Raw genomic sequence first — 272,477 nt, forward strand, 5'->3', positions numbered from 1 at the left:
TTTCAAGATTCTGCCCATTAAGTGAATTTGTTAGTCATTTGATGTGAATACTTGCACACCTTTATTGCCCAAAGGAAAACTTGTATAATTGATGACAATGACACTAAAAATTTTGGTGACCTCTCATTGTATTGACAACCCGATTCATTCTTAGAGTTGCATGCATGCCAATTTTGACAGTGGTCATGGCAATGACCACCACCTTTTCAGTAGGGCTAAAAACAGACCATGGGCTTTCTGTAGTAGTTTGTGATTGATACATTTTGATAAAAATGCAATGAGAATACGTTTTCATTGGCCATCATTTTCTGTGCCTGTCATCCAAGTACATCGGTTGAGATATTGAAACTTTGTTGCAAAGTTCCATCGCAAGGTCGTCTTTGTAATTTGCAAACAAAGTCATAGTCTGGCCTGCAGTGTCCAGCTGGGTTTGACTGCATTAAGCTCGTCCATAAGTGAAAGACTGGACATGGCAAGCCAAGTACTGACTGAATTTCATGTCCAAGGTTTTGGTAGTTCATGGACTTTAGTAGCCCCAGTCGGTAGTCTGTAGATGTGGGACTACCGCTATATTTGAGCCCTTTGTGTGTGTGTGTGTGTGTGTGTGTGTGTGTGTGTGTATATATATATATATATATATATATATATATATATACACACAAAATGTATACAATGTGCCCTCCCGGTTATCACCATAATGGCTTTATGGCAAACCTCTGAACTTGGGCACAGAGAGTACGGTTCACATTGTTGAGGATTGAAAATATGGACTCACCAGAGGCTCCAACGGCAATACATACCATGAGCGAAGCATAGTGCCAACAGTGAACGCCCCTTATATTACGCAAGAGGCTGCCCAACAATCTCAGAGTGCTCTAACTACTATTAAAGCAGTGAGCGAAATACACAAAATGTATACAATGTGCCCTCCCGGTTATCACCATAATGGCTTTATGGCAACCTCTGAACTTGGGAACAGAGAGTACGGTTTTATATATATATATAAAACAAAATCTTAGAATTTGGATGGTCTCAACAAAACACAACTTATGGTTCTTACAATGACAAGCTTTCGCCTTGTTCAAAGGCATCGTCAGGTCCATCTTCAGCATTTATTAAATGCAGCTCTGAGCTGAAAGTAATTATATGTGTTACTTAGGTATTAGGCAGTCAAACGCATCAGATAATAGACGCAATATGGTGACAAAACTTCGAGTAACATTGTCAAAGGACAAATACGTGACACAGCGAAGGAGAAAAAGAAATCTCTACAAAACCATTGCATAAGACCAAGACACCAAAGGTTGGCAATATAAATCTGTAGGCCCTATTAGCGATAAGCTTATATACATATCATAGTCAAACATACGTATAAAAATAAAATAAGCAATAGCAAGAAGAAACCTGTGCCGAGACCAAGACATCTCTACCACCACCCCACCCCGGGGGACGGACATGTAAGGGACAGTCTCATATTGTCGCGTAAGTCAAAAAGCGAAATTCATTCGTTTACGGGGGAGGGAGTTTGACCTCCCTTCAATTTGTCTTCACTTTCGCACTTTTATTTGTGGTTACAAGTTCTCTTTACATTCTGTGTAAAAATAAACAAAAGTGCACACTCGTAGGCCTAAGCTTACTAACAAATTTTGCTGTACTGGTAGATAGGCCTATTTCCAACTCGTTCTCGTCATGCTGACGGTGGTTATATTAGTACTCAAATTTGATCGATTACTTGACGATGTAATGTGGTCAGTAATTATAGCAAAATGCTACATTGTACTCCCCGGCAGACATCAACATTTCGCACCTTTTGAACTTTCGTTTAGGGGAGGGGAGAGGGCTTTGGTGTACGGAGCGAATTTCGTTTCTTGAACTGTAATATGCGACAATCTGAGACGGTCCCTCCACAACCTCCATGGAAAAACGAACCAATAACGAACTACCACAATCATGCACCAACACCAACCGATAATAAAGTAACGCCAGTAGGCCCTAAATCTTAAAAATAATATGTGTACGCTGTCTTAACAATTTACTGAATCACTTCATAAGCATCATACAAAACAAACGACAAATACAGCAGCAAAGTTAAGTTGCATTCAATTTGATAACCTTATTTAAGTGAACGTCACAGTATACTCCTGGTAATATTTACCACAAGAAACGGTAATGAGTGCGTTTTGAAAATCTGATTCCCTGCAGAAAATCCGAACGCAAAATCTGCTGCCCGGTCGTACTGCAAAGCGATTCAACCGCTCTGTCGTTGTCGTCGGACGAGTCCACTTGATAATCAGATCGTCTGTGGCGCTAAAAAGTATCCATAATGCATTTCGCTGACCCTACGCAACATGGCCGCATAGTAAACTTTCAAGGCTTCGCTCCGGGCTGTGTGTGAATGATATACGACAAAAGGTGACACCAACTCGGTGAAATTGCAAGGAGGTCGTAGGAAACAGCGAGGACAACCGCGGATATGTCGAAGTATCTCAACCGAGTGGCCGACGCGCTGGTGAGTAGACGCTTTCTTTACGCAATAAGTTGATTGAACAGGATATTGTAACCGGACCGTTGGTTGTCGTACCGTAGCTGAACGTACAGCGTTGTAGTTAACGTAAATAACACCGATACAGTGCATGCGTGTCGTGTGTGAAATAGAACTAGGTCTTTGTGAACTTGGTTAAACTTTACAGTGAAAGAAAACCTGCTAATGTCAAGGATTTCCGTCGTCTTTCAAAATGTTGTCTTTGGTTTTCCGCTGAACGCTTTACGTAGCGTCTTTTTTTCGGGTTACTGATTGACATGCTACAGGTGTGGTTATCAATCAACCGATACCAAGCACTGGCCGCCACGACAAAGTGATCTCAACCAGTTATCGTTACACGACACAGAATTTACGTCATGACAAACAACCACCCATGTGCATCGCATTAGTAGGTGCCCCGACACAAAGCAATGCCTCCGATCGTGTGACTTTGACGTGGTTCGTTTGTAATATTTGTGATCCCACCTCGTACGTAGGGTGTCATGCCCCGCCTGGTTCAAAGTGCAGGAGATGGGTAATACATAACATTTAGAGCTGTTATGTAAATACTGAGTGATGGAAATGGTCTTCAAATCAATCGAGAGATTCATAACAGCATGATATACAGTTTTGCCGCCATGGTAACGAGAAACTAGTCAGAAAAACAGTCAGTATGTATTCTTAGAAACACATTTTCTCCATTGAGACTCATATATAAGCAGTTTTATTTCATTGAGATTCACAGTTGTGAACATTGAGTTTGAGAGTCTATACTGAACTGGAATAATTTGGCCAGGTTTAAATGCTGTGCAGTTGTTCAAAATTCAAACCGTGAATGTATCACCATGGAAACAGCTCTGTATGGGTAGCAGGACTAACAGACAAGTAACCTGACAGTGATAGGGTTAGCATGTGGTGAAGTAATTATCGGTACACAAATTTGCATTCTGTTAAATTGTAGATAAAATGTAGAAGCATTGTCATAAAAATGAAAATTGAACTCGTCGGTCACTGCAAGTTTTTTGAAATCATTTCCCCAAATTGTACAATGGAATAATGACCATATCATGACAAATTATTCTGCCCCAGGGCTTCAATTTTATTTTCAGTCAAGTCTGTGAATTCTAATAGGTATCTTTGTTCGTTCTTCTTTGCTGTTTACATTAAATTCAATTTTGGCCGGTGATATGAAAGTCAAGCTAAAGAAGGCTTCACTTTCATACATATTGAAAGAAGGCTTCGCTTTCATACATATTTGTGTGGTTGTGAATAATGTTAATTAATTAATAAGGAAGTTACACAGTTTACAGGAAATGTTAGGTGAAATTATGTAAAGTAGCGCTTAAAAACTTTCAGTGACAGGCTGGGAAACAACTTCAAATGGAAGGTATATCTGCATTGCATAAGCTGTGTAACATTAAGTGTAAGTAATTCAAGATACAGGGGTAAAAAGAAAATTTATGGAAAAAGTGTATTTTCAAGTATAAGCTGTTATAAAGACATTATCATCAGAGCGTTCTATTGTGTTTTTTCAAATGCAGAAGTCTTGAACAGTGATTGTGTTGATAATAAGACTGCAGCTGGACCAATAAAAATCACATTTGTTGAATAACAAACACACAGGTAGATCAAAACAACCCCCCCCACAAAAAAAAGAAAAAAGAAAAACAAAAACGAAAAAAAAAAAATCCCAAAACAAAACAAAAACAAACCACACCAAATACAATACAGAAATTCCAAAGTACTGGTAATGAGACAACTCAGGTGTAGTTCCAGTTTGTGACATTATAAAATATGGACTCATAGTGTTTCATTTGTGTTCTTCTTGTGAAAAGCTGTCTGTTCAAGTTTACACACAAATTTTGTAAAATCAATATTCCACAGTTTTTTTTTTGTGTGTTGAATCACTGATCATTCTGCCTCATAAATGTACCTGATATACATCAGTGATAGCCCCAATCTTTTACAGCCAACCTATGAAAAATTATTGCTCTCCATGTTTATAGATAGTCTGGTATATGTGTTGGCTTCTTCTGACAATCACAGTTAGACTTGTGCCAGTGTATAATTTTATTCTTAATCGTAGTTTATGTCAACTACTCGGCTTCCCATTGTCATGTGAATTAAACTAGTTCATTGCACAGTAATTAAGCTTACTTCCGTGTACAGTAATTTCTGCTAATGATAGACATAATAGACAGTAGACATAAGATAATAGTTGTACCTACATGTACACAAAATATGATGGTCAGTTGTAAAAAAAACACGTCTTTTTGAATATCTGTAATTTATGAAAAGTTTCCATATCGCATGTAAAAAATACACAAATACTTTTCCTTGCATGTATGTCAAATGTTATGTAGACTCTACAGTAACATGTATTTGAAAATCTTGTTTGTCATCATGTGATATTGAAGGCTAACCAGCCATGAAACCAATTCCTCTGATGGCTGAGCAATTCAATTAATCAACACTATGCACTGTTTCAATTCAATTGATCCGCTCTGTGGGCTCAGGGAGATGAACTGTAGTAAAAACAACTTGACACAAAAGCACACAGGCGTTTCATTAGCGATTAGCATGATGTAGCTCACTTCATTGCAATAATCAAGTCTATTCACTGTAATGTGATACCCAAATTAATCCTGTTTCTGAAGTAATTTGTGTACAATTAGTCTGTTGAAGAGTGTTTTTTCCAGTCAGTTTTTGACGCTGATGACCTGGTAATGTTAGTTTCCAGTTTCCATGGTGATAGGAATGGATTCCATGAACTGCAGACATTCAACATTTCACTTCAATTTAATGGGTGTTGTCTGTTTGTGATGACTCAGTCTGTCCTGTAACGGAGACCTTATTTAGTAGTTGACCTTTGAACTTGTATTTGCTGGTTGAACTTTGATCCCGGTAACATCACCAGGCACGAGATACAGATTATTTTGTCAGTATAGTCTGGGAACAACAAATGCTTTCACAAATATATGAGCATTACTGACATTCTCCTCAAAGGTAATTTATCACACCTTACAACATAGAAATATACAGTACTTTTATGGTAATGAAATATTTTTTCTGTGTACGGTGTTTGAAAATAATGATAAGGAAGGTATAAAAAAAGTTAGTCAATGATTGACAGGGACTACCATATAACTTAACTGTTTAGATTAAAGGTGAACTATGTCGGGGATTAAGAGGGATGTCAACTTGTCCTGTGATGATGGTTTCTGACATTAAAATTTATCACCTAACAGCTATTTTTGCCCAACAAATTCTGTTTTTTCACTGAGAAGAATTTTGTGACATACATGTATCTTGTTGTTAGTACTCATGAATACATGCTGAAATGTGTGAGAAAATTTAAAATTTAAAATAACTATGACTATTTATTCAAAATAATAATGGGTATTTATTGAAAGTCTTGTTACACGTACAATCAAACAGAAGTTATAGAAGGTAATTTTATACACCAGATTGTCAAAGATCAAGAACAATTTCAAGTACAACCATAGGGCATAACCAGTCACCACCTGGAAGGAAAAGAAAATCCTTTTCCATTTCCTGTGTGAAAGGATACTGTATTCATGTACAGGAAACATTAAATATCTCTTAATTTTTTATGATTAATAATAACATGTCCATGGTCAAAACAATTGATGCGCATTGTTTATCTTTTTTGCAAGCGAAGAAACCTTTGTTCTGAGAGTCAAAATAAATGCAATTTTAAAAAGACTTGGCAGAAATTAGCATGTACTCACATGCAGTCATTTGTACAGTACACGTTTTCAAGGCTAGTATATAACCAATGCAGATTAGAAAAGTATTGATACTTTTTGATGTACATTGTATTCACAGATAATATTTAACCAGAGTGCTGACTTAATGGCAGATACAGTGTATTTTCTTGATACATTTTGCCTGTATTGTTGAATTGTTCTATCTATAATGGGCTTGTCAAAAATCCATTGAACTTTTATAACTGTATTTCTGTTGATTTACTTCAGAAATATGCCTCTTTTATTTGGTGACCTTGGATATTTTTCATGAATTCACTTTTAATTTACTGAAAATGCCAACTATATCATTAATATCTCAAGTTTTAACTGTTGCTCTACGCTTTACTAGATACCTTAAATAGATTTCTAAGAAATTTTATGTTACTTTAAACCCTTTGTGCAATATTCTTGCATGCACATGAGTTATCCTTTCCTTCAAATACATGTATATAAGTAGATTTAAACATACCACAAAACTGCGTAATGTTTTTCACCTTCATGTTTACAGCCAGTAAGAAATCTGATCTGTATATAGGATAGTCAAAGTGAAAGTAAATTACTTGTGTGGGTGATTGCAATTGAGGAAGTTATTCTGTCTGTGCACATCTATCAAAGAGTTTGTCCTTTCAGTTTACTACCAGCGAAGTCAAATGTGAATGTTTCATAGAGAGAACAGTATTGTCATCTGGAGCATTTTTCACAACAGACATAAATTTTAATTCCATGGACATCAGTGCATTGAAAGCTCCTTTTTTCCCCGATCCATTGCGAATGAACAGATGTTGTCAATGTGTCCTTACTCATACACAGTGCCTATTTTTCTTGATTACAATTTTATCAAACTGAAGTCCACATTAAAAATTCATGTATATTTCTACTGGCGTGACTTTGAGAAATAAGGCAAGTACAGCCACAAATATTTTTGATCTTTTATGTGTTGTAAACAACAGGAAATGGATAGACATGACAAAAATCAAGTTTTATGTGAGCAAGTACAAGTAAAGCTATCGGGTCAAGGAGTTTCTAGTGTAGTTCAGATTACCAGAAATGCTCATTTCGCACCGGATTTGCTTATATAGATCTGTCATAAACTTTTGGCCTTGAACTTGAAACAGGCTTAGTACAATACTGTATGTCAAGTCCACCAATGTTAGACATTTATGAAGTCCATCGTGTTTTGTGTTGCTCAGCTTACATGTACATGTATACATAGGAAAGATACATTGTTTTCTCGATCTTGTTGTCTGTCTGGCCTCTGTCCTGAATAGAACTGTGAAAATATAATGATGATCGTATAATGTTATTATTACTCAAACGTTAAGCATAGATATTCCTTGAAAACTGTTCAATTTAGACAGTCTTTTCAGACAAAAATGAAACCTCAGTACTTGAAATCAAATCATGTGATTATTTCATAACACAGTTAGGATCATGCTTATGTAAGTCATGGTATGGGGTCAGCTGATAGCCATGAATCAGTGTCACATATATTTCTGCCTGGAGATAGTTAACCTCTGGTCTTGGAAATGGTGTGAAAATATGTGATCATTCTGAACAGAATATAGAAGTCTATACTGTACTATAATACATATTAGCAGTTAGATGTACATGAAGATGACCACACCTGGGTCAAAGGTCGTGAAAATCATTGGTGTCCCAGCAACATACAAAGTTGATTGACCCTCAGTTTGTATGTAGCGATGTGTGCATTTACTGGCTTCTTACACAGCTTGTGTCAGGAGTTTACAAACACACCAACAAAAGAGGTTCTGTCAGGTTTATGAGAAATTTACAAATTGTCTTGATGACCTTGGACGTCATAAGTGATGAAGTTTAAGACTGCCACAACTCTCCAATCCCATTGGAAAGATGATACTGTCATGAACTTCAGTTACATGTATGTTCTGAGGACATGTAAATAGATGATCAAAGTTATGACATATAATAGTCATATCAAAGTATTAATTAAACCCCAGTGGCATTCTTTTAATCATTCAATATCTCTTTCACTTCCTGTATAAAACATCTTTTTGGCACTTAAAGCTGTCGCTGTGTTGCGATATCCAGTTTGTACTGGCATACGGATGTGAAAACCTTGTGAAAATTCAAAGCCTACATGTAACTGCCATTTGGACTGTAACCCTCATCATAGCAGACAAGAACCAATAGACTGTTACTACAAAACACAAAACAAAGGTGTGGGATCGGTTAATGCTGGGCATGAATATATTGTGAAAAAGTTAATATGAAGCTGCATGAACACAGTCAGCCGTATTGTAGGATGCTCCAAAAGCGATTTCCACGTTTGAATTAACTAGTACCACAGTCCGTCTGTCACTGCTAATACATTTGTTGTAGAAGTGTTGCAATGAGAGAGCACTCACAAGATCTAACAGTCCGTCCCTAAAGTGATGTGGTATTACGAAATTGACTGCCAAAGAAAGCATCATTGAAGCATCTGCATAATGAAAATGATAGTAATGCCCCATGGACACAGAATCAGTAGTGCAGGAAATGTTACAATGATGCTCTGGTTGTAGTGAGAAAGCTATAATAACACTCCAATGAATTTTTAAAGAATGTGGAAAGCGCATCGCCCCAAGGGGGATAGTTCAGTGTAATGTTGTTACATACAATCCGATGGATACGTTAGGTTGTACTGCCGTGATAATGAAAGCATCTCTTTTATGATTGAAAAAAAAAAATAAATAAAAATAAAAATAAATAAATAAATAAATAAATATGTTGTCAGTTCAAAAGATGGGAAGGTAACAGTTTAATCCAAAGCGTACAGATTGTAAATTACTGTTGAAATGTAGAGAAATGAAATGGACTACAAAAAAGACATAGGAGAGGGACCAGTATAGTGAAAATAATGGCACACAACGTTTTCAAAAACGTCAGTTATAAGTAAATAGAAACAATTAATGTTGTGTAAAACTCAAAGAGAGTTTAAGAAATGTTGCAAGCAAAGACATCCCAATGCTGATACGGTAATTTTGCTACATTGTAATTGTTATGCTTGAATAGACATAATGGATTGTAATGCATTGATAATGACAGAGATTGTGGTAAACGCGAAAAATCATAACTGTACAGTTCAAAAGACATACAGTAATGACAAAAATGGTGCATGTATAATGATGATCTTTGCTGTTTATGTAACGTAATGCAGTGTTACTGTAAAACAAAAAGCCACATTGTGATATGAATGAAGACAGTGCTGCCACTGGAAATAATAATCAATCATGATTTATATGTACATGGTTGTGATTGTGCAGTGAACATTTCAGGAATGCCTAGGTCAATGTGAAATCAAAGGTATTGCAAAAATCTAGACTGTCCAATACATATGAAAATATAAGTACAATGGCGCAGTGTAATGTCGTTACACAGTAGCTCACACTTGAACATATAGACAATAATAGATTGTTATGCAGCGATCATTACAGTTGCTCTGTGATAAATGCAAAAATGAAAGATCATAATGGTGACAGATTACTAGGCATTGAAGTAATTATAGTCATGTCCCATTGCTGTCAGAGTTACAGTTACTGGTGAACATGACTGCTATCAAGTTGTTGCATCAGAGAGGGATCGGTACAGTTCAAATGATATTATATCATACCAGTATATTGATGGTGCAAATACAGCGATCTTATTGGTCAAGACGCAAAAAGAACTGTGGTATATTGGCGATATACCACAGCTGGCATATGCACGAGCTCTCAGCTTGAGCAAAAATCTGTTTATGACGTTCCATGCCAGAATTTCAATATATTGTTATGATATAATAGCAATAAATCACACCCAGCGAAGCTATACCACTCGATTTTGACCAGCTCACTTCATATATGCACTCGCTATCGCTCATGCATATATGTCGTGAACTGGTCAAAATCTCATGGTATACCATCGCTGGGTGTGCTTTATTGCTTAAGTAATAACCAACAGACATTGTCAATCAATCAATATATCAATCAACTTTATTCCCCTGTTTTGCAAATATCATATATCATAAAATTACCATAGTTACAGATTTTTAATTTACACTGAGATGAAGCCCCCTAGGGTAATCGGAAATCGTAGAACATATGGCAGGTACTTGTATGGTCAGTTCATATGGACACTTTAAATTGAAGCTTGAAAATAGATAGTATTTATAATAGGGTATCATGGGTACAGTGTATCCATGAGACTGGCGATACATTTACTGATATATGAAAAAATCCTAAAATAACATTACAAAGAAAATAACAAGTATGAAATGGTATAGTACTTGTAAGTACGTGTGTGAGGAAGTGTCCTAATGAGTTGTAGGTATATTTTTGATTTGATAAGCTCAATATTATTAGATCAAGTAATAGGTCAGTTAATGATACAATATTGCCCTAGAGAGTGTGATAAACTGTTGTCAATACCAGCCCAGTATCCAATGAGAAAGCAATAGTTCTGGCTGTGTTAGTGACAATGACATTACGTTAAAGGATTGACAAGTTTGATGGAAATCAAGTAATTCATCAATACATGTACATCTGTACATGCCCTGCAGCTCTTTAAATACCAATAAGTATGCCTGTAGGAAGTGTAGTCAACATGACGTCAAGCATCAGTGGTTGTGAAAGCCAACTGAAAGTAGACCCAGATACATGAACAGGCAGACTCGAAAGTGACATTTCATTGGCTCTGACAATTGATCTCGCTTGAAACTAATATTTCGATGCCGCTTTAACTAAGCTGATAGTGTAATGATGTGTTAATAGTACAACGGATTCAGTGCACATAAAAGTATCTCTGCAGTGCTGTAACTGGAGCAGTTAGAAACAAGGAGATTAGAAAGTGTATTCGATGCATGGGAATACCAAAAGTGCAACCACTCACAGAATATAATGAAACACTGCATAGAATGTGAGGTGACTACCGAATGTGTGACAATGCATGGAGTATTTTCACCGTGATTAAACTGAGAATTACATGTAGTTAGTCTACAGTAATTGGTTTATTGAAGCGATGGTAATATCTAAATATCACTATATTTAAATGCATGTAATTAAAGTGTTATGTAACATTCATTTACCGCTACTGTATTTAAAGTACTAGTCACTGGAATTGAAATACGTCGTCTGTGAATATTGATTGCATGCATGATGTCCACTGTACACTGTGACTTGAATAACTCCATGGACATGACTAGATGTACATGTGCCATATGAATGGATATCACATGGATATTGCAATGTACTTCATGTGTACTTCACAGAATGTGATGCTGGTCATATGTACATGTCCACTACATTCTGTCGAGGGATGTACATGGAGTGCACTGTGTATAGCTTTTCATCACATCGTCATTGATGTAAAATGGAATGCACACATGGAGCGTACAGAGTGTTGTCATTATTGTATGCTCAGCTGAAATGATTCGGCAAGGAAAACTGGAATCTACATTTGTAATTGTATGTTGTGTTTTTATCAGAGAACTCCAAAAATTTGTCATAAACAGCGAAACAGTAAACTGTTGCAGTACAGACAGTAATACATATATGTTCTGTATTGTATGTTATTACAAACCTAATTTTGATGCTTATCAGGTTTCGCAATGAGATTAAAGTCAGATATAGAGATTCATTGCTCTGTAGAGGCTATGCATGTAGGTGAACTCTACTGTAGTAGAACAGCAAAGGTGAAGATGGTGTCAATCTCTAACATCTGATTTTAATCACATTGTGAAGTGAACCAAATGTACCTCGGTGATGATAGCCACCTTTAAAGCTCCACTAACAGCAACTTTTGATGCTTTTTCCAGTACTTGTTTAGTTTTTGTAAAATACAAGTTTCTTGTCATTCTCCTTAAATCATGCTGTAATGCCCCGTGTTCACCTTGACAAAAACAGTCTGTGTGTTTGTAACACTGGATTTTGTTTAACAAGTGAATTGTAGTGTGGACTATAATTCATTTGTCACCAATGGCATATTGCATGCAGTAGGTAACGTGTGGAGTTGACAAGGTTAATACTGTTTATTTCAACATATTTTATGAAGAAGGGTAAGAAAGTATGTTTCTTTGTTTCTATGAATCAGAAATGAACATTATTATTCAAAAGTCAAAGTCATGTGAGCTGTCATGCTTTGACAAATGAAACGGACATTGAAATTGAATGAAGAAAAGGAAAATTAAATATCAATAGTGTAAAATGGTGAAATTTTTGAACTGTTGTCTTTTGGTGGAATGATGGTATATGTACCTGAGTAGGATCTAACCTTACTTTCTATCCACATGTAATGATAGATAGATTCCTAACCACAGCAAGTTCTGTTGGAGAGTGTAATTACCTTTGTACATACATACAGAGTATGTGTAGGTGTTCCTTTGCTTTAAATTAATACGCTATGAATCAAGACGGCAACTGCCATGAACACCCCATGGGAGTGAAATTCATCAACAATTTGCTGTGCACAGTTCAGTCTGAAAGTAAGTCGGCTGTCATATTTGATCGTTTCTCATCACCGTTCAAGACAGCTTTGGTGCGGGGCGTTAATCAGTAGTACCCTGTACACACAGTGAGTCATTCACTTTGAATTTTGACAAACTGATCTGAAATCTGTGCAGAGGTAAAATCGTTCAGTATTTAAGTTTCGCAAATGAAAAGGTGAATCATGTTCAAATTTTCTGACTCAAAGGTCACACAATTGATATGTACATTATAAGAGGTTTACTAATAAAACAGCTCTATATTTCAGGGCTCTCCACAAGGTATTTATTTAGGGGTGTGCCATCTCTCAGTTTTTTGGCAAGGTTAATAGCCATACAAAAGAATATTTTTTGCAACAAAAGAATATGCAAATTTTACATTGTTATGTAAATTTACCACCACTCTGATTTACAAACACTGTGTATTCATACTTCTCAGGAGTTTTGAGATATGGTATATTCAGTGAAGCTGCAGAAACATCAAAATCAGGTTTTCTTGCTGACCATACAAGTTGTGCTGTCCTTTTTTTAGAAATTGATAGAATGAAACATTCTCCATAAGATCAGATCCCATGCCAGCAATAATTTCCATTTGTTTTGTAGATGTCTTGATCACATGCAGTGATGTTCCCTGATGTGTAAATGTACATGATTTGTTATGAAGGTATGATCATCGTTATGAAAGCGACCGCCTGCTGGGATAGTTAAGCCATCAATCATTTGGGGGTAATCAGTGTTTTCGCTAAGGTTAGAAAACACAAAGGAGGTATATGAATAACAATTAATTGGAACTACCATGATATTTTACATGCAACTGTCCCCTGACATTGTGTATAATGCGATACAAAAATTCATCACTCAACAATGCAAACACGCTTCAAGTACTTGTCATAATTACAGAAAAAATTACAAACAGTATTACCAAAAGATGGAGCTAAATTGTCTCTTCATATTGCCAGGGAAATTGTTAAAATAACATTGACTGATATCCTGTCAATAAACTTACAGTAGGGTACATGTACATGTAGCTGTCATGACCGACTGGATGTAGCTTCAACACTAAACACAACAGTACTGTTCCAAAATCTTTTGTCGAACGGGCTATTTCTTTCAAACAATAATCAGTCTGGATTGAAGAGCTGCTTTTCACAAGCTAAACCATGAGATAAATTTCACCGCCTGGCAGAGGAAGTAAACTACTCTCACATAGCACAACGCCTGTACTGTCTGTGTGTCCTCATATCATGCATTGTTTTCCTTGTTGCCATGGGTCACTGCAGCTTGAAAAGGAACAAAAATGGGCAAATTGGAAATTCCTGTACATCATTAGCCAAGTGGTGTCATCTGTTGCCAATCAGAACTTCATACATGGTGGTATTTTTCAATAAAAAACGTAGACAGCTGTCAGGCTCTAAAGCTTCTTTACTTGATGTTTTAATATTTATTAGTGTTCAATAAGGGTTGGTTTTGATAATGTTATTGATTCTAATTGCAGATGAACAGTATTAATGCAATTGGAATGTGCCATGAAGGTAGTTATGATTTTATCAGGTTTGGCATATTCAAATTGTATGCAAATTTTACTCATCATGTGACTTGATACATGAACATATTTATGTTTGGTGTATCTTTCATACAGTCAATGTCATATACATTATGCAACTTAACTTTTCTAATCACGATAAAAATATTTACAGTTTCTCAGGTGCAAGTATGCTTTAAGCTTGTAATGTGCTTATACCGCTATGCCCTGCAAAACATAAAGTGTATGTAGGTACAAGTATATGATTAGTATTGATTGACTTGTATACACAAGACTCAAAAATGTTTATCAGTATCCTTGGTAAGGTTTGGGTGTAAAAACAACACAGGTAAATAGTTTGGGAACCATGGTAACAATAATGTTGACCTTTTCTGTGACTGAGTTGATATATCAAGGGAAACTGCAGTAACATGACTTGGAAATCTCAGTGATTTTACCAGACCTATTTAGCCCTCAACAAAAATTAGGCATTTTTGGAAGGTATGGACATTACTTGTACATAAGTATAATTGTGTTTTCCATTGTGTAAGTACCTGGTGGTTAAGATCAAAATTGTTGGAAAAATTAGTGAGTCGCAAGAAGTGTTTTGTTTTCTGCCATATGATCTGACATTTTTATGATTGTGTGCACCAAACAGTACAGTGAACATATTGTGCAACAGATCCAGAGAAAGAGTAAAACATTGATAATTAGATAAAATAGCCAATAAATGACAGACTTGCCAAATGGTATGTATTAAAGTACTCCGAAAATGCATGCATTATCGCAGTACTTTATTAATAGAAAAAGGCTACTTCTATCCAGAGATAACTGTTCTTCTTTATACTATTGCTGAATGAAACAAACTGATGTGAACTTGAAACAGCTGTTTATTCAGAAGAATATAGTAGTTTTTGAATATATATTATTCATGAGTAATTTCTTTGGTCGTTCAGTACTATTATTTGTACTGTTTATTTGGGTCCTATAAACCCAAAACATCTTTGCAATAGTACATGTACGTTGAAGTATACTTTTATTCTTAAATCCTGCTACAATGAGTATCTAGTAATGGTTAATAAAAAGTCACAAAGAATCGTAATCATAAACTGCCATTATGAAGTGCTACTGAAAAACGTCGGATGGTACCGCTTGGCTTTTTAATAGACATACATGGATTAAAGAAGGATCATTCATCACCTGTAGAGGTACAAATGTACCTATTAAATTAAACATTGTATTGATAATGTATTCAGGCTCTGCATAGTGTGTAGGTTGTGTAAACTTGGTAGATTACCGTAGTTCAGATGTCATTGGTTCTACCACAGTTTCTCAAGTTGACTGCTGTAATTCTTCTCACAAAAATTTTAACACAATATTTTACCAATTTTTGTGAACTTTTCTGCAAGTTTTTTCATAATTTTGGACCAAATGGATATCACATTTCAATGGCTACAGTTTTTTACCAAAATTTTGGCAAAAATCTGAAAAAAATTGACTGTGGTATATTTTATAAAGATGACAAAAATAGACTTTGGCGCTCAAAGGGTTAAACATTGCAGGCCAGTCACTTGAGATAGTGTGAAGGTATACCACATGTAAGTATAGATGCATAATTACTGCTAAGACCATTGATCAAGGTTCTGTATATGATCTTCCCAATTTTTGCAATCCAGCCCAATACAGGGACTTCATCAGCTGTTGTACAATCTACCTAATTAATTCATGGGATATCATCATGTTTGCAAACATTTGTAAAAACCATTGTAAAATGCTGTGTGTTTAATAGCCTGTATTGTTTTCGTTGTCAATGGGTACAGAACAGAAACTCTTCTCACTCAAAAGGTCAATGAACTTTGAAACAGACCACATGATCACTTCACATTTTATCCACACACTTCCTCTTGCCACCCAGTTTAAAAATAGACACCATTTTCCACTTGATGTACACTAATTAAACAATTGAATTATGGAATGAGGCATAATGTGCATGTATTGAAGCTGATTAAAATATTGTACTTTCATTGCTTGAGTCATTCAAGTCCATGTGAGAATTTATACCATGTGTACATCATGTGTCTCTCATTCATTGTACTTGAACAGTTGAAATGGTTACTGTGGTGGTATACATACAACTGAACTGAACCATGGCCATAATTCATAGGTAGCTGGTATTCCTGCTATGAAATTCACATTTGACCTGAGTTAATGATTAAATCACCAAGCACACCGAGTATCCGGCCTGTTTAGTTGTCCTCACACTGTTGTCACATTGTTTTTGATACGGTGATCTGATTGTTCGGAGATAGTCCGGATGCTGTCATAGTGTGACTTGATTCCATGGTATACAGCAAGGTGTGATGGTTACGTTGGGATAAATTTGTCAGATCCTTGTGGGGACAAACCACGGAATGGTTGGCACAAACAAAATATCACCTGAGGTAAAAGTCACGTTTGTACATAGTTGTGTATACATTGCCAGTGACAGTAGATAGCAGGAATACATCATCACATTGACTGTTTTGAAGTTGAATCAATATGTAACAAGACCATGAATTCAAGTTCAATGTAGATATTCCTGTAGATCAATCACCGAAGCATTTTGTGTTGCTACTTGTAATAGAAATACTAGTATTGTATTTTATACATAATATTATAGTACACACTGCCTGCTACCAAGAAGCTGGGTGTCACAGACAAAGCTTTATAGGAAGTTCAATATTATATTGATTCAAAAATAGGAATGCAGCTTCTGGAAACCAATTTGAACTTGTTTTAATGAATGTACAAAGCGACATTCAAAACTGCACCTTTTGAGTGGAAATGGAATGTACAGCTCATTGACACATTGTACACTGAACTCACCAATTTTAATTCTAGTTTGCTTGTAGCATCGCTAAAAGGAATAATGTTCATTCTGAGATACAGTAGCATTAATATTTAATAATAGCAAGAAAAATTAGTGATAATTATGTGTGTTTTTATAGGGCTTCAAAGTAATCAAATCTGTAACATGATGGGTTTCGCTGTACAACAGACTTGAACCTTTCATAAACTTGACCTGATACTGGCAGTGATAGTGACCGATGATAGTGACCACAAAGGAGATATGCAGGGAGATAGGAAATGTGAAAAAAATAGAGTATATGTACATATGTATGTAAATTGACAGTAGACCCAGTCAAATTTCTACTGTCTCACAATTTAATTGCTCTGATATATCCCAGAAGAGCTCTGGTGATGTTTATGTCATGTGCACCTGTATAGGACAGGTGTACTCCTGTCAGCAAACATCTTGTATATACACATGTCTGTACATTCATTTTTACCTTCTCGTGTCTATTTATAGACAGAGAAGGTATTAGAGTTGAAACCAATATGCTGCTGTCAAGAACTTCCGTCTGTCAAGACTTCCGTCTGTCAAGATCCGTTGACGTCATGCCATTGTGATGGGTCATATCATAAACTGGTGGGGGTGTTCATGGCTCAGGTTGAGGTGTGGGAGAACGATTTTGAGCTATGACAAAAATCAAAAGGGACTTAGCGGCATAGCCACAGTGTTAAGCCTTTCTCCAAGGTTTCTTAGTTGACTACAATCTATTACAGACTACTGAGCTGACGCTAGGGGTACTCACTTTGTGTTTGCTCACTCTGTGAGCGCTAGTGTTTGGTACTGAGTTGCGTGGATATCCCCTCATGGCCTCACGTGATCTGGGCCTGTTGCATAATCTGCAGAGATGATCATATGCCTCCGAGTCTGTAAACTGTCATTGTGTAAGCCTGTCGGCATTTTCCTTGCATTTTTTCTCATGAATTTTGCAAAATATCGGCGAGTACCTCAATATTCAAGATAACCCTTTCTTCCCAATCGTTTCCTGGAGTTTCAGAGTCATATGAACGAAAATTTGTGAAAGTTTAGACAGGAAAATCGGACGTCGGCCATGTTCAATGTTTACAGTACAATCAGAAGTTTACGTGGAGGAATTAACCAACAAACACAGGAGTGTTCATGATGCCCGCCCTCTAGAGGCAGTCCCTCCTATATGAAGTACCACATTTGATGCTTGTGGAAAGCTTGACCACACAATGGAGCATTAAACTTTTAGAAAATGACAAACTGAATAAGAAGGTATTCAGAAAATGTCAAATACTGAGGAAAAATGCGCAAATATTCAAAATAAACAGGTTAACTGATTGGTCAGCTATAAAAAACAATGAAAATGTTTATGATCAAATGTTTTTGAGATGCGCACATTTTAACAAATACAGAAATTATTAACATTATAAATATAAGACCAAACTATTTTTTCAGGGATGGGACAGGTTGGAAATGAGGGGTGAGAGACAGGCAATCCTATTGCTGCATGTGGATGCAGCCACACCATTTCATTTACAGCATACTTATTCACTGTGTTGTGTTCAAGTTCCATATTGTACTGACTGTCATACAAGGATAACATAAGCAAATCAAATCAAATTAGAAAAGGATCAATGCTGTTGTGTGGATTTTGCTGAACATGGCTGATATTTCGCCCTATATATTTGGTATCCAGCAAAGGCATATCAAAATTAACACTTCATTGCTGACAATATATTTACCGTTTCTGCATGAATTTTTCTTTTTTAAATTATAGTATATTAGTACTTCAAACAGATTAACAGTTATCGTGATGTCAACCCATAATTTTACATCACAAAGACTGTAATTCTGCCAATTTTTTTTGTTTTTCAGTCAGTTTATAAATTTTGCACTGCACAAGATGATTGAACAAATTGCAATGTTTGAATTTGTAAACTCAAAGAATAAAAATCCTTTGGTCACAAATTAAATTATTTTTTGAAAAGAAATTTACTCTTAAACACTTTTAGCATATATTCTTTACACGGTCATGTATTTCAAGGAAAATATGCTTATTAAAAACAGTAATTTCTTCACTTTCAATTTTTTTTCAATACTATGACAATTATCAGCCATGAGGTTATACAAACACAAGACCAGATAAGCGTTTTTCATCATTTCCACAGGACTCTTTGGAAAATCCATTAAAAACAGTTCAAAGTGACTGGAAATGATCACTTGGTATACGTTTAATTTACAGATGCCAGGTTGTGTATTTCACATGCACTCAGGTCAGTAAGGAAGTGCGTCATTACTATTTTGGACTGTTAATTCTTATTTCTGAATTGTTTAACTTTTTTCCACATTGAACTATCTTTAGGCAGTTTATACTGTAGCTTAGAATTTTTTTGGGTTCTTTGGGTCCATATCCCACCTCATGCCCCTACATCATCAACTATTTACCAACAACTCCATGCCAACAACCAATTACCTGACCTGGCCACACATTAGAGAAGGTACAGCGTCATTGACGGTATATCTATTATTAGGACTTTCCTCTCACTGTATGTTTTGAATGTATTTATTTTCTCAGGGAGTTTCCTCTCCACCGCCACCAGAACAACGTACAGTATTTGTAAATCATAAAAGGCCTCCAGACACAGCTGAAGAATTTGTTCTGCAAAAATTCCCATCAAACCGAATCACAACTTCCAAGGTGAGTTTATAAATCAGCATTCTGTTTGAAGATCAGAGAGTACACATGCAATACCTGATAGGCTGTCAAGAATTGTTTGCACATTAAAGTGAGCCAGCACTCAAGCATTTTAACTGTTAGGCCAGAGTAATTACATTATTTGTTTCGCATCCACTCAAAATTTTGTCAAGCAGATAAGTGGTTTGAAAACACATACAAAATCTTGCACAGATGTTTTATACTTCCATGTAATGTGAGCGCCCATTTATGAACCAAAGAAGAAACATTTTTACCCTCCATGATGTACAATGTGATATTCTGCAAGCTTATAGTTGTTTAAAGGGGAAGTTCACCAAGGCTGATGTGCTAGCTGTGGGGTCTCTTATTCCTGAAAAGCTATTTTTACCATTTGAATCTCGTGCAATTTTTTACAAAAACAGAAACAAATAGTGGCGAAAGTTGCAGTTTAGTGCTTCATCAACTTAATGTATTTTGAATAATGGGAAAAAAGCTCCAAGCTTGGAGCTTTCATCATGTGGTATGGCAGGGACCATCTTCTGATGGGTATGGCATTGTCACTTCTGTTAACACCTGGCTGTGTATATTTGCGTAACTATTGTTTATGTTATGCATTAGCCTTGGTGAACTTCCCCTTTAATAGCTCGGTTGTCTGCGATGCAGAGCTCATCAGATAGGTGATTGTCTATCATCTTCAGTTGTCATTTGTGGCGGCATCTGTCAACTTTTCACATTCTTGGCTTCTTCTCTGAAACTGTTAGTCTGATCAGTTTGAAATTTGTTGTGCAGGTTGCTAGAGGTAATCTTAGTCAGGTTATATTTTGGGGCAATTTTTCCTGATTTTGGTCGAAAAATCTTCTTCTCTGAAACTTAGTGTTCAATTGCTTTGAAACTTCGTATTGGGGTTTCTTTGATTGACTTCAGTAAGGTTTGTTCAAATCATGCTTGAAAGTGCATATTTGTATTTTGGGGCATTTTCTCGTGGTTTTGGTCAAAAACTGCTTGTAAGATTGCTTTGAAATTTGTTATTAAGTTTTCTTTAATTGACCTCATAAGGGTTTATTCAAATCTTGCCGAATTTGCACATTTGTATTTTTGGAGATAATTTTTCTGTTTTTTTTTGTAAAAATATCACCTTCTTTTAAACCACATATCAGATTGCTTTGAGATATGATTTGAAGGTAGGCGGGGTATATCTACTTGTATATCAGATGCAGCCAACATTGATATACAGTTTATGTTAATGATCTCAGGTTTTACTTTCACATCCAAATATATAATCTAATTTGCTTCAGATATACATGCCCCATGTTCATCAGTATTCCCTTGATTGACAAAGCAGCCACACTTACTATCTATCTTAATTATCTTAAATATAACAGCAGAGCTATATTGGCCGCTAGGTTGCATGTTAATATTTTCCGTGGCGGTAACATTTGTGCCCTAGTTCTTAGGCATATGGGAGGTCATTTAAGAATGGTATATCAAAAGGCAAAGAGACTCTTGATCGTACATGCTTATAATAGTGAAGATTGCTCATTCAGAGGATACATATGTTCATTTGTAACTTGGCAACATAAACACAACACATGTATGTCATAAAACATGTGACTCAGCCCCATTAAAGAGAAGGCTGTCCATCATAAACTTGCTGATGGTGTTATGATATGCCAAGACAAGTGAATGATTTTCAGAAGCTAATTTGCATCTTGCTTTCATCTTTTCTTTATTATACAGTACACAGCATGGAATTTCCTGCCAAAGAACTTATTTGAACAATTTAGAAGAATTGCCAATTTTTATTTTCTCATAGTTGGTGTTGTACAGGTGAGTTTTAATTGTCTTCAGCAATTTCTATTTTATTGGCACCTAGAGTTTATTGCTTGTTTACGGTGGCGCAGCACGTTACACTGTGTATTTTGCTCGAAGTCACTTTTTTGCAAAGATTCATTTAATTTTCATTGATTTATTAATAACCCAAGATGAAAATATTGGTTAGGTTAACACTTAAGCATGACAAGCAGTCATGGGTGAGTAACAGAGTAAATATATGCAAATATATGCAAATCACCTGATTTGCTCTGCCATTACATATTCGAGCGGATCAGTCATTCGATGTTTTTAAAAGTAAACTGAAAACTCACCTTTTTACGTCTTTTTATTCATAATTTTTGTAGTTTTTATGATGAGTTTTATAACATGTTGATAATTTTACCTTTGCTTTTTACTGTCAGTTTAAAACAATTTTGTGTTTCATCCTTCTCTTTGTTGATTTTAAGTGTAAAGCGCATTGAGATTATTTTTAATGTAATGCGCTATATAAGAAATAAAGATTATTCCTGACTTCCTCTGTTCCTTTGAAAAAAAATTAACTCCACTCCTAAATTTGCATTAAGTTCCCACAGTTTGAATAAGTGTCATTTCAATTTTGCTTATCGTGATTATAATCACTTTTTTGAATGTCCAAGTTTTCAATCTCTGCCATTTAAGAATAAGAATAGATAATGCAAAATAAAATTGTCTTCGTTTTCTACAGATACAGTAGTTTCAAATGAGATATTAAATTTCATTAAGTACCAGTAGTATCAAGTTATTGATGTGAATTAATATTTATCATCAATACCACATTCAAAGTTTTCTAATGCAAATATGTCACGCCTTCATCCTTCTAGTTAACTGTTGCTACCATACAACTTTAGATTCTCAGCTTTTTGAAAATTTATATGGGGTTTTAATGTCATCTTTGATAAAAAATATTATATAAGGAAAAGTTGTTGGTTAAGTACGACAACATTTTAAATCTAATCTTTTACTTTCAGCATTTTATAGTTAAAAATTACTAGGTTGAATTTATGTGAAATTATATTGAATTTTTTAAAAGGTCACAGATGTAACCATCAAGATCCCTGTTTTGTGATATCTCGTCTTTTCAATTCCTGTAAATAGTCTTCATATGGGTGTTTATTTTTGGAATATTTAATTTACGTTTACTATTTCGGTTGTGAACTTGAGTTTGTTATATTTTCAGCCTGTCCTGAAAGCGTAGAACAGATGTAAGAGGACTAATTTTTGTGATCTTAGCCATCCAGGGAGTTATAACCAAAAAGCTTAAGGCAGAATTGCTTCGGGGACAGCTGTATAGACTCTCAAACTTTTACAATTCTTTTCTGATATACCACTTATGGGGGCTCATTTTAGAGCTCTTGGTGTGAGAAAAATTTTGACCCTCATAGTTTTTCGAAAATCAAGAATTTTATTTTTCTCCATAGAGTTAACGTAGGGGTGGCAGCCATTTTGAATTTCAAATATCAGTAAATCTTGAGTAATTTGTTTCTCTGGTACGAAATTTACATTCTTATTCTTGATTTTGAAATAGAATGGTTGAAATATTCCTTCAGGAAAATTTGAGCAAAAGTTTAAGTCTTTCACTTGCGAGGCGCATACATGTACTACCTTAAATTATTACATCGTGTAATTTCAAAATGGCAAAATCAGCCAACACTGAATTTTAACTGTGAATTTGTCCTAGACCAACTGACACAGTGTGTGTTCAGTGTATATGTACATGTACTTTAGACATTTGTAAGTCGAGATTAATCCTCTTTCTATCAGGCTTTGTAGACAAACCAGAGAAATAAATACAACTTGGGAGAAAGAGGATTAACTAGGATGGATGCAGAAAAACTGAAACAATATATGACGTGGAAGCGTTGTGGAACTTTGTGAAAAATGCATTGAAGAGTTTTAAGTTATAGATTAGGCACAGACATTCTGCTATTTATTCGATAACTCATTCTGAAATCTTTGATAATAAGGTGTGGTATTTGTCTGCAGTAACAGATGTTTGCAAAAAATGTACACTATGGTACTTTCAATTGTGTCAGTGCAGCAACCCTTTTTATATGACAGATATTAACCTTTTCACCCCAAATTCCTGGTTTTGTGGTCTACAATAAAATGCTCATCACAAGTGTCCCTGAAAAATAATATTAAAATGAGAGCTTGGGAATTTTTTCAGGGGAAAATGACTTTACACTTCCTTCAGCTGTAACTTTGTTGTACATCTGTATTTTCCAGTATTTTTGATCTGTTTATAAAGTACAGTCACTTGTTCTGTTTGCAAAATTATATTGAAAGGTACAATATGCTAATGATGTTGTGGTGTGTCGATTACGCTCTAGTCAGCGGTCACTGCCACAGAACCTCAGTTTGCCAACCGGTAGGCGTTCTTGGTAGTTTATTATGACACCAATTGGTTTTTATCACTGACTATCTTCTGCTCCTGCTAACTACCTTGACTGTAACAACATGTGTTTTTGACCATTTTACCGTGAGCAGTGGATTGTTTCTGGTTGAATTTGAACCTTTGCCCGCTAACTCATTCAATGAGCTATATGCTAGAGATTTTCAAGTTCAAATTCAAGCAGAACCCGTCGATGACTTCGGAAGAGGTTGAAAATACATGTTTTTACTGTTGAGATAGTAAGTAGGGGTAGAGAATGACTAGTCCTTCTCATTAACAAAAAATTGGGATTCACCAAGGTGTAGTGATGAAAGGTTTAGCCCACTGCAGTCTATGGAATCAGATTTAATCTGTTCACTGTATCCCCTATACACAGGTATAACACTCCCCATCATGGGATAAAAATGGGTTTGGGCCAAACTATGGTGGTGGAAGGTTTAACATTTTATAATACTGTTCTTACTTTAATCACAATTGCCCTTTTAGCTCATCATTTTGTCTGAAACCAAGCCTTTTCTGTTTGTATTTTGTGACAGTTAACCATTGACAGTCCTGTAAGTGCCTGGACCACTCTTCTACCACTTTTGTTTGTAATCTCTGTAACAGCTGTCAAGCAGGTAGGTCTGTGTATTCTTTGTGTACCAACATGTTGTATTGGTGTGAGTGCAGTGTTTTCATCACAGACAGTGAAGTGATGTGGTTCAACACCCAGTGCTTGAACCTTTAATCATCCTTTGCAGGATGGCGATTCAGTTTGTTCAGAGTTGTCAGTTCAATAGGATTGATTCTTTGCAACAGAATAGTTCCGTGATCATTAATATGCATGAATTGTATTTTTTGACAGTTTCAACCCGTCTATAGAAATAAGGCGATCAAAAATTCGATGCTTTCAATATTCTAATGAAAATTAGGAAAATCACAAACAGAAATGCAAGGAACCGCAGCCATCAGAGAATGTATTTGAATTTCTATCTCAGTGTCTGTGGTGAATAATATCATGCATGCAATAATCTATATGGTTTATCAGCAGTTCATCTACATATATCTGCAGTCTTGTCTGAAGGGACAAAGTCACCATATTCATGTCATTTTAGCAGTTTTTTAACACCAAAAGTTGATGTCTGATTATGTAGATTGGTAAAATTCTGATCCATCACAATTCCATTGTCATCCTGGTCAGAAATACATTACATACATATAAATTTAGAGGTAAAACTGGCAGTACGATACTTTGTCAGCAAAGTCCATTGCAAATATTATGGTTCAACTCCAATTGAATATCTTGCATGAATCCCTTTAGACGAAGTTTCCTCACAAATCCAATGGGACTCCACTTTGATGTCGGCAGGAGTTTGGTCTTAAGTTTGAACGTAGTCCTACATATTTTCTCATAGCAATCCCTATAGGCAGTTCCATGGACAATTTTCAGTCTAAAGCAATTAGGATTCTTATGAGATACTTAAGTGAGGGAAAGTATGATTACTGAGGTATATTCAGTGATTCTGCAATCTGGATTAATTCTTCATAGTACAACATCCCCTGCTCTCTCAGATTGGTGGTGTGAAAATACTTTGATCCTGGTTTTAAAAAACGATGGGTTCTGATCTATTGACCTTTTGAATTGCTCATTTCGTGAAATGATACATGTATACCATTCTTAATTTCTCAGCTTAAATCTTACTGAACAAGCATGAGTGGTGTGAGAAGGATTACATAAATTATTTATTATTATTATTTACATAAAATATTTATTTTGACAGGCATTGGAAACTGTACCACAGAAAAACTTGCAGCTATTTCATGCTGGTATTGTTCTTTAGAGTCAGCGTATGATATTATACACCTATTGACTGGCCATGAGGGTAACGTATGTTTGTTGCCGGCGAGCCTGAGAATCACCCCAAAACAGTCTGTTTGACGAGGCCATAGGCTCAGGGAAACATACTGTTTTGGATGAATCTTAGGCCCAAGGAAGAACAAACATACATGTATTCTGTTACTAAATATGGCTGGTCAATATGTGTTTTGTAACACACCTCATGCACTTTCTTTGTCAAAAATCAAGAAGATCCTCAGTGTCAGACAACACTACCATCATATTTACGTGTTCTAGAATTTACACATTTGTAGACAGCACTTTCAAAACTTCCCTGGTCAATAGTTCTTCCAAACTGTTAACCGGTAACAGTTTTGGAAACTGTTGACCGGTAACTTACTCTTTGCATTATCAGCGTCAAAATGATGCATACTACGTGACTGTAAATTAATAAATCTCAACAGAGAGTTTAGAGGAGGTGTGTTACCAATCAATTTATCAAAACTAAAGACAATAGTTCTGTCATACTAGATGTTGTAACAATACTTTCGGACTACACATCCAGAGTTAATATCATCATGGTGCTAAAGAAGTAATGTGTCCAAACAAAAACCAAGCAGGACATGAGTCAGGAATAATATAAAAATGAAATATTTAAAATAGTTAGGTGTAAAAATATGAACATTATAATCCTAAGGTTAATCCAATATGTATGCCTTGCAGCACGATCCTTATTTATGATTAAACATTAACCTACATTTATGGTAACTTAGCATTACTTGTATGCTCCGCATGTATGTACATATGCACAGTGCCTAGGGTTATATATGTATACTATGAAAAGAGTGATAAGTACCATGTTATTATAAATTACTGTTTTATTGTAAGTTACTATGTTACTATAAATTACTGATTTATCATAAATTACTTTTTTATTATAAATTACTGTTTCATAGTAAATTACTGTTTCGTAGTAAGTTACTGTTTTATAGTAAATTACGATGGAAAAGCCAAAAAATATGGCACATTGTAAGTCCCAATGTGATGGCCAACCACCCACAGTTACTTTTGCAGTATTCTGGGTCAACACAAGAAGCTGCAATGTTCTGATGTCTTTTCTGTTTTCATAAATTTCAGGACAAGTGTCCAAACTAGTTTTCTCATAATGTAAGAACAAAGACAGACCGTGATGATTGAGGACTTGCAAGATATAACATCCCGTAGCCTTTGACCCCATTTCCCTTCGAAGGGGTCCCAAGTTTGCTACATGTACATGTATAGAAGACAGAAGCAGGGTCGTACCTAAATGTGTCAGTGACAGAGGAGAGAACACAGTTCTTGCCCTATAAATGATTCAGCACAAACCGTATCGGATGTACATGTACTTGAACTCAATTAAGTACCTGAAAGGATGTGTTTATGTACAGAGGTTACAATACAAATGTATGATCAAAATGACCGAAGTTATGCATTTTGAAATACAGCAAAAGCAGGACTCTGCAGTCTAGGAACAAAATCTACATGTATGCTTCCTGTTCTGTAGTTTTGAATTTCCAAAGCTGGAAATCCTGGCATAGGGATGTACTTTCTACAGTCTCTTGGCTCTGCGGGCAATGGGTAGTCTGATCTACATGGCCTGGCTTGGTGTGCCTGGTAGAGTGGATGTTTTTAGGCAAGGTCCCTGCATGAATGAACACCACTTGGCTGGCAGAGATGATTTGACGCCAACACACCCGTAACAGGTGGAACTTTGGATCACGTTAGAGTCAAAGAAAAATCATTGATGAAATGTATAACAGTTGGATAACTCCCTGTGAACTGGTTAATATATTACATGGCATGCTAATAGTTTAAATGTGTTACTAACTTTGATATCTGTGTTCAAAGCAAACATTGAAAGCACTGATTGTTAAATGGCAGAGTTCTACATATATACATCTTTCTAGAGTGTGACCTTTATGCGTCATAGTTGTCCATCAGGATTTTTTCAGTCTAAATGTTGTATGTACATACTACATGTACAACCATGTTTACATGTGTTCATAAATTTTGTTGTAAACCAGGGTATACTGTGCTCTAATTATCCTGTCTGTCACAGTATATAGATGATCCTGTTTGGAGTTGACAACATATAAATTCTCAGATGTGACACCTTTAAGGCATTTTAAGTACTCTTTGAGTGGTGTTTTGAACTCTTTGATGCCAGCTTCAGATTTTCCAGAGCCAGGCTTGTCAGTTCAGTGAGTGGCCAGTTGTATCATCGTGATGCCTGTGCATGACCTTAGTACCGTGGGTCAACTTTGTGGTGATACACCTGTACAAGCCAGTATAGTTTCTCAGCAGCGGTCGTTGACACTGTGAGATGGATGTGTACAGGTAGTAGTAGTTTGGAATTTAGAGAGTCAATGTCATTGTCTTTACCAATTTTGGTTGTTTTAGAGGTGATGTTGATTAACAATTTACATAAACAGTGGTTGACAAAATGGTGGCTTCGATCCTGATAACATACAAAACAGATAAAACAATGACTAGATACCGGTACTTCCCAGAAATTCATGCCTGAGCATAGCTCTTTCCGAGCAGACCATGTTCATACAAACTCCTAGCCAGCAGCTTTGTCCCTGTAAGTGGGTAAGTGGGTCACATCTGTATAATTGAACCAGTCATCGGTCCATTGGTGAATGTTTAAATGAATTCTGATAACAAAGGTATGCATGATTATCTTGTCATGTTCCGGCTGTGGCTAACATGACAAACACTGTGGTTTGTGTTCTGTTGATGATTCCCCTAGTAAATTATATCGTACAAGTAATATTTGTAATGAAACCTTATAGGAATGGTTGGATAATCTATTATATGACCAAGTGGAATCTTAATTCATGCCTGATTTTGGCATGACAAGACCTTAAATACTATAAAATTTAAAACCACTTACAACACAGCTTTCTTCAAAGCTTGGAAAAAAATTGAAAGGTGACCAATTTTTATCACAACTGGAAGTTGTGATATAGAGGTGGTTTCAACCGGTGTTTGATGTCGTCCATTTCCGTAAACGACAAAAAGTCAAAAACTGCTGAACGGACTGCGTTGATATTTGATACCGATACATAGACTGGTTCCAAGGTTCCAATTCGGAAAAATGGAGCCAAACGGAGTGCCGGTTAGATAGTTTTGGGAAATTTCTAACCCCCCTTTTTATCTAATTGATTTTAGGGGTCTTTCATATATGTAGTTTTGGAATGTACACCAATCCTGCATTGTGGACTGTTTTATGAGTTGTTGAACAGAAATGAGGTTTTGATGAATGTTAGAAATATGCAGGATGGCTGATTCGAAGTATAAGAGATTTCTATGGTCTTTTGGGCATCAAAAGCATTAAAAAAACCATATTTCATAGTTTAGATTCTCACTTTTGAGATGACCCTAGGCATTTGTTAAGTAAACATCCTTGAGTCAATATGCAGACTTTGACATTCCAGAGATTAAGTATCCACAACCTCACATGTTACAGTCTTTCACGACAATGGTATGGCCCAAATCCATTGTGTATCAATGGAGAGTGTGGACCTGTCTACAGGATATTGGGGTGAACAGGTTAGACAATGACGTTACAAGTTGTAGGTTAGTTATCAAGGTAGCACCAGCATAGAGTCCTGAGTATCTGTCCATGTGTTCTCACAGCAAATTACAGGGAAAAAAATTATTTGAGAAGTTTCTCTAATTCTCTCCTTTAAATAGAAGTATATTACAATTTAAACTTGTCATGGATAGATTGCTCTCAAATGATCTGAAACACAGTTATTGCCCATTAGCAACAAATCTATAGCAAGATTTATGTAAAGTTCATGAACTTACACAAGGTATTAGACAAAAGATGACCATGACTTTGCTACTTTTCAACATTTATTTCAATCAGATTTCCCCAGCTTAGTGTATAATTTTGTAATCTTAATTACTGTCAACTTAGCTTTACTAACTTATTCATACCTCATTATTCTTACACTACTGTTATACCTTATAACCACAAAATTTCAAGAGATGCATATATGATTGTCACTTAACAAACAATTTACAAATATGTCTTCTGCTTTTTCTCCATATACATATACATGTCTCTTTTCTCATGAAAATGAGCTTAAAATCGCAATGTGAAAAATAGTCTGTCAGCTATATGTTGCTCATTGACTTCGTGGTCTGTCTAATTCACAGTGAGTGTGGTTGTTGATAAATGCCGATAATACTAGGCGGTCATTATGTCCAAGCGCCATTGGCGGTATTTTTAACATAATGACCATAGGTCATTACTGCTGAACAGACTGCATTGATATTTGGTAGAGATATTCAGACTAATTCCAAGGTTCCGATTCCGAAAAATGGAGCCAAACAGAGCAGCGGTTAGATAGTGTTGGGAAATTTCTAACCCCCTTTAACTAATTGATTTTAGGGGTCTTTCATATATGTAGTTTTGGAATGTACACCAATCCTGCATTGTGGACTATTTAATGAGTTGTGGAACAGAAATGAGGTTTTGATGAATGTTACAAATATGCAGGATGGCTGATTCAAAGTATCAGAGATTTTCATGCGCTTTTGGTAATAAAATTGATAAAAAACAACATATTTAATGTTTTAGATTTCTCACATTTGTTATGACCCTTAACATTACAGACTTGATGACATAACTAGCTGCTGGACCTGTTTACTGGCGCATTGATTTAAAGACAAAGATCTTTTTATTTTGTAATAAGGACGTGTGATTTCGTAAAACATAGTCTATTAGCCTGGAAATGTGATTTTTGCGAATATTGCTTACCCCGGCCCCACTGACAAACAGTGTGGTTTGAAAATAGCTGGAATTCGCTACTTCGGGACTTTGTTTTCTGTGTGCATTTACTGACAAACTCCAAACCCGCAGCACCTACCCATTCAGTATTTCATCTACAGGTGTACCCAGAGATAGAGTAGTTTCACAATGTGCCAGTTGTGATCAAGTGCCATTGGCGCTATTTTCATAATAATGCAAGGTCTGCATTCTTTTGTATAATTATTGAAGTATGAATAAATCACTTGAAAAATGAAAGGGTTACTAAATGAAATAAACAATGCATAGTTTGCATTCCTGTATATGGTAATTCAAATATAAATAGATATCTCGAAAAATAAAAAGGTTGCACTTCCAAAAAAATCCCTTCACAGAGAAAACTTTAATATTAATGTAGTTTGATCACATATATATATATATATATATATATATATATATATATATATATATATATATATATATATATATATATATATATATATATATATATATATATATATATATATATATATATATATATATATATATACAGTATTTAGAGAAACTGCCATGGAATGATTTGGAGTATTGAACTTGCTCTGAACTTGACTAGGCAGTTATCAAATGGTACTTCTTTGGAGTGAGAGGAGTAAGTCATTAAAATGTTCAAATTACAGACACAGCACTAATGATAATGTATGCATATGTGTATGGGTACAGTGTGACTTTTGATTCATTGATGAGAACTCAGAAATTAACATATGTTGTACATTTTGTTTTTTTTCCCACAAAGTATCAGTGAAATTATGCAATTATTATTTTCTAGCTCATCATGATCTTTTGATCTTTCCGTAGGCATATGAAGATTGGCTCAGGCATAGAGCGGATAATGAGGTGAACAACCGACCTGCTTCCGTCATACGAGACGGCGAGTTAATAAAAATCAGATCTGAAGAAATCAGGGTATGCTATCTGCAATATTATTCATAAACAGGTTTTGTGCCAACGAATGAATGCATTACTAAAATCACTTTTATTTGCTGAAAGAATTAAAAATTTGTTCCACTTGCATTGAGATTTCAAAAATTCTTTTGGTGGTTCACCATGACTTTAGTGTCCTAAATTTCAGACAAACCCCTCATCAAATTTATATGCAATTTATATTATCAAGCCTGTTCAGAACAAAGTAGCACATACAGTGTGAACATTGCTATGAGAAAGGTGGAAACATTTGAATCACATCTTGCTGCACAAAAAGTGTTCAAGTTTACTACAGTGGACAGATTAGAACACCTTTCAAAGCATACAGGTCTGAAATACCTCTCACTGGTATTTCGTTTAACCATCGGGAGCAGAAGCTTTCTAAAATTTGTCTGTCTAATTCATAGGTTGGTGACATTGTCAAAGTTTTTAACAATCAAGAACTGCAAGCAGACTTGGTTATGCTGTCGTCAGTCGACCCAGAAGGTCAATGTCATATCACAACAGCTAATTTAGATGGTGAAACTAATCTGAAGGTAAGTTGTCAGCCAAAGCCTTTGTGTTACGTTTAAGGTATGCGCCTCGAGAGTGAAAGACTTATACTTTTGCTCAAATTTCCTCAATGAAGCTCACAACCGTCATCTTACCAAATCAAGAATAAAAATCAGGGGTCACCATACAAAGTTTGGAACTGGAGAAACAAATGACTTAACGTTCACCAATATTTGAAATTCAAAATGGCTCCCATCCCTGTGTGAAGTCTATGGGGAAAACTACAATTTTCAGTTTTCAAGAAACTACTGCGATGAAAATTTGTCCTACCCCAAGAGCTTTAAAATGAGCCCTCACAAGTTATAGACCAGAAAAGTATTAGCAAAATTTGAGTCCAAATATGTGTCCCTGTCGCCAAGGCACATTCTACCCTAAGCTAGTCTTGGCCATTTAGTGTACTGTGATCCACTTTGGTGTATGAAATACAAGTGTGCTATCTGTAAGGTAACTAAGTCATTGTAAATTTGTAAGTCAGCTAAAAATATCAGTTCCGCCATACAGTTGTTGAGGGCGCACTTTATTTATGGCTCCCCAAGCTGAAAATCAGTGATTGGCTACCTACAAATAGAAATGATGATATTTCTATAAATGATAACTGAATGTAGTAAATTTTTATACATTGATTTCATATTGTAGATTCAAGTGTTTCAGTAGTCTCGAATGATGAGGTCGGTTAAATTGTGTCAATGCCGGATGGGCCATTATGAGACAGAACTGTTAAACTAATTACATGTATTTTAAATTATTGTCTGAAGCCTACTGACAGATTCAGAGAATTTCAGAATAACTTCTGGAAGTTGTCATCATTCTCACAGTTTACATTGGATGTCCGGGGATTACATTTGTGCTTGGTACTATTATTTGACAGCACATATCTCTCGACTGTAACCGATGAATTTTATATTACGTATTTGAACCACCACTGAAATTTTTATGAACAACTGCATGATACCTAGTACTACCCTGGTAGCATGAAGTTCTCAGTAAAACTCTGCAGAGTACCTTGCCTGACTTCCTGTGTTTCCCTCAACTTTCTTGTGAAAGAACTTTTGTTTTTCTTGTTTCCATGACAGATATTTACAAGTTTACCAGACACAGCGTTGTTACAATCAGTGGAATCGCTGAACGGGCTGGTGGCATCCATTGAGTGCGAGCAGCCGCAACCTGACCTCTACAAATTCATTGGAAGAATGAACATTTACGTGGAGGGATCAGAACCAAAAACCAAGCCTTTAGGACCAGAAAATGTCCTATTGAGAGGGTCTCGTCTGAAGAACACGCCATATGTCTATGGTCAGTATCTGGAAGGACTTGAATATTCTCCTAAGTTTGTGACTTTTTATGTGATATTGTTATTGCAGAGATACATGTAAGAGTGACATAGCAAAGGATATAATAACGTTTTTGTTGTTCCATGATATAGTCAGTTAGGGTGTACATAGTATATCTTATTTTGATTGACTGCTTAACCCTTGTAATATTTACCTGCATACCTCCATAACAGTGTTGGTATGTCACTTTACATGTACAATGGGTGTGTTGCTGTTCTACCTGTGGTGTTACATTTGTTTTTGTCATCTGTTCTGTGTTTATGTACATTTTGTTTGTGTGCTTGCTTTATTGTATTATTTCTTGGTTTTGCTCTTTTGGTGTATATATATATTACATAGATATATATCACTGTTTTGATTGTCTCTCTGCATCTCTATCTTTTTGAAGATTTTTCGTACATTGGTTAGGGACTGTTTAGAGTGTCGCATACGTTAAAAAAGCAAAATGCATCGTTTATGCATGGGCGAAATGTTGACGTCAATTCAGTTAGTGAACTTCACTTTCGCACTTTTATTTTGTGATCACAAATTCTTTTAACTTTATGTGTAAAAAAATAAACAAAAACTGCACACTCGTACCAACAAATTTTACAGTAACTGTTTCCAACTTGTTCATGTCATGCTATTGTGTTTACTCCCAAACACAATTTACCGACAGTAACATTGCATCCTAAACTTTTCATTCATTAAATTATAATTAAAGATAAAAAAAAGCATTTTTAAATTCATTAATCATCTGTGGACAACATTTCACACTTTCGCAGTAGCAGTTGAATATGGGATGCCAACATGTATGCAACTTGTATCAATTTGATATGTAACCAATTTGTATCAATTTATAAGCAAATGTTTGATAACATTGTGTTTCAGTTTGATACAAATTTTTAACTCATTTGTATTAGTTGTGCATGCAAATATGTTATTAATTTGTATTAACACCATAATATATTTAAGACTCTGTAGCGACCACTTGTACCACTTGCTCACTTTGTAAATAAGTGTAAACATCCAAAATGAGTTGACCGAATTTCAACCTAATGCACTGCAAATCGTCACTCATGTTTTGATGACATTAATCTTCAACCAAAGAGCCCATTAAGCAGAATAAAGCAATGCACACTGGCTTCTGCATTGGTCTGTTTTATGTAAAAAAAAGGAATGACGTAAGGTTGAACAAACAAAACATTAACAAGGATATGTTGAAATGTTGTGTTTATCCATGCTTGTCAATGTCAGTTAATTTGTTTGTGCCCTTGTCTAGTCAAATTTCAGGGTTTCACTGTCAATGGATTTAAAACTGATCAGAAAGCACCTGTTTGTGTCTCAAGATCTATATTGCAATATTTCTCTTCTCATTGTAACTTTCTGTTTATTTTAGGTTGTGCAATTTATACTGGTCAAGAAACCAAAATGGCTTTGAATTCAAAACAGAAAGGTCTAAAAATCTCTATTATAGAATCGTAAGTATCCGTACATCCAAAAAGGCTATCTGTGATTTCATCATCAAAATTATATGCAAGATGAGTGATCATTCTTGCTTAGTTTCTTATACTTAATTGGATCATGATACTTTGCCCAAGATTGTGTCAAGGAAAATGTACACTAGATTTTCTTAAACAAACTTTGCTCAGCATTTATAAAATCTAATGTTCTCAGAAAAGTGTGCGATATATCATTAAATAAATAGATTGGGACACAAAATGCAAAGTATATCAATTTCAATTGCTTTGATGTATCATACATGTAGCTAAAGATATCAAGCCCACTGATGCAAGTTCCTATTTAGTGTGCCGGTTTTGCTTCGTTGAACTTCAAGAAGCATTCAGTAGTTAATTTGTCAGTTATATATTTGGATTTGTTGAGCAATTATTATCTCTGTTGACGCAAAATCATTTCTGTATGATTTCTATCAATGATTGACAGAGAGTCTGCCATATGTTATGACTTCAGGGTAATTTTGAAAAATATGAAATCTGCTTGTGCCTTGTAATGATATCCATATCTTCTTTGATTTCTTTCAGATCTATGAATGACTGTTTGATATTTTGTTTGTGTTGGTTGATTGTACAATCCTGTTTATGTACTGGTCTTTACTATTGGTTTGAGAGCAGAGACTTCCGAACTCATCTCTGGTACTTGAGCAAAGACAACGGCTCAGTTACGGTGGGCATTTTTTTTTCTGTGATTCATAAACTTGATAAGGTAGAATACACCTTGTTGACAGATGTTAAGATTTTCAAAAATTTGAAGCTAGTGGAATAAACACATTTTGATGAAAATCAAACCTTTAATTATTCCCCACATACAGTTAACACAAGGATGGCGGCCATTTTGAATTTCAGGTGTTAAGAAATATTGGGTCATTTGCTTCTCTTGTGCCAAATTGTACATGGCTACCCCTGATTTTATTCATGATATCAAAAGGGAAAGGCGTAAAGTTTCCTCATGAAAAATTGAGCAAAAGTCTAAGTCTATCAATATCAATTTGCAAATTTCGCATACTAGTATTACCTGAAATGGCTGACATGGATTTCTGCTTCTTCTGCATTCTACAATGGGTTTTATATTCACTCTTTTCTGAGCAATATATCCTAATCAGAACTTGAATTGTATGATAGCATCTTTGTTTGATTAGCATGTTGTACTATCCATACTTTTGTCCAGAAATATTCCATAATTTTTGCTTGCTCTGTGAAATAACTCCAGATTTATTTTGCTTTTGCCAGGCTGGTGATGTCATCGAAAATATTCTGGCTTTCCTTGTCCTTTTCAGTTACATCATTCCAATATCACTATATGTCACCCTAGGTAAGTTGACAATCAGAGACCAGAAAGGAACATATCTTTTCCAGCCTAGGTATGCTTACCTTTTGTCAGTTTCCCCAGGTCTGTGCCAAAGTTCCACCCTGCAGCTTGTGTTGTGGCCAATTTTGATGTTCTGCTTTTATGCAAGTTTCACTGAAAAAGAGGACCTGCCTTGTAGAGTGCGATATTTGATTGAAAATAACCGTGTTTGTCTTATAATGATAACATAACCACACAATTATCAAAAAGCTACGAAACGATAATGCAAGCCACATAATGTACATTGTGATACAAGATGAAAAAAATTAGAACACTTTTAAATACTGAGTATTTCACTATTACCCAATACATGTGCACTGTGAAATGTACATCGACAAGGTTACATATTGTTGTATCTGTGTGTCATAAATTTCACCAGCCGTATCTCTGTTTCTTCCATCCAGAGTTACAAAAGTTCTGTGCAACAATGTTTTTCCCATGGGATATTGACATGTATGATGAGGTGAGTTTCCAATCAGATGATTTGATGCATGAGCCGGTCCAAATGCAGCATACCAATCTGACATGTTATTATTTGCTTCCAGACACAATCAATATTCTATAACCATTTTCCAGGAAAAAATTCTCAAACTCTTGACAATATTTTCAGTGTTTCTATAACACATATGCAGTGTGGTTTCCCAATCTGTGTATGGACTGTATGTGGAGTTTCCTGATTCTGTCAAGAATGATAAAATACCCAGTATTTGACTTGTAGGACACCTTTGTGATAATTTATCATGTTCACACATTAATGCAGTCCACCATAGAAGTGCAGATATTTCTTATCAAGGTTATATTGACAAGCTAAATACTGAGTATTTCACCATTACATGGTATATGTGCACTGTGCACTGTGCACTGTGAATTGCTATGATAAAGAACATTAAATATTTTTGAAAGAAACTGGTCTTGATAAGTTTTCTCATGAAAAAGTCAATCTACATGGTAATTCAGTGATGTAAAGAAATTGAAATCCATTCTTTGAAAATCAAAACAGAAAGTGAAACCAACTGTATGACATTTGCCTTACCAAAACATCTTTATAATTTCCCTACAGCGTACTGATGAACCGGCCAAAGCAAACACCTCAGATTTGATTGAAATGCTTGGACAAGTGGAATATCTGTTCAGTGACAAGACGGGGACCCTGACTGAGAATGACATGCAGTTCAGACATTGCAGCATTGATGGTGCTAAGTACAGTGAAGTGGAAGGAAAACTTCAACCCATCGACACCACAGATGATGGAGAAATCTTCATCAGTCCGGAAGATCAGGTAGTGCCACAGTTAACTAACGTCACAGTCTGATGTTGGAATGGTTACTTGTAGACATCACCACCGAAACATTTCCTACCTACCAGTTTGGGCTAGTGTTAGGGTGTGTGCCTTATGTGTAGGCATTCCCCTGATCATTCCTGGCATGGGTGCTAATTATTACATGCCTCGATGTGAGTGCAAATCAGTGCATTGATTTGAATAGGAACATCCAGGAAGTTAGCGGGCCAGTGAACAAAGTACTGACCGTGAAGCCCTTCGACGTTTCCGACGTCAAAGTAGATGCTGAACGCTAGATGTAAAATATCCATGCGTGCACTACTCTTTTGATTTTCGTTAATATCTGTTTTATGCAGGTCGATAATGGTAAAATTGTTTGAAAATGCCCTGCATGTAACTAAATGTTATTTAGCATTAAATGTGAAGAGGCATGTAATAAAAATATTATTGCCTTAATACATTTGTTAATGTGCCCTCACAGCAGGAGACAATTTGCCCTCCTGGCATCGGGCTAATTGTCACCTGCTTTCAGGCACGTTAACCCATGTATTCAGCCAACAATATATATTGTCACCCAAGAGGTTTAATAACTGTCGGCTGCAAAATACTGTCACTTGCGGGTTATTAGCTCTGAGTCTGAGTACAGCATGGGGAGCTTTTGGGATCGGGTTACATATGTCTATGGATATGTGCGTGTGTGTGTGTGTGTGTGTGTGTTCATCCATTGCAAAAGCTTGAAACCCATGTTTGTGTCGCGTAAAAATGTTGTGTGAAGATGCATCATAGGTTGTCGATGGTACTTTGTTCAATTAATAAGTTTATCCCAAAAATATGCAATGACTTCAGAAAATTTGAAAACGGTAAAAAAGAAGAAACTCAAGAACTACATGTACTGGTCCAGTTTTTATGAATTGATACTTCTGGTCAATTCAGGTACATCAGTAATTGAAAAAAGTACAGCATTTTTTTAATTACTTTGGTATTGCTATTTCTTTCTTAAGGTCAAGATGCAAGAATTTCTGACAGCCCTTGCCTTGTGTCATGTCGTCCATGTCCATCAACCCAAGAAAAATGGAGCAGTGACAGAAGTCGATGGACCAGTCGATAATTCTAGCCCACCTGTCTTAGAATATCAAGCCTCCTCACCTGATGAGAAAGCACTTGTTGAAGCTGCTAGCAGGTGGGTATAGTTTTAACCTTTAGCCACCAACCTTTGGTATCAGCCTGTTGTTTAGGAGTGGCACAGTTGGGCCTGTCCACTTTGAAATGGAGGCAACAGGGATGGGCGCTGCTTCCCATGGTGAGAGCCGGAGAAAATTTCCCATCATTATATTCTGAACCTAAATCTCACAAACTAGAAGAATTGAGTATCTCAATCATCTAACCCTTTATATTGGTACAGTTCCATTGATTTCAAGAGGATAGGTGGACATGCATACCAAAAAATAGTAGTGAAAGACTTTTAAGATGGGATACTCCAGAGCGATTTGCCTTTATAACAATGGAGGTACATGTACAACCATTCTTTGGTTCAATACAATTTGCATGGAGTCAATTTGAAGCTTGTCCAAACCTGTGTTCCATATCATGTCCGAATGAAAAGTACATCTTTTGATGCAGTACTCTGGGAGAAAGATGCCCAATTCATATTACAGTTATTGGTAAATTCAATGCAAGTAGTTTGTTCAGTTCCACAATCCAAATATTTTGAATTACATGATCTCAGGTTTGTCAAAGAAAAGCTCATGTCTAATATCAATAACAGCAGACCAGATCTCCAATTATCACTTTTAGGGCCAGTAGCTGTATAGTAACTTTTGATTTTTTTCTCTAGTTTTGTTTTGCATGTCAATTGCAAGTTCTTGTTCTGCTCTCAGCCTTTTGTTCAGCTTGCCAGCAGAGCATGTTCTGGTGTAAAATTGCAGTTATTGTTTACATTCGAATTGTATTTTTGGAGCAGAATTCACTTGTCAATTATCACGGTGTGGTCTACACAATGTACAGGCTGAGTTGACAATTTGAATACCGTGTATCTTAATATGCTTGGCCTACATAGTATAGTGGGGAGTAGAACAAGCATTAACTGAACAAGAAACTGAAGTCGACATTGAAAAAAAATAATGATTAATGATTAATTAATTAATAATTAATAATTAATAATTAATTAATGATTAATGAAATAACCATCAAATAGTTACAGCTATTGGCTATGTAAGTCACATATTATTTTTCCCTGACCTTACAGAAATGGAGTTATCTTTACTGGGGGTACTCAGGAATACATGGATCTGCTTGTTGATGGTAAACAGGAACGCTATCAATTGCAACACGTACTTGAATTTGACTCAGACAGGAAAAGAATGAGTGTGATAGTGAAAACACCAGATGGTAAGTGACAACAGGCATGCAGTTCTTTCATAACGTGTATTGGGTCTTTCATAACATTTATCACATGAACTGGCCCAGATTATGACCTGTGTGATGTAAACCAAGACAGATAAAAAATCCAGAACTTTTTTCTTCACACATCTGTGCACAGACTGGTCTTTCCCGATGGATACCATATAGTCTCACAATAAAAGGTGATGTGATAAATTTAGATGTGGAAGACATATATTTCACTGATTTTTTGTTGCAAAGTAAGTTTGTCTGTGTTCTTGAATAACTGCCACATTTCTATACAACATGTCTTTGAATGAATGAATCAACAAATATTGGCCATCTTATGTTGTGCATTCAAGTCAATGGCATCATGCTTGTTTATTTTATGATCACTATGTGTATGTGCAGAAAATACTGCATTTTTTGTACTTTTCCGATGGGGCGCCATTTTATGAGTGCGGCACCTGTTAATTATTTAACCTGTTAAAATGCGTAGGCATAGTCCAAATCAGCGAGCACTGACACTTCTATGCATGTCCTGGAGTTAGCACATTTACATGAACCAACTTTTGCTTGAAAATAAAATCATGAAAATAATGCATAAAATTTGCATCTATTGAGGCTTTAGGATAGGTTGTCTTTCAATACTTCACTTAATCTTAGAATTTTGGTCTTGCAGTACCATCTCTCATCTCTTTATATCATACTGTGAGACTTACTGATGATAATGCCAGAATTCTAAAATTTATGCTTGAATTCTGATCGTTTGATTAGCATGCAATCATAGCAGTAAGCATCTATGATGTTCTGTTTGTGAACAAAATGTGAGTGAAAAGAGTAAAACAGGTTGAAAATACACAAACACGAATGTGCTCACCAGTGATTTGTAAAATCATTCAGGAATTCTTAGTAAATGACTTTAATGGTAATGGCAAAAGATGATATGTGCATGAAATCTCTAAATAACATCACTTTTATGTGTACAGGGCGTAATCTGATGATCTGCAAAGGTGCAGAGACTGCGATATTAGACAACTGTAAAAGTGGCAATAAGAATGATGCCATCGAGCATCTCACTTACTATGCTATGGTAAGTAACTACATCCTTATCAAGTGAAGCTCATTTCACTTTCTATGCTATGGTGATTAATGAATCACAAAAAAGTGCCGCATTCAAGTTCTTTTCGTTGTTGCCATGGTAACATTGTTGCCATGGTAACAAGGCCCCTTTGAATTTTCAGCAAATGAAAAATTTGTGGAATCTTGTCAGCAGAAATAGAAGTCATGATGATGCCTCAATGCCTATCTGACTGGTCGCTACAATTCACCGTTTGTATGTTGTTTGGTTACAATTTGCAGGATGGACTCCGAACCCTATGCATCAGTCAAAGGTATCTCACAGATGAAGAGTATGACGAATTTGATGCCAGGCTCCATGATGCAAGGACAGCATTGAACAACAGAGAAGAAAAGGTAGAGTTGATACCTTGACATAAATCCTGTCTCATATTTTCAATACTCTGAAAAGAGGCGCAATCACCCATTCCTCTGTGCCAAATCACAGGGGGTAGCAGAAAGGACTGCTAATGACTCCAAGGATCCTTGTTACAGCCTCATGTAATCAAATCTGAACCAGAGCGCTTAAGATTTATTTAATGTGTCAGTGATGTGGATGATGACATGAGAGCATGAATAGTGCAAATTGACTATCAGGATGCGAGTTATTGGATTGTTCCCTGTGGGAATTGTGTACCTGTAACCAGTGTACAAGTGCACACAGATCACATGAAATCAGTGTGTTATTGCTGTAATAACTTAATGGTGCACATCACAGTGATTAAATTCAAATCATGCTGTGAGATTTAAGCGTTACAAACCCTAATATTGCATTACACTCTGATTCGTTCATTCCTTGAAGTGGTGCTTGAACTCAAACTGTCATCTAATTGCTTGAAGAGTGATGTTAGCATACATTCATCAGAGGTGTATTGATGAGTATTGTTTGAGTAAGCCAGAGATGATAACTGATCATCAATGCAGAATATTCTTGTATGGTGGATAATGCACAATGTATGAACAGTATAGCATTTTGAAAAATCGTGAAACAGATGAAAAAAAATTACAGCGTGTCTGTAGTGTACATGATTGGTGAAGCATTTTGAAAAATAGTGAAATGGATAAAAAATTACAGTGTGTCTTAAAAGTATATGAATGATGTAGTATTTCAAAAAATAGTAAAACAGATAAAATAAAAAATTCTGTCTGTACGACTCTTCACAGATGTTGTACCTCGTGCATGCTTGCTTACTGGTGCAGTGCCCTGCACAAACTGCTATACTTGCGAAGATTTCACTAGGGGATAGCACTTTGGAACCGATGTCTATACATTTCTGCATAGTGTCAGTTAATATGAATGTTCACAACAGTGGCATACAACATATATGATATCAGAAAGTATGAAACAGAAATCACTTTTGCACCACTTTCAATCATTGACAGTGTTTGTAAGAGTGTTTGGTTTACTGGAATCTATGCTGTGTACCGTGAGCATACAAATGTATGCCCTTATATATCACTCAGCACCATAGTAAGATTGAAGATTTCAATGCATATTGTTATTGGTTTATTTCTGTCAGCTGGCAGATGCGTTTGAATATGTTGAAAAGGATCTCCATTTACTTGGAGCAACTGGTGTCGAAGATAGACTTCAAGAGGGTGTTTCAGAAACCATTGAGAAAATGAGGCAAGCTGGGATCAAGGTAAGAATTTCAACAAAGATTAGAAAATGTTGAATATTTTGTGTATTGATACGTGCAAGAAAGGCAAATAGAGACAAAGGGGGATGTAAAGTCAGCTTGATTTGTAATATGCAGAAGGGAAATTATGTAAATGAAGCAAATAAGTCATACTCATGTGAATAGCTCATAGGTCTTTTGTACCACTATGTTATACATAGATGTGACTGGACAATTTTGTGAAAGTATTTCATGAGACAACTGATGTTTCTCAAAATTTCTAGACAATACTACACATTTCTGCTCTTTAATTAAACAACATTACATGTTAAGAGTATAAGAATTGCTTTTTACACTGTTAGGAATTTCAAATGCGCAAGGCGGAATAAAAGTAAAGCCTAAAAATTTAAGGTTCTTATCATTTGTAAAATTCTGAGCATGGGTATATTGTAAATCAAGATATTACCCAATATTGCCGTTCCTTGCGTCGTATCAGCATTCATGTCATTTGTACTGGATCAGACACTTATCTACTTCACCTTATGTCTGATGCAGCACAAATGGCACTCATGCTGATATGGTACAATGTAGGAACAAGTGATATTGAGTAATAACCTTCAGGTATACTAAATGAATGAACAATTTTGAGTTTGTACAGTGCTGGTACTAAAAGTGGAAAACGTATGTACATGGTTGGGATATCATGATGTTAGTTAATATGATAGCATTTACACTTGTGTACCTAGGGAAAGCTCTTTAACCCTTTGAATGCTGTATTTTTTCCCACCAAAATTTTTGTGCAACATTTCACCAATTTTTATGAACTTTTCTGTATTTTTTCTGATAATTTTGGACCAAATGAACACAACATTTCATTGGCCGCAGTTTTTTATCAAAATTTTGGCAAAAAGCTGACAAAGATTGACTTCGGTATATTTTATAACGGTTACAAAAATTGACTTTTGTGCTCAAAGGGTTAAGAAGAAGAGCAAGGAACTCAAAACATTTTGTATTGCTTTCTACTACCCTTTAAAAAATACTTTCCTGGATGAAATTTAGCTCTGAATTGTAATCATTTGTGTCAATGGTGTGTTACAGGTATGGATATTGACAGGCGACAAGCAAGAGACGGCCGTAAACATCAGCAAATCATGTGGACACATCCAGCACGGAATGAGTGAAATGTACCTGGTTAAACAAGAAAGCAGTGAACAGTGTTTGGATACGCTGAATGATTTGAAGATGAAGTAAGTCCTGGTTAAATTCTTTCTGATTATGACTCTAGTACTTGCTTTCCAATTTCAGTAATTGAATTAAAATCAGAGTTGATTGTGTTCAGTTCAGTATGTAATCCCATTAATTAATTGAAATCAGGCGTTATACAGCATATCAGCACATCCTAAACTTAAAATGGCATCTTCATTTCAGTGTCCTAATTTTTTTAACCTCATGGACAAATATGTATGTCTAACTCACTGGCTTCTTTCTCGAATGATGCTGCAAATCTCATTAGCTCAGACAAGTGATTGTATATTACTCCATTACGTAATATTACACTATTGTTGAAATTCCACCTTGTTTTGATTGAAAATAATTCAGCTGAGAGAATTCTCATGCCGTGTTATTTCAATAATACTAATTGTACTTTATTTTGAATTGAATACAGGACAAAGAGGAGTGTTTGACATGGATACCTTTTTTTCAACATAAAAACATGACTTTGCAAGTTGTGTGATCTTTACTACACTGTACGTTTTCAAATCTGAAGTGATATGATACCAAATAGGGATACCCTGTATTATGTAAACACCACTGCAAACTGAACACTCTTCCTTGCCTCACTTTGTTAAGATTTGACAGGGTTTTATGATTAATTCATATTCAAAGATTTTACTGTAAAGTTGTATCTTCATTGTCATTTACTATCAGTCAGTGTATTACATTGCCTGTATCAACTGAGTGGGTAATAACGGTTATTTTTACACCTTGTGTCTGTAGAATAACAGAAGACACAGTTCCAAAACATGCCCTGTGTGTGGATGGAATGAGCCTATCGTTTGCACTCAATCACCATTCTGAACTATTCCGTATGATCTGTGAGGCATGTGTAGCAGTACTTTGCTGTAGAATGACTCCACTACAGAAAGCTGAGGTTAGTCAATTTGATGTTTCTTTAATTTAGCTTTTTTACCCTCTCACCATTGTTGTTTGAACCAATTACGTTGTTTTCTGTGGTAAAGTTGGACCTCTGGAGAGGGAAATAAAGGTGAAAGGGTTGAATAAATGAACCTATGGTTTCCGAATACACAGTTAAGTCAGAAGTAATACCTGTGTATTGAGAACTGTAAGGCATTCTGTGTTTGAATGAAGATGCCCAGATTGAACCACTGTGAAGCAATGTGAGTTTACTCAGTAACCTCAACATATGCATTTTACAGAAATCATGGACAGAAAGATGATACTGGCAATATATACATGTAACTTGTAGACTAATACTAAAAAAGTCCATTTGATTCATTATGGATTAGCAATACCCTGGCAAAATCACTGATATCATTATCGTTGCTGTGATAAGTGACTTTTTTTTTACACAATTGCAAAGAATATTTGTCACATATGTAAATCAGTATCAGTGATCGCATAAAAATAGTTTTTTTGTACATTGAAGTTGATTTTTAAATTGCCATGTCCAAGAAATTAAAACACTTGAGATGTCTTCAGAGTTATTTTGCTTGTGTCATGATATAATATGTACTGATGAAAGCACAAAGGATTTTGAAGTGGAAACAGTACTTATGAAATCAAGACAAGAAGGCTTATAGATAACCATAAGATATTACAAATATGTTTCTTTGCAAAGTGCATCTTAGTGTGTTTTAGTGTACTATTTGATAAGAGCAAAAGACACATGACTCATATAGTGTAACCATAAAGTAAGTAGTACATGGAGAATTTCAATATCTTTCTTTAAGGAATCATCACAAGACCAAAGACAAGCCACCATGACATCGTTCATTCCCACCATCTTATAATGCTTTATGCATGGCCATACATAAAAATTTTGAACTGGAGAGGGCGCAATAAGCCACCTAAAACACCTAAACAAAGACTTAACTTTGTGTGGACACATTCGGACTCAGATTATTAATCTCCCATGTTTGCAAATCACAAATAGTGTCTCTAAAATGTTTCCAGGATCTACCTAGTATGAACACGATATTACATCTCTCATCAGTTGTAAATATATATGGCGTAGACATCTATACATCTCATATTTGATTTTCAAATAAATGTATTCATTTATGAAAAGGGTATTATGAGGCATTGTATGAGTATGCAAATCAACTGGTAATGAGTCACCATCAATGGAGAAATTCATTGGTGTAAGATTATAGCAAAGTGTTGAACAGATAACAATGTGATGTATATATTACTGTGTCAGGTTGTGAAGCTGATGAAGAGGTCGGATAGTAAGCCTATCACAGGTGCTATAGGAGATGGTGCTAATGATGTCAGTATGATACAGGAAGCTCATCTTGGTCTGGGTAAGTTGGAAGGGGAGGATAAGAGGTAGGGGATAGATGAATAGGCGGACAGAGAGAGATAGATAAATATATAGATAGATAGATAAAGACTGATGGATAAATAGAGTTAGAGAGTTGCCATAATATACAAGACCAGGCACAAACTGTGTGAATGGTTAAGGCCAGCCATGATTCCAGTAGACACGTTACAATTTAGGAGTTTAACAATTCTGTGTTCCTTGTAGCAATATTGAGTGCTAGCAAATATATTCGAATACCTTTGTGCAATGTAGTTTTAGTATTAGGCAAAGGAAGAAGGCCGACTCTTTCAACAGCTGTGTCTGTATATTTTAACATACAAGACACAGACAAAGACAAGAGTTGTGTCACAGTATATTTCTAGACATTGTCAGATCAGTGACTTACCTGGGGAGGGAAGACCAGCCAGAAATTACAAAGAATGAGTGTAGTTTGCTTACTGTGTTTAGGTCAAAATGTGATGGTATAAGGGAAATTAAAATTCATGTTGACACAAACATAAGATTAGCTCACCTGTTCACAATCTTGTAACTTTCCACAATCTTGTGCTTTGACCAGAGGCATTGTAGCATGTAGATATGTACTCCTACATTAGACAGGCATACAGTCAGATAGTCCAAAGGGATAGGTGCTGATGATACCAGTATGGTGTAGGAAGCTCATGATGGTCTAAGAGATGTTGCTTAGAAAGGACAGACAGGTAGACACACCAGCAATCAGACAGGCAGTCAGACAGTCCAAATGTCAGTGACAACAGCAGTTTAACACAGGCAGCTCATCTAGGATGTGTTACATGTTGCTAGGGAAATGATGGCAGGACACATGTGGAGATGTACAGGTAGATACGAAGGGAAGTATGAAGTCTGTAAGATATGGAAAGCCCATCTTTGATCTGTTTTAGCATGTTAAAAAGATGTAAAAGTGGCCATAGTGCTCCATGCTATGCACATAACTGTTGATAGAACAATGTCCAAGATGTCCAGATAATCATGACACTATATAATTATCGAGAACTTCAATTGTCCAGTACAATGTAGTTTGTATGGTCAGGTAATGGGAAATTGCTACACATTTAAATAATGAAAAGTGCTTATTACCAGAGACAATGGTAATTCAAAAATTCTAGGCCAGGTTAGATCAACAACAGTCAACATCACAGATGCCTGTAATACATTTGTGGAGATAGACTGAATGTTTCATCACTTGAGGGCGCTCTCCACAACCATGGAGATTACTCTCAAGTGATGACCCAAGTCTCGAAGTGAAAGAGCGGAGGCAAGGTGGACAAACCAGAACTTTTAGGAAGTAGCATAAGGAACTTTTTACCACATCTACAGTCTGAAAGGAATTTCTTTCATTTAAGGTAGTATATGCCTCAAAAGTGAAAAACTTAAGCTTTCACTCAAACTTTCCTCAGTGAAGCTTTCAAATATTCTCTAACTAAATCAAAATATAAATCAGGGTCAGTTTGCGAATTCTGTTACTAGAATAACAAATTACCTAACAGTGATATTTGAAATCCATAATGGCCGCCATCCCTATGTTGACTCAGTGGGAAAAAATAAAATTTTTTGTTTTCGAAAAAAACAGGATGATGAAAATTCTTTTTACTCCGAGAGCTTTAAAATGAGCCCCAACAAGTGGTAGATGAGAAAAAGAATAGCAAACATTTGAGAGCCCGAATATCTATCCTAGAGGCACATTGTACCTTGAATGACAGATTTTGTTTCATGTGAGTTTGAATTTGCAATTTCTTTTGCCATGATAACAGGAATAATGGGTAAAGAAGGAAGACAAGCAGTACGTTGCAGTGACTATGCATTTGCTCGGTTCAAATTTCTACAGAAAGCTTTACTAGTTCACGGTCATTGGTATTATATTCGGGTCACAACACTAGTCCAGTACTTTTTCTACAAGGTGAGTAATTTGTTGTAGATTCCGTCTTGATCTCTAGTCACAGAAATAATCACCACTGACAGAGTTTTATCTTCTCAAAAATGAATAGGACAAGGAAAGTGCCAAGAATCATGCTCTCATAGAATTGCTGGAACAGGGTGCCTTCTGAGCTAAATTGAAGACCCGCTACGACTCTTGAAGTTCCCTTTGTTGCAAGAACATTTCACAAATTACATGTACATGCAAAGAGCTGACGTTAAGAAAGTTCCAGAAATTTCTAAACTGACTCAATGAGTTTAAAAATTTGTAAGTTAGAGGGCTCAGTTTGTATGACTCTCTGCTGAAGTGTCAAATTGTTGCTGTTGGCCTAGGGGGTTCTTAGTAAAAAAGGCATAAGGTTATTATGTTTGCCATGTGTGGTTTTTCAACTTGTTCACTACAATGGTTTAACCAAACCCATTATTATCAACGATGATTGTAGACATGTTTACAGGGAATATAGAAGAAGATGCAACCACTTATTGTTATATTGATGAGTCATTTTCAAGGGCAAAATTTTAAAAATCTCAAACTGAAAACTAGAAAGATGACATCTAGGACATTGAATTTGCTGCACTTTTTTCTGAAAATGTAGTTTGTACGAGAGGTCATGTCAGTGAATGATTCTTGTGTTGTCTTTTTATTCTTCTAATCTGTTGAATTGCAGTGTTAATTTTGTAAGTGAAGTAGTCTTACGAACCATTCCACTAAATACATGTTTTATGATTTATTCTCTTGCAGAACTTTGCAATGATTACGCCTCAGTTTTATTTTTGCTTCTTTAACGCTTTTTCGCAACAGGTAAGTGGACTGATTTTTTGAGCTGTATCTTGAAACTTTTGGCAATTTTTTTCTCAATGACTACTGGTGTAATTTTAGAATATTCCATAATAAATTATGTACGTGAAAAGGCATCTACCCTCCAAGGTCAGACAAATAGAAACATATTTAATATTTGTTGCAGTGTTCTACTCTCTGAGAGCACACCACTTTTTGACAAATCATTGGTATACCCACAGGTGATGATATAGGTGTGCCACTCCGTTTCTTACCATGTGCATTCGTTTATTGTTATCTCCAGTTGTGTATTTCAGCTTACATATACATGTAGCAGATCATTACATTTCAGTCTCAAGCCTAGTCTAGTATAGATAGATGGCATAACATGTTTGGTTGTGTTCTGTGTTTGTTTATGTACAAACACATCAAAACCACATCAGACATTCCACTTACCAGATCACCAAGCAAAAACATTAGCATCTGAAATCACTTCGTAGCATCTCCAACTCTGGAACTCTATACCTACCATACTCAACACAGGAAAACAATACTTACATACACCAGTTCAACAGATTTTGCATGAAAAAGATTTCTGTGATTTTTGACTTGATTAAATATCACCTGAAACTGCTATTATTGATATCACAACTCACAATTTTCCAATTATCTTAGGTGAGTGAGCATTATTGCTGCAAACAAATTGTGACATTTGACAGTGATACCAAGTAGTCTTTGGTATAGGATATCCTGTCACAGTTTTCAAATTGTATTACCCGTTAGCTAAGATAAAATATGTTCCAGATCTTTAGGGGCCCAAGCCAACTGAGCATGGGCCCTTTTTTTTTTGTGTATGTAGTACTATATAACTGGAAACCTTATAAATATTATGATTCTAAATATATACAGTCATTTGTAACACTTGGAGTTATGAGCAACATTGTTGCTTTCATAGGTGATATTGTGTAATGTTATGGTTCTAGATATCCTGTCTTTGGTAACATTTTACGTCATATGCAACTTTGTTACAAACATTTATCATAATTGAAACATTGTATTCTAACACTGATTCATTTGTATTCTTTCATATGGATCATGATCATTTTGTGTGCATTGTTTTGTCTTCTCTGCTTTCTTACAGACATTATATCATAGTTTTTACTTAACATTTTATAATGTACTCTTCACATCATTGCCCATTCTCATCTACGGTATATTCGAAAAAAATCTCAGCCCGAGAGCTTTATTAAATTATCCTGAATTGTACAAGGATATTACACGCAACTTTTATTTACGATGGTGGCAGTATTGCTACTGGATTATGTTAGGTAATTATGGCATTTTCTTTAATCTATGCTCACTTTCTCATTTTCAATTGCCACAGAATGACCTATGGCTGAATTATCATAGTGTTCTTAGATTGCATAGACAAAGTCAAGGCTATTTAGAACTTTAAGTCACCAAGTACAACGCCCTCACAGTCATGTTCCTGCAACAAATTATTCATAGCTGTTGTTGACATACCACAGAAATGTTGCAAAATTTTATTGTGTGTCTTTCATTGATCTGAATCATGCAAATTTCATGCAAATTTTCCACCTCAGTGCCCAGCATCACTGAAGCATAGGGTAGACTGACTGTCTGTGAATAAAATCAGCTACTGGAACATTTCTTAGGTTTATTGAAATGAGAAAGTGGTAAAATGTCAATGGGGAAAATTTTAAACAAGTTGTATGTGTTAAAAATTTTCCTCTTGTACATTTTGTTTTGTGACAGTGTTTGATATCAGGTTATGTAAGACAGTGCAAGGAAGGGCCCTATTTCATTTCAGAATGACAAATTTTCAGGAAAAGTCACTAAATGTATTATTTGGGTATATCATTCATGTGTTTCAAAAGTTTTGAAATCTGTTCAGTTGATTTTACATGTATCTGTACAAACTCTCAACCTGTTTTTTTAAACACCATTAATTAATTAGTGTATTTCTGATCAAAGCTTACTATCACAGTATATGAATCACAACTTTCCAAGATCAATTGTTACGCACATCTGTGTTTTCTGACAACATCTTGCTGTGCATCTGTGTATGATCTGATATCAAACAATGTTTCCGTCCTCGGTATAATGTGCATGGTTGCTTTGCTGTGTACTAACATCATTACCGTAATGTTTCATGTTACAGACAGTCTATGAGGAGTTTTTACTAACCTTCTACAACATGACTTTTACTGCCCTACCCATCTTGATATACGGTATCTTTGAACAAAACTACTCTTCAAACACACTGTTAAATAACCCGTTCCTCTATCGGCAAATAGCACGAAACAAAGCCCTAACAGTGTGGGAGTATATGTATTGGATTACCCTAGGTAAGACTGAACAAGTGTCTTGTCACGTGACAGTGACACAACAGTTTTGACAGCATGGATGTTGTCACTCCATTTGTCGACCATTTCACACCGAAAATAAAGTTTAGAACATTTGAACATCACAACAGAAATATAAGACACAATTTCATTCACCAAACATCCCTTTCATAGTTGTCATACGGTAGTACTTCAAAGCATAACCTCTCAAGCAGTCGGTGGGGATCTGACAAACACATGACCATATTACATACAGTTTAGTGCATTGTCACAGACACCAGGACAACCATATCACAGCTGTGATGGATCACAGACATAGCTTCACTGTTCTCTATCACAGACATAGCTTCACTGTTGTCTATCATGAACATGAACTCTCATGATCACAGGGTGTGGTCACTGATTGTGAAAACATAAACCACCACATGGTTTTGGTCCCTCAGTCACGTGTAATACACTTGTGCAGACAAGCTTGTAACAACACAGCATGAAAGTATCATGACTATACACACACATTGTCACATGAATGTAGAACATGGCCCTGATGTCTATACATGTACGGTAGATGTAAAACTACCACTTCATGTAGAGTGTCTACGCTGTCATGCATCACGTAACTCAAGTCGTGCAGTTGTCATATATAACCCCTAGCAGAGGAATATCCATATTTAGCTACACAACATATCACATGAAGAAAAATCATGCTGTTTTTTTCTACTTTTGCCTTCAGTACTAAAAATATATTCCTATGACATGTAATGTACACAATACAGGGATGGGCAAATCCAGCGGTCCAAGGCCTGGACCAGCAAAGTGTTTTGTTTGGACCTGTTTGTCGGTCATTCTGAGGGATGACAGACCAGTGAATACAAAGGCACTGACAAACAGGATATGCAGCAAATTACACGGCAGAATCAATAGCATCATGTCGGTACGAGTTTTGGACCGCAAATACTGACTGGGTTTTCCCACACCTGCAATAATGAAATGCACATAACAAACTTACTATATGCTGCAGAAGTATAGGATGCTATGTTCCATAAGAGTGTTTCATTTATATCGTCATAATACAATAAAGTGTGCTAAATTTTTAGTTATAGGACCTTAGTTGATGTAAGGTCCTCTGATTTGAAAATTGTTCTGTGAGTTAACATTCAAGTCATAGTTCTACATTCATAATGGAAGTCTGGTGTTATTCCAGGTCTTTATCACTCCCTGTGTTTCTACTTTGGGACGATGTTGTTGATGGCTGACGATGTCTCTCTTCTGCCAAACAACCAGGTCAGTAACTGAACTTAATCCCCAGACATGGGGTCAGAGTTCAGCATTAATATGCGTGAAATGTTTTTATGATACTTGCAGAAGTTGTGCTCACACAGGTATTGTGAAATTGATACTGTGTCACCACTTCTCAATTGAAACTAATACACGGAGTTCAAAAACTGAAACATCCTAATTTCTGATGACAGCAATCAATATATGTGCAGTGCTATATTTAGTGACAAAACTACGATTTCGAATCATAGTTTGAATGCATTCCGACATCTTGATGTCTGTGAACTCTGAAATCACTATTTTAGAAGGTTAAATAACTATCTAAGCAATACTTTGAAGTTAATTTTTTTTTCTTTTTTATACAGCAATTTGGCTTATTCACATTTGGGTCCATCTGTATGACAATATGTGTGATTGTTGTCAACTTTAAGGTAAAGTTTTCATATGTCTTACAAGAGAGATAGTCTCTTATCTTTTAAATAATATAACAAAATGACATGTTTATAAAAAGTATTGTAATCAGTTAGTCAAAAGGAATACTTGAAGTGAAAGCCAACAAGTTCATGGTCAAAGTGGAAAGTGCAATATCTGCAATATTTGTAAGTCTTCATGTCTATATGTGTGGAAGATCCCATCAACCTTTTTAGTGCTGTAATTTTTCTCACCAAAATTTTAGCGCAACATTTCACCAATTTTTATAAATTTTTCTGTGATTTTTTGATAATTTTGGACTATATTGTCATAACTTTTCATAGGTTACAGTTTTTGATCAAAATTTGGCAAAAATCTGAAAAAAAAATGTCTGGATCCGAAAATTTTGCTGGGCTATAATTATCAAGGAGAAAAAAATTGACTTTGACATTCAAAGAGTTAATGGAGAATCTTTAATATTTGGGTCTCATATTCTTGTCTGGAATAAAAGTAATAATGCCTCTTACTCTGTGTCTGTATTCATCAGGCAATATCGCAGAATTTAAAATTGAAGTGAACTGTTGTGAAGTTTAAAGCTTAGCACATAGGTTTGAATAGTAGATCACAATCTGAAAGTATGAACTGGCCAGAATCTGTTTGATGTCATCTGTTTTGTTTTGTACCAATGTTTTTTTATTTCAAAAGAAATTCTCATTTTGTCAGTCGAAGGCCAGAATGTAGGCACTGTCATTAGGTTCTTATTGTGACCCTTTTAGTACATATTTATCTGGAATATTTTTGTAGCTATGTTATGAGACAAGACACTGGGATGGTGTATGGATATTTTCCATGGCGTTGACTATCGTAGGATACTTTGCCCTATTGATGTTGTACAGTGGTGTCTTCTGGTAAGTAGTCTGAAAAGTGTGACATACTGAAATGTTTTTAGCCTTTCAACAGTCATCTAATATTTTCTTGTGTTTAGTTTACATAATTTTGTCAGAAAAATTCAGTTCTGTGTAGAAATAAATCGTGCACTCTCATATTTGTAATATGTTCAACTAAGTTAAGATGCTCACCACTAACTCGCGTAATTTGTTAAGAGTAAACTGTAATAAGTTTCCATGCAGCTGACCTTTGTCAATAATATTTGTCAGAGTTGGCTGCAACAGGAACTTATATTATGCTTGCTAGAAGATAATTTTGAGTAAGTGACACATGCCGAACCAAATTGTGCAACATGTCTCTCACTCCCAGGGTGGTTCTCATTTAGATTTGTTCATATTATGATAAAATTACCAATAGCTGTATTGTGACATCATTTTGTGGCAAAAATCATTTCTACTATTGAAATTGGCTAGCCAGAATGGAATTGCAAACAAATAAAACCCACGTGTGCACATTTACTCAGTTCAAAATGGGAGCACAGTGTCATTGATGCTATTTTTGTGAATGGAGAACATAGCATTTCACTGTCTGTATATGTAATAATTTTGACAGGCTAGAAACATCACTAGAGGACAGTGACTCCAGTGTCAAGTAAGGTTTTCCTATCATGGTTTTACTTTACTGCATGTCCTGAGGCAGCATGTCCAGTATTGTAGTTTATCTTTAGTGCTAAAAACTTGGGATATCCATGAGTATTTTGATAAAGCAATTCCTACAGAGGTAGAGAGTAGAAATAGCCTTTTAACAAAGAATGTACATACTTTTGGCAATGTATAGTTCTGTTAGTATTTCCAGTAGATTAAGTTGTCACTGAGTAACAGTGAGCTATTGCCATGGTAGAAAGCATTATTTTACTGTTGAAATCCCCGCTGGCTACATTGTTGAGCTTTAACCTTTTGTGTGTAGGTTTTGCTTTAGTGCCATTGTTTTGATAAGGTAAACTTCCTGAAATGAGAATGAAATAGTGAAATTAACATACCCCATGTACAGCCTTTTCACATAATGTAACCAAATTCATTTTTTTGTACAAAAGCAGAGGGGCATGTCCACAGCAAAACATGTAACTAAAGTTCTGTAGCAATTTGCCCAGACCTCCAAAATCTAAGCAAAAACTCCATTGTGTAGCTATTATTATCCAGTGATTTTGAACCACATCATATCCTAGACTGATAAAGGGTTTACTCCTGTATAGTGTGTTTGTCTGTATTCTGTACTTTTAAAACCATTTTTATATTGTCATTTAATTGCTTAAACAAAAGCATTTGACACAAAGTGAGCAATTTGTCATCAATATAACCCTTTAATGAGCTTTTTATTATGCTGAAATTTCAAAAATGGCAATTAATAAACTGGCTGTTTAAGCTTGTTTGTAAGCATAACAAAGCCGGCAAAAAGCTTTCACTTAGCTGACGTAACTGCTGTATAATCAAACCACTGTAGTCCATAACACAGTAACCTGGTAGCAAAACAATGCATAAGGGTTTTGTATTACTTTGAAGACTGCATGAAGGGAAGATCATTGTTTAAAACATAACTTCAGTGTCAATGAATATTGGAAGTTTTATATTATGTGACAATTAGCTGCAAGAAATGTGTTGCTTAAAATAGCGCAGCTAAGTGAAATATTTCTTTAGGATTGTAATTTCAAATTTCTAGAGAAATGTTGCATCCAGTAGTGTTAACATACAATTGTTGAGAGTGGGTAACTTTAAGATATGGGCAAATCTTATCTGTAATGGTGTTTAAGGAAAAGGAGTAGTTGTCATTTGGTAGCATTGTATACTTTCTTTTTTAGATTTGCACTCACATAGTTTAAGTACAAAAATTAAGACAATTTCAAAGAAATTTTTTGAGATGTATTCGTTTTAGATATGTTTATTTTTGCATGAACGTAGTACCTTAAGTCAAACCCAGGATTTCTTTCAAAGGTCCTCATACTGAATTTTGATTGGTCATCATCAAGTTGTCAGCCTGCCCTCACTGGTCATCAGTAGGAAATGAGCTGACCTCAATTTTTCTGTACCAGGCATTCAGTCTGCTCTCAGTGGCCAGTAAGGTGTTCAGCTTGTCCTTATTGGCCACTGGTAGGTTAATCTTTGACACAATGAAAATAATGTAGGTTGTAAATTCAATTGCTGTAAGGAGACAGTGACAAGACTCTGTCATTATTTAGAAGATTACGGAATATTTGACACTGTGAATGAGCCACTCAGTAACATGATGATTTGGCCTGTGCAAACAAAGTTCAGTGGCTTTCCTGCATTATCAATTACCCTTACATATGGTGCAAGAATCCAGATTGCTTAATCTGATCTGAAAGTACATGTCTAAAAACAATTATGCCATCAATTATTGAAACTTGATATCAATAGTTGACCAGTTTAACTGGTTAGTGTACACCTGTAAATTATGAAAGAGGTTATATTCGACTGACTTAGTCACTGTGTAGAGGTGTTGGTGTAAGTGCACTCTGTATGTCTGTACCAAATGAATATTATTTAAATGTCATTGAATCTCATTAACGCTGTTGTGATACATGTACAAGATGATCATGAGGTGGATTTGTAATGCAAAGAGACAAGATTATTTTCTGTTCCATGTTAATGAAAGAACCAATATGCTTATGGGACACTTGTGAATATTTTGTAATGTAATGTATTTCAGATTTTCAGACATTCAAATACCTGTCTTTAGATTGGTTGCTTTCTCGCAGACGTGAAACTGGAAATGAATCTGAATCTGATTTGCAGGTATGACTTCATGGAAGTATTCAACTTCTACTGGGTGTTCTTCAAAATGATGGAGAGTCCTTCATTTTGGTTGGGTATGATCATCATTGGTGCCATCGCAGTTCTACCAGATTTCATCTACAAATGCATCCTGTATTTCATCTTCCCTGAGAAGAGTTCAGCTGCCCAGGTAAGGTCTCTCATTGTTTGTTTGGCATGCTTTGGTTTTAGGTTAACTGACTATAATAAATTGTTTGATGTAGTCTGGTGTAGTTTGGTTCACTGTAGTGAGGTATCGTTCAGCATGGTTTAAGATTGGTAGGGCTATTTATTTATTTGCGCTAAAATAATTTGTCTATTTTGGTTCTTTGACCGATCAGTCTGATTTAGTTTGATTTACTTCTGCTGGTAATTTTTCTGAATTTTTCACAAAAAGAGATCAAAACAACAGATAGTAGGTCTATTTAAAAATATTTTAGAAGTTTGTCACCTTTTGTCAAATATCACAGTTCATTATGATCCAAATGCAAGTGCTAAGCTGTGAAAAATTCAGAAAATACCTTTCTCCTTATCAGGAAATATTTATTACGATAACTTGTATAAACTTCCATGATACTATTAATGTTAGTGATCATTGAATGATTTTCTTGGTCAGAAGGGAAGACACTTTCACGGCTGTACATTCTGCTTCAGACTCTGACAAATTGATACTTGTAATTTGCAGTATATAGTTCAATGTGAAATTTTCTCCTCACATTTTAATATTTCATAAACCTACTTCACAGAAAATAAAAATGCCCGGAAAATGATTGCATTGTTAAAATGGTTGTGCTGTAAACCATTTTATTCAAAAAATGTTTGCAAATCTTTGTTTTCATGCAGTGAAAATGTTGCTACCTACATATACCTCTGAAACATTTTATCAATGAAGATGTTTGTATTTGCTGTGAAAGTCTCAATTACTTTTGCTGTCAGGTGTCTGTAAATATAGTGCTTTCAATGCGTTCAGGTGAAAAGCAAAGATCTGCAACATAAAAGACCACAAAAATGTTTACGAGGTATAAAGGTTGATCAGGAATTATCTAAAAGCATGAACTATTGGTGATTAAATATTTTTGCTTGAAGTTTTGAAAAGATTTAGTATTGGTGTGTACCCTGGCAGTGAACATCTTAATGTTTTATTAGAAGATAGATAAATAGAGTAATCATCAGTGCTGGTTGCTATGGTAATACCAGTGGTTGCTGCTATCATCAGTTTAGCCACCTTAAGCAGTTTTAATTCTTCAATGTTATATATTTGTGATAAAAAAAACAATTTGAGTAAAAATTTGAGAGATATTAAGCAAATGCAGAATTAGACAGGTGTATAGTTACAGTACTGATTGCAGTTTGTCCATTTTTAGAAATTACCTGACAACTCCTCCATGAAAGTGTGTCATGATTTTGTAAATCTGTATATGTGTTTAACAATCAGATACTGTTACCAACTCTAAAACATTACATCATTTTAGAAGTGTTATTAACCACGGATTGCTAATTTGTTTCACAAAGTGTTTGATACTGAATCTAATCACCAACATTTTTCTACAGTGTATCTGTTTCAATGAACATTGTTACCATATAAGGAGCCGAGTTCTTAGTCAATATTGCTAGTCACATGTTTTTGAAATAATTCATGCTGCTATTCCCCAGTGGAAGATGACACTGAATTCAGTAATTATCACTGCGTCAAGATGAGGAATATTGTGCCCATATTGAACAATTTGTACAAATCAACATACTTCTAGGGGGCCCAGTTACTTCACACAGAAAGCCTCCTCAAAGATGTGATTATTTTCATGAAGCAGATTGGGCCCAGTGTTCTTCAGTTGTACAGTCACTGTTTTGCATTGTGCTTACTGTTATGTCTGATGAGTTGTGTTGAGACATCATTTCGTGTCAGAGTTTCTCATGTTGCTATGGAGATCACTTTGATAGTACCATGCCGGCAGCCATTTTGTTTTCCACCTCACCCAGGATCAGGTAATTCAAAATGTTTCATTTGTTTTATATCACACATACATGATTTCTCAACTTGAATTGATTTTCCAAGCATCATCACAAAGACAGGTATTCCAAGCGAAAGTGACATGAGTTTTTGCATTATTTTGATCTTTTAAAAGAATATGAAAAAATTAAGAGTTAGACATTGTTTTTTTCTGAGAATATTCTGCTCAGTGTCTGTAATACGCACTGGTTATGTCATTGATTTTATTGGATTGATAGGGTGACGAACATAACTGTTGTTTTACTCTTCAGTTCAAAAGTAAAGACCATCAGTGCGAGTTTTCAATAGCAGGTTCTAATGTGACATATCAGTTCAGGCAAAATCGTCACGGTATGCTTACTTGTGATCCACTCCCAAAATTTAAGCTTTGGAAGATCAAACTTTAATGACAAGTACACAAATGTACTCAGTAAAATATCTGTAGAAAAATGTACTCACCTCTGTGGAACCCAATGATTTTCTGTTATGTACAGACATGGTATCTTGTAATTTGTGACGATGCTTGGGAGAGCAATTTAAGATTCCGCAGATTCACACATTCACCACAGCTTCAGAGTTCAATCACCGCACAGTCACATGTCCTATAATGGCCTCAAATTTATTACTACCGTCCAATTATACTGAGGTACCATTATGAATATGAAATATTTAAGGTATCACAGTGAAAGTTAGCAAATATCATTGACTTTTCACCGTAAGCAACATTTCTTTCTAACACATTCTGGTGATACATCACTTGACATTGCCCACAATTGTTTATTATTATTATTATTTTCATATTTTCCTCTGATCATCATCAATATAGAAATCTAGAGCCGCTGGACAGTATACAAAGATTTTCATTTAGTCAAGCCTTAAATCGCTGTAGAATTGTTTTGAGTTGTGAGTAAAGTAATTTGTAAAAACTTTTCATTCTACAAAATAATGTCAAATGAAAAAGGCTGATTGTAATCATATATTTGAAAAGCATAAGACAAAATTCCTACACGTTTCTGTGAAAAAGTGTGTCTTTAAAAGTTTTTTGCATAATTTTCCTGATGACAAATATGCAAGAAGAGAGCATGATGGGTAATGTCAAGTGTTCCATATTGTTTATAAACACACTCATATACATTGTTCATTTTATGTTATTGACATGCATTATCTTCATATGCTGCCATTTTGGTATTTTAACATCAGTGCCTTTAGGAATCTTACAGCAAAATTTATACTATCTCTTGACTTTATATACATATGCTTCTCAAGTGCAAAATCTTTATTATATCACAAAATATGTGTATTTTTCATAAGTATAGAAGTTTGTGTTGTTGGCATAGGTATTAGAACATTTGTAATATTACTGCAATGGAATTGTGGCATAATCACAAATTGTCAGATTACGGGGCAATTTGGAATCTTTGCCCTTTGACCTCTAGTGATTTCCAATATGGCCGCTAAGAAATTGGCAAGCTGATGTGATCTGTGCATCTTGTGTGTATTCAATGTTTTTCTAGCCCTGCTGTTGTGTTGTACTGCTCTTAATGTGTTTAAAATCTATAAAAGTAAAACATCAGGTTCCTGAAAATGTCATTTATTGGCTTTTTGTGAAGAGAAAATTAAATTGAGTATCTGTACCTGCATGGTGTGTGCATCAGATTTTCAGATGTATATGCTAGTTTTGCCTAAATTAGCTATTGCAATAAGCAGTTAAAATACCTTATAATTGTACTAACATTAATGGATTCCTTAACAATTGCTAGTTTGCCTATCTGTATTTGTCATGTCCGTTTTATTTGTTGATGTACAGCTTTAAATGTTAAGGAATGAACATTGCCTCAACTTTTATAGCTATTTACCTAACAATTGACAGAAAAGGACTAACTTCAGCATGACACTATAATTTTGTATAGCTGATAAAGATACGTACAAGTGTTGTACTTATATATCATGACACAAATTTTCACATGTAATAGTTCATTTGACTCACACAATTTGCAAACAGCATCAGTAAAAGGTCTCACGGCATTTGTCATTATGGCAAAGCGACTAGGTGACAATCCTACAAAAATGTGTGCAAAATCCAGGTATAAGACCCTGGGCTGTTGCCAAAGTTTACTTTGGTATTGTGGAAACGGAGCCACAGAGGATGATTTCAAAACTTAGCTTCTGCCAACTGGAATGAAATTTCTTCAAAAGTCTCCTTCAAACCGAATTTTAAGTTTGCGAATTTTGGCCACATGGGTAGTGATATGAGTAACATTTTGCTATAATGACTGCCATTGATTAAGAGGGTTACACAAGTATTCGTTCATTTTCAGATGTGAATGGTGTTGTGGAAATGATATGTATATAATGTGCTGCCTTGGTCCGTGTAAATGCAAACTTAACACTGTTACATTGTTTCTTTCACAGAGGGAGGTCTGTGGTGATGTCAACAGTAAAAAGGTAATGCAGTGTGATGCTGATTCTAGTGCTAGCTTCTTTCCTTGCATTTTGGGTGAGAGGGTAGATGATAGCTTTGAACAAGCAGAGGCAGTAGCCTTGAAGACGTACAGCTCTGCTTCAAACCTCAGCGTTTCAGAAGAGATAACTGCACTGGCCATGGCCACGCTGGCCAACTCAGAAACCGCGGTCAATGGCAGTGATGCAAGTCTTCACAAGCAGGGCTCAGATTATGCAAATGGTGGTGGTGATTTTGTTGATAGTAAACCAGCGGATGGGAAACAGAATGGCAGTGTCTCAAGTCTTGAGATGGCAGTGCTGAAATCAGATCGACAATCGGCGACCAGTGAGTACGGCAGTGTTGCAAGTGTAGAGGCAGCAGTGCATGTATGAAAAGACACAACTGAGAAAAAAAAAAATTGTTCATGCAGATATTGGAGTTCAAAGTTCCAGTAGATCAACTTTCAGACATTGGCATGAAAATGGTTTTACTGCCTGTATTATTTGAACATTGGTGCTACTCAAAGACCTTCAAGGCAAACCAGACCTGACCTTATTTTGTGGTTTGTATTCTGTCTGAGAGAGAAAGTATGGAGTGTTTGTGAAATGGGATTTTTGATGTTTGATGCATGACAAGTTGCTTTACCTATTTTGGTTGATCATTGCTATAGTTTATCATAGAGTATGAAGGAACTATGTCAGTTTTTCTACTGTGAAAGCAATTGGGAAATGAAAAAATGGGAGTTTTGATCAAGAAAGAATGCTCTATAACATTGATATTTTTATGTAGTGATACTGTTTGATCATGTTTACCTCATAATTCAGTATTTTTGTCGTAAAAGACAATAGGGAAATAAAAGTGATTTGGCAGTAATTTTAAGAGAGAGTCCCCACAATTACTGCAGAGAAATCAGTTTGGACCTTTTAATATCTCAGGTTTTCCCCAAAATGCACATGACATCCGTAATTATCATTTGAAGTGATCTCTCATTCAGTTTCTGTATAATAGACTTCTGAACTTGGCAATGAATATTCTGATTTACCTGTCTCTGATTGCTTATCAATTAAATGTAGCACGTGATAATGGACCAGTTGGCAAAGATTTTTATCAGTTCTAACAATAACGCCTTCCCGCTTATAGCATTAGATATACAGTGTCTGTTTATTCATCATACCATACTTACTTTCAGAGAAGCAGGTTTAGCACAAATGTTTTGATCACATACAACTCAGTGGTATGTGATTCACTAATTTTTCTATTTGATTCAAACTTGCAACATACTCCTCATGCCCACCTAGCAGAAAAGTTGGTGCACTGAACTACATGTAGACAAACCTTGCTGTACTACGTATCTGCCCAATTTGTGAGTAAATATTTCTGGCAGATACCAGGTACTGTGACATCATTTTCTGTATCTTGTCTGTCTGTGAACAGAAGTGATGAGTTTGTCAACCAAAATCTTTTTTGGCAATTTATATAACTGACTTCTGAAATAATGTAAAGTTGACTTCAATACTGCCCAAATACTGCAACTTTAACCTTTATGCTGTGATCATCAGCCTGTATGTAAAGCAATGCATTACCTTACACCTCACAAATGTTGGCCGTAGTTTACTTTTACTTTTAATTTGGAGATTTATCTTTTAAAATTGAAACTTTCCTTTCAATAAGGTAGGTCAAAAGACAGCCACTGCATGCATTGACAATATCAGCTGACTCATTACTACACATGAACATCTCTAGGTTACAGAATTGGTTTTTAGTTTCACAAGAATAGCCTGTATTTTTGTACAAAGTTTTGCATCATGTCATGTTTTTGAATTTGGAAAGCTACTTTTGACCCTCTTTTTAGATGGGCAGTTTAGTTTCTTTTTGTAGTTCAGTAGCCTGTTAGATGACGTTGTAGTCTAGTTCTGCATGAATAAGTTGTTTGAGTAGTTTTGTTTTGAATGGGAAGAAGAATTTTTTTGAATTGATGAATTTGACTTGGTAAGTAATTTAAGATTCAGATGATTTTAGTCACAAACTGTGTAAGATAACGATAAAGATGGTCCACAATAATTCACAAGTCAATGTAAGAATGTGTTAAGAAAATGAAATAGTTTGATGAAAAAGTTAAATGCAGTTCATATTAACTGCATGTCACATCTTTTAAACATCTTCCCTGTCAATAAATCTTTAAAATGAGAAAATTGTACAAACAAAGTGAACAATTAGAATTTAAACAACAACAACAAATCAACAACAACACCAACAAAAGACCTGAAATATGTACGTGAGAAATCCAAACGACCAAATTGGCATTCTCTTTTTTTGTTACATTATGTTTAAGATTTTTAACATTAATTTATTTTTTGATACTTATTATGATTCATGTTGACGATTTTAATTTATTTTTCTGGTTCATTTTTCCACTTTGTGAATTCAAATTTTTCCTTTTGTCAATAAAGTTTTGTGATTTGGTTTCTTTTGTCCCTGTCTTATTTTACAATTTTTGAAAAGATAGTCTGTAGAAGCTTGCAGTCTACAATTGAATGAGGGAAAAATTATATGAAAAGCAAATATGTGCAGTGGCTTTAGTTTTCTCCGTCTGGATATTTTGAAGAAAAGGCGAAAAGAGAAACTTATACAATAGGTGACAAGTGTCATAAATAACTATTCATCGAGCCTGCTTGCTGAGTAAATAAGATGTTCAGCTTATCATGCAAGCATTAGACTCTGCTTGTATAAGGTAATAAATAAAATTCTTGTCATGTAGAATAGCTATCATAGTAATCTTTTCAATTTGATGGTACCCTGCACTAGTAGGGGAGCTACAAATGTGTTTTTTATTGTTCAGCCGCATAATAGTCTTATAAACTAGATCTTACCTAGAAGTAGTAGCAGTAGGGATGCTACAAATGTGATTTTATTATTTTTCAGCCTCACTATCATAATTTTTTACAGTTTTAATATTTAAGTAATTCACCAGTCTAACAAATTAATTGTGACCATAACATTAAAGGATATAGTAGGAGTGTATTTTATTTTTTCATTACCATAGCAACCAGCACAACTAGAAGTCAATGATGACATTTAGACGTATCTGTATTTTTTTATTTACAGTAATCACAAATTTTATGATCTGTTGCTATGTCTGTCAGAAATAGCTTTAAAGACGTGTTCCAAGCAGATGTAATAATAGTGCATGTGGAGTGTGTTCAATTTTGAAATACACACACTGAAAATAAGTTACGTAAGCTGGATGGTTTGCTGATTTGCAACCTTGTAGCTTAGTCTTTTGCTTGGGTCTGGAGAAATGATACAACCAGTTATTATTTCCTTCCCTTCAGCGAAATCTTAGTGTCTTTAGTATTCTGTATTAATGTAATGCCAAATGTAATGCTACACGTTCCATTTGGCATTTCCATTCAAACTCATTGTCATTGTTATGTATGTCAGGCACAAAGGGTATAAAGTTATTGCTTCAGAATTATGACGGTAATCAATAGTCTTTCAAAAGAAAATGAATTTCTAAGTGTGTGTGTAACTTTCATGTGTTTGTCATTCTTCCAGCCCTGCAAACATAGTCATAGGAGAATTATACATCAGTGACTCTCATTAATTATTTTTGCTTGTAGATGAAGTACTGACCTTATCCTGCTTCACGTATTCTTCTTCTCTTTTAATTTTAAGTTATCAGTTTTTTCATTGTTTCTTTTCCCTCGTGATTTGTTATTTACCTTCTCTTATGCAAACTATCTGTAGTACCAGAAACTTGTTCATCTCCATGTACCAGTTGATGCTGAACTATCATCATTCGGCCCTGTAGTGACAGGTGAGAGGTCAGGGGTCAGAGGTTAAAGTTGACCAAGCCCAGGAAAAGTTGAAAACTTGTGCAAACTCTGTGTTTCTTGTGCTCTTACGTGATGCTTGTTTGATGAAATTTTCTTGTAGAGAATGCAATTCAGTCGCCTTGGATATCACAATCTGGATGTATAGTGTGAATTATTTGGATCTGAGCAGTTCCCAGCCCATTTTATAAGGTGAATCCTCTATCCTTGTTCATAAACAAGCTTCATAGTTTCCTAGAAAAAATCAGCCATCACTGAAATATTAGTAGAACCAATTTATACTTGAAGCATCATTGCTGATAAAATGCAATGCAAGCAAAGCGCATGGTCTAACAAAAAAAAAATATGTGATATGTTCCAAACACTAATTATCTGTAGTAATGTCATGCAAGCCAGCTTGAGTATGTCTTTGTTCAAACGCCTCTGTACAAACATTGTTCATTGTTTGTTGCATACGTTTGAGCTTGCTTATTGAGTTCTTCGCAAGTTTTCAACTTTTCCGCCAAAAAAAAAATATCAGCCGTGATAGAGTTCATTGTGCTCTTGGTTCATGTCAACACGGTTCAGGATTCTCCTTTTCTCTCTTATCCCTGTATCTATCTCAGTCTCTTTAGATTTGCAGCTGCCATGTGATCTATAAGTGGGATTCATGTGACGAGCATGTGACTGTTCAATTAATCACATGTGGGGAGCATGTGGCCACTCAACATGTTTTCATGTGTTCTCTTGTTGTTTACTGTTTTATGTATCCTTTATTCATAGTACCAGAGACTAGTTCATGGCAGCAGATCTTCTAAGCCATTAGTCCTTTCATTCACAAAGAGGTCGGGTCGACTGCAAATATCCCACTCTCATGCACAACTCATAGGTAAACGGTGACATACATTCATCTAGTTGTTTGTGACTGCAGTATGGATTTCAAAATCATGGCACCATGGTAACAGTTTATTTGTGTGTATATTTTGGCCAATCTTATTGATAATCCAATTATTCTGTGAAGAAAAAGTTTAATCTTTATACCAATTCAGACCAATTTTCTGGTTATGTACCACCAAATGATATGAAATCCATATTACATTGAAGTCTTATGCTGACACGATGTTTTGCCTGTAAAACATTTGAAGGTTTGCAAATGATTTCAATGTATAATTGTAGCCCTGTATGAGTTTAACATTACCTTCCTCGTTCCTTTCCTGTTTGTGTGTTTAACATTTCACTTCCTTTTCTTCCCTATCCTATTCTAACCCTCCTTTCTATATGCCTAATTCCATCACCACCATGCATTTGCAATGCTTTCACTTTATGTCGCAAGCTTACAAGCATAGTCACTTTAATTGAATATATTTTGGTATCGTGTACAGCATTGTGTTTCAATGAAAGCAGGCAATGTAAATTACAAATTATGCAACTGTAGATTTTCACCATTGGAATGTTGACTCGTGTGTAAAACTGGAGTCTTAAATTATGCTAGCTCTGTTTTGTCAAGAAGGTAACCTGCATTTCTTTGCAAAATTGCAACAGAAAAACATCTGATAAGAAATTCCTGTATATCAACTATGGAAATACATGCAAGTCATTGCAGAAACCGTCACGGTGGGATCCAAAATATCATGTATAGATCCAAAATACCATGTATACCTCAAAACTTACATGGGTCAATATTTGATATTGTGTTCGAACGAATGTATACTTTGATCGTCTATATACTCTTTTATGATTTCCCATAACATTATCTGTCAACAAAACGTGGTGTACTAAGCTGTCTGTGATTCCTAGATGTAATCTGTATAATGCGTTATATTTCTTCTGTTAATGTATTGGTGAATTTGCTTCTGTTTTCTGTTCCGATTACATCATGTAGTAGAAAAGTGGTTCTATGCAAGGTCTGTTGCTGCTAATTTCTAGAACTTTTGCATTAACAATCTTGTTGTACTTTGCTGTTGTAATGCATCCATGGGCATTTATGCACCCATGGGGCTGTTATCTATTGTAACCTGTTCTATACAGGGTTCTTAGGTTAAAGATGCAAATGAATGCATGATGTATTCGATTACTACTAATAGATATTTTGCATTTTTTGCCTACTTGCAAACTAGATGTGCAACAAATATCCCCCAGTGGCATTGATCTGTTGCCCCCTGGTAGTGTGGCATGTAAGATGCAATTTTTGTTGTATCGTGTTTATTTGTCCTTGTGAACAACTTTTACTCCTGTGTACAACATCTAAATTACTTTGGCATGAACTGGAAAGGTGGTGATATTTTCAGTTATTGATAAAAACATCTAATTTGTCTATTATATCGTGCCAGATTTACTCATCAAAAGATTTGATTTCCATTGAAAACTTCCCATGTTTACAATAACTTTATTTTTAGATGCACTCTTGTGCAATTATGTGTGTCTACTCAGTACATTCTCTGTGTATCCCTTTCAACCATCACCACATAGTACAACCCCAGTCTTGTTAAAAAATGTGGTAAGACATCTTTCTAGGGTATTTTGGTGTGAAAAATTTCATTTGGTTTTACTACAGATACTCAGTATATGCAGTAAATGTGAGGTTTAATTCGTTTTCAAGTGAAAAACCCACTTCCTATAATAAAACCATGAGTAAAAGGGAGATGAAATTGTTCACTTTCCATGCTTCAATATAATGCATACCAAAATATTACAATATTTCCAGTCATGCCATTTGCAATAGATGCTGTGCACATCCAGTACAGTGATGAACTCCAAGATTCAAACATGGCTATCGACATTTTAGATTTTCTTTTCAGAAATTTAGAATTTTGCGATTTTTGCAAATGATTACTGGGTTTATCCAACTTTATGCATCAAAAGAGTCATCCTGTTCAACAGGAGTAAAAGTTTGGTGTACAAATAAACATTATAATTTCAATTCTTTATAAAAGCAATGTGTCCTTCAAGCCCAAATGGTGGCATTAGTTTTTTTAAAGTGCATGTGAGAACACATTGCATGCTCAGTATTTTTTAACTTGCATAAATTAACCACGCATGTATAAGATAGTACAAATAGCAAGCCAACTAACCTTACACTAGTTGTCTTATGTTCACTTAACACTAACAACCTTGCCAAATGCTTCTCACAAACTACACATTGTACACTTTGCAATAATCTTTTAAGTCATTCTGTATCTTTGATACTCTTTTGCTTTATTGTCATGATTATTCTTTGAGAAATGATTTTGTTTTCCTTGCTATTTCTTTTCATGACTTGATTACTAACAACATTATTTTTGGAGGACTAGAAACTAACCAGTGTATTTGAGATTAAAATGTGCCTTAGTATAGATTTATGAGTTGTTTGTAATTGACAACCTGTATCTTAAAAACATTTTTCTTGTTCTGCACAGATTACGTTTTCTGTCCACCAACTGATTATTTAAATTACACATCTATGTTAAGTCAATACAAGATAATTCTAAATCATTTCACCCCAAATGAGTGAAAACATATTTCTTTCATGATTATTTATTGTTACATTCGGTTATATTTGAATGAGAAACAATAATTTAAGAAGAGAATTTAGGGAGAGCGAAAAAACTAAAAATGTAATCAGGTGGTACAGGAAGTGTGTCTGGGCAGGATAAGCACAGAGTACATGTATGTATCCCTATGCAGGTTGGACATGTGGCCATGTGTCCAATTTACAGGATGACAACATGTACAAAGTATTAGCTAATCTTATTCTGCTATGTCGTCAATACAAAGTTCTGAAGATGTCATGGTGATTCAAGATTTAGCAGTAAAACTTTACTTCTGGATTGTAAAACTCTTATTTTTGGTCTATTATCAAATCCATATGGGTTTGTGGGTTTTTTCAATTCATATTGCATGCACAACATGTAGGTGAAGCATAATTACAGTGTTCATGTTATGCATGATGATGACAATATTGCAACAACCAAAAACCATTTTGAGTGCAGTACAATATAAATAATATACTGTCCAAAACAAAAAATGGAGTTTAGAAGATATCATGGATCACATAATGTACATTGACATAATCCAGAAGTGATGTTTTACTTACCAGTGCAGGCTTTATATTACTTTAGGAATTTTAGCGCTGAGGAAAGTATTTGTTGACTGTGTGTGGTAAGTTTTTATCCCATCGCCATGTCTTCAGTCTGTCACTTTGGTTGCATTGACAACAATTGTAACAAAACACAGTTCTGTTGTGTTTTTGTGACAATGATGAAGATGTGATGTGTTTAGGAGTGTTCACTTCTCTGTTGATTGTATCAATGGCTCAAACCATATGGTGCATCAGTACTGGAATGAAGTGATGCAGTTATGATTTGTATTAGCCGACCATGTGTTATTTAGACAAATTGCATTCAACATTTACAGTTTAATTGTGTAGTACAAACTTACAACAAGCTGTAAAAAAATACTCTTTTTACAACTTTCTGCTATAACATCCAAATTAAAATTTTGGTACGTAAAAACATTTCTGTGTGCACAAAGTGCCAACTTACAGCTGTTTAATGTTGAACATTACAACAGAGGACAGAGAGGTGTTAACAACCAGGCCAAAAGCTGTAACTTTTGATGCTAAGTTCAACATTTCTTTAATGTGTAGTATCTGTGCTATGCCCCAGAACCCTTTGGTTTTCAATCATAGGGTTTCTTTTTGTATTCATAGTAGTGCATGAACTTGTTTCCAACACCTTCAGATATTTCAAAAAATTACCCATGGAGATCAAGGAAACATGAATTACACTTGCTCTAGCCATGAGGAGTGTATCACAGAGCTACACATTTGAAAATTTTGAAACTGCATTATATGTTGTAGCTGTTGGCAATTGAACACCTAAAACTTACCACACACAGTATTGCTTTTCTGCCAAGGGTAGATTCAAGCAGTGCTGCAGCTGCCAAAGTGTAGAGATGAAACTTAATACACCCTGCAAAATGCACCCAAACACATAAAATCTGTTTTGCCTTCACTATTTATGCTTTTGGTAGTTACCCACTTCATGGGCCCAGCACCACTTGAATTCTGCCCGCCTCAATGCCATGCCAGCATGTCTGAATTGAATGATCTTGTGATTGGAAATTATTTGTTTCATTCCACAGAAACAAGTGCTTAGATACTCGTCTATAAAACAGCACAACTCTGTCAATGAGAAGACACCATTCACCAAGACGTACAAACGGAGCCGTGGGAGAGAAGCCATTGAAATGTCTTCAGGCAACTATCGTCAGTGCTCATCATTTCGTAATCCAACATATCAAAACAATGAAGAATCAATTAATTCTACACATAAATAGGCTATATTTTAATCATGTAAATTATAATTTTTAATCAAGCCACTGGATTCATCAGTTTCTGTACTTATAAAAAAAAAAGACCGGGAAAGCCCAAATTTTGTAGAAACAAGTAATGCATGGGGCTTGTATATTTTGAATTAATGATATTAATCGGGAGAAAAATTGAATATTGTACTTACAAAAAAGGTGCCTTGACATTTGTAGTGTGATTATTATTCAATGAAGGACTGCATAATTTCAAGGAGAGACTGCATCAAACTGTGCCAATAAGCTGTTTTGCCCTATAAAAATGTAATAATTTACAAATAATGTATGACTAGCGATTTGAAAAAACTCTTCAAGAAAACCTTTTGTCAGGTTGCCAGAACGCTTGGAGTTCTTCCATCCAATTAATATGCCTTAAGTCTGAACAAGATTGATGCTTTTAATAGAATCAAAAGGCTACTTCCGATGCAAACCAGCATTCCACTATTTTATGCATACTTCTAGCAGATCTTCCGCCTAACATTCTGTCTGTCCACTTGAAACAGCTTGTGTATAGCTTCAGTTGTCTTCTTCCATTAGCATTCATCTCAGTGTTATATGACAGACATGCATGTACATGCAATTCTGTCTGGTCATGGAAATTGTCAGGCAAGCTGCCCTATTCATGTTTTTGGCAGATCATGTATCAAATCATTGCAAAATTTTATTATGTTCTCTCAGTGAATCATAAGTTTTCTTCCACTTTTACATCGCAAATACCTACGTAAAATCAATGAACCATCTTTAAGAAACATCAGAATGGCAAACACTATTCGTCCTAGAATATAGTAAGGCAAGTCTTTGATGTCACATTAGTTCAAAAAATGAAGTTGTTTATAGAAAACATACTCTGCGCATCTCCGCACCACAACTGTGGTGGCAACGAGATTTTTTGGAATTGAAGCACTCTCAAACCAAGTACTTCAAGACCAAATTTGTATATTTTTACCACATGTACACTGTTTTTAATTGAACACTTTGCATCTCAGAAGCAACACTTTGCATCTGTTTACACTCACTGTTTACACTTTAAATGTACAAATTCCATTAGTTTATGCATGGGCAATCTTAGGGCTGTAGCATGTCATTAACTTTTTTCACGCAGTCTGTCCAGCTGTACTTCCAAGCGTGTCAGTAGCTAAAATGTTCCTACGCATCACAGTATTTTTACAGAAGCGTATTTCTCATATCACCATCCTTAACCGGAGTGTACTGAACAAGTCCTTTTGTCAACATTCTTTTCAAAAAATTGGTGGCGTTTCTGGAATTTTTTTGAAAAATATTTATTGAATTTTTGATGCAAACGTCATTTCTGTTGTCCAGTGATTGATATCAAACTTTTCATAATCCTGTCCACCAACATCATCAAAAGCAATCTTAAAGTTGTTAATTTATGGATTAGCAAGAAGAAGGTCAAAGGTTACTAACTTGCGAAAGGGATGAAGGGATCCTCTTTGTTACCTTCAACTTCCTAAGGCAGAACATGTTTGTTGTAAAGCCCGTATTTACATGATCAACAAACGTTTAGTTGGAGAGAGGGAAATTATCCTTTTGTGAGTAACATGCATTTCAGTATGCACACATACTTACCGTACTTTTGTCAATGTAGAAGTCTCTTTTATGATGCAGCACTCTAATATTGGCAGTGAAGCTTTTGGATATGAAGGAGAAAATGCAGATATTTTATGGTGAGGGGTTTTGAAATCTGGAAGGATCATGCTACTTTTAGCTATATTTCAAAAATTGGTTGGTTTGAAGCTAAAAACATGAATCATAATAACTTGTAGGATATCAATTTAGTTATTTTGTCATATTGTGAGAGTCATGCTTACACAATGCTTTAAAATAATAGCATAAAACATTTACAAACATAGTGTCACACAGCGATGCCTGATATGTACTTCTTAAGAATGGTGATTTATTTATATCTCCAAAATGCCACAAACAGAATCATTGTATATAATGTAAGATATATGCATATAGTTATGTAACAATAATTTATAAATTCAAGTGAGTAATTTTTTTGATTTATAGAGTGAGGGCCGATTAATTTTACTTCCTGTCAGAGAAACTGAAGTCTTCTGTCAAAAGTTACTTCTTTTAACGGTGGTGTTTAATCAATAAGAAATGGTGATTGGATCGTGACAATTTGGGACTGGTATCTGTAACTGCCTTAAAAATAGAAAATCTTCCAAATATTTTCAAAGGGGCCAATTTTTATATGTCTTCATGTCGTCGGACATGTTTGATGCTTTTCTATACCTATATATGCAAATCTTTGTCCCTATTCATAGGCTGGTAAAAATGATCTCACAGAGCACAAATCGAAGTGTATGGCAGTTTTAATAAAAAGAATGCCAAACATAATTGCAGTCAGTAAATTTCATCATGTATGCTTTATATAAAGAGAGTACTCTATAACTTCTATAGACCATGTCATTTCATCATAAGGTAAAGTCTGCTAATTGTTAAAAGGATCATTTTCCTCTTCAGAATGGCTAACTTTTCAATTAAGCTGACACAACATTGCATGGACACAACATCACAGAAGGACTGTGCTGTTGCTAAAATCATTCGTTGCTTGAATATCGTCGACCAATTACTGTATGACAATCACCATCAAGTTTTTCAAACAAGTGCAATCATCGATGCAACTCTTCTTTGCATTTGCGCCGAATGGATGAAAATGTAAACAATAAAACCACCGTACGATTAGATGTACCCTCAAGCAATACTTTTTCACACTTTGAAAATATTTAACATTTCATAGAATTTCACATATCAGCAAAACTTGTGCTCAATGATGAAGCATAGACGCTAAATGAAGCTCTATGGATTAAGACACGAATATGGCTAGTATTTCTACATCTCATGAATTATCTTATTTTGGGAAATGATATGGGCTCATCTTTATAACAGCCCATGTTACAATTTGACTCCTTCCAAGTATATAAAAACTTACCAGTGTTCCTCTCAGCAATCACCTGGAGTTGGTTTAATGAAGTGAGAATTGTTTTAGCCGATGTAAAATCATGAACAATTAGTAAAATGTACAAACAACTGAAATAAACATAGATGCTTGTGATATCAATATCTTGTCATCATTTTAATAGTGTGCTATGGGTACATTTCAATATTTGAATCAGCCATTTCCTTTCAACATTCTCATCACCATGTGTTAAACGGAATCAAATCTGATCCAATTTCCCTCAGACTTGCTTCAAGTCTGTGTGCATATAAATAAAAACACTGAGTAAATTTAAGGAAGAAACTTCAGCATACTGTCGCCCTAACTGTAGGCTGTTCCGTGGATCATGGGGTGAACGCGATGGCATGGCTAGCCGGCATAAACTGCTGCCTAGAAAAACCAAGCGACGAGGGCCACAGTTCACCCAGTAATGCTAACTTTTGATGATTTTTTCACTATTTTGGTTTTTAATGTCAATAATAATTTCTAGTTCTACTTCTCAAAATATCTTGATATACATGGTATTCGACTTTTTAACTCAGCCTGTACATGTGTAAAGTGCGTTGTCATTGTTGACAAGTGAATTCTAGAATTCAAATGTAAACAATAACAGTGCATATTACACATATAGATTCTATGTTGACAAGCTAAATAGTGGGTGTTACAACATTCTTAAGGGAGTAGAATAAGATATTGCAATGACCGCAAAGTAAAAATATCGAAAAAATCATCAGAAGTTAGGGCGTTACTGGCCCTCCGCAGATATTCTATGTGCGGCTTTGTTGCCTATCTTTGCCTACAGACAACAAGATTGCAAACCTAATGGTAGTTATTCGCGAGACTGATGCAGCAAGGTAAGAGTTCACATAATGGGCAATACAAGAAACGCCGACATCTTTGAAAGGAGGCATTTACGAAGTGCGCACTCTAGAGCCAAGAAAGAGAAATATTGTCAACATAGTTCCGTCTTCTTTTTCTGCGTTTTTGTTAGACCCGGAACAGGCATACCTGAAAGTCATTATTCGCAGACGCCATTGTACTGCGTAAACAAAACTAAATTGTAGACGGACCAGTGCTAATTGTGAAGACAGTAACATGCAACTACAATAATGGGGCTTTCAAGATTCGGTCTACAAGCTACCGTCTCGGTCGTCGTCATTTGCCTATGTGCAATAAGCTTAACGGTCAGCCAAGGTGAGTACAAATTAAAAAGAAAGCGGACAACTTGTGGAGGATTTGTGTAAACTTAAGTGTCACGTACCGCAGCGAAGCACCATTCCCTAAAACTACAAGGTTTCTTTAAATTAGTCTGTACCAAAACGGCAGTGCAAACAAAAAAATAATGTCTTTCCTCCCGTTGACATCTCTTGTTGTTTAAAAAAGAAGAAGAAATATAATATTACTGTAATTTGTAGATGTCAGACAAACCCGGATGTAACCACCTTATTAGGCCAAAGACACCCCACCTTCGTTTACGTTTTGTATCTGTTAGATCATGTTAAACGTACTTTCGTTGTGTGTCTGGCTTCATGGATTTTGCCAAATTTTTGGTGCCTTCACTAAATCTGATTGTAATCTCCGAGCTGTAGACCGCTCTATTCACTGCTAAAAGCCCGTGTATTTCTTCAGAAAAGTCTCGCCCCGATCCTCTACTAGACACTGCTCAATTTTATATCAGGTATACTCTTTCGATATGAAGTTTCCTGATTCTAGCCTTTACGTGCAACTTTGGACCCAAGATCTAAGATTATGGTACAACCATTTCAAGTCGTATTCGACACGTGTGCAAGTTTGTTTTAGGTCCGGCAAGCTCAATATGTTAAAATCAACCATGTTACCCATCGTATGAAGCAGGGTGAAAGTGAAGCAATGAAGTACTATTCTTCTAGAATTGATCATTCTATTAGGTGTCACAAATGCAACGTATGACAACCGCAACATTGTACAAAATTATTTCTCAAAGGATAACCATCCATGAGTTGACTTGCACTTTCTCTCCAAACTAACAAATTCATGACATAAAACGAAAATGTTCATGCCGGAATATTTAAAACTATCTGAATTGCTTTTATCATATTTTTTATCCGCCAATTCTTATCAATACCATTACGATGCGTTTATATATCCAATGTCATTGTTGACAACCAAATTCATTTGTCAACAATACTTTAACAGCGCATATAATAATTGTACACAAGGCACTGTGTTTGCAAACCCACTACTTTGTATTTCAATGTATTTTGGGAGACCAAAGAAGAAAAAAACTACATCTTTTATGAAGAAAAATAATTACAAAATGTATTTCTTGTACTCCGACGAGTATTCGCTTGTTAAATCTTATGAAATATCACTTGGTCATTTTGTCTATACAATTCTGTGCTGACTCGCAGAAATGCATGGCAATGAAATAAATCGAAACAGCTCGATCTTGCCAAAAAACCACCCCTGTATTGAAGAAAATATGTCTAGCTCACAGTTCCTCCTTCTATTGTGTTCTGCTTTCACACGATTGAGGAGTGACGTCACCCTATGGGCTCCATTCGTCGTTGTAAACATACCTGGTCATATGTCACGAACTTCGGTTTGCTTCACTATTCAGAACGTCAGGGTATAGGAGATCAATAACGTCGCCGATGTATACTCAATGCCGCCGCCTCGCGGGGAACCGAACAATAAAACGGACCTTTGTGTTTTGCTTACCTTTAGAGCTCGGATCTGAAAAGGAATAAAACGAGTGTGCATAGTACATTTCAAATAACCCCTTGCTGGGTCATTTAGCGAGAATGTATGGTTCAACAGATTTGTCATAGTTCGATAATTCGTTGCACTGTTGTACGCTCTGTATCTTTCGTGACAACAAGACCGTAGTGTATCACACAGGTGTCATCACTGTTTAAATTTACCTAGGTTGATGGCGCTAACGGAATTCTTTTTGGGACTATGGGCGAGACCTTTTCTATCTTGGTGCACGTCGACTTATTCTTCTTCCTAAGTCAACTCTTTCAAAAATGTGTACAACATGAAGCAATGTATAAAGTAGAAACGAAGACAAATGCTGTTTTATTAAAGTCCGTTGCTGTCTATGTTTAATTGTATTGATGAAGAATGCAGAGATTATGGTGAAGATGGAAGACACTGTATCGACTCCTTCGACGAACTACCTCAGGATAACATTGAAGTGAATTTCAAGCTTTACACACGAAAGCACAGAAATGGCGTGGATATGGAATTTTCAAGCGCTTTGCACGCTGATTTTCAGTTCGGAAAACCGATCAAGGTGAAGTGTGCCAAAACTTACCACATTCTTACGTTTACTACAAAATCAAAACCATAAAAGGACATCAAATACTCGATGTGCCGGATTTAAGAAGCTTGCAGATATCAGTTGGAGTAACGCAAGTTACAGTTAATAACTGTTCAGTGTGTTAAAGGAGTCGAAAGAATATTACGATTTCAGATGGTATGGTCTGTTTCATAATGCACAGGAGATGTACAACATATAAGGGACCGAGCAAAATTAACGGCAGGGGGCCCGGAAGAGAAAATGGGGGGGGGGCACGAAAAAAAATGAGGGTTCTTGGGTGGGCCATTAAAATTCCCGGGAAGGGAAGGGGTGGGCCACCAAAATTTTTTTACACCATGACAGACAGAGAATATTTTTCAGCATTTTGGTCCTTGTTGAAGCTGGAGTTCCTTGTCAAACTTCTTGTAGCATGATGAAATACCAAGTCTTAAACCTCACAATGCAGTTGTTATGTGTAAAATGAGCAATGTTATTATTGAAAATTGACTTAATTTCGGGGATCCATTGTCAGTCTGTCTGTCTGTCTGTCTGTCTGTCTGTCTGTCTGTCTGTCTGTCTGTCTGTCTGTCTGTATGTATGTATGTATTATGTATGTATGTATGTATGTATTGTATGTATGCCTGCCTGCCTGCCTGCCTGCCTGCCTGCATTCATGCAGGTATGTATGTATGTATGTATGTATGTATGTATGCCTGCCTGCCTGCCTGCCTGCATGCATGCATGCATGTATGTATGTATGTATGTATGTATGTATGTATGTATGTATGTATGTATGTATGTATGTATGTATGTATGTATGTATGTATGTATGTATGTATGTATGTATGTATGTATGTATGTATGTATGTATGTATGTATGTATGTATGTATGTATGTGTATGTATGTATGTATGTATGTATGTTTGTGAGGTTGTTTTTAGGCATTTTTTGTCAATATACTTGTTCTCAAAAACTACTTGTTTGAAAGCTTTGCAATTTTGCATAAAATTCCCTAGGGATGTTATGAGATAAATCTTTTACTCAGTGTTGGGAAACCTGTATTTTTTAGGCATTTTCTCAGTCTGTGACCTCAAATAACCTATATGAACCAAGAAAGTGTTTTAGACGGTATCATAGTCATAATGTAGTTGTATTTCCTATCAGTTTGTAATGAAATTTGATCCAGAAAACACATTTTAGGTTATTTTTGAGACAGCAGACCATTTTCAGCCAATATTTCTAGTATGAGCCACACTAAAACTGTTATTCTGTCATATTAAACAAAATACCTTTGTACTTGGTATCTGCTTTTATGCTGTGTACCTCTTCCTGACCATTCATGTTTATATTTGCTTTAGTGACAATTGTTGCTCTTTTTGTTCAAAGTGTGTTCTATTTTGATCTCCTGCCTTGGAGTATGCATCATTTGGAAAGGTATTGAGGGTCAGTAGCTGTACATAATTTGGCTATTTTTTAGCATTTTGTGTTCTGTGTGTTTCACTTGAAGTTCTTATTTTACTCAGAGTATGATGAAATGCACAATATTGAGCTTGTTAGACTAACTTGGAGATGTGCAGTGAACACTGTCATCATTAAAAATAATTCATGTCTAAATCAATGCTTCAACTATAACAACTATAACAGCACTGAATGAACTTGTAGATTGTTTATAAGGTATTTGGTAATTTCATCATTCTTTGAGATTAAAATAGCACAACACAATACTGAAAAGTAGCTGTAGGTGTTACAAGTAGTAAAGCTTGAACATATGTTATTTTGTTTGTTTATTATTTATATATTTATTTGTTTATTATTTATTTCAAGAATGCAAGAATGTTGTTTTCACTAAAGCATATATTAAAGTTATGATGGGGGGGGGGGCACTAAAATTTTTGCTGGTGTTAGGGGGCCTGTAAAAAATATATGCACCACATATTTTCTCTTCCAGCCCCCTGCCGTTAATTGTGCTCGTTCCCTAAGCCGTAGAATAATGTTTACGAGGTAGACGGCATGCTAGTATGAATCAGGGGGATCTATATGATTAATGTACAGGTCATTTAAAACACTTGGGTGATAAGTACAATAAACTAGTCTCTCCCCGTAATAAATCTGAACCTCGGGAACTGTGCGATCTGATTGGCCGAAGTCTTACTAAAATGGCTACCTTCATATCCTCAATAACTTTTTGCGTTGTTCCCCTTTCAGTTTATCACTCATGGTTTCCTCAGCAAAGGGTCTGAAGATTGGGTGAAACAGATAGCTGACGAACTTCTTAAAGTCGGAGATTTCAACGTCATTGTGGTTGATTGGGAAAAAGCTGCCGATCCCGACACTGATGTAAGTATCAGCAACACTAGAGAGTAGCGACGAACCCTTCAGCATATACTGCACGGTCCGACGTAAATAGTTGCAAGATGGGAAATGGTTTTAACGCTGACAAAGTTTAGTCATTTGCTTACTCATCACTTGTCAAAATAGCCAATCACGAATCACGTACTTTGTATCATACACTGGCATGTAAAAGAGACAATCGGAATGTATGTCCGCGAGGCAAATCCCACATTAAGGTAACTTTTTATTCAGACTTTTCTCAAGGAAACTTTTCACAATTGTCTTTCAAATCAAGAATAAAAAGGCAAGGGATCACCGTGCAAATTTTAGTTCCAGAGAAACAAACTACCTGAAATTTACCACAAACTAAAATTAACAATGACCGCCATCCTGTGCTAACTCTGTAGGGAAAAATAACGTTTTCGACTTCTTTGTTAAAAATGAGACAGCAAACATTTCTTTCCTTATGTAAGCTTCAAAATGATCCCACGCAATTGGTAGATCAGAAATGTATCCAAAAGATGTATAATCCGAAGATATGTCCCTGAGGCGCATTCTATATTTAAAACGCAATTTCTGCGTAAATCGCAGCTGAAATGGGTAGAGTACGACGAGGCATCCAGCAATACCAGGATCGTTGCAAGTCGGATCAAACGTCTTCTGGGTTTCATCTTGAGGCAAAGTGGTAGTAGCGCCCTCAACGACGTACACTTAATTGGACACAGTCTCGGTGCTCAGATCAGTGGCATGGTTGGAAAATTGATTCAACGAGACATACATTGCAATGGAGCACCTTGTAAGGCTGCACGTATAACAGGTAACAGAATTTCATTTAAGAGGTACCTACTCTCAACTCACAAACAAAGTATACGTTGGTAGGTGAAAGATTTTACGAACCATGAAAGCAGTTTTACACAAAGTTACAGTTCCTCCATCATGAAGCCTATCATCAGATGAGTTTATCTTCCTATCAACAGCTAAAGTAGGAATATTCTAAAGTAAGAATATTTCAGTACCAGAATAGTTCGAGCAGATGTTATAACTGCCCTCACTTAAGCTGTCTCTTCGCCTGTATAATAAAAGGGACAAGAGCTAAAATTTATGATGCTTTGTTTCTTATTTTTGTTCAATAAGGCATTTAGATTTGCACATTCTTAAAGCCCCTTGAATTGCAATACATTGCGTTCCATTGCTTACTATTGACAATGTTACTGTTAACAAGTGCATTCTAGGCTGTGTTTTGAAATGGGCAATACAAAAGAAATTCTATTTCAAAGATAAAAATTCCCGAAAATATGTCAGGAGTTACAATTGCTATTTTCAGCCCTTGATCCTGCTCGTCCAAACTTTCTGATCGACGCGGGAGAAAGGCGCAGAGCTCCAGGACCACATTGTGTGTCGAGAGATGACGCCATCTTCGTCGACGTGATCCACTCAGATGCGAAGGAGCAAGACGATCATACAGGTGGCACTTTCCCACAGCTGGGCATTTATCAGGTAATTGTCATTCCAGACAAACGAATCAAGAGTGGTTTTTATATAAAGATGCAATGACGTTATAGACTTTTACAGTTTCTGACGTCACCTTATTTCGGTTGTCTTCCATTGTTGTGAGGTCAGGAGTTTTTAATGTCTTCGGCGTTCAGTGACCGGGCACATGAATTTGATGGTAATGATTATGATAATTATGATGGCAATGATGATGATGATGATGACGACGACGGCGACGATGATGATGATGATGATGATCATGATCATGACAATGGTGATGATGACGACAACGATGAAAATGATGATGATATAACCAGTTACAGTTTTCTGATCCCTTCGATGATATTTACAAAATTCCAGGCCCTAGGCCATGCTGATTTCTACCCTAATGGCGGCAACAAACAACCAGGATGCATACTCTTCCCATGCGATCACGGCAGAGCAACGTCATTATTCGCAGCAAGCATAAACAGTCACTGTAGCTTTATCTCAGAGACGTGTAGTGGTAGCTTAGCCCTCCAAAACAAAAGGTAAAATATTTGTAACGTACACCCAACACGATTGAAGTAATTTTGGATAATTAGATGGTGAAGTAATGTCGATTTAATCTGCAAATGTAAGCTCGGGGACTGGTCAGTTTCTTCGGCCGGGGGGGGGGGGGGGGGGGGGGGCGGTAGATTATTTTTTGCTGACGTCAAAAAGAGGCAGACCCCCTATTCCAACTTTCGAAAACAGGCTGACCCCCCATTCCAGCTTTCGAAAACAGGGTGACCCCCCCCGCGCACGATAAAGGTAAAACAAAAGGTGGATAATTCAGTATATATATATATATATATATATATATATATATATATATATATATATATATATATATGTGTGTGTGTGTGTGTGTGTGTGTGTGTGTGTGTATAGGATAAAGCCCAAGTACGAGGGCTCTTCTGGTATATAAAGTCCAACCCAACGATAAAATGTCGAGGCCGCAGGCCGAGACATTTTATCTTAGGGTTGGACTTTATATACCAGAAGAGCCCGAGTACGAGGGTTTTATCCGACTTCAAAACTATCGCCCTAACTGGTATATTTTCATTTTCAATGTGTTTACGTCAACCGTCCCCTTTGTCAATGTAACATGTTTAGGATATGAATTAAAACTTTTATTTGTGAAATAGCCTCCCAATGTAATGGAACATCCTATAAATGCCTAGGGCACATTATATAAATGCCCTAGGGCACAGCAGAGTTTGTGTTGCAGCTAGTTTCCGCTGAGTTACCAAATTTTAATATTAAAACGTACCAGATGTCTACAATTATGACATGTTCATTTTTGATTGGACAGTACTTTACTACGGCGCTGTCATTCGTTTCTGGAATTTGGTGACAAGGCTTTATAAAACACCCTGAATTGAGCACTCTGATTGGTCAATCAACAGTAGATAGTTTATATATATATATATATATATATATATATATATATATATATATATATATATATATATATAATTTATATATATATATATAATTTAAACATTCAGTCATTCTGTGTTTTAATGAAATTGTTGTCATGTCAGTTGTACGATAGGAACTTAAAAGTGTCAATTCTAAAGTTTGAATACAGTATTTTGAATGAGCTGTGAATGTACTCCACTCTTTTTATGCTTAAAGCAGATGTCCAGAACTGTTGTAAGAAAAATGTGATTGTGAAATATTAGTGCATGTTGCTTTCTAATACTAAATTCTCATAGAGGAAACAGAAAAGTATCAGGAACTTGTCATGCTTTTCATATGAACTGCAGATTTCATAATGATCAGTACACTTTGCAAAACAGACTTTCAATTTACAGACATCAAGATATATCTGACATAATATCTCTGATAATATCTCTCTAAGTATGAGCCGAAAAATATTAAACATCCAGATATCTCTAATATATATACATATCTGATATATGAAAGTCATGCAGCTGAAGGGAATGCTGAAAAATATTGTTTGATATTGTAAAGAAATGCGCCAGAAGGGCGCGCCGAAAAATTTTAAACATACAAGTATGTCAGATATGTATATATAGATGTCTGATATATTAAAGTTTTGCACTAGGGCATGGCTCTGAAAAATGTCTTATTGTACTTGGGCCTCAGCCCAAGTACATTTGTTTTCATTCCGTGGGAAAAAACTCTGTAAGGTATAACCATTCCTGGCTGAGACCAGGGAGGGCAAAATGTCTTGGCTTCATCTTTCTTGGCATAATAAATGGCGTAATGATGTTAACTGAATGGAAGTGCTGCTCTCAGCCAGTCTTGAATAAGTGAGATGTGAATATTAATGCTTCTCTATCTGAGTTTTTGCCACAAAATCTTCTGAATATAATCAAAATGTGCATCGAAATGCAACAATTAATGCACCCTCCGTTTCCTAAGCGATGGCACGACCCTTGCTACACCCACTGGACGAGCCAAAGTGGGAGGGGTAATTTCAGTTTTGTCGAACAGGAGGGCTCGAGACCAGAATTTAACATTTAAAACTTGAAACATGTTTAATCACTGACAAGATGTGGACTAGTGTTAATCAAAGTGAAAGTTTGAAAAGGAAAGGTTTTATATCCCGGACACAATGAAAAACATTACGACTGGAAACTGTACCCCAGTTGAGAATAGTAATGCCCACAGCGATGGAGAACACTTATCCTTGAGCTGAGAAAACCAGACCATCATTTCGAAATAGAGCTGCAGATTCGAGAAGCTCGTTCAAAATAGCTAGGTACACCCATAAAGGGGTGTTTCGAGTTTTGAGGGCAAATTTCGCCTCCTTCATATAGAATCGTACGTTGTTTTTCCAGGAGAACACACCATTTGACACAAAATTTGCATGTAAAGGGGTCGCCAGTAAGCACGTGGTCAAATCTGGCCTAAGAAACAATATGAAATGTTGGGTAAAGCCAGTCCAAAATAAACTGATTTGAACTTTTGTGTTTTGTAATTTATACCACTGCAGTAACATTACCTTTTTTTGACAACATCACACAATGTAATACGTTTTGAAACTCAATACTCCGACGTATTCTGTGTCTCTTTGCTAAAAATACGGTATGCCGATTACCATGTAAGGAGATGATGACGTCAAGACAGATTTGTAGTGCGTTCGGTCCTGGATGGTGCACGAAGTTTTGTCGAGGTAGCTTGTGTATTTATTTCCTAAATGGGAGAGATTAGGGTCGATCTAAACGAAGGCCGAAGAATGTTATGATACTCTAAGCGAGCTGAACTCTAACGCGAATGGTTGGATAATTTGGAGGATGTCTAGAACCGGGGTCTAGAATGATCTCGTCTCATTAAGATTATTTGGCGGTCAGTATTGAATTTCAACTGCGTCACAAGTTTGCGAAATGAGTATTCCGTCCAACGGTCAACGAACGATGTGTTTTAGAAATCTGGAGACATGGCACATCGCATTTTTATTTTAGTATTTTATATTTTACAAAAGATTTAAGAAGCAATGATTTTGTCGAAAATTCTGAAAAAAATATAGGAAGATTTGATCGCAACACATTTTCACTTGGGGTCAACTAGCCCTGCGTACGATGCTGTGTGTTCCGCTACAGCTAATCGCCCCGCTCAAAGACCCGTACGTAGGGTCGGTGACTTCAAATCCATTTTGGGACTTCACGTAAAAAGCCAAATTACTGCCGAAATTCAGCGTTCTTGGGCCCAAGTCGTATCCCAGCCTACCTCAGCTACTCGATCGCTTCCAAAAATGACAGTCTTTTATTCACTTCTCGTAAATAACCGTCGATGTCGGCAACTCTCTTCCTAGCCTGCGTACGATGCGTGTTAGCTGTAGCACATAGCATCGTACGCAGGGCTGGGCAGGGTCAACCGGATGCGCTATTTTGCGGGTGCGGGTTGCGGGCATGAAAAATGTGTGTTTTTTGATATCATTTTCGCCCTTCTCACACTTCAGATTAGTTCAACCGCCGATAAAAGCACAATTTTCAAAATCGTTTTCAACGCCGTTTCAAATAATTTTATTGTGGTGAACACGATTATAGTCCTAGGAAACTTTTCAAAGTCACGCTGGATCAAATGCTTGAAGGGGGCATACCGGCATGGAGCGACTATCATACTGCAGGTGCAAGTCATACGTTCATGATATTAGGAGATAAATTATTGAGAGCTGCAGAACACAAACTCATCCAAAATATTCCAATTAGATCGATTCCTGAAAATAAGGCAACGCACCGGCGTGTTTTTCCCACTGAAATTCTCGCGTAAAATGTTAGCAGAATGTCGTTCTCTGAGGTCGCGACCTCGCTTGAACCGAAACGGCAAAGTAAACTAAGTCCTTTGTTGTACGTCTTTTTTTTTTAAAGATTTCATGAAAAATACACGGCATTTACAATACACATCACTTCTACGCTTTTTTAAGTCAAATCTTTCCTTATGCATATTGCATTTAACTAGGCATTGTTTAATTTTCTGTATGAGTTGCCCTGGAACCGAATTGTGAATGGATGCATTACAGAGAATTTACTTCCTATGGCCTGATACTAGAAATGTAACAATTTTCATTCCGCGATAAGTGGCGACATTTCCGAGGCGCGATTTTTTTTTGTCAGTCTGGTATTACGTATATTTCTCACTCACATCCATGGCAAGAAAGAAAAGTGATTCAGATCCCTAATTATTTGTAATGGCCAGGCAGCTCGGAATAAAAAATTGGTCCTCGAATCGCCGCTTTTAGTTTAGCAGATTTTGATTTTTTCAGAAACATGACGTATTTTCACCCATTTGGTTTGGTCTGTTATAGCATCTTTAGTCCAAAAAATCAAGTTTACAGCATTGATGTTTTCAACAGCCTTCAAATATACAGTATTACGTTAAAATACACCATATAGTAGTGTTTCATTAATTTTAACCATCTTGACCTGATGGTGAAATATGGACTTCGCAGGAAAAGGGATACTGTACGATAGACCTGATCATCATTATTGATAATAGACACATTCTAAAGGTTTTATTTCTTATATACTAAATGCCATATTACATATATTAGAAATCTAGCCATAATTCTAAAAACCCGCAGCCCGCAGCCCGCAACCCGCACTTTAGCAGATACCGGGGTCAACATGGGGTCGCAGCCATGTTGCCTCAAAACTTATTTCTGTCTGCACTCAAAACTCAAAAATGTCGGATATGAACCTGAAAAATCGATGCAATTTCGTCAAAATTTCAGCCTATAGACAAAATTTCATCTAGGTAAGGTAAATTTACTGAAATTTGATCGACAAATAATCCTGAGCTTGAACGTGACAGCTCGCCTTCTCCGGGAAGTCAAGCATCCAGGTGCCCATACACAGTTGCCCATATGGCCAGGTTTATGAGATTGTTTTCAAGCGAGCGAGCCAATAGAGCTAGAGGTCTGATTTTTGGTATATAGGAATAACTTAGCAATACAATTATTTTGACAAATGTCACGTGACCTCAATGACCTTTGACCTCAAATAGATATATTTGTCCACAACTCAGTAACCACAAGTGCTACACCCTTCATAGTTGGTATGATGGGACACCTTATGACACCACATATTGTACCTCATTAATTATGCGCATATCTAATTCTGAGCAAGCCAATAGAGCTGGATGTCCGATTTTTGGTGTATAGGGATAACTATAGGGTAGAAATCTAAATATGCCCATCTAAATATTAGACATCTACCATCGAGAACAAAAGAAATTTGCTGTAATTTGAATATTAAGGAGTTTAAGCAATTTTCACTATAAATAAAGAACCCCTGCCTCAAACTCCACAAAAGTTGCTAGACATATTTTGCCGTTGTCATCAAATGCCTAATTGACAGGAGGAAATTCAAGACCATATTTGAATAGTAGTATATATTGTCCTCAAAATTACTCTATCACGGCCCAAGTACTCATTGCCTTCAGCAATACTGCCTTGTTATAATTAAAGTTATGCGCCCGAAGGGCGCGCCGATAAATGCAACTGAATGATGAAATTTGTGGCTGGCGCAATGCATTTTTCGCAAGTATGAGCCATGTCGAAATTAAAAAACACTCTGACCCCCCCTATTGGGCATTTCAAAAACATGGTGACCCCCCTACCACCAAAGTCAAAAACAGGTTGACACCCTATGGCGCGTAATCCATGCCAAAATTAACACCTTACATTTGAGCAAAACTTCATTCAACTCTCGCCCAATTCGACCCAACTGTGGCCAACTTCATTCAACTCTCGCCCAATTCGACCCAACTGTGGCCACCTTTCAAGTCTCGCCAAATTCCATCCAATTGTCGCCAACCTTCATTCAACTCTCGATAATTTTGCGCGTAATCCATGCCAAAATTAACACCTAACATTTTGAGCCAGCCTACATGCAACTCTCACGAAGGTACATGCGACTCACCAAGCTACAACTCACGAACCTGCATGCAATTCGCGCAAACCTCAATGCAACTCTCTTGAAATGCATTTGCTTTGCGCTGCGACTTATTTGAATCGACTCCCTAGATTTAAGCTCAACTCATTTTAACTACACTGCTTGAAGCTCGTTTTTGAGCTGAACGCATTCGTGTCGGGGGACGGTCCGTGTGAAGGGAGACTTGGTTGGGATAAACCATTTTTGAATAAGGTCCGCTGCATGCTGCTTTCTATTTAAATAAAGGCACTTCTGGGTTGAGAAAACCATACGTGAATTGGAGTTCACTGCAATCGGTTAACGTGTGTGAATGAGGTTCTATCGTATTTTATTTGACTATCATTTTACTTCAAGTAGACTGTGCCACAATGTGGTTTACAATAAACCAACCCATCATTAAAGTGACTAACTTTGCCCCGACAACACGGAAACTTATGAGACGTCACAACGCATCATACCAACGTCATATGACGTATTCAGGTGTTTTCTATCAGTGAGCCAGGGGATCTGACAAAAATGACCCGACATATAGTATATGCAGTGCAACGAGCGACTTGAGTTGCCCGTCGCATTGCCTCGTTTGTACGATGTCATCCGTGTCGCTCGATTACCATGGACGAAAACGACAATTGTCCGCGCTGCGTAAAAATCTCCGCACTGTGTGAAATTTATCTCTGCGCTCTTGGAAATTCTCCGCGCTGTGTAAAAATCTCGGCGCTGTTGAAAACTCTTCGCGCTGTGTAAAAATATCCGCGCTGTTTGAAATTCTTGGCGCCTTTTTAAATTTCTCTCTACTGTTTAAAATTTCTCCGCAGGCTGTTTCGAATTTCCCTGCTGGAACACAATTCTCCGCACTGTTTCAAATTTCTCTCTACTGTTTGTTCTCCGCGCTATTCACTTCTGTGACTATTCTATAAGGAAAATGAGGGCAACTTCACACAGTGTATGCGTACAGCTGGCAATGTTTTACGGGTCGAATATTAGCCTGCTAAATACGTAGTCGTTACACTTGTCAGACAAAACAAATTGAAATCATAAAAATCGACAGGAAATGGCCCAAGGATATATCCTTTACAATCGAATTAATGTAAGAGAACAATTTACAAAAACGCTGGACATTTTTGCAATGAGCAGATTGCCATAAAGCATGGTTACCTAGGTACAGCATGATGAGTGATTCCTGGATATTCCAACATCACCGACAACTTCAGATTTTATAATTACTTTCTGGGAGGTCGTTCACAATTTTTTGTCCAGCGGAGGCTTTTCATAATTTTGTTTACCACCTGATTTTTTAAAGTTTCATACTTCAACTCGGACATTTGCGTATATTGTGTACTGTACCATGCCTAAATCATCAAGTCATACAATATTTTCACAGTACATTGACCGTATCGACATCGATAAAATACGAGTCGGGATAAAATAGTGTAATATATTTACAAGTTTTTCCTTCGCGACCGGTCGTAGAGTCGTGGCGATAAATGCCGAGAGAAATAGAACATTTTTTCAAAGTTTTTTCCTTCACGACAGGTCGTTGGGTCGTGGCGATGCATGTCAGGAGAAAATAAAGTGGTTTTTCCAAGTTTTTCCTTCACGACCGGTCGTAGGGTTGTGCACATGCACATGAAGAGAGTGTACGTTGGCATACATCGTGTCAAAGAATGATGGTGTCCTTGTAGCGTTTCTAATGGCATCCGATCTACATTGCGTTTGAAACAGCCACAACACAACATTTATGTTAGTTGAATTCCATTTTTCAACAACAACATCACGACTAATAAACATAAACAACAATACAGACAACAATAACAACAACAACAACTAGATTTCTTGGTTTTATGGTTTTAACATTAAACTAAGAATAGGCAGAGGTCATAGCCTGCCTGCCAGGATCGCTAGTCTCGTCTGATTAGCATGGCGACCAGCGCGGCCTCTCATTTTGTAGGGAAATTAGATCGTTAATGGTAGAGGGACTGTGAACACACGGAACAAAAACACGTATTTATCGACGTGTACATTTGTCTTTTTCTCCATAAAGTGAAAAGGTTAAATATTTGTGTCCAAAATACGACAATAAATCAAAAATCTCTGCGTATGAGCCACGACCTTACGACTGGTCGTGGATTAAAATGTCGGAGAAAAATTCAACACTTTACAGCAACGACCCCACGACCCGTTTCGAAGGAAAAACTTTGAAAATATACTTTATTTTCTCTCGATGTTTATCCCAACGACCGGTCGTGAAGAAAATCGTTACAAGAATACTTTTTTCTTCTCCCCATGTGCATCGCCAAGACCCCGTAATCAGACCGGCCGTGATCGAAAAATCCTCCGTATCACCGTACGACTTGGGCTATCAAAAGAAAACTTGGCAAATTTGTAATACATTTTATTTTTCCTCGCAATCAATCCAACATCCGGGCATTGTTTATACATATTCTTTTAACACACAGCGGATATTTCATTGTGCAGTAGTTCGCGAGTGTAAACAGTCGTACGACTGGTCGTGTAGCGTGCTCATTAAACTCGTTGGTTCATTTTGGGCCGGGTATCGTTGACTGAGTGTTTCAGAACCAAAAATGGGGCTCCTCAATCAGTCGCTCTCTTGTTTTGTATCCCCTCAGCTTGGTTGTGTGATTCAGTCATCTTCGGTATACCGATATGACCTCAGTCTATGGCATTTAACTGTGACAACAACCATGGAGGTAGAGAGAAAGAATTGTTGGAACTGTAAATCTGGACTTCCGCAACAGACTTTCGGGTTAAATTTTTGGATCCCCCAGGTCAATGACAGAAAACACCTGAATATATTAATGACGTCATGTGACGTCGCTATGACGCGCTGTGACGTCTCGTGTTGTATGGCAAAGTTGGTCACTTTAATGATGGGTTGGCTGCCATGAACCACATTCTGGCACGGTCAATTGGAAGTAAAATCAGAGTCGATAACATAACATAGAATCACCTTCACATAAGTAAAGTAAATGCAATGGACTCTAAATCACGTGTGGTTTGTTTCAACTCAAAAGTGTCTTCATTTGAATCGCATGCAGTGGGCCCATTTCAAAAATGGTTCGCCCCAACCAAGCCCCCCAAAACACGGAATATCCCCCGACACGAATGCGTTCAGCTCAAAAAGCAAGACGAATGCAGAGTCATCAAATGAGTTGAGCTTCAAAGGTAATCTAGGGAGCATGATTCAAACGAGTCACGGCGCAAAGCGAATGCATTTCACGAGTCTCGCATTGAGTTTCGTGAGAGTTGGATAGGTTGGCGACAATATTGGATGGAATTGGGCGAGAGCTGAATGAAGTTGGCCACAGTTGGGTCGAATTGGGCGAGAGCTGAATGAAGGTGGCCACAGTTGGGTCGAATTGGGCGAGAGCTGAATGAAGTGGCCACAGTTGGGTCGAATTGGGCGAGAGCTGAATGAAGGTGGCCACAGTTGGGTCGAATTGGGCGACAGCTGAATGAAGTTGGCCACAGTTGGGTCGAATTGGGCGAGAGCTGAATGAAGTTTTGCTCAAAATGTAAGGTGACACCCCCATGAATCCACCGCCCCCCAGGCCGAAGAAACTGACCAGTCCCTTATCTGCTTCTCTTTTTCACATTAAACACTTGGTTTTATGAATAATTTGTAATATTGAAACCTTCAACTATACGGCACCTAACACTATTGAGAAATTTGAAAAATATGAATATACAATTCTCCCAAATTAGTTCCAATTACGTTAGCCTCTTTAGCCTCAAAAAATCGTACATTTGCCAATCATAAGATTATCTTGCCATTTTTGGAAGGCCAATTTTTGTATATATTTTAGAATTATTCAAATAAAATTTAATTACGTATGTACGAGAATGGGTGTGTCTTTTCTAGCCTTCATGGGTGAACATACTTTTGTTCACCTTGCAAAGGCATATACTCGATCACAGTCCCTCCAGTGTGAGGAGGGACTGTGATTCGATTGAAGGCAGAACTCGCCAAGGGGACATTTCAGACTCTTCAAATATCATAATTCTTCGCTTGACAGCATTTTTGTTTTGACACGTGTTAAAGGAAGAAAATTGAACGATTTTCTTGATGTATATATCACAGATGTTCGGGCTGTACATCAACGCCTTGCCAACGTATGGGATACCATGCCATCAAACCAAGCACGCCTACACTATACTATCTTGAAACTACTGGAGATGAGCCCTTCTGTGGTAAGACGAATAACTCATTGTAAGACAATGAATGCACAGTATAACCAACAATTTGCTCTACATCTCAGCCGCGTCGATACTTTAAACTGTATTTGACATTTCAATGCACATCCTTTTGTGACGATTTTTCTCTAATAGAAGACTCGGAGGGAGAAGATTAGAATGTAGAATGACTGCGCACATATAAAATGATATGTATATAAAGGTCACAAGGGCTGGAGGAATCACGCTTGAAATCTAATTTTTTCAGATCCCCCTCAATACCCTAAACAATTTTCAAATGCCCCCTCTATATGACCAAATTTACAAGTTCCCCCAAACTACCACAAGCCCGTACATTTGTAAAGGATGTACGCGCAGAAAAATAAACACGTATTGCATCGTTCCGCTCACAGGTGTTCAACACTACCTGATAGTTTGTAAAGTCATATTCCTAAGGCAAGTTCTTAAATTGATTCATTTTTAAACGTATCGGTGAACTTTTTGGATTTATCGGTCTAAGCCAACGTGAGTTAATCCAACTCTTGCAAGGTCAATTGCTCCTGCCTAAGAGCACACACAAATGACTATCATGATAGAGTAGGCAAAAAGTGAATTTTGGCTAATTGTCATATTATGAAAACAACTGAGCATAGTGACCAACCAAAATTGTTTCAAAAGTACAAGACATATATGAATTAGATGCTACTCAAAATTGACAATACTGGAAGGTAAAAATATTCCATTAGACAAATGTTTTAATCTCTGAAATTTTGGGTGTAATAATGGCAAATTTAGTCACATATTTTTTCATTTAGTCTTTAGTATTCAAAGTTTTACTTTTGTATTATTTTATGACAAGAATGTGAAAATTTAGAAAATCAAGCATGTTGACCCCATCTTTTTTCTTTAATATTTGATTATAGTCATATGCCGGAATTCAAAAATTCCCGATAATTTTTCAAGTCTCCTTGTCTTCCATGTGTTACTGTCTGGCCTGATCTTGTGTACAAGTATGTTTCACTGTCATGAGCGTCATTTGACCCAAACTTTCTTCAACTACCATGTACATCAGGGTCAGAGCTATCTCTGTCACTGCTCAGGTATGCAGTGACAGTGACACTGCAGTAGCAGGGCTGTACCTGATAGTGACACTGCCCGTAGGGAGTAGCTGTATTAACTTTGATAATTTTGGCAATATTCAGTTTATACAACTGTGTTCTTGTTCTACTCCCTACAGCATGTTGAACTGTCCAGTATTCAGCTTGCTATCACAGCCTGTGTATGTGTACCATGCATTTGTATCACTGACAACTGACTGTCAGTCTGGACTCTAATTAAATTATCACCTGACACATATTTATATATACAGCCTTGTTGACAAACTGACTACTGTGTAGGGAGACAGCAAGAAACTGCAGTTGATATATTGCATAGAAATATTGCAAAAATCATCAACAGTCGCAGCTTCTGCCCTGTATTACTTTTCTACATATACTTTCTTTCAAGTGAAGTATTTCATTTCAGAAAATAGCGCCAAATTTTAGACTTCAATTAATTTTCATGATTAATACCAAAATTGAGGTTTTTTACCGTAAATATACACCCACTTTATTCTTCGAGTAAACTACTACTACCATACCAAACTTTAGAGTCTCTGCTTTTGAACATATATAGTATGAGGGGATTTCCTTGTCATCTTTGATGAGAAATATTGCTTTGAAATAAAACTGTGATAGCAACATGCAGCTCCACTTTTATATAATGGGAATCCAAAACATGTCTCGGAAGGTAGAAGGGACGGTATTTTTGGCTAAGTAAAGTGCACAAGATACTGCTATTGGGGCTGTAAGAATCGAATATTGTTAGATTTACTCATAGTTTTATCATTCATACAAAATGCGTGTGCGATCTTTGTCAATAAACATTACGGCTTTGCCAATTTTTGAAATGTAATGCCGAACTTTTTCGACTCAAACGAATTTACAGAACACTCCCTTGGATGTTACATCGACAGAACTACATCCCGCGCCCTCGAACACCAAGCGACATCTTTGACCACAGTGACTATCAACACTTGCAGATTTTACTGTCGTGGACGAGGCTACCCGTACTCTGGTCTCCAGTTCACCTCGTCCCGGCAAAGCTGTTGGTGTGGTTTCACATATGATCGCTACGGCAGGTCTGGCCAGGCTTCTGAATGCTCGCACAGGTGCACGGATGCCCCGAAGGGCTACTTCTGCGGAGGTCACCTCAGAAACTCGGTTTACAAAACAGGTGAATTTTTGTAGTTCGGTTACCCAGACTGCGCTTGCTGCAGTCTGGTCCCTGCCCAATTTCTACCGCTGGCTGCGCTGACCTATTTAGGGGGGTCACCACGTTTTTGAAATGCCCGGGGGGGGGGGGATCAGTGTGTTTTTTAATTTCGACATGGCTCATACTTGCGAAAAATGCATTGTGCCAGCACAAATTTCATCATTCAGTTGCATTTTGAATAATAATAAGACATTTTCAGAGCCCCATCCTGGTGCAAAACTTTAATGTATCAGACATATATATATCTGAGATACCTGTATGTTTAACATTTTTCGGCGCGCCCTTCGGGCACATTTCTTTAAAATATCAAACAATATTTTTCAGCATGCCCTTCAGCTGCATGACTTTCATATATCAGATATGTATATATATCAGAGATATCTGGATGTTTAATATTTTTCGGCGCGCCCTTCGGGTGCAGTAAATTAATATATCAGAGATATATGTCAGAAATATCTTGATGTCTGTAAATTGAAAGTCTGTTTTGCAAAGTGTACTAATCATTATGAAATCTGCAGTTCATATGAAAAGCATGACAAGTTCCTGATACTTTTCTGTTTCCTCTGTGAGAATTCAGTATTAGAAAGCAAAATGCACTAATATTTCACAATCACATTTTTCTTACAACAGTTCTGGACATCTGGTTATGCATAAAAAGAGTGGAGTACATTCACAGCTCATTCAAAATACTGTATTCAAACTTTAGAATTGACACTTTTAAGTTCCTATCTTACAATTGACATGACAACAATTTCGTTAAAACACAGAATGACTGAATGTTTAAATTATACCCCCAAAATTATATATATATATATATATATATATATATATATATATATACAACACACACACACACACACACACACACACACACACACACACACATACACACACACACACTGAATTATTCAATTTATATTCCACCTTTGTTTTACCTTTGTCGCGCAGAGGGGGGTCACCCTGTTTTCGAAAGTTGGAACAGGGGGGATCAGCCACTTTTTGACGTCGGCAAAAAATAATCCACCGCCCTCTCCCAGGCCGCAGAAACTGACCATCCCTAAGTAACAATTACTTATTTGTCATTTGAATTGGTGTCTTCCTTTGTCTATTTGATATGTATGTATGTATGTATGTATGTATGTATGTATGTATGTATGTATGTATGTATGTATGTATGTATGTATGTATGTATGTATGTATGTATGTATGTATGCATGCATGCATGCATGCATGCATGCATGCATGTATGTATGTATGTATGTATGTATGTATGTATGTATGTATGTATGTATGTATGTATGCGTGCTGCGTATGTGTATGCTCAACATCTGTTTATTTGTACATCTGCCTGTATCTGTATAAAGCCCATGTCTGTCTTCGGACCTCTCTGTTGTTCACTTCTGTGAAAGTTGCATTGTAATTCAGGGTCTTCCTTGTTTATTTCTGTTGTTTATATTTTTATGTTCATTCAAGTCTTAAATGAAACACACATCAAAAAATCACAAAATGTAATCTTTGTATCTCTTATAGGCTACGTAGGGTGTATCCAACAGTCCGTCTCCAACCTCGTTCACAAACAACTTGCGTTGGACGCTATGTACGTGCAGCACTGTTACGTACATTGCTCATACGAAGGATATGAATACGCAGGATTGCTAGATGAAAGAACTTGTGCATGTGGAAACGACCAATCTGAGAGGTTAGATCTAAATTTCGATCTAGTCTAATGATATAGAAATAGACTGTGTATGTATAGTACTTTCTGATTTAAGAATGACTGATTCGATCAACTATTCAATCAATCAATCAATCAATCAATCAATCCATCCATCCATGCGCAGTTCCATACTTCGATGTTTTAATTTGAAGGGGAATAAATTTGAGTGCGGACTGGAATATTCTTTGCAGTGATTGGTGTCGAGGGCAGTATGGAAAAAGGGTACAAATTTTCAGCATGAATTATAATATCTAACAGATATGACAAGTATATGCTATGCTTTATATTCTGAAGCTCTCTATAAACTAGCAAGTGCACAGCCAGCTTTAAAAAACAGTAACATTGTATACCGGGTTCGAGCTAGCTAGCATGTAAACTAATCAAAATTTCTGTTTTCAGAGAAATATCTTCGGTGACGTAACCGTGTCGCGTTTGTTCTATTTCTGTAGCAACATCGTCCCCTCTTCCGATTGCTCTACTTCATGCATCGGTAATTCAAATGAACGATGCGGAGGACCTGGAAGAGTGTCTGTTATCAAAACAGGTAAGTTATAAATTAGAAGAAAACATTCAAAAGCAATGACTCAAGCTCCGTTTTTGACCTGCTTATACAAGTAAACTAAAGTTTAGTTTGAAACTAAAGTTACGCACCTTGTAATTTGACTGGCGTTGTCCATCCATGACTGTGTTATCAGTCGGATACTGGTCTCCTGACAAGACTGATCACCATTGGTCCCGCAATTAAAGGGACAATGTCGCTCTTTTGTTACCTTTTTGTGATAACAAGAAAACTTTGAATACTTGCATAAAATCACTCGGGGTACAAGACGGCGACGGCACAAAGACTGCAAAAAGTGTCAAAAATATTCCCTTTGCTGAATGCAAACAGATGATCTTACTTGAGATCTCTACAGAAAATAGCTTTTTCCTTTTCCAAGTTGCTTTCCAGTGACAAATACACATTGATTATATTACAAAAGCTTGCCTGAGGTCCGAACCTCTTGTCTGGGTGCGAGCAGAGTTGAGGTTGTGCGCAATTGACTGGTATTTCAGCATGTTTCAGGACGTCAAACAACAAACAACTTTTCATAATCAAAAGAAATTCATGAAAAGTAAAAAAAGGACGACTTCGTGCCTTTAAATTTGTAGTCATTTTCATGAACTGTATATGACCTGATATCTTCGAATTTTTTGCAGCACGAGGTATATAAAATTTCAACATTTTGACACGACAAAAATGCAAATTCGACTCCGAAACAAGTTATACAATCAAAGCAATGCAAAATCTGGTGAATTAGTTTGTTCCATAGTTTTCAGCCAAAGAAGAGGATCTATAAGAGCAAAAATATCAGGATGTTGGATTGTGTTAACAAGCAGAGCGACAGTGGAATGTTTTGAACGTTTGAATAAGTTTAGGATAACCTCTAATTAATATCGATGCACCTTGCTGAGTAAGACCGAAATATCAATCGTGAGCGGGCGTTTGCTGCTACGCTGAGAGTTTGCCTTCTGCCGGCCAGAGGTTGCAGCGACGCACACTACTAAATCTCTCAATCTATCTGTTCATTTTTTCTCTCGTGGAGGTATTGATGCTGACTGTCTGGCGAAAGCGGATAGCGGTGATTGTGATTTCTTCGATTGCTTTAACCACCGCCATACGTGCAACGAGGGAAGCCGATATGACATTGGCAGAACTTTGAAAAGATATTGCAAAATTCGGAAGTTCCTGTCAAAGGTAGTTTTTGTCTCAAATAGATTTCCATTAAATTAAAGAAACAATGCCTTTAATTTTTAAAGAGATTTTGATTACTTTCGTTACGGTAACTCTACCCCACACGTGCTTTCGTTATATAGAGACAAGCAAATTTTCTGCTCCTTATCCAGTGAATGTTGAAATATACGCCAACAAAATACATTGTGTATAATATAAACACAATTGGAACTTCAGTAATTTGGGATAATTGGATGGTGAAGTAGTGTAGATTTAATCTGCAAATGTAACCTCATCTTCTTTTCTTTTTACGTTACATACTAGTTTTTATAATTAATTAGTAATATAGCAACATTCAGCTATACGGCACCTAACATTTTTTAGAAATTTGAAAACTATGAAGATCCAATTATCCCAAATTAGTTTCAATCGTGTTTATATAATATTATTGTTGACGGATGAGTACTAGCCTGATAACATTCAGTGATACACTCATGCAGCCTGTGTTGACAAGTTGATAACAGCATTTTGACATGATTTAGAAAGTAATACGATAAAATCTATCTTAGGAACAAAAACATACTTGAAATAGATAAATAGTTGCAGTTAATGGAGCCTTAACTCCTTGGAGATGGTGAGTTTCATTTGAACAATTACTGCGGCTGCGTACACATTTTCATTGTGGAAGTTTTGTTCCTTTACGTTGAAGAAACTAAAAACACGTCACCTTAACGGACATAAAACCACCAATCAGGTTCTGTACATAAGTAGCCCTGTGTTTGTTCTGTAGATCGGATTTGTGACGGAGAAGGTAATGGAATGTGTGACTCGCGGGATGGTCAAGAAGTACAAGCAGCTACCAGTAACTTTTAGCGACTCTCTCTGTAAGGACACATTCTATTATGGCAAAAAATTGATGTCACAATGTAAGAAGAGCACAAAAGTTGCTGGCGCCTCCTCACGATCGTCGTCCTCGTCCAACAACGAAGTTGACTTTTTCCAAATTCTCAAAACACCCGAAAACATGGCGGCCTTCAAAAGCAGCGTCGATGAAATGTTGGCCGAAGCCGACACCGGTGCAGAAGACAGCGTCCTCTATCTACTGGAGGGGGAAATTGACGACATTGCCAGGCAGTTTGGCCTCGATGATTACCATGGTGCGGATGCTTCTCTGGACGAGATGAAGACGAACATCAGAAACCGAATATACGACATGTTTCCCGTGAAAAAGCCAACAAAAGGTATTTTTTATTTTTAAGAGGGCATTTTTTTCAATTTTTGGTGAAAAATAATTTTTTTCTGCCGGAACCAAGTGTCGGATTGCTTTTAAACTTGATATGCATATAGGGGCAACCTTAGTTTAGTTTTATCAAATTGTGGTGAAATTTATCATTTGTAATTTTGGGACAATTTTGGTCAAAAAATCTTCTCTGAAACAGCTTGTTAAACTACTTTGAGACTAGGTATACATAGCCTTAAGGGTTATCCAGAATTGTTCAAATTGTAGTGCAATTTTTATATTTGTATTTATTGGGGCAATTTCCACCTCTGGTCAAAAAATCTTCGCTGAAACTGTTGTCCGATTGCTTTAAAACTGCTATGCATGTATCTTGGGGTAAACTTAGTTTAGTTTGTTCAAATTGTGGTGAATTTTGCATATTTGTATTTTTGGGGCATTTTTTCCCCTCTTCGTTTGGTAAAAAATTTCCGCCTTTGACATTGCTCGTCCCATTACTTTGGAATTCGATATCAAGGTTCTTAGGATGATCGATATCAGTTTCATTCAAATCGTGACAAAACCTAAAATATTGAATTTTTTGGTCATTTTTCCTGTTGTAGTCCAAAAAATGCCAAATGTCTCTTATATTCCTGGTAAAATTACAAATTGCAAAAACATGAAAACTGCTGCACATCTCACCTTTGTATTTGTTGTGTAGAAACTGCTCAATTGTAAAGGGCAATTTGTTCAAATAAAGTTATCATTGACCAAACATTTGCTAACGAGCAGCACAAGTGTAAATTACGTGAATTGAGATCTCAATAACTGCTGGTCAGATTGCCTCGAAAATTTGTATTCAAGTACGTTGGTTAGACCTCATATTTGTTGGTCATCATGTGTGTGTCCATTTCAACACTTGCCAATCATTACGTAATTCGCCTTCAAGCTGGTGTTTAATGGACGATGCATCAAAATGTATTCAAATGTACTTGACATTATAAATATTACAAGCCAATGCCCTTAGAAGGTATTAAATATGGTACGCACACTCACTCTGGCCTGCCACGTCTGACCGAATGTGAGCAAAGTGTCATTGACGCTATTTTAGAAACCTTCTTTCAAGTATATTTAGCTTTGTAGTACTCCACTAGTTTTTCACAATGGACGCAAATCTTCTAGCCCTGCATATGTATTATTCTGATCGACTTTGAAAAAATTCCTATTTGTTATAGGAATCGACAGCTCATGCGAGGAACTCGCACGAACGGGACGATGTGAGTTCTACAGCTGTTTTGAGAAACGTTACCCCTGCGGACCGGATGGTTTCGCCCTGTCCTTCCAGAAGGTTTGTGAAGGAGAGAGTCGAGTAAAGAACTACCTGAAATCAAACGTAAGTATTGACCACTTGCAATGAGGTGCGCGGTTGAAAATTAAAGGTCACGGTACACCTTGCAAGGTTTTTATCACTATATCATGTATCACGCAATCGATGCTATTAAGATTTCATGTGAAAATTATTCAAAGAAATAACGAATTTTTACGTCGAGAGTGCCATATCACTCTGAAAAAAGCGTAAGATTACGATGAAAAAGTACCATGTCGTCTCCAAGGTGAGACTCTACTGTCACCCTCACCACTGCCCCTGAGAAAAACTTTGTCACGAACCGATGATGAGAAATGTTGCCCTTGGTTAGAATCAAGAATATCTCCCCGGTTCTCTACGGTGAGACTAGAGATTCTCCCCACTCAAAGGTGAGACTGGAAATTCATTTGTGAGACTGAAAATTCTCACCTGTCGGCGGTGAGACTTTAAAATAATCTCCTCCAAGGGCTACAGATGTTGGTGGGAGTGACGGTATAATCTCACTGTTGGTAATGAAAAGCCGCATCTTTTCACTCTAGTTTCTCTTGAATATCCATGGTGTTTCCCTCGAATTGCATGAATTTTAATTTTTCAGTTTCCCAATGTAAAGCTCTTGCTTTCAAACACCGTTATGTCGCTACTCCACTAACTAGATTCGCAAGTGGTTAAAAATCGGCAGGGAGCATAAGGTTTTCTCGGTGTTTCAGTTTCCAAATTTTCATTGCTATAGGAACTGATGTCAATTCTGCATTCTTTCTGAACAGAACGGCAAACCGATGGGACGTGTACAAAGCTGCGTCATGGATGCCATGCTGGAAGTCTACCAGTCAAGCGAGAACTCCTGCAAGAGAATAGAATACAGCGCCCTCGACGCCTACAGGAGATGCTACACCGAGCACATGGATGGAGGATTCGTGGCGGAGAACCAGTATCTCTTGACCGATGCATACACAGTTCCAGCAGCGAACACTCTCCAAACGCTGGCACGTGGACTGATCACCGATACACTGTGTGATGCAAACGGCACACCACTCTACGAGATCAGAAATGGCTTGAAAATCCGCACCGCGTTCACTTAGAACTTTGCTAAATATTCTGGGTTCTGTAACCACAGTCACACATGTACACTGTTTGCACTGTATTTAAAGGGATATAGTCGTCGGAACTGCGCTCAAAGGTCGTATGGGACCCATACGACCCATGGCAACAATGTATCCAAGGCACAATGGTGATTAACGACAGTTAAAACATGTCTGTCATAATCTATCATCGTATAATTTAAATGTTGCAGCTCTGATGATGAGGTGCATCTTGATATCGTGCACGAAATACATTGTTTGTAAACAAGAAACTCGCACAGGCGCAGTTCCGACGACTATATCCCTTTAAGTTAGTAGGAAACCACGTGGAAGACACTGAGCTTTAGAGCAGTTAGATCTTTTGAATTTCACATCGGTCAACTTTCCCATAAGCTGGTCTGCAAACGAGTCACCTAACTTTGTATTGGTTGTACAGCATACAAGTTCAACTGTTACTGGAATTCCATTTTCTTATTGTGATATTGAACTGCATCGTATGTATATTCAAATGTTTCATGTTTGCAGAAGCATCATGGATTGCAGCGGATTGCCATAATGATGAAACACAGCTCTACTGATAAAACACTTATTACGTGTGTCACAACCGAGTTGCATACACACATAGTTTATTCAGAAATGTCGATTTTGAAATTCAAGGTCACACAAAATAATTTGACTCCAATTTATATTTGATTAAGAAGCAAAGTTCTTTAATCTCACAATAAATCTGAAACTTACCATATAACCAGAAAGTCCATGAGAGGTTGAAAAAATTATCAATTTAGTCAGGGTCCTCCGACTCCTCCCACTGTGCAGAGATGGTAAGTCGAGACAAGCCCATATATGTTTAAAATGCACGAGCTCTGTTTAAAAGCGTTCGAATAGAGTTTGCACTCATTGTATATCCAGACTTTAAAGTTGCACGTTGAAAAAGCAAAACATATCGAAATATTTTGGACAAGTCAATACAGACAAACAGTGCACAAACGGGAATGTCCCTGTTATCAATCTTGTGTCTCAGTCAAAACGTGCATGGACGAACAAACGAGAACTTTTAAAGGTGTATATTTGAACTATCTTTTGTGATTTGAACATCTTAAAGTACTCCCTTTGCGTGTACGGTAGTGTAATTAATCGGGGTATAAACCCCGGGCTACTTAATTGACATTAAAACTGTTTGCTATTTCCGATTATAGTGTCTATAAATCTACGTTTGTCCGAAGACTATGAACATCATAGCGACGAGCCAAAGTTCAGTATCTTAGCTCTTGGGAGTTTTTCAAAAAGCCAAAATATTATTTATCTTAATCTTTCACGTTGATTACATATATCGTGGCATTGAGCCCAGTTGAGTCATACCTTGTGCACACAAACCGATTTCACGACCTACTTTATGGAGGTAACCGTTGTACATGTAAATTGGTAAACAAACAAGCAAACAAACGGTTCGAAATTTAAACACAAAAACAAAGAAACAAACAAACAAATGAATATTATTTGTTTGGATGCTGGCTGATTCACGTGACTATTGCCAAAGTCTAACACGGCTAGTTGTCGAGGCAACAGGCGAGACTTGCGTATGCATAATAAATCAAACGGAGAGGGCATACCGCTTTATGTGACAGAATTCCTGTGTATGGCCCACAGGCGACCCTTTGTACACGAGTCTTACGTTTTAACTTGGTTACGTGCTGGTCGACACATTGTAACTTCGAAAAGTCAATATGGCTGCCAGACTAACGAGACTGAATTCTGTAGCGGGGAAGATTTTCTTCCGCGTCGGCGCTTTATCAGGAGCTTCTGCAGTGCTTATAGCAGCACACGGGGCGCACAGTGAGTTATCCAGCCTTTCCCTCCTCCCCGTTGATCATCTCGTTGAGGGGAAGAGTGCCAGGTGTCATATTGAGGCTTAGATGCGAATCCAGGTAGATATGAGAGAGAGAGAGAGAGAGAGAGAGAATAAATATCAAAGCCGACCTTTCGTTGACACCGTGCAGCCAAGACAACGCATCCTGACGATAAACCACATGTGAATACAACTTTTATTCCGTTCGAACATGTATTATGGCGCGAGTTAGACGGACGTACGTGATACAACTACTTCCGGCTCGCCCTAGGACTTAACAAGGTCATTGTTAGTTGACTCATGACGTTAGACCCCAGCATATAGAACACAGTCATCGACAGAAAAGATTTAGTAAACATCTTATTACAGTTATAAACAGATTAGGGAAGGACACTAAAATCTTTGAGAGGGGTGCGATCACAGAAACGAGGAAAATTGCTGGTTGAAAAGAAATTAAGCTTTGTAACTATAGCCAAGATATTCTAATAAGACCATTTAAAGAAAATTCTTTGTTTGCCGTCCTTTGAGCTTTGAAAAACCTACCAGCCAGCCAGGAAAAAACAAACGCAGGCAAAAAAACACAAGTTTATTAACAGGAGCTCAATTTTTATTTGGTTTCTTTTGGAAAAAAATATTAGTTTTATTTGTAATAGTGTTAACATTGTGTTTGTTTTCTTAATTTTCTCTGAAAACTTCCAGCACGCGGACGGCAAACAAAGAATTTTACTTAAAGCGCCAAACTGAAAAGTGAAAATGAAAACATGTAACTGAAGAAAATCTATGCATTCTTTACGGTCTCCTGAAGTATAATCATGAGTCAGTGAAAAGGATTGAGGACATACTCCATCAGAATACACTCTACCAGTTGTAATGGTCCAACATCTGCCTCACCAGACTCCTGTAACTTTTCTGCTGTTAGCAACAGGACAAGTAACAGTTTGCCAGTCGAGGACCTCTATTACGGCGTACGCTACGCTTCTACCGAACTCGGTGGGAGCGTGCCGTATACCGTCACCATATGGTCATGTAAATATTATTGTATAAGGAACTAGAAAACTATGGCTGTTGAAAATAGATTTCGTAAAATATGTTATTTTTACAGGTTTTAAGACCAATGTAGATGATCCATACCGACACCAGGTAGGTATATTCCAGTACGCAATTTATGTGTTGAGCACAGGATTTGATCAACTATTTGTTTTAAATATTTAAAATTTGCCTCTTTCTTTTCTATTTCTGCAGTCTTTTTGAGAGCAATGTTTCAACGTCTAGGTCAACACATGGAGGTCTGTGTAGTGCAGACGAATGGCAACCTTATACCAGCAATTACTGTGTACCTATTATAAGAGAGAGAGAGAGAGAGAGAGAGAGAGAGAGAGAGAGAGAGGTGCAAAAGTGTACGAGTACATATAGTAGAGTTGGCCTACGGTTAGCACAGTATATAGGGTTTTTAAGACGTCTTTCTCTTAATATCTTTAGATCCGAGTGTTTCACAATAATGTATATGCTTGCATTAGGTTTTTGATGTGGCCAAGTTTTATCACTTCACAACAAGCCTGGCTCTTCTAGCTGTGCCGTTATGCGGACAACCATTCATTGTAAGTTTAGCATTGATGTTCGTCTCATGTGAAACTGCGAAATGTTTTCAGATAAGAAAATGAACAAAAATGCATAGAATGGTCGTTATTCACATTCAACACACATATACACATACATGAAGATAATTTCCTGTAGCAAAATCTTCTTGTGTCACTCGTCGAGCATCGAACAGTTGACCCTACACTGGATAAAGTCCAAAAAGCAAAAGTCTGTCTCTGGCTTGATAAGATGAGAAAGAAAGCGCAAAAAGCATGTAGGGACATATAGGTAACGTTTCACTATTATATGGAGTAATGTGAAATACCTTAAACCATATGCTTCAATGAGTAATCGTCAACATAATTTTCACAACCCCGGTAGCCGATTCTGTCAGAAGTGACGTTTCGATTCTGAGAGAGGGGAACCAATGACACAAGCGTAGCACTGTACGTTCTTACATGAAAAGGTGAAAACCAAGAGAAAATGTTTGCTCAAGAAAAAATAAACTTCTTGCAGGTCATTCTTCTTCGAATATTTTGCAAGGATGGTTTCATTCTATTACAGGCAGGAACATTATTGGCCAGCAGCATTCCTCTGTTTTCTGGTACGTGTTACGTGCACGCCCTCTATGACATCGACGAGCTCAGGAAGTACACACCGCATGGGGGCGTTCTTCTAGTGGCTGGCTGGGCTGCGTTGGCACTGTGACTACGCCTATTGAAAGAACGCAGGGAAGAGATCAACAAAAACTGAGTAGATCAAAAAAGAAAATCCAAGCAAATGTCGACATTTGTGTGATGTAGCTCTTCAGCCTCACCGGGAAATGTAAAGCTGGCATACCAAAATCATAATTACTGACATGCTTTGGATGCAGATTTCACATTCATAACTTATTATCAATTTTTAACGATGGCAAACCATTCACAATATGTCTGCACAAGTAATTATGCGACGGCGGGAAACAAAACTATGAAAAGTGATTTTAGAGGCACGTTTCTGAAATAAGATTTTTAATGCCTAATTTTTCGCTTTAGATGATTTGGTCATCTTTCTTTCCTGTTGCATTATCTCATCCCAATTATAAGATGTCCATTCTGCTGCCATTTAAACAAACTGAACAAATATAAGGCTGATAGGCGTGCTCCAAATACAGGGCTCGTCTAGACGCGTTTTGCCTCTATTCGTCGTGATGTAGACAGAATCTGTCAGAATTGAAGACTTTACAAAGCAAATGGTGGGCCAAGAAAAATTAAATTTTAAGTGAAATGTGCCGTATTGCACCAGTATATATTTTGATATTCTCAGTATACAGTGTGTATATACTTTTATCATTTACATCATGGAGGCCGGGGAGGAATACTTATGCATGTTATGAGTAATTCATATGATATCTTACGGTTGCTCAAACCACTTGCATTAAATCAGTTATCGCCAACATTCAACCGAGTCATTTTATTTGTATTTCGTTATAAATTTAATAAATCGGCTGATTTAACACCACAAATGATGGCTGTGACGTAAAAGGTAGGTATAACTATTTTGAGACCAGTATACTGACATGGAAGAAATTACCTGATATTTGTTCATTAAGTTACAATTGACAACAGTGACAACAGCTTATCTTTTTTCCGTACGTACAAACGACTTTACCACATGCACATCACCATTCAATTATCCGAAAACAGTTCCCATCGCCTTCACCGTATTTATATACCGTGCGATGACAAATTGAGAACACTTTGCTTTTCTTCTCGAATCGCAAAATACAGTAGTTGATATTGATCCCCTGTAAGGTGCATAAAACAGCATCTGTACAAGAAGTGATTGTCGCAATTGTTATTGTGAATCTGTTAATTATACATTGAATGAATCTTTATTCAACCAGATATAAATACCATGTTGAACATAAACCAAAGTATTACAAACTTACAATTCGAAAAATACTGAAATATATCTGGTTTGGACCGTGGAAGTAGTCCCATTGGACTAATCGAGTCCACGGCCCAAAATTATAACAGTAATAAAATTTACAGAATAGTCACACTGTTGAGGAGAGAAAAAAAAACTAAAGGAGTACACAGAAAAGTTTTCACAAGCTTGATAAATATGATTTTAAATCTCTTTGAAATTTACGTCTAGATTTTATTTGTTTAAGATGATACGGCAGTGAATTCCAGTGTTTGACTGCAGCAAAGACAATGTTGTGTTGAGTAATAGTAAGTCTGGCATTCGGTATTCGGAGATTGCCACTATCAGATGAACGTGTAAAATAAGTATGGGTAGGGACTTCAAAATAGTTAGAAATTTAGTCGGGAAATTTTTATTTACTGAATCAAGGAAGAATATTTACTGAGTTCGGAAGAGGTAAATATTTAGTTGACGAAATAAAGGTTCGGAGTGTGCTGTGAAATCAGAAAAAGTAATAAGACGAACAGCTTTTTTCTGTAGGAGGAGAATGGGATTTAATAATGTAGTGTAAGCGTTACCCCAGATTTCTAGGCAATATGTTAGATGTGGTAAGATGAAGGTGTGATAGATCATGATAAGAATTGACTTTGGTACAAAATGTCTGATACGAGAAAGGACACCAATTTGGGGCTGACTTTTAAAATAACATTTTTCACGTGTGAATTCCAATTAAGTGATGGGTCAATGGAAATACCAAGATAGCTTGCCGATGTGGCTTCCTCCATCATATGATTTGATAACAATATATTGCCATCTAAGTCAATTTTTCTTTGAGGTATTTTAATAATCATGAAATTAGTTTTGTTGACGTTAATAGTGAGTTTGTTAGCGTTACACCAAATGGTGATTTTATTAAATTCAGTATTGACATTATCGAGGTTGATGGTGGTGGAATTGAACGATTTAAATACATTAGTGTCATCAGCGAATAATCGAAAATTAAAGTAGTTAGTTGAGTTAGCAATGCCATTGATATAGATGAGAAATAGAGTAGGACCGAGAATTGAACCTTGAGGCACTCCACATTTAATTTGTTGTGGCTGTGAAGTTTTACCATTAATAACAACAGTTTGTTTGCGAGAATCAAACATGAATGTTTTGTAAAATTTCATTATTACCATTGTCTTACTTGTTTTGTCTAAACGCGACTTTGAGTAAAATCTCTTTGTATATTTCAACCCACAATGTCTCATACCGTGAAACAGCAGGAAGCTATTTTCTCCTGTTTCACATTAACTTTTTTTCAGCGTACGTATTTCCAGTTGTCTTACAATTAATTAAATGTAATTTTATCTTATTTTCGATGTGATAAAATATGTCTACTTTACTATGGGCAGCTAAACAGTTATGGCACGATGAGAATGGTTTTGAGATAACCTTGAATTGTGACGAAATTTGATGAAGGTGAACGAAAACTACATCATTACCTTTTTACGTCCTTTGTTACACCATACTTGATGTATTTATGCGAAAATGACATATACATGTCAATTACAATATTTTCGGTACCACACGCATTCTAATTATACTAAAATAATACTTATTCCAGTATGCAATCTCATTATCAATGACTTTCATTGTTGAAATGGACAAGGCACACAATCAAGATAGAGGAAAGAGAGTCTGCTCTTGACTGAGACACGGTCCCTGTAGGGACCGTGACTGAGATTACATTTGTGAGTCAACATATCAGTACTTATACGTTATCATACACCCGCATCGACTATTTCTTCAAAACTGTAATGGAACTGTACTTCGGCCACCTGCCAGAGCTCCTAAAACAAGCGAAACCATGTAACTTATCGCTAGTGTCGCACTACAATCACAACACGTTCGTTCCAGGAAATCGGTGAGTGCTCTCTTCTGTAACGAGAGCGTGACGTTTACCTCATACTTAATTTCGATTTCCTTACGAAGAGAATGTGAAGGTACCTGCCGACGTCGACATGGACAGTGATGACGGTTGGTTATTTTTCCTGTTTACAGCTCTGTTCAGAAACAGTATGAGTTGAAATTTTGCCTTCAAAGAGACTATAATACATAGCGAATACGCATTAGGAAGTCGAGTACAAGTAACACGTATTATTTCGCTTGCAGTGGCAGCGCCGTTGTTGAGTGAGAAGGTTCCGCAAAGCTACAGTAGAGGTGTTACGCATGGGGGAATTTCCTACCAGGTAAAGTGAAATCTATTTTCTTTACTTATTTGGGAACCGAAAGATGTGTTGAAAACGTCTCTTGTTAGGGGGTAGCACGTCTTCGAGAAGGTCAAGGCTGTTTCATTTGGTGATAGTTTTAGCTCATCGAAACTAGACGCCATATAGGTGCCAAAGTCCATGAGGTTACAGAGTTGTGTTTATAAAGTACTTTATCCGGCTTTGTGTTGACTTCGCTCACCGAACTTCCGGAAACATTTTCTCTTTCTTCTGAATACTGACGTATTCATGAAGGTACGCTGAGTTTCATTTGTAGTGATCTAGTGAAAGTATCTTACTGTCGAGTTTGAAAGAAGATTCCGGCCTCCTTAGATATCATTTACTAACGCACTTCGGGCAACTTCGTTCTTTATTGCAAATATTTCATTGTTATTCATTGTTTTATGTTTAAATGATTTGATGTTTTATTTTGAAATCGGTTGGGAGAATCGACAAAAAATAAAAAAATTGCGGAAAACTTTCCGGTGTATATTGACACCGCTCTCTCTTTCAAACGAACAGCGCGCAGCGCTGAAATAGGGTAACAAAGAAAGGTCAGAGGTTAACATTTCGAAATTCTGCAGTCGTTCTAAAGCTTCATTACTTGAATTGACCTCGACCCCGATGGTCGATAAGAAGTTCGATAGGTAGGGAGTGTGAAATGCATTGCTTAAATTCGTTAACGGTAAATACATGAAATAAGGGATCTTGCCTTGACACACTGAGATATCAGTGTTTCGTTTGACTCGCTGGCAATCTTGAAAAAGTGGCTTTATGACGACTTTCGATGTAAACGTGTAGTATTCAGTAAATTCTTGATCGGATTAGAACTCAGAACGCACGGTACCCAGTCACCTAGTACCTGACAAAGACATCACAGTCAAAACCGCTCTGCTAAATCCCCATCCTTATATGTCTTTATTGTATCAATGCATTTTGTTTTTTTGGGGAGAGGGTTGTGAGCTATAGTTTTTACACATTTTTTCGACTGCGACCCCTCCACACGGTGTGGAGTTCATGACGCAGCCGCACACACCCTCACTATCACGCATCGCTCAAAACTTTATCAAAGCATGAAAACATCGCTTACCTGGGCGAATGACAGCCTCGGGAACAATTCTGTCCACCAGCAGAGCTATGAACCCAAGGTAGAAAATTCAGTAAATTTTTAATGGTATTCGAACCCTCAAAAAACATCTTATGTCGATTTCCTGGAAAGATTTAGAATATAAATATTTTGACTTGTCATGTTCGAGTCTGCAAACCAAATGGGGACTCGTTACAGAAAGACAATAGGATATATATATATATATATATATATATATATATATATATATATATATATATATATATATATATATATATATATATATATATATATATATATATACACACACACACCATTTGCGAGCTAATATATGCGAACACATCTATTTTCAGTGTCTGTGTCGAGTTTTAACGCAATAACGCAATCACGTGATCAAAAGACTGATAAACTTTAATTTGCATATATATATATATATATATATATATATATATATATATATATATATATATATATATATATATATATATATATATATATATATATATATGATACATTTAGGTATGATTTAACTCTGGCATCTTCCCAAAATGGGGACCAACAACAACAAAGCCTTAGATTTATTAAACTCTTTTACGCCAGTGTGCTTGTAAGGTCAATGATCCTGAGTGACCCCATGTCAAACCAAACTAGAGAAAATTGTTTGTATTGCTCTTTTTAAGTGCCCTGTCTGAACTCTTTCCAATATTGGTGGATCGTTTGTATAGATGAGTTAGTTGACTGTTATACTGAGTGCTTTAGTTACTCGATATGAAAGTCCATAAAGAAATGAGTACCCGATTTTGAGTTTTGAAACCTGAGTAATGCTCTAAAATAGCAATTATTCAATCTGTAATAACGCTCTTTTCAGTATATCCATTATCCTACCCCTAGACTTCACCGATACAAGATGCATTGCTTCCCTTGTCTGTCTGTCTGTCTGTCTGTCCGTCCGTCTGTCTGTCTGTCTACCTGTGTACTTTATAGTAAACATGTACACGTGAGTGCATGGTGCTATAACTCGTGGTTTCATTGAAGTTCTTCAAGACTCTTTATTGCCTTGTGTTCCACTAGTCGTAAAGGTCCCGAAAGATAGTTTGTTTCTTTATAAAGATTGATCAGCGTTGCACCTGTTCAAAGCGATATCTGTCACAATAAAGTAATACCTTGTGACATTTGCGTTGTCTAGGATACCTCTACATTCGTTACACTGGGGGTGGAAAGAAAGAGATCGATGAAAGATTATGGACTTTCACTTTTCATAAATTACATCTAGGCTTTTATTACATGCCTCGATGCGAGTGCAAATCAGTGCATTGATTTGAATAGGAACATCCGGGATGTTAGCGGGCCGGTGAACGATGTACTGACCGGTTTCCATGGTTACCCGGTCCAGTGAAGCCCTTCGACGTTTTCGACGTCAAAGTAGACGCTTAACGCTAGATGTAAAATATCCATGCGCGCACTGCTATTTTGACTTTCGTTAAAATCTGTTTGATGTTGGTCGATAATGGTAAAATTGTTTGAAAATGCCCTGCATGTAACTAAATGTCATATAGCATTTACTGTGAAGAGGCATGTAATAAAATATTATTGCCTGAATACATGGTTTATGTGCCCTCGCAGCAGGAGACAATTTGCCCTCCTGGCGTCGGGCAAATTGTCACCTGCTCCCGGGCACATAAACCCATGTATTCAGGCAATAATATAAAATATTTTTCTGTCGTTGCATATGAATTCAAGCAAAATAGTGGACATATGAAACTGAGGCGACCTCTGAATATGACAACAACCGTAAGCCAACGGCTTCTTCTTGTTTCTGTGCTTACTATATATGGAGAATATCAAGAGACGTGGCCAACTGACTTCTAGAATCAACTCACGCGATTTCCATCTGTAAAACGGACTATTTTTCTTTCCACAGGTACACATCCAACAACCAATCATTGAGGTTAGAACAGAGAACTTACCGAACCACTACCTGATCTGCTCAGTTTTATCGTGTGTCTTTTGTTTCTGGCCACTTGGGTTGATTGCCATATATGCGTCACTAGACGTAAGGAAATTATGTTATCGTTTAAATCTCGTCTTTCTTCAAACTAGCCGTTAGCAGTCGAGAACTCACGATTAAACTATTTTCAAAACGGTTTAATGTATGAAAAAGCCAAAACTTGGTTTGAATGGGTTTAGAAAGTTCTACACGTTTTTGTCTTAAAGGTGTCCCCGTCTTCGTATATTTTTCTTGCTGACCTCGTCTTGTAGGTTTGTTCCGTACACCCCCGAGGTTAAAGTTTGGCATTATGAACCATTCGAAATACGCGACTCTAAAAGATTGTCAAGGAGAGTTTTGGAACAGACAGGCAAACTCAATTGTGGGATAGCTGGGACATTTACAAACCATAGAGTCACTGTGGTAAAATAGCCACAGCAACTGATTAATTATCGTGAAATTTGGCGCCAAATGTAATGATTTTGTAATCACTTCTCTTTGCAGACGATTCGCTCGAACCAGAAGGGTGATATACATGCAGCACGATTCTCATCGGATGTTGCAATGAAGCTCAATATAGCATCTGTATTATTCGGTATCATATTTATAGCACTTGTTGCATATGCATGCCATCAATATCTGGCAGATAACATTTAATGAAGTACTCCAGTGCCCATCGGATTCAGTGTAATAGTATGACGTAATAGAAAGTAGGGGTAAAAATGAGAAATTTCGTTCTTGCCAGGATAGGACGATGCTCTAAAAGCGCCACCAACGTCCGAAAAGCAAGTACTTCTTGTGTACAGTCTGTGTTATTTGGATAACATATAAGACTATTTGTGACTTGTAAATTTACAAAGCGTAAATCGTTCTTTCAACGTAGTACATAGTGAAAGATTATGCTAAGTTAATAAAATGTGAAAATTTGTATCTTTGAAAGATATGGACGAAATGAAAAATGTACTATGGCATATTTCACCTTCGAAGCTTTCAATTTCTTTACGTTTTCGTTCAGACCTCTGTTTTGTAAGTTTGTTATATCTGTTTATATCCATTACTCTCCTGAATTAGTTTTCACACAGTTTTAATATGAAAAATAAAGGAAAAGCAGACATGAATTACTTTTACGTATGAAAATATTATTTTCAACAGGTCATTAGTATATCCGATTAGTAAAGTTCCAATGAGTGCCACCTAATGTGGCTTTCTGAAACTTATTTGTTTTGCCCCTGTATGGTACACAAATGGTAGGAAAATTGTCGTTGGAGACGGCAACATTTATTTTGTGCGGCACATATGACAATTGCATTTACCCTTGATCACGCAGTCCCCTTTATATATATATATATATATATATATATATATATATATATATATATATATATATATATATATATATATATATATATATATATATATATTTAACAATTTAAAAATCTATATTCCAAGGAATCTATTTCTTGGCAAACTGAACACAGCATTGTATCTTTTATCTTCTAAAAAATACAAATATTTGTTACATGGGAGTAGACGGTGCAAAAGCTTCCATTTGAACTCTCTTAGTTTAAGTTCATTTGTAATATCATACACATTTTTTCCAAATAGGGTTGATTTCTGATTCTCTAGGAGTTACATTTAAATTGTGAAACCATTTCAAAAGCTGGTACATAGGGGGTTCTGTACGCTTTCGTATGAGAATGGAATACAGTGCCTTGCATGTCAGTTTGTTCAGGGGACTTGTACAATCATTGACAAAACTTCAAAATTATCATCTGTAGAAATCATGGAATAAAAACAACAATATTTCCTAGACCAGCCAAGTAAGAAGTGACGATCTGCATGGTCCACACTGTGATTCACATCATACCAAGCGTTCAAAACATTAACATAGAAAACTGGTAAAGCAGCTACAATACAATTTGGAACAACACGCCATAGAGATGTTGTTGTAATAAATTTGTGTTATTATCAAGATAAAAATACGATCATGGTAACGCTGCCCATCCATGTCGTGTCTTTACTTTCCACTAATCTTTTCAATCACATAGCCTGCAGTGCTTGCACTTGACATTTTACATTGATATGTTTGATACCTCCACATTTGTAACCTCTTTCAAGCAATTTGTTTGAAATTTTTCTTTTTCGTTTGACAAAGATGTCAATAAGACTGGACTTTCTGAAAGATATCTTCTGGTATACCAATTACAGAAGCAAGGTACATTATCTTTGATACAGCAAGAGATTTTGAAATAACGATACGCCCATAAATTGTAAGGTGGCGCCTTCCCCAAGAATTTAACAAATTTTCGAGTGATTTCACTTTTTCTTCCCAATTTAATTTCTTGCACAGTATATCATCATAACCAAAATATACACCCAGTGTTTTCACAGGGTTTGTAGTCCATTTAATGTCACCAACTTTGACATCCTTGTGTCTAAGCTTGCCCAAAAGAACCCCTGTCCTTTTCTTCTTATTCAGCTTTAACCCGCTACATTTGTGAAAGTTTTCCATAACTGTAAGAACTGATTCAACAGAGGCAATATCTTCAACAAAAATAGTTGTGTCATTTGCTAATAATTGAAATCTTTGCTTCACGTATTGTGTTGTTTGGACCAGTTAATTTGAAACCTTTAATGCTTTTGTCATACCTTATTTTACATGCTAATATTTCGATCGCCAATACAAATAACAGGGCTGACAAAGAACAGCCCTGCCTGACACCTCTTTGAAGAATAAGTATTCAGAGCACCACACTTTGTACAGAATTATATATTATAGCCCAAACATGGGACTATGTGCCCGAGGGAAGGTGACCATTTGCCCGACGTTAGGAGGGCAAATGGTCTCCTGCCCCTAGGGTACATAGTCTCTTGTTTGGGCTATGATATTTTTATTACATGCCTCTCTTTCTCAGCTTGCTCCAAAAATATTTACGTTTATTGGCAAATTATAGTCAAATGCTTTATTTTCATTTTAGACGAAAAACGGTTAAAAATAGAACGATTTTCATCATCGAATGGCACATTGATATATTTAAACTACTGTTATGCGGTTTATCAATATTTTTATGCGAAATTTTCCAAAAACCGGAGGCTGTGCAAACGTGAAATTTCAAGACTTTTACATCCAAAAGTTTTCAAGTTGAAAATAGTTCCGGTTCATTTTCAGTCCAGTGATGATTATGCGGCCCGCGACATCATCGGCGAGTTACTATTGAATCCTATGGAGCGCGCAACGTTCGATATACGAGGCATGTAATAAACAGCTCTGGGTGTCATTATAAAGTGTTTTCACCCGCTGACCTTTATATTTGTCAAAGATGCCCTTATCACTGGATATCGTTGAGATGCGTTTGCTTATTGCGACAGGTATGTGTTTAATTATAGTTGGCGGATGATTATACTGCTTGTGGACATATATTGTTTGGTAGTTTGGTTTGCGATACGGATAGAACTTGCCGTCATTCAGATTAAATGTCACCCAAGAAGTTTGTTACTTTCTGGTTTGATGTAAAGAACCACGACTAAACTGTGTTAACGATCAAGGGAGACATTGTAGGGAGTGCACCCCTTTAGACGCGTAAACTATCGAAATACTCCTTTATCCATTGCTAGGTGTGACCTATAAATCCATTTTTGGCCGAACTTATCCGCAGCGAAGGTATTTCACAGGTGAGCTCTAAAATTTTCAACAAGACACTACACCCTGTACCTCTTGTTAAGTATGAACGCTGTTTCTTATGACCTGGTGACGTTCCGAGTATCTGACAGGAGGTAGGTTGGAAAAATGTTACGTAGACTTAAGAATTATTTACTTTCAACTCGATTAATAATCATCATCAGGTATTTGCCGAATTCGCTTACTTTTAATTCGAAGTTGACTTTAGTAATTTTAATTTTATTTTTTTAAAGCCCTGTTGAGTCTCGGACATTGGATATCCCGCAAAATGTTCACTATCTGCTGATATCATGAAACATACTCCTTTAAATAAATCAGATTTTTGCCCTTCGATTACCTTTAAGTTTTCTCAAATTGTTGTTATACACCAAGTTATCATCACCATTGGGTATACGTGGACCTCAATTGTCAGTGTCGTGAAAAATTCCCAAGTGGGACCTTGAATTTTTGTCTCCTGTACGTTGTTAGCTTAAAGAAGCAAATGGGCCATGCAAAAATGTTGCTGGATTTATAGTATCGGACTGTGCCGACAGGACGTTCAATTGATCCCTGGACTGGATATAAGGATATCTCTCACTGTCTGCCTGTCTGAATATGCTAAACCATATAGATAGTAGGCACACAACGCGACAGTTACCACGTGCTGATAGTCACGTGATCCCTTAACGACAAGAAAGACACTTCCTCAAATTTACCCAAAGAGCCGAATATTTAGTTCGAGAACAACTCTTCCAGCATGTCACAGGAAAAATGTGAGTAAGGTACCTCAAAATATTGTGTTGCCATGTACAGGTGACAGTGTCCCCTCTCAGTTTATTTCTTTTTCAAAAATAGGTGTTGTTGTAATATGCTCACGGCTTCCGTTTTCACTTTGCTTGTTTCATACCTTCTGTCATATATAAACGGAGACAAACTTTTTGTCTTTTTTCCCCAACAGCGACATTGATCGGAGACGGACATTCATACCAGAGCTCCCCATATGGAACACCGCCAGTCTACCATACGACGACACCACCTGTACAGGTATGTCGTTAAGCAAAGCGATTTGCGTATCGCCATACGCTTTCACGATTGAAAACGTTTTGTACTCCGAAACCATACGGACTGATATATATAAAACGCCAGACGAACTGTCGGTTCGGGTAATTATCACTGTCCTTTCCGATAGAACATTTGAAATATTATAACCTACCCTAGGTTTCATTTCCTACAGATATTTCAGGGTGAAACTTTGTAGTTAGTGTAAACACACCTCTAGAGTGAAAACCTTTGGTCAAACTTTCATAAACGAGACTTGAAACCATTTTTCTTCATTATCGGAATAAAAAAAATCAGGGTGATCACGCAAATTTGAGACTGGACACAATGTATCTAAATTTACCGAAATTTGCGAGACAAAATGGCCACAATCGCTGTATTAACGCGATGATTGAGAAAACATATTTTTCAATGTTCAGTTCACAAAAGCACTGAAGATGGTCAAACTTCCTATACTTCAAGATCTTCAAAATGAACTCACACAAGCAGTACATAAGAAAAGAATGTGTCTGAATATATGTTTCCGAGACGCAATCTAAAGTCGAGTTGGTGTAAAACGGTACTCGTTGCGTTATTAAGGATCGAGTTCTTCGCTAGCCTTATTGGGCCATAAGGAAGAACAGGTTTATCTAGACCATCGGATAAATGCAAATAAAATTATGAACAATGGGAAGTGCTTGGTTCAACAAGTCATTAGTATTGTCACATTTATCTAACACACGCTAGTACTATGTGGTTGCGCCATATCGGGCGTATCTTGGCAGATTTGCATGGTGAAGTGAAAGAAGTTTGCAATGTTTTCTCAGCGTGTTCATGAAATTGTGCCCCACGCCTGAAAATTAGGTGGTAGACTTGGGGATTTATTTTCTTACATTTTACTGCGAACAAGATAGTCAAACAAAGTGAAAGCATCAATTTTTCCATGATTTAATTGATACAATTTTTCCAGGTACTGCTCTCAAATCATGTACAAATCATTGCACCAGAATAAAGCGCAACTACATGTATCGTTATTGGCTGTTCTATTGGGTACTTACACCCAAGTGTCATGTACGTCACCAACGCAGAATGAAAGCCGATATTTTGCCTTTGAAGATGGTGGGTATCACTGGAAAAAAAAGCAAAATTCACAGTTACGAGCCCAAGTTACGTCCCAATTTTCCACTTGCTTATATGTTCTCTCGACCAGCTAATTAATCACGGTCAAAGGATCTCTACGAAATTTTTAATCTTTCCACCATCTTGTCATTTACATTGCTAGCACCTTAGACCTATCATATCATTAAGTAGGCCTATAGACAGAATAACTAACACGAACGACATATATCTTGTTCCGAAAGAGATATTCCTATATTTTGATCTTTTCGACTATGCTGTTGACTACCAATTTTTTATCCACTATAATTGCTTGTTTCCTCAACTCTCGCTGAGATCTGGACGAGATTACGCTCAGTTTATTGCACAACAGCGAGAGCAAAAATTATTACCGGGCCACTTCAGAGGCAACTTTTAGACAAGTTTAGATTGCCACAAAGCAGCTTTTATTGGGTAGTGTTATACGGGATTAACTTGACTAACAATATATTCACGAATTAAAGTTCTCTAATTTGTTTCGATTCCATACAGGTGCAACCTGGTCCTGGACAGCCGAATGTCGTCCATGCTCACCAGCATTACGCTCAACAGATGAATAACCCTCCTAACGATTACTTGGTTTGGTCGATACTGGCTTGTATTTTCTGCTTTTGGCCCCTCGGAGTTGCCGCTATAATCAAGTCACTCGATGTAAGCCAAAATTACGATACCTCCAACCTCTGAAAACACGTACTTCATAGATATGTTGATTATTTTAGCAGCTTCTCATTAAACTCTGAATGTTTGTGTATTACAAGAAATTTTGAATAATTTTATGCGTGTACGCCCGAAAGAGGGCAGTATTGCTGTTCGCACACCAGGCTATACAGGTTACATTTGCGTTTGAGTGACAGTAGCCTTGCCACAGTCTCGGTTACCAAAATATTGAGATCGATGAAGTACGTTGATATTGTAATACGTGTCACAACCGAAGATAAGTCTATTGTAATCAACAATGAAATCCATCAGAAAAAAATCAACAATCAGCAAACATAGAAAAACGAAAACCAGCAAACATCCCAGCAAAAATAAGAACTCTGTGACAAAACAGCCAAACGGGTATATGCCTTTAAAAACAACTATTGCAGCTCTTTTATTTCGTAACACTGCATTCATTCTAACAATGTAGGTGAATGGCATCTGGTCTATCATTCAGATTAATACTGTAACACCAATTAAAGCTATTAAATTAAAATATTGTGCTCTCAGGTACTAATATCCTAAAGGACATAGTTAGCAAGGTCATTTAAAGCCACTTCTTGTGGCTGCAGTGTTCGTATCTGGTAGAAAGGAATGTTGCGGGGGTTTTACTTGATCTCTGAAATATTATAGTAACAGTATAGTATACTTCTAGTAGGCATATTCAGCTTACACTGCCATGATGTAAGTGTTCTGTTCTTGTTTTTGTCCACACAGGTTCGTCGCTCGGTGTCGATGGGAGATCGAGAGAGGGCCGAACGCTCCTCAAAGTATGCGAAGTATCTCATTGTTGCCTCCGTCATCCTTGGTGTAATTCTTCTAACCACTCTGATCGTAATCGTAGCAGTTTAGATTAAGGTAGTATGCGCCTCGAAAATAAAAGGTTTAACCTTTCGCTCAAATTTTCCTCAAGGAATCTTTCAACCTTCACTTTCAAAAATCAAGATCAAAAATTTGAGTCAATGTGCAAATTTGGTGCTAGAGAAACAAATTACTGAAGATTTACCGATATTTGAAATTCAAAATGACCGCCATCCCTGTGTTAACTCTTTGGGGGAAAGATAAAATTTTCGATTTGCAAAAAGCTAAGACGGTAAAAGTTTTTCCAACTCAGAGTCTAAGGGCTTCAAAATGATCCCCAACAAGTGGTAGATCAGAGAAGAATTGAAAAAGTTTGAGAGTCCGAATATTTGTCCCGGGGGCGCATTCTACCTTAACCTGTGAAACGCATAAAAGGGTATATGCTGGCGGCATACATACCGACGTACACGTCTCCAGTTTTGTGCTTGATCTCTAAGGCCTGATAAATCTGACCCAGAGTAGATAAGTAGACAACGTATATTTGATTCCTAGATCAGTATGCTTTGAACTAAGGCAATCACAAAATTTGTATATATTTTTTTATTGCTCCGATGCAATGATGACTTTATTGGCTGTGTAGAACTGATTCAGCAAAATGTTTCACCGATATTCAGTCCGCACGAGCGGTATACATGATCACCCTTCTCCGCATGTACATAAACAAGACAACACATATGGATATTCAGTTTTAGGTTCAATGTCAAAATATAAATCAAACATCGAAGTAGATTCTATTAATTTCTGCTAAACGTCAATATGGCATACATCAACGATTTACTAGTATCAGTTTGAGAGTCTTCAACTTTTGCAATATTTGCAGACCCTTTAACATCCTTGAAAATCGACAAGACATGGTGCACCAAATTGTCTCCGATTCGTTCCGCGTCTTATTTCTGAAAAATTATTAGCCAACTAAAATGTGCGTTATCGTATTAGCATACGTTTTAGCATATAATTGATATTTTATTATTGCTTAACAAAGTATTATTTGTTTTGAAACAGTTGAACATATTAAATTTATTGTCCATTTAAATTGACCGTATATACATTTTTAAAAATATAGCTGTAACCGATTTGGGCGTCAAATTATATTAGGCTGAAATAAATAGCAGTATCATAAAATCCTTTCGTCATAGTTAGCCTTCAACTGGCTGTAATAAGTCAGAAAAGGAGAAAGTGTAGGTATATTTCAGAAGCGCATTTTACAAAAATCGATGTATTTATTCACCTTTTTCATTAGATACTAAAGCACCATGTAACAGTTGAATGTTTGGCAACTTGATAGAAACAGGAAAATTGTTTCTTACGAAGGCCATATAATGATCTCCTGTGATGAGAGAGAGAGAGAGAGAGAGAGAGAGAGAGAGAGAGAGAGAGAGAGAGAGAGAGAGAGAGAGAGAGAGAGACACTGACTGACTTTAGGAGATCCCTCGCTGTGCGAGACACAGATCACTGATATTAGTCTCGTTCCCTGGATTAATTAGAAAATGAGTGTTCATATTATTTTTGAAAAAAAATCCATGAGCTCTTCCGTGATTTGTATGTATGTAACTTACTCCTCTGTGCGTTCGATCGCCGGATTTGAATTTTTAGTATAAGACTGTTGAAAGTGCGTCCTTTCCTTTGATATTAAGTGATTCTATCTTTGGATATGATGTCATTCATGTCACAATGACTGTAATACACTTTCGTTTCTTCATCTCGATATTCGCAAGCGTGGGCCAAGCTCACATCCCATATACAAACACCGGAACACTGGACACATATTCTATTTACAGCAAGGAAGTGAAACCAGACCCCGTAGAGGTGTTGAATGGCAGTGGAAAACATTATTTCTCCTTTAATGATGTAAAGTGTTCGGTGCCGAAGCCTCGGGTTGGGACCAACAGAAGCAAAGCCCTACATTAAAACTCTTTTACTCCAGTGTACTTGTGCTGTGCTTTGGTTACCCGATATCCTTTGTCTCCTTTGTCTTTCTCAATTAAGCAGATTCGAGTACGTATACACTTGGTCGTATGAGGGCGTTTCGGGTACCCGAAAGAAAAGAAAAGCTCCGCCGGGCAAAAAAGTCCCAAAATGGCCGAAATTTCCTGTTTTTTTTCTCTTGAAATTCAAATAAATAAAATTGTTTTGCAGATTAGCTTACATTGATCTTTTCCCGACAAACAGCCACCTGAGGTCAATTTTTTGATGAGAAGCCTCCACAGGTAGGTATGCTTAAATGCCGTCCAAAAAGTAAGGGTGTTACATTCTCAGCTAGGAAACAATCCCGCATCTTCTTCAAATTAATCGGGGCCAACAAAAGCGAAGCCTTGGATTCCTAAACTCTTTTACTCCAGTGTATTTGTAAGGTCAATGACCCTGTTTGACCCCATGACAATCCAAAGTAGAGAAAATAGTTTGTTTTGTTGCTTTGTTTTTGTACCCTGTCTGAACTTTTTCCAACTTCAATATGGGTGGATTCTTTGTATAGATGATTTAGTTGACTGTCATGCCTCTGAGAGTGCTTTGGTTACCCACAATGATAGTACGTAAAGAAAGTAGTACCTGATTTTGAGTTTTGCAACCTGACTTAGCTTGAGCTTCAGATTTGAAAGTTGGGGAGAAATCTGTTTTATCTCCCAATATGTCATTCAATGTCGGTGGAAACTTTGTGGAGATCAGTTAGTTCACTGCCATGAGGAGTACTTCGGTTATCCATAGTCGGCATTGCCAAGGAAAGTTGTACCTAAGTTTGAGTTTCCGACATGCAGAAATTCTTGTTTAACTTTAGATTAACATGTGAAAACATGGCTAGTTTTCAATCGGGATCGAACTCACAAAGATACATGATAAAAGGCGTTTTATACTCCCACGGATATGTAAAGTGAGGTGCGTGAGGAGTTAGTGTTAGAAAATGTTGTGCCTCAGTCTCGAGGAAGCAGATTCGAGTACTCGGCCGTGTGAGGGCGTTTCTGGACATTTACACAGAGTTAAAACAGATCAAATTATGAAGAAATTGCACGATCTTAAAACGGTTAATACCTATAAAAATGTCAATACTTATAAAAACTTTACACTGTATCAAGGCAATAAGTGTAAGAAATAACACAGCAATAATGTCATACAGACATTAACCCAACAAATAATTTATAGTATCAACGATTGCAAATTCCAGCAGAAGTTTCAAAGTTTCATTGAGTAGGTACGCAAAACAAAAAATGCTCCTTTTCAATATGCCTTTTTTAAGTTTGTTTCTTTTTCCACATGACACCAGTCGGGTTATATAAAAAAGAATATAAATCATTCAACTGGTGGAATTACGCCATACACAAACCTAGTTAGATTGGGCCACCAACAATTCATACTCTCAATCAGTCATGTAAATCCACACCATGATGAATTTGACAGGTGAATTTATCAATTGTTTGGTCTGGTCAGTGATTAATGCTTGTACGCTGGCTGTATGATCGAAGAGAGTCTTCAGTAAACACTGAAACAACATTTTCCTGATTGATTGTAAGATTACTCGCGATTTAAGCCAAAAAAATACAATGCTTCATCAAATTCTGACTATTCCCTTGCAATTAGCTAAACGTAAAAAATAGTAATTCGTACCTTGCAAGTCATTAATCTCTATACTATATTTTACCTTATAAGTAGTATGTAGTACGAACGAATGTTCACTGCGAGATCGTAGTTTAGAGTTCATCTAGAGTTGATTGGTAATTAGAGTTCGCAGTGTCCTTGATGCTTCAAACTTCATTACAATACTCACGGGCCATTTCAGGTCGGTGAGTTGCACACCACGTGGCATTGCTCTTCGTTAATCGGTGTACGTTGATCGGCTGAGATGATCTTTTAGCATTCAGTTTGGTGTTTATATTACAGTGTTAAATGTTCAATCGAATTCCGATGATCATTTCATAGCATCCAGTTCTTCCTGTCGTCATCGTTGTCAGTGAAATACTACCTCTACTTCGTACAGTTTGCTTTGTACCCGGATTCTCCACCGCTTAATAGTATTCGTTTGTACGTGCTTGTTCGTTATTTACTCGTTGACTTATCTTGGCCTGTTGAGAGGTACTGGGAGTCTTCAAAATATTAACGGCACGAGACGTCCAGAGTTCGTCAAGTGGAACTACATAGACTTTATTTCTCAGTAGACAAGCTTGACAGTTCCTATTGCCCAGGATACACTTCTCCCATTGTCTAAGTGTCTTAGGTTGCTCGTTGGACGTTCTGTCCTCCTGCCTTGTCCGTTGTATTCCTCCTCCTCCTTTTAGATAAGTATTGAAACGTTAAGGCATGGCTTTGATCATACGATAGTAAAGATAATACGATAATTCGATCATAAACATCAACGCGGCTCTTGATCTTGAATTTACATGTCACAATTAATATTTAAAAATCACTGTGACTGTACGCAAAAGACTATCGCAATAATCAAGCCGAGACATCATGAATGCGTGAACCACTATTTTCCGCTGTGGGTTGGTCCAATAATTGACGCAGACGTTTTGGGTGAGCTTACCGTAACACAGAACTCCACATTTTTAACTTCAGCATTACGCACTATACACGTGTTCTCCAATGAACTTTCACCAGCGCGGGGTCACGTGATGTAAAGAACAATGGCTTGACTCTGTGAGCGAAAACTATCGAATAACTCTATTATCCATTGTAGTTGCGATCTTTGAATCCATTTTAATCGAACTTATCCGCAGCGAAGAGCCTTCACAGGTGAGCCCTAAGAAATTTTAACAAGACACAACACCCTTTACATGAAAGGATGAACTCTGTGTCTTTGACCTGGGGACGACCAAAGTATCTGACAAGAGGTAGGTTGGAAATATATTATGTAGACTTTAGGCTTGCAAATGATTTATTTTTAACTAGATTAGAAATCATCAGACATTTGCCGTATTCGCTTACTTTTAATTCGAAGTTAACTTTAATAATTTTAAGTTACTTATACGGTCGTTTTTCTTTAAAGTCCTGCTGAGTCTCGGATATTAGAGATCCCGAAAAATGTTCACTATCTGCTGATATCACGAAGCATACTCGTCTAAATAACATCATATTTATGCCCTTTGATTGCCTTTGAGTGTTCTCAAATTGTTGTTATACACAAACTTATCATCACCATTTACTATGTGAACGTCAATTGTCAATATCATCAAAGATTCTCAAGCGGGACCTTGGATTTTGTGTCCTGTACGTTGTCACCCTATAGGGGCAAATGGGCCAAGTAAAAATGTTGGTCCATGTATAGTGTAGGACGATGCCGACAGGACGTTCGATTGAGCCCTTGACTTGATATAATGATATCTCTCACTGTCTACCTACCTGAATAAGTTATACCATATAGATAGTAGACACACAACGCGACTGATACCACGTGATGATAGTCACGTGACCCCTGAAGAACAAGGAAGACACTTCCTGAAATTTACCCAATAAGCCGAATATTTAGTCCGAGAACAGCTCTTCCACTATGTCACAGGAAATATGTGAGTCAGTTACCTAAAAATATTGTGTTGTCATGTAGGGGTAACAGTATCCCCGCTCAGTTTATTTTAAAAAAAGCTGTTGTTGTAATACGCTCAAGGCTTCCACTTTCGCTTTGCTTGATTCACACCTGTTGTGACGCATAAGCTAAGACAAACATTTTGTCTTTTTTCCCAACAGCTACTTCGATCGGAGACGTACATTTAGAGCAGAGCTCCCCGTATGGAACACCACCAGTCTACCAAGTGACGGCACCACCTGAACAGGTATGTCGTCAAGCACAACAATTTGCGTATCGCCATACACTTTCATGGTTGAAAACGTTCAGCCTTGCGTTTTGTTCTCCTACACCATCCAGATTTGTATATAAATGAAAAGCTAGAGGAACTGTGGCTTCGGGCAATTGTCAGCGTCCTTTATGATAGAAAATGTGAAATATTCTTGCCTAGCCTAGGTTTCACTTCTTACAGGTATTTCAGGGTGAAATTTGTAGTTAGTGTCAAACTTTCATAAATGAAACTTATACCATTTTTCTTCATTACCAGAATTAAAAAAACTGGGTAGCTACCCAAATTTTGTTACTTGATACAAATAACCTAACATTTACCGACATTTGCGAAACTAAATGGCCGCCATCCGTGTATGAACTGATATTTTTGAAATGTTCACAAAAACAAGATTGTCGAACTTCCCCTCCTCTGAGAGCTTCAAAATGAACTCACACAAGCAGTACATAAGAAAGGAATTGTAAAGATTTGAGTGACTGAAAATCTGTTCTGAGACGCAATCTACCTTAAAGTCGAGTTGGTGAAAAACGTGCCTTACTAGTCCATAAGGAACTAAAGGCTGATTTAGACCATCGGATATATGCAAATGAAATCGTCTACCATGGGACGTGCTTGGGTCAACAAGTCATCAGTATTGTCTTCAAGCTTTTATCTGGCACACGGTAGTACTAATATAGCTTCGCCACATCATGTATATCTTGGTGAAGGGAAACAGGTTTGTAGTTTTTCTCTGCGTGTTCATGAAAGGGGACATTTGTGCACTTTCATGAATAGAAATGATATTTTAGGGGCTGTAGTTTTTACATTTTACTGCGATCAAGACCGTTACTTCAACATGCTTATTAAAAGAAAATGAAAGCTTGAATTTTCCATAATTTAAATCATACAACTTTTTCCGGGTACTGCTATCAAATTTAACAATTATTGAGTAGTGTTATATGAGATTTACTTGACGAACAATAGATTCAGGAATGAAAGTTCTCTATTTTTTTTCTATTCCATACAGATGGAACCTGGTCCTGGACAGATAAATGTCGTCCATTATCACCAGCACAACACTCAACAGATGGAAGACCCTCCCAACGATTACTTGGCTTGGTCGGTATTTGCTATTATGTGCTGTTTGCCCCTCGGCATTCTCGCTATCACCAAGTCAGTCGATGTAAGCTCAAATTACAATACCTCCAACCTTTAAAAACATGTACCTGCTTATCGATATGTTGACTATTTTTGCAGCTTCTCATTAAACTCGAAATGTATGTGTATTACACTAAATTTCGCTTTTGCGTGTATGTCCGAAAGAGGGCAGTATTGCTAATTGTACACCAGGCTATTATATTTGCCATTTAGTTAAAGTAGCATTGCCATTGTCTCGGTTACTCAAACAGTGTATTGAGATCGATGTAGTACGTTAACATTCAAATACCTATTAAAAGTGAAGCAAAATTGATTGGAATCGGAAATGAAATACAATCAGAAGAATTATCAACAAACAGAATAAAACGCAGACCAGAATACATTCCCGCAAAAATAAAACCCAAACAGCCAGACGAATATATACCTTAAAAGCGACTATTGCAGCTGTTTTATTTTGTAACACTGCCTTCATAAGTGAATGGCATCTGGCCTATCATTAAGATTAAATACTGTAACACCAATTAAAACTATAAAATTGAAGTATGTGATCCTCGGGTATTTACATCCTAAATGGCATAGTTAGCCAAGGTCATTTAAACCACTTCTTGTTGGGCGCACTGTTCGTATCTCTGAGAACGGAGCATTTGAAGGCTTTTACTTGATCTTTAAAGTATTATAGTTACAGAAGTATACTACTAATAGGTAAATTCATTACAAACTGCCATAATGTACGTGTTCTATTCTTTGACTTGTTTTTTTTCCACACAGGTTCTTCACTTCGTGTCGAATGGAGATCTAGAAAGGGCCGAACGCTCCTCAAGGAATGCGAGGAACATTAGTCTTGCGTGCATCATCGTCGGTGTAATTCTTTTAATCACTCTGATTGTGATTTCACAAGTTACATCAAGAAGTTAGACGCATAAAAGGGTATATGCTGCCGGCATACATACCGACGTACACGTCTCCAGTCTCATGCTTGATATCTAAGGCCTGATAAGTCTGACAGACAGTAGATATAGTGCACTATAAACGGACATTCGATTTCTCGAGCAGCATGCTTTGAACTCAGACAACCAATTGTACGAATTACGATCTGTTCTTGTTCCGATGCTATGATGACTTCACTGACTTTGTAGAACTGATTCAACAAATGTTTCAACGATATTCAGTCCGCACGAGCGGTATACTTGATCACATTTTTCATGTTAACATAAACAAGACACAACACATTATGAATATTCAGTTTTAGGTTCATGGTCAAAGTATAAATCAAACATCGAAGTAGATTCTATTAATTTCCGCTAAACGTCAATAAGGCATACATCAACGATTTATTAATATCAGTTTGAGAATCTTCAACTTTTGCAATATTTGTAGATCCTTGAAAATAGACAAGACACAGTGCATAAACTGTCTCAGATTCTCCGTCATATTTCCGAAGAATTATTAGCCTGCTAATGAATGCGTTATCATATTAGCATACGTTTGTGCATGTAATTGACTTTATCGTCCATTTAAATTGACCATTGAATTCTGCCAGGAATTAACGTACAATTAACAATTAATATATGCAATTGAAAAATTCAGTTGTAACCGAGGTGTCAAATTATATTCGGGTCAAATAAATAAAAACATCATCAAATCATTCCATTATAGTTTGCCGTCACAGGTTCAACTGGCTGAAATAAGCCAAAAAGGGGGGAAAGTGTACGTATATTTCGGAAACACATTTTACTGTGTTTATTCTCGGAATATCGGTCACGTTTTCCTTCAGATATTGAAGTGCTATGTAACAGTTGAATGTTTGGCAACTTGAGAAAAAACAGGACAATTGTTTGCTACCAAGGTCATATAATGATCTCCAGCGATAAGAGAGAGAGAGAGAGAGAGAGAGAGAGAGAGAGAGAGAGAGAGAGAGAGAGAGAGAGAGAGACTGACTTTAGAATATTTCCATGAAATAAGCCTCATTCCCTGGATTGATTATAAAATGAAAGCAAAAACCAAAGACAAACAAATTCCATGAGCTCATACTCCCCTAGGCTTTCGATCGTCAAATTTGAATGTTAAGTATAAGACTGTTGACAGGGTGTACTTTCGTTTTTATGAAGTTATTTTTTCTTTGAATATGATGATGTCATTCATGTAACAAGGACTTAATTGCTTGCTTGTAAATATAGGATTTACATCACATTTGTGGCAATAAAAGTGATACAAAAATAAGTTCAAATTTTCTTCAATAAATGATGGACAGTGTTCAGCGCCGTAGCCTCTGGGTGGGATGTGAAATATAGTTGTATTAATGTGTCAATTTATATTAACTACCCAATACTCGCTATCTAGATTCTAACCCTCCCCTTTTGGTCAGGCTACATCCCTGTTGTTGGATATTACGACGTTTCCAACCGATATCAACAGAATTTGAGCTTATTTATTCCATTTTTGGTCTAGAAATATTGTAGTCAATACGGACAGACACAACTTTCCTTGATTGTTGAATTTGGCAGGGCCATCAGTAGTATTTATTTTCTAGCCATAGTAACGATATTAATATAAACGCAAAACTTCAAGCGCTCGTGAAATCAGGTAAAAAATAATTTCTTTCTGTACGAGCCACCGTAGATCTACGATGCGATCTACTAACACGGCATTTGTGAGGTCATTCTGGATGACAGCAGAATGAGGAAATTGCTCACTGTGAAAATGAAAGCTCGAAACGGTTTTTAACATTATTGTCAAGTAAAGTGTAAATTATCCTCTTTCATAAAAAAATTAAAAGTGCAAATTTTAGTTACGTGAAATAAATTCGGTTGAAGAAATAAATGACATAAAATTTACTAATATTTGAAATACAAAATGGCACTGTCCCAATGTTAACTTTATTGGGGAAAATAAAATGGGCGATTTTCCAAAAACAAGTGGGCGAAAACCTTATTTACTTCACAGACAACACGATGATTCAGGCGCATTCTGCAGCAATGAGCTTTTTCGAATTTCCCTGTAAACATTCTAAGTTTATGGTAGCTGAAGATGACCTTAGCAGCTTTGATCGAACTTTGACTTCTAGACCCTCTGCTTCAAAATTCATTATGTATGTCACATGACCGACAACGAAGGCACGTGGTTCATGCAACTGACTCGAAACGCACCATCGTCATTTCACTGTAAACAACTCTACCAGTATGTCAGACGACAAAGGTAAGCTTAAGTCTTCTCGCCAATAAATGTCTTGAAACTACTGGCGTTCTCTCAGTACACGCTGTACGAGCTGATTACAACCCCATGTACGCGGAAGTGACCTTCTTATTTGTTTCTTAACAGTACAGTTAGTCGGCGACGGCAATGAGGACCAATACTATCCACAGCACGCACCGCCAGTTTACCAAGCGCCATCACCACCAGTACAGGTTTGTGAACAAATGTCACCTTCCATCTCATATATTAAATTAGACCTATAAACAAGTCAAGTTATCAAAAGATAAACTGAGAAGTCGCCTCACAATGCCGGTGCGATTATTCATTTTGAAGCAATACTATTGAAAAACGGACGATGTTATTCGCAACGCAGCAATGCGGATAAGGAATTTCAATTTCCTATTCGCACCGCAGCGGTACGGATAAGGAATCAAATTGTTTTATTCGTACCGCAGCAGTGCGGATAAGGAATTTCTTATTCGCACCGCGACCGTTTCTATGGATCTCGCTTACTCAAAGCGCCAATCGAACTAAACTTTAACATTAACAGTTCACAGAGTGCTATGTATTAACCAAATATCGTTGTATGTTTGAAAGCTACAATTTTATTGGTTGTATATGTAATCATCTCTCTGATTGGGTTTTAGTGTTGCGGTCACGTGCGAATAAGAAATTTGGATTCCTTATCCGCACCGCTGCGGTGCGAATAGCCATTTCCATTGAAAAAAACGAAGAATCCGCCAAGTATTTCGAAGCTAGTTTTTTGGCTCAAGAGATCATAAACAGTAGAGCCCTGCTTTCTGCACTGAAATGCGGATAGCAATGGGTGCCATTGGAGTTTGTGTGGATACCCGTCAGTCATGTAAAGTCAATTTTTGCTGAGGTCAGCTATCAAATATATTCCCTGTAGGAAACCTTCATTATATCGCTGTGACTATATTAAGCACATGATTCGATTAAACATCCGGGTCCTCAAATTAATCATGTGAGTGCACCTGCCGGACCACAGGTGATCGGAATTGCCAATGTGGGATACGCAGAGAGAATGTTGTATTATTTTACATTGAAAAATAAAGGCCCTGTGTGCCGGACTGGGAAGTCAAGTGGTCTTTTGTGTCTCCCTGTTGCTCTCGACACTTCCTCACCACCAATAGTACGCACAATTAGCCCATTGGTCGTTGAGCCTTTGTCTGTTGAACAATAAAGACCATGTATTGAATTAGTTCTTAAACATTATTGACTCGTTCCTGTTCGCCTGAATACTATAATTTCTATCTGTCTATTTTGTATGCTTGGTCAAGTGACGTCAATGCTTTCCGTTCATTCCAAGAACGACTCTTACGTCAAATGAATACTGATGCTGCAACTTTCGAACCCGTGCTGTCCCTTAAGTCAGTACATCATAGGCAGCACATTTCGTTCAAAATGACTGTGAAATTGGACGTTCGTATATACATATACACATAATTTACATACATAAGTTACATACATACAAAATACACACACACACACATACATACGTACATACGTACATACATAGATACATAGATACATAGATACATAGATACATACATACATACATAGATACATACGTGCATTAACAGAAAAACATTTGTTTATGTATGAATTAACGTTTCCTTCTCATTATTAACTTATTAATTTTAGCAAGAGAAATGCATTATTAGGTTCGTTTTATACAAAACAACTTACTGGTATGACATCCGTGTTTAATTTCTACAGATACAGCCAGGACCAGAACAGCCATATGTCGCCCATGTTCACCAGCATCACGCTCAGCCCATGCAGAATCCGCCAAACGACTATTTGGTTCATTCAATACTTGCCTGTATTTTCTGCTGCTGGCCACTGGGATTGGTTGCCATCATCAAGGCGTTAGATGTAAGCTCCTACTCCTCTTATCTGGCCGTATAAACTCACTGCAAATTATTCAGACTTGAAGAATGCGTAATCTACTTATATGCTTAAGAGAGGACAGTGGTAACTGACTTGAGGTGTAGTCTCAGTTTCGGGTGCAACTTTCATCTTCGGAATTCTGAAGAAGTAATCATTCTTTGTTCAACCGAGGATTGTCTTCGTTTTCTTCCAAATGTTATGCCAGTCTGACCTCCAGCTTTAAGCAGAATTTTAGAAATTCAATCGTTAAAGTTTAGAGATTGCCAATGCTAAAGCTTATGCATAAATTACATGTAAGAAGAATCTTGAATTTTTTCTGAATTTTAAAAATGATGGAGCTGCAGCTGTCTTTGTAGGTTGCATATCGACTCATATTGGGTAGAACGATAGAATACAAAAAAGTCAACGTTTGACAACAAGTTGTAGAAGAGCTATGACCAATCAATATACATTATGTACTTGAAAAGTTAACATCCCGTGCTTATTTCCACGCAGGTACGTGACGCAGTGTTGGTTGGAGACCGAGTGAGGGCCGAGCGCTCCTCCAGAATTGCGAAGAAATTCTCCATAGCGGCCCTCATGGGTGGTATCGCAATTATAGCTCTGGTGGTAATAAACGTGACGATGGTATTTGTCAATAAGTAAGTGTTAAACGACTTGCTGGCATTGGGCGATTTTGCAGCAGCTCCCTGCATAATGGATTTACATTGACAAAGTACACCAATTTGCGTCCAGGACGTTCGTTATCCTATGATACCACCAACACTACAGTTATCCCAGATTAACTAACAATCTCGACTATCTCAGAGAATTTTGTTAGTAATAATTAAAACAAAATCTAGAACCGTTTTGTCACATTTTATGTCTTTAATCTCGAAAAAATCTAGTATGAATGTCATTAAATTTTCGTAAAACAAGTTGGCCTTGTAATGGGGCAGGAGCTGCAACTGCTGATAATTTTTTTCAATATTTCTATGCAACGCATTAAACACAGTTTCTTGGTGTCTCTCTACAGCATGCTGAAAAACACATATTCAGTTTGTCAACAAGTCCGTTTGTCTAAATACTGGTGATAATTGATGATACAAATGCAAGGTACACATAGGCTGTGTTGGCAAGCTGAATGCTGGACAGCTCAACATGCTGTAGGGAGTAGAAAAAGAGCACAATTGTATAAACTGAACAAAAATATTGTCAATATAAAAAGTATATACAACTACTGCCCTGCTACTACATACTGGCAGTGACAGTGATACATGTAGCTCTGTCTCTGATGTAGTTTAAGAAAAGTTTCGGTCATAGGACACTCAATTGAAAGTGAAACACTCATCTACTTTTACACAAGATCCGGCCAGACACCAACACATACCGTAGAAGACTAGGGGACAAACAGTTACCATGGATTTTTGAATTATGGCTGATGAGAACAATATTAGAGAAAAAAAGATGGGGTCACCATACTTGACCTTATACAAACGTACAATGAAAGTCAGTTTCTCTAAAATCACTTAAAATCAATATATAAAACAATACATTTCAAGTTCATGCAGTGAATGAAATTTTCACATCTCATTGTACCAATGACACAAAAGTAAAACTTTGAACAGTAAAGACTCTAATTTTAATGGAAAAATGTGTAACTAAATGGAATCATTTATTTTCTATCAAATTTGCCATTATTACACCCAAAATGTTTGAGATTAAAGCATTAATTGATGGAATATTTTAACCTTCCAGAATTGTCAGTTTTGTAAAACATTTATAAGTGGCATGCAAGTTGTGTATGTCTTGTACTTTTGAAAAAAAAATGATGGGTCACTTTTCTCATTTTTTCACAAATTGGCAAAACGTAGCCAGGATTACACAATTTTCATACTCTCTCATGATTGTCATTTGTGTGCTTTTCAACTGGTGCCATTGACCTGACCAGAGTTGGATAAACTCAAGTCGGCTTAGACTGAGAAATCCAAAAAGTCCACTGATGCATTTAAAAATGAATCAATTTAAGAACTTGCCAATAGGTATATGGCTCTACAACCTGCTGATAAGAGGTAGTGTTGAACATTTGCGTGCAGAACGACACAATTACATGTTTATTTTTTACTCTATGTGCATTCCTAATAAATATGCGGCTATATGGTAATTTGGGGGTGGACTTGAAAAATTTTGAGGGTATTGAGGGGGACTTGAAAATTTGTAAGGGTGTTGAGGGGGAATCTGAAAAAAAGAAGATTTCAATCGCAATTCCTCCAGCCCCCCTCACTATTGTTTTTAACGCAGCCTAAGGTCTGAGGCGTAGCCTGTCATAAAGGGGCTGTGAAAGAGTCTATCAAGTCACACCAGCTGTATACCCTTTGAGGTCACACACATTAAGGTAGAATGCGCCTCGGGGACAGATATCGGTCTCTCAAACATTTCCCGTTCTTTTCTGATCAACCACTTGATTGGGAATCATTTTGAAGCCATTGGAGAAAGCACGACTTACAGCGTCCTAGCGTTTTGAAAATCGAAGATTATATTTTTCCCCATAGAGCTAATTAAAGAAGCTTATTAGGGCCACGGTGTGATATTTCTAAAATTTTCGTTTGCGAGTTTTTTAAAAATTCCATTGTGACTTTGTTTTTCAATTTTGTTTACGAGTTTTCCGTGTTCATGTTTTTTTATTTTTCTTGCACATATACCATAGAGGGCGCCCTTCTCGAAGAGATTAGCTATTGTGATCACGTCACAAGCGTGATGTATGTATGTATGTATGTATGTATGTATGTATGTATGTATGTATGTATGTATGTATGTATGTATGTATGTATGTATGTATGTATGTAAACAACCACAGCACCTACCGTCTTAGTATTTGGTGTACAGGTGCACCCAGAAGTGGAGATGTAAATTTGTTCAAATGAACATGTCAGCGTCAAAAAATGCAAATGAGTTAAAAAAGTAAAAAATCCTGCAAATTGCTAAAACTCTGTAACCGTAATTCAGATTAGGTTGAAACTTGGTATGCAGGTTCCTTTAGGTATTCTGAATTAGATGTACAATTTGTGGTGAAAGTTATATATACTTTTGGAGTATTTTTTTCAGTTTTGAATAAAAAATCCTGTTCTCTGAAATAGTTTGTTTGATTTCTTAGAAGTTTGATAATGAGTATACTGGTTCATAGGGTTAATCAAAATGTAATATATTCAAATTCTGATGAAATTTGCAATTGTGTATTTCGGGGCAATTTTTACCATTTTTGTCAAAAATTTGTTTCTTAAAAACCACTTGTCTGATAGCTTTGATATTTAGTAGACGTGTTCGCTACGGATGGTCTCAATTTAATATATTCAAATTATGATGAAATCTTCAATTGTGTATATAGCAGCTATTTTTGCTATTGGTCAGGAAGTCCTGAAATAGGTTATCAAAGATTTCAACACATCAACACATGTGTCACAAAAAGTTATTCTCTACATAACACACATGAACTCTATGGGCTGATAGATCAATTGTTTGAAATTTTCATAGAATATTACCGTACTTCTTCGATCTCAATACACTGTTTATGTAACCAAGACTATGACAAGACTACTTTACTAAGGCACCAGTGCCTGGTGTGCGATTAAGCAATACTGCCCTCTTTCGGGCATACACGCATAAGCGAAATTTAGTGTAATACACATACATTTCGAGTTTAATGGTAAGCTGCAAAAATAATCAACATATCGATAAGTAGGTACATGTTTTTAAAGGTTGGAGGTATTGTAATTTGAGCTTACATCGACTGACTTGGTGATAGCGAGAATGCCGAGGGGCAAACAGCACATAAGAGCAAATACCGACCAAGCCAAGTAGTCGTTGGGAGGGTCTTTCATCTGTTGAGTGTTGTGCTGGTGGTAATGGACGACATTTATCTGTCCAGGACCAGGTTGCACCAATATGGAATCAAAAAATATTAAAGATCTTTCATTCGTGAATCTGTTGTTCATCAAGTAAATCTCGTATAACACTACTCAATAATTGTTAAACATTGTTAACTTTGATACCAGTACCTGGAAAAATTGTATAATTTAAATTATCGAAAATTCAAGCTTTCGCCTTCTTTTAGTAATCATGTTGAAGTGACGGTTTTGATCGCAGTAAATGTTAAAAATACAGCCCCCTAAAATGTCATTTCTATTCTAATACTCATACAAAGTGCATCAATTGTCCCCTTTCATGAACAAGCAGAGAAAAACTACAAACCTGTTTCCATTCACCAGGATATACATGATGTGGCGCAGCTATATTAGTACTACCGTGTGCCAGATAAAAGCTTGAAGACAATACTTATGACTTGTTGACCCAAGCACGTCCCATGGTAGACGATTTAATTTGCATATATCCGATGGTCGAAATAAGCCTTTAGTTCCTTATGGACTAGTAAGGCACGTTTTCACCAACTCGACTTTAAGGTAGATTGCGTCTCAGAACAGATTTTCAGTCACTCAAAGCACAGAGTAATATCATAGACAGAGTGGCAACACTTGCATGCCTTTTGTTCCATGGTCGTCTCGGTAGACTATTGGCTTTTCATATTAAAATGAGCTTCAAAGGTGTTAAACTTTTTGGAGGCTTGGTTTGTGGTTGATAATTACACGAGATTATGCGAAACATACGACGAGATGGCATCGTACTGCCAGTCGCGTAGCAACCATAGTTACTTTGTGAGCTCTCAGGCCAGAAACCACTGCCTCACGCCAATCAAAACATAACACGCCAGCAGTTTCATAAACATGTCCTTTCTTGGCGCACGTGTAAAAGATGGTGTTACTGACCGTAAACCATTGAGTAAAACCAGACAGTATCGATAAAAGACTTTCAAATTTGGTTCAAACACACTCATTATATATTCATAAAAATATGAGAGGAATTTTTAAAACGGTAAAATCCACTTTCCTGAAGCTCAAAACACTCCCGTTTTTGCCAGCACATCCATTCCGATCAGCACCACACGACAACAACAACACAAACTTTGTCGAACATACTTTCGCTTAACAATTGGTGAAAATCCGAAAATTACCGAAGGTGCATGGTCGGCACTCTTCGGAAAAGAGAGCCAAGAGCTTCGTGAGGCGAGGCAAACATGGATTGCTTACGTAACCGCTTCACGCCTTAAACAATAGCTGTTGCCACTCTGTGTATGATATTACTCTCTGCTCAAATCTTTACAATTCCTTTCTTATGTACTGCTTGTGTGAGTTCATTTTGAATGCCTTAGAGGAGAGGAAGTTCGACAATCTTGTTTTTGTAATTTTTAACATTTATAAAATATGAGTTCATACACGGACGGCGGCCATTTCGTTTCGCAAATGTCGGCAAATGTTAGGCAATTTGTATCAAGTAACAAAATTTGGGTAGCTACCCAGATTTTTTAATTCTGGTAATGAAGAAAAATGGTATAAGTTTCATTCATGAAAGTTTGACACTAACTACAAATTTCACTCTGAAATACCCGTAAGAAGTGAAACCTAGGCTATGTAATAATATTTCACATTTTCTATCGTAAAGGACGCTGACAATTGCCCGAAGCCACAGTTCCTCTGGCTTTTCATTTCTACAGCGTTTTCAACCATGAAAGTGTATGGCGATACGCCAATTGTTGTGCTTGACGACATACCTGTTCGGGTATTGCCGCCACTTGGACTACTGTTGTTTCATGCGAGGTCTGCTCTAAATGTACCTCTCCGATCGATGTAGCTGTTGGGAAAAAAGACAAGAGTTTGTCTTAGCTCATGCGTCACTGCAGGTGTGAATCAAGCAAAGTGGAAGCCTTGAGCGTATTACAACAACATCTTTTCTGAAATAAACTGAGGGGGGATACTGTTTTCTCCTACATGACAACACAATATTTTTAGGTAACTCACATATTTCCTGTGACATGCTGGAAGAGTGTTTCTCGGACTAAATATTCGGCTCTTTGGGTAAATTTCAGGAAGTGTCTTCCTTGTTCTTCAGGGGTCACGTGACTATCATCCGTCGCGTTGTGGTGTCTACTATGTATATGATATAACATATTCAGGTAGGTAGACAGTGAGATATGTCATTATATCAAGTCAAGGGCTCAATCGAACGTCCTGTCGGCATCGTCCGACACTATACATCGACCAACATTTTTACTTGGCCCATTTGCCTCTATAGGGTGACAACGTACAGGACACAAAATCCAAGGTTCCGCTTGAGAATTTTTGATGACATTGACAATTGACGTTCACATAGTCAATGGTGATGATAAGTTTGTGTATAACACACAATTTGAGAACACTCAAAGGCAATCAAAGGGCATAAATATGATGTTATTGAGACGAGTATGGTTCGTGATATCAGCAGATAGTGAACATTTTTCGGGATCTCTAATATCCGAGACTCAGCAGGACTTTAAAGAAAAACGACCGTATAAGTAACTTAAAATTATTAAAGTTAACTTCGAATTAAAAGTAAGCGAATACGGCAATGTGTCTGATGATTTCTAATCTAGTTAAAAATAAATCATTTGCAAGCCTAAAGTCTAAATAATACATTTCCAACCTACCTCTTTTCAAATACTTTGGTAGTCCCAAGTCATTAAAAGACGGGGCGTTCGTCCTTTCATGTACAGGTGTTGTGTCTTGTTAAAATTAATAGGGCTCACCTGTAAAGGCTCTTCGCTGCGGATAAGTTCGATTAAAATGGATTCAAAGATCGCAACTAGCAATGGATAATATAGTTATTCGATAGTTTTCGCTAACAGAGTCAAGCCGTGGTTCTTTACGCCGCGTGATCCCGCGCTGGTGAAAGTTCATTGGAGAACACGTGTATAGTGCGTAATGCTGAAGTTAAAAATGTGGAGTTCTGTGTTACGGTAAGCTCACCCAAAACGTCTGCGTCAATTATTGGACCAACCCACAGCGGAAAATAGTGGTTCACGCATTCATGATGTCTCGGCTTGATTATTGCGATAGTCTTTTGCGTACAGTCACAGTGATTTTTAAATATTAATTGTGACATGTAAATTCAAGATCAAGAGCCGCGTTGATGTTTATGATCGGATTATCGTATTATCTTTACTATTGTATGATCAAAGCCATGCCTTAAAGATAATTTTTAAATACATATTCTAAAAGTAGGAGGAGGAATACAACGAATAAGGCAGGCGGACAGAACGTCCAACGAGCAACTTAAGACACTTAGACGATGGGAGAGCGTATCCTGGGCAATGCGAACTGTCAAGCTTGTCTACTGAGAAATAAAGTCTATGTAGTTCCACTTGACGAACTCTGGACGTCTCGTGCCGTTAATATTTTGAAGACTCCCAGTACCTCTCAACAGGCCAAGATAAGTCAACGAGTAAATAACGAACAAGCACGTACAAACGAATACTATTAAGCGGTGGAGAATCCGGGTACAAAGCAAACTGTACGAAGTAGAGGTAGTATTTCACTGACAACGATGGCGACAAAAAGAATTGGATGCTATGAAATGATCATTGGAATTGGATTAAGAGATTAACACTGTATATAAATGAATGCTAAAAGATCATCTCAGCCGATCAACGTACGCCGAATAACGAAGAGCAATGCCACGTGGTGTGCAACTCACCGACCTGAAATGGCCCGTGAGTATTGTAATGAAGTTTGAAGCATCAAGGACACTGCGAACTCTAATTACCAATGAACTCTCGATGAACTCTAACTACGATCTCGCAGTGAACATTCGTTTGTACTAACATACTTCTTATAAGGTAAAATATAGTATAGAGATTAATGACTTGTAAGAATTACTATTTTGTACGCTTAGCTAATTGCAACGCAATAGTCAGAATTCGATGAAGCATTGTATTTTTAGGGTTAAATTTTCGAGTAATCTCACAATCAATCAGGAAAATGTTGTTTCAGTGTTTACTGAAGACTCTCTTCGATCATACAGCCAGCGTAAAAGCATTAATCACTGACCAGACCAAACAATCGATAAATTCACCTGCCAAATTCATCATGGTGTGGATTTACATGACTGATTAAGAGTATGAATTGCGGGCGGCCCTATCTAATTGGGTGTGTGTATGGCGTAATTCCACCACTTGAATAATTTATATTCTTTTTTATATAACCCGACTGGTGTCATGTCGAAAAATAAACAAACTTCAAAAGGAATATTGAAAAGGAGCATTTTTTGTTTTGCGTACCTACTATATGAAACTTTGAAACTTTCTGCTGGAATTTGCAATCCTCGATACTATAAATTAGTTATTGGGTTAATGTCTGTATGGCATATTGCTGTGTTATTTCTTACACTTATTGCTTTGATACAGTGTAAAATTTTTAGAAGTATTGACATTTTTATAAGTATTGACATTGACTTTACAAATACACTTGAGTAAAAGAGTTTAGGAATCCAAGGCTTTGTTTTCGTTGGCCCCGATTAATCTGAAGAAGATACGCGATTGTTCCTAGCTGAGAATGAACACCCTTACTTTTTGAACTGCATTTAAGCATACCTACCTGTGGAGGCTTCTCATCAAAAAATTGACCTCAGGTGGCTGTTTGTCGGGAAAAGATCAATGTAAGCTAATCTGCAAAACAATTTTATTTATTTGAATTTCAAGAGAAAAAAAACAGGAAATTTCGGCCATTTTGGGACTTTTTTGCCCGGCGGAGCTTTTCTTTTCTTTCGGGTACCCGAAACGCCCTCATACGACGAATCTGCTTAATTGAGAGAGACAAAGGAGACAAAGGATATCGGGTAACCAAAGCACAGCGTATGACAGTCAACTGACTCATCTATACAAAGGATCCACCCAAACTCGAAAAAGTTCAGACACAGCACAAACACAAAGATACAAAACAAATATTTTCTCTACTTTGGATTGACATTGGCTCACTAAGGGGCCATTGACCTTACAAGTACACTGGGGTAAAATAGTTTTAATGCAGGGCTTTGCTTCTGTTGGTCCCAACCCGAGGCTACGGTATTGGACACTGTACGTCATTAAAGGAGAAATAATGTTTTCCATTGCCATTCAACACCTCTACGGGGTCTGGTTTCACTTCCTTGCTGTAAATAGAATATGTGTGATCAGTCTTCCGGTGTTTCGCTGTATATGGGATGTGACCTTGGCCCATGCTTGCGAATATCGAGACGAAGAAACGAAAGTGTATCACAGTCATTGTGACATGAATGACATCATATGCTAAGATAGAATCACTTAATATCAAAGGAAAGTACGCACTTTCAACAGTCTTATACAAAAAATTCAAATCTGGCGATCGAACGTATAGAGGAGTAGGTTACATACAAATCACGGAAGAGCTCATGGAATTTATTTTTCAAAACTAATATGAACACTCATTTTCTAATTAATCCAGGGAACGAGACTAATATCAGTGATCTGTGTCTCGCACAGCGAGGGATCTCCTAAAGTCAGTCTGTCTCTCTCTCTCTCTCTCTCTCTCTCTCTCTCTTTCTCTCTCTCTCTCTCTCTCTCTCTCTCTCTCTCTCTCTCTCTCTCTCTCTCTCTCATCACAGGAGATCATTATATGGCCTTCGTAAGAAACAATTTTCCTGTTTCTATCAAGTTGCCAAACATTCAACTGTTACATGGTGCTTTAGTATCTAATGAAAAAGGTGAATAAATACATCGATTTTTGTAAAATGTGCTTCTGAAATATACCTACACTTTCTCCTTTTCTGACTTATTACAGCCAGTTGAAGGTCAACTATGACTAAAGGATTTTATGATACTGTTATTTATTTCAGCCTAATATAATTTGACACCTAAATCGGTTACAGCTACATTTTTAGAAATGCATATATGGTCAATTTAAATGGACAATAAATTTAATATGTTCAACTGTTTCAAAACAAATAATACTTTGTTAAGCAAAAATAAAATATCAATTATATGCTAAAGCGTATGCTAATACGATAACGCACATTTTAGTAGGCTAATAATTTTTCAGAAATAAGACAAGAAAGAATCGGAGACAATTTGGTGCACCATGTCTTGTCGATTTTCAAGGATGTTAAAGGGTCTGCAAATATTGCAAAAGTTGAAGACTCTCAAACTGATACTAGTAAATCGTTGATGTATGCCATATTGACGTTTAGCAGAAATTAATAGAATCTACTTCGATGTTTGATTTATATTTTGACATTGAACCTAAAACTGAATATCCATATGTGTTGTCTTGTTTATGTACATGCGGAGAAGGGTGATCATGTATACCGCTCGTGCGGACTGAATATCGGTGAAACATTTTGCTGAATCAGTTCTACACAGCCAATGAAGTCATCATTGAATCGGAACAATAAAAAAATGTGTACAAATTTCGTAATTGCCTGAGTTCAAAGCATGCCGATCTAGGAATCAAATATACGTTTCAGTATACTTTATCTGCTCTGGGTCAGACTTATCAGGCCTTAGAGATCAAGCACAAAACTAGACACGTGTACGTCGGTATGTATGCCGCCAGCATATACCCTTTTATGCGTTTCACAGGTTAAGGTAGAATGCGCCCCCGGGACTAATATTCGGACTCTCAAACTTTTTCAATTCTTCTCTGATCTACCACTTGTTGGGGATCATTTTGAAGCCCTTTAGGCTCTGAGTTGGAAAAACTTTTACCGTCTTAGCTTTTTGCAAATCGAAAATTTTATCTTTCCCCCAAAGAGTTAACACAGGGATGGCGGTCATTTTGAATTTCAAATATCGGTAAATCTTCAGTAATTTGTTTCTCTAGCACCAAATTTGCACATTGACCCCAAATTTTTGATCTTGATTTTTGAAAGTGAAGGTTGAAAGATTCCTTGAAAAAAATTTGAGCGAAAGGTTAAACCTATTATTTTCGAGGCGCATACTGCCTTAATCTAAACTGCTACGATCACGATCAGAGTGGTTAGAAGAATTACACCAAGGATGACGGAGGCAATAATGAGATACTTCGCATACTTTGAGGAGCGTTCGGCCCTCTCTCGATCTCCCATCGACACCGAGCGACGAACCTGTGTGGAAAAAAACAAGAACAGAACACTTACATCATGGCAGTGTAAGCTGAATATGCCTATTAGTAGTATACTATTGTTACTATAATATTTAAAAGATCAAGTAAAACCCCCGCAACATTCCTTTCTACCACAAGAAGTGGCTTTAAATGACCTTGCTAACTATGTCCTTTAGGATATTAGTACCTGAGAACCCGATATTTTACTTTAATAGCTTTAATTGGTGTTACAGTATTAATCTGAATGATAGACCAGAGGCCATTCACTACATTGTTAGAATGAATGCAGTGTTACGAAATAAAAGAGCTGCAATAGTTGTTTTTAAAGGCATATACCCGTTTGGCTGTTTTGTCACAGAGTTTTTATTTTTGCTGGGATGTTTGCTGGTTTTCGTTTTTTGTGTTTGCTGATTGTTGATTTTTTTCTGATTTCATTTCATTGCCGATTCTAATCGACTTTTCTTCAGTTGTAACCTGTATAGCCTGGTGTGCGAACAGCAATATTGCCCTCTTTCGGGCGTACACGCATAAAATTATTCAAAATTTCTTGTAATACACAAACATTCAGAGTTTAATGAGAAGCTGCTAAAATAATCAACATATCTATGAAGTACGTGTTTTCAGAGGTTGGAGGTAACGTAATTTTGGCTTACATCGAGTGACTTGATTATAGCGGCAACTCCGAGGGGCCAAAAGCAGAAAATACAAGCCAGTATCGACCAAATCAAGTAATCGTTAGGAGGGTTATTCATCTGTTGAGCGTAATGCTGGTGAGCATGGACGACATTCGGCTGTCCAGGACCAGGTTGCACCTGTATGGAATCGAAACAAATTAGAGAACTTTAATTCGTGAATATATTGTTAGTCAAGTTAATCCCGTATAACTGTACTCAATAAAGCTGCTTCGTAAGACTCTAACTTTGTCTAAAAGTTGCCTCTGAAGTGGCCCGGTAATAATTTTTGCTCTCGCTGTTGTGCAATAAACTGAGCGTAATCTCGTCCAGATCTCAGCGAGAGTTGAGGAAACAAGCAATTATGGTGGATAAAAAATTGGTAGTCAACAGCATAGTCGAAAAGATCAAAATATAGGAATATCTCTTTGGAACAAGATATATGTCGTTCGTGTTAGTTATTCTGTCTATATAGGCCTACTTAATGATATGATAGGTCTAAGGTGCTAGCAATGTAAATGACAAGATGGTGGAAAGATTAAAAATTTCGTAGAGATCCTTTGACCGTGATTAATTAGCTGGTCGAGAGAACATATAAGCAAGTAGAAAATTGGGACGTAACTTGGACTCGTAACTTTGAAGTTTGCCTTTTTTAAAGTGATACCCACAATTTTCAAAGACAAAATATCGGCTTTCATTCTGCGTTGGTGACGTACATGACACGTGGGTGTAAGCACCCAATAGAACAGCCAATACGATACATGTAGTTGCGTTTTATTCTTGTGCAATGATTTGTACATGATTTGAGAGCAGTACCTGGAAAAATTGTATCAATTAAATCATGGAAAAAGTGATGTAGATTGCGTCTCGGAAACAGATATTCAGACATATTCTTTTCTTATGTACTGCTTGGTGAGTTCATTTTGGAGATCTTGAAGTATAGGAAGTTTGATCATCTTCAGTGTTTTTGTGAACTGAACATTGAGAAATTGTTTTCTAAATCATCGCGTTAGGGATTGTGGCCATTTTGTCTCGCAAATTTCGGTAAATTTAGATACATTGTATCCAGTCCCAAATTTGCGTGATCACCCTGATTTTTTGTATTCCTATAATGAAGAAAAATGGTTTCAAGTCTCGTTTATGAAAATTCGAGCAAAGGTCTTTCACTTTAGAGGTGTGTTTACACTAACTACAGAGTTCTCCCTAAAATATCTGTAGGAATATGACATCAAATCGATTCCAGCAATCATTATCATTCAAGGCAAATAAATTACCAGGTCCAATAAACAGTAAAAACAAACACACAAAGAAACATAAGATCACTGAAAAATCGGTAGTACAATCTTGAACCACTATATAAGTGGTGGTACCAGGTGTCCGGAATGGGTAAGCGTACCCTGCTAGCATGCTACACCCGTCAAGATTGAACTAGTGTGACAAAGTTATTGTACGGTAATTCAGCTATCTGCTAAATTACTGTTCTGAGTCAAAGTCGGGAATACTGTCTTTCATCATCTGAGTGACAGATTTGCCATATTTAGATATAAGATCTCCATATCTACCATAGAACTTCTTAAAAGATCTAACCAACCTACTTTGTGAAAATCCTTGTCTCACCAGTTTTAAGACTAATAAGCTGTGTCTCTCTTTGAAAATCTCCATATGAATCACAAGCTCTACAGTATCTCAGTAGTTGTGAAATGTACACACCATAAGCTGGACTCGACGGAATATTACTGGTCAAGTAGGGAAAGTTAATGATTTCAAAATTAAAATCATCCCTTTTATCATACAACTTGGTGTGTATTGCATTGTGTCTAATTTCAATAAATAGATCAAGATACGATGCTGAGTTCATGCTCTCCGTTGTTTCTTTAATTTCTAATTCATCTGGATATATGTGATGGAGGTAATTAGAAATTCCAGGATTGTTCAAACTGATGAGATCATCAATATATCTATAGGTATTATTAAAGGACTTTGCAACTCTTTTAGATCCTGAACTATGAAGAGTCTGCATGAACTCAGCTTCATATGAATACAAAAATAAATCAGCAAGAAGTGGTGCACAGTTTGTACCCATAGGAATGCCTATAGTTTGCCTGAATGTCATACCGGCAAATGAGACATATATGTTGTCAATTAGGAAGTGTAGCATCTTAATTACTTCCGTATCAGTGTATTTGCATTTGGCATCACTGTTGTTACTAAAATAGCCTGAATTGTGTTTGATGACAATGTAATCATACCTACGACTGCCATTCTTGTAAAAGAAGGCCTGCTTAACCAATGATGACAACCTAGTTTTAAGCTTGTTGTGTGGGATGGTGGTGTAAAGTGTAGAAAAATCAAATGTGCGGATTGAACCATACTTGCTTTTGTTGGTATCTAGAGTATGTAATAATTCTTTAGAATTTTTCAATATCCACATCTGATTAATCCCACTCGTTTCATAAACCTTGTCACAATATGTATCAGACCAGATTTGATGGTTGACAAAATTGTGGTCAAGAGTTGTGACAAGCGTTTGGTTGTACATCTGCTGCAACCTGCTATAAAACGTTGCTTATATGGATTCTTATGGATTTTGGGAATCCAATATAGTCGAGGTAGAACATTGTCATCATTTGATAGCTTGATGCCAAATGCATTCAAAACCGATGAATGATTATCAAATATTTCCTGTTTGGACAGGCTTGATGGACAGTAGGTGGTATTACTGTCACCTGAATTAATTTTCAGTTCATTCATCAAACACTGAATGTAGAATTGCTTGCAGACAAAAATGATGTTATTAGAAGCTTTGTCTGCAGGCACGACAACATATTTATCATGCAATGCATCTAGGCATTCACGTATGGTGGAGTCATCAAATGAAGATGTTGTCTTGATGACAGTATATGAAGAACGAAGACGTGATATACGTTTCTGAACTTTATCTCTGACAGTACGTAACCAGTCAGAGAGGCACTCAACGTCTTCATCTTCTACAGAGGCCCACTTCTTTGCATAAGTCTCGGCAGCATCCATAATGATTTTAAAATTATAGTTCCAGTTTATGGTTGGTGGCTCACGATATTTAGGGCCATACTGGAACAACTGCCGAAGTTTATTATTCGTGACGATGTTTAGGTCACCAGTTATTACATGACCATACGGCTTGTAACAAAAGGAAGATGACGTGCAATCACAAGTAATGTCATGAATGTTCTCCAGGTCTAGATCCTTTAAAACCTTGTTGTAATTAAATAGTTTCCTACCTATAGTTCTAGAATAGCTGTAGGAAACTATAGGTGGTTCTTGAAATTTAAAATGTGGAGGAACTTTATCAATGACATCCTTGTTGTGTAAAATATTGCTGATATTAATACTGTCATTCCTTTGTTGACAAACCGTACAGGAAAAACATCCTCTGCTGACTGTTGATGCTGTCCGTCCGAACAGGTCTAAATAGCCGATGATGGCCTATATCTATAATAATAGATATTAACCGATGTTCGGGTGTTTCCAGATTGTAATTCATGTTATCAACAGTCAACAAAAGCGATCTTAACTTTTGCAAGGAACATCCAAACAGCTCAGTTCTTATTTTGTGAACACCAAAAGGTTGGTTAAGCATGGGTAAGAGATCACTGAACTGGGGATTTCTAGTGTTGTTACCATGTCTATGACCATGACTTCGTCGTCTTCTCGGACGAGAGTTGAACAAACCATGACATTGACAGATTTCCTCTAGGGCTTGATAGATTACCCACACCTAGAACATTGTCATTACAGCCATATGGCATAGCTGTGCCGAGTTCAGTGATCCAATGGTGTTCACGCTGTTTGCGATAGCTCCTGCTTAGTTTAGAACTATTGGAAGGATGGTAGATTTTTTCCAATATTCTAACTTTCATGTTTAAAACTGAATGTAGAGGATTATTAAAGTGGGTGTATAGGCAGGTAGGCAAATTGTTATTTATGCCAGACCTATGCCCACACATCCTCTTTGAAAGTTTTTCCCCGGTCTCTCCAACATATATTAAACCACACAAAGAACACTCTATGCCATAGATGATGTTTTTAGATTGGCAAGAGAGTGGTTCAAATGCCTTTGTGTGGTAAGTCTTTTTGGATAGATTACTCTGTGTCACAGTATCTGAAATAAGAATGTTGCAAGTTTTGCAGTTTCTAGTAGTACACGGTGACACAGAGCAATCACATTCTATATTTCTTTGAGTATGTCCGATATTATAATCCGAGGGCTCCGTCCAGCTAATGGATTGTTTGCCCTAAACAAACCATCAGGGGTAGTTTTATTTTTCCGGTCTCGACCCAAACCGGTATTTACTTTATATTTACTCATGACATTTGGTTGTGGAAGTACCAGGCTATTGACATGCTCGGGGACTTGCATCCACCAGCAGACATGTCCACCTGGGTGTGGCAATATGACATCAAATCGATTCCAGCAATCATTATCATTCAAGGCAAATAAATTACCAGGTCCAATAAACAGTAAAAACAAACACACAAAGAAACATAAGATCACTGACAAAATCGGTAGTACATCTTGAACCACTATATAAGTGGTGGTACCAGGTGTCCGGAATGGGTAAGCGTACCCTGCTAGCATGCTACACCCGTCAAGATTGAACTAGTGTGACAAAGTTATTGTACGGTAATTCAGCTATCTGCTAAATTACTGTTCTGAGTCAAAGTCGGGAATACTGTCTTTCATCATCTGAGTGACAGATTTGCCATATTTAGATATAAGATCTCCATATCTACCATAGAACTTCTTAAAAGATCTAACCAACTTACTTCGTGAAAATCCTTGTCTCACCAGCTTTAAGACTAATAAGCTGTGTCTCTCTTGAAAATCTCCATATGAATCACAAGCTCTACAGTATCTCAGTAGTTGTGAAATGTACACACCATAAGCTGGACTCCACGGAATATTACTGGTCAAGTAAGGAAAGTTAATGATTTCAAAATTAAAATCATCCCTTTTATCATACAACTTGGTGTGTATTGCATTGTGTCTAATTTCAATAAATAGATCAAGATACGATGCTGAGTTCATGCTCTCCGTTGTTTCTTTAATTTCTAATTCATCTGGATATATGTGATGGAGGTAATTAGGAATTCCAGGATTGTTCAAACTGATGAGATCATCAATATATCTATAGGTATTATTAAAGGACTTTGCAACTCTTTTAGATCCTGAACTATGAAGAGTCTGCATGAACTCAGCTTCATATGAATACAAAAATAAATCAGCAAGAAGTGGTGCACAGTTTGTACCCATAGGAATGCCTATAGTTTGCCTGAATGTCATACCGGCAAATGAGACATATATGTTGTCAATTAGGAAGTGTAGCATCTTAATTACTTCCGTATCAGTGTATTTGCATTTGGCATCACTGTTGTTACTAAAATAGCCTGAATTGTGTTTGATGACAATGTAATCATACCTACGACTGCCATTCTTGTAAAAGAAGGCCTGCTTAACCAATGATGACAACCTAGTTTTAAGCTTGTTGTGTGGGATGGTGGTGTAAAGTTTAGAAAAAATCAAATGTGCGGATTGAACCATACTTGCTTTTGTTGGTATCTAGAGTATGTAATAATTCTTTAGAATTTTTCAATATCCACATCTGATTAATCCCACTCGTTTCATAAACCTTGTCACAATATCGTACCAGACCAGATTTGATGGTTGACAAAATTGTGGTCAAGAGTTGTGACAAGCGTTTGGTTGTACATCTGCTGCAACCTGCTATAAAACGTTGCTTATATGGATTCTTATGGATTTTGGGAATCCAATATAGTCGAGGTAGAACATTGTCATCATTTGATAGCTTGATGCCAAATGCATTCAAAACCGATGAATGATTATCAAATATTTCCTGTTTGGACAGGCTTGATGGACAGTAGGTGGTATTACTGTCACCTGAATTAATTTTCAGTTCATTCATCAAACACTGAATGTAGAATTGCTTGCAGACAAAAATGATGTTATTAGAAGCTTTGTCTGCAGGCACGACAACATATTTATCATGCAATGCATCTAGGCATTCACGTATGGTGGAGTCATCAAATGAAGATGTTGTCTTGATGACAGTATATGAAGAACGAAGACGTGATATACGTTTCTGAACTTTATCTCTGACAGTACGTAACCAGTCAGAGAGGCACTCAACGTCTTCATCTTCTACAGAGGCCCACTTCTTTGCATAAGTCTCGGCAGCATCCATAATGATTTTAAAATTATAGTTCCAGTTTATGGTTGGTGGCTCACGATATTTAGGGCCATACTGGAACAACTGCCGAAGTTTATTATTCGTGACGATGTTTAGGTCACCAGTTATTACATGACCATACGGCTTGTAACAAAAGGAAGATGACGTGCAATCACAAGTAATGTCATGAATGTTCTCCAGGTCTAGATCCTTTAAAACCTTGTTGTAATTAAATAGTTTCCTACCTATAGTTCTAGAATAGCTGTAGGAAACTATAGGTGGTTCTTGAAATTTAAAATGTGGAGAACTTTATCAATGACATCCTTGTTGTGTAAAATATTGCTGATATTAATACTGTCAATTCCTTTGTTGACAAACCGTACAGGGAAAAACATCCTCTGCTGACTGTTGATGCTGTCCGTCCGAACAGGTCTAAATAGCCGATGATGGCCTATATCTATAATAATAGATATTAACCGATGTTCGGGTGTTTCCAGATTGTAAACCTAGGGTAGTAGGTTATAATATTTCACATTTTCTATCGTAAAGGACATCGATATTACCCGAACCGACAGTTCCTCTGGCGTTTTGTATATATTTGTCTGTATGGTTTCGGAGTACAAAACGTTTTCATTCGTGAAAGCGTATTGCGATATGCAAATTGCTGTGCTTGACGACATACCTGTACAGGTGGTGTCGTCGTATGGTAGACTGGCGGTGCTCCATATGGGGAGCTCTGGTATGAATGTCCGTCTCCGATCAATGTCGCTGTTGGGGAAAAAAGACAAAAAGTTTGTCTCCGTTTATATATGACAGAAGGTATGAAACAAGCAAAGTGAAAACGGAAGCCGTGAGCATATTACAACAACTCCTATTTTTGAAAAAGAAATAAACTGAGAGGGGATACTGTCACCTGTCCATGGCAACACAATATTTTGAGGTGCCTTACTCACATTTTTCCTGTGACATGCTGGAAGAGTTGTTCTCGAACTAAATTTTCGGCTCTTTGGGTAAATTTGAGGAAGTGTCTTTCTTGTCGTTAAGAGATCACGTGACTATCATCACGTGGTAACTGTCGCGTTGTGTGTCTATCATCTACATGGTTTAGCATATTCAGACAGGCAGACAGTGAGAGATATCCTTATATCCAGTCCAGGGATCAATTGAACGTCCTGTCGGCACAGTCCGATACTATAAATCCAGCAACATTTTTGCATGGCCCATTTGCTTCTTTAAGCTAACAACGTACAGGAGACAAAAATTCAAGGTCCCGCTTGGGAATTTTTCACGACACTGACAATTGAGGTCCACGTATACCCAATGGTGATGATAACTTGGTGTATAGCAACAATTTCAGAACACTCACAGGTAATCGGAGGTCAAAAATCTGATTTATTTAAGGAGTATGTTTCATGATATCAGCATATAGTGAACATTTTGCTGGATATCTAATGCCCGAGACTCGACAGGACTTTAAACAAATAAAATTAAAATTACTAAAGTTAATTTCGAATTAAAAGTAAGTGAATTCGGCAAATGTCTGATGATGATTATTAATCGAGTTGAAAGTAAATAATTCTTAAGTCTACCTAACATTTTTCCGACCTACCTCTTGTCAGATACTCGGAACGTCACCAGGTCATAAGAAACAGCGTTCATACTTAACAAGGGGTACAGGGTGTCGTGTCTTGTTGAAAATTTTAGAGCTCACCTGTGAAATACCTTCGCTGCGGATAAGTTCGGCCAAAAATGGATTTAAAGGTCACACCTAGCAATGGATAAAGGAGTATTTCGATAGTTTACGCGTCTAAAGGGGTGCACTCCCTACAATGTCTCCCTTGATCGCTAACACAGTTTAGTCGTGGTTCTTTACATCAAACCAGAAAGTAAAAACTTCTTGGATGTGACATTTAATCTGAATGACGGCAAGTTTTATCAGTATCGTAAACCAAACTACCAAACAATGTATGTTCACAATCAGTCAAATCATCCGCCAACTATAATTAAACATATACATGACGCAATAAGCAAACGCATCTCAACGATATCCAGTGATAAGAGCATCTTTGACAAATATAAAGGTCAGTGGGTGAAAACACTTTATAATGACACCCAGAGCTAGCTGTATTCCGTACAAAGGTTGGTGCTCTGAATATTTTAATCTTCAAAGAGGTGTCAGGCATGACTGTTGTTTGTCAGCTCTGTTATTTGTATTGGCGATCGAGATATTAGCATGTAAAGTTAGGTATGACAAAAGCATCAACGGTTTCAAATTGCCTGGTCCACACAACAAAATACGTGAAGCAAGGTTTCATTATTAGCAAATGACACAACTATTTTTGTTGAAGATATTGCCTCTGTTGAATCAGTTCTTACAGTGATGGAAAACTTTTACAAATGTAGCGGGTTAAAGCTGAATAAGAAGAAAATGGCAGGAGTTCTGTTGGGCAAGCTTAGACACTGGGATGTGAAAGTTGGTGACATTATTTAGACTACAAACCCTGTGAAAACACTGGGTGTATATTTTGGTAATGATGATTTACTGTGCAAGAAATTAAATTGGGAAGAAAAGTAAAATCACTCGAAAATTTGTTAAATTCTGGGGAAGGCGACACCTTACAATTTATGGTCGTATCGTTATTTCAAAATCTCTTGCTGTATCAAAGATAATGTACCTTGCTTCTGTAATTGGTATACCAGAAGATGTCTGTCAGAAAGTCCAAAGTCTTATTGACATCTTTGTCAAACGAAAAAGAAAAATTTCAGACAAAGTGCTTGAAAGAGGTTACAAATGCGGACGTATCAAACATATCAATGTAAAATGTCAAGTGCAAACACTGCAGAGCTATGTGAGTGAAAAGATTAGTGGAAAGTAAAGACACGACATGGACAGCGTTACCATGGTCGTACTTTTATCTTGATAATAACGCTTATTTCAGTATATCCATTATCCTACCCCTGGACCTCACCAAAAATAGATACATTGCTTTCCCATGTCTGCCTGCCTGCCTGCCTGCCTGCCTGCCTGTCTGTCTTGTCTGTCTGTCTGTCTGTCTGTCTGTCTGTCTGTCTGTCTGTCTGTCTGTCTGTCTGTCTGTCTGTCTGTCTGTCTGTCTGTCTGTCTGTCTGTCCGTCCGTCTGTCTGTCTGTCTGTCTGTCTGTTTGTCTGTCTGTTTGTCTGTCTGTCTGTCTACCTATGTACTTTATAGTAAACATGTACACGTGAGTGCATGGTGCTATAACTCGTGGTTTCATTGAAGTTCTTCAAGACTCTTTATTGCCTTGTGTTCTACTCTTCTTAAGATTCCCGAAAGGTAGTTTGTTTTTTTATAAAGATTGATCAGCGTAGCACCTGTTCAAAGCGATATCTATTAAAATAAAGTACTACCTTGTTCAATGACGTGGTTGATTTTACCCGGGACTGGTGGCGCTGCCTACGGTAGCTCTACATTCGTTACACTGGGGGTGGAAACAAAGAGATCGATGAAAGATTATGGACTTTCACTTTTCATAAATTACATCTAGGCTTATATTTTCCTGTCGTAGCATATGAATTCAAGCAAAATAGTGGACATATGATAACTGAGGCGACCTTTGAATATGACAACAAACCGTAAGCCAACGCTTCTTCTTGTTTCTGTGCTTACTATATATGGAGAATATCAAGAGACGTGGCCAACTGACTTCTAGAATCAACTCACGCGATTTTCATCTGTAAAACGGACTATTTTTCTTTTCACAGGTGCACATCCAACAACCAATCATTGAGGTTAGAACAGAGAACTTACCGAACCACTACCTGATCTGCTCAGTTTTATCGTGTGTCTTTTGTTTCTGGCCACTTGGGTTGATTGCCATATATGCGTCACTAGACGTAAGGAAATTATGTTATCGTTTAAATCTCGTCTTTCTTCAAACTAGCCGTTAGCAGTCGAGAACTCACGATTTAATTTTCAAAACGGCTTAAAGGCATACAGTAACTTGTAATCTAAATATGCCCACATATGGTCAAAGGGGCGTTCCTTGGTATTCAAAATGCTCATGTGAGGGCGCTGTTTTTAAAAAGCGGCCCCCACTTAAAATTGTGATTGGTTAGATTTTCTCTATCCATGGTAACTGTGGCAAATTGGAACAGGTGACAGTATACCTTTAATGTAAAAAAAAGCCAAAACTTGGTTTGAATGGGTTTTAGAAAGTTCAACACGTTTTTGTCTTAAAGGTATCCCCGTCTTCGTATATTTTCCTTCTGACCTATTCTTGTAGGTTTGTTCCTTACATCCCCGAGGTTAATGGGAAGTTCACCAAGGATGATTTTTAAATATGTGGTAGCTCTATGGTCATTTACCCGGGAAAAACTATTTTCACCATTTATAACTGGCGCGATGTTTTACAAAAACCGATTAAAATGGTACAGGAGAAGTTGCCTATGTAATTTGAATCATGGGAAAAAAGCTCAGAGCCTGGAGCTTGCATAATGTGATATGGAGGGGACCATCTACGGACGGGGAGGGCCCCAACATTGTCTTCTCACAGTTACACTGTAGTAAACAGCAACACAAAATCTGACAGTGGACAGTTTATTATCAGTGAATCATCGTTTATGCAAGGATACTCAGTATAAACAGAAGTTATGTAAATACGCACAGACTGGTGTAAGCATGGGTGAGTGGACAATGCCATACCCATGGGAAAATGGTCCCTTCCATATCACATTATGCAAGCTCCAACCTTGGCGCTTTTTCCCATGATTCAAATTACATAGGCAACTTCCTGTACTATTTCTATCGGTTTTTTGTAAAAATCTTGCGAGTTATAAATGGCGAAAATAGCTTTTCCGGGGTAAGTGACCACAATGGTATTATGACCAATTCGAAATACGCGATGGTAAAAGATTGTCAAGGAGAGTTTTGGAACAGACAGTCAAACTCAATTGTGGGATATCTGGGACAATTACATCACCAAAGTTGAGAAGTAAACCACAGAGTCACTGTGGTAAAATAGCCACAGCAACTGATTAATTATCGTGAAATTTGGCGCCAAATGTAATGATGTAATCACTTCTCTTTGCAGACGATTCGCTCGAACCAGAAAGGTGATATACGTGGAGCACGATTCTCATCGGATGTTGCAATGAAGCTCAATATAGCATCTGTATTATTCGGTATCATATTTATAGCACTTGTTGCATATGCATGCCATCAATATCTGGCAGATAACATTTAATGAAGTACTCCAGTGCCCATCGGATTCAGTGTAATAGTATGACGTAATAGAAAGTAGGGGTAAAAATGAGAAATTTCGTTCTTGCCAGGATAGGACGATGCTCTAAAAGCGCCACCAACGTCCGAAAAGCAAGTACTTCTTGTGTACAGTCTGTGTTTTAAGTATTCTTATAAGAGCATTATTTGGAAAACATATAAGACTATTTGTGACTTGTAAATTTACAAAGCGTAAATCGTTCTTTCAACGTAGTACATAGTGAAAGATTATGCTAAGTTAATAAAATGTGAAAATTTGTATCTTTGAAAGATATGGACGAAATGAAAAATGTACTATGGCATATTTCACCTTCGAAGCTTTCAATTTCTTTACGTTTTCGTTCAGACCTCTGTTTTGTAAGTTTGTTATATCTGTTTATATCCATTACTCTCCTGAATTAGTTTTCGTACAGTTTTAATATGAAAAATACAGGAAAAGCAGACATGAATTACATTTACACATTAACATATTATTTTCAACAGGTCATTAGTATATCCGATTAGTAAAGTTCCAATGTGTGCGACCTAATGTGGCTTTCTGAAACTTATTTGTTTTGCCCCTGTATGGTACACACAAATGGTAGGAAAATTGTCGTTAGAGACGGCAACATTTATTTGTGCGGCACAAATGACAATTGCATCTACAGTTGATCACGCAGTCCCCTATATATATATATATATATATATATATATATATATATATATATATATATATATATATATATATATATATATATATATATATATATATATATATATATATATATATATATATATATATATATATATTCTCTCAAAAGCAGGCAGTATATCAACTTTTAAGTGCATTTTTTAAAGAAGATTGTATCTTACGTTGAATTCGTTTTTGAAAACCGTCTCGATAGGTACATTTACATTTGCAATCCAAAATTTATGGATACTCCATTTTCCAACTAAAATTAAAAATTGTACTGATTTTCTATGTGTGTCAGTAATGGTACTTACATTGCACTCTGTGAAAATAATATTTGATGGTGATATTTCAATTTCTTTCCCTACAAATCTTTTAATAACATTTTTTGCTTTGGTCCAGCATCTTACAGCAATTGAACAATTTAAAAATCTCTGTTCCAAGGAATCTATTTCTTGGCAAACTGAACACATCATGGTAATTTTTATCTTCCAAATATACAAATATTTGTTACATGGGAGTAGACGGTGCAAAAGCTTCCATTGGAACTCTTCATTTGTAATATCATACACATTTTTCGGATTCTCTAGGAGTTGCATTTAAATTGTGAAACCATTTCAAAAGCTGGTACATAGGGGGTTCTGTACGCTTTCGTATGAAAATGGAATACAGTGCCTTGCATGCAAATTTGTTCAGGGGAATTTTAAATCATTGACAGAAACCTCAAAATTATCATCTGTAGAAATCATGGAATAAAAACAACAATATTTCCTAGACCAGCCAAGTAAGAAGTGACGGTCTGCATGGTCCACACTTTGATTCATATCATACCAAGCGTTCAAAACATTAACATAGAAAACTGGAAAAACAGCTACAATACAATTTGGAACAACACGACATAGCGAATGTTGCTGTAATGTGTTATTATCAAGATAAAAGTACGACCATGGTAACGCTGTCCATGTCGTGTCTTTACTTTCCACTAATCTTTTCACCCACATAGCCTGCAGTGCTTGCACTTGACATTTTACATTGATATGTTTGATACGTCCGCATTTGTAACCTCTTTCAAGCACTTTGTCTGAAATTTTTCTTTTTCGTTTGACAAAGATGTCAATAAGACTTTGGACTTTCTGACAGACATCTTCTGGTATACCAATTACAGAAGCAAGGTACATTATCTTTGATACAGCAAGAGATTTTGAAATAACGATACGACCATAAATTGTAAGGTGTCGCCTTCCCCAAGAATTTAACAAATTTTCGAGTGATTTCACTTTTCTTCCCATTTAATTTCTTGCACAGTAATCATCATTACCAAAATATACACCCAGTGTTTTCACAGGGTTTGTAGTCCATTTAATGTCACCAACTTGACATCCTTGTGTCTACGCTTGCCCTACAGAACCCCTGTCGTTTCTTCTTATCCAGCTTTAACCCGCTACATTTGTGAAAGTTTTCCGTAACTGTAAGAACTGATTCAACAGAGGCAATATCTTCAACAAAAATAGTTGTGTCATTTGCTAATAATGAAATCTTTGCTTCACGTATTGTGTTGTTTGGACCAGGTAATTTAAAACCTTTGATGCTTTTGTCATACATAATTTTACATGCTAATATCTCGATCGCCAATACGAATAACAGGGCTGACAAAGAACAGCCCTGCCTGACACCTCTTTGAAGATTAAAGCATTCAGAGCACCAACCTTTGTACAGAATACAGCTCTGGGTGTCATTATAAAGTGTTTTCACCCACTGACCTTTATATTTGTCAAAGATGCCCTTATCACTGGATATTGTTGAGATGCGTTTGCTCATTGCGTCAGGTTTGTGTTTAATTATAGTTGTTGGATGATGCGACTGCTTGTGGACATACATTGTTTGGTCGTTTGGTTTACGATACGGATAGAACTTGCCGTCATTCAGATTAAATGTCACATCCAAGAAGTTTGTTACCTTCTGGTTTGATGTAAAGAACCACGACTAAACTGTGTTAACGATCAAGGGAGACATTGTAGGGAGTGCACCCCTTTAGACGCGTAAACTATCGAAATACTCCCTTATCCATTGCTAGGTGTGACCTTTAAATCCATTTTTGGCCGAACTTATCCGCAGCGAAGGTATTTCACAGGTGAGCTCTAAAATTTTCAACAAGACACGACACCCTGTACCCCTTGTTAAGTATGAACGCTGTTTCTTATGACCTGGTGACGTCCCGAGTATCTGACAGGAGGTAGGTTGGAAAAATGTTACGTAGACTTAAGAATTATACTTTCAACTCGATTAATAATCATCATCAGGTATTTGCCGAATTCGCTTACTTTTAATTCGAAGTTGACTTTAGTAATTTTAATTTTATTTGTTTAAAGTCCTTTGAGTCTCGGACATCAGATATCCCGCAAAATGTTCACTATATGCTGATATCATGAAACATACTCCTTTAAATAAATCAGATTTTTGCCCTTCGATTACCTTTAAGTTTTCTCAAATTGTTGTTATACACCAAGTTATCATCACCATTGACTACGTGGACGTCAATTGTCATGTCCTGAAAAATTCCCAAGCGGGACCTTGAATTTTTGTCTCTTGTACGTTGTTAGCTTATAGAAGCCAATGGGCCATGCAAAAATGTTGCTGGATGTATAGTGTCGGACGGTGCCGACAGGACGTACAATTGATCCCTGGACTTGATATAAGGATATCTCTCAGTGTCTACCTGTCTGAATATGCTAAACCATGTAGATGATAGACACACATCGCGACAGTTACCACGTGATGATAGTCACGTGATCCCTTAACGACAATAAAGACACTTCCTCAAATTTACCCAAAGAGCCGAATATTTAGTTCGAGAACAACTATTCCAGCATGTCACAGGAAAAATGTGAGTAAGGCACCTCAAATATGTGTTGCCATGGACAGGTGACAGTATCCCCTCTCAGTTTATTTCTTTTTCAAAAATAGGTGTTGTTGTAATATGCTCACAGCTTCCGTTTTCACTTTGCTTGTTTCATACCTTCTGTCATATATAAACGGAGACAAACTTTTTGTCTTTTTTCCCCAACAGCGACATTGATCGGAGACGGACATTCATACCAGAGCTCCCCATATGGAGCACCGCCAGTCTACCATACGACGACACCACCTGTACAGGTATGTCGTCAAGCACAGCAATTTGCATATCGCCATACGCTTTCACGATTGAAAACGTTTTGTACTCCGAAACCATACGGACTTATATATATAAAACGCCAGAGGAACTGTCGGTTCGGTTAATGTCAATGTCCTTTACGATAGAAAATGTGAAATATTATAACCTACCCTAGGTTTCATTTCCTACAGATATTTTAGGATGAAACTTTGTAGTTAATGTAAACACACCTCTAAAGTGAAGGACCTTTGCTCAAACTTTCATAAACGAGACTTGAAACCATTTTTCTTCATTGTAGGAATAAAAAAAATCAGGGTGATCACGCAAATTTGAGACTGGACACAATGTATCTAAATTTACCGAAATTTGCGAGACAAAATGGCCACAATCCCTAACGCGATGATTGAAAACAATTTCTCAATGTTCAGTTCACAAAAGCACTGAAGATGGTCAAACTTCCTACACTTCAAGATCTTCAAAATGAACTCACCAAGCAGTACATAAGAAAAGAATTTGTCTGAATATCTGTTTCCGAGACGCAATCTACATCAATTTTTCCATGATTTAATTGATACAATTTTTCCAGGTACTGCTCTCAAGTCATGTACAAATGATTGCACAAGACTAAAGCGCAACTAATGTATCGTATTGGCTGTTCTATTGGGTGCTTACACCCACGTGTCATGTACGTCACCAACGCAGATGAAAGCCGATATTTTGTCTTTGAAGAATTGTGGGTATCACTGGATAAAAGGCAAACTTCAAAGTTACGAGTCCAAGTTATGTCCCAATTTTCCACTTGCTATATATATGTTCTCTCGACCAGCTAATTAATCACGGTCAAAGGATCTCTACGAAATTTTTTAATCTTCCACCATCTTGTCATTTACATTGCAGCACCTTAGACCTATCATATCATTAAGAAAGCCTATATAGACAGAATAACTAACACGAACGACATATATCTTGTTCCAAAAGAGATATTCCTCTATTCTGATCTTTTCGACTATGCTGTTGACTAACAACTTTATCCACCAGAGAAACAAGTTACTGAAAATTTACCGATATTTGAAATTCAAAATGACCGCCATCCCTGTGTTAACTCTTTGGGGGAAAGATAAAATTTTCGATTTGCAAAAGCTAAGACGGTAAAAGTTTTTTTCCAACTCAAAGCCTAAAGGGCTTCAACATGATCCCAAACAAGTGGTAGATCAGAGAAGAATCGAAAAAGTTTGAGAGTCCGAATATTTGTCCCGGGGCGGATTCTACTCGCATGAATCTTTCAACCTTCACTTTCAAAATCAAGAATTGAAAAAGTTTGAGAGTCCGAATATTTGTCCCGGGGCGCATTCTACTCGCATGAATCTTTCAACCTTCACTTTCAAAAATCAAGATCAAAATTGGAGGTCACCGTGCAACTTTGGTACTAGAGAAACAAATTACCGAAGATTTACCGATATTTGAAATTCAAAATGACCGCCATCCCTGTGTTAACTCTTTGGGGGAAAGATAAAATTTTCGATTTGCAAAAAGCTAAGACGGTAAAAGTTTTTCCAACTCAAGCCTAAAGGGCTTCAAAATGAACCCCAACAAGTGGTAGATCAGAGAAGAATCGAAAAAGTTTGAGAGTCCGAATATTAGTCCCGGGGGCGCATTCTACCTTAACCTGTGAAACGCATGCATACATACCGACGTACACATCTCTAGTTTTGTGCTTGATCTCTAGGGCCTGATAAGTCTGACCCAGAGTAGATAAAGTACACATAAACGTATATTTGGTTCCTAGATCAGCATGCTTTGAACTCAGGCAATTACAAAATTTGTACACATTTTGTTATTGTTCCCATGCAATGATGACTTCATGAGCTGTGTAGAACTGATTCAACAAAATGTTTCAGCGATATTCTTTCCGCACGAGTGGTATACTTGATCACCCTTTTCCGTGTGCAAATAAACAAGATACAACGCATAATGGATGTTCAGGTTTAGGTTCACGGTCAAAGTATAAATCAAACATCGAAGTAAATACTATTTAATTTCCGCTAAAGGTCAATATGGCAAACATCAACGATTTGCTAGTATCAGTTTGAGAGTCTTCAATTTTTGCAATATTTTCAGACCCTTTAACATCCTTGCAAATCGACAAGACATGGTGCACAAAGTGTCGCCGATTCTTTCTGTCTTACTGCTTAAAAAATATTAGCCTACTAAAAAGTGCGTTATCGTATTAGCATACGTTTGGGCATATAATTGATATTTTATTATTGCTTAACAAAGTATTATTTGTTTTGAAACAGTTGAACAAATTAAATTTATTGTCCATTTAAATTGACCATATATGCATTTCTAAAAATATAGCTGTAACCGATTTGGGTGTCAAATTATATTAGGCTGAAATAAATAACAGTATCATAAGAATCCTTTCGTTATAGCCTTCATCTGGCTGTAATAAGTCAGAAAAGGTGAAAAGTGTATGTATATTTCAGAAGCGCATTTACAAAAATCGGTGTGTTTATTCGCCTTTTTATCAGATACTGAAGCACCATGTAACAGTTGAATGTTTGGCAACTTGCTAGAAACAGGACAATCGCTTCTTACGAAGGCCTAATAATGATCTCCTGTGATATGTGAGAGAGAGAGAGAGAGAGAGAGAGAGAGAGAGAGAGAGAGAGAGAGAGAGAGAGAGAGAGAGAGAGAGAGAGAGAGAGAGAGAGAGAGAGACCGACTTTAGGAGATCCTTTGCTGTGCGAGACACAGATCAATGATATTAGTCTCGTTCCCTGGATTGATTAGAAAATGAGTGTTCATATTATTTTTGAAAAAAAAATTCCATGAGCTCTTCTGTATTTGCATGTAACTTACTCCGCTGTGCATTCGATCGCCAGATTTGAATTTTTAGTATAAGACTGTCGAGAGTGGGTGCTTTCGTTTGATATGAAGTGATTCTATCTTTGTATATGATGTCATTCATGTCACAACGACTGTAATACACTTTCGTTTGTTCGTCTCGATATTCGCCTATTGGGCCGCCCGCAATTCATTCTCTCATTTAGTCATCCCCACACCATGATGAATTTGACAGATGAATTTATCAGTTGTTTGGTCGGTGATTAATGCTTGTACGCTCGCCATCGGAGTCTTCAGTAAACACTGAAACAACACTTTCCTGATTGATTGTAAGATTACTCGAAAATTTAACCATAAAAAAGACAATGCTTCATCGAATTCTGACTATTCCGTTTGCGATTAGCTAAACGTAAAGAATAGTAATTGTTACCTTACAAATCATTAATCTCTATACTATATTTTATCTTATAAGTAGTATGTTAGTACGAACGAATGTTCACTGCGAGATCGTAGTTAGAGTTCATCGAGAGTTCATTGGTAATTAGAGTTCGCAGAGTCCTTGATGCTTCAACTTCTTTACGATACTCACGGGCCATGTCACTGAAGAGGTCGGTGATTTGCGCACCACGTGACATTGTTCTTCGTCATTTTGTGTACGTTGATCGACTGAGATGATCTTTAGCATTCAGTTTCGTCAAAGACGTATAGAATTGGTGTTCATATTACAGTGTTAATCTCTCAGTCGAATTCCGATGATCATTTCGTAGCTTTCAGTTCTTCTTGTCGTCATCGTTGTCAGTTTAATAAAGGCTCTTCTTCTTCGTGCAGTTTGCTTTGTACCCGGATTATCCACCGCTTACAGCCAAAAAAGGGGTCAGCGTGGACTCTCTGTTGTGCCACGCAACAAAACAAATGCAGCCACTGATGTTTTTTACAGACAAAACATACATACAATGCAGTACATGTCACGGTTTTTTGTTGGAAAGGCGTGCCGGCATTACCAGGACTTGTTACGTTTTTCTTGAACACGGTGTTGATTTCATCATAAATGTGTCAAACAAATGTATCCATGTCTTGACAGAAAGAAAAGCTGAAAAAAGTTAAATTTCACTGTTGTCAATGATTTTATCCAACTCAGAAACTGAAACGAGGGTTTCCCGTCTTTGGAAAAAAATATCTGACGCTACACACAGATAGTGTCTATGGAAAAACGCACTAAATTTTTAAAACGAGAACCGGCAAGAAAATATCAGCAGGTGTTCCGTAAAGTCGTGTTCCTTGCCATTCAAGGTGTTTGTGGATACGATGGGAGAGGTTCTTTGGAAATAGGTGGGAACCATTCATTGGTACGGATAGTCGCTGATTTGTTTGACCGGGGAGGGGCAGATTAGTCGGTCACAATCAATGATGGTGTGCTCACTGTCGTCGAAACTGTACGTTGATAACGGACGTACGGTGATGTCGATATTATATTATAGCTTTATCAAACCAGTGAATTTTGTGACGTCATACCCATACATTATTACTGATATGTATTCCAGTAGTAAAATAAAAGTGGTCAACTGGGATGAAGTAAGAATTTTACACCCCATTTTATTCATTATCTACATGAAGCGAAGGAAAAATTAACCATCCATGTAACTAAAGTATGACCCTGACCTATATATGAACTCACGCGCAGCAGTGCATTGTCCTGAACTAAGCGGGAAATTCCCTGCTGAGTCACACACAACATGTTTATACATGTACGGGAAATTCCGTGTGAGTCATCACCATCAAACTAGCCTATATAAAGGAGCCCCGTTGTCAGTCAGTCGCGGAGTCTAGCTGATGTTGAACACGAAGTTCCTATCGGTACGAACTAAATTTCATATCCATTCAATCCATAATGTCTTAAATATCTTTCCAGAGGTGGACTAAATCCTTCTTGTTTTTGAATTTCTAGCGCCTGATGAAATATGTTCTGAATAAGTTCTGACCCCGGAGCCTCTGTTGTTGCAGCTTTTTCTTGTATTTGTGTAAGCAGCTGTTTATATTGAACGTAATAATGTTTATATTTCTCTCGCCTCTTTGATACTCCCGTTTTCCCTTGTATTACATCAATAACGACACCAGGTATAGGTGTTAAGGCTAACAGTACCGGAACTGTAGGAATTGCTGCTATTACAGCAGAGCTTACAAGAATTCCCTTAGTAATATTGAGAGCCATATCAATTCGACCCATTTAATTTATAACTGCGACGATATGCAGCGCTAGTTCTTTCAATATAGTCGGCCAATTGTTCAACGCTTTCAACAACTGAGATGTGCATTTTTTTTACTGTATATGTAAGGGATGATAAAAATAATTGTAGTAATATAGAAAGACAATATGGCAGAAGGAGGAGAAGATATACCACTCCAGGATTTCGATGATGCAAATTTAAATGATGATGACGCTACTGCTGAAACATTCTTTATAGACGATGATAATGCTCTTGCAGAAGCTGATCCTTTCCTTGCTAGCCCACAGGTTGATCGTTTGATTGGACAGAGAAGAGAACTTACACAAGATATGGCTGAACAACTCTTAGACAAATATAATATTACTGATCAGTATGCACGAGAAGAATTGATTATGAATGCTGAGATTGAAGTGGTGAACTGTATTATAAAAAAATCAGAGTTACAACAGATAAAGGAAGTAGATTTTTAGAGAAATCCTCAATAAAAGGTTAAAAGGAGGTTCTGAATTTGTAAACAAAGTATATAAATATAGTGAGCCCGAATATGTGAATCGTACATTGTATTCTGTAGATGTGGAAAACGATAAAATACCGGCTGAGAAGATGACGCCAGAAGACATGGGTGTATACAAAGATAAACTGACAGAGTTACGGCAACATGCTTCTGGTAATGCAGATAAAATACAAGCTTTTGAAAATAAATCGAACAATGGAACAATCTAAACCCAGAATATAGAGCTCTTAATGATGAATTAAAGATTGCGAATATGCATCTTGGCGAGCTTAACAATGAAAAGTTAAAATAAGGCTAGAGAAAAGAGAAGTTGAAAAACAGTTAAAGGAAATTCCTGAAGATCACACCCAAGGAAAAGAAAAAGCCAAGAAACTACTAGCTGAACTCATAACAAGAGAAGCTAAAATTGACAATCGAATTGAATACGAACATGGTAAGATCAGTGAGGCACGTGAAAGTCTGGCTACTACTAGGTCTCTTCGTGATGTAATTTCTGATCCAGAATTGTCACTCAGGCTGAAGCTGACAGAGTTATTTAAACGAAATGGTATAACAATCGCTGCAATACTGACTGCCCTTGGAATGACAATATCAACAATTGCCCTGGCTGTGACTAAAGGAGGAGGAGGAGCGGGAGCAGGGGGAGGAGGAGCAGGAACTGGCGGGTCTGGTTCAGGTCCACCCAAAGTATATACAAAAGCGAAAGAAATTGTAAAGCAATTTGGCGAATGGTTAAAAACCTTGGCCGCAAAAAGTGCTGCTGCAATACCAGGTTTAATCGGCTCCCTTGTCAGTTTTCTTTTAAAAACAGCAGGATCGGTTGTCGGATTTGTTGGAGAACAGCTATGGATATTTTTAACTGGATTAACATTAGTCATTATAAATAAAATTATGTATTAATATATCACACACCCCTACGGCATCAACATGTTTGGTGAAAAGAATATTGCAAAGTTTCTTTCTAAAATAAAGACCTGTTTGGTTTCTCTGTCGAATTGGAATGGTGCAAACTCCGAAGAGTAAATCGACATATCCTTCGAGCAAATCCAGGTGTCCGACTCAAAGATGATAATCTTTATCATAACATATTAGCTTTCGTGAAGGAATGTCAAAAGACTAACTTCTTTAAGCGACTAGAATTCATAGCTGTATTCCAGGATACTGAGGATGACCAAGAGGCTCATCATCTCCAAGAATATTGGGTTCTTCGATTGATTCGCGACACAGGCAATCGATTTATCTTTCAGGCAGACGGAAATATTTACGTAAAGATGTGATTAATTTTCTTTTTTTTTCTTCTACTATATACATTACACGAAAAATGGGGTACGATAGAACATTATCACCGACTTTCACCAACCGAATACCGAATGGAACAAAGTCAGAAAGAACTCATCACGTGATTGCTCATAATCCAAGTGAGGCAGATCCAGGCCAGACACTTATCATACGATGTCCGAAGTTAGAAAGCGGAGTACTCTTAGTTCCAGATACTTTCGACCTGGTTTTTGATCTCGAAGTAACAGGACATGAAGATAACCGAGTAGTACAAAATGTTGCAAAAAATTTGGTGGAGCGTATGAAACTCACATTTGAGGGTCAGACACTTTTCGATTTGAATAAATATAACCTTATTGAATGTTATCGCGATCTCTTCAAACATAAAAAGGAGAGAACTAACATGACACTGTACGGAATTCAGAACGAAAATCTAAGAAAATTGAGAAGTGGTGCGAAAGATGCAGATCACGCCGTCGCGGATGATTACTTACTTTTCGACACATATAAAACAAAATATGCTATTCGTCTCACTCATCCCCTCGTGACAGACCATGGAGTTGCATATCCAAAAGCGTTAGGGAGTCATATTGAATGGGAAATTACATTGGTACCCGTCTCCCAATTACTTGTCAGTAATAATAATGTTTTTACACCCAATTATAAATTAAAAAACATTCAAATGGAATACGAGACAATTTCTGACCTCGATCTCGCGAGGTCAACTGCTGGTTATTACAACAATGGGAAAAGTTTTCTCTACGAGCATATACATTATTTTAGAACAATCCCATTCAAAGAATCGGACACGGTTATCAATGAAAATATAAATGTACCACGACGTAGCATTAGAGGTATCGCTATACTCTTCACTAAAAATCAGAATCAGTTAGAACTGAACAGTGAACTTTTCTTTAACCCCTCCATTGAATCTGTGTCTGTATCAATCGAAGGTATTGCAAATAAAGTGTACGCTCAGAAGATGATACCAAGACAATTTTGGAAAGAAACACGACGGTATTTTGCTGAAGATAAAGATTGGTGTGAAATTGATATAGATGAGGTCGATTATTTGAAGAATAAATTCTGTCTGTTTATCGATCTGCGTAGTTTTAAAGATATTGAGTTTCATGGAAATGGTTTAAAAGTAATGAACACAAAGGACGGAATTCAACTTGAAATTCTGAAGAAAGACACCTCAATAGGTTGGCGATGACGCTCGCGATGACAATATATTTGCCCACATTTATGTTATCAGTGATGCCCTAGTCTCTATTGAAAATAGTAGATTAATGTCTTTACAATATTAACCATGACCCGTCGTCCGTCCTATCGGCCATGTTTCTGCCAGCCATTCGCCCGTGTCTGGATTGTATAGCTGCACACGTTTGATATCATTTGGCGCCATCATGATTTTACTGCGCTTTTCACTACGGATTTCTCCAGCCTTTTTCCGTACAAACTGTACAAACTGTGCCGGCTCGGGCTTCTTCCCAGTTTCAAACAGATCTTTATAATCTTCAAAGTTCAAATGTTTTCTAACACAAACATCTTTCACCCCTTTATTTTTTTTCGTCTCCGAAGTTGGAGTTCGAAAAGCATACACTTTCGAGCGTATGCCGACAAAATCAAGAATAGGTTCACCATTCAACTCATCTTTAATTTACCTATCACTTTTTATTAATCTTCGGAAAGTTGGGGGCTATCGCACCACTCACCCACTAGTATCATATATAGACTTCTCACCATTCTTTTCCACATCTTCTAGGACTATATCATTGAAAGTTACGTCCGGGTCCGGGATCGGTACACTGTAAACAAAACTGTCAGTATCCATGTAGGCTAATCGTATTCCAGGGAACTGTTTTCGAAAGTAATTGTAATGCGTCTCATACATAAGCAGCTTAGAAAGTTCCAGTACTGCGGCGCCGATGAAAACTGGTTTTACATATTTATGCTCATCCGTTTTCAGTTCCAGTAGGGCACTGTCGCAGGAATCGCCATCCTCTTCGGAAGTTATGAAAGTTATATGTTTCATCTTTGGATTATACTTCTGAATCTTTTTACGTCCACTATCCGTGCCGTTCCAGTCCGAACAAATTTAAAGTCTCTGTACTTCCGAACATCTTCTATTGTCTTACCGAACATTGCATTATTCATCAGCTTATAGAAATTCTTTTCGAAATCTGTCCTCCCCTTTGCCCCCCTCATTTTAGTGTTAAGTCAATATATTCGCGAGACATGGCCTCATCGAAAGCAAGCACCCGATAAATCTTTTTCAATCTCATTCCCATCCGAAGATAGAATTCCAGCAACTTGTAGTGTAAGACGTATCTCTCTCTATCCATCACACTTGTAATCAGTCGACCGCCCTGCCTCGGAAATTCATAGTGATGCGGCGCTAATGGCAAATCGCTGTGTTCTAGATGTAATTCGGGGGGATATTCTAAGTCTACTTCTAGAAAACTTGGTGGAAAGGTGGCGCCAGGTCCCCACGCTCCGCCGGCTCCGCCTCGGGCATACCATTTGTCCCACTCTTCCCTCGTCATCCAATGAAGTCCGCCCGTAGGCATTGGTTGACTCATTGCCCAGCCGTAGAGATTGTTTGCATCGAGATATTTTATTTCGGTCACCGGCTTCTCTGGATCGTAATTCGCGCCAGCGTAAGCCGGATGATTTGTCTGTAAATAATGAATATTACACTGGCTGATACCACCTCTAATTCCCCTCTGAATGAAATTCATCTGCTCATCATCTTGAATGAGTTTAAATTTATTACCTGTGTAAAGTAACATAGCATCCCATGTCAAGCCGGGCGCTGACATATAATGGGCTGGATCTAACTTATATGCTTCTAAACATGTGTCACGAAAATTTTCAAATATATTGCAAGAAGTAGAACGTCAGTCTCACAATAGAATTCCATATAATCACGGATCGTCTTACATCCAACTTCACCCCATACTCGCAAAGCATGTTCGTAATCGGACTCTGAAATCCCCTCTTCCATCAATTCGCTATAAAATTCCCCCTCTCCGGGAGTTCACCCTCTTCTAATCTGTCAACCGAGTCTAAATATTCGTACGGGAAGAAACCTTTCGCCCTTTGAATGTCCGGGTACGAAAGTGGGGCCGCCGTCCACCCATCCTCCGGCACAGTTTTTGCCAACTTCGCCAATGACCCCATCATCAGCTGAGCACTGTCCATAAACTTTATAGAAAAGAAACGTCTCTTTATCTCCCTCTTCCCATCGACAACAATTGAGCCACTAAAAATAAATGTTTTTGAGAGTCCCATAATTCCACCATTACCCGTCTTAGCTATTAAATTTGGCTCTTGTCCGGGACCATCATCTATTTCATGTAATTCTTTCAAATAAAAGAACATCGTATCCCTTGAGGTTGTGAAAGTAGATAGGAATGGTTCTCGACGGGCGACATCCTCGCAATAGAAGGTCGCCTCCTCCTTCACTACTCGGTATCCTGCCGGCTCTCCACATGCAATACAGACTGGATCACATCCGTCACGCTGGTAATTAGATCTATCTTTCATCGGTATTATTTTCCAATAATACGATTTCGAATAATACTCGGCCCGTTCTTTCATATCCTTTAGAAATTCTGTAACACAGGAGAGACCTGTGAATGTTCTTTTACCATAAACAGTGGGTGGTCGCCCCGTTCCGAAGGCGCCCCACCGTTCCACCATAACATACGAAAGACAAATTGGAATGTGTCGGCCGGTCCCCTTCTCAATAATTGCCTCAGTATCTGCATAGACGACGTAGGGAGAAGGAACCTTCTTCCGATGTCCTTCGAATTGACATACTTCCTTAGGAAAACTTGGCTTGGCGTCGTCTGTTCCACAGTATACCTGATGTATTTCTAATTCTTCTGTTGACTTAAAACCTCTTTTACAAACCGGGCAAATACACTTCCGTCTGCGCTCATTCTTTCGATTAGTACGAGAATTACGAAGGCGATTTTCCGCAGTAATTGGTACGAAGTGAGAACGGCCGCCGTCTTCGCCAACTATCAGTAAGATATTTGCTATTTGATTCCTATCGGCTTCGCCTTCGGAACTGGCACTATATAACACAGTTATATCGGACGGGGGAGTGGGATCATTTTCGTAGATCTGAAATACTTGAAGTTTGACCCCTGGATTTTGCTGCTCGAAGCGCCTGAATACAGTCATATCGGTGGGCGTAGGAAAGGGAATACCTTCCCAACAGTAGTCAGCCATAAATGGGGCGTACGTATTCCATTTTCTCCTTACCTGACCACATTTCTTTTCACGAAACTCCGGATCGCTCAACTTTAAACTTGCTACGATGGCGTATTGAAAACAATTCTCGCTGCCCGAAGGTAGCACCAGATCGCTAACACAATGCTTATTTTTTAACCATCCGGGAAGTTGGACGGCGCCAGCCCCCGGGCCAGCCCCGAGTAAAACTTCTACTAGAATTACTTCAAAATTAAGTATCTCCTCGAGAACGAGACCAGAACCCTCAACATTTTCAATTGTATCAAGCATACGATCGTAGCGATCTATTAATTGTTGCCCCACATCCGCCCCTCTTACATCTTTTGTGTATGTATCATTTAATTTAACATACAATGTACGCGGTTGTGTATTACCAGTTTTCGGATCCGATAATTTGACTTCCATTTCGGTATAAACAGAGTACATCTTTCGTTCTTTGACCATACCTTCAATATCCACCAGCTCCCCGATATCCTTGACTCGCTTGACTTCAGGAAATTCTTTTCGTAAAACTGCTCCCTTGAATGCTGTATGTAATTGACTGGCCATAATAATCTTTATGATATATACTATCCTAAAAATTTTTAAAATGAAAAAATGAAAAATAATTATTCTATGATAGGTCATCAAAATCCACTATAATATTTTTGTCAGCATTTATTTGTTTATATATCTCACCTAATCTTTCTAAGTCGACTATTTCTTTCCGCATCTTGAATTTCTGGTTTATTAGGCGCAGCACAAAATAACCTCTCAACAGTGAAAGAAAGAGCACGTTTATTTAAGCGCGGTTTAAATGCTAAGAATTCTATCTTACTACCTTTCCGGATATTACGAGGTACAATAGCAGGATTTTCTCGGACTGGCAATGGGCTCACTGTTTTAAAACCGCAGTCAATTTCTTGAACCATATCAATACATGTAGCGAAATCGTGAGCCCCTCTTTTAAACTGAAATTTAAAATACGCAACTGGCTGTGCCTCGCTCCCTCGCTTCCGATACACTTTAGATGGATTGTAAAATCCAGTAGTATTCTTGGAGTGAGCGGCCAGGCTTGCAGCATAACTTTTAGCAGTGCTTGCATCGAAACTTTCACCTAGGGTACGGAATATTATTAAATCAGTAAACTTTTGAAGACTCGGTTGCCAACGGACACACACCCCATCGCATGTAGCAGGATCTCTAGAACCGTACTTAGGTCCGATGGGGAAAACTACTTCTAGCTCACTGTCTACGTATATGAAAGGATCTACAAAGATTCACCAAATATGAGTTTGCCGTCACTGATTTGAATATTCTCTTCTCCGGTTTCAAGTATTTTTATTGCAGTTGAAATAGAAAGGATTGTCATTGTATTATCGTATATATCTTAATAAAAATAATTTAAAAAATTTTTTCTATGATATAGTATCCCCAAAATGCCATACATATTCATAAATGGACCAACTGGAAGTGGTAAGAGTTACGATGCATTAAATTTGGATCCGCTTCACGTACCAGAATTTGACACTAGTTTTTCCAGCAACATTGCCGACTTTTATAATGGGCGCTCCCCCGTTTCGATTGCCGATTTTCAGAAACAGTTTATAGATCATACTCTTAGTTTACAATATCAGGCTGGGGATGGGGAGGGGGAGTGGGAGGGCCTCCCTTCAGAACGCTACATTATTTGTGACTCTTCCATCATTCAACATCTGACTTTTTCTAGAATCCGGGGCGTTTCCGTGGCAGCGGAAGAAAAAAGGATTGTTTCTTTAGCATTTAACCATTTACATAGTTTCATTATCATATTCAAAGATATGCCCTGGGATTATTGCAGGCGGAATGTGTTGACTCGAGCCAGTCGTACGAAATAACCGCCTTAAAGAACTAGAAGAGATTCACAACAAGTTCAAACAGACTTTCTTAGAAATTTGCCACGACTACAGGCTTCCATGTTTGGTAATTCGGAACGCTCTTACGCATGAAGTTCTCAATAATATACTTAATCCAACAATTGATACCGAGACAGTTGGGCCAGTAGAATCTCCACGAGCTTTTGACTTTGGAATTGCATGGGGCGGCGGCAGCCAAGGATTTTTAATAGACGGTTTCAAGGAGGAGGAACTTGAAAAAGCTTATTATCCACCTGGTCAAGAACAACTAGAACAACCTCGAGTCTCACTCAAGAACCTACACAAACTTCTTAATGCTTGTGAATCTGTGCACGCTTATAATGCTTCTTTTGACTTACAGGCACTTGATATGATGAAACCTTACGGTTCTGTAAGGGACTTTGAAGTTACTTGTCTATGGCTCATGTCAGTTGTGTACATTATACTTCAACCAGAACTTATAGATAAAGCTGAAAAAGGGGGACTCAAAAGAACAGCTAATGGCAACATGCACAGTCGCTTTGAAGATCTTGCAAACTTAATATGTGCCTCCGGATCCTTCCCTGTACCACCTCATCCACATACGGCCGAAAAAGATGCAATAAGTGAACATTACTTACGACAGTACATGATAAATACTTGGCCAGGTGGGGGGTGGAAGCGAGGTGGTAAACTGACACTTTCGGCTTTCAAGAAATTAAGACTTTTTCCATGGTACTTATTGAATAACTTTCGTAAATACTTACGTTAGTACTTACGTAGTACTTGACAAGTACCAGCACAGGAACTTACGAAGTACTTACGTAGTACCAGCACAGGAACTTACGAAGTTCTAATAACATTTTCCTCCGGCTCCCAACTATTGAAACTTTCTGGATAACCTTTCCATTTTATCAGATAATATTTCTTTCCTCTAATTTTTTTCATCTTCAAAATTCGTTCTACTCTGTACAGCTCGTCAGCACCACGTTCTGAAGGTGCGCTCTGAAGTTCATCGGAATAGAAAGTGCCGAGTATTTCCTCTCCATTCAGATCTTTTATTTTGTAAACTGGTGGAGTTCCCAAGCCAGCTGCGTACACAACTTTTGAAACTACGAAAATCTCCTCTGTCCAATTTGTAAATATCCTTTCTTGAAAGTGGTCTTGTATTTTGTAATTCGGACTCGTTCTCCCGGCTTGAATTCAGGGTAACTCCCCCGGCTGCCAACTCAGGACCGAATAGTGTATAAAATGCCTGCCATCGTTCTCCTCTGTTACGTCCCTGGGTTTCATTTTGATACTTCCGTGAACGGTGTTATTGTAATTCTCAAGAAGTTCTGGTAGAATAGAAAGCCAGGAACGTGTCTGTCTGTATGTAAAGTATTTCCACATCATCGTCTTGAGGGTTCGATTAAAACGTTCAACAACGCTAGCTTTTTTGTCACTGTAGGTGTGAAACCAATGAATGCCTGACTCCTGGAGCCATCCCTGCATTTTTCGGTTCGTAAATTCCCGCCCCTCATCTGTCTGAAGTTTGTCGGGCCTTCTCCCGGATTTCTTAATCACGTCTTGTAGCGCCTGCAACGTATCATCCGCTGTTTTGACTGTATCGGCCTGGCCCATGCATATTTGCTTAGCACATCTATTACTGTTAGCATGTATCGAATGTTACGGTTCTCTTTTGCGAACGGGGGAGGGAATTCCACGAGATCCGCTTGCCATTGAGAGTCTATCGATGTTACAAAAACGCGCCGGCCGCCCGAACCACCCCCACGAGTACGAGGTACCGGTTTATGTAGATTATAAGTTAGCTGAGTTTTTAACCACTCCTGCACCTCTTTCTTGGTCACTTTCAGTCCGCTGGCCCGTGCTGCGTCATATAATTTTTGTACACCTCCAAATCCAGTTTTCGGGTTGTAATATAATTCTCTAAGAGTACCTTCGGCTTCAGCTTCCATAATTGCTATATTATACGAAAAATTTTATGTCGTACGGATGCCGTAAACGAAATACTAGTTTACTGAATTGTGTATTTTGCAATCGACTGATTAGTGAATCTGCCTTCTGTTTTGACATCCTCATTCCATATTGTTTTATAATAGAGTTGATGTCTATCTCGCTCGGTGTGAAAAATAGTACTAACATCTGTATGTTTTCCCTGAATGGTTTACTAATACTAGTATATTGTTGAGTCAGAACCCAGACAGATAATCTGTCGTGTCTTGAGCTGAAAGCAATTTTGACTAAATTGTCACTGCGCTTCTTCATATCTTTGCACGCGGCGCAGTCGTCGAGTACTATTAAAGTGTTTGTACCGGCCCATTCCTTATGTACGAAGGCTAGTGTATCTTCCACAGCATCGTGTTCGACCGGAAGCACGAATACGTTGTCATCTGTGAAAATGAATCTTTTATTGTACGTTTCATTGTTCATGAATGTCGGACAAATGAAAACTATATATTCGAATTTCCTTAAGTACGGACCGGTGAGGAGGTCCATTACAAATTCTGTTTTGCCAGAACCTATCGGTCCAGTTATAATCATGTTGAATGGTGGGGTTGCGAACATTTCCATCGGATCGGATCTATATACTGTAAATTAATAAACTGATTATGAATCTCTTCTAGTTCTTTTAAGTTACTGGCTCGAGTTAGAATATTCCAGTACCTACAATAGTAATGAATATTGCTAAAGATAACAAACCAATTTTACCATATTCGTGAATAGGGTCTGCGCTGGTCACGGCTGCTGCCTTCCGTTCCGAAGCGTTCCGAAGGGGGTGGAGGGCCTTCGGGGACCGAGTCGTGTCATTGTGAGGTGACTCTCCGGGCTCGTCCTGCCACTTCACGGGATCCCCCCCCTCCTCCCCTCCTTCCATCTCGTGTACAGCACTTTCTCGAACTTCCGTGTTTATATCACCATTCACCCCGAAGGACATAGATTCTGTTGCGTATTGCAATTCATTATTATAACCTGAGATTGCCGGGCCTGAAAGAATGACCATCTTAGACGGTAAGAGAAGTAAATTGGGCGAGACTGCCATATCAAGTTTGACACCAGTATTCATTATTGTGTCTTGATATCGCCGATAACTGATTACTTTGTCGGTATTACGAATTTCATCTTCGAGGAGAACGCCGAATTCTTTTCGGACTTGCTGTGCACTGCCAGTATCACCCACAATGGTACTACGAATATTCGCTTGTGCGCCAAGTATGCAATATACGTAGGCTTCAAGGCTTTCATTGAGGCGAGCGAGACCGGCCTTTGTTAGTCCGGAGTCTCCTGTCAGAGGGATGAAACTATTATATTGTCCCTCCGATCCATCATTTCGGAAGAAATAGTAGTGCGGTCGTTCTTTGTCGGACAGTACATGTTTTTTCTTTCCAAAAATTGTATGTGTATAGAAAACACCTCCGTCGGCGGAGAGGAAAAAGTCCCGACCGTTGTATATCGCTTTTGGCTGTCGAACAGGCCCACGATTAGTGTAATATTCATATCCATAACCAAGACCTTTATTTTGACCTTTTCGATATCGAAAGTCGGACTTCGTTGGACTTATATTTCCAAATTCTGTACATAGAAGTTCATATTGGACGAGATTGTACGGATTGTCGCCCGCTTTGAAGGTGGGGGTATCGTCTGGAAGTGCAACGCCCATTTCGTGAAGGATCGACGAGTATTGTAAAATATACATGAAAACGGCAGAATGATCGTATTTGGGGCGGAAATTTCTTATCAAAGAGATGGGCGAATGATATACCGCAACCAGTAGTGCTGCACCATACGGCGAAATTTAATTGCTGGTCCCAGTATTTCATCTTTGGGCCGCCAAGCCAGACATTACTTTCTTTAGCTGTTCGATGAGTGATTACGTTATCTTTGAACACATCCCGTGGATGAAAAGTAAATTTATCTGTCGGCGTTACATATATTTCTAAGTCCATTAGAATAGGTTTTACTCCCCGTCCGGTTTGGAAGGGGGGTATCAGCATGCTGTACTGTCGGTACGCTCGTCTTATTCAATTGAAAAGCAACTGGGAATAGGTCTGTACTCATTATTCGTGTTTCTATATACATATAGATTTAAATGGAGGAGAATTTTCCCGGAATCCCTGTCGGAATCCCTATCGGTACGTTAGGGGTACTAACATTCCAGACTATGTTAATACTTTATTTCGGATTCAGGTTTAAACGAATTTTTTATTTTTTAGTAAGAATAGATAACATACTGCAAACAATGGAGAATTTAATAAAGTCATCAGCAGCGGCAAATATGGCAGCGCATTCCGAAGGGGCTTCGGCGCCTTCGGTGCCTTCGGACGCTCAATCCATAATAGAGACAAAACGTGAAAAAATACTCTGTGTCATCGCAAGTGGTCAAAGTAAGTTATTTTTGGTAAGGAGTTTACAGTTAGAGAAGTGGAAACGTGGAAAGATAAATTCATAACACGAGCCTTTAAAGTCTATGAAGCGAAATACAGTTCTCTTATAAGTGATACCATCACTCAAAGTTTCATAGATCTAGGAGCCCATGCAATTAGTCAGGTAGTTCCAATCGATGATCGAGATAACTATGCCACTGATCTTAAAAAGGATTTTATTCTAAACAGTGAAATAAAAACGATTATCAGGACGGATAGCGTTACACGTGGGGGCCCCTGATTGCTCTAATTTCCACCGGTTTAATTACGGGTAAACATTTAAATTTTAAAAAAATCGGTTTTAATATAGTACCTGAAATAAATGGATTCAACTTCGCCGACTCAGCAAACGCTTCCGCCAGGGACTCCGTCAGAAGCCCCGCCGACGGAGCCCACACCGCAAACGACTCCGTCAGGGACGATCTTCCCTACGCCACAGCGCAACATAGAGAAAGTGACGTTACCGCCGAAGCATCCAGGGAGAGTTGCTGCGGGCAAGAAATTAGCGGAATGGAACAGGAAAAACAAGGAGAAGAAACTAAAAGCAATGAAGGGGGAGGGGGATAGCGATGCGGTAGCAGACCTACCGCCTACAATGAAAGAACAGTGTGATAATAATTCACGCTGGTATAATAAATGTTATCTTGTTTTAGGAATTGTGGGAGTTTCATTGACTGCATTAGGACTATATTGGGGGCGTGCTCGGCATATTTGTCCCGTTAATCGATCGAGTCCAGATCGGAAAGATCCTCCCCAGAAAGCGAAAAAAACAGAGCACGTAGCGGCTCCCTCCGGAACAGTTCCGACAGGGGAGGGGGAGGGGGAGGGAGGACCCAGCTCCTCTACATTGTATGAGATGGATTAACTCCCCATATTTTTTATTTTTATTTTTTATTTTATATACTAGTCAGCAATCATGGATATTAAAACAGTTGTAAACACAATGTACGATGGTATTGTAATCGCAGGACTTGCGATGGGATATCTTATGATCTCCAGCAAATTTCTGAAAATAGAGGTTGGCGATCCAAGTCGACCAAATTTGACTCGATTGGCAAAATTAGGTGGTGCGACTGCTGCTGCGGTTGCGACCAAAGATCTCCTTGAACAGAAAAATATTATTCCTGCTGAACCTTATACTTCGTAATAATAATATTCATCGAACATTTATACTTAGTAATATATACAGCGCACAACAATGATAATTTGGATTGAAAGCAAAACAGGTGAACCTGTTACTGTTAATTTTTACCCTTGTATTGACACGACACAGTTTACGAAGATAAGACTGCTAGAGTGCGGACTATATAATTCATGGCATAACATAACATCGACAAATAATGTAATAAAATATCAAGAAGGTGACCAACCGAAGAAGACTAAATCAATACGTCCAGGTAACTACAATATCGATACGTTAAACAAAGCAATCGGGTTGAAGCAAAAAATTAATTTTGAAAAACATCTGCCGACAAACCATGTTTATCTAACTTTGGCTAAAGATATTAAAGTCTATTTCAATGCCACAGGTAGCTTCGCCAACGTCGTCGGATTTTCAGATAAACCTGAGAACAACCCAGTTATAAAAAGTACTATGAGTCCGAAGAAAGTGGATTTCTTAACAGTCACTAAATATATAGTTCATTCAGATGTAGTCGATGTTACTGGAAATTATGTTTCATTGGTTCGGGTGCCTCCGGAGGATACATACAGGGGAAAGTATCGAACTGTTTACAAATACTTCCCATCCGGGATACGAGAGAAATAAGTGAAAAGGTTACTTACGATTTTAAAAACGGAGCAATTTCTATGCCATTGAGAAAAGGGGGAGATCATGAATTCAATGCGTATCTGGATAACGATCAGGATGGGAACATGATCGATTTCAATAACTGGCCAATTAGCTTTTGTATTGAATTATTGTAGTCGTTCCGCCTACCGGTGTAACATAAACCATCCCACGACTAATCCTCCAGCAATATAGATCATCTCATATTTCTTTTGCTCAGGGCTGGGTTGATAATAATCTGAGAATTGAACTGGACTTGACGTAGAGTTGCTTTGCACCGCTTCTGCTTCTTCCAGGATTTCTGCATCTGTATCTCTTAATTCTGCCGCAGCATGTGCATCCTTTGCTTGATTTTCTCTTTCCCAATCAGCCTGTAGTAATCTTTTTCTGACCAGACGTTGCGATCATGTTCAAATTTTTCTAATGCTTTATCATGTCGGACCTTCTCTTCAAAAGAGCGTCACCATTCCCAGAAAGCTTTTGTCCGATAATATTTCCTCCTGTGAATGCCGTTGCATTTAATACAGCACCGAGAACTGTCATTCCTATAGCTGAAGCCATGGTTGTGTATATTACAAGGTATTATTTTAATTTTCACTGTATATAGGTCCCTACGGAGTATGTCTGATCCAAGTGGCTTCGGTCTAGGTACAATTCGTATGCAAAATCTTGAGCTTGAAGATCTGAGTGATGTTAAAGTTAACAATAATACTAAGATGGCTGCTAATCATAATAAGGATTACGTCCTTCGTTATAAAGACCGCGAAAAATATTTCGTTTTAGCCAATGCCGCGGCGCCACCCCACGAACATGCTGTAGAATTTTCCGAACTTAAAGACATTGATGAAACTGTAATTGACGCCACAAAGGCTTCGAATGATTCTACTCCTTTTGCTCTGACATGGGATTCGGCTAGTCAGAAATTCATGCCTTATATGTGCCGCGTAACATCTTAGATATATTGGATAGTGAAATTGCAGGAGGTGTTGCTGAACCACCAGGAACTCCGAATGTGATTTTTTTGATAGCAATGTTAACAAGTACAAGTTGCTAGATTTTCGTAGTGGCTTACTCCTACGAATCCATACATTGCACTTCTTGGTATACCGATTCACCTTAAAATTAGTCCTCTTAATACAATAATGAAGGCAGATAATACACTAAGAAGGTGGATAAACGAGGGGGAGAATTATTGCTCGTATACAGCTAGCGGAGTTCCAGTTAGATTATTTGGGACACAACTTTAAAGAAACTGGGTCTTAAAAGTGTCGGTGATGAGGCAGCTGTTCTCACTTTACAGACTGTAAATCAACAGATGACTGATAATATGAAAATACTTCAACATGGTACAGTTCTCATTAGATGTGTAAAGTTAGCTACTGGAGATGAATTTGACGATTTGGTTGGATATTATGCTATGAAAACAGATAACAGAACAACTTGTGATATTATCATAAGTATTGATAAAGATCGGGGAGGGGAAATGAGTATTGAATGTTTTGTTGGTGGGAATAGAATAGAGAACGACTTAGGAACTACATTTGTACGTAGAGATAAAAGAGTGAACACTTTAGATATCAGTACCATTCATCTGAAACGTCTCATATTGTTTGAAGTAATGGTCTTCCGACATATTTTAAGTTCAGAGGAAATTACTAAAATTTTATCTATCGGGTGAACAAGTTAACTAGAGTCGTTCAGAAAATGTTTCTGAAAACTGTAGAATGACAGACATTGAACATGACATCACAAGTTACTAAGCAACATTCGAAGCTCGGTATTGCGAAAGCGGTATTGCGAATTCCCTGCTGGAAAGTTCCTGCCTGAAAACGTACCGATAGGGGTATTGCGCAACATCCCTATGGTTCCGGTAGGGGGAAAATCTCGTTCCGACGACTCCAACATAGTGAAAAGGGACCAGCCAGCAGATAAAATTCACATCCAGAAACGAGAATCGTCTTCGAAACTGTTGCCTTTGTAAGAGCTCCTGTACGGCTCCGATACGGCTCAGTCAGAATCTATCTAACAAATGAGAGAGAGAATAGAATGTCGTTCTGTTTTGCTCAGTGGGGTGAGTCATAGCTAGTGTATTGCGCAAGTTCCATTTGGAATGTGAATGACTCAGCAGGGAATTTCCCCGCTTAGTTCAGGACAATGCACTGCTGCGCGTGCGTGAGTTCGTATATAGGTCAGGGTTATACTTTAGTTACATGGATGGTTAATTTTTCCTTCGCTTCATGTAGATAAATGAATAAAATGGGGTGTAAAATTCTTACTTCATCCCAGTTGACCACTTTTATTTTACTAGTTATTCCATTATTCAGCATTGCGGCCCCACAGCGAGCACGTTTTGTTTTGGAAAACGAAAAAAGGACTGCGCATTTAAAAGGAGGGAAAGTATCGGATAAACCATGTAATATACAAAACCATAAATCTTGATAATGGTGCACAATATTGATAATAATGTTTTACTGAACGATTTATCACATGTTTTGAGTCCTCACGCACGCATTTGTCGTCTGTCTGGCTGGCGCTCAGCATGCAGTGCCCGTCCGATACGCTGATTGTACTACCACGTTTGTTGACAACATGGTTCGCTTCGTTGCCGTATAGGTGAAACAGAACTCAGTACGTTTGCAAACTCCTAGACGGTACTGGGTTTGACACATGGCATATTATGTATGTCAGTGGCATTGTAAACGATGCAGGCATGAAATGCTACTCGAACCAGCCGTAAACGGGCCAACAACGGCAGCTTGCTGTCATCAACCTTGACCGGAAGTGTCTACGGATATACGGATATACGGATTCATCCCCAGCAGCAGTCTTACCTGAACATGTGTGTAATGTTTGATTTTGATTTGCTCTACCGCACTTCCCGAAGTGTGTTGTTATGCAATAAAGTATTATTATTATTATTATACAACAGAGCCATTCAAAGTCTCGGTCCAAGGTCAGCTACTACCAACAATCATGACGACCGTTTACTCTCCGTTGATCTATTCTCTGCCACCTAATTCTGATGCACTGACTGTAATCAGAGACAACTTTCATTCATCGTTTTTTTCTCCATATCTGTGATTTTACCTTGCCTTGTTCTCGATATCGCGACTGTACCGAAACCCTCCAGTATGTTTGTCAACTGTACCTTTCAAGCACCCGTTTACGTCAAGTTCTGTTGTTCGCCGAAATAAAATAGCTCTTCTCAAGAAGCCATCGAAAATTAAATTTATAGACACAATTATTATTGAAATATAAACATTAGAATAACAATGTTGAACTCTGTTGATATCGTTTGCAATGAATGCTGTACTACTAGCGACATAATAATGATCGTATTGATCAGCTGATACCATGGCATGCAGCTCGCTGATCATGCTGATGAACATACGTTTTCTTTATCTCTGGCATTTCACCGTGTCGGCTTTTTGAATGGCATGATATTTAAAGGTGATGTTTCAAGTTCGTTATAGACGGTAGGGATGCAGTTACGTTTCATTTCCTTCGAAAATACATCGTTTTTCAATTCAAAATGAACCGTGAAAGTGCTGGTCATTTTTTGTGCTGAACGCGTGTTCAGTGCATGCAGTGCACTGTGCAGTGTGGAGTGCATGTAATATGTACAGAGTCAGGGCCGATCATGCTGGACGACGCTCACTGGCTTCAAACTCAGTTTAAATTTCCTTTTTATTCGTTTTCTACAACTACAAATTCACTGGCATTGCCAAAACTATAAAATAATAGCAATAATGCACCCCCTCCCGGCCCATAATGGACTCAAGCAAACTTTGCACTCTATAATGTACTCGGCTTCGCCTCGTACATTATGACAGTTATTATGTCGTGCAAAGTTTGCTTTCGTCCATTATGGGCCGGGAGGGGGTGCATTATTGCTTAAATATAGTGTGGATAATATATATTATAAAAGCAATTACGACAGCAGCAATAAGATGTATTGAACTGCCTACTGCATTGTTTGTTACGATCATGCCGTCCCCGTTTCGTTGAAGCTACCGCCTCGATTGAAAAAGGAAGTTTGTGAAGATGCAGACGCAGGAAAAGTGATTCTGCACGGTTCAAGCCCTTTCTGTACAGGATTTACCGTATTATTAGTTTTATTCTCGAACCGATCGTTGGGAATCTTTTGTTACAAAAAGATACGAATTGAATAGTTTGTTTGATTTGTGGAATTGATCGAATCTTTAGGCGGCGTGCCTTTGATGACGTTTAGTTTGGGTGCTGTGTCTGAAGTCAGTGGCTGATTTATTTTGTTCTTGATCTTTGATCTTGATCAGATAAAGTGGAGCGACAAGATTAATTGTTTCCAAAACAATCGACATTATTTTGAACTGAATGTATAACGCGTCTCGGGGACAGATGTTCGGACTCTCAATTTTTTAAATACATGTCTGGTCCATCGATTGTGGGTTCAGTTTAAAGCTCTTGGGGTAAGTATAATTTTCACTGTCTTAGGGACTGGACACAATTACAGGGGGTGGTGTGGGCCGGTGTTTTTCGAAACACCGCTGCATAAAAAATAATGACCCTTCAAAAGTTCATGCACAAAAATTAGTGACTCTCCCCCTTATCCGTGCATGAAAATAAATGACCCTCCCCTGTTACTCAATACCCCCAACAAACCCGCAATGTGTTCAAGACCCCCCTTCTGACTTGCTATACCTTTGAAATCCCCCTCTCAAAAGGAAGGCATAATGTGGCTAATATAACGCTTTGTCCAAAAAATTTCAAATCATATGTGTGTGATAATTCATGTAAATGTACTTTGCTTGAAGTGGCAGGTAAAAAGTGCATGCCTGTACAAACAATGTAATTTTTAGATTTCATCGATAATGTTGATTCACTATACATGGTAGTTGACTATAAGAAAACTATGAACGTGTATTTTCCAATATAAAACTAGCAATATCTGTTCATCTATAGATGTTTAATAACTGATATAAATATACTTGATTAGCATGGGTTGTTTACAAGTGCACATGTGAACAAGATATTTGATTTTGGAATGTCACTCGAAATGTTGATCCACTATACATGGGAATCTATGACAAAACTGCAAAAAAATTCTTTCAGTTAATAATATGCACTTTTTGTGCATATATGGACCCTGAATAATTGACATAATTGTACTTGATTAGAAGAGGGTGGTAACACGTGCATCTGTGTACAAGAACTTTGTTTTTGGAATTTCACATAAAAAGTTCATCCATTATACATTGTAGTCTATGAAGAAAATAAGAATAATTGTTTTGACCGATAGAATTCAACGAACATAACTGTTGTGTTGTTGTTAATGCTTAAACGTAACGTAGATGTCATAAGAAACGCTACATTTCTTGGCCTGATACAACTCTCTGCTAACGTACATGAAGAGAGTGTACGTTAGCAGAGAGTTGTATCGGGCCAAGAAATGATAGTGTCCTTGTAGTGTTTCTTATGACATCTACGTTACGTTTGAAACATTAACAACATCACAACAGTTATGTTCGTTGAATTTTATTAATCAACCACAAGAATAATAAACATAAAAAACAATACAAACAACAACAACAACAACAACAACAACAACAAGATGTCTGGGTTCCCTGTGGGTAAAAGAGCACGCCCCAGTACCAGCTGTGTTGCTCACATCTCTGTAACAGGGAATTTTTTCTTAGATCCATGTTACAGAGTTGTTTGTACAATAGCTGATACAAATCAACATTAGACCCTTTCACTAACATGGTTTGGTCCAGCCCATTTTTTGTTAAACTGTACCCCCACACAGGGAAAAGGGGTGAATGGGTTAAATGATTACAAGAACTATATAAGGAGTGACCCATTTGATTTTGAGGGGCAGAGGAAATGGGCATGGTAACATTTTTTCACCAACCTACGCAGCAAATTTTTAAAGGTTATTTTGAAGCTTTATCTGCAAAGCCTGCACGAACATTTTTTCCTGTAATTGTAAATAACATTTTTGTTCAAAAATCCAACACCCTCAACCCCAAGAAATCACATGGACCACCATTTCTGACTGAAATTGAGTACTCACTTCAAATGAATAGGCATTGACTGGCCTTTTTCCTCGACGACCATGATCTCTTGGTACCACACCATGGGTTTTGTAGTGGGCCTTTAGATTTTTAAACCTCTTTTCACCTAGAATAATAAAAGAGATACAATTAAAATATCACATTATGATATGAAATATGGCAAAAACACGCTATAATAAAGGTCTTAAATGAAAGTTTCATTAGAATGTACATTTATTGCAAATATTGAATGAGCTGCCGTTTTTTTTTCAATAAAACTAAAAAAGGTATATGCATGGCAGATATTACTAAAAAGCTACACAATATTCCCATTAATATAATCCCCAACAACGCCCATCTTTACCAATAAGGGACAAGTGTTGGAAATAAGATGAAGTTAACCATACATTTATAATTACAGGCCCGGAGAGGTATGGAATTACCTAATTTCATGGGTACTGTGACCCATGAGTCTGTTTCATTAACCCTTGATAATCTGCACAAAGGACTGAGGAAGATTCACCAATATTGATTAGTTTTTTTATTGGAATTCTCCTGATTGTCACGATGTGTTGCTTTCTAGTATTGTGTTATCTCTATCAAATTAATTTCAACAATCTGATTTACATACATCAATCAATATTTTTTGAACTTATGCTCGCACAGAATGTGACGTACATCAGAAAAAAATCGCATGCGAAAATCACTCACCTAAGTTGTGGATATAACGCTAAACTTTTTCACAGGTACGATGACCATCAAAAACGTAGTCAAAGAACTGTCGCTCACGTTTACCACCTCGGATTGGTTCACCCTGTACTTCACACTGCTCTAGCTTTGCTAAGACGAGAACATCGAGTTGGTCTTTTTGGAATTCGGACATGTTTAAACGATATTCCCACACCCTGTCAACAGAAAAGTTAGTGTAGCACTGATGCTTACAACCGCAGCCAGTCCGAAAGACAGCTTCCACCGATGATTTGTCCAGGTCATCATCATCTTCACGGTGATCGTCTTCGTGAACCATCTCTGGATGAGTTTGAGAATAAAATCTGGCTAATTCGGTCGGATCTGCTTCTGTTAGCGGCTCGTCTTCATCACTGTCGTCTTCATCGTCGTTAGCATCGTGACGAATGCAATCTTCGCTGACGTTTTCAGTTGAACCCTGAGAATTCGCTCTCGACTCCGGAGGACTGAATGTTTCAAACAACTCCTCTTGCCTTTCTTCAAGGAGAGTTCTCAGTTCTTGATTAAACTGCGGATCAATAGGTGCTGAAAAAGCCATGATTCACAACCGCTAACAATTACGCAACACGCACTGTCATCAAAACTTCTCGCTCGGTACCCCTGACCTCATTAGCACGGAGGTCACGTGTAAAACGTAAACAAAGTGGCGGGAACAAAATACGCTAGAACGTAAATGCCAAGTTTTTTCGGATAAAAAATCAAATTTTAAGAACAAATGACATAAGCATGTTGTGTTTTTTCACGATGTACTAAATTTCATGCTTTTTTTCCCGAAAACGCGAGATAGGAGACGATATTTCAATTTTCCCCGTCAGTGTGGGCGACAATATTTGCATGTGAAAGCGCACAGTGAACGTCACTTATTCAAATGCAAATTACTGAAAATGACGTAACCTTGCATAAGGGCCCTTTTCGCTGATATTCAGTAAAATTATTTTATTCTAAAAATACACAAAACATTTATACGGTAAAATACAATAATTTACTGTAAAATGGGCAAATAAACATTGCTACTTTGTATGTAAAGTTTGTCAGAGGAAACTACCAACGGTGTTAACACCCTCCTATCAAAAACATAAGCAATAAAAATCCCCATAAACACTGTAGATCGTTTTAAAAAATATGAACAAAGTAATGACAAAACTGGTTTTACTTAAATATTGTGGATTACGTTTTATGTTCATACTTGTTTAAAACGTACAAAACTCATCTGAAAAAGCTCACAATTTGGCTTACTTATTGTGTTGAAAACACGTATATGTATGAAATGCATACTCCATTTTTGTAACATGGCTTCTTAAAGACATTTCCTCTTGTATAGACAATTGTAAATTTTGAAGAAAAAAAGTTAGTCGAGGCTTCTCTAGTGCACATGGTATATAGTTGTCCACACTAAAGTAAACAAAACATGTCAAGTTGTCAAAGTGTCACAGTAAGGCACAACATGCAGAAAGTGGGGAAAGTGGGTCCTTGGCAGGATAAAAACCTATTTCCTTGTCCAACGAAGTCCTTCATAAACAAAAAGGTTTGTTTGTTTGTAATATCTTTAAATAAACCCTGAAATAAATCGGTGACATTTCAAAAATCTACTTCTCAGAAATTAAAAACATATTCGTAAAGACCTTTCAAATTCTGGTGTACCCTGCTATTAATTTTTATACAATTTTTTACCAAAAATGGTAAAAATCGCCCTTAAAATAAAAGAAAACGTAGATTTCATCATAACTTGAATATATCACATTCTGGTAATCCCTAATATCTTAAAAATATCTGAAATGTCTTTAATGTCTTAAAAATACAAAGTTGCAAATTTCTCCATAATTTGAACAATCTGAAAAAGGCTATCAGTAGAGATCTATGTCCTAAATATCAAAGCTGTTAAATTAGCAGTTTGAAGAAGATTTTTTAAAGATTTTTTGACCAAAAATGACAAAAATTGCCATGAAATATAAAAATTTGAATATTTCATCACAATTAGCACAAATTAAACTAAGGTCAATATTAGGGACATGTTTACCAAATATTGACTCACGTCAGTAAAAGAGAAGACGAAAATCAGCCTCAAAAACATAAATTGCATATTTCATCATAATTTTAAACATATCTGATCATGGTAATCCCTGGGAACCTGTAATCCAAATATTAAAGGATTCGTACAGAAGAAAAACCTTGTTATGTACAAATTTGAGTACAATGCTACACATCCACTCATTTAGCTGACAGCAAAGCTAAAAACCAGTTGCTAAGAACAAGAAACGCGTTGAGCTACAATACAAAATAATCTTAGGTTTGATAGCAGGCTACGATCAACTAAATGTTACAGTGGCATAAGCTTTCAAAAACGTGAAGTGTCCTTCATCAGATGCAAGGGGGAATGAGAAATTGAAGCAGAAAGTGACAGAAAACTCAGAGTGAAAATTTCAGAAAATTCAGTAATTCAGAGTGGACATTTTAACTCTGAATTTTCTGTCGCTTTCAGCTTTATTTTTCATTCCACCCTTGCAGCTGATGAGGGAGACTACACGTCCGTGAAAGCTTGTTCTCCTCGATTTCAGTTAAGTCCATTTTTTACATCCTGAAAATAATGCAACAATAGGTAATATGGCGAGATGAGACTTTCTATGAAAGACAAGGGGCTGATTAGGTTAAGGAAAAGGGAGCCTCTTTACAATACTGTTACAAAATATTTGCTTATTCTTGTCATCAACTGATTAAAAGAAACAAGCCAAACTCTAATATGCTGAAACAATACATTGTATTCTCTGCGATGTTTAATTGATGTTTTACATGCGATTGTGTCTACTAAAAGACATGTGTTAGCTGTGATTACGCAGCGGTACTATGCAAGGCGTATCGATCGCGCTCGGGTCAAGGGTTATCACTACAGTGTGTTGCGATGACCCTTGACCCGAATAAGATTGATCGATAGGCCATGGCCAAAAGTACCTCTGCGTATTCACAGCTAGTTGTTGGTATACCAGCCACTGAAAGAAAAAAGGTTTCTTCACGTAGTTAAACTAATTTCAAAGGATAATAATACAGATGCTTCAAAATCTAATACCTTTTACTATTTTGGAGAGAAAACTTAGGCTACCCTTTCTGGTCTTGATTCCGCACGATCATGACTTCAGCGTGCGCCTACAAGAAAATGTCCCAACTTCCGTTTTGATGCATCATGGATAAGGAAAGGCACCAAACTGAACACCAAGTGTATAGAAGTAGAACGCCTCTTGCACGCCGATGTTAAAATCAAAACGTTCATGGTGGTTTTCTGATTGCCTTTTCAAATTTTCAAAATTTCAACCCGCAATAAACGTGTAACATTATTTTTTAGATTTCCTTTTTTAGTAAAAACATGCTTCCAGGAATTGTAGACCGGAAATGTTTTTCACTTAGTGTGAAATTTGTCATACCAAAATCCGCGTACGTATGCCGGACAGCGAGACATTAGTAAAGTTAATATAGCCATTGTAAAGTAAAAAACACAAAAGATTGTTAACTGTTTCAGAGTACTGTAAAATTTCTGTGATGCTGAGTTTTTGAACACTTGAAGGAGATGGTTGTTAATACATCGTGTTCAGGCTTAGAACATCATTGTTAATAATATGAACACTAGTGTTAACAATGTGAACACTAGCTTTTCAAATTTGAACACCGACATGTACATTTTGAACGCGTAAAGACGCGTCTAGCGTCCGCTATTTTCCCAGTGTAGATCAGTAAGTACGCATATAGAGACAAGGCGAGCTGCAGCATTTTGAAGTGATTGAATGTGTTCAAGCAGAATCTTTCTAATACCATACAAAAGACTAGCAATAATCAAGCCGAGACATTATGAATGCGTGAACCACTATTTTCCACTGTGGGTTGGTCCAACAATTGACGGAGCCGTTTTGGATAAGCTTACCGTTACATAGAACTCCACATTTTTAACTTCGGCATTGTGTACTATACACGTGTTATCCAATGAACTTTCACCAGCGGGGGTCACGTGATGTAAAGAAACACTGCTGGACTTTGTTAGCGATCAAGGGAGACATTGTAGGGAGTGCACCCCTCCAGACGCGAAAACTATCGAAATACCCCTTCATCCATTGTTAGGTAGGTAGGTGCGATCTTGGAGTCTAATTTAATCGAATCGCCTTCACAGGTGAGCCCTAAGAAATTTTAACAAGACACAACACCCTGTATCCCTGTGTCTTCCGACCTGGTGACGTTCAGAGTATCTGACAAGAGGTAGGTTGGAAATATGTTATTTAGACTGTAGGCTTGCGAATGATTTACTTTCAACTAGATTAGAAATCATCATCAGACATTTGCCGAATTTGCTTACCGGTACTTCTAACTTTAAGTTACTTGTACGGTCGTTTTCAAAAATTCCTGCCGAGTCTTGGGCATTAGATATCCAACAAAATGTTCACTATCTGCTGATATCACGAAGCATACTTGTATAAATAACAAGACATTTGCCCTGAGCGCGGCGATTACCTTTGCGTGTTCTCCAATTGTTGCTGTACATTAAGTTATCATCGTCATTGATCATGTGAACGTCATTTGTCAATGTCATGAAAAATTGTCAAGCGGGACCTTGATACCACGTGGTGATAGTCACGTGATCCATGAACGACAAGAAAGATACTTCCTCAAATTTACCCAAAGAGCCGAATATCTACTTCGAGAACAACTCGAATGTGAGTCAGGTACCTCAAAAATATTTTGTTGCTATTTAGGGGTGATAGTATCCCGGCTTAGTTTATTTCTTTTTCAAAAATAGCTGTTATTGTAATACGCTCAAGGCTTCCATTTCACTTTGCTTGTTTCACACCTGCAGTGATGCATAAACTTTGACAAACTTTTTGTCTTTTTTCCCAACAGTTACTTCGCTCGGAGACGGACATTTAGACAAGAGCGTCCAGTATGGAAAACCAGGTATGTCGTCAAACACGACAATTTGCGTATCGCCATACGCTTTCAGTTGCAGTTGTCAACGTCTTTTACGATAGAAATGTGTAATATTCCTTCCTAGCCTAGGTTTCACTTCGTACAGGTGTTTTAGGGTGCAACTGAAAGACTTTTTGCCCAAACTTTCATGAATGAAATTTTCTTCATTACCAGAATGAAGGAAACGAGGTCACTGCCCACATTTTGTTACTGGATACAAATTACTTGACATTTACGGACATTTGCGATACAAAATGACCACTATCGCTGTATAAACTCATATTTTTGGAAAACAAGATTGTCGAACTTCCTCTTCTCAAGGAGCTTCAAAATGAACTCACAAAAGCAGGACATAAGGAAAGAATTGTAAAGATTTGAGAAACTAAAAATCTGTTTCCGAGACGCAATCTACCTTAAAGTCGAGTTGGTGTAAAGCAGTACACGTTGCGTCATAAAGTATCAAGTTCTCGGCAAGCCTTACTAGTCCATGAGGAACTAAAGGGTTATCTAGAACGTCGGATATATGCAAATTAAATCGTCTACCATGGGGCGTGCTTGGGTCAATAAGTCAAAAGTATTGTCTTCAAGCTTTTACCTGGCAAGCGGGAGTACTAATATAGCTGCGTCACATCTGGTATATCTAAGCAGATTTTTCATTGTGAAGGGGAACAAGTTTGCAGTTTTTCTCTGCGTGTTCGTGGAAGGGGAGACTGAGAATTGGTGCCCTTTGCATGAAAATTAGGAGGCAGACTTGACATTTTAGGGGAGATTGTAGTTTTAACACTTTACTGCAATCGTGACCGTCACTTCAACATGCTTAATAAAACATGGCGATAGCTTTTCCATAATTTAAATGATACAATTTTTTTCAGGTACTGCTATAAAAGTTAAGAATTTTTATATGAAATTAACTTGACGAACAATATATTCACGATTTAAAGTTCTCTAATATTTTTCGATTCCCACAGATGGACAACCCTCCCAATGATTACTTGGTTTGGTCGATACTTTCTTGTATTTTCTGCTTTTGGCCCACCGGGATTGCCGCCATCGTCAAGTCACTCGATGTAAGCTTAAATTACGATACCTCCAACCTCTGAAAACATATATCTCATTATAGATATCTTGATTATTTTCGCGGCTTCACATTAAACTCGGAATGTTTGTGTATTACACCAGGCTATAGAAGTTATATTTGCCTTTAGTTTAAGTAGCCTTGTCATTGCTAGGTTGAGATGGATGAAGTACGTTAATATTGTAATACGCATCACAAGAGAAGAAAAGTCGATTGGAATCGGCAATGAAATTAAATCAGAAAAAAATCAATAATCAAAACAGAGACAAACGAAAACATGAGAACATCCCAGTAAAAATAGAATCTTTGTGACAAAACAGCCAGACGAGTATATGCTTTTAAAACAACTATTGCACGTGGTGTATTTTGTAACATGACATTCTCACTAACAACGTAAGTGTGTGGCATCTGGTCTAGCATTTAGATTAACACTGTAACACCAATTAACATTAGGGGAAGACTGCATTAACTTGCATGGTACCTGAAACCCGGGTCCTTGCCCTGACCAACTCGGGTGACAAACAGAAGACCTTTAATCCCCAAGGTGTGAATGTTCCATTGTTATGTTTATCTTATCCAGCTGGTGCCATTGTAGTGCCATTATAGGAAAGGCAGGTCTGTGAAATTGATCCTCTGATAACTAAGTAGGGTATTCCTAAGTTAATGGAGCTTTCCCGTAATGAAGCTGTAAATTAAAACATTCAGTCCTCAGGTACTGATATCCTAAAAGACATGGTTAGCCAAGGGCATTAAAAACCACGTCTTGCTGTGTGCACTGTTCGTAGGTAGAAAGGAGCATTTCAAGGGTTCTACTTGATCTGTGAAATATTATAGTAACAGTAGTATACTATTAGTAGGCGTATTCAGCTTACACTGCAATGATATAAGTGTTTTGTTCTTTGACTTGTTTTTTCCACACAGGTTCGTAAAGCGGTGTCGATGGGAGATCGAGAGAAAGCCGAACGCTCCTCAAAAATTACGAAGTACCTCATTTTAGCGACCATCATCGTTGGTGTAATCCTGCTAATCACCGTGATCGTGATCCAAGTGGCTTAGATTAACCTGTGAGACGTATGGAAGGGTATATGCTGGCTGCATACATACCGACGTATACGTCTCCAGTCTCATGCTTGATATCTAAGGCCTGATAAGTCTGACAGACAGTAGATATAGTGCACTATAAACGGACATTCAATTCATCGAGCAGCATGCCTTGAACTCAGACAACCACAGCAATCGTACGAATTACGATCTTTTCTTATTCCGATGCAACAATGACGTCACTGGCTGTGTAGAACTGATTCGGCAAAATGTTTCACCCATATTCGAGCGGTAGACTTAATCACCTTTTTTCATTTTTACATAAACAAGACACAACACATTATGAATATTCAGTGTAAAGCAAACATCGAAATAAGTTATTAATTTCCGTTAAACGTAAATATGGCCTACATCAACGAATTAGTAGTATCAGTTTTAGAATTTTCAACTTTTGCAATATTTGTAGATCCTTGAAAATAAACAAGACACAGTGCATAAAATGTCTCCGATTCTCCGTCATATTTCCGAAGAATTATTAGCCTGCTAATGAGTGCGATATCATATTAGTATACGTTTGTGCATGTAATTGACTTTATCGTCCATTTAAATTGACCATTGAATTCTGCCAGGAATTAACGTACAATTCACAATTAACATATGCAATTGAAAAATTAAGTTGTAACCGAGGTGTCTAATTATATTAAGCTCAAATAAATAATGACATCAACAAATCATTCCGTTATAGTTTGCCGTCATAGTAGACTTGGTTCAAGTCCGTGATTTGTTAATGTTTGAGTGGAGTGAACGCAATAATATGTATTTTGCTTTCATGTGAAACGAGCGCGTAAGTGGAGTGGACGCGATGAGTCGGGTGAACGCTATACAGGGGAGTTCACCCGGAATCACAGACTTGGCTTTCTTGCAGAGTTTTCTTTGCTACAAATTATTCATGAATGACGTTTTTATTTACTTATATATTATTCAAAGGATGACATCTCTGTATTTGGAGGAGTTACCTCTTGACCCCAAGCGAGACGTCCATAAAACTCACATGAAGTTGTTGACAAATTGTCGAGTGCGGTCACTCCCACAAACATCAGCACGACCTTCGTTGTATCACCGAAAACGCCTGAAAATATCTGTGTTGTTGTGGGGCTCATGTTTCAAAATGCAATAATCGTCGCCGGTTATTCAAGGATGGAAAGAAGAAGTTGTCAGGTGGTTTGTTCCGTGCGAAAATCAAAGGGTCCTAGACGCCACAAACACTAAGTTCATGCGTTCTCCTTATTGGCCAGAACAATGGTTGGAGCTGTCAATCATTTTGTATTTGCTTGACGTCACTGTGTACACAGTCCGTCTGGCCGTCGGTACTTTGCAAGAAGTCCAAGTCGGTGAATCCGACAGAAACTAACTCACTATACTGCGCAGACTCAAAGGTAACGCATTCAATCGCTGGGAAAACATGGCCTGGGCTACCAAATTCCGAATAGGTTTGTACGAAATAGGAGAGACACAAGAAATACTATTATAAATGATTTTATTTTCTAAAAATTCACCGACTTGAACCAAGACTACCTTCATAGGTTCAACTGGCTGAAATAAGCAAAAAAGGGGGAAGTGTACGTATGTTTCAGAAACGCATTTTTCTATGTTTATTCTCGGAATACCGGTCACGTTTTCCTTCAGATATAAGTACCATGTAACAGTTGAGTGTTTGGCAACTTGAGAAAAAACACGACAATTGTTTGTTACCAAGGTCATATAATGATCTCCAGCTAATCTCCAGCGATACAACCGGGGGGAAGAGAGAGAGAGAGAGAGAGAGAGAGAGAGAGAGAGAGAGAGAGAGAGAGAGAGAGAGAGAGAGAGAGAGAGAGAGAGACTTAGACTATAGAATAATCCTGGCGGTGCGAGACATAGGTACATGAAAGAAGTCTCATTCCCTGGATTGATTAGAAAATGAGTTTACATATTATTTTGAAAAGACAATAACAAAAAAACCCCAAAAAGCAAAAAACAAAAACAAACCTCTAAAATCAAACACATTCCGTGAGCTCCTTCTCCCCTAGGCTTTCGATCGTCGAATTTGAATGTTAAGTATAAGACTGTTGAAAAAGGGTACTTTCGTTTTTATGAAGTGATTTTATCTTTGAATTAGATGCTGATGTCATTCATGTCACAAGCAAGGGTTGTGATACACGTTCGTTTCTTCATCTCGATGTTCGCAAACGTGGGCCAAGCTAACATCCCATATAAAGCGGAACACTGGACATAATATTCTATTTACAGCAAGGAAGTGAAACCCTACCCTGTCGAGATGTTGGAACCTCGGGATGGACTGTGAAATACAGTTGTATTACAGTGTCAATTTATATTAACTACCCAATACTCGATAGCTAGGTTCTACCACTTGTCAATTTGGTGAGGCTACAACCCGGGTTTTTGATATTACGACGTTTCCAACCGATATCAACAGAATTAAAGCTTATTTATTCTATTTGTAGTCAATACGGACAGACATAACTTTCCTTGATTGTTGAATTTGGTAGAGGCATCAGTAATATTTACTGTCTTGCCATAGTAACGGTGCTAATATAAACGCCAAACTCCAAGCGCTCGCGAAATCAGGTGGAAAATAATGTCTTTTTGTACGAGCCACCGTAGATTTACGATGCGATCTACTAACACGGCATTTGTGAGGTCATTCTGGGTGACAGAAGAATGAGGAAATTGCTCATTGTGAAAATTTAAGCTCTTAAGTTTTTTTTAAACAATTAGTGTCATAAAATAAGGAAGTTCTCATTCGCACCGCAGCGGTGCGGATAAGGAATTTATTTAATTTAAAATTTCTTATTCAAGACGCAGCGGTGAAAACACGGCATTTGTGAGGTCATTGTGGATGACAGCAGAATGAGGAAATTGCTCACTGTGCAAATGAAAGCTCGAAAGTTTTTTGTTTAAATTAGTGTCATAAAATAAGGAAGTTCTTATTCGCACCGCAGCGATGCGGATAAGGAATTTAATTTAATATTTCTTATTCAAGATGCAGCGGTGCAAATAAGAAATCTTAATTCCTTATTCGCACCGCAGCGGTGGGGATAAGGAATCTAAATTTCTTATTCGCACAAGTAGCGGTGCGAATAAGGAATGTATTTTTTTAATTCGCGCCGCAGCGTAATACTAGCCTTGATGTACCAAAGCTTGGCAATCGCTTGGCAATCGCTATTAATCTATAGCGGTGCGAATAAGGAATCTTAATTCCTTATTCGCACCGCTGCGGTGAGGATAAGGAATCTAAATTTCTTATTCGCACTGCAGCGCTGCGAATAAGGGATCTAAATTTGTTATTCGCGCCGCAGCGTGTGTCTAGCCTTGATGTACCAAAGAAAAATTCTTATCCGCAGAACCGAAGGTGGCACCAGAAAATCGCCATCGCGGCAATTTCTATGGACCACGCCTACTCAACGCGCCACTCGGTTCACAGAGTGATATGTATTAACCAAATATTGTTGTATGTTTGAAAGCTACAATTTTATTGGTTGTATATATCTGACTGGGTTTTAGTGTTGCGCTGCGAATCAGAAATTTGGATTCCTTATCCGCACCGCTGCGGTACGAATAGCCACTTCCATTGAAACAACGAGGAATCTAGAAGCTAGATTATTTACTCAAGAGATCCTAGACAGGAGAGCTGTGTTTTCTGCGCTGAAATGCGGATAGTAATGGGTACCGTTGGAGTGTGTGTGGGGATACCCGTCAGTCATGTAAAGTCAATTCAGCTATCAAATATATTCCCTGTAGGAAACCTTCATTATATCGCTGTGACTATATTCAGCACATGATACGATTAAACATCCGGGTCCTCAAATTAATCATTTGAGTGTAACTGCCGGACCACAGGTGATCGGAATTGCCAATGTGGGATACGCAGAGAGAATGTTGTATTATTTTACATTAAAAAATACAGGCCCTGTGTGCCGGACTAGGAAGTCAAGTGGTCTTTTGTGTCTCCCTGTTGCTCTTGACATTTCCTCGCCACCAGTATAGACTGTGCGCACAATTAGCCCGTTGGTCGTTGAGCCCTTGTCTGTTGAACAATAAAGACCATGTATTGAATTAGTTCTTAAAAATTATTGACTCGTTCCTGTTCGCCTGAATACTCTAATTTCTATCTGTCTATTTTTGTATTTTTGGTCAAGTGACGTCAGTGCTTTCCGTTCATTCCAAGAACGACTCTTACGTCAAATGAATACTGATGCTGCAACTTTCGAACCTGTGCTGTCTCTTAAGTCAGTACATCATAGGCAGCACATTTCGTTCAAAATGACTGTGAAATTGGACGTTCGTATGTACATATACACATAATTTACATACATAATTTACATACATACAAAATACACACAAACATACATACGTACATACGTACATACATAGATACATACATACATACATACATACATACATACATACATACATACATACATACATACATACATACATACATACATACGTGCATTAACAGAAAAACATTTGTTTATGTATGAATTAACGTTTCCTTCTCATTATTAACTTATTAATTTTAGCAAGAGAAATGCATTATTAGGTTCGTTTTATACAAAACAACTTACTGGTATGACTTCTGTGTTAAATTTCTACAGATACAGCCAGGACCAGAACAGCCATATGTCGCCCATGTTCACCAGCATCACGCTCTGCACATGCAGAATCCGCCAAACGACTATTTGGTTCATTCAATACTTGCCTGTATTTTCTGCTGCTGGCCACTGGGATTGGTTGCCATCATCAAGGCGTTAGATGTAAGCTCCTACTCCTCTTATGTGGCCGTATAAACTCACTGCAAATTATTCAGACTTGAAGATTGCGTAATCTACTTATATGCTTAAGAGAGGACAGTAGTAACTGACTTGAGGTGTAGTCTCAGTTTCGGGTGCAACTTTCATCTTCGGAATTCTGAAGAAGTAATCATTCTTTGTTCAACCGAGGATTGTCTTCGTTTTCTTCCACATGTTATGCCAGTCTGACCTCCAGCTTTAAGCAGAATTTTAGAAATTCAATCGTTAAAGTTTAGAGATTCAAATTGCTAAAGCTTATGCATAAATTACATGTAAATAGAATCTTGATTTTTTTCTGAATTTTAAAAATGATGGAGCTGTCTTTGTAGGTTGCACATCGACTCATATTGGGTAGAACGATAGGATACAGACAAGTCAACGTGTGACAACAAGTTGTAGAAGAGCTATGACCAATCAATATACATTATGTACTTGGAAAGTTATTCGAGGCACTGTTTACCCAACTACGACTGACTGGCTTATTTCCACGCAGGTACGTGACGCAGTGTTGGTTGGAGACAGAGTAAGGGCCGAGCACTCCTCCAGAATTGCGAAGAAATTCTCCATAGCGGCCCTCATGGGTGGTATCGCAATTATAGCTCTGGTGGTAATGAACGTGACAATGGTATTTGTCAATAAGTCACCAGTGTGAAACGACTTGCTGGCATGGGGCGATTTTGCAGCAGCTTCCTGCACAATGAATTTACATTGACAAAGTACACCAATTTGCGTCCAGGACGTTCGTTATCCTACGATACCACCAACACCACAGTTATTCCAGATTAACTAGCAATCTCGACTATCTCAGAGAATTGAGAAGAAGACCCCATAAACTGTCTGTGTGTCAAGAGAATTCTCATCAAACTATGTTAATCTCATAAACGACACTCTTTTCTCGAAATAACTCACCATACTGAATTCTAATGCTATATCAAGTCTAGACTCTCTTAAAGCCCCTCGTTGCCACGCAGCTCTGTCTTCAATCATATGGTGATGCGCCATCAACGGTCTTGTAAGGCCGCATTCAAAAAAATGGTAAGGGGGGGGGCTGGAGGAATTCAGGGGGATTCGAAAACTTTGGGGTAGTAGAGGGGGGGACTTGAAAGTTTTGCTCTGCCTATAGTTGGACCTGAAAATATTTTGACTCCAAATATCTTGATGTCGTCCAATGGTTCTAATGTTAGTAATAATTAAAACAAAATCTAGAACCGTTTTGTCACATTTTATGTCTTTAATCTCGAAAAAATCTAAAAATGTATGAATGCCATTAAATTTTCGTAAAACAAGTTGGCCTTGTAATGGGGCAGGAGCTGCAACTGCTGATAATTTTTTCAATATTTCTATGCAACGCATTAAACACAGTTTCTTGGTGTCTCTCTACAGCATGCTGAAAAACACAATATTCAGTTTGTCAACAAAGTCCGTTTTGTCTAAATACTGGTGATAATTGAATGATACAAATGCAAGGTACACATAGGCTGTGTTGGCAAGCTGAATGCTGGACAGCTCAACATGCTGTAGGGAGTAGAACAAGAACACAATTGTATAAACTGAACAAAAATATTGTCCATATAAAAAGTTAATACAACTACTGCCCTGCTACTACATACTGGCAGTGACAGTGATACATGTAGCTCTGTCTCTGATGTAGTTTAAGAAGAGTTTCGGTCATAGGACACTCAATTGACAGTGAAACACTCATCTACTTGTACACAAGATCCAGCCAGACAGCAACACATACCGTAGAAGACTAGGGGACTAACAGTTACCATGGATTTTTGAATTATGGCATATGAGAACAATATTAGAGAAAAAAGATGGGGTCACCATACTTGACCTTATACAAACGTACAATGAAAAGTCAGTTTTTCTAAAATCACCTAAAATCAATATATAAAACAATACATTTCAAGTTCATGCAGTGAATGAAATTTTCACATCTCATTGTACCAATAACACAAAAGTAAAACTTTGAACAGTAAAGACTCTAATTTTAATGGAAAAATGTGTAACCAAATGGAATCATTTATTTTCTATCAAATTTGCCATTATTACACCCAAAATATTTGAGATTAAAGCATTAATTTGATGGAATATTTTAACCTTCCAGTATTGTCAGTTTGTAAAACATTTATAAGTGGCAAGCAAGTTGTATGTCTTGTACTTTTGAAAAAAAAATGGTGGGTCACTTTTCTCATTTGTTCAGAAATTGGTGAAATGTAGCCAGGAATACACAATTTTCATACTCTCTCATGATTGTCATTTGTGTGCTTTTCAACTGGTGCCATTGACCTGACCAGAGTTGGATAAACTCAAGTCGGCTTAGACTTAGGAATCCAAAAAGTCCACTGATGCATTTAAAAATGAATCAATTTAAGAACTTGCCCAAGGTATATGGCTCTACAACCTGCTGATAAGAGGTAGCGTTGAACATTTGCGTGCAGAACTACACAATACATGTTTATTTTTACTCTATGTGCATTCCTAATAAATATGCGGCTATATGGTACTTTGGGGGTGGACTTGAAAATTTTAAGGGTATTGAGGGGGGATCTGAAAAAAGAAGATTTCAATCGCAATTCCTCCAGCCCCCCTCACTATTTTTTTTAACGCAGCCTAAGGTCTGAGGCGTAGCCTGTCATAAAGGGGCTGTGAAAGAGTCTATCAAGTCACACCAGCTGTATACCCTTTGAGGTCACACACATTAAGGTAGAATGCGCCTCGGGGACAGATATCGGTCTCTCAAACATTTCCCGTTCTTTTCTGATCTACCACTTGATGGGAATTATTTTGAAGCCATTGGAGAAAGCACGACTTTCACCGTCCTAGTGTTTTGAAAATCGAAAGTTTTATTTTTCCCCCATAGAGTTAATTACGGAAGCTTATTAGGGTCACAGTGTGATATTTCTAAAATTTTCGTTTGCGAGTTTTTTAAAATTTCATTGTGAGTTTTTTTTTCAATTTCGTTTACGAGTTTTCCGTGTTCATGTGTTTAAAATTTTTCTTGCACATAGACCATAGAGGGCGCCCTTCTCGAAGAGATCAGCCATTGTAATCACGTCACAAGCGTGATGTATGTATGTATGTATGTATGTATGTATGTATGTATGTATGTATGTATGTAAAAACTCAAAAACCACAGCACCTACCGTCTTAGTATTAGGTGTACAGGTGTACCCAGAAGTGGAGATGTAAAGTTGTTCAAATGAACATGTCAGCGTCAAAAAATGCAAATGAGTTAAAAAGTAAAAAATCCTGCAAATTGCTAAAACTCTGTAACCGTAATTAAGATTAGGTTGAAACTTGGTATGCAGGTTCCTTTAGGTATTCTGAATTAGATGTACAATTTGTGGTGAAAGTTATATAATTATACTTTTGCAGTATTTTTCAGTTTTGAATAAAAAATCCTGTTCTCTGAAATAGTTTGTTTGATTTCTTAGAAGTTTGATAATGAGTATACTGGTTCATAGGGTTAATCAAAATGTAATATATTGTTTCTTAAAAATCACTTGTCTGATAGCTTTGATATTTAGTAGACGTGTTCGCTACGGATGGTCTCAATTTAATATATTCAAATTATGATGAAATCTTCAATTGTGTATATAGCAGCTATTTTTGCTATTGGTCAGGAAGTCCTGAAATAGGTTATCAAAGATTTCAACACATCAACACATGTGTCACAAAAAGTTATTCTCTACATAACACACATGAACTCTATGGGCTGATAGATCAATTGTTTGAAATTTTCATAGAAATATCTGCAAATTTGTATTGTTGTGAAGTTCTTTCTCAATTTTTGATCAAAAAACTTTCATAAATAGTCTGCTGTACCTTTGTCAATGACTCTTGTTGCAGTGTTGTTGACTTTTTGCTCACAGAGTCATGTAATTTTTCAACTATTTGTAGTTTTCATATAGGTAACATGATAAAATCTGATCATCAACCGCTCGGTTTTGATCTTGACGTTTACTCTCCTGTAAAAGAAACCACTGAGCTTGTTTCATCAGACTTAGTTATTGATGATCATGTCAACAACGTTGGTTGTAGTATTGTTAAATATGTCTGGAATGTTAATAACAGATAAATCTTTTTGGAGTATTTGGATTCTGTTCAAGCAAGACATCAAGAAGAGGAGTTTAACTCGTTCATTAATCAGACCAATGTTGAACAAGTGGCAAACTGTTTGTTATCAATGATTAAACCTGCTGCTGATGATATGAAGGTTTGGACGTGCTTGGGTCAACAAGTCAAAAGTATTGTCTTCAAGCTTTTACCGGGCACACGGTAGTACTAATATAGCTGCGTCACATCTGGTATATCTTAGCAGATTTGCATAGTGAAGGGGAAGAAGTTTGCAGTTTTTCTCTGCGTGTTTGTGAAAGGGAGAATTGGTGCCCTTTGCATGAAAATTAGGAGGCACGCTTAACATTTTAGGGCAGGTTGTATTTTTAACACTTTACTGCAATCATGACCGTCACTTCAATATGTTCATTAAAACATGGCGAAAGCTTTTCCATAATCAAATGATACAATTTTCCAGGTACTGCTATCAAAGTTAACAATTTTTAACAATTATTGAGAATTTTATATGAGATTTACTTGACGAACGATATATTCACGAATTAAAGTTCTCTAATATTTTTCGATTCCCACAGATGGACAACCCTCCCAACGATTACTTGGTTTGGTCGATACTTTCTTGTATTTTCTGCTTTTGGCCCACCGGGATTGCCGCCATCGTCAAGTCACTCGATGTAAGCTTAAATTACGATACCTCCAACCTCTGAAAACATATATCTCATTATAGATATCTTGATTTTTTTCGCAGCTTCTCATTAGACTCGGAATGTTTGTGTATTACACGAAATTTCACTTATGCGTGTATGCTTGAAAGAGGGCAGTACACCAGGCCATAGAAGTTATAATTGCCTTTAGTTGAAGTAGCCTTGTCATAGTCTATCTTAAGATCGATGAAGTACATTAATATTGTGATACGCATCACAAGTGAAGAAAAGTCGATTGGAATGGGCAATGAAATTAAATCAGAAAAAAATCAATTATCAAAACAGAGACAAACGAAAACCAGAAAACATCCCGGTAAAAATAGAATCTTTGTGACCAAACAGCCAGACGAGTATATGCCTTTAAAACAACTATTGCAGGTGTTTTATTTTGTAACATGACATCCATACTAACAACATAAGTGAATGACATCTGGTCTAGCGTTTAGATTGACACTGTAACACCAATTAAAGCTATAAAATTAAAAACATGGTTAGCCAAGGGCATTTAAAACCACGTTTTGTGGGTGCGCTGTTCGTACTATAAAGGAGCGTTTCAAGGTTTCTACTTGATCTTTTCAATATTATGATTATAGTAGTAGTATACTACTGATAGGAATATTCAGCTTACACTGCCATGATGTAAGTGTTCTGTTCTTGACTTGTTTTTTCCACACAGGTTCGTAAAGCGGTGTCGATGGGAGATCGAGAGAAAGCCGAACGCTCCTCAAAAATTACGAAGTACCTCATTTTAGCGACCATCATCGTTGGTGTAATCCTGCTAATCACCGTGATCGTGATCCAAGTGGCTTAGATTAACCTGTGAGACGTATGGAAGGGTATATGCTGGCTGCATACATACCGACGTATACGTCTCCAGTCTCATGCTTGATATCTAAGGCCTGATAAGTCTGACAGACAGTAGATATAGTGCACTATAAACGGACATTCAATTCATCGAGCAGCATGCCTTGAACTCAGACAACCACAGCAATCGTACGAATTACGATCTTTTCTTATTCCGATGCAACAATGACGTCACTGGCTGTGTAGAACAGATTCAGCAAAATGTTTCACCCATATTCAGTCCGCGCGAGCGGTAGACTTGATCACCTTTTTCATGTTTACATAAACAAGACACAACACATTATGAATATTCAGTTTTAGGTTCATGGTCAAAGTGTAAATCAAACATCGAAGTAGGTCTATTAATTTCCGCTAAACGTCAATATGGCATACATCAACGATTTAGTAGTATCAGTTTTAGAATTTTCAACTTTTGCAATATTTGTAGATCCTTGAAAATAGACAAGACACAGTGCATAAACTGTGTCCTATTCTCCGTCATATTTCCGAAGAATTATTAGCCTGCTAATGAATGCGTTATCATATTGGCATACGTTTGTCATGTAATTGACTTTATCGTCCATTTAAATTGACCATTGAATTATGCCAGGAATTAACGTACAATTAACAATTAACATATGCAATTTAAAAATTCAGTTGTAACCGAGGTGTCAAATTATATTAGGATAAAATAAATAAAGACATAATCAAATCATTCCGTTATAGTTTGCCGTCACAGGTTCAACTGGCTGAAATAAGCCTAAAAGGGGGAAAGTGCACGTATATTTCGGAAACGCATTTTACTGTGTTTATTCTCGGAATATCGGTCACGATTTCCTTCAGATATTAAAGTACCATGTAACAGTTGAATGTTTGGCAACTTGAGAAAAAACAGGACAATTGTTTGTTACCAAGGTCATATCATGATCTCCAGCGATAAAAGTGAGAGAGAGAGAGAGAGAGAGAGAGAGAGAGAGAGAGAGAGAGAGAGAGAGAGAGAGAGAGAGAGAGAGAGAGAGAGAGAGAGAGAGATGGGGGGGGGAGACATTTGTCTCCTGTATGTTGCCACGTGAAACTCCTATAAAGGCAAATGAGGAATGTAAAAGTGTTCGTAGATCAATAGTGTCGGACGGTGCTTACAGGACGTTCGATTGAGCCCTGGACTGAGCATAATGGTCAGCGCGGAGGCTGTTATTTCTATTATATTATCAACGACCTCCCCCCCCCCATCAAACGTTAAAATTTACGAACATTCCCTTGCGAACGACAACGGGGCCCCAGAACTTGTCAGTGAGTAGTGCGCGCGCTGCAAAAATTTGCAAATCCGGATATTGTTTGAAAAAAAGTGTCTAAACTTTGCCCACAAGTGCGCCATTTTATTTGTGATTGATTATGATCTTTGTACAAATCACAATTTTCGTTTTAATTGTAAAGTTAATATGTTTACGATATTATTCATATTCACGGGCATATAAACAAACCATTACTGTGTATTTGTGGGCAGTGACGTGGTTCAGCTCAACCAATTAAATGCGATGGGCAGGGCATGGTAATATAATATACACATATAGATTGTAGACACAGAACGCGACTCAGTGATACCACGTGATGATAGTCACGTGATCCATGAACGTCAAGAAAGACACTTCCTCAAATTTACCAAAAGAGCCGAATATTTACTTCAAGAACAACTCGAATGTGAGTCAGGTACCTCAAAAATATTGTGTTGCTATGTAGGGGTGATAGTATCCCGGCTTAGTTAATTTCTTTTTCAAAAATAGCTTCCATTTTATATTTTTCTTGTTTCACACCTGCAGTGATGCATAAACTAAGACAAACTTTTGTCTTTTTTTTCCCAACAGCTGCTTCGCTCGGAGACGGATATTTAGAGAAGAGCGCCCAGTATGGAACACCAGGTATGTCATCAAACACAACAATTTGAGTATCGCCATACGCTTTCAGTCGCAGTTGTCGACGTCCTTTACGATAGAAAATGTGAAATATTCCTACCTAGTCTAAGTTTCACTTCTTACAGGTATTTTAGGTTGAATCTTTGTAATTAGTGTCTTAACACACCTCGAAACTGAAAGACTTTTAGCTCAAACTTTCATGAATGAAATTTTCTTCATTACCAGAATTAAAGAATCTGGGTTACTGCCCACATTTGTTACTGGATACAAATTACTTAACATTTACGGACATTTGCGATACAAAATGACCACTATCGCTGTATAAACTCATATTTTTGGAAAACAAGATTGTCAAACTTCCTCTTCTCAAAGAGCTTCAAAATGAACTCACAAAAGCAGGACATAAGAAAAGAATTGTAGAGATTTGAGAAACTAAAAATCTGCTTCCGAGATGCAATCTACCTTAAAGTCGAGTTGGTGTAAAGCAGTACACGTTGCGTCATAATGTATCAAGTTCTTGGCAAGTCTTTCTTGTCCATGATGAACTAAAAGGTTATATAGACCGTCGTATATATGCAAATTAAATCGTCTACCATGGGACGTGCTTGGGTCAACAAGTCAAAAGTATTGTCTTCAAGCTTTTACCTGGCACACGGTAGTACTAATATAGCTTCGTCACATCTGGTATATCTTAGCAGATTTGCATGGCAAAGGGGAACAAGTTTGCAGTGTTTCTCTGCGTGTTCGTGAAAGGGGACAATTGGTGCCCTTTGCGTGAAAATTAGGAGGCACACTTTACATTTTAGGGGAGATTGTATTTTTAACACTTTACTGCAATCATGACCATCACTTCAATATGTTTATTAAAACATTACGAAAGCTTTTCCATGAATTAAATTATACAATTTTTCCAGGTACTGCTATCAAAGTTAACAATTTTTAACAATTATTGAGAATTTTTATAAGAAATTAACTTGACGAACAATATATTCACGAATTAAAGTTCTCTAATATTTTTTGACTCCCACAGATGGACAACCCTCCCAACGATTACTTGGTTTGGTCGATACTTTCTTGTATTTTCTGCTTTTGGCCCACCGGGATTGCCGCCATCGTCAAGTCACTCGATGTAAGCTTAAATTACGATACCTCCAACCTCTGAAAACATATATCTCATTATAGATATCTTGATTTTTTTCGCAGCTTTTCATTAAACTCTGAATGTTTGTGTATTACACGAAATTTCGCTTATGCGTGTGTGCTTGTTAGAGGGCAGTACACCAGGCTATAGAAGCTTATCGTTGCTAGGTTGATGAAGTAATTAATTTGTAATACGCATCAAAGAGAAGAAAAGTCGATTGGAATAGCAATGAAATTAAATCAGAAAAAAATAAACGATTAAAACAGAGACAAACCAAAACCAGGAAACATCCCGGTAAAAATAGAATCTTTGTGACCAAACAGCCAGACGAGTATATGCCTTTAAAACAACTATTGCAGGTGTTTTATTTTGTAACATGACATCCATACTAACAACATAAGTGAATGACATCTGGTCTAGCGTTTAGATTGACACTGTAACACCAATTAAAGCTATCATAAAGGACATGGTTAGCCAAGGGCATTAAAAAACACGTCTTGTTGGGTGCACTGTTCGTAGGTAGAAAGGAGCATTTCAAGGGTTCTACTTGATCTTTGAAATATCATAGTAACAGTAGTATACTACTGATAGGAATATTCAGCTTACACTGCCATGATGTAAGTGTTCTGTTCTTTGACTTGTTTTTCCACACAGGTTCGTCAAGCGGTGGCGATGGGAGATCGAGAGAAAGCCGAACGCTCCTCAAAGACGACGAAGTACCTCATTTTAGCGACCGTCATCGTTGGTGTAATCCTGCTAATCACCGTGATCGTGATCCAAGTAGCTTAGATTAACCTGTGAGACGTATGGAAGGGTATATGCTGGCTGCATACATACCGACGTATACGTCTCCAGTCTCATGCTTGATATCTAAGGCATCATAAGTCTGACAGAGAGTAGATATAGTGCACTATAAACGGACATTCGATTCCTCGAGCAGCATGCCTTGAACTCAGACAACCACAGCAATTGTACGAATTACGATCTGTTCTTGTTCCGATGCATTAATGACGTCACTGGCTGTGTAGAACAGATTCAGCAAAACGTTTCACCCATATTCAGTCCGCGCGAACGGTAGACTTGATCACCTTTTTTCATGTTTACATAAACAAGACACAACACTTTATGAATATTCAGTTTTAGGTTCATGGTCAAAGTATAAATCAAACATCGAAGTAGGTCTATTAATTTCCGCTAAACGTCAATATGGCATACATCAACGATTTAGTAGTATCAGTTTTAGAATTTTCAACTTTTGCAATATTTGTAGATCCTTGAAAATAGACAAGACACAGTGCATAAACTGTGTCCTATTCTCCGTCATATTCCGAAGAATTATTAGCCTGCCAATGAATGCGTTATCATGTTGGCATACCTTTGTCATGTAATTGACTTTATCGTCCATTTAAATTGACCATTGAATTATGCCAGGAATTAACGTACAATTAACAATTAATATATGCAATTGAAAAATTAAGTTGTAACCGAGGTGTCAAATTATATTCGGGTCAAATAAATAAAAACATCATCAAATCATTCCATTTTAGTTTGCCGTCACAGGTTCAACTGGCTGAAATAAGCCAAAAAGGGGGAAAGTGTACGTATATTTCGGAAACGCATTTTACTGTGTTTATTCTCGGAATATCGGTCACGTTTTCCTTCAGATATTAAAGTACTATGTAACAGTTGAATGTTTGGCAATTGTTTGTTACCAAGGTCATATAATGATCTCCAGCGATAAGAGAGAGAGAGAGAGAGGAGAGAGAGAGAGAGAGAGGAGGAGAGAGAGAGAGAGAGAGAGAGAGAGAGAGAGAGAGAGAGAGAGAGAGACTTCAGAATATTCCTGGCGGTGCGAGACATAGGTACTTGAAATGTCTCATTCCTTGGATTGATTAGAAAATGAGTTTACATATTATTTTGAAAAAAACCCAAAAAGCAAAAAACAAAAACACACCCCCAAAACAAACAAATTTCGTGAGCTGAGAAAGAGGGTACTTTCGTTTTTATGAAGTGATTTTATCTCTGAATATGATGATGTCATTCATGTCACAAGGACTGTGATACACTTTCGTTTCTTCGTCTCGATATTTGCAAACGTCGGCCAAGCCCACATCCCATATACAGCGAAACACCGGAAGACTGATCACACATATTCTATTTACAGCAAGGAAGACAAAGCAGACCCTGTCGAGGTGTTGAATGGCAATGGAAAACATTATTTATCCTTTAATAATGTACAGTGTTCAGCGCCGTAGCCTCTGGGTAGATGTGAAATACAGTTGTATTACAGTGTCAATTTATATTAACTACCCAATACTCGATAGCTAGGTTCTCCCCTCCCCTTTTGGACAGGCTACAGCCCTGGATTTTGATATTACGACGTTTCCAACCGATATCAACAGAATTAAAGCTTATTTATTCCATTTTGGGTCGAGAAATATTGTAGTCAATACGGACAGACAGAATTTTCCCTGATTGTTGAATGCATCAGTAATATTTACTGTCTAGCCATAGTAACGGTGTTAATATAAACGCCAAACTCCAAGCGCTCGTGAAAGCAGGTCAAAATTATTTATTTTTGTACGAGCCACCGTTGATCTACTACGCGATTACTAACACGGCATTTGTGAGGTCATTCCGGGTGACAGCAGAATGAGGAAATTGCTCACTGTGAAAATGAAAGCTCGAAACGGTTTTTTTAAAAATTAGAGTTAAGTAAAGTGTAAATTGTCCCCTTTCATAATCAAAAATCAAAAGTGCAAATTTTATTCACATGAAAAAGAAATGACATAAAAGTTACTAATATTTGAAATACAAAATGGCACTGTCCCCATGTTAACTTTTTTGGGGAAAATAAAATGGACTATTTTCCATAAACAAGAAGGTAGAAACTTTATTTACTCCACAGACAACACGATGACTCAGGCGCATTCTGCAGCAATGAGCTTTTTCTAATTTCCCTGTAAACATTCTAAGTTTATGGTAGCTGAAGATGACCTTAGCAGCTTTGATCGAACTTTGACTTCTAGACCCTCTGCTTCAAAATTCATTATGTATGTCACATGACCGACAACGAAGGCACGTGGTTCATGCAACTGACTCGAAACGCACCATCGTCATTTCACTGTAAAACAACTCTACCAGTATGTCAGACGACAAAGGTAAGCTTAAGTCTTCTCGCCAATAAATGTCTTGAAACTACTGGCGTTCTCTCAGTACACGCTGTACGAGCTGATTACAACCCCATGTACGCGGAAGTGACCTTCTTATTTGTTTCTTAACAGCACAGTTAGTCGGCGACGGCAATGAGGACCAATACTATCCACAGCACGCACCGCCAGTTTACCAAGCGCCATCACCACCAGTACAGGTTTGTGAACAAATGTCACCTTCCATCTCATATATTAAATTAGACCTATAAACAAGTCAAGTTATCAAAAGATAAACTGAGAAGTCGCCTTACAATGCCGGTGCGATTATTCATTTTGAAGCAATACTATTGAAAAAAGGAAGATGTTATTCGCAACGCAGCAATGCGGATAAGGAATTTCAATTTCCTATTCGCACCGCGGCGGTACGGATAAGGAATCAAATTGTTTTATTCGCACCGCAGCAGTGCGGATAAGGAATTTCTTATTCGCACCGCGACCGTTTCTATGGATCTCGCTTACTCAACGCGCCAATCGAACTTAACTTTAACATTAACAGTTCACAGAGTGCTATGTATTAACCAAATATCGTTGTATGTTTGAAAGCTACAATTTTATTGGTTGTATATGTAATCATCTCTCTGATTGGGTTTTAGTGTTGCGGTCACGTGCGAATAAGAAATTTGGATTCCTTATCCGCACCGCTGCGGTGCGAATAGCCATTTCCATTGAAAAAAACGAAGAATCCGCCAAGTATTTCGAAGCTAGTTTTTTGGCTCAAGAGATCATAAACAGTAGAGCCCTGCTTTCTGCACTGAAATGCGGATAGCAATGGGTGCCGTTGGAGTTTGTGTGGATACTCGTCAGTCATGTAAAGTCAATTTTTGCTGAGGTCAGCTATATTCCCAGTAGGAAACCTTCATTATATCGCTGTGACCATATTAAGCACATTGATACGATTAAACATCCGGGTCCTCAAATTAATCATGTGAGTGCACCTGCCGGACCACAGGTGATCGGAATTGCCAATGTGGGATACGCAGAGAGAATGTTGTATTATTCAACATTGAAAAATAAAGGCCCTGTGTGCCGGACTGGAAGTCAAGTGGTCTTTTGTGTCTCCCTGTTGCTCTCGACACTTCCTCACCACCAATAGTACGCACAATTAGCCCATTGGTCGTTGAGCCCTTGTCTGTTGAACAATAAAGACCATGTATTGAATTAGTTCTTAAAAATTATTGACTCGTTCCTGTTCGCCTGAATACTATAATTTCTAGCTGTCTATTTTGTGTGCTTGGTCAAGTGACGTCAATGGTTTCCGTTCATTCCAAGAACGACTCTTATGTCAAATGAATACTGATGCTGCAACTTTTGAACACGTGCTGTCCCTTAAGTCAGTACATCATAGGCAGCACATTTCGTTCAAAATGACTGTGAAATTGGACGTTCGTATATACATATGGCACAAGATCACTAATTCACTTCCCGGTTCGTTACCCATAGTTAGGAAGAAAAATAGTGCAGACCTTGAAGTTTTGATATCTGCATGGATGCTTGTTTAGTTTGAACTTTAACGTCAAGAATTTTTGTAAAGATATTTTTCTGCCTGAATCAAAATGCAGATTGTTGTGAATAATGGCTGAAGCATTTGGTGGTAATATGAGGAGTTCTAGGGCTAATAGAAATCATAACAATAAGCCTGAATTTTGTCAAAAACACCACTGAGGGCGCTATTTTCATCGCTATCTCAAAATTTCCGTGGACTTGCCCACACGAAAAATTAATCAGTAGTCAAGCTGACATTGACCTAACACCTGTTAAGAGGATTCGTGCCGCTGAATGTTTTAAAATAGGAAAATCAAGCTCAACGCTACTGTGGCCTATGGGAAATGAATTAGTGGTCTTGTGCACATAATTTACATACATAAGGTACATACATACAAAATACACACACACATACATACATACGTACATACATAGATACATAGATACATAGATACATAGATACATACATACATACATATACATACATACATACATACATACACAGAAAAACATTTGTTTATGTATGAATTAACGTTTCCTTCTCATCATTAACTTATTAATTTTAGCAAGAGAAATGCATTATTAGGTTCGTTTTATACCAAACAACTTACTGGTATGACATCTTTGTTTAATTTCTACAGATACAGCCAGGACCAGAACAGCCATATGTCGCCCATGTTCACCAGTATGACGCTCAGCCCATGCAGAATCCGCCAAACGACTATTTGGTTCATTCAATACTTGCCTGTATTTTCTGCTGCTGGCCACTGGGATTGGTTGCCATCATCAAGGCGTTAGATGTAAGCTCCTACTCCTCTTATGTGGCCGTATAAATTCACTGCAAATTATTCAGACTTGAAGAATGCGTAATCTACTTATATGCTTAAGAGAGGACAGTAGTAACTGACTTGAGGTGTAGTGTCAGTTTCGGGTGCAACTATCATCTTCGGAATTCTGAAGAAGTAATCATTCTTTGTTCAACCGAGGATTGTCTTCGTTTTCTTCCAAATGTTATGCCAGTCTGACCTCCAGCTTTAAGCAGAATTTAGAAATTCAATCGTTAAAGTTTAGAGATTGCAATGCTAAAGCTTATGCATAAATTACATGTAAGAAGAATCTTGAATTTTTTCTGAATTTTAAAAATGATGGAGCTGTCTTTGTATGTTGCATATCGACTCATATTGGGTAGAACGACAGAATACAAAAAAGTCAACGTTTGACAACAAGTTGTAGAAGAGCTATGACCAATCAATATACATTATGTACTTGAAAAGTTAACATCCCGTGCTATCATTCGAGGCACTGTTTACCCAACTACGACTGACTGGCTTATTTCCACGCAGGTACGTGACGCAGTGTTGGTTGGAGACCGAGTGAGGGCCGAGCGCTCCTCCAGAATTGCGAAGAAATTCTCCATAGCGGCCCTCATGGGTGGTATCGCAATTATAGCTCTGGTGGTAATGAACGTGACAATGGTATTTGTCAATAAGTGACCACTGTGAAACGACATGCTGGCATGGGGCGATTTTGCAGCAGCTCCATGCTAAATGGATTTACATTGACAAAGTACACCAATTTGCGTCCAGGACGGTCGTTACCCCATGATACCACCAACATCACAGTTATCCAAGATTAACTAACAATCTCGACTATCTCAGAGAATTTTGAAGAAGACCCCGTAAACTGTCTGTGTGTCAAGAGAATTCTTATCAAACTATTTCAATCTCATAAACGACACTCTTTTCTCGAAATAACTCACCATACTGAATTCTAATGCTATATCAAGTCTAGACTCTCTTAAAGCCCCTCGTTGCAACGCAGCTCTGTCTTCAATCATATGGTGATGCGCCATCAACGGTCTTGTAAGGCCGCATTCAAAAAAATGGTAAGGGGGGGGGGGGCTGGAGGGATTCAGGGGGGATTCGAAAATTTTTGGGGTAGTCGAGGGGGGACTTGAAAGTTTTGCTCTGCCTATAGTTGGACCTGAAAATATTTTGACTCCAAATGTCTTGATGTCGTCCAATGGTTCTAATGTTAGTAATAATTAAAACAAAATCTAGAACCGTTTTGTCACATTTTATGTCTTTAATCTCGAAAAAATCTAAAAATGTATGAATGCCATTAAATTTTCGTAAAACAAGTTGGCCTTGTAATGGGGCAGGAGCTGCAACTGCTGATAATTTTTTTCAATATTTCTATGCAACGCATTAAACACAGTTTCTTGGTGTCTCTCTACAGCATGCTGAAAAACACAATATTCAGTTTGTCAACAAAGTCCGTTTGTCTAAATACTGGTGATAATTGAATGATACAAATGCAAGGTACACATAGGCTGTGTTGGCAAGCTGAATGCTGGACAGCTCAACATGCTGTAGGGAGTAGAACAAGAGCACAATTGTATAAACTGAACAAAAACATTGTCAATATAAAAAGTTAATACAACTACTGCCCTGCTACTACATACTGGCAGTGACAGTGATACAGCTCTGTCTCTGATGTAGTTTAAGAAGAGTTTCGGTCATAGGACACTCAATTGACAGTGAAACACTCATATACTTGTACACAAGATCCAGCCAGACAGCAACACATACCGTAGAAGACTAGGGGACAAACAGTTACCATGGATTTTTGAATTATGGCATATGAGAACAATATTAGAGAAAAAAAAGATGGGGTAACCATACTTGACCTTATACAAACGTACAATGAAAAGTCAGTTTTTGTAAAATCACCTAAAACCAATATATAAAACAATACATTTCCAGTTCATGCAGTGAATGAAATTTTCACATCTCATTGTACCAATAACACAAAAGTAAAACTTTGAAAAGTAAAGACTCTAATTTTAATGGAAAAATGTGTAACTAAATGGAATCATTTATTTTCTATCAAATTTGCCAGTATTACACCCAAACTGTTTGAGATTCAAGCATTAATTTGATGGAATATTTTAACCTTCCAGTATTGTCAGTTTTGTAAAACATATATAAGTGGCATGCAAGTTGTATGTCTTGTACTTTTGAAAAAAAAATGGTGGGTCACTTTTCTCATTTTTTCACAAATTGGTAAAATGTAGCCAGGAATACACAATTTTCATACTCTCTCATGATTGTCATTTTGTGTGCTTTTCAACTGGTGCCATTGACCTGACCAGAGTTGGATAAACTCAAGTCGGCTTAGACTGAGAAATCCAAAAAGTCCACTGATGCATTTAAAAATGAATCAATTTAAGAACTTGCCCAAGGTATATGGCTCTACAACCTGCTGATAAGAGGTAGTGTTGAACATTTGCGTGCAGAACTACACAATATATGTTTATTTTAACTCTATGTGCATTCCTAATAAATATGCGGCTATATGGTAATTTGGGGGTGGACTTGAAAAATTTTAAGGGTATTGAGGGGGATCTGAAAAAAAGAAGATTTCAATCGCAATTCCTCCAGCCCCCCTCACGATTGTTTTTAACGCAGCGTAAGGTCTGAGGCGTAGCCTGTCATAAAGGGGCTGTGAAAGAGTCTATCAAGTCACACCAGCTGTATACCCTTTGAGGTCACACACATTAAGGTAGAATGCGCTTCGGGGACAAATATCGGTCTCTCAAACATTTACCATTCTTTTCTGATCAACAACTTGATTGGGAATCATTTTGAAGCCATTGGAGAAAGCACGACTTACAGCGTCCTAGCGTTTTGAAAATCGAAGATTTTATTTTTCCCCCATAGAGTTAATTACGGAAGCTTATTAGGGTCAAAGTGCGATATTAGGAAAGATTCGTGATCTTCTCGACCAACGTACCACGGAGAAACTTGTTCATGCCTTTATTACATCACGTTTGGATTACTGCAACAGTCTTCTTTTTGGTCTTCCGAATTTTGAAATACGTAAACTCCAGGCTATTCAAAATTCAGCCGCCCGGCTTGTTAGCAGAAAGAAGAAAAGGGACCACATAACACCAGTACTACAAAATTTACATTGGCTTCCAGTCCAGAAACGAATTGATTTTAAAATTCTTTGTTTCACTTACAAAATTCTAACAGGCCAAGCCCCGACTATCTAGAAGAAATGCTAACAGTACGTCATACTGGTCGTACACTTAGGTCCCAGTCTAGTGGTGCGATCATTTTGCATCAGCCTGTTTGCAACACGGCTTTTTATGGCAATAGAGCATTTTCTGTATGTGCTCCCCATTTGTGGAAAACTTTACCATTTGAGATAAGGCTTGCTAATTCTTTTAACAATTTAGAAGTCAGTTAAAAACTTATCTTTTTAGATCATTTTATTCCTAGACACTTTTTAAAATTTTACTCTTTGCATTTATTGGTGTTTTCTCGTAATTTTTATTTATAATTTACCTCTTTTTAGTGTTGTGTAAAGCGCATTGAGATTTTTAAAATGTAATGCGCTCTATAAGAAATAAATATTATTATTATTATTATTATTATTATTTCTAAAGTTTTCGTTTGCGAGTTTTTTAAAATTTCATTGTGAGTTTTTTTTTCAATTTCGTTTACGAGTTTTCCGTGTTCATGTTTTTATTTTTTTCTTGCACATAGACCATAGAGGGCGCCCTTCTCGAAGATACAATTTTCCAGGTACTGCTATACAAGTTAACAATTTTTAACAATTATTGAGAATTTTTATAAGAAATTAACTTGACGAACAATATATTCACGAATTAAAGTTCTCTAATATTTTTCGATTTCCACAGATGGACAATCCTCCCAACGGTTACTTGGTTTGGTCGATACTTTCTTGTATTTTCTGCTTTTGGCCCACCGGGATTGCCGCCATCGTCAAGTCACTCGATGTAAGCTTAAATTACGATACCTCCAACCTCTGAAAACATATATCTCATTATAGATATCTTGATTATTTTCGCAGCTTCTCATTAAACTCTGAATGTTTGTGTATTACACGAAATTTCGCTTATGCGTGTATGCTTGAAAGAGGGCAGTACACCAGGCTTTAGAAGTTATATTTGCCTTACGGTAGCCTTGTCATTGCTAGGTTGGGATCGATGAAGTGCATTAATATTGTAATACGCATCACAGAGAAGAAATGTCGATTTGAATTGGCAATGAAATTAAAACAGAAAAAATCAACAATTACAACAGAGACAAACGAAAACCAGAAAACATCCTAGTAAAAATAGAATCTTTGTTACTTAAGAAGGAACTTTGTCTAGAACCATACTTGTTAGACCTTGAAAATCTGCCATCAGATTAGCTCTGCAAATTCAGAACCTCAGTACATTCTCTTAAAATAGAAGCAGGACGATGGAACAAAACCCTACGTCTAGAAAGCCATGAACCAAGTGGAAGATGGATTCCAAGATCTAAAGGTAAAATTTATATCACGCTATCATTACAATATATATATATATATATATATATATATATATATATATATATATATATATATATATATATATACAGCGTGTTCATTTTTAGCCGGATGCCGGCCAAATTGACCGGCTACTTTCGTATTTTGGCCGGCTACTTTTCAGCACTGTTTCGCTCTCTGGCCCGGAAATTCTGGTTTTGATAACAATATTGTGATTTTTTTGGTGGTCTTGCAAGCCGGAGATAATATTTCAGAAGTGCCGATGTGGCTATATCATGTAGTCTAGCAATTTACGCGGTGAACTTGTTGCTATCACTGTAGTTCCGTGATCAGCGAACGTTATAGCATACTGGGAATTAATCGCTCTCGAGGTCAACCTTGCTTGCCCGATCACAAGCAGAATTATTCCGACGTTCACGTCGGGTATAGCCGATACAATTACGTTATGCCCGCGAATAGCCGACCATTTCCGAGTGAAGCCGACTTTTGTTTCGCTCAAACCCGGAAGAGAAAGTCGACGCTTGAGAGCTTTTTTTTCTGCGTAAGAGTATAGAGTAAGAGTAGGGCCTTGTCTGATGGGTTTGGTAGGTTTTTGATCGAATCTAAAGCGACCAAAAGTTACTGAGTCTTATTTTTCATACTTTGAAACGCCATGTCAATCCATCCGTGGTCAATCACGATGCCAATATTCAAGTCGATCGACATCGCGTTTTGTGGAGGGGCCGTGGTGCATCGCTGAAGAGAAAGTCGACGCTTGAAAACTTTGATTTTCTGCGTAAGAGTAGGACTTTGTCTGTTGGTTTTGGGAGGTGTAGATGAAATCTAAATAAACAAAAAATTACTTGGTCTCACTTTTCGTACTTTTGAAACGCTACGTTGATCACAGTGTCAAATTCAGGTCGACCAATATCGCGTTGTGTGTACTGTCTTACAATTGACTGCCGGTGCTTTGTACACACACGGTGCAGTACAGGCTGGCGTTCGGTGTCGTTAGTTTGAGGTTTTATCAAACATGAACACTGAAATTTATCTTTCTTTTTCAATTATATTCAACATCACCAAAAAATCCATAATCAGCTCGCAGATTCGTTTTATTGTGAAATTAGTACAGTGAATTAAAATCACTGAAAATTGTGTTCCTATAATTCATTGAATTGAATAAACTGTTTGATTTTACTGTATCTTCAATCAAGTTTATTTAAATCAGTAAAAAACTTTGTATAGCCAGGCTGGTCAGGATTCTAGCGGATCATTTTCTGGGTTTTGAAAACCCTATTCTATGATGCATTTCAAATGTTTGTTCAAGTCATGAGCTAATATGATTCTACACAACAGTCTGGTGAAATTTTGCTATTATCCTTGTCAACTGGATACAGTTGACAGGCCCGAGTGATATCAAATTAATTTTTCTGACGTTTTTTAAAAAACTGTATCCCTGAAAACATGTTGTAATTGACAATAATAATGATTATTCTGTATGCTGAAATGGTCTTTAATTATACTGTACAAGAATGCACAAAATTACTCCAAAATGTCTTCAAAATTTAAAAATTTCTTGCCCACAGGGACGGGGGACCCCGTCCCTGAAACCCTCCCCTGTGTGTATGTTGGAATAGCATTTTATACACTGTATAAGAATGCATGAAATTGCTCAGAAATGTCTTCAATTTAAAAAATAATACTTGAACACCCCCTCCCCCGGGAACCTGGTTGCACACAGAAGCTAACCGCCTACTTTTCTTAATTTTCCGCCTACTTCAAAATTTTTTGAGAACCCTGATATATATATATATATATATATATATATATTATATATAATATATATATATATATATATATATATATATATTTGAATGAAGCGTAGAGACGACTATATGACTTTTCGTCTGTTTTATAATTAGCTTTCATGATCTGTTGTTATCGTTGGTTGCTTTTTTCCAGTGACCCATGTACGATATTAATTATGTTTTTTTTGGTACATTTTGGCCGGTGGCCTGAAGTAATGAAATAAACTGGACTTGACTTGTCGTCATTGTCGTCAGTTAAATACTGGCTCTCTTTTTCCGTGCAGTTTGCTTTGTACCCAGATACTCCACTGCTTATTTTTTACGTTTTTACGTGGTTGTTTGTTTTATTTATTCGTTGACTCATCTGAGCTTGCTGAGAGGTACTGGAAATCTTCAAAGTATTAATTGCAATAGACGTTCAGAGTTCGTTGGTACTACATGGACTTTAATTCTCAGTAGAAAACCTTGACAGGCGACATTTCCCAAGATACGATTCTCCCATTGTCTAAATGTCTTGGGTTGCTCATTGGACGTTCTGTCATCCTGCCCTATCCGTTGTATTTGTCTTCCTCCTTTTAAATAGGTTTTTAAAAGTTATCTCTAAGGCGTAGCTTTGATCATATGATCGTAAAGATAATATTATGTATCCAATCATAAACATCAAGATTAATTTTCACCGTCTTAGCTGTTCCAAAATCTAAAAGTTTTCCTAATAAAGTTAACACAAGGATGGTGACCATTTTGAATTTAAAATATCTGTAAATGTTGAGTGATCTCCGGTCTCTCACTTTCACTGGCGCATACTACCTTGGCGCATATACTTCAGCCGACAGCTAGTGTAGATAAATAAGTACGGGAATGTATATGATCCTCAAATCCAAGAGACAGGGCGAGCAGCAGCATTTTGAAGTGATTGAATATGTTCAAGCCGAATCTTCCTAATACCATACAAAAGACTATTACAATAAGGGACCGTCTCAGATTGTCGCAGAAGTTCAAGAAACGAAATTCTTCGTTTAGATCAAACCCCCTCCCCCCGCCCCCTAAACGAAACTTCGAAAGTGCGAAATGTTCATGTCTGCCTGAGAGTACAATGTTGCATTTTGCTATAGCTACTAAAGACGTATTCCCCTTGCCACATTACAACATCAAACAAACCGAGGCTTGGTCTGCAATGCCCTAATGCCAGCACTTGCAAATGCAGTAACATCGGCCGAGTAATCGTCATACGATTCAGGCGAGTTACCCATATACAGATATCCCTCACTTGTTATAGGAAACCCTGTCCAGTTCTGGCCGTTCCAGTATGCATTGACTGTTTGATTGCGTTTTCGCAGACACTTGCTTTGATTCCTTACAGCGAAAATGGGCTGCGGTTATATCAGTCTGTTTAGACGGTGGTTTTTTCCTCACCAGGTAGACATATAGCTAGAGTCACTCCGGCGAGAAACTTCGACATGGGGGCCCAGGCGTGTTAAATCATGTTAAAACGACTATGACCAGGTGCATAACAAAAGAGAATAAAAACATCTAGTGGTTAGAGCAGACGCTTATAAATAGCACATTTTAAAAAATGATACTTTTTGTCTTGAATAATTTGATGAATGAAAGGTTTAGGATACAATGTTACTATCGGTAAATTGTGTTTGGGGAACGAACGAGATTGAAACAGTTACAAAGTTGTTGGCACGAGTGTGCATTTTTTTCTTTAATTTAAAATAAACACACGAAAACTTGTGATCACAAAATAAAAGTGCGAAAGTGAAGTTCACTAATTGAATGGAGGTCAAACCCGCTCCCCCCTAAACGAATGAATTCCGCTTTTTGAACTTCTGCGACAATCTGAGACGGTCCCTAACGCGTGAACCATTATTTTCCGCTGTGAGTTGGTCCAACAATTGACGGAGCTGTTTCGGATAAGCTTATCGCTACATAGAACTCCACATTTTTAACTTCGGCATTACGCACTATACACGTGTTATCCAATGAACTTTCACCAGCGAGGTCACGTGATGTAAAGAACCACTGCTCGACTGTGTTTGCGATCAAGGGAGACATTGTAGGGATTGCACCCCTCTAGACGCGTAAGCTATCGAAATACTCTATTATCCATTGTTAGGTGCGATCTTTGAGTCTAGTTTAATCAAACTTATCCGCAGTGGAGAGCCTTCACAGGTGAGCCCTAAGAAATTTTATCAAGACACAACACCCTGTATCCCTTATTAAGGATGAACGCTGTGTCTTTCGACCTGGGGACTTTCTGAGTATCTGACAAGAGGTAGGTTGGAAATATATAATTTAGACTTTAGGCTTGCGAATGATTTACTTTCAACTCGATCAGAAATCATCATCAGACATTTGCCAAATTCGCTTACTTCTTGTTTTAAGTTACATATCCGGTCGTTTTTAAAAATTCCTGCTGAGTCTCGGACATTAAAGACCCCGAAAATGTTCACTATCTGCTGATATCACGAATTACACTTATATAAATAACAATATATTTGCCCTGCGCGCGACGATTACCTTTGCGTGTTATCTAATTGTTGCTATACATTAAGTTATCATCGTCATTGATCATGTGAACTTCATTTGTCTCGTATGTTTATTTCTGCATAATGGGCTTCCGGCCCTTATATGTTTACCAAATACAGTGTCAATCAGTCATACAAAACAAGTTTGAAAAGATTATTGAAAAGATTACTGAAGTACAACATATTTTCTCAAAATCACACTTTGTCTCTAGTTTTGAAGGCGTGAAAAATAAATAATGCTAAATTCTTAATCAAAGACTCGTCATTTGTTTTCATTAATATGTTGAATTGATAATGTGATGGTGATCTACAAAATTTCTTTAGGAGGTACTTTTCTCTTAAGTTATCCGATGCCGAACAAATAAAAAGAAAGTGATATTCATCTTCTATTTCTTTACAACATAATTTACAAAGCCTATATTCTCTATCAATTCCTCTGTGTCGTCCAGTTTCTATTTCCAATGGATGACTAGAGCATCTGAGTCTAGCCAGTGCTCTACGATATTTATATAAATCAATACATGAAAGATACATTTCTAAATTAAGCTCCGTTTTAAAATTCCTGTAGTAACTGGTTTTCTCATTTACGCTAACTTCAGACCACCATTCTTGCCTTTTTAAACCTCATAAGAAATTCTGACAAAAAACATTTATATTACCAACTCCTTAGTTTAGCCAGGCATGACCAAAACCATACAAGTATAACAAGTTTTTCATATCAGTGGCCCATGTATAAATTTCCCTTGTTAATCCATATTACGTAACATACGGTACGCTTTAGATGGTAAACGTGATTCAGGCATTTCTAAAAGGCGAAGCCAATACTTGACACATCTCTTGACATAATAGCAAAACAATGGTAATCTGCCACACTCGCCTAAAACAGTACAACTAGAAGTACCCTTTGACACTCCCAGGTATTGTCGGCAGTATAATAACTGCACTCTTTCCAGATGTTCATAAGCTTGAAAACCCCACACTTCTGCCCCGTAACTAAGTACGGGTAAAATAAGTACGTCAAATAAATTAAAATAAGTCTTTGGATGTAAACATTTCACATTTTTAACACACTTGCAAAGTATAGCTATTTTCTTCCTCGCCTTCACAGACATATTTCTTGTAGTTACTGAAAATGATCCTTTACATGACAAAATTAAACCCAGATACTCATAAACACTTTCAACCTTTAACTCATTCTCCCCGAAATATCATCGCTCATATTTACTTTTCTATAAACCACTATTCTAGTTTTAGATAAATTTACTTTCATTTTCCATTTCAATGTAAATTCGTATAAAATATCGATAAGCCTTTTTAATCCAATCACTGTGGTTGAAAAAATGACAATATCGTCAGCATACAACAAAAGAAATAATTGAAGCATATCATTGGGTAATAATTGTATTCCAGAGTATCCCGAACTTTCCATCATTTTAGCTAATTCATTGATATAAAAACTAAACAAAATAGGACTTAACATACAACCTTGGCGAACAACTTCATTTGTCAATGTCATGAAAAATTGTCAAGCGGGACCTTGAATTTTTGTCTCCTGTACGTTGTCACCCTAAAGGGGAAACTGAGGAATGTAAAAAATGTTCGTAGATGTATAGTGTCGGACAGTGCTTACAGCACGTTCGATTGAGACCTGGACTGAATATAATGATATCTCTCATTGTCAACCTGTCTGAATATGTTATAGAAATAACGGACGACGCACTGACCATTAACGTTTATTTATGGGCAAGGGCGAGAGGAAAGCCAAAAATTAACGGGCGAGGCTTGCCCAGCCCGTTAATTTTGGCTTTCCTAAGGCCCGCGCCCATAAATAAACCTTAATGGTCAGCGCGGAGTCTGTAATTTCCATTATATTATCAACGAACCCCCCAAACCGTCAAAATTTACGAAAATGTCCCGTGCGAACAACAACGGCCGGGCCCCAGAACTGGTCAGGGAGTAGTGCGCGGAAAAAATCCGAATTTTGTTTTTGAAAAAAGTGTGTAAACTTTGTCCACAAGTGCTGCATTTTATTTTGTGATTGATTATGATCTTTGTACAAATCACAATTTTCGTTTTAGCTGTAAAGTTACTATATTTACGATATTATTCATATTCACGGGCATGTAAACAAACCATTACTGTGTATTTGTGGGCAGTCACGTGGTTCAGCTCGACCAATTAAAATGCGATGGGCAGGGCATGGTAATATATAATACCATATAGATAGTAGAGACAGAACGCAACGGATACCACGTGATGATAGTCACGTGATCCATGAACGACAAGAAAGACACTTCCTCAAATTTACCCAAAGAGCCGAATATTTACTTCGAGAACAACTCGAATGTGAGTCAGGTACCTCAAAAATTATGTGTTGCTATGTAGGGGTGATAGTATCCCGGCTCAGTTTATTTCTTTTTCAAAAATAGCTGTTGTTGTAATACGCTCAAGGCTTCCATTTTCACTTTGCTTGTTTCACACCTGCAGTGATGCATAAACTAAGACAAACTTTTTGTCTTTTTTCCCAACAGCTACTTCGCTCGGAGACGGACATTTAGACAAGAGCGCCCAGTATGGACCACCAGGTATGTCGTCAAACACAATAATTTGCGTATCGCCATACGCTCTCAGTTCCAATTGTCAACGTCTTTTACGATAGAAAATGTGAAATATTCCTACCTAGCCCAGGTTTTACTTCGTACAGGTATTTAGGGTGAATGTTTGTAATTAGTGTCTTAACACACCTTGAAACTGAAAGACTTTTGCTCAAACTTTCATGAATGAAATTTTCTTCATTACCAGAATTAAAGAATTTTGTTACTGGATACAAACTACTTAACATTTACGGACATTTGCGATACAAAATGACCACTATCGCTGTATAAACTCATATTTTTGGAAAACAAGATTGTCGAACTTCCTCTTCTCAAAGAGCTTCAAAATGAACTCACAAAAGCAGGACATAAGAAAAGAATTGTAGAGATTTGAGAAACTAAAAATCTGCTTCCGAGATGCAATCTACCTTAAAGTCGAGTTGGTGTAAAGCAGTACACGTTGGGTCATAATGTATCAAGTTCTTGGGAAGCCTTTCTTGTCCATGATGAACTAAAGGATTATCTAGACCGTCGGATATATGCAAATTAAATCGTCTACAATCGTCTACCATGGGACGTGCTTGGGTCAACTAATGCTTGAGTTCTAATATAGCTGCGTCACATCTGGTATATCTTAGCAGATTTGCATAGTGAAGGGGAAGAAGTTTGCAGTTTTTCTCTGCGTGTTCGTGAAAGGGAGAATTGGTACCCTTTGCATGAAAATTAGGGGTGGACCATTGATATCCTGGGGGGGGGGGCTTGGAAGATTTGGGGAAAAAAAAAGATGCCAGGTGGAGTTGCTCGAAAAAATAAATCTGGCTTTAAGTGGCTGATGGAAAAACAATTATGGACCATTGCGACTCGGAAAAAAAAATCTTGGCAATGTTCAATGCACACTGCAGCATCAATAAAAATCAAGCAGTAGCTCTGGAGTTTTATAAAGCATAAACCATTTCAAGCTTGAGGAACAATAACTGAATATGAACAATTGTACAGTATACATGACCTTCTGATTAGAGGAAGTATGCTGAAATTGAAATTGCTCACCGGTGTTTTCCAGAAATGTGTAATCTGAATGTATGGATTTTGTCAAATACCACAAGAAGAGAGACAGCCTGCCATGAACTGGGTCAAGTGAACTCAGTCAGTCAAGTGGACTGTTCAACTTGCTAATATCACTCAAACCAGGACACTTGTCAGACAATGACATATTTTTTTCAAGCACAAGTAAATGCCTGGTCCAGGTTCTCCCTGAATAAGGTAACAGGGGCGTGGCGACCCCTTGCCAGAAATGAAAAAGATTTATTTTTTTTTAAATAAAACAATAAAATGTACGGGGAAAAAAGTTGACAGTGATTTACAAGCAAAATGCAAGCTTGAGCGTCGATCCTGCAGGCTGCAAACGTAATTCTCATCGATCTTGCAAATCTCGCGAGTTTGTGATGTCATCCGAGATCATAAGCCCATGTGCAACTCATTCATTGATGCACCGTCCCTCCTCCCTCGTGGGTGAAGGGACGGTGATTGATGGCAGCCATATTTGCATGGCACAGGCCGTAACGTTAGCCACGGTCAGTCCCTCCATAGGGGCAGTGCATTAGGTAACCGACTTAGCTGTATAAACATGCCTAGGAACTTGAGGGTAACCAAGGACAGCAGAGTACTCTGAAGTTTTTATAGGAGGTTAGAATTTCGCTTGTGTATTCCTTCCCAAAGCAAAACGACCTATTGTTAGACTCGGTCGGACGTGTACGTGTATCAGGCTGAGAACACATAAGCATAAGTGTTATGGTGATAATTTTGACATCGATGAATAAATGTATGTCTGTCGCTATGTTTTCATTTTCAAAAAATATAATCTTCATTGAAATCAGTGAACTGGAATAAAAGTTATGGAACACTATCTCAGATTTCTTTTCCTTTGAGCTTTTTTATATGAAAAAAATCTGAAAAAATACTCCCCAAGTGCCACCAAATAACACTATTTTAATCTCTGTTTTTCAAAAGCTCCAATGGCAGGAGGGGGACACCCCCCTCCTGACCTCCCCCCGCGACCGCTGATGCGGTCGCTTGTGGTGCTTCGCACCACGTCTTCGCCCTCTTTTAACAAAATCCTGGGGAGAACACTGTGCCATAAATGTACATGATTTTACAAATATATGTAGGATACCATCATCTCTTCTGATGACACCAATGATGTTCTCAGAAAAGTTTTCACTGTAAGTTTGTTAATGCTCAATGTAGAACTCAGTAATCAGGTTGTTTGATTTGTATTTTCAGTGTGTTACCCATGGTATAAATAAGATCTGTAAACTGATATTTTTGTAAAGTGAATCAAAAATGTACATGTATTTACATATCTTTATTTAGTTTCTTGAATATAGTCTGTGTGCGATAGAACAGCATCTTGTTACTGGGTGTGAAAAACCAAGCAAACAAACATTGCACCGAAATTTGGTAAAAAAAAAAATTATCTCGAAGAAGGAAAGTGAAAAAAAAATTTGCCAGCATATGCCCTGTAGAAAAAAAATAATTCATGGTGAAGCAGGTGGGAAAAAAAATAATGGCTTCCACCAATCTTCCAAGCCCCCCCAGGATATCAAATGGTCCACCCCTTAGGAGGCACACTTAACATTTTAGGGCAGGTTGTATTTTTAACACTTTACCGCATTCATGACCGTCGCTTCAATATCTTTATTAAAACATTGCGAAAGCTTTTCCATAAATTAAATGATACAATTTTTCCAGGTACTGCTATCAAAGTTAACAATTTTTAACAATTATTGAGCATTTTTATATGAAATTAACTTGACGAACAATATATTCACGAATTAAAGTTCTCTAATATTTTTTGACTCCCACAGATGGACAACCCTCCCAACGATTACTTGGTTTGGTCGATACTTTCTTGTATTTTCTGCTTTTGGCCCACCGGGATTGCCGCCATCGTCAAGTCACTCGATGTAAGCTTAAATTACGATACCTCCAACCTCTGAAAACATATACCTCATTATAGATATCTTGATTTTTTTCGCAGCTTCTCATTAAACTCTGAATGTTTGTGTATTACACGAAATTTCGCTTATGCGTTTGTGCTTGAAAGAGGGCAGTACACCAGGCTATAGAAGCTTGTCGTTGCTAGGTTGATGAAGTACATTAATTTGTAATACGCATCAAAGAGAGAAACGTCGATTGGAATCAGCAATGAAATTAAATCAGAATAAATCAACAATTAAAACAGAGACAAACCAAAACCAGAAAACATCCCAGTAAAAATAGAATCTTTGTGACCAAACAGCCAGACGAGTATATGCCTTTAAAACAACTATTGCAGGTGGTTTATTTTGTAACGTTACATCCATACTAACAACGTAAGTGAATGGCATCTGGTCTAGCGTTTAGATTAACACTGTAACACCAATTAAAGCTATAAAAAGGACATGGTTAGCCAAGGGCATTTAAAACTACGTCTTGTTGGGTGCGCTGTTCGTACTTAGAAAGGAGCGTTTCAAGGTTTCTACTTAATCTTTTCAATATTATAGTTATAGTAGTATACTAATGATAGGAATATTCAGCTGACACTGCCATGATGTAAGCGTTCTGTTCTTTGACCTGTTTTTTCCCCACACAGGTTCGTCAAGCGGTGTCGATGGGAGATCGAGAGAAAGCCGAACGCTCCTCAAAGACGACGAAGTACCTCATTTTAGCGACCGTCATCGTTGGTGTAATCCTGCTAATCACCGTGATCGTGATCCAAGTAGCTTAGATTAACCTGTGAGACGTATGGAAGGGTATATGCTGGATGCATACATACCGACGTATACGTCTCCAGTCTCATGCTTGATATCTAAGGCCTGATAAGTCTGACAGACAGTAGATATTATGCACTTAAACGGACATTCGATTCCTCGAGCAGCATGCCTTGAACTCAGACAACCACAGCAATTGTACGAATTACGATCTGTTCTTGTTCCGATGCAATAGTGACGTCACTGGCTGTGTAGAACAGATTCAGCAAAACGTTTCACTCATATTCAGTCCGCGCGAACGGTAGACTTAATCACCTTTTTTCATGTTTACATAAACAAGACACAACACTTTATGAATATTCAGTTTTAGGTTCATGGTCAAAGTATAAATCAAACATCGAAGTAGGTCTATTAATTTCCGCTAAACGTCAATATGGCATACATCAACGATTTAGTAGTATCAGTTTTAGAATTTTCAACTTTTGCAATATTTGTAGATCCTTGAAAATAGACAAGACACAGTATACATAAACTGTGTCCTATTCTCCGTCATATTTCCGAAGAATTATTAGCCTGCTAATGAATGCGTTATCATATTGGCATACGTTTGTCATGTAATTGACTTTATCGTCCATTTAAATTGACCATTGAATTATGCCAGGAATTAACGTACAATTAACAATTAACATATGCAATTTAAAAATTCAGTTGTAACCGAGGTGTCAAATTATATTAGGATAAAATAAATAAAGACATAATCAAATCATTCCGTTATAGTTTGCCGTCACAGGTTCAACTGGCTGAAATAAGCCAAAACGGGGGAAAGTGCACGTATATTTCGGAAACGCATTTTACTGTGTTTATTCTCGGAATATCGGTCACGTTTTCCTTCAGATATTAAAGTACCATGTAACAGTTGAATGTTTGGCAACTTGAGAAAAAACAGGACAATTGTTTGTTACCAAGGTCATATCATGATCTCCAGCCATAAAAGTGAGAGAGAGAGAGAGAGAGAGAGAGAGAGAGAGAGAGAGAGAGAGAGAGACTGAGCTTTAGAGTCTTCCTGGCGGTGCGAGACATAGGTACATGAAATGTCTCATTCGCTGGATTGATTAGAAAATGAAAGCAAAAACCAAAACAAACACATTCCGGGAGCTCCTACTCCCCTAGACTTTCGATCGTCAAATTTGAATGTTAAGTATAAGACTGTCGACAGGGGGTACTTTCGTTTTTATTAAGTGATTTTATCTTTGAATATGATGATGTCATTCATGTCACAAGGACTGTGATACACTTTCGTTTCTTCGTCTCGATATTCGCAAGCGTGGGCCAAGCTGACATCCCATGTAAAGCGAAACACCGGAAGACTGATCACACATATTCTATTTACAGCAAGGAAGTGAAACCAGACCCTGTCGAGGTGTGGAATGGCAATGGAAACTTTATTTGTCATCTAATGATGTACAGTGTCCAGCGCCGTAGCCTCGGGGTAGATGTGAAATATAGTTGTATTACAGTGTCAATTTATATTAACTACCCAATACTCGATAGCTAGGTTCTACCCCTCCCCTTTTGGTCAGGCTACAGCCCTGTTGTTGGATATTACGAAGTTTCCAACCGATATCAACAGAATTAAAGCTTATTTATTCCATTTTTGGTCGAGAAATATTTGTAGTCGGACAGACACAACTTTCCCTGATTGTGAATTTGGCAGGGGCATCAGTAGTATTTATTTTCTAGCCATAGTAACGATATTAATATAAACGCTAAACTTCAAGCGCTCGTGAAATCAGGTGAAAAATAATTTTTTTTTGTACGAGCCACCGTTGATCTACTATGCGATCTACTAACACGGCATTTGTGAGGTCATTCTGGGTGACAGCAGAATGAGGAAATTGCTCACTGTGAAAATGAAAGCTCGAAACGGTTGTTTTACATTAGTGTCATGATCAAAATTCAAAACTGAAAATTTTGCTAGTATGAAATGAATGACGTAAAATTAATGGAAAAAATAAAATTTCCGATTGTCACAAATACAAGGTGGAAACTTTATTTACTCCACAGGCATCGCAAATCCACACAAGCAGTGCCAGCGACAGAATGTCAAAATTTGAGCCCGAGTATAAGTACTCGGGGGGCATTTTACAGTAATAAACTTTTTCCTATTTTCCCTGTAAACATTCAAAGTTAATGGTAGCTGAAGATGACCTAATCAGCTTTGATCGAACTTTGACCTCTAGACACTGTGCTTCAAAGCAGATTGTGTATGTCACATGACCGACAGCGAGGGTCCGAGGGTCACGCGACCGACTCGAAACACACCTTCGTCATTCAACTCTAGAACAACTCCATCAGCAGTATGTCAGACGAAAAAGGTAAGTCTTCTCGCCAGTCAAAGTTTGAAACTCTCACAGTACACGCTTTAAGCTGATTACAGCCCCGTTTGATCGTCCTATGGTACGGTGATTGCACCCCGTATATACGCGGAAGTGACCTTCTTGTTTCTTTTTCAACAGCACAGTTAGTCGGCGGCGGCCATGGAGACCAGTATTATCCACAGCACGCACCGCCAGTTTACCAAGCGACGCCAGCACCAGTACAGGTTTGTAAACAAATAATGGCATTGGTATCACCTTCCATCTCATAATTAGACCTATAAACAAGTCAAGTTATCAAAAGACAAACTGGGAAGTCGCCTTACAATGCCGGTGCGATTATTCATTTTGAAGCAGAACTATTGAAAAAAACCGAAGATTCCGCCAAGTATTTCGGCGCCAGTTTGTTTGCTCAAGAGATCATAGAAAGTAGAGCCCTGTTTTCTGAGCTGAAATTTGGATAGCAATGGGTGCCGTTGGAGTTTGTGTGGATACCCGTAAGTCATATAGTGCCAATTTTTGCTGAGGTCAGCGATCAAATATATTCCCTGTAGGAAACCATTATATCGCTGTGACTATATTAAGCACATGATGCGATTAAACATCCGGGTCCTCAAATTAATCATGTGAATGTCACCTGCCGGACCACAGGTACTCAGAATAGCCAATGTGGTATACGCATAGAGAATGTTACAGTTATTATTCTGCACTGAAAATCCATGCGCCTAATGTGCCCGACTAGGAAGTCAAGCAGTCTTTTGTGTCTCCATGCAGCTCTCGACAATTCCTCGCCACCAATAGTAGAGGACTGTGTGAAAAATTAGCCCATAGGTCGTTGAGCCCCAGGTGGTGGCACTGTCGGGGGAAATGGGTATCCATTAGTGTTCCCAAAATCGCGGGGAAGGGGTGTTTTTTATTCCCTATCATGGGTCCGTGAAATCAAGAAAAAGGGGTACTTTTCCAAAAACCTGGCCTAAGAAAGGTTTGAAATATCCCGGAAAATACCTATCAGACACTACAACTTCACCAAAAGTTTCATTAAGCGTTTCCTATGCTTTTGACACTCCTGTTCCAAAGTTTTCAGTTTCATTCATACTCTGATGTGTTAATATATGTGAAAACAATATCATAATTCAGCATTGACCTGACTCTGATATTATGTCTCCCTCTCCTGGATTTTATAAGTAAGGGGGTATTTTTGGTCGTATTTTCTCCCATATTTCTCAAAATAAGGGGGTCTTTTTTGTTGAAAGTCCCAGATTAGGGGTATCTTGAAATTTTGTTGAACGAGCATGGATGCCCATGCTCTCTTAGAGTGTCACCACCGGGGTTGAGCCCTTGTCTGTTGAACAATAAGGACCATGTATTGAATTAGTTGTTAAAATTATTGCCATTTCTTTTCGCCTGAATACCCTTATTTCTTATGTCTATTGTTGCATACGTGGTCACGTGACGCCACCGTTTTCCGTTTATTCCAAGAACGACTCTTACGTCAAATGAATGCTGATGCTGCAGCTTTCGAAGCCATGGTGTCCCTTAAGTCAGTACATAGGCAGCAAATTTCGTTCAAAATGACTGTGAACTGGGGCGTTCGTATGTACATATATACATAAGTTACATAGGTACATACATACAAACATAGATACATAGATACATACAAAGATACATAGATGCGTGCATTGACAGAGAAACATTTTTGTATGAATTAACATTTCCTTTTCATCAGCAACTTATTAATTTTAGCAAGAGAAATACTTCAATAGGTTCGCTTTATACAAAACAACTTATTGGTATTACATCTGTGTTTAATTCTTACAGACACAGCCAGGCCCAGGACAGCCATATGTCGTCCATGTTCACCAGCATTACGCTCAGCACATGCAGAATCCGCCAAACGACTATTTGGTTCATTCAATACTTGCCTGTATTTTCTGCTGCTGGCCACTGGGATTGGTTGCCATCATCAAGGCGTTAGATGTAAGCTCCTACTCCTCTTATGTGGCCGTATAAACTCACTGCAAATTATTCAGACTTGAAGAATGCGTAATTTACTTATATGCTTAAGAGAGGACAGTAGTTATTGACTGGAAGTGTAGTCTCAGTTTCGGCCGCAACTTTCATCCCCGGAATTCTGAAGAACAAATCTTTCGTCGTTTACCCGAAAACCGTCTTCGTTTTCATCAAAATGTTATGCCAGCCTGACCAGCAGAATTTTATAAATACGATTGGTAAAGTTTAGCGATTCACTTGTTAAAGCGCATGCATACATTACATATAAGAAGAATCTTGAAATTTTGTCCATTTCCTTTTTTGTCTTTGTGTTGGGTCACATTGGGTAGAACGAAAGATTACAAAACAACGGTCGTTAGCTAACAAGTTTTAAAAGAGCCATGGCCAATCAATACACTTTACATAGTTAATTTTTCTGAAACATTAACATCCCATATTAGCATTCGAGGCGCTCTTCACCCAACTACGACTGACTGGCTCATTTTCACGCAGGTACGTGACGCAGTGTTGGTTGGAGACCGAGTGAGGGCTGAGCACTCCTCCAGAAGTGCGAAGAATTTCTCCATAGCGGCCGTCATCTGTGGTATCGTCCTTATAGCGGTAGTGGTGGTCCTCAACGTGACAATTATACTAGTGAATCAGTGACCAGTGTGAAACGACATGCTGGCATGGGGCGATTTTGAAACAGCTCTCTGCATAATGGATTTACATTGACAAAGTACACCAATTCGCGACAAGGACGTTCGTTATCCCATGATACTAGCAACGCTACATACTTATCCGAGATTAACTGACGCCGACAATCTCAGAGAATTGAGAACAATACCCTAGAAACTATCTGATTGTCCAGAGAATCCTCATTAATTATTGTTAATGTTATAAATTACACCCATTTCCCGTAATCGTATGGAATAACTTACCTTATTGAATTCTATAATAATACTGTAGCAAGTCTAGACTGTCTCACAGCCCCTCCGTTCGCTACGCAGCTCTATCTTCAACCAAATGGTGATGCGCCCTCAATAGCCTTTCTAGCAAGCGAGGCGTAACTGCTGAGGGCGGTTGCAAGGTCTGAGGCGTAGCCCGGCATGGAGGGGCTGTGAGGAGAGTCTATCAATTAAGTCACACCAGCTGTATATTCTTTGAGGTTAAAGTATTAATTCATTCATTAAGTAGGGAATGTTCGCGAATATTCACGCTTGCGTACTTATGTTCGCGGGAAGTTTTCGCAACCGCTCTATATAACCCAGATTATCCTTTCACCACACAACACAAAAGTTTTGCAAACATCGGTAATTGCGCTGGTGCCATGAAACGCCCTTCAAATTTATTGTTACAAATGTGTAAATTACAGTACCACATATGTCGAATATTTGCACTCTGTATTGTTTTCATTTCTATTCATGATGTGTTATCTGAGTTTGTGAATGAAGAAATAAACAAAAATAAATAAACAATTTGGCATTGTTTGTGTATGCAACTATTGCGTGAGCGAAATTTGAAGCTTTGCTTATTACTGTTTCAATTAAAATGGACAAAAAACATGAGAGGTTCCGAATCTTAAGGTACCATGCGCCTCGGAACAGATAATTGGACCCTAAAACTTTTACAATATTCTTTTGCCTACCACTTGTCGCATTTTGACGTTTATGGAGTCAATATTTTTTCCCGACTTAACTATGTGAAAATTGGGAATTTTATTTACCAATAGAGATTACACAGGCATGACGGCCATTTGAATTTCAACTATCGGTTATTATTGGGTGATTTGTAACAACAGTAAAAAATTGTATGGTTGGCTCCGAATATTATTCTTGATTTTTAAAGAGAATGGGTATATTGTGCCACAGCTGTACCTTGCAGTTGATGAATTATTTTGCTTGCTAGCCTCAGAAAGAAAAGACATATCCGTATACACCGTGCAACCGTTGTACCCGACCGATTTAATGCTTAATTAGCTTAAATCACAGCGTTTCAATCTTATTACAATCCCATGTAGAGATGGCCAATCACGACCGCTTTCTGTTATTTAGTTAGTCGCGTCTGACATTATTCGTAGCCCGTATATTCTTCCGTTTAAGTGCTTGACAAAAGAAATCTATGGAAATTAGGAAGTGCAAACCGCACTCAAACGTCACAAAAAGATGCAACCTGTGCTCAGGGTGCCTTCAGTGATTATCAGTGCTTCCGCTAAACCGCGAGCCATTCCAAAAAAATGCCGACCTTTCCCCTGTGATTTCTGTCCACGAGTCACTCAAACTTTACATTCAATATAAACCTAGCAATGTATAATGTGACCCGCTCCAAGTATACGTTTGTAAAATGTGACCCTCCCGTAGGGCAAGTTTGTAAAATGTGACCGTCCCCTGAATTCCTCCGGCCCACCCTTTCATAATAACTGAAGGCTCCATTATGAAAAAATGGTTACTCATCCTTAATCCAGAAATAGGTTCTATTGGCAATGGAAATGACTTATTTTCCAACCTGCAGACACTTGTTTTGCAAGCATTGACAGAAATAGCTGTAAACATGTTATCATCCGGGGTTACACTATGGGTCTAATATATGCAAACTTCCAGTCGAGTTTCCGACTTGGTTCAAGTCTGTGATTTGTGAATGAGTGGGGTAAGCGCGGGTATTTTTGTTCTGTTTTTATATGAAAACGAGTTAAGGTAAACGCAATTATGGTGGCGATTCCGGCAGAAACTAGCTCACTACTGCGCAGACTCAAAGGCAAGGCGTTCGATCGCTAGGAAAACCTGACCTTGGCTGCTAACTTTCAAATAGGTCTGCATGACATAGGAAAGATTCAAGAGAAATTGTTGCAAATTATTTTATTTTTTCAATATTCACGAACTCGAGCCTAGTCTACTTTGAAATCTGACAAGTGTCAATATGCGTTAAACCAAAGACTATTGTCGGGAGATCCATTTCCAAAGATAACATACTAGGCAATTAACTTATACCTTCACTTTCATCACTAGAATACATCCTGATGAGTGGAGCCTGCTTTGTTAGTTTTACGAAACAAATTTTTTTTGGATTGTAAACTATATATATATATATATATATATATATATATATATATATATATATATATATATATATATATATATATATATATATATATATATATATATATATATATATATATATGTGTGTGTGTGTGTGTGTGTGTGTGTGTGTGTGTTTTGTAAAGGTATTAATATATAGTTTAAATATATATATATATATATATATATATATATATATAGATATGTGTGTGTGTGTTTGTGTTTGCGCGTGTGTGTGTTTTTGTGTAAAGGTATTAATATATATATATATAGTTTAATGTATCGAACAAATTTACAAGAACAACAGTATAATCGATGAAGTGTGCTATTTTTAATTACATTTTATGAGGAAAGACTCAGATCGCATTACCCTCGAAATCATCACCGTGGCTGATACACTCGGATTACACAGTGTTTACGTAAAAGATCAGAACTTACGCTGGGCACTGGAATTTTGTGTTATCGATGGAATGAAAACAACGTCTACTTTATTCACAATATAATTTTGAAGCTGAACTAGCTGCTGCATATGTCATAGCTCTGCAAATTGTACATAAAATTCAACTTTTAATTAAAAAACAAAATTGAAGTATAAGCTGCAGATGATCTTATCAGCATCGACCGAATTTTGGACCTCTCTTCCCTATGCTTCAAAGCGCATTGTGCATGTCACATGACCGATACCGAGGGTCGACCAACTCGAAACACACCGTCGTCATTCAACTCTAGAACAACTCTACCAGCATGTCAGACGAAAAAGGTAAATCTTCTTATCGATTAATGTCTTGAAACTCCTGGCGTTCTCACAGTATACTCTTTAAGCCGATAAGAACACCGTTTCATGTCTTATGTTACGCTGTTCGCACATACATATATGGAAGTGACTATCTTATTTCTTTTTCAACAGCACAGTTAGTCGGCGGCGGCAATGGAGACCAGTACTATCAACAGCACACACCGCCAGTTTACCAAGCGACTTCACCACCAGTACAGGTTTGTGAACAAAGAGTGACACTAGAATCACTATTTAATCTCGTTTAAAACAGCCTCTAAACATGTTTGATTCCCAAAAGTCCAACCGAGAAGTCGCCATACAATACCATTACTTATTTTGTAGCTGAAAGCAGAACTATTCAAAAAAAATTATTTCGGAACTAGTTCGTTGGCTCAATGGACCATAGACAGTAGAGCCCTGCTGTCCATGCTAAAAGCGGAAATCAGTGGGTGTCGTTTGTTTATGTGGATTTCCGCAAGTCATGTCATATCAATGTTTTGCATAGGGCAGCGAGCAAATATATTCCCTGTAGGAAATCTTCATTATGTTAAGCACAGGATACGATAAAATATCAGAGTCCTTAAAGTTATCATGTGAATGTCACCTTCCGGACTAGGAAATCAAGCGGTCCTTTGTGTCTCCCTGTGGCAATAGTTCCACCACCACCAATAGTAAGGGACTGCGCGCAAAATCATTTGCTGCAAGATGAAGGTGGATTATTATTTATTTATGCAAATTATATTAATGAGTATCGTTTCGGTATTAAAATTGTGTGGTAATGGTTCCTTATCAATGCGTCTTGCGCGGTATTCTCAAAACTATAGGTCGTTGAGCCTTTATCTGTTGATCAATAGTTCTTAAAAATTACGAACCCTTCTTTTCGCCTTGAAACTCTAATTTCTATTTGTCTACGTGTCCACTGCTGTGCGTTTATCCCGAAAACACAGTATGAATACGTGAGATTTTTTCGAAATCGTGTTCATTAAATATTCACTGGATAAAAAAAAGCATCACTTAAATCGGTAGACTTTTGGTAACTCTACCGGGTCCCCAAGGAAAGGGCTGTATGTGTTTCCACAGTGGTTGTATAACAGCATATGAGAACAGCTTTACAATATCTAAGGTTTTTCAATCATCGTTCGAGTTCGACAGCTTTACTTGCGAACTGTCATATATAGTCATTTACTCACACACAGAAGAAGAGTACACTCCTTACGAAATCTGGTGAAAATAAGATGTAAAAATTGAAGAAACGCCATCACCATTACGCCTGATCGTGATAAGATGGTTATGATCAGTGACATTACATGTAACTGTTATATGGTGTATAATGAGCACACTCTTTATGTGTTGGTCATTTGCTAACATAAACAACAGTCTGCTTTTCGTCCGATCGTAGGCACAGGGCGCGTGAAGTGTTCAGTGTAGTGTAACGTATAAGGAACATTGACAATTCAAAGATCCTGTGACTGCGGTGGCTATGTTGTATCGCAAAATCAAACTATGACACTCGATTTGTTTTCGGGCAGTCATATTCCACAATTCTAGAAACATCGTGCCGTTTGACTTCTCAAACTTAGAAGACAAATTTAAACTTCGTTGAATTTTCAAAGCGTATTATTTAACTGCCTACTTTTCAAACTTTTGAGGGGAGTGTGGCGTGAGCATTCTTATTCCTCAAAGGCTGACACAAAATAAATTCATCAAGACAGCTATTGATCGGCATCATTTTCAGATCACCAAGGGTCACCGACATCTTCACTTTTCACCATTTTCGACTGCCCTTTGTTCTCGAAAAGACGAAAGACGAAAAGACGGAAAGTGTTATGTAATCAAATGAATGTTGATCATGATGCTGCAAGTTTCTTTGGCTTACTGTCCCTTAAATCAGCCTGCAAAGGCCTATTCAAAATGACTGGGAAAGGGGATGTTCATGTTTACCTACCTACCTACCTACATACCTACCTACATACCTACCTACATACAATGACAGGCAGACATTTGAGAATGAACTATCGTTTTCCTTTGTGTCGTTAATTTTTTTATTTTAGCAAGAGAATCTTTAATTCTTACAGATACAGCCTGGCCCAGGACAGCCGTATGTCACCCATGTTCACCAGCATTACGGTCAGCACATGCAGAATCCGCCAAACGACTATTTGGTTCATTCAATACTTGCCTGTATTTTCTGCTGCTGGCCACTGGGATTGGTTGCCATCATCAAGGCGTTAGATGTAAGCCCAATTCCTCTGATCTGTATATCAGTACAAAGGCACTGCAAATAGAACTGCCAGTTACTGTATTTATACAGACTTGAAGAATGCGTAATCTACTTTACATGCTGAAGCACTGTCATCCCGTGGCTATAGAGATGGAAGTAGTCATTTACTGAAGCTGTAGTCCCTGTGTCCGGCGCAACTTTCATCTCAGGAATTTCGAAGAACAAATCTTCCGTCGTTTACCTTATGATCTAGACTTGGCCCAAGGCCCTAAGTCTGTTGGCATATAATTATGAAAACATGGTTAATTTAAGGCAAAATGAAGCAATACACGCAGGCAGGCTGTTGCTTAGATCGTGGAATGAACGTGATGCCGAGAAACTGAGACAAATGTACCTTCTCCGTGTTCTGCAATTTCTATGTTATACCAGTCTGACCTGCAGCTTTACACAGACTTTTAAAAATTTAATTGTTAAAGTTTAGAGATTCAATTGAAAAGTTTTAGCATAAATCAAACGTAAGAAGAACCTTGAAATTTTGTTCAGATTTTAAAAAAAGTAAGGAGTTGTTATTGTGTGGTGTATGTCGGCTCGCATCTGGTAGCACGATAGCATACCAAAAAACAACTTTTGACAACAATTGTAAAAGAGCTATGGCAATTCAATATACATTGTAAACTGCGTATTATCATTCGAGGCACTTTTTACCCGACTACGACTGACTGGCTTATTTTCACGCAGGTACGTGACGCAGTGTTGGTTGGAGACCGAGTGAGGGCCGAGGACTCCTCCAGAAGTGCGAAGAATTTCACCATATCGGCCGTCGTCTGTGGTATCGTCATTATAGCGGTAGTGGTGGTCCTCAATGTGGCAATTGTACTAGCGAATCAGTGACCATTGTGAAACGACATGCTGGCATGGGGCGATTTTACAACAGCTCCCTGCATATGATTTACATTGACAAAGTACAGCAATTCGCGCCGAGCACGTTCGTTATCCGATGATACCACCAACGCTACATAGTTATCCCAGTTTAATCACCAACGTCGACATAGTTAAGGACAATACCCTAGAAACTATCTGTATGACCAGATAATTCTCATTAATTTACCGTAAATCCTATAAATGACTCCAATTTCTTGTAATTGTATGAAATAACTTACCATGCTGAATTCTATAATAATACTGTGTCCAGTCTTGACTGTCTCACAGCCCCTTGTTCGCTTCGCGGCTCTATCTTCAACCAAATGGTGATGCGCCCTCAACAGCCTTTCTAGCAAGCGAGGCGTAACTGCTGAGGGCGCTTGCAAGGTCTGAGGAGTAGCCCGACGTTGAGGAGCAGTGAGAGAGTGTGTCTATCAAGTCTCACCAACTGTATACTCTTTGATGTTACATGCAGTATTCATTAAGTAGGAAATGTTCGCGAATATTCACGCTTGCGTACTTATGCTTGTTGGAATTTTTGCAACTGCTATATATAATCCAGGTTATCTTTTCACCACGCAACACAAAAGTTTTGCAGACATCGGTAACTGCGTTGGTACCATTAAAACGCACTTCAAATGTAATGTTACAAATGGGTAAATTACAGTGCAACAGATGTCGAATATTTACGCTCTGTATTGTTTTCATTTGTTTTCAAATTGTCCTTTCTGAGTGGGTAAATGAATTAATAAACACTAATAAATAAACTGACATTGTTTATGTATGCAACTATTGCACCCTCATTAGTGAAATTTGAAGCTTCGTCTAATACAGTTTGAAATGAAAGCGTAAAGGGACAAAAATCATTAGAAGTGTTATAACATTAGAGGAGGCATCATGGTCCAGTGTCTAGAGCAGTGGACGCATGATCACAGAATGGTGAGTTTGAGCCCCGGCATGGCCATAGTGTTGTGTCCTTGAGCTAGGCACATCATTCCTCATTGCTTCTACCCTCCCAGGAGTGATGGATTCCTGGTAGGACAGTGGTTGTAACTTGTGCGTTTAGCTCTGCCGCGCTTATTGGCTGCACATGTGAGCTGTTGTTTGCTGTCCAGGGAGTTGAGTGGCACCATATTAGGTCCAGTGACCAGGGCTAATAATAATTGTAAAGCGCCTTGAGCACAATTACTTGTGGATACGTGCGCTACATTAGAACTTATTATTATTATTATTATTATTATTATTATTATTATAAGAAGAAGAAATGTCATTAATAATTATTGTCAAAATTTCAATGTACAGGCACATGAAGAGTCTTACCAAAAAACAAACGAACTGATTGAAAATGTGTGTGCATAGTGACCGACATCGCGACAACTTTCATCGTGCACCGTCCCATACGGTGTTTCGAAGTCGTCTACAATGCTGACGACTACCCTCCTGTTCGACTGGATCATGACACAACCGCTATACTGCAAGTTTCTTGTTGACGAGTTTTAATATCGAGGTAGTAATTTATATGAAGTAAGCCATAAATAGAGACTATGGAATATGATGTCCCTTTGGTCCAAAATTATATCATCCATGACATTGTCTATATTAGGAAAAGGACCATTGGCCTTTTTTGTGAAAAAAAGCGTTTCACACAAATAGAAACAGTACCATATAATAACCCACTCAAATAATTTTTCTATGCCAAATCATTGACTTGAACCAAATCTACGGCAATCCTGACAATATCAGAGAATTAAAAACGACACAAAAACTACAATAGAGTATAATAAAGAGCATTATTACCCTTCCTTACTTTACTTAATGTCTTAATTTATGCTGTTTCAATGCAAGAAACTATATAACCTTTGAGAGTTCAATGCTTATGTATATCTACAAGGAAGTGTCAAAAACTGTATATATACACAGAATTGTCGATTAATATTCATATAACTACTAGTATATATACTTTCGGAAGCTGGAATATTTCGCACCTACTTAGACTTGTCACAAGTCTATGAATAAAACTATTTCTGTATGCGATGACTTTTAGGGGTTATTACACGAAGTTGGGCGATACCGCGTCGTATTCGAGTGATGTGTCCGTATTTTGACGAGTTGCGCAGCAACGAGTCAAAATACGGACACATCACGGACACATCACACACACACACACACATATATATATATATATATATATATATATATATAATATATATGTATATATGTGTTTGTGTAAAGGTATTTATATATATATATATTTAGGGGTTATTACACGAAGTTTGGGCGATACCGCGTCGTATTCGAGTGATGTGTCCGTATTTTGACTAGTTGCTGCGCAACTCGTCAAAATACGGACACATCACTCGAATACGACGCGGTATCGCCCTAACTTCGTGTAATAACCCCTTTATCATACATGCATGCTTTGGTTATGACTGTTTTCCTACAGACCCTCCGAAATTAGCAACGAAATCAACTTGAAATCGACCTTGCTTCCTCCAGGCTGTACTTATAAAAAGTTGGTTGCTAAGGAGTGATGACAACCGTATCACTTCTTGATATTATTCCGCTATTGGGCCATTCCACTGTAAAGGAGGATTTATGGAGCACTTTTACAGCAAACAATTTAAATATTACGATGTCGACACAGGTTTTCACAATTTGAAGAAGATTTATTTTTAGTTTAAAATGACGGTGGATGTAAAACATAGGCGGGAGTCCACAAAATGGGTGTGTTTTTGTGTTTTAATACATACCCTCATCCCTGCGTGAAAGTTAATCGGGTCAAAATACTCGCGCCACGCTCAAACTCTTATCGTGTATGAAGAGCTGAGAGCACAGAGCAAGCAGCTCTGCGACATCTATGAATGCACATACAGTGGATATAAAACCTGTACCAGTCAGTTTATCTCGAAGAATTATACATGTTTCCAGAGACGTCAAATATGCCGAATTTACCATCTCAGTAAGCGGATTAGTGAAAACATGAAGTGAGTACACTGTAATAATAATAATAATAATAATAATATTTATTTCTTTAAAAACGCCTTCCGTGTAAAAACAACACCTCAAGGCGCAGAACATACCAAGCTAAAGTTTAAAAAATTACATATTTAAAATACTAATAAAAACAATCTTTAAAAAGGTAATAGGCCGTGGGCTAGAGGGGGTCTACGTGCACCCCCCACACAGGATAACAAACCTGTATTTTTCAGAAGCCTTGGGATCCCTAGAATACGAAATGGAATTTTAACAGAAAAAAATATAGGGATGGAATAGCTGTTATGGTCATGTTTGAAGGGTACCGCAAAATCACGATTTTCCAAGCCAAATGCATTTTCGTCAAATCTGTCTTCTTGTAAGTCATGTGCTGAGCTCATCTGTTAACGTAACCTCACTTGTTTGGTATCGTTAGAAAGGAAATTCATTCCTCTTAAGAAGACATATTGCACTATGCTATATCTTCTACAGTTTTTGTCAAATATAGCCAAAACTTACCCCTTACCCCAAAATTTAACATTGCAAATGACAGTAAATCTCAAATTCTACCAATTTTTTAGCTAGGCATAATAAAAAATGCAATGTTTTGTCTGAAATCTGTTTTATTTGATACAGGAACATGTCAGAAATATGAAATAGACTTTTAACAGAAAAAATATTGGGAATCTACAGCTGTAACAGTCATATTTTGAAGGGTACCGCAAAATAACAGCGTTGCAGATTTCCATGCATTTTTGTTAAATTTGTCTTCTTATAAGTTATCTGCTGAGCTTGTTTTTGAATATAACCTGGCTTGTTAGGTATCATTAGAAAGATAATTAACTAATCTTTAGAATGATATATTGTAACATGCAATATCTTGTATAGTGTTCATGATATAGAACCAAAACCTACCCCTCACCCCAAAGTTTACATTGAAAATTTCAGTCATACCTAAAACCAAATTCTACAATTTTTTTAGCTTGACACAAAAATCTGGCCGTTTTTGCTATTAAATCTGTTGTATTTGGTACAGGAACATGTGAGAAATATGAAATAGACTTTTAACAGAAACAATATTGGGAATCTACAGCTGTAACAGTCATATTTTGAAGGGTACTGCAAAATAACAGCGTAGCAGATTTGCATGCATTTTTGTTAAAACTGTCTTCCTGTAAATTATCTGCTGAGCTTGTTTTTGAATATAACCTGGCTTGTTAGGTATCATTAGAAAGATAATTTACTAATCTTCAGAATGATATATTGTAACATGCAATATCTTGTATAGTTTTCATGATATATAACCAAAACTTACCCCTTACCCCAAAGTTTACATTGAAAATTTCAGTCATAGCTAAAACCAAATTCTACAATTTTTGAACTTGACACAAAAAATCTGGCCGTTTTTGCTATTAAATCTGTTGTATTTGGTACAGGAACATGTGAGAAATATGAAATAGACTTTTAACAGAAACAATATTGGGAATCTACAGCTGTAACAGTCATATTTTGAAGGGTACCGCAAAATAACAGCGTTGCAGATTTGCATGCATTTTTTGTAAATTTGTCTTCTTATAAGTTATCTGCTGAGCTTGTTTTGAATATAACCTGGTTTGTTAGGCATCATTAGAAAGATACTTTACTAATCTTCAGAATGATATATTGTAACATGCAATATCTTGTATAGTTTTCATGATATATAACCAAACTTACCCCATACCCCAAAGTTTACATTGAACATTTCTGTCATAGCTAAAACCAAATTCTACAATTTTTTTAGCTTGACACAAAAAATCTGGCCGTTTTTGCTATTAAATCTATTTTATTTGGTACAGGGACATGTCAGAAATATGAAATAGACTTTTAACAGAAAAAATATTGGGAATCTACAGCTGTAACAGTCATATTTTGAAGGGTACCGCAAAATAACAGCGTTGCAGATTTGCATGCATTTTTGTTAAATTTGTCTTTATAAGTTATCTACCGAGCTTGTTTTTGAATATAACCTGGCTTGTTAGGTATCATTAGAAAGATAATTTACTAATCTTTAGAATGACATATTGTAACATGCAATATTTTCTACAGTTTTCATGATATATAACCAAAACTTACCCTTACCCCAAAAATTACATTGAAAATTTCAGTCATAGCTAAAACCAAATTCTACCATTTTTTTACGTAGACATATAAAATCTGCCCGTTTTTGCTATTAAATCTGTTGTATTTGGTACAGGAACATGTCAGAAATATGAAATAGACTTTTAACAGAAAGAATATTGGGATTCTATGGCTGTAACAGGCATATTCTGTGGAGTACTGCAAAATCACAGCAGTGCAGACTCATATGTGTTTTTGTTAACTTTGTCCCATTGTAGGTCATCTGCTGCGCTTATTTTATAACATAACCATGTTTATTTGGTACCATTGAAAAGCTAATTTACTACTCTTTAAAATGACATATTGTTATATGCCATATCTTATATAGTTTTCATGGAATATGACGAAAACTTACCCAATACGACAAAGTTTATATCGAAAATTACTTTCGTAGCTATCGTCAAATTCTACCAATTTTCTAGCTAGACGTAACAAATAAGCCAATGCTTTATATAAAATCTTTTTATTGGTACTGGGGGATGTCAGAAATATGAAATAGACTTTTAACAGAAAATATATTGGGACTCTACAGCTGTAACAGTCATATTTGAAGGGTCTCGCAAAATCACAGTATTGAAAACTCGCTTGCTTTTTTGTTAAATCTGTCTTCTTATAAGTCATCTGCTGAGCTTGATTTTTGACATAACCTGGCTTGTTAGGTATCAATAGAAAGGTAGTTACTAGTTTTTTAAATGACATATTGTAATATGGAATGTCTTGTTTAGGTTTCATGAAATAGGACCAAAGCTTACCCCATACCCCAAGGTTTACACAGCAAATTACCGCAAATCTGAAACTCTACCTTTTTTTACAATTTATTAACTTTACATATCAAAGGCAATGCTTGTATGCAATCTATGAAATCTGTGTTTTTGTTAAAAAAGTATGTTACAAATATGAAATTAACTTTTAACAGGAACATAATATGATTTTGTAGCCTTTTGGATCATATTTGGAAGGGTACCCAGGTATCAGGGCAAATTTGCCGAAACACATACATTTGCAATATATGAGTTCCCCCTCCAAAGATGATTCAAGTGGCTACTAAATTGTATCATCTTCCAGTTAAAAGTTAATTTTATACTTGTAACATACGTTTGTAACAAATAAATCAGATTTTAAATAAGAATTGCCTTTTGTATTATGTGCAGCAAAAAGTGGTAGAATTTAAGATGAGCCGTAATTTGCGATTTGAACTTTTGGGTATGGGGTAAAGTTTGACCATATTCCAGGAAAACTATGAATGACATTGTATATTACAATATTTCATCTTAAAGAAGAATAAATTACCCTAATAATGATACCTCACAAGCTAGGTTGTGTCACAAAATAAGTTCAGCAGATGACTTACAAGAAGAAGAACTTAACAAAAAAGGTGCCAGTTTGCGGTACTGCGATTTTGCATTTCCCTTCAAAATATGGTTGTTACAACTATACAGTCCAAATATTTTTCTGTTAAAAGTCTATTTCACATTTCTGACATGACCCAGTACCATATACAACAGATTTAATACCGAAACAGAGCTACTTTTATCATGTCTAGCTAAAAATTCACGGAAATTGATCACGTTATCTATGACAGTACTTTCAATATAAACCTTGGGGTATGGGGTACGTTTTGGTCATATTCCATGAAAACTATACAAGATATTGCCTGTTACAATATTTCATTGTAAATACCAGTTAATTACCTTTCCAATGATACTAAACAAACCCGGTTATAATCAATAACAAGCTCAGTAGACGACTTATAAGATGACAGATTTAACAAAAACGCATGCGAATCAGGAATACTGAGATTTTGCTGTACCCTTAAAAATACAGCTGTTACAGCTATAGAATCCAAATATTTTTTCTGTTAAAAGTTCATTTCATATTTCTGATATGGCCAAGTACAAAATAAAACAGATTTCATACAAAAAATTGCCTAATTTTTTATGTCTGCGTAAAAAATTGCTTGAATTTGACATTAGCTATGACAGTAGTTTTCGATGTAAATTTTGGGGTATGGGGTAAGTTTTGGTCATATTTCATAAAAATCTGTACAAGATATTGCATGTTACAATATGTCATTTTAAAGACTAGTAAATAATCTTACTAATGATACCTAACAACTTACATTATATTCTATAAGAAGCTCAGCAGATGACTTACAAGACGATAGATTCAACAAAAATGCACGCAAGTCAGGAATACTGAGATTTTGCTGTACCCTTCAAAATCTGACTGTTACAACTACAGAATTCCAATCTTTTTTCTGTTAAAAGTCTATTTTATATTCTGACATGACCCATTACCGAATGAAATAGATTTCATACAAATAAATGCCTGATTTTATATGTCTAGGTAAAGAAAATGGTAGAATTTGATTTTAGCTATGACTGCAATTTTCAATGTAAATTTTGGGGTATGGGGTAAGTTTTGGTCATATTTCATGAAAAGTATGCAAGATATTACATTTTACAATATGTCATTTTAAAGATTAGTAAATTATCTTTCTAATGATACCTAACAAACCAGGTTATATTCAAAAACAGACTAAACAGATGACTTATAAAAAGACAGATTTAACAAAAATGCATGCAAATCTGAAACACTGATATTTTGCGGTACCCTTCAAAATATGACCGCTACAGTTGTAGAGTCCTAATATTTTTTCTGTTAAAAGTCTATTTCATATTTCTCACATGTCCCTGTACCAAATAAAACAGATTTAATAGCAAAAACGGCCAGAGTTTTTGTTTCTAGCTAAAAAATTTGTAGAATTTGGTTTTAGCTATGACTGAAATTTTCAATGTAAACTTTGGGGTATGGGGTAAGTTATGGTCATATTTCATGAGAACTATACAAGATATTGCATGTTACAATATGTCATTTTAAAGACTAGTACATTATCTTTGTAATGATACCTAACAAACCAGGTTATATTCAAAAACAAGCTCAGCAGATAACTTATAAGAAGACAAATTTAACAAAAATGCATGCAAATCTGCAATACTGTGATTTTGCAGTACCCTTCAAAATATGACGGTTACAGCTTTAGAGTCCTAATATTGTTTCTGTTAAAAGTCTATTTCATATTTCTCACATGTCCCTGTACCAAATAAAACAGATTTAATAGCAAAAACGGCCAGATTTTTTGTGTCAAGTTAAAAAATGGTAGAATTTGTTTAGCTATGACTGAAATTTTCAATGTAAACTTTGGGGTATGGGGTAAGGTTTGGTTATATATCATGAAAACTATAGAAGATATTGCATGTTACAATATATCATTCTGAAGATTAGTAAATTATCTTTCTAATGATGCCTAACAAGCCAGGTTATATTCAAAAACAAGCTCAGCAGATAACTTACAGGAAGACAGTTTTAACAAAAATGCATGCAAATCTGCTACACTGTTATTTTGCGGTACCCTTCAAAATATGACTGTTACAGCTGTAGATTCCCAATATTGTTTCTGTTAAAAGTCTATTTCATATTTCTGACATGTCCCTGTATCAAATAAAACAGATTTCAGACAAAACATTGCATTTTTTATTATGCCTAGCTAAAAAATTGGTATAGAATTTTGAGATTTAATGTAATTTGCAATGTTAAATTTGGGGTAAGGGGTATGTTTTGGTTATATTTGACAAAAAATGTAGAAGATATTGCATAGTGCAATATGGCATCTTATAGAGGAATAAATTCCCTTTCTAAAGATACCAAACAAGTGAGGTTATGTTAACAAATGAGCTCAGCACATGACTTGCAAGAAGACAGATTTGACGAAAATGCATTTGGCTTGGAAAATCGTGATTTTGCGGTACCCTTCAAAACATGACCATAACAGCTATTCCATCCCTATATTTTTTCTGTTAAAATTCCATTTCGTATTCTAGGGATCCAAGGCTTCTGAAAAATACAGGTTTGTTATCCTGTGGGGGGGTGCACGTAGACCCCGTCTAGCCCACGGACTATAAGTTTTGACATGAGATTTAAAAACATCATAGTCGTTTAAACAGCGGAACTCAGATGGAAGCTTATTCCACAACTGTGGAGCTGAAATAGCAAATGACCTATAACCATAAAAAGTAGTTTTACCAATTGGCTGATGCAAACTTAGTGCACCCTCAGCAGTCGACCGAAGAGTGCGACCAGGAACACGGATATTTAAAAGTTCTTTCAAATACAGAGGAGCAATGTCATGTAAAACTTTGTAAGTTAAACATAAAAGTTTAAACTCGATACGCTTATGAACCGGAAGCCAGTGTTAACTATACAGAACAGGTTGAATATGATGTGCTTTCTTAGTCAGTGTGACCAAAACGTGCAGCAGAATTTTGAACCAATTGTAATTTCTTGAGTTGATAATGTGGTAAGCCAAAAAGCAAACTGTTACAATAATCAAGCCTGGATGTTATGAATGCATGAACTAATTTTTCAGTGGAATTACTATCTAGAAGTTTGCGTATTTTACTGTAAGCTGTAGTGTCGTAACCCGTTCGTGATTTTGTTGCTGTACGTACGAATAAAAGTACATTTCAAAGGTATTTCCGTCGTCTGCTCGTATATTTTCCTTCCTGGCTTGCCTAAATAGAACTAAACTTCCTTTAACAACCGAAGCGAAAGTTTGACTTTCCCTAGATGGCACATTGTATCTGAAACCCGCACCGCATCGGTGCCACCAGACACGATCATGACCTGTGAACTGACAGGTACAAATCGGAAATATCATGTGCACCTTCAACTTTGTCTGTCGCGAGTATTTTCAGTGCGGTTGGTATTTCGTGGCTCATTTACGACTGTAAACGATGTAATTCACCGCCCAGATACTTTAAGCTCATCAACAGAAAACTTGTCTTAAACCGATTCTATCATGATGCTCTGTCAACCGATATCTTTACGTGTAATGATACTTCCATGGTGTAAATATTCAGCAGCGTAGACGACACGAAAACACTGCACCGTGCACCGCCACGGGACCGGCCGTGAATTGACAGGTGTCGGCAAATTACAAATTTTCAATACGTTTGTTTGTATGTTTTTGGTACAACTGTACTTGTGCCTAAGGCAATGCCCATGAAGTGACTGCAAACAATAGAATTTTGACCAATAATCATAATGACGTTTCGGATTGTCATTTGTCTTATTCGCTCAGCTGTTTTATATGTACATATACCAACGAAGGTCATGCATACAGCGAAAGTCACGCGTCCGCGTCGCTGTAGTAGTTCGGTTACAGTGAAAATATAATTCGTATTTTCACTAGTTAAAATATGGGCTCATATCAGTACCGTCTGAACAATAGAAGAATGGCAATACAGGCATAGCATGTATGATGACTTTTCACGAGATTGGATTCCGTCTATACCTATCAAGTCCACTTCACTAATGCGCAGATGCTTTTACACGACTCGGTGAAGACAGTGGGTGGACTTGATTAAGGCGCCCCGGTTTACCTGACCGGAGCGTCATCGGTTTTTTCCGTCACATGGTCGGGGTCATCCGGTTGATTCTCAATCAAGTGGCTGGCCGCCATTCGTCTGCTCCCGACCAAAATCGATCGGGCTAGACGGGAATCCCCGAATAGGTGCGCGCGCACAATCCCCGAACCAATCAAGTACAAACTTAGTTGGCCTGCGTGCACCGGTCTACAGTGGTCGCCCCATTCAAGTCCATCCAGTATAAAGTTACGATATTACGATTGTTGTTCGGTCATCAAGGTCAAGCGTTTTGCATGAAAGTAACACTAAATAGGTAACAACCTACCAAATTCCTATATTTTTCGAAGTGACCAAGTTGAATCAAGTCCAACAACCACTGTAAATGATTCTGTCCTTTCTTCATGCAACGATTGGTTTGCACACATCGATAATTTCTCTGGTGCCGTCAAACTGTACATATACCTCAAAAGAAATGTTACGACAGTGTAGATCTTCAACGGTAATCTCGATAACAGTTTTACTAAATCTTTACAAACCAAGAGTGTTACACAATTCATTCATGCGCGGTCAGAATTGTCATTAAAGGTATACTGTCACATGTTCCAATTTTGCCACAGTCACCATGGAAAGAGAAAATCTAACCAATCACAGATTTTAAACGGGTGGCCGCTTTTTAAAAAACAGCGCCCTCACAGGGCATTTGAATACCAAAGAACGACCCTTTGACCATATATGGGCATTCAGATTACAGGTGACTGTATACCTTTAATTCGTTGCGAGATACATTCACCAGCAATAATTATTGTATATTTTTTGTCTCATCATGTAGGAAATAGTCTCGAATCTGCACTTAGGCGGTTCAGAGCAAACAACCCTCCAGGGGCATGGAAAAATATATTTTAAAATTAGAGAGAAGCAGTTGGTTACTTAAACTTGTTTCGATTAAACTTTAACTTGATGTTACCAATAAGCAACAGAAAAATAGTCTTGATAAAGTTCCAAACGATGACGTCGATCTGAGATAAAAATCTGATCCTCTTGTGACCTAACCAATACAGTAGGTACAAGGAGCGCGTGCATCAATGATACATCTCCACAACTCCTCGCCAGAGTGGTACAACTTCTCCCGTATGTCAGAAGAAAAAGGTACGGTATCTAGCCTAGATGCCACGAAAGCACATGCAAACTCTTAATGGTCACTTATAGAATTGGGTAAGCTGTTAACTGGAGCTATTTGCCCATTTGAGGAAAGGTGACATTCTGATTACCTTTTTCAACAGAAAGGTTGGTCGGGGGCGGCGGTGGCGACCAGAGCCAACCGGAGTATCAAACGCCAGTTTACGAAGCAACGACACCACCAGTACAGGTTTGTGAAGAAGGAGTTGCATTCACGTCACTTTTAGGTTTTATCAACAAGATATCAGAGCCTTAAGTTGTTAAAAAACAAGACAACAAATGGTGAGAGAAAGATTATAGCAAGAGTACCTTTTAAGCAGAAAACATGAATGTCGGAAAATGTTTTCTCTTACTGCGTCAAGCTCTAATGCTCTTCATTGGGCAACGGGGCAACTCAACCGCCGTGCGGGTTGGACTGTGTAATCAACTTGAACCCGGGTGTAATATACCCTTTACCCCTTCAGCAAATGAAATATTTTGCTCGCTACCGACAGGAAGAATATACACTAAATGGAATGTCTGTGTACACCGTGTAACTTTGTACCCGACTGCTTTGATTTTTGATAAGCTGAAGTCACGCTGTTCCAGTCTTATTACAACCCCTTGCAGAGCAGCATCATCTTGACCTTTGGCTGTTAGATTCCACTGGTCGTATCTAACAGACACACGCACACAAATTATATTTAGGTCCTGGTGGGAAATATGTTCAAATAAAGGCCACACCAAATAACATTGAGGGAGGATTTGGAGAATTTTCGATAAACAAACTGATGTTGACCAAATGTGAAAAACAAAACTGTCAAAGCAGTAAAGCATGAGAAATCAAATGTATTTTTGGAGGGGTGAAAAAAGAATTATGTGAAGATCCTCTCTGATTGGTAAAGAATGGGTTAAGCGGGTTCTGGAGTTGCTGCCTTTTGTAGCATGTGTAAGAAGTACATTTTCAACTATTCAAAGGAAAACGAAAATGTTATGCTACATTCAAGAATGTACAAAACTAAATTGAACATAACATTATTCCTAAAAGCACTAAATTTTGGTGCAAATGAGGAAATGATCAATGCCCATCCCATGTAGATTAAGATCGAATGTCAAATTACCACTATGTAAAGGGTATATCATATTACCAATGGTAAAACAATGCTAGATCAGTAATTTGTATGATATTCTGTGTTCAAATGACACAAAAGTTAAAGAACACTAAATTACATGTATGTTTGAACTTGATTTTGATCATTTTTCGTAAAACATAGTTACTGTGCCTCTCTACTCGACTATAAACATTTGCTTTACTGGAGTACATATTCAGAGGATTGTGGTGTGCATTTCCAATTGCATGTAATTATGGCCATTGGTGGTCCCTGGAATTATACAACTGTTATTTTTATTACTGTACGTGCACTAAACTCGGCCAGAACACCTGATGCTGGCTCATGTGATTAGATGTGGATCTTAGCACCTCAATAAGTTAAGTTTTACAGAAGAGTTTTTTATAGGGACAACAATTAATCTTTGTGTAATTCTATGAATATCAGCAGTTATTTCATGTCAATGTAACTTACAATTACAGGTTGTTTATATATGACAGGTTTTATTTCGAACCTAAACATGATTTCAACTCCCAGACAATGGCTAGATGTAAGACAACTTGCCGACACTTGCTTGCTTATAACAAGCATTCAGTGCTGACACTGGTCAGATTGGCGAGTGGTTGATCGTGAGTGATCGCATATGTTGCTGCAGGAATTATAACACTAGGAATATAAAAACCTGAATCAACAAGGACAAATGTTTGCCTACAAACTTAAATGCCTACTGAAAGAGTCAGGGCCAAATTCCATGAAAATATCATATGGAGAAAAGAGATCTTGTTAGTAATCTTTAGCCACATCGCAAGATGGTTGTTTAAATGCAAATGAGTCACTTTAGGAAAAATTATATATTTGTGGCGAGATAGGTCATAACGGTAGCGTCTTCCACTTCCAAGTTTAATTTGCTTTCATAAGTGAAGGATGATTATTGAGCTATTATGTTAGACTGCAACAGTTCTTGGCAAAGTTAAGTGAAGAAAGGTGTAGACCATTTCATGTCTAAAGGCGGTGACTGATATTTGCCCCAAAGCAAATTTTCCGCAAACATTTCAATGTCCAAGATGTAAATTTGCATTACTTTTCACTTGCAAAGTACAACTGTACAGAGGAAAAGAATTAGTCAGAGCCAAACCTGTCAGTGATTTATTTAAACTTCCAGTTTACTTTACTTCATCAATCTATTTCTCTCTACAGTTCAAAGGTTATGATAGCACAACATTGTCCCTATGCTTTTATACTGCCAAGGAGTAAACCTACCGATATGTACGGTGGGGCTTATTAACATTTGCTATTGTTCAAACGCATGAAGATGAATGTGTATTTAAACAATATTGCCATTGGGAATTCAGTCAATTCATCAAATTTCATACAAATATTTAACACATTCGTACAACGTAACATTCATACAAACATTTAACACGTTTGCATACATGATTTTTTTTCTTAATCAGCAGTCATGTAACTTGAGACATAATTATTGTACTTTGAAAAGGCCATGAGAAAAACACCCTTGAAAGGCAGTCAGTCAACACTTTGAAAAACTTACAAACTTAAAAGACATTGCTCAGTGTAGTAGGTAGAAAAATAATGTCATCTCATAATTCTTAAGAGACTCCCCAAATTTCAACTGGCCCATTCCCTAGACCTTGTTGACTCAACTGTACTGTCAACCCGATTGCCTAATTGTATGGCAGATTTGTATTGAATGATTGCTGCAGTTATATTGCTGAAACTGTATGCTAAAGCCTACATCCTTTGACAAAGTGTCCCTGTATAGATATTGACTTTGCTTCTCTTATAATCAAGTGTCGATCAGAGATGAGCTTCTCTTGCATATTTAGGGGATTAAAATCATTTTGGCATCGTTTTTTTCCACAAAACAGTGATCTTACCAGAATCTTTCGTGGAATTACTTTGCAACCTACATGCCATCTATCAATTTCTAAAAAAGTAAGCAAGACCACGACGACGACAACAACAGCAACAACAACAACAACAACAACAACAACAACAACATCATCAACAGACAACAACAGCCAGACCTTGGGAATGCCATTTTATATAAGACCATAGAAATAGGTAAGCCATACTGCGTTGAAGCTTTGTGTATGTGACACAAAGAACATGCCCCAATATAATTTGTGATTGACACAGGAGCACTAAAATATTAATTCAGTGAAGCTGTGCATGGCCTTGCTGCAAAATTATTCTATGATACTGCACTGGATTTGCATGATTAATTGTGCCGGGGTTCTCTGACAGTTGACACCAAATGTAGCAATGTGTAGCATTGGTCATTGCATCGTCTTCTCGCACGGGTCGTTAGTTCGAATACAATCTCCCAATAAATAACCAGTATAGGAACTACCTGCTATACTGACTTACGAAAGTCGGATGAAGCTTCAAAGTCTGGCGGACCAATCACAGTGCATGTTACGCACATTACATAAACGGAGAAATCCAAGATTGCACCGGTCAAATGCCGACTGTGCATGCAACCTAGGTGACAGAGATCGACGAACCATCTTTACGTCAACGTTTCAACTTGTTTCAACAAAGATTTGCCACCTCTAGTTCTTCTTGCCATAAAGACACAGTTGCAAATTAAAATGGAGCTTACTATTTTCTTTTGTTTGTCAGTCGAACTCTTAGGGTTCTCAGGGTTTTATATTAAAATCCAGTATTCAATGAGCACGTTATCGACGACGTTTGCGTTGTTTAAAGATTTGAAAGTGAACCAAATGTAAATCAGGTCGAGTCCGATCATTCGATAGATAAGCTAAGCCGTCACATGTACCTGCCGAACAGCTCTAAGTAGGCCTATATGGTCATGTTATAGTGAAATCCTCAGAAATTAGGCTTAAGGGCACTATTTTTTTCAATCGAAACATTTTGCTGCTGTTCGCATCTCGCCGCAGGTGTAATGTAATTTACATCAATTTACACCACGTCGTCCTTCTTACACCTCAATTTACATCCCATTCTTGGTTGGTATATGAAGGTTACGTTGCTTTACAAGTTCTACGGGTAAATAAATGACGTCATTATATATATCAATACGTTACAGTACGCAGCCAACGCTTTTCCGAAAAAATTACAAAAATGGCAATATATATTTGATATCGCCCATCGAACCTTAGAGTGAAAGGTGGAAACTTAGTAGGAAGGAATGATTTTGCGTTGATCCCGTGAATTACTTGAAAGAGCGGTTGAGAAAAGAACTAGCCTTGACGACTGTCGACTTCCTTTATAGCTGACGGGCACCTTGAAAAACTACAAAGGAAAAAGGAAAAACACTGTCAAAAGGCTATCCCAACTGTACATGAAAACGCATGGCAAATTGCGCGAAATTATACGACCGCTGTGTTAAGGCTCCGTATAGGGCGCTCAACAGGCCCCTTTTAGCAAGCTAAATACACTATCCTGTAAATTACGCAGAATTACCCAGGTCAATTTATTACACAAGTACGGGGTTGAAAGCGGGGTTAAGGAAAGGACTAGCCTTGATGACTGTCGGACTACTCTTTCTACACAGGTACGTGAAGCAGTGTTGGCTGGAGACCGTGTAAGAGCCGAAACCTCCTCGACCGGAGCAAGGAATTTCGCATTGGCGTCTATCTGCCTTGGTGCCTTCATTATGATTGTTTCAGTTGTAGTTGTAGTTATAGCTTTAGTGATGAATCAGAATGAAACATAGTAAAGTGTCTGTAACACCGTGGTTGAAAGTTTGAGGGTGGAGTTTTGTAACAACTACATCGGATGGACGGAGAGAATTAATTGGAAGGTCATATTTTCAAAACAACTCTCATGGAGGGTCATATCTTATATTATATTATAGTAATTAAAAGATTAACACAAATTCTTATAGGACCAGTTGTACTACCTGTTGATGAATCTGACTGAATCCGACTATTTTGATTTTTTATGTCAGTTGCAAGTTATATTCTACTCCCAACAAAACGTTGCAACACCCAATTAGCTTGTCATAATATTATCCTTGTGTGTAAAATACCAAAACAACAAAAACCCTGAAAAAACCTCTAATGATATACTAAAAACCTATCAGATTAATCGCACCTGTTCCACTAATAAACATTTTTACTGTAGTAGTTTCACTGTTTGCTCTGTGTTCAACTCCGTGGAGCATGTTGGAAGTCAGTGTTTAGATTGTATTGTATGCATGGCGCCAGGCTTTGGAGCAAGAGGTCTTTGTCGACGCTTGAAGCAGAAAAATCTTAAATGTGTTTTGACTATCTATCTGTATCGCAAAATTGAAATGAAAAATAAATAATACTGAACTTCAAAAAACTACAGTCTGAGGTTTGGAACTGTGTGTTTGGACTATCTAAAATGTGGAAATGACATGGACAGTTTTTAATTCACCATTTGCAAAACAATAGAGTGTCTACTGAGCAACAACAAAGAAAATATTAGGTTTGAATCTGGTGCTGTAAATAAGAATTCAAAGGATACAAAATCGGCAAGCACTTATTCATTACTTTACTGTAACTAAGTTTTAAAATATTATGCGATTCTCAGAACACATAAACTCAAACAACATGTTACAGTGCTCAGAAAAAGCTTTGAAACATTTGTGATTGAATATAAGTGCTATCTACATATCAAAATCCTTCCTTGGTCATGTTGACGTCCAAAAGTAAATAACATTTCCTCAAATTAGCTTCATGTACCAGCCAAGCTATCTTTGGAATCTCATCTATAATATGTCGAAAAGCACATGCTCAGAAAATATAAGAAATATACTAGCTAATAAAATGTTTGTGAAACTTTTTAATTTTTAGAAGAGGAGGGCCTTTTTTAGAGAGGTAAATTGAGGAGTGTCAATTTTATTGAATCGACCTGTCCAAATTCCTCCTTGACGGCTGTTCCCCCACACATGTATCTAGAAGTGGCTTATACAACTCTTTTCAACATTTCTACGAATAGACCACTGAATTTTATAAAATTCGTGAAATCCACGAATTTTGTTTTTTAGGCTGACACTTTAAACTACTCAAAGGTCTGGAGAAATCCAAATAATCGTTCAATTGTGTCTCTTACCCCAAATTTTGCCTTAGAAAACATAGCAACAGACACCTTTTAAAATTTTTTTCTTGGCCCTTAGTTACTTTCCTTTTCTCACAAAAGGCTGTCGAAATGCGCAGTACATTTGCTTAGCTGGCACTGTCTGTTTATGCAAACATGTCATCAGCTGCGTTTGTCGACGACGTTAGTTTGGTCATCATGGATAAAAGACTTTTCAACTACAATTCTATAGAAGGACGAGCTCAATTGAGAAGCTAAACGACGGATATGTGAGTAGACATTGCAACAAGAAACTGTGACATGTTATTATACAAGTATTGAGGATAAGTATGCGAAAAGATAGTTAAGCAGACAGAAATATTGGTTCCGTTTATCTAATATTAGATCTGCTGTCTTTAACGTATTATGGTTATAGTGATAAATTTCTCATCATGTTATCATATTTGTAGACCTCATTATCACATTATTGACAGGGAATGAGGTGCATTTGAGTTTCAATCAGTAGCAAACGAAACAGGAAAGAATGAGTCTTCCATGCTTTATCGTTTTTAACAGCTTTCCTCCAATGTTAGCAATTAGCAAAGATCTTACTTTTCAGAAGTAAATAAAGTTTCGATGTTTTATCGTATGTATCATAATAATAAATAATAATAATATTGGGTTCTTATATAGCGCACATATCCACAAGTACATGTGTTCAAGGCGCTTTACAGTTATTATTACCCTGGTCTCTGGACCTAATATGATACCACTCAACTCCCTGGGGAGCAAACTACAGCTCACATGTGCAGCCAATAAGCGCAGCAGAGCTAAACACACACATTACAATCACTGTCCTACCAGGTACCCATCACTCCTGGTGGGGAGGAGCAATGAGGAATAAAGTGCCTTGCTCAAGGACACAACACCATGGCCATGCCGGGGCTCGAACTCACCATCCTGTGATGCCTCCATCATGGTCTTCCATGCTATATCGTTTTTAACAGCTTTCCTCCAATGTTAGCCATGAGCAAAGATCTTACTTTTCAGAAGTAAATAAGAGTTTGAATGTTTTATCGTATCATGATCACTTGTCTTGTGAGTACTCGTTGCCGTCATCTGTAAGCAACTCTGTTTCTGATGTTATTAAAGTGTGTATAACTTTTACGAGATTTCATGAAAGACAGGCACTCAAGTTTCTTGATATATCCCACATTAAGGTACACGTCTATACATAAATACACAAATCTATACATATATAATACATAGATAATAGACAGATAGAGATAGATAGATATATAGCTATCTATCTATCTGTCAATCTATCTAGCTAGCTAGCAAGTTAGCTAGCTACACGATAAATAGAACAATAAATAGATCAATAGATAGATAGATAGATAGATAGATAGATAGATAGATAGATAGATAGATAGATAGATAGATACATACATACATACATACACACATATGCACATCCATACATACAGACATACATGCATACATCCATCCATCCATCCATCCATCCATCCATCCATCCATCCATCCATCCATCCATACATACATGCATACATGCATACATATATCCATCCATCCATCCATCCATCCATCCATCCATCCATCCATCCATCCATCCATCCATCCATACATACATACATACATACATACATACATACATACATACATACATACATACATACATACATACACACACACACACACACACACACACACACACACACACACACACACACACACACACACACACACACATACATACATACATACATACATACATACATACATACATACATACATATACATAGCATTTCGTTATGTTTGTGCATTTTTGTGCATTGGGACCATATGGAAATATATTCTTCATCCTGGGCAAGGTGACTATTCCACGAATTCACGTTTTTCTATTGTCGTTTTACCGCTAAAAACATGCGACGCTATTTTGCAAATAAATAAAGTAGCGAGATTTAGAAATCATTTTCATCGTACCATGATGACACTTTTGAATTGTGGCACCTTTATAAAGCTTAAACTTACCCAAAACTTTTTGAAAGGAAAACAAACGTCTGCGAGAATGCAAAAATTCGCTAATCAAAAGATGAGGCTTTCAGTAAGACTTGTAAACTTTCTTGGTGTCACGCTGAAATGAAAAAGAAATAGAGTATATTTTGTTTGGTTTGTTGAAGCGATGTTCTTCGCTACTTTTATTAATAGATTTGTTGCCTCTCTTTACTTTGGTCGGCTGTTCTGGTCAACGCGAGCGATTTGAAGATAACCTTTGGAAGGAGAAGGTCAGACATAGTTATATGTTTGCGAACTCTACATTTTAGCTTAATCAGACTAGAAAGAGATGAAGAGTGAGTGAAGGAGAGAGTGAATGAATGAATAAACGAACGAATAAATAAAAGCTGATAATAAATAAATCAATAAACTTGCTATTCTGTAGTGAATGTTTTTTTTTGCAAAAACATACCTTCATGAGCGAAATTTGAAGCTTTGGCTACACATTGGACAGACAATAACATGAGAAGTGTGAAGGTTTGAATCTTAACAAGTTCACAGTGTTGCCTTATTTACCTGTGTGTGGTAAGAAACACTTCTAATGAGAAAAGGTGGGGTCAGAAATTGTCATGATGGACAATTACCATTCCAGTACGTGTATATTGTGTGTCAAATTATGCATAAAATATTCTCACACGGTGCACAGTTGCAGTTCAGTAAGCCTCAAACAAGATAGGTTTTAAAATGAGAGAAAAGAAACTGATAGCTCAAATCACTGAAACTCGTTGTTATAGAAATAAACAACTTGGGAAAAAATCTTGAAAACGAGTCATATGATGATCACGGTCTGACATAAAAATCTTATCCTGTGTCCTTGTGCCAACTGACCGATAAAGTAGGTCGAGGGTCACGTGCCCGGACGAGATATCTCCACAACTCCTCGTCTGTCCAAAAGACATAATTCCTAAGTATATCAATTGGAAAAGATACAATGTCTCGCTTAAACATTTGCACATAAGTACCGGAAGTTTTAATCGTCACTGATCTTTTAAAAGGTAGTTACAACCAATTGATTGTTACGTGCCCAGTTGTGCGAAGGTGACATTGTGAATACTCATTCAACAGCACAATTAGACACGGGCAGCGATTGCGATCATACTATCCACGTTATGCACAGCAAGTTTACCATAGCGACGTCACTGCTAGTACAGGTTTTATACAAAAAACATTCATATCGCTATTCGTTTTTATTAACTAGAAATCAACTCGATATCTAACAGGACAAGACAAATCGTGAGAGAAATTTTGCAGAACAAATACCTGATTTTGAGCAGAAAACAAAGTTGGAAATTCTTTTCTTTTAGTTTGTCAAAGTCACATCGTCTTCCCAGGGCAACAGGGCGACCCACATTGCCATGGATTACAGTGTGTATTATTAGCATGCGGGTGTGATGTACTTTGTACCCTTCGATTAATGGAAAATTTTGCCTGCGAGCCTCAGGAAGGAAAGACACTAGCGACTTTTGTACCCGACCAGTGTCATTTTTGATTAGCCTATGTTGCGTCTTTCAAGTCTATTACAACCCGATGTAGAGGGAGATCGTTTCGACCTTTGTTTGTTTGTTTTTATGTATGTATGTATGTATGTATGTATGTATGTATGTATGTATGTATGTATGTATGTATGTATGTATGTATGTATGTATGTATGTATGTATGTATGTATCTATGTATCTATGTATCTATGTATCTATGTATGTATGTATGTATGTATGTATGTATGTATGTATCTAAGAATGCACGCACCCGTCTAAACAAAGCTGAACTCAGAGCTAATGTGCAGCGTCGCAGAAGGTTTTAGCCAATTGGTTGAGTGAGACTCATTGTTTCTTGAATTATTTTCAACGAGCCAATCAGCTTCTAAGTGGTCTTAGCTTCAGACTCTTTGAATTGCTGTAAATAGTGATAATTTACTAATTGGTCATAGCCTTCTGAGATGCTGCTCTTTGGGAGGATACTTACCTATCACGGTCACCCCACACACAGTCTGTGAAAACAACGCGCGCAAGGTTCGTAATTGTGGTCATCCTTGTCAAAGCGTTTCACTCAATTAGGAACAGTACCGTATAATAACTCACCCACATGATTTTTCTATGTCAATTAATTCATTGACTTGAACCAAATCTACGACAATCCTGACTATAGGAGAATTAAAAACGACACCAAAAACCTGTTTACGCTCAGAGTATAACAAATTGCATGTTGCAAATCGTATTATTAGCAACCCTGCCTTACCTTTCTGAATGTCTTAATTTATGGTGTTGAGATGAAAGAAACCTTTATAACCTTTGAGAATTCAATGATTATGTATTTCTACAAGGAAGTGTCGAAAAACGTATATCTACAAGGAAGTGTCGATGAATATTCATATGAGTACTTTCGGAAGCTGGAATATTTCGCACCTACTTAGAGTTGGTACAAGTCTATGAATAAAATTGTTTTCTGCATGTGATGAGTATTCATGAGATGTGATTCCGCCTGTAACTCACCCATCTAGTTCACTAAAATAATGCGCAGATACTTTTATACAACTCGGTAAAAACAGCGTAGTATTGTACGATTGTTGTGTGGTCATCCTGGCCAAATCGTTTGGCGTAAAAGTAACATTAAACAGGTAACCTACCCAAATTACCATATTTTACAAAGCGACAAACTTAAATCAAGTTTAACAACCACTGCAAATGATTCTGCAGTTTCGTTATGCAACGATCGGTTTGCAACAATTGGTAATTAGGCTCTAGTGCTGTCAAACTGTAAATACACCTAAAACGTAATGTTACGACTACTGTGTAGATCGTCAATGGTAATCTCGATAATCGTGTAACAGCTCTCGAATATTTATACGCCGTAATGTGTTCATTTTTATCAGTGAGTTTTTTTAATGAGTGAATGAATGAGTGAGTAAATGAGTGCATGAATAAAAAAACGAATCAATAAATCAAAAAGTAGTTATTAATGACTAAACAAGCTTGTGATTATTTACATGGTAATTGTTTTGAAGCTTTGGCAATTCAATTTTACATGAAACGGAGAGAAAAATATGAGAACTAAATCTGTACAAACCAAGAGTGTTACCAAATTCATTCATGCACAGTAAGAAATTGTCACTAACTCTTTGTGAGGTAAAATTACCAGTAAATGAACATTTTTGTGTCTCATTATGTAGGAATATTCTCGGAATCTGCGCTTAGGTGGTTCATAACAAACAACCCTCTAGGGCGATGGAAAAATATTATTTTAATATAGAGAGCAATGGATTACTAAAACTTGTTTCGATTAAACTTTAACTTGATGTTACCAATAAACAACAGAAAAAGTCTTGATAATGTTCCAAACGATGACGTCGATTTGAGATAAAAATCCGATCCTCTTGTCATCCGACCGATTGAGAGGTACAAGGAGCGCGTGCATCAAACAGACATCTCCACAACTCCTCGCCTAACAGAGTGGTACAACTTCTCAGTATGTCAGAAGAAAAAGGTACGGTATCTAGCCTAGATGCCACTAAAAGCACATGTAAATTCTTAATGTCACTGATAGAATTGGGTAAGTTGTTAACTGTAGCTACTTGCCCATTTGAGCAAAGGTGACATTCTGATTACTTTTTCAACAGAAAAGCTTGGTCGGGGGCGGCGGTGGCGACCAGAGCCCACGGGAGTATACACCGACAGTTTACGAAGCAACGACACCACCAGTACAGGTTCGTGAACAAGGAGTTGCATTTACGTCACTTTTAGGTTTTATCAACAAGATATCAGAGCCTCAAAAGTTCTTAAAAACAAGGCAAGAAATGGTGAGAGAAAGATTAAAGCAAGATACTCTTTTAAGCAGAAAACATGAATGTCGGAAAAAGTTTCCTCTTACTGCGTCAAGCTCTAATGCTCTTCCTTGGGTAACGGGACGACTCAACCGCCGTGCACCGCCGTGCGGGTTGGACTGTGTAATCAACTTGAATCCGGGTGTAATATACCCTTCACCCCTTCAGCAAATGAAATATTTTGCTCGCTACCGACAGGAAGAATATACACTAAATGATACGTCTGTATACACCATGTAACTTTGTACCCGACCGCTTTGATTTTTGATAAGCTGAAGTCACGCTGTTCCAGTCTTATCACAACCGCATGCAGAGCAGCATCATCTTGACCTTTGGCTGTTAGATTCCACTGGTCGTATTTAACAAACACACACACACAAATTAAACGTGTATCCTTGTGGGAAATATGGTCCGAATAGAGACCACAACATATGATATTGAGGGAGGAGTAGGAGAATTTTCGATAAACAAATGATGTAGACCAAAGTTGAAAAACAAAACTGTCATAGCAGTAAAGCATGAGAAACCAAACGTATTTTGGAGGGTGAGAAAATAATAGATGTGAAGCACAGAATCCTCTCTGATTGTAAAGAATGGGTTCAGCAGGTTCTGTAGTTGCTGCCTTTCGTAGCACATGTCAGCAGTACACCTTTCAAGAATTCAAAGGAAAACGATAATGTTATACTACATTCAAGAATGTACAAAACTAAATTGAACATAACAATTTCCCTGAAACCACTAAATTTTGTTGCAAATGAGGAAATGATCAATGCTAATCCCATGTAGATTAAGATAGAATATCAAACAACCATGTAAGGGTCCATGTAGATTAAGATAGAATATCAAACAACCATGTAAGGGTATATCATTATTGCCAATGGTAAAACACTGCTAGATCTGTGATGTGTATGATGTTCTGTGTTCAAATGCCATAAAGGTTTAAAAACACTACATGACATGTATGTTTGAACTTGATGTTGATCATTTTTCGTAAAACATAGTTACTGTGCCTCTCTACTCGACTATAAAACATTTGCTTTACTGGAGTACTCTTTTTTGGGATTGGAGATTTAGCCGAGCGGTTCTGTCTATGGCCTCTCAGCTAGGCGAACTGATGCCGTATTTTGGGTACGAATCCGATTGAAACTAGCCGTATTTTCTACCCTGGGTTGGTAACACTGCTGGTGGACAGAATTGTCCCCGAGGTTATCGTTCGCCCAGTTAAAGCGATGAAATTCGTTTCTTCGCTTCTATAAAGTGTGTATGTGCGATGTATGATAGTGAGCATGCGTGCGTGAGTGCTTCACGAACTCTACAACGTGTTGAGCGGTCTCAGTCAGAAAAATGTAACAACTTAGCCGGCTATTGAACCACTCTTTTTTTGGAGTGGAAATTTAGCCGAGCGGTTCTGTCTATGGCCTCTCAGCTTGGCGACTGATGCCGTATGTTGTGGGTTCGAATCCGATTGAAAACTAGCTGTATTCAGAGAATTGTGGTGTGCAATTCAAATTGCATATAATTATGGCCATTGTTAGTCTCTGGAATTACACAACTGTTATTTTCGTTACTGTAAGTGCACTAAACTCGGCCAGGACACCTGATGCTTGCTCATGTGATTACTTGTGGATCTAGACACCGCAATAAGTTAATTTTTAGAGAAGAGTTTTTTTAAAGGGACAACAAGTAAACTTTATGTTATTCTATGGATATCAGCAGTTATTTCATATCGATGTTACTTACAATTACAGGTTGTTTATATATGCGAGATTTTATTTCAAACGTAACCGTGATTTCAACTCCCAGACAATGGCTAGATGTTAGACTGCTTGCAGACGCTGGCTTGCTTATAATAAGCGTTCAGTGCTGACACTAATCAGATTGGCGAATGGTTGATCGTGGTATTACATAATAATTCGTCGACCCCTCACGCTCAAAGATATACTTAGTCTATGCGCTATAAAATCTCACACATCTACACTCTAAAAATCTAATCTCCGAGCAATATGACTGTAAAGACAAAAATCATTATTTGACTGCAAGGACAGAATTTGCAACGACTCTGCACCTCTAGACGCACAAATTAGTTTTATCAGGAATACTATTAAGGTGAATTGTAACATTTCTCGATCATTTACCTAAATAAAAATGTAGCATATGAATTACATAAAGTTGGCTGCAGGAATTATAGCACTAGGAATATAAAAACCTGAATCAACAAGGACAAAAGTTTGCCTACAAACTAAAATGCCTACTTAAAGAGTCACGGCCAAATTCCATGAAAATATCATATGGAGGAAAGAGATCTTGTTAGTAATCTTCAGCCACATCGCAAGATGGCTGTTTAAATGCAAATTAGTCACTTTAGGACAAATAGTATATTTGTGTCGAGATAGGTCATAACGGTAGCGTCTTCCACTTCCAAGTTTAATTTGCTCTCATAAGTGAAGGATGATTATTGAGCTATTATGTTAGACTGCAAAAGTTCTTGGCAAAGTTCAGTGAACTAAGGTATAGACCATTTCATGTTTAGAGGTGGTGACTGATATTTGCCCAAAAGAAATGTATATGATAGCACAACATTGCCCTTATGCTTTTATAATGCCAAGGAGTGAACCTATCGATATGTATGGTGAGGCTTTTTAACATTTGCTACTGTTCAAACGCATGAAGATGAATGTGTATTTAAACAATATTGCCATTGGGAGTTCAGTCAATTCATCAAATGTCATACAAATATTAACACATTCATGCAACGTAACATTCATACAAACATTTAACACGTTTGCATACATGATTTGTTTTCTTAATCAGCAGTCGTATAACTTGAGACACAATTATTGTACTTTGAAATGGCCATGAAAAATCACCCTTGAAAGGCAGTCAGTCAACACTTTGCAAAACTTACAAAGTTAAAAGACATTGCTCAGTGGAGTAGGTAGAAAAATAATGCCATCCCATAAATTTTAAGCGACCCGCCAAATTTCAACTGATCCATTCCCTACACCTTGTTGACTCAACTGTACTATCAACCCTATTACCTAATTGTATGGCAGATTTGTATTGAATGATTGCTGAAGTTATATTGCTGAAACTGTATGCTAAAGCCTACATCCTTTGAAAAAGTGTCCCTGTATAGATATTGACTTTACTTCGATCAGAGATGAGCTTGTCTTGCATACTCAGGGGATTAAACTCATTTTGGCATCGTTTTTTTCCACAAAACAGTGATCTTACCAGAATCTTTCATGGAATTACTTCGCAACCTACTTGCCATCTATCAATTTCTAAAAAAGTAAGCAAGACCACGACAACAACAACAACAACAACAACAACAACAGATAACAACAGACAACAACAGCCAGACCTTGGGAATGCCATTTTATATATGACCATAGAAATAGGTAAGCCGTACTGCGTTGAAGCTTTGTGTATGTGACACAAAGGACATGCTGTAATATAATTTGTGATTGACACAGGAGCACTAAAATATTCATTTAGTGAAGCTGTGCATGGCCTTGCTGCAAAATTATTCTGTGATACTGCACTGGATTTGCATGATTAATTGTGCCGCGGTTCTCTGACAGTTGACACCACATGAAGCAATGTGTAGCATTGGTCATTGCATCGTCTTCTCGCACGGGTCGTTTGTTCGAATACAATCTCCCAATAAATAACCAGTATAGGAAATACCTGATATACTGCCTTACGAAAGTCGGATGAAGCTTCAAAATCATGCGGCCAATCACAGCGCATGTTACGCACATTACATAAACGGAGAAATCCAAGATTGCACCGGCCAACTGCCGACTGTGCATGCAACCTAGGTGAAAGAGATTGACGAACCATCTTTACTTCAACGTTTCAACTTGTTTCAACAAAGATTTGCCACCTCTTGTTCTTCTTGTCATAAATACACTGTTGCCAATTAAAATGGAGCTTACTACTTTCTTTTGTTTCTCAGTCAAACTCTTAACACAAAAGACGCTCGGGATACATTCTACGAGGTCACTCTTAGATGTCGCCCCCTTGAAATGAAGTACTACTAGGAAGCAATTCTATATAACAACTTCAAGTACAAAATATGTACATGTATGTATTTATATGCAATACTGTTAAATAACACTAAGTAAAAGAGTAATGATTTATGTTTCTTAGTTTCAGGCATCCAGCAATCATCAGGCTAATTTTCTCTGGAACTTGACTTATTTATATGCGTGGGAGGTACCTTGGTACTGTAGTTTTAGGTGGTGATGGTGAAACTTCGAAACAAACTCAGTAATTGACCTAAATACACCACTGGCCACTTTGATTGGTCGCCATCATCAAGGCACTAGATGTAAGCTCAGTTTCAAAATTCTTCTATTTTTCAGCACTGTTCGTAGGTTCTACGAACAGTGCTGTTTCAAATTCAAGGAGGGCATTGATATAGAAACTAAAATACCAGCCTGTAAAGCCAGTCAGAGACCTAGTAAACTTTCCCCACCTACATGGTACATATCTATATCTATATATCTGGCACCCAACAGAAGGCAGTAGTAGTTTACTGTTGCTATGGTTCCTTTGTGGAAAACTGAATGTATACTTAGGAATTGTTCTTAGAAGTAGAAATAGGCCGCCCGTTATTCCTCGTCAGCCGAATTATTTAGGATGTTATCATATACCTAATTGTAAAGCTATTTGGAGAAGCCCCCTCATATCTTCACATCTGTACACTTTTTTTATCACGCACGTCCCGGTGCCCATATTTGGATGAACGCATCGAATTTCGGATCTAGTTTTGATGAAGAAAATTTATCTGACTGTAAACAACAATGTGCGAGATTCAACAGTTATGGGCAGGCAAACCGCGTCCAAATATGGGCAATCACGGTCATTTCAGAATCCTGGTTACTACGCGCGTTGCTGTCAGCAAATGTTCCATTCGTAAACGAAGTGAGCGAGAGATTCGAACGTCTCCTTGTTCTGATCGTACGGGCGCCAGTGAAGTTAGCGAGGTCGGGTGATACTTCTCAGGGTTTTATATTAAAATCCAGTTTTCAATGAGCACGTTATCGACGACGTTTGCGTTGTTTAAAGATTTGAAAGTGAACCAAATGTAAACCATTTCGAGTCCGATCATTCGATAGATAAGCTAAGTCGTCACATGTACCTGCCGAACAGCTCTAAGTAGGTCATGTTATAGTGAAATCCTCAGAAATTAGGCTTAAAGGCAAACTATTTGTTTTCAATCGAAAATTTTGCTGCTGTTCGCATCTCGTCGCAAGTGTAATGTAATTTACATCAATTCACACCACGCCGTCCTTCTTACACCTCAATTTACATCCCATTCTAAGGTTACGTTGCTTTACAAGTTCTACGGGTAAATAAATGACGTCATTATGTATATCAATACGTTACAGTACGCAGCCAACACTTTTCCAAAAAAATTACAAAAATGGCAATATATGTTTGATATCGCACGTATTTCTATCACCATCGAACCTCAGAGTCAAAGGGTGGAAACTTAGTAGGAAGGAATTATTTTGCGTTGAGCCCGTGAATTACTTGAAAGAGCGGTTGAGAAAAGAACTAGCCTTGACGACTGTGGACTTCCTTTATCGCTGACGAGCACCTTGAAAAACTACGAAGTTTCCTTTGACGGCTGAAAAAGAGCAAAAAAGAAGGAAAAACATTGAAAATTTGTCAAAAGGATATCCCAACTGTACATAAAAAACGTATGGCAAATTGCGCGAAATTATGCGACCGCTGTGTTAAGGCTCCGTATAGGGCGCTCAACAGCCCCCTTTTAGCAAGCTAAATACACTATCCTGTAAATTACGCAGAATTACCCAGGTCAATTTATTACACAAGTACGGAGTTGAAAGCGGGATTGAGAAAAGGACTAGCCCTGATGACTAACGACTTACTCTTTCTACACAGGTACGTGAAGCAGTGTTGGCTGGAGACGGTGTAAGAGCCGAAACCTCCTCGACCAGAGCAAGGAATTTCGCATTGGCGTCTGTCTGCTTTGGTGTCTTCATTATGATCGTTTCAGTTGTAGTTGTAGTTAAAAGCTTCAGTGATGAATACGAATGAAACATAGTAAAGTGTCTGTAACACCGTGGTTGAAAGTTTGAGGGTGGAGTTTTGTAACAACTACATCGGATGGACGGAGAGAATTGATTGGAAGGTTATATTTTTAAAACACCTCTCATGGGGTCATATCTTATATTTTAGTAATAGAAAGATGAACACAAATTCTTAAAAGGCCAGTTATACTACCTTTTGATGAATCTGACTAAATCTGGATAGTTTGAATTTTTTTATGTCAGTTGCAAGTTATATTCTACTCCCAACAAGACGTTGAAACACCCAATTAGCTTGTCATAATAGTATCCATGTGAGTAAAATACCAAAACAACAAAAACCCTAAAAAATGTCTAATGATATGCTAAAAACCTATCCGGTGAATCTCACCTGTTCCACTAATAAACATTTTTACTGTAGTAGTTTCACTGTTTGCACTACATTTCTGTGTTCAACTCTGTGGAGCATGTTGGAAGTCAGTGTTTAGATTGTATTGTATGCATGGCGCCAGGCTTTGGAGCAAGAGGTCTTTGTCGACGCTTGAAGCAGAAAAAAAGTAAATCTTAAATGTGTTTTGACTATCTATCTGTATCGCAAAATTGAAATGAAAAATAAATAATACTGAACTTCAAAAAACTACAGTCTGAGGTTTGGAACTTTGTGTGTGGACTATCTAAAATGTGGAAATGCCATGAAAAGTTTTTAATTCACCGTTTGCCAATCAATAGAGTGTCTACTGAGCAACAACAAAGAAAATATCAGGTTTGAATCTGGCGCTGTAAATAAGAATTCAAAGACTTTAAGGGACAGCGGTGAATAATGGTTCAGGATACAAAATCGGCCAGCACTTATTCATTACTGTAACTAAGTTTTAAAATATTATGCGATTCTCAGAACACATAAACTCAAACAACATGTTACAGTGCTCAGCAAAAGCTTTGAAACATTTGTGATTGAATATAAGTGCTATCTACATATCAAAATCCTTCCTTGGTCATGTTGACGTCCAAAAGTATTCAACATTTCCTCAAATTAGCTTCATGTACCAGCCAAGCTATCTTTGGAATCTCATCTATAATATGTCGAAAAGTACATGCTCAGAAAATATAAGAAATATACTAGCTAATAAAATGTTGTGAAACTTTTTAATTTTTAGAAGAGGAGGGCCTTTTTAGAGAGGTAAATTGAGGAGTGTCAATTTTATTGAATCGACCTGTCCAAATTCCTCCTTGACGGCTGTTCCCCCACACATGTATCTAGAAGTGGCTTATACAACTCTTTTCAACATTTCTACGAATAGACCACTGAATTTTATAAAATTCGTGAAATCCACGAATTTTGTTTTTTAGGCTGACACTTTAAACTACTCAAAGGTCTGGAGAAATCCTAATAATCATTCAATTTTGTCTCTTACCTCAAATTTTGCCTTAGAAAACATAGCAACAGACACCTTTTAAAAGTTTTTTCTTGGCCATTAGTTACTTTCTTTTTCTCACAAAAGGCTATCGAAATGCGCAGTACATTTGCCTAGCTGGCACTGTCTGTTTATGCAAACATGTCATCAGCTGCGTTTGTCGACGACGTAAGTTTGGTCATCATGGATAAAAAGACTTTTCAACTAAAACTCTATGGAAGGACAAGCTCAATTGAGAAGCTAAACGATGATTATGTGAGTAGACATTGCAACAAGAAACTGTGACATGTTATTATACAAGTATTGAGGATAAGTATGCGCAAAGATAGTTAAGCAGAGAGAAATATTGGTTCCGTTTATCTAATATTAGATCTGCTGTCTTTAACGTATAATGGTTATAGTGATAAATTTCTCACTCATGTTATCATGTTTTAGACCTCATTATCACATTATTGACGGGGAATGAGGTGCACTTGAGTTTCAATCAGTAGCAAACGAAAACAGGAAAGAATGAGCCTTCCATGCCATATCGTTTTCAACAGCTTTCCTGCAATGTTAACCATGAGCAAAGATCTTACTTTTCAGAAGTAAATAAGAGTTTCAATGTTTTATCGTATGTATCATGATCACCTTGTCTGATGAGTACTCGTTGCCGTCATCTGTAAGCAACTCTGTTTCTGATGTTATTAAAGTGTATATAACTTTTACGAGATTTCATGAAAGACAGGCACTCAAGTTACTTGATATATCCCACATTAAGTTACACGTCTATACATAAATACACAAATCTATACATATATAATACATAGATAATAGACAGATAGAGATAGATAGATATATAGCTATGTATCTATCTGCTATGTATTTATCTGTCAATCTATCTAGCTAGCTAGCAAGTTAGCTAGCTAGCTACATGATAAATAGAACAATATAAAAAAAGATAGATTGATAGATACATAAAAAGATAGATAGATAGATAGATAGATAGATAGATAGATAGATAGATAGATAGATAGATAGATATGCATATCCATCCATCTATCCATCCATCCATCCATCATCCGTCCATATATACATGCATACATACATATATCCATCCATCCATCCATCCATCCATCCATATACACACGCATTCATACATACATACATACATACATACATACATACATACATACATACATACATACATACATACATACATACATACATACATACATACATACATACATACATACATACATACATACATACATACATACATACATACATACATACATACATACATACATACAAATACATACATACATACATACATACATACATACATACATACATACATACATACATACATACATACATACATACATACATACATACATACATACATACATATATACATACATACATACAAATACATACATACATACATACATACATACATACATACATACATACATACATACATACATACATACATACATACATACATACATACATACATACATACATACATACATACATACATACATACATACATACATACATACATACATACATACATACATACATACATATACATAGCATTTCGTTATGTTTGTGCATTTTTGTGCATTGGGACCATATGAAAATATATTCTTCATCCTGGGCAAGGTGACTATTCCACGAATTCACGTTTTTCTATTGTCTTTTTACCGCTAAAAACATGCGACGCTATTTTGCAAATAAATAAAGTAGCGAGATTTAGAAATCATTTTCATCGTACCATGATGACACTTTTGAATTGTGGCACCTTTATAAAGCTTAAACTTACCCAAAACTTTTTGGAAAGAAAACAAACGTCTGCGAGAATGCAAAAATTCGCTAATCAAAAGATGAGGCTTTCAGTAAGACTTGTAAACTTTCTTGGTGTCACGAAGAAATGAAAAAGAAATAGAGTATATTTTGTTTGGTTTGTTGAAGCGATGTTCTTCGCTACTTTTGTTAACAGATTGTTGCCTCTCTTACTTCGGTCGGCTGTTCTGGTCAACGCGAGCGATTCGAAGATAACCTTTGGAAGGAGAAGGTCAGACATACTTATGTGTTTGCGAACTCTACATTTTAGCTTAATCAGACTAGAAAGAGATGAAGAGCGCGTGAAGGAGAGAGTGAATGAATGAATAAACGAACGAATAAATAAAAGCTGATAATAAATAAATCAATAAACTTGCTATTCTGTAGTGAATGTTTTTGTTTTCAAAAACATACCTCTATGAACGGAATGTGAAGCTGTGGCTACACATTGTACAGACAATAACATGAGAAGTTGGAAGGTTTGAATCTTAATAAGTTCACAGTGTTGCCTTATTTACCTGTGTATGGTAAGAATCCCTTACTTGTAATGAGAAAAGGTGGGGTCAGAAATTGTCATGATGGACAATTACCATTCCAGTACGTGTATATTGTGTGTCAAATTATGCATAAAATATTCTCACACGGTGCACAGTTGCAGTTCAGTAAGCCTCAAACAAGATAGGTTTTAAAATGAGAGAAAAGAAACTGATAGCTCAAACCACTGAAACTCGTTGTTATAGAAATAAACAACTTGGGAAAAAATCTTGAAAACGAGTCATATGATGATCACGGTCTGACATCAAAATCTTATCCTGTGTCCTTGTGCCAACTGACCGATAAAGTAGGTCGAGGGTCACGTGCCCGGACGAGATATCTCCACAACTCTTCGTCTATCCAAAAGACATAATTCCTAAGTATATCAATTGGAAAAGATACAATGTCTCGCTTAAACATTTGCACATAAATACCGGAAGTTTTAATCGTCACTGATCTTTTAAAAGGTAGTTACAACCAATTGATTTTACGTGCCCAGTTGTGCGAAGGTGACATTGTGAATACTCATTCAACAGCACAATTAGACACGGGCAGCGATGGCGATCATACTATCCACGTTATGCACAGCAAGTTTACCATAGCGACGTCACTGTTAGTACAGGTTTTATACAAAACATTCACATCGCTATTCGTTTTTATTAACTAGAAATCAACTTGATATCTGACAAGACAAGACAAATCGTGAGAGAAATATTGCAGCACAAATACCTGATTTTGAGCAGAAAACAAAGTTGGAAATTCTTTTCTTTTAGTTTGTCAAAGTCACATCGTCTTCCCAGGGCAACAGGGCGACCCACATTGCCATGGATTACAGTGTGTATTATTAGCATGCGGGTGTGATGTACTTTGTACCCTTCGATTAATGGAAAATTTTGCCTGCGAGCCTCAGGAAGGAAAGACACTAGCGACTTTTGTACCCGACCGATGTCATTTTTGATTAGCCCATGTTGCGTCTTTCAAGTCTTATTACAACCCGATGGAGAGGGAGATCGTTTCGACCTTTGTATGTATGTATGTATGTATGTATGTATGTATGTATGTATGTATGTATGTATGTATGTATGTATGTATGTATGTATGTATGTATGTATGTATGTATGTATGTATGTATGTATGTATGTATGTATGTATGTATGTATGCATGCATGCATGCATGCATGCATGCATGCATGCATGCATGCATGTATGTATGTATGTATGTGTGTGTGTATGTGTGTGTATGTGTGTATGTATGTGTGTGTATGTATGTATGTATGTATGTATGTATGTATGTATGTATGTATGTATGTATGTATGTATGTATGTATGTATGTATGTATGTATGTATGTATCTATGTATGTATGTATGTATGTATGTATGTATGTATGTATGTATGTATGTATGTATCTATGTATGTAAGAATGCACGCACCCGTCTAAAGAAAACTGAACTTAGTGCAGCGTGCAGCTAATGTGCAGCGTCCCCGGAAGGTTTTGGCCAATTGGTTGCGTGAGACTCATTGTTTCTTGAATTATTTTCAACGAGCCAATCAGCTTCTAAGTAGTATAGCTTCAGACTCTTTGAATTGCTGTAAATAGTGATAATTTACTAATTGGTCATAGCCTTCTGAGATGCTGCTCTTTGGGAGGATACTTACCTATCACGGTCACCCCACACACAGTCTGTGAAAACAGCGCGCGCAAGGTTCGTAATTGTGGTCATCCTTGTCAAAGCGTTTCACTCAATTAGGAACAGTATGTCAAATCATGGACTTGAACCAAATCTACGACAATCCTGACTATATCAGAGAATTAAAAACTGCACCAAAAACCTACTTACGCTCAGAGTATAGCATGTTGTAAATCGTATTATTAGCAACCGTACCTTTCTGAATGTCTTAATTTATGGTGTTGAGATGAAAGAAAACTTTATAACCTTTGAGAATTCAATGATTATGTATTTCTACAAGGAAGTGTCGAAAAACGTATATCTACAAGGAAGTGTCGATGAATATTCATATGAGTACTTTCGGAAGCTGGAATATTTCGCACCTACTTAGAGTTGGTACAAGTCTATGAATAAAATTGTTTTCTGCATGTGATGAGTATTCATGAGATGTGATTCCGCCTGTAACTCACCCATCTAGTTCACTCCAATAATGCGCAGATACTTTTATACAGCTCGGTAAAAACAGCATAGTATTATACGATTGTTGTGCAGTCATCCAGGCCAAAGCGTTTGGCATAAAAGTAACATTAAACAGTTAACCTACCCAAATTAGCATATTTTACAAAGCGACAAACTTGAATCAAGTTTAACAACCACTGCAAATGATTCTGCAGTTTCGTTATGCAACGATCGGTTTGCAACAATTGATAATTAGGCTCTAGTGCTGTCAAAGTGTAAATATACCTAAAACGTAATGTTACGACTACTGTGTAGATCGTCAATGGTAATCTCGATAATCATGTAACAGTTCTCGAATATTTATACGCCGTAATGTCTTCATTTTTATTAGTGACGTTATTTTTAGCGAGTGAGTGAATGAGTGAGTAAATGAGTGCATGAATAAACAAACGAATCAATAAATCAAAAAGTAGTTATTAATGACTAAAGAAGCTTGTGATTATTTACATGGTAATTATTTTGGAAGTTTTGGCAATTCAATTTTACATGAAACGGTAAGAAAAAT

General features: G+C 37.3%; 13 protein-coding genes and 1 long non-coding RNA gene across 39 annotated transcripts; 12 read left to right on the forward strand and 2 right to left on the reverse strand.

Moving 5' to 3' along the window:
- Positions 1-2,322: 2,322 nt before the first annotated feature.
- On the forward strand, positions 2,323-73,517 carry LOC139119285 (phospholipid-transporting ATPase IF-like). 21 transcript variants are annotated; one of them, XR_011548886.1, is made up of 31 exons: positions 2,338-2,509; positions 19,718-19,840; positions 21,575-21,664; positions 24,617-24,697; positions 31,553-31,660; positions 32,086-32,214; positions 33,304-33,523; positions 34,940-35,021; positions 35,583-35,724; positions 36,288-36,369; positions 36,810-36,868; positions 37,466-37,684; positions 38,686-38,864; positions 39,930-40,072; positions 41,053-41,156; positions 41,426-41,539; positions 42,703-42,825; positions 43,900-44,048; positions 44,800-44,953; positions 46,244-46,346; positions 48,136-48,281; positions 49,041-49,100; positions 50,218-50,404; positions 52,644-52,723; positions 53,083-53,148; positions 53,933-54,036; positions 56,827-56,995; positions 65,022-65,091; positions 65,870-65,975; positions 67,204-67,260; positions 70,208-73,517. XR_011548886.1 is itself a non-coding variant. In XM_070683022.1 (30 exons), coding segments are annotated over exons 1-30 (3,381 nt in total). In that variant the 5' UTR covers positions 2,323-2,473; the 3' UTR covers positions 70,210-73,517. The 21 variants fall into 21 exon arrangements, 15 of the variants coding, with proteins under 15 accessions (XP_070539123.1, XP_070539125.1, XP_070539121.1 ...); XM_070683022.1 differs by lacking the exon at positions 65,870-65,975 and having other exon boundaries at positions 2,323-2,509; XM_070683020.1 differs by lacking the exon at positions 65,022-65,091 and having other exon boundaries at positions 2,328-2,509.
- Positions 73,518-74,350: 833 nt separating this feature from the next.
- Positions 74,351-93,473, forward strand: LOC139118155 (lipase member I-like). Its single transcript, XM_070681449.1, has 8 exons — positions 74,351-74,588; positions 76,499-76,671; positions 78,883-79,014; positions 79,600-79,825; positions 80,333-80,505; positions 80,860-81,029; positions 91,027-91,136; positions 93,199-93,473. The coding sequence occupies exons 1-8, from the start codon at positions 74,504-74,506 to the stop codon at positions 93,471-93,473; spliced, it is 1,344 nt and encodes a 447-aa protein (XP_070537550.1). The 5' UTR covers positions 74,351-74,503.
- A 1,492-nt stretch (positions 93,474-94,965) lies between these two features.
- LOC139119287 (uncharacterized) lies at positions 94,966-101,706 on the forward strand. The gene is made up of 6 exons (XM_070683030.1): positions 94,966-95,130; positions 95,598-95,692; positions 96,732-96,883; positions 97,650-98,100; positions 99,311-99,468; positions 100,206-101,706. Exons 1-6 carry the CDS (start codon positions 95,027-95,029, stop codon positions 100,518-100,520), a joined length of 1,275 nt encoding a protein of 424 aa, XP_070539131.1. The 5' UTR covers positions 94,966-95,026; the 3' UTR covers positions 100,521-101,706.
- Positions 101,707-102,216: 510 nt separating this feature from the next.
- On the forward strand, positions 102,217-105,381 carry LOC139118281 (transmembrane protein 256 homolog). Its single transcript, XM_070681547.1, has 4 exons — positions 102,217-102,353; positions 103,469-103,506; positions 103,884-103,964; positions 104,509-105,381. The coding sequence occupies exons 1-4, from the start codon at positions 102,245-102,247 to the stop codon at positions 104,650-104,652; spliced, it is 372 nt and encodes a 123-aa protein (XP_070537648.1). The 5' UTR covers positions 102,217-102,244; the 3' UTR covers positions 104,653-105,381.
- Positions 105,382-107,015: 1,634 nt separating this feature from the next.
- LOC139119288 (trafficking regulator of GLUT4 1-like) lies at positions 107,016-154,211 on the forward strand. 3 transcript variants are annotated; one of them, XR_011548893.1, is made up of 4 exons: positions 107,016-107,316; positions 108,010-108,086; positions 111,113-111,244; positions 111,683-113,172. XR_011548893.1 is itself a non-coding variant. In XM_070683031.1 (4 exons), exons 1-4 carry the CDS (start codon positions 107,859-107,861, stop codon positions 153,725-153,727), a joined length of 378 nt encoding a protein of 125 aa, XP_070539132.1. In that variant the 5' UTR covers positions 107,638-107,858; the 3' UTR covers positions 153,728-154,211. The 3 variants fall into 3 exon arrangements, 1 of the variants encoding a protein (XP_070539132.1); XR_011548892.1 differs by lacking the exon at positions 107,016-107,316 and adding an exon at positions 107,638-107,874; XM_070683031.1 differs by lacking the exons at positions 107,016-107,316; positions 111,113-111,244; positions 111,683-113,172 and adding exons at positions 107,638-107,874; positions 152,247-152,378; positions 153,575-154,211.
- LOC139118282 (proline-rich transmembrane protein 1-like) lies at positions 115,520-118,817 on the forward strand. The gene is made up of 4 exons (XM_070681548.1): positions 115,520-115,609; positions 115,795-115,880; positions 117,522-117,680; positions 118,446-118,817. The coding sequence occupies exons 1-4, from the start codon at positions 115,594-115,596 to the stop codon at positions 118,578-118,580; spliced, it is 396 nt and encodes a 131-aa protein (XP_070537649.1). The 5' UTR covers positions 115,520-115,593; the 3' UTR covers positions 118,581-118,817.
- LOC139118283 (proline-rich transmembrane protein 1-like) lies at positions 128,619-131,378 on the forward strand. Its single transcript, XM_070681549.1, has 4 exons — positions 128,619-128,698; positions 128,822-128,907; positions 130,436-130,594; positions 131,105-131,378. The coding sequence occupies exons 1-4, from the start codon at positions 128,683-128,685 to the stop codon at positions 131,252-131,254; spliced, it is 411 nt and encodes a 136-aa protein (XP_070537650.1). The 5' UTR covers positions 128,619-128,682; the 3' UTR covers positions 131,255-131,378.
- LOC139118284 (proline-rich transmembrane protein 1-like) lies at positions 140,341-149,539 on the reverse strand. The gene is made up of 4 exons (XM_070681550.1): positions 149,458-149,539; positions 149,187-149,272; positions 142,260-142,418; positions 140,341-141,607 (listed from the first exon to the last, which is right to left on the reverse strand). The coding sequence occupies exons 1-4, from the start codon at positions 149,471-149,473 to the stop codon at positions 141,473-141,475; spliced, it is 396 nt and encodes a 131-aa protein (XP_070537651.1). The 5' UTR covers positions 149,474-149,539; the 3' UTR covers positions 140,341-141,472.
- Positions 154,212-182,835: 28,624 nt separating the features above from the next.
- On the reverse strand, positions 182,836-184,250 carry LOC139119289 (uncharacterized). The gene is made up of 2 exons (XM_070683032.1): positions 183,523-184,250; positions 182,836-182,938 (listed from the first exon to the last, which is right to left on the reverse strand). The coding sequence occupies exon 1, from the start codon at positions 184,094-184,096 to the stop codon at positions 183,542-183,544; it is 555 nt and encodes a 184-aa protein (XP_070539133.1). The 5' UTR covers positions 184,097-184,250; the 3' UTR covers positions 182,836-182,938; positions 183,523-183,541.
- A 3,942-nt stretch (positions 184,251-188,192) lies between these two features.
- Positions 188,193-191,349, forward strand: LOC139118285 (proline-rich transmembrane protein 1-like). 2 transcript variants are annotated; one of them, XM_070681551.1, is made up of 4 exons: positions 188,193-188,249; positions 188,434-188,487; positions 189,468-189,566; positions 190,496-191,349. In XM_070681551.1, the coding sequence occupies exons 2-4, from the start codon at positions 188,476-188,478 to the stop codon at positions 190,628-190,630; spliced, it is 246 nt and encodes an 81-aa protein (XP_070537652.1). In that variant the 5' UTR covers positions 188,193-188,249; positions 188,434-188,475; the 3' UTR covers positions 190,631-191,349. The 2 variants fall into 2 exon arrangements, with proteins under 2 accessions (XP_070537652.1, XP_070537653.1); XM_070681552.1 differs by having other exon boundaries at positions 188,208-188,258.
- Positions 191,350-207,134: 15,785 nt separating this feature from the next.
- Positions 207,135-226,492, forward strand: LOC139118288 (proline-rich transmembrane protein 1-like). Of its 2 annotated transcripts, none has more exons than XM_070681556.1 (4): positions 207,135-207,307; positions 207,431-207,516; positions 209,482-209,640; positions 226,237-226,492. In XM_070681556.1, exons 1-4 carry the CDS (start codon positions 207,292-207,294, stop codon positions 226,324-226,326), a joined length of 351 nt encoding a protein of 116 aa, XP_070537657.1. In that variant the 5' UTR covers positions 207,135-207,291; the 3' UTR covers positions 226,327-226,492. The 2 variants fall into 2 exon arrangements, with proteins under 2 accessions (XP_070537657.1, XP_070537656.1); XM_070681555.1 differs by lacking the exon at positions 226,237-226,492 and adding an exon at positions 210,184-210,718 and having other exon boundaries at positions 207,151-207,307.
- Positions 220,784-225,001, forward strand: LOC139118286 (proline-rich transmembrane protein 1-like). 2 transcript variants are annotated; one of them, XM_070681553.1, is made up of 4 exons: positions 220,784-220,856; positions 221,033-221,086; positions 223,960-224,058; positions 224,727-225,001. In XM_070681553.1, the coding sequence occupies exons 2-4, from the start codon at positions 221,075-221,077 to the stop codon at positions 224,859-224,861; spliced, it is 246 nt and encodes an 81-aa protein (XP_070537654.1). In that variant the 5' UTR covers positions 220,784-220,856; positions 221,033-221,074; the 3' UTR covers positions 224,862-225,001. The 2 variants fall into 2 exon arrangements, with proteins under 2 accessions (XP_070537654.1, XP_070537655.1); XM_070681554.1 differs by having other exon boundaries at positions 220,816-220,847.
- A 609-nt stretch (positions 226,493-227,101) lies between the features above and the next one.
- Positions 227,102-230,686, forward strand: LOC139119290 (proline-rich transmembrane protein 1-like). The gene is made up of 4 exons (XM_070683033.1): positions 227,102-227,219; positions 227,361-227,446; positions 229,038-229,196; positions 229,722-230,686. The coding sequence occupies exons 1-4, from the start codon at positions 227,204-227,206 to the stop codon at positions 229,872-229,874; spliced, it is 414 nt and encodes a 137-aa protein (XP_070539134.1). The 5' UTR covers positions 227,102-227,203; the 3' UTR covers positions 229,875-230,686.
- A 4,446-nt stretch (positions 230,687-235,132) lies between these two features.
- LOC139119292 (uncharacterized) lies at positions 235,133-236,966 on the forward strand. Its single transcript, XR_011548894.1, has 2 exons — positions 235,133-235,291; positions 236,017-236,966. It is a non-coding gene; the product is annotated as an uncharacterized lncRNA (long non-coding RNA).
- The last annotated feature ends 35,511 nt before the right edge of the window (positions 236,967-272,477 follow it).

Source organism: Ptychodera flava, chromosome 19, assembly GCF_041260155.1.
Source record: "Ptychodera flava strain L36383 chromosome 19, AS_Pfla_20210202, whole genome shotgun sequence".
Lineage (NCBI taxonomy): Eukaryota > Metazoa > Hemichordata > Enteropneusta > Ptychoderidae > Ptychodera > Ptychodera flava.

Bases quoted from the DNA above. Each gene is read 5' to 3' on its own strand.
- LOC139119285 (XM_070683015.1), top strand. From the start codon at position 2,474: ATGTCGAAGTATCTCAACCGAGTGGCCGACGCGCTG. The intron at 32,215-33,303 runs GTAAGTTGTCAG...TTTCCATGACAG, and splicing joins ATGGTGAAACTAATCTGAAG to ATATTTACAAGTTTACCAGA. The intron at 35,022-35,582 runs GTAAGTATCCGT...GATTTCTTTCAG, and splicing joins AAAATCTCTATTATAGAATC to ATCTATGAATGACTGTTTGA.
- LOC139118155 (XM_070681449.1), top strand. From the start codon at position 74,504: ATGGGGCTTTCAAGATTCGGTCTACAAGCTACCGTCTCGGTCGTCGTC. The intron at 74,589-76,498 runs GTGAGTACAAAT...GTATTGATGAAG, and splicing joins AAGCTTAACGGTCAGCCAAG to AATGCAGAGATTATGGTGAA. The intron at 79,015-79,599 runs GTAAGTATCAGC...CGTAAATCGCAG, and splicing joins CTGCCGATCCCGACACTGAT to CTGAAATGGGTAGAGTACGA.
- LOC139119287 (XM_070683030.1), top strand. From the start codon at position 95,027: ATGTACGTGCAGCACTGTTACGTACATTGCTCATACGAAGGATATGAA. The intron at 98,101-99,310 runs GTATTTTTTATT...TATTTGTTATAG, and splicing joins CGTGAAAAAGCCAACAAAAG to GAATCGACAGCTCATGCGAG. The intron at 99,469-100,205 runs GTAAGTATTGAC...CTTTCTGAACAG, and splicing joins AGAACTACCTGAAATCAAAC to AACGGCAAACCGATGGGACG.
- LOC139118281 (XM_070681547.1), top strand. From the start codon at position 102,245: ATGGCTGCCAGACTAACGAGACTGAATTCTGTAGCGGGGAAGATTTTC. The intron at 103,507-103,883 runs GTAGGTATATTC...TGCTTGCATTAG, and splicing joins ATGATCCATACCGACACCAG to GTTTTTGATGTGGCCAAGTT. The intron at 103,965-104,508 runs GTAAGTTTAGCA...ATTCTATTACAG, and splicing joins TATGCGGACAACCATTCATT to GCAGGAACATTATTGGCCAG.
- LOC139119288 (XM_070683031.1), top strand. The intron at 108,087-152,246 runs GTAAAGTGAAAT...TTCTTTTCACAG, and splicing joins ATGGGGGAATTTCCTACCAG to GTGCACATCCAACAACCAAT. The intron at 152,379-153,574 runs GTAAGGAAATTA...TTCTCTTTGCAG, and splicing joins CCATATATGCGTCACTAGAC to ACGATTCGCTCGAACCAGAA.
- LOC139118282 (XM_070681548.1), top strand. The intron at 115,881-117,521 runs GTATGTCGTTAA...GATTCCATACAG, and splicing joins CGACGACACCACCTGTACAG to GTGCAACCTGGTCCTGGACA. The intron at 117,681-118,445 runs GTAAGCCAAAAT...TTGTCCACACAG, and splicing joins CTATAATCAAGTCACTCGAT to GTTCGTCGCTCGGTGTCGAT.
- LOC139118283 (XM_070681549.1), top strand. The intron at 128,908-130,435 runs GTTTGTGAACAA...TAATTTCTACAG, and splicing joins CGCCATCACCACCAGTACAG to ATACAGCCAGGACCAGAACA. The intron at 130,595-131,104 runs GTAAGCTCCTAC...ATTTCCACGCAG, and splicing joins CCATCATCAAGGCGTTAGAT to GTACGTGACGCAGTGTTGGT.
- LOC139118284 (XM_070681550.1), bottom strand. The intron at 142,419-149,186 runs GTATGTCGTCAA...GATTCCATACAG, and splicing joins CGACGACACCACCTGTACAG to GTGCAACCTGGTCCTGGACA. The intron at 141,608-142,259 runs GTAAGCCAAAAT...TTTTCCACACAG, and splicing joins CTATAATCAAGTCACTCGAT to GTTCGTCGCTCGGTGTCGAT.
- LOC139119289 (XM_070683032.1), bottom strand. From the start codon at position 184,096: ATGGCTTTTTCAGCACCTATTGATCCGCAGTTTAATCAAGAACTGAGA.
- LOC139118285 (XM_070681551.1), top strand. The intron at 189,567-190,495 runs GTAAGCTTAAAT...TTTTCCACACAG, and splicing joins CCATCGTCAAGTCACTCGAT to GTTCGTAAAGCGGTGTCGAT.
- LOC139118288 (XM_070681555.1), top strand. The intron at 207,517-209,481 runs GTTTGTGAACAA...TAATTTCTACAG, and splicing joins CGCCATCACCACCAGTACAG to ATACAGCCAGGACCAGAACA. The intron at 209,641-210,183 runs GTAAGCTCCTAC...ATTTCCACGCAG, and splicing joins CCATCATCAAGGCGTTAGAT to GTACGTGACGCAGTGTTGGT.
- LOC139118286 (XM_070681553.1), top strand. The intron at 224,059-224,726 runs GTAAGCTTAAAT...TTCCCCACACAG, and splicing joins CCATCGTCAAGTCACTCGAT to GTTCGTCAAGCGGTGTCGAT.
- LOC139119290 (XM_070683033.1), top strand. The intron at 227,447-229,037 runs GTTTGTAAACAA...TAATTCTTACAG, and splicing joins CGACGCCAGCACCAGTACAG to ACACAGCCAGGCCCAGGACA. The intron at 229,197-229,721 runs GTAAGCTCCTAC...ATTTTCACGCAG, and splicing joins CCATCATCAAGGCGTTAGAT to GTACGTGACGCAGTGTTGGT.